This window comes from Cnephaeus nilssonii (assembly GCF_951640355.1).
Source record: "Cnephaeus nilssonii genome assembly, chromosome: 11".
In the NCBI taxonomy this organism is placed as follows: Eukaryota; Metazoa; Chordata; class Mammalia; order Chiroptera; family Vespertilionidae; genus Cnephaeus; species Cnephaeus nilssonii.
Genome location: NC_137082.1, coordinates 36,239,976 through 36,461,767, shown reverse-complemented (window position 1 = coordinate 36,461,767; position 221,792 = coordinate 36,239,976). Strand labels below are relative to the sequence as shown.

At 44.0% G+C, this 221,792-nt stretch overlaps 6 protein-coding genes across 7 annotated transcripts; 4 read left to right on the top strand and 2 right to left on the bottom strand.

Annotated features, from left to right (window-relative positions):
- Nucleotides 1-3,174: 3,174 nt before the first annotated feature.
- Nucleotides 3,175-120,770, top strand: UQCC1 (ubiquinol-cytochrome c reductase complex assembly factor 1). 2 transcript variants are annotated; one of them, XM_079784067.1, is made up of 10 exons: nt 3,175-3,291; nt 16,113-16,223; nt 32,136-32,231; nt 33,385-33,492; nt 40,063-40,135; nt 46,527-46,584; nt 68,844-68,952; nt 109,648-109,725; nt 116,315-116,428; nt 119,311-120,770. In XM_079784067.1, the coding sequence occupies exons 1-10, from the start codon at nt 3,268-3,270 to the stop codon at nt 119,443-119,445; spliced, it is 906 nt and encodes a 301-aa protein (XP_079640193.1). In that variant the 5' UTR covers nt 3,175-3,267; the 3' UTR covers nt 119,446-120,770. The 2 variants fall into 2 exon arrangements, with proteins under 2 accessions (XP_079640193.1, XP_079640194.1); XM_079784068.1 differs by lacking the exon at nt 3,175-3,291 and adding an exon at nt 3,404-3,763.
- A 10,949-nt stretch (nt 120,771-131,719) lies between these two features.
- Nucleotides 131,720-138,739, top strand: FAM83C (family with sequence similarity 83 member C). The gene is made up of 4 exons (XM_079783478.1): nt 131,720-132,313; nt 134,276-134,443; nt 134,638-134,762; nt 135,268-138,739. Exons 1-4 carry the CDS (start codon nt 131,801-131,803, stop codon nt 136,697-136,699), a joined length of 2,238 nt encoding a protein of 745 aa, XP_079639604.1. The 5' UTR covers nt 131,720-131,800; the 3' UTR covers nt 136,700-138,739.
- Nucleotides 138,740-139,053: 314 nt separating this feature from the next.
- On the top strand, nt 139,054-146,368 carry EIF6 (eukaryotic translation initiation factor 6). Its single transcript, XM_079784332.1, has 7 exons — nt 139,054-139,193; nt 139,420-139,531; nt 139,655-139,740; nt 141,858-142,033; nt 142,559-142,735; nt 142,922-143,103; nt 146,132-146,368. The coding sequence occupies exons 2-7, from the start codon at nt 139,425-139,427 to the stop codon at nt 146,139-146,141; spliced, it is 738 nt and encodes a 245-aa protein (XP_079640458.1). The 5' UTR covers nt 139,054-139,193; nt 139,420-139,424; the 3' UTR covers nt 146,142-146,368.
- A 242-nt stretch (nt 146,369-146,610) lies between these two features.
- On the top strand, nt 146,611-148,722 carry MMP24OS (MMP24 opposite strand). Its single transcript, XM_079784333.1, has 2 exons — nt 146,611-146,980; nt 147,054-148,722. Exon 2 carries the CDS (start codon nt 147,057-147,059, stop codon nt 147,216-147,218), a length of 162 nt encoding a protein of 53 aa, XP_079640459.1. The 5' UTR covers nt 146,611-146,980; nt 147,054-147,056; the 3' UTR covers nt 147,219-148,722.
- Nucleotides 148,723-150,202: 1,480 nt separating this feature from the next.
- On the bottom strand, nt 150,203-190,697 carry MMP24 (matrix metallopeptidase 24; the record flags this gene model as incomplete). The annotated part of the gene is made up of 9 exons (XM_079783995.1): nt 150,203-150,632; nt 152,517-152,783; nt 154,152-154,290; nt 156,270-156,484; nt 158,364-158,525; nt 165,715-166,019; nt 168,452-168,568; nt 172,830-172,978; nt 190,470-190,697. 9 exons carry the CDS (start codon nt 190,695-190,697, stop codon nt 150,295-150,297), a joined length of 1,920 nt encoding a protein of 639 aa, XP_079640121.1. The 3' UTR covers nt 150,203-150,294.
- Nucleotides 190,698-215,908: 25,211 nt separating this feature from the next.
- LOC307106680 (small ribosomal subunit protein eS12-like) lies at nt 215,909-216,307 on the bottom strand (the record flags this gene model as incomplete). The annotated part of the gene is made up of 1 exon (XM_079783308.1): nt 215,909-216,307. One exon carries the CDS (start codon nt 216,305-216,307, stop codon nt 215,909-215,911), a length of 399 nt encoding a protein of 132 aa, XP_079639434.1.
- Between the last annotated feature and the right edge of the window lie 5,485 nt (nt 216,308-221,792).

The following is a 221,792-nucleotide window of genomic DNA, read 5'->3' as shown; positions in this document are numbered from 1 at the left end:
ACACAGAATGACATAAATTAAAAATTTCAGAATTATAATTCTGGTGATGAGGTCCAGGAATAGAGAGCTGGACACTTCATAGAAATGGAATCGTACTTATACAATATGCAACCTCTTGTGATTGACTTCTTTCACATAGCATAAAGTTCTTCCATGTATCAGTTTATTCCCTTTTATTGCTGCATAATAAACCATTTTCTGGATATACCACATTTTATTTAGCCATTCATCAGTCAATGGACATTTGTTTCCACTTTTTAGCTGTGATGAACATTCATATACAAGTTTTTGTATAAACATGTCTAAATTTATCTTGAATGTACACATAGGAATGGAGTCACTGAGTCATATAGCAATTCTATGTTTATGATTTTAAGGAAAAGTCAGACTATTTTCCAAAGCAGCTCTACCACTTTACACTCCCATCAGTAATGTATGAGGGATCCAGTTTTTTCATATCCTTGCCAGCACTTTGTATTATACGTCTGCTTGATTATAGCCATCTAGAGGGTGTGTGAAGTGGTAGCTCATTGTGTGTATGTGTTCGTGTATGTGTTTCCCTAATGACTAATGATGCTAACCATCTTTTCATTAACTTAATGGCCATTCATATGTCTTCTTTGGAGAAATGGCTAATCAAATGCTTTGCCCATTTTAATTGGGTGTTTATTTTATTTTTAAAAATGTTTTTATTGATTTTCAGAGAGGTGAAGGGAGAGGGAGAGAGAGAAACATCCATGTGAGAGTGTAACACCGATTGACTGCCTCCTGCATGCCCCCTACTAAGGATTAAGCCCCCAATCCAGGCATGTGTCCTGACTGGGAATCGAATTGGCAACCTTTCAGTGCACAGGTTGATGCTAAACCAACTGAGCCAGAGCAGCCAGGGTAGGAGTTTATTATTTTATTATTGACTTGTAGAGTTCTGTATATAGTCCGGATACAAGTCCTTTATCAGATACATGATTTGCAAATATTTTCTCCCATTCCACATCTTTTTACTTTCTTGATGGTATCTTTTACAATACAAAAGTTTACATGTTTATATAGTCTAATTTATTTTTCTTTTGTTATCTATGTTTTGGCTATTGTATCTAAGAAGGCTTTGCCTAACACAGGGTCATGACGATTTACTCTTACGTTTTCCTTTAAAAATTTTATAGTTTAGCTATTACATTTAGGCCTCTGTTCCATTTTGAGTTAATTTACCATATGGTGTGAGATAGGAGTTCAACTCAATTCTTTTGAATTTTAAAAAAAATTGTGAATATGTATTATACACCTACTACTCTAATATTCTTGAAGGCTTGGACCAAGTTCTACGTCTTTGTATTTTCCATAAAACCAATGAATAAACTTTTTTTTTCCAGAATTAGATTTTGAGAATAATATGGATATTTTTTATTTCAATTTTAAAGGTAATTATAGATATAGTACAAACTTCAAATAAGACAAAAGGATATATAGTAAAAAATGTCTACCTTCCATGCCTAACCTGTCTCCCAAACCTCTTTCTCAGAATTAACAATTATAACCACCATTACTGTTTCTTGTATATGCTTCCAGTAATTTTCTATACCTATACTAGTACACACTAAGAACAGAATCCAAAGTCTTTATCATGGCCTACAAGGTCCCCTAGATCTGGCCTCTAGGGCCACCTTGGCAACTTCATCTCCTACCATACTCTTTCTTATTCATTTGACTCAAACCATAATAACCTCCTTGCTCTTCCTGGGAAGACCGAGCATTCTCCATGTTGGGGCCTTGGTACTTGTTCTATCTGCCAAGGAAGCTCTTTTCCAAGATATTGACATGGGTCACTCTCTCATTGACATGGGCCAGATTCTCATTTCATTCATACTTCTGATCAAATTCAGTGAGATTTTTGCCTGATCATCTTATTTAAAATAGCACCTTGCCTTCTCACTTTTTATTTTTATCCTGCTTAGCATTTACCAATACCCGACATCAGATTATATTTGTTTGTCTATTGTTTCTCTCCCTTTACTGGAACTTTATTTTCTACTGTATCTTCAGCATCTAGATCTGAGCCTGAATCATGATAAGTGCTCAGCAAATATATATATTTTTAATAAATGGCTGAATTTCAATGTGATGCCTCTAAGGAAGTATGAAAATTCTGAGGGGTAGAGACAGTGTAAAGGGAGAGATGAAATGTAGTGAGGGAGAGGGAGCTTTGAGAGAACCATGGAAATTGCTGGGGCTTCAGGCTGAGTGTTTAGGGGACAAGGAGCTGATGAGCCCTGGTGGTGGAGACTTTGGTGTCAGGCCTTTATTCCAAATTTATCCACCATCCTAGGTAACCTAAATGTCTCAGTAAAGGACCCCTCCTAAATCATGAGCTCTCAGTTCTTTGAAGGCCTCCACTCGAGATTTTCACCTCCACTTCATTTCAGCCACTTTCTTCCATAGTCATCCCCTGCACTTTGTCATCATTCCAAACAGTTCTAACCCTAAAACCTTAAATTAAAAAATATCACTGTCTGACCAACATTTTCTTATCCTTTAAACTCTCATTCAGTTTTGCTCATTACATTTTCTTTTACTCATTTGCCCTTTCTTCTTTCCTAACAACCTCTTCCTCTCTTTATATTCTTCACTATATAGATTTCCTGGCCTATCACTCAAACCTCTTTCTTGACAATATCATCACCTTCTTTTAAGGGAGCTCCCCAGATCCTGGTCTTTTAACCCCAGTGAAAAGGGGGGATCTTCTCGGGAGTCAAGTCTGGGAAGGAGGGGTTCTGATCAGAGGGCGCTGAGTACTGAGGCTGCTTGAGGGAGGGGTAGGAGAGAGCTATGAAAACCCCCGAACCCAGAGGTCAAGGAAGGCCGGTGTTGCTGAGGATTTCAGCCTCCGTGAGTGTCGGGTGTGGGAGAGAAGGGGGGGAGAGGGGGAGAGGGGGAGAGGGGGAGAGGGGGAGAGGGGGAGAGGGAGGGAGGGAGAGAGGGAGGGGGAGGGGGAGAGGGGGGGAGAGAGAGAGAGAGAGAGAGAGAGAGAGAGAGAGAGAGAGAGAGAGAGGCGGGTCCCGGGGCAGTCCCGGCCGACAGCCTTGCATCACCGGGTCCCGCGCACCAAGGGAAGCGCGCGCTCACCCTGGCAGCGGCCTTTGTGCGCCTGCGCCGCCGTTGCCTGGCGCCCGCTGGCTAGGGGACGCTGGTCGAGGACGACCCAGTGAAGGCGTAGCGGCAGCCGGGACTCCGGAAGCTCACCCTTCACCCGGAAATGGTTGTTGAGGAAACATGGCGTTGCTGGTGCGAGTCCTTGTGAGTGAAGGCATAATCCTGTGCGGTTGTCCGCGGGCCAGGGTTGGAGTCGGAGAGGTCGGGGTGGGAGAAGCTGGAAGGAAGTGCACAGGGGGAGTCTGTGCGGCGGCGAGGCTGCGCGGCCGCCTCTCTGCGGGGAAACTGAGGCAGCTTCCCACCTCCCTCTAACCTTTTTGGCCGTGGTTTTACCCTCTTAGGAGGAGAGGGAGAGTGACATCGGATCTAAATTCGGCGCAGTTTGGTTTTCCTCAGGCACCACCTGTGACCGCTTCCCCTCAGGGAGAGGCAGCACGTGGGGCACTGACTTGAGTTCCGGGAGACAGGGTTCTGTCCAGTCCCTGTTCTGTCACCGAGGTACCGTGTGACGTCGGGCAAGTCACCCTCAGACCTCAGGAGCCTTACGTGAAAAACGAGGACGTTAATCTGCGGCCCTTTAGGATTCTGAGGTTTCCTGGGTTTGTTTCAGAGATCAGTAAGTCAATTCTTCACCACAGTTAAGTGGAATGCTATTACAGATTATTAAGGTGAAAGCTGCACGAAAACTGAGGTCATATCTGTCGTTTTCACTTTGCCTCGTACAGTGTCTGGCATATCATAGGTGTTCAATAAATATTTGTTGAATGAATGAATGAAGAATGAAGTAGGGAAGGACTACTAGACTAATGAGCACCCTTATGGGAAGCTACTGCCCTTCTTGGGATTCAGTCCGGATCCTTCTAGCATACTGTGACCTCTAGGAACTAAAGGAGAAAGAAAGTGGCAGCAGAAAAAGGTTAGGAGGATAGAGAACTTAGTTGCTAACCATGGAGGGATGGGAGAGTATAATTTTAGCAAGTCTTTCAAAACCTGGGTCAAGGACATTGGTTTTTCATAGCTGAGACTGCCTGTTCTTGCCTCTGGTTGTCTTTTGAGTTGTCATTTTACACTTTCTAATATTTTACTATATGGCTTACAAGGACTGCAGTTTTACTTATATTTCTTCTCAGCCTAGCAAAGTGCAGGGCCCAGGATTGCTGCTCGGTATATATTTGTTTGAAGGATAGCTTTTATAACCTACAGAAAGATTCACTTGGCGGAGTAATTGTTGATGCAAGAGCAAAAATTGATTCAGATCAGGACTGCTGAGGAAATGATGACTAGGATGTCCCAGGTTATTTAGTTGTTTGTGTGTGTGTGTGTCTGTTTTACTTTTTAAGTATATTTTTTATTGACTTCAGAGAGGAAGGGACAGGGAGAGAGATAGAAACATCAATGATGAGAGAGAGAGTCATTGATCCGCTACCTCCTGCATGCCCCCTACTGGGATTGAGCCCACAACCTGGGTATGTGCCCTTGACTGGAATTGAACCCGGAACCCTTTAGTCCACAGGCTGATGCTCTATCCACTGAGCCAAACCAGCTAGGGTCCAAGTTATTTAGTTTTTAAGATGGATACTTGGGGGAGGAGATGAAAAGTTTATTGGGCTGTATACCTGAAATATATCTCTTGGTTTGTTTTGGAAGTTAGCGGATGCCCCAGCTATCTTAAATACTCTTATTCCTGAGCATGTGGACTGTTTCAGGTTCATTTCTTCTTAGGTGGTAGCATCCATAGAATCTACTTCTCTGAATGGATTCTGTTAATTGGATCTGTCCTTTATTAGTTGGATCACCCCTATCCCCATTTATCCCTTTCTAGTAATCTTTTTCGGGGAAAAGTAAGTTTAGATAAGGAAAGTCACTTTCACTTTATACAGTGACTAGAGGCCCGCTGCACGAAATTCGTGCACGGTGGTGGTGGTGGGGGGTGTCCCTCAGCCTGGCCTGCACCCTCTCCAATCCGGGACCCCTCGGGGGATGTCCGACTGCCTCTCGCAATCTGGGACCGCTGGTTCCTAACTGCTCGCCTGCCTGCCTGCCTGATCGCCCCTAACTGCTCCCCTGCTTGCCTGATTGCCCCTAACTGCCTCTGCCTTGCCTCGCACCTGGGACCCAGGATTCCCTCCTCCGACTGGTTGCAGGCACCCAGGACCCGGGTCAGCTTTGCCCGGTCCGGCCGCAGCCATAGGGGACTATGGGGCGTATGGCTTGTCCCTCTCCCAGGCAGGGCCGAGGGGCAGGCACAGCTGCTGGCACCTGGAACCACGGGGCGGGCGGCTTGTCCCTCTCCCGGGCCACTGCCTGGCTGGTTCCCATTCCTCTCTCCCCAGTGTTGAGTGTCTGAGCCTTTATGGCAGGGGTCCTCAAACTTTTTAAACAGGGGGCCAGTTCACTGTCCCTCAGACCGTTGGAGGGCCGGACTATAGTTTAAACAAAACTATGAACAAATTCCTATGCACACTGCACATATCTTATTTTGAAGTAAAAAAACAAAATGGCAAAAACACCCGCATGTGGCCCGCGGGCCGTAGTTTGAGGATGCCTGCTTTATGGCATAAGGGTGTGATGATCATTTGCATATTAGCTCTTTATATATAGGATTCTTTTTGTTTGTTTGTTTGTTTGCTGTTTTTTTTTTAAATTTCTTTATTGATTAAGGTATCACATATTTGTCCTCATCCCCCCATTCCCATCCCACACCCCTCCCCACACATGCCCCCACACCCCTGTTGTCCTTAACCGCTGGTTAGGCTCATATGCATGCACACAAGTCCTTTGGTTGATCTCTCCCCTTTACCCCCACCCTTCCCTGCCCTCCCTCTGAGGCCCGACAGTCTGATCCATGCCTCCTTGTTTCTGGGTCTGTTCTTGTTCATCAGTCTATGTTGTTCATTATTTCCCCTAGATGAGTGAGATCATGTGCTATTAGAAATACACTTATAAGAACCGAAAATGAGACAAGCAATAATGGTTATGGTGTCAGGCAAATGAATCAGTCTGTAGTGAGTTTCTTTCTGGGCTATATATAGGATTCTTTGAAGTCCTTTAAACATCTATATATATAAAAGCCCAGTGACTGGAACGACTGAACGACTGGAACAACAGGTGGCTATGATGTGCACTGTGGCAGCCAACCAGCCTGATCTGGCCCCCAATCGGCACTCAATACCCTGATTGTGGGTGGGGCCAGCTGGCCAATCGCCTGGGGCCCCTCCCCCTGGCCGGCCCCACCCCGATTGGCCCCACCACCACAATAGGGAGCAGGGCAGGCTGGCCTAACCCTTCCCCCCACCAGCCTGGTATTATAATGTAACTAGAGGCCCAGTGCATGAAATTTGTGCACTCAAGTGGGGGTCCCTCAGCCTGGCCTGCGCCCTCTTGCAGTCCCGGAGCCCTCAGGGAATGTCCGACTGATGGCTGCTTAGACCCTCAACCTGGGTATGTGCTCTTGACTGGAATTGAACCTGGGATCCTTCATACCCACGTTGTGGGCCTAAGCCAGCAGTTGGACATCCTTAGTGCTGCCACAGAGGCAGGAGTGGCTCCCACCACCGCCGCTGTATTCGCCAGCTATGAGCCTGGCTTCTGGCTGAGTGGCACTTCCCTTGTGGGAGCGCACTGACCACCAGGGGGCAGCTCCTACATTGAGTGTCTGCCCCCTGGTGGTCAGTGGGCGTCATAGCAACTGGTTGTTCAGCTGTTTGGTCAATTTGCATATTAGCCTTTTATTATATAGGATGTGTGTGACAAAGCAGTGGAAATTCCTGTAGGACAGGTTGAAAGTGTCAGTAAACATGAAAGTAGCAGATATTTATGGATCACCTACTCTGAAGAGGTATTTGGGTTAGGCATGTGAGGAACTCACAGATACAGGAAAGTCCACATGTTTAGGAGTCTGAAGGGCCTTAGTTGTAAGCTTAGCTCTTTTACTTCTGTGGGTGTGACTTTGAGCAAGTCACCTAACTTCTTTGAGCCTCAGATTTTTTTTAAACAGTAAATTTGATAGGATTGATCAGAGAATCAAATGGGACCAGTGATATTTAAATGCTTTTCTAAATTAAAAAAAATTATTTTGAAGATATAAAAAATTTTATTTTTAAAGTCAGCATTGTAAACACTCACATACCCACTATTAGATTTTTTTGGGTTTGTTTGTTAATCCTCACCTGAGGATATTTTTCCATTGATTTTTAGAGAGAGTGGAACAGATGGAGAGAGACAGAGAGAAACATTGATGTGAGGACACACATCAATTGGTTATCTCCTGCATGTGCCCAACCAGGGCCAGGGATTGAGCCTGCAACTGAGGCACATACCCTTGACCGGAATCGAACCTGGGACCTTCAGTCCAAGGGCTGCTCTGTTTACTGAGCCAAACCAGCTAGGGCTAGATTTTTAAAAAAATACTAGTAGATCCCTGTAGTAGTTGTGGATGGATCAGAGAGAGCTGAACTTAGAGACCCCCAAAGTCAATCAGAAGGTACTTAAGTAATCCTGGAAGAAATGATAAAAGCCTATAGTAAGGGGGGAGGAGCAGTATGGTTAAAGAAGGGATGGTTTCAATAGAAAAGAGAGTATATAAGGGCTTGATGAGAGGTTAGATATAGAGGGTGAGGGAGAAGGAGGAATCTTAACAGTGAGTCTCAGGTCAGCCTTTGATAACTGAGTTAATAGTAGTGTCCACTGAGAAGATCCAGCTGGAGATAGATATATTTTTTTCTCTTTTAGCAGCTAGAGAGTTGGTGTTCATGAGAGAGAGCAAGACAGTGCTGAGATAAAGGTTTTAGTTGAAGCAAGATGTTGTTGAGATTTCCTGGGCAATAATATTGACAGCTAACATTTATAGGGCACTTACCATGTGTTAAGCCAGTGATGGGCAACCTTTTGAGCTTGGTGTGTCAAACTTCGCCAAAAAACTGAGCATAACTCGGGTAGTGTGTCACTTTGAGGAAAAAACTAACTCCAAGACTCTAGTCGCAAATGTTTCATCCTCAGGAGCAGCAAATGTTTCATCCTTGGAATGCGGCCGCGTGTCATCAGAAATGGCTACGCGTGTTAGTGCTGACACGCGTGTCATAGGTTTGCCATCACTGTGCTAAGCACTCTTACATACTTTATATATGTGAATTTAATCTTTACAACAGCCCTTTGAAAAGTTAAGCACCATTATTTTTTCCATTTTACTGATTAAGAAAATTGAACCACAGAGTGGTAGTGCTCCTGAAACATTCTCATTAGTCTTCCTTTATTTTTTCTTCTTTCAGACTTATTGGTCTGTTTTATTCCCTCTTCAATGATGGGTTTGGGAAGGAGGAGGAAACTAAAACACTGCTATTGCTGAGTAGCTCCAGCAGAGGAACCGGCCTTTTGAGTAGTGCAATGGGACTTGCTTATAGTTTTACTAGAGGCCTGGTATATAGATTCATGCACCAGTGGGGTCCCTTGGCCTGGCCTGCGGGGATCGGGCTGAAACCGGCTCTCCGACATCCCCCGAGCGGTCCCAGATTGTGAGAGGGCAGTTCTCAGGTGACGCACCCACACCCCAGAATTGGGCTCCCTCCTCTCTGGTTTCGGGTGCGTCACTCGAGAACCGCAGCTGCCAAGTCACCACAACTCGGCAGCTCCTGTGTTGAGCGTCTGCCCTCTGGCAGTCATTGTGTGTCATAACTACCAGTCGAATGGTTGCTTAGGCTTTTATGTATATAGATGAGCTGTCCTGGACATTGGTGATCATTTTTGTTTTTCGTTGACAATAGTAGAAATTACAGAAAGGCACTCTGTACTTTAAAAAATTTTTTAGTAAAATATACATTACATAAATGTACCATTTTAACCATTTTTGAGTTGAGGGCATTAAATACATTCACGTTGTGCTACTACTACCACCAACATCCACTTTTTTTATCTTACAAAACTGAAACTCTGTACTCAGTCTAGGGCAATCGCCATTCTACTTTCTGTCTTTAAGATTTTGACTATTCTAGGTACCTCAGATAAATGGAATCATACGGAATTTGTCCTTTTGTGACTGGATTATTTCACTTAACATAATGCCCTCATGTGTCAGAATGTCCTTCCTTTTTAAGGCTGAATACTATTCTATTGTGTATGCCAGTATATATCACTTTATGTTTATTCATTCATCTGTCAATGGACACTTGGGATACTCCACCTTCTGACTATTGTGAAATAGTATTACCATGAACATGGATATACAAATAACTGTTTGAGTCCCTGTTTTTACTTCTTTTGTGGAATTATTGGAGTGTAAGGTAAGTCTATGTTTAATATTTTGAGGAATTACCATTTAATTTTTTACAGCAGCTAAACCATGTTACATCCTACTAGCAAAACACAGAATTCCAATTTCTCCATGTCTTTACCAATACTTGTTGATTTTGCTTTCATAGTGGCCATCTTAATGGGTGTGAGGTGATAGCTCATTGTAATTTTGATTTGCTTTTCTCTAATGACTAGAGGCCTGGTGTGCAAAATTTGTGCACTCGGGCGGGGGGTCCTCAGGCCAGCTTGAACCCTCTTGCAGTTGGGAGCCCTTGGGGGATGTCTGGGCCTAAGCTGGTAGTCCGACATCCTTTGCGCTTCTGCAGAGGCGGGAGAGGCTCCTGCCACCACTGCTGCGCTTGCCAGCCATGAGCCCAGCTTCTGGCTGAGCGGTACTCCCCCTGTGGGAGTACACTGACCACCAGGGGGAAGTTCCTACATTGAGCGCCTGCCCCCTGGTGGTCAGTGCATGTCATAGCAACCGGTCGTTCCGCCGTTCGGTCAATTAGCATATTAACCTTTTATTATATAGGATTAGTGACATTGAGCATATTTTATATTCTTGTTGGCCTTTAAAATTATATCTTCAGAGAAATGTTTATTCAAGTCCTTTGCCCATTTTTTAAATTGAGTATTGTTTTTTTTTTTTTATTATTGTTGAGTTGTAGGAGTTCTTAATATATTCTGGATATGAATCCCTTATCAGATATATGATTTGGAAATATTTTCTCCCATGCCTTTTCACTTTGTTGGTAGTATTCTTTGATGTACAAAAGTTTTTAATTTTGATGAAATTCAACTTAACTCTTTTTTTCTTTTGTTGCCTGTGCTTTTGGTGTTATATCCAAGAAATCATTGTCAAATCCAATATCATGAAGCTTTCCCTTATATTTTCATAGTTTTAGGTGTTCAATTTAGGTCTTTGGCTTGGCTGGTGTGACTCATTTGGTTGGGCATCATCCTGGGCACAGAAAGATTGCTGGTTCCATTCCTGGTCAGGGCACATGCCCAGTTGCAGGCTTGATCCCTAGTAGGGGCATGCAGGAGGCAGCTGATTTATGTTGCACTCTCATATCATTGTTTCTCTCTTCTCCCTTCCTCTCTCTCTAAAAAAATCAATAAAATTATTTAAAAAACAGTTTTTGACCTATTTTGAGTTAATTTTTGTATATGGTATAAAGTTTTACTATTATTTTTGTTATTTTCTTAGTGTATGCCCTGGGGATTATAATTAACATCTTAATTCATAACGATCTAGTTTGGATTATTACTAACTTGATTTCAATAATAGTATATACAGTATAAAAACTTTGATTATATATTGCTTTGTCCCTTCCCTCCTCTTTTGTGCCATTATTGTCATTCAAATTACATCTTTATAGATTGTGTGCCCATCAACATAGATTTATAATTCTTGCTTTATTCAATTCTTCTAAATTAAAAAATAACTACAAGCAAAAAATACATTTAGAGCATTATAATAAGTGAAATAAGCCAGTCAGAGGAAGACAGGTACCATATGATTTCACTTATATATGGAATCTAATGAACAAAATAAACTAACAAAGTAGAAATAGACTCATAGATAGAGAACAGACCGATAGCTGTCAGAGGGGAGGGGAGTTGTGGGAGTGGGTGAAAAAGGTGAGGGAATTAAGCAAAAACAAACAAACTCAGACACAGACAACAGTATGGTGATTACTAGAGGGAAAAGGGGTAGGGGATGGTAGAAGAGGGCATAAGGGAGTAAATGGTGATGGAAGGAAACGACTTGGGGTAATGAACACATAATACAATATACATATGATGTATTATAGAATTGTACACCTGAAAACATACAATTTTATTAACTAATGTCACCCAGTAAATTCAATTAAAAAGTAAAAAAAGTACATTTATACTATATTTTTTATTTATTTAAATAGTTACCATTACCAGTGCACTTTACTTCTTCACGTGGATTTAAGTTACTGTAGTATAAAAGGCCTTATTTTAGCCTGAAGATCTCCCTTTTTTTTTTTTTTTAAAGTATATTTTATTGATTTTTTACAGAGAGGAAAGGAGAGGGACAGAGAGCTAGAAACATCGATGAGAGAGAAACATCGACCAGCTGCCTCTTGTACACCCCCTACCGGGGATGTGCCCGCAACCAATGTACATGCCCTTGACCGGAATCGAACCTGGGACCTTTCAGTCCACAGACTGATGCTCTATCCACTGAGCCAAACCGGTTTCGGCTGAAGATCTCCCTTTAATATTTGTTGTAGGGCAGGTCTGTTATTGACAGATTTCCTCATTTTTTGTTTATCTAGATAGTCTTAATATTTCCTTCACTTTTGAATAATAGCTTTGATAGATATAGAATTCTTGTTTGATAGTTATTCCCCCTGTCCCCCGCTCCTGCCCCCAGAATTTTGAATATTTTATCCCACTGCCTTTTGGCCTCCATGATTTCTGAGGAGAAATTCGCTGTTAATGTTATTGAGGATCTCTTGTAAATGATGAGTCACTTCTCTTGCTGCTTTTAAGATTCTATCTTTTTATTGTTTTTCAGCAACTTGATTATGATATGTCTATTTGTGGATCTCTTGAGTTTATCCTACTTGGAGTTAGTTGAGTTTCTTAGATTTATAGATTGATTTTTAAAATAAAATTTGGGGTGTTTTCTGCCAGTATTTCTTAAATACTGGTTTCTGTTCTTTTATTTCTCTCTTCTCCTTTTGAGACTCCCAGTTATGCATATGTTGGTAACGTTTGGTGATGTCCCATAGATCTCTGAGGTTCTGTTAAATTTTCTTTATTATTTTTTCTTTCTGTTCTTTAGGTTGGATAATCTCAATTGACCTGTCTTCAAGCTCACTGATTCTGCTGCTCAAATCTGTTGCACCCCTCTAGTGAAATGTTTATTTTATTTATTGTTCTTTTCAACTCCAGAATTTTTATTTATTGTTATTATTATTATTATTAAGCCTCATCTGAGGACATACTTAGAGAGAGGAAGCGGGGGGGTGGGGGGAGAGGAGATGTGAGAGAGAAACATTTATCAATTGCCTTCACTCTGCTCCCTGATTAGGGATCAAATCCCCAACCCAGCTATGTGCCCTGACTGGGATCGAGCCAGCAACCGTTTGATGCACGGGATGATGCTCAAACCAACTGAGCCATTACAGTTGGGCCAGAATTTTTATTTTTAGTTTCTCTCTTTATTGATATTTTCTATCATTTTCATATTTTGCTATAGTTCTTTAGATATGGTTTCCTTTAGTTCTTAAATATTTAAAATAGCTGGTTCAGCCCTGTCCGGTTTGGCTCAGTGGATAGAGCATCGGCCTGTGGACATAGGGTCACGGGTTCGATTCTGGTCAAGGGCACATGCCCGGGGTTGTGGGCTTGATCCCCAGTGGGGGCATGCAGGAGGCAGCCAATCAATGATTCTCATTGTTGATGTTTCTATCTCTCCCTTCCTCTCTGAAATCAATAAAAATATATTAAAAAATAAAATAGCTGGTTCAGAATCTTTGTCTAGTTTGTCTAATGTCTGGGCTTCCTCAGGGACAGTTCCTGTTGATTTTTCTTCCTGTGTATGGATTTCTTTTTTGTGTGTGGATTTTATTTATGTGTTTCATAATTTTTTTTGTTGAAAACTGGTAATTTCAAATAATGTGGAAATCAGTTCTTTCCTTTCCCAGAGTTTATTATTGTATTTCTGTTTGGTGACTTTTCTGACTTAATTCTGTAAAGTTTGTATTTTTTGTTGTGTGCTCTATGCTCAGCTAGCTTGGTGGTCAGATAATGTGTGGTTGGAGAGTTCCTTAAATGCCTGGAACCAGTAAGTCTCCCAGTTTTTTTTGAGGGGCTCCATATACATGTTGGGGCCTTCAACATTCTGCCTTAATCTTCACTTCCTGCTTGTGCAGAGCCTCAAAGTCCATCAGAGATGAGGGCTTAGGGAATTCTCAGGTCTTTTGTGTTTATGTGCACAGCTCTGGGTGTGGGCACAACCCTGTGCATGTGCATGACCTTCAAATTCCCAGGAATATGTCAGCTTTTCAAAGTCCCTGTGAACATTTCATTCCGCTGCTTTCCTTTTTTTTTTTTTTTTTCAATCCTCACTCAAGGGTATTTTTTCCTTTGAATTTTAGAGAGGGAGGGGGGAGAGAAACATTGATGTGAGAGAGACATATCAATTGATTGCCTCCCATACCCCCAACAGGCTCTTTTTAAAAAAATCCTCACCCAAGGATATTTTTCTATTGATCTTTTAGAAAGAGTGGAAGAGAGAGGGAAAGACAGAGAGAAACATTGATGTGAGAGAAACACATTCATTAATTGCTTTCTGTACGTGCCCTGACCAGGGCCCTGGCCAAGGAGGAGCCTACAACCAAGGTACATGCCCTTGACTGGAATTGAACCCTTTGGTGCGCAGGCTGATGTTCTAGTCATTGGGCACACAGGCCAGGGCCCCTGCTTTTCCTTTTAAGCTTTATGTTTAACTTATTGTTTTCCCCAGTTATTATCCACTGCCTCAGGCAGCCACAAAGTTAAACTGCCTTTATTTGTTTGCAGTCAATGCTCTGGAGAAAGGGTTTTTTCATACTGGGTGAGTTCCAAGACATCCTTGCAGATGGAGTATTACTAGACAGATCAAATAATGTCATTCTTTATGAATAAGGCTTTCAGGAGCATTGATCCTATTCAGGAGTCAACTTTTCTTCAGAGAAGACTGGCTCATTTTATTGAATATTAGAGGCCCGGTGCACGAAATTCGTGCACGGGGGGGGGGGTTGTCCCTCAGCCTAGCCTGCACCCTCTCCAATCTGGGACCCCTCGAGGGATGTCCGACTGCCCGTTTAGGCCCGATCCCGGTAGGATTGGGCCTAAACGGGCAGTCGGACATCCCTCTCACAATCCAGGACTGCTGGCTCCCAACTGCTCGCCTGCCTGCCTTCCTGATTGCCCCTAACCGCTTCTGCCTGCCAGCATGATCACCCCGTAACCACTCCCCTGCCAGCCTGATTGATGCCTAACTGCTCCCCTGCCAGCCTGTTTGCCCCTAACTGCCCTCCCCTGCAGGCCTAGTCATCCCTAACTGCCCTCCCCTGGAGGCCCGGCCACCCCTAACTGCCCAACACTGCAGGCCTGGTCCCCCCCAACTGCTCTCCCCTGCAAGCCTGCATCTCCCCCAACTGCCCTTCCCTGCAGGCCCGGTCGCCCCCAACTTCCTTCCTCTGCCGGCCTGGTCCCCCCCAATTGCCCTCCCCTGCAGGCTTGATCACCCCCAACTGCCCTCCCTTGCAGGCCTGGTCCCTCCCAACTGCCCTCCCCTGCTGGCCTGATCGCCCACAACTGCCCTCCCTTGCAGGCCTGGTCCCTCCCAACTGCCCTCCCCTGCTGGCCATCTTGTGGCGGCCATCTTATGTCCACATGGGGGCAGCCATCTTGTGTGTTGGAGTGATTGTCAATTTGCATATTACTCTTTTATTAGATAGGATTAGATAGGATAGAGGCATGGTGCACGGGTGGGGGTGGGGGCTAGCCTGTTTGCCCTGAAGGGTGTCCTGGCTCAGGGTGGGGGTTCCCTTGGGGTGTGGGGTGGCCTGGGCGAGGGGCCTGTGGTGGTTTTCAGGCCGGCCACGCCCCCTGGCGACCCAAGTGGAGGCCCTGGTATCTGGGATTTATTTATCTTCTATAATTGAAACTTTGTATCCTTGAGCGGAGCCAAGCCTCCTGCTCACTCCGTGGCCACAGCCATTTCTGTTGGGATTTATTTATCTTCTATAATTGAAACTTTGTAGCGAAGGCTAAGGCAGGCCAGGGCTGCGGGAGCTTGGCTTCCTCCATCGCTGGGGGCAACTCAAGCCTCCTGCTCTCTCCAGCTCCATGGCTGCCGCCATTTTTGTTGGGATTTATTTATCTTCTATAATTGAAACTTTGTAGCCTTGAGTGTAGGCCTGGGCCGGCCAGGGCGGCAGGGAAGCTTGGCTTCCTCCATTGCTGGGGAAACCCAAGCCTCCTGCTTGCTGCAGCTCTGTGGCTGCAGCCATCTTGGTTGGGTTAATTTGCATATTCACTCCTGATTGGCTGGTGAGCGTGGCTTGTGGGTGTAGTGGAGGTACGGTCAATTTGCATATTACTCTTTTATTAGATAGGATTGCTATTTAGAAACCAAGTCTGGATGCTACATGTATGTGATCATTGCTACCAGGCTGTCATTGCTACCAGTCTATCATTGCTTCCACACACACACACACACACACACACACACACACACACGCACACATATATCTTTGTACCTACTTATCTATGTATATAAAAAATACATACCAATTATTTTTAATTCCAGCCCAATACACATGGTTTATTCTACCCTTCTGCCTTTTCATATTTGTCAACTTCTTTCTCTGATAGAAACTTGACCCTTTATTGTTAATATATTTACTGATTTGCTCAAATCCTTCCAGCATGTAATCAGTTTTTTGAAAGCTCAGATTGGACATCCCCAACAAAGTATGAGGAGGCATAAGTGATAAGCATGGGGAGGCTTGATCCTGGTTCTATTTTGGGTGTTCTCCTTTCATGTGCCCTTTTTTGGCAGAATTTCTAAATTTATATATGCTCCTTGCCTTCTACATATGGAGTCTGATATAGATTTTTGACAGACTTTTTCTTTCTTTCTTTAGAGGAACCAGATTCCAATTAGCATCTCCCAGTGGGTTCCAGTATGCAGCCGGTTGGTACCTTTGTCTCCTACACAGGGACAGTGGGGCAGGGCTCTGTCTGGCATTTTCCAGGTAAGGTTTGTTGTTCCTTTGGTTGGTATGAAAACCTTAGTGTTTATGTGCAAATGTCATGTATTTATAGATTAGCCAAGCAAATTGTGTGATGGAAAAAACTTCATGAGACCACTCCTGGGTCTCTGTGGTGCCAGCTCAGGACTGATTCCTGCAGTATGGTGTCTAGGGCGTTGCTTCTAAATACCCCAACAGTGGAACTTAGCCTAGGATACCATGCTACAGTCTGATGATTTTTACTGTTGGGAGTGTTTCCAGATATTCATCTCAGAGTTAACTTTTCTTCAGTTTTCTTTTCATAGACGCTTTTTTTTTTTGTGGGGGGGAGGGGGAGAGGAAGAATGTTTCTTTCTTTGTTTTTTTCTTTTTATGAACATAAAATCCAAAGAATTATTTGAGGCTTTAATTTACTATTGGCACATGAGTTATTATGATGTAGTTTACTGTGGACACTCCTTGAAAGTTTTTTCCTCCTGATTTTGTTAACCGTGAAACTAATTTAGTAATAAAGGAAATAAAAATCACTTATGACCTCAAACCTGAAAACATCTGCTGGTTCTTTTCCAGTCTGTGTGTGTACTAATTTTTTCCTTAGGTACATTAACAAATATCCACAGAATTTTATGTTCTGGTACCTTTTCATTTATTAGAGCAGACATTATTCATATTGTTGGGTAGAGTTCATAGTTACATTTTTAATTGTTACATGTCATTCTATTTACTTACCTTTTGTTTAATATTAAAATTATTTCCAAAATTTTTTGCCATTATAGGTTTTAATGCAGTTATAATTTTCTTGATTAATAGTTTTTCTTATTTTTAATAATTAAAGTTAGCCCTGGCTGGTTTGGCTCAGTGGATAGAGCGTCGGCCTGCGGACTGAAGGGTCCCAGTTTTGATTCCGGTCAAGGGCATGTACGTGGGTTGCGGGCACATCCCCAATAGGGGGTGTGCAGGAGGCAGCTGATCGATGTTTCTCTCTCATCGATGTTTCTAACTATCCCTCTCCCTTCCTCTGTAAAAAATCAATAAAATATATTAAAAAAAATTAAAGATAAATTCCTAGGCGGGTATACCCTTGGTCAAAGGGTATGAACATTTTCTTCTCCAAAAGCTATTTTAATTTATGCTGCCACCAGCAATGTATGTATAACTAGTTTTTCATTCTTATCTCCCCTAAATTAGGTATTTAAAAATATTTTAAACTAAGTGGTTAGGAAGTATTACCTTGTTTTGCTTTGCATTTATTTGTCTACCTAACAGGGTTAATTTAAACATTTTTTTCTTTATCAGTTGTATTTCAAATGGGAAAATTTGTATGCTTATATAATTTCTCCATTTATTTACTGGGACTTTATTTTTCTTACCAATTTGTTTGTTTGTTTGTTTGTTTATTTATTTATTTATTTATTTATTTTCTTACCAATTTATATGAATTCCTTCTGTAGCCATTAACTTTCTTTTCTATATTTGATGCAGTTAAAATTATTTTTGATATAAATTACTAATACAGACGGTCCCCAACTTATGATTTGACTTATGATTTTTGACTTTACAATGGTATAGAAGCCATATGCATTCAGTAGAAACCATACTTCAGTTTTGAATTTTGATCTTTTCCTGGGCTAGTGATATGTGGTTTAATACTCGTGTGATGCTGAGCATTGGTAGCAAGCCGCAGCTCCCAATTAGCCACATGATCACGAGGGTAAACAACTGATACTGTACAGTGTATGCATTGTGTTAGGTGATTTTGCCCAACTGTAAACTAATGTAAGTGTTCTGAGTAAGTTTAAGGCTAGGCGAAGTTATGTTCAGTAGGTTAGGTGTATTAAATGCATTTTCGACTTACAGTGTGTTTATTGGATTGTGACTCCATTGTAAGTCAAGGAGCATCTGTATATATATTTATGTATTTATCTATACTAATAAAAGGGTAATATGCTAATTAGGGCGGATGTCTTCCGGACATCCATCCGGATGTCCATCCGGACAAAGCCACAGCGGCTGCGAGGCCCGGGGCTCACAGCAGCCTTGAGCCCCGTTGGCTGTGAGAGGGGGCAGGCCGGGCTGAAGGACCTCCCCCAGGGCACGAATTTTCATGCACCGGGCCTCTGGTCTATAATAATAAAATGGTAATATACTAATTAGACTGATGTCATTCCGGACGAAGCTGGGGCTGGAGCGAAGACCCGGTCCCAGGTGCCTGTCGGCGGCCGGAGGGAAGCCCGGGTTCCAGGTGCCAGAGGGAAGCTGGTTCCGGCAGCCGGGGGAAGGAAGGCCTACTCTTGCACGAGTTTCGTGCATTGGGCCTCTAGTATAAATATAATGTATTAAGATATTTAAAATATAGACTAATTCCCTTCAATTAGTATGTAAACCTTGCCATCCTGAAGAAATGTCTTGGTTGTCCTTGTATTTCCTGGGCTTCTTACTAAGCTAGACACAGAGTAGGTATTAAATGTATGTTGAATAAATAAATAAAGAATATCTCAAATGTATGTTGAATAAATAAAGGCATCTACTCTGGTAGTCAGGCAGCTATTTTTTTTCAGAGTTGGGCTATGTTCTGTTACTTTTTTGTGCATTGAAAAATTTTAATAGAATTTATCTCAATCATTTGTTATTTGTGTGTGTATAGATGGTGGCGGGGGGAACTAATTATATGACTCTCTGACTTATGTTTCATTTTTTGAATCATAAACATTTCTGGGATACCTGATATATACCAGGTATTGTATTAGGCTCTGGGACAGCATTATAGCAAAGCATCTACTTAAATAACTTAGGGTGGTTTATTTCATGCTGACAAGATGTAATTTTAGCCAATGTAAATAAATTGGACATTTTGTCATATTTACTGTACCTGGGTATATACTAGTATATTCCCATCTTTGAGAACCCCTGGTCAGAAACCTCTGCCTCAGAATGATATTCTCAGGTACATGTCTGACAGGCAAATATGGCTCAGAATGAGAAAGAACTTTTGAGTTAATTAGAATTGTGGTGTAATGGATGTGTGGGTTGCATTTTGATAGTAAATTTATTCTCATTGGACATATTGAGGCAATGGTTGGGAGAATGTATTTTAAGGGCATGACATAAAAGAATCCTTCTTTGGATGAGTGGTAGTATCAGGTGATGTTATCTTTAACTCTTTGCACTCGCTTGCTTTTTTGTCGATTCCTTTATTCTACTCGGGATTTAATTTTTTAAATACCCCAGATTTCACAAAGCGTGGCAGTAGAATAAAAAACTGGAGTTTCTTTTCATACAAACTTATTTATTTGGATTTTTTATATTTTAAATTATTGATAGATTCAAAGAGTAATTTGCACTCGACATCCGAGTGCAAAAGGTTAAAAAGCTAGGGACATTGTACTCTTTCCTAAATAATCTCTTGAAGTTGTCATAGTATGATGAGTCTGCTTTAAAAAATTTTTTTTGAAATAATTTAAACATACAGAAAAGTTGTAAAAATAGTATATACCCTTCATCTAGCTTCCTTGAATGTTAACGTCCTATGTAACCATAGTGCAATTATTGAAACCAGGAAATTAACATTGATATAATACTATTAACTAATCAACACACCTTTGTCCAGTATTTCTCCCCCCTGATGTCCTTTTGTAGTCTCTCAATAATGGGTTTGTGTAATATTTTCTTTCTTTTTTTTTTTTTTTTTTAAATATTTTATTGATTTTTTACAGAGAGGAAGAGAGAGGGATAGAGAGCTAGAAACATCGATCAGCTGCCTCCTGCACACCCCCTACTGGGGATGTGCCCGCAACCAAGGTACATGCCCTTGACCGGAATCGAACCTGGGACCTTTGAGTCCGCAGGCCGACGCTCTATCCACTGAGCCAAACCGGTTTCGGCATGGGTTTGTGTAATATTTTCTTATAATTAGACTAGAGGCCCAGTGCATGAAATTCGTGCACTGGGGGGAGGGGGTGTCCCTCAGCCCAGCCTGCACCCTCTCCAATCTGGGACCCCTCAGGAGATGTCCGACTGCCGGTCCCTGCGGGATTGGGCATAAACTGGCAGTCTGACATCCCTCTCACAATCCGGGACTGCTGGCTCCTAACAACTTGCCTGCCTGCCTGCCTGCCTGATTGCCCCTAACCGCTTCTGCCTGCCAGCCTGATAGCCCCCTAACCACTCCCATGCCGGCATGATTGATACCTAACTGCTCCCCTGCCGGCCTGACCACCCCCAACTGCCCTCCCCTGCAGGCCTGGTTGCCCCCAACTGCCCTCTCCTGCAGGCCTGGTCCTCCTCCCCCAGCTGCCCTCCCCTGCAGGCCTGGTCGCCCCCAACTGCCCTCCTCTACTGGCCATCTTGTGACAATGTGGGGGCGGCCATCTTGTGGCCATATTGTGACAACGTGGGGGCAGCCATCTTTTGGTGACCATCTTGTGACGACATGGGGGTGGCCATCTTGGGACGATGTGGGGGCAGCCATCTGGTGATGATATGGGGGTGGCCATCTTGTGGTGGCCATCTTATGACGACGTGGGGGCAGCCATCTTGTGATGTGAGGGTGTGAGGGTCAATTTGCATATTACCTCTTTATTATGTAGGATTGAGGTTATGCATTTTTGGCAAAAGTAATGTTCCTTTCTCAGTGCATCATATTGGGATACTTGCTGCCAGTATGTCTTTTTACTAGTGATGTTAACTTTGATCACTTGGTTATTAAATTGGTGTCTGTCAGGTTTCCCTACTATAAAGTTATCATTTTTCTCTTTTTAATTAGTAAGTATTTTGTGAGAAGACACTTTGAGACTATGCAAATATTCTGTTTCTGATCATACTTTTGCTTACTACATTTACCATCCATCAATGGTTCTTGTTTTAAAGTGATACATAATACTAATTAATTTAAAATTTGTGATTAAAAACATAACATTAAATTTACAATCTTAACCATTTTTAATTGTACAGTTCAATAGTGTAGAGTATAATCACATTGTTATACAGCAGATCTCTAGAACTTTTTCATTTTATAAAACGGAAACTTGATATCCATGCAACACTCTTTCCCCACTCTCTGCCTTTAGTAAACACCTTTCTACTTTCTGTTTCTATGATTTTGACTACTTTACATACTTCATATGAGTGGAATATGCAGTATTTGCTCTTTTGTGACTTATTTTGCTTAGCATAATGTCCTCAAGATTCATCCATGTTATATCATGTAACAGGGTTTCTTTTTTAAGGCTGCATAATATCCCATTATATGTCTATACCACATTTTCTTTAGCTAGTTATCTGTAGATGGGCATTTGGGTTGCTTCCACATCTTGGCTATTATGAATAATGCTGTAATACATGTAAGTGTGCAAGTATTTATTTATTCCATTATTTATTTATATCAGGAGCTCATGGGTATTTATTTTCATCTATGAGTTATAATTCATTATTCTGATTATTTATTTTGTTAATCTTATTGTCCCAGTTTTGGCTGTTGGGAACTCCTTCAAGTTCCTTTCTACATGCCTTCAATATTTTTATTGATTTGGGAGAGGGAGAGAGAGAGAGAAACATCAAGGGTGAGAGAGAATCACTGATTGGCCGCCTCCTGTACATGTGCTCTGACCAGGAATCAAACTGTGCCACTGAGCCAAGTCGGCCGGGCACCTTCATCATTTTTTAACACTTATTTTCTGGTACTGCAAGATATTTCAGGTTCATGTTATATTTTCTTTGCTCTAGCCTGGGATTCAACAGTTTCTCTGAGGAGCCTTGGTTCATTTTCTTGGAGAATGGTTGCTAATTGTGCATGAGCCTGTGTTATTAAATTTTACTTAGGTTTTTGAAAGCTGCGTGACATAGAGTCATCTGAATATATGTTCTACCGTTTAATGAACTTTACTTCTTTAAGCCTTAGTGTCCTCATTTCTAAACTGGGAAAAGAAATATTATCTATTTTTGCATGTTTATTATGAGATAAACATAAGTAAAACACTAAGCATATAGGTGCTGGGCATATAGGAGATCTTCAATAAGTTGTAGTAAATTTTTTTTTTTTTTTGTCCTCACCTGAGGATATTTTTTCCATTGATTTATTTTATTTTATTTTTTTAGAGAGAGTAGACGGAAAGGTGGCGGGGGGAGAGGGGGAACATAGATGTGAAAGAGACACATTGACTGATTGCCTCTCATTTGGACTCCCCAACTGGGCCAGGGATTGAGCCTGCAACTGAGGTAAGTGCCCTTGACTGGGAATCAAACCTGCAACCTTTCGGACTGCTGGCTGACGCTCTAAACACTGAACCAAACTGGCCAGGGCTGTAGTAAATGTTTGTTGCTGCTTATGTTCATGCTGCTGAGATAAATTTTCTCCTCAAGGTGTAAATTGAAACTTTAAGAAAGAAGTTTGTGCTAAAATTATATTAAGCAAGTTGCCACCTTTCCTTGGGTCTTAGTTTCCTCATCTGTGAAATGAAAAGGTTGGATTTAGATGTCTGAGATTTCTTCCAGCTCAAGTGTTGTTATTCTAAGTTACTTCTTAGTTCTTGTATTGCTTTTTCTCCAAGCTAAACAGTCTCAATTCATTTTAACCTTTCCACTAAGACCTTTTATTCATCTCTTTGATCATTCCTGTGGTTCTTTTCTGGACCTTCTCCAGGTTGTCCTATTTAAACACACACACACACACACACACACACACACACACACACACACACAACATGAAAAACAATCTGCCTAGTTTTTATTGAGTGTCGCTCCATGCCCAGAATGGTGTTGAGCATTGGGTCAGAAAATAAAAGAAGTTTAAGATAGACTGAGCCATAGTAGAGCTTATACTTTTGCTAAAAGGACCAGACACACCCATGGTAATCAAGAAACACTTGAGTCCTTCCCTTCTTCTCTTTCCCTTTTCCCTTCTTCCCTCCCTCCCTTCCTTCTTTCCTTCTGGGTCTCTTCATTTTCAGAACCTTTTTGGAAGCAAAATATAAGGGCAAAATCTTATATATTTTTTAACACAGGGCTGTCTGAAAAAGTTTATTTTTGAAGTTGTCTGGAACAGGTCTTTACATTTATATTATGCATTATAGTTTGCATATCTTTTTAACATACATTATTTTATTTGACTCTCAAAACAAATTTATGAGATAGGAAGAGCTAGAGTTTCAGCCTAAGTCTTCTGATTCAGTGGTTTTCTCTTTCCATTATACCATGGCTTCCTCACCTCTGCCTTCTCACTCATCTCTCTCCTGCTCACTTCTTTAAAAAAAAATAATAATAAAAAAATATATATATATACACACATATATATGTGTGTATATATATATATTGATTTCAGAGAAGAAGGGAGAGGGAGAGAAAGATAGAAACATCAATAATGAGAAAGAAGCATATAAGCATAACCAATGGACACAAAACTCTGGGGGGTGAGGGCATGTATGGGAGTGGAGTAGGGGGGCAATGGTAAGATATGTACACATATAATACCTTAATAAAAAAATGGAAAAAAAATAATGAGAAAGAAACATTTGCTGCCTCCCACCCCCCACCCCACAAACACACCCTACACCAGGGATTGAGACTGTTATCTGGGCATATGCCCTGACCAGGAACGAACTGTGACCTCCTGGTGTATAGGTCAATGCTCAACCACTTAACCATACTGGCTGGGCTCCTGCTCACTTCTTAAGTCTTCTCTATGAAGGCTTTTCTGACAATTCTAGGTCATTCTTTTCCATCTCCAAATTTCTGTTGTTTACTAGTACACTGCCTATTCCACATCTTTAAGCATTTTTGTACATTTTATTGAAGTATAATAAAAACACAGAAAAAGGAATAAATCATTAGTGTACAGCTCAATGAATTATTACAAAGTAAACATAACCAGCATCCAGATCAAGAAGTAGAACCCCAGAAACCTCCTTGATCCCCTCTCGTCACTACCCATAAGCAAGGTTAACCATGGTCTTCACTTTAAACACTGTGGAGTAGTTTTGCCTTTGGTACATACTTTCTTGTGTTTGCTTTCATTCAACTTTGTTTCAGAAATTCATCCATGTTGTTTTGTGTAGTAATAGTTTATTCATTCTTATCCTATATAATAAAAGCCTAGTATACAAATTGTCCCTTGGGCGGTTGTTCAACTGGGAGATTGGGAGTTTGACCACTCGCTATGATGTGTGCTGACCACCAGGGGATGGTGTGGAACATGGCGGGCATTGGCAACACAGCGCTGGCAGTGGGTGGCAGTGGAGGCACTGCCGGCCCTGATGGGCTCTGACGAGAGTGGGACCACAGCAGGATGGTGGAGCAGGTGAGGGGGCAGCGCCAGGCCAAGGCGGGGTTCTAGGTGGGGTTGTGGGGCTGTGAGGCTGGGGGTGCAAGCTGGGGCCCCGATCTCTGCAGGTCACCCCGAGGGACCCCACCCGTGCACGAATTTGTGCACTGGGTCTCTAGTTGTGATATAACATCATATGGATATACCACGATTAATTTATCTATTCTCCTATTGATGGATATTTGTATTGTTTCCAGTTTGGATTTTTATTAATACTGCTGCTTTGAATACTCTTGTGCCTGTTTTTTGGTGAACATATGTACACATTTCTGTTGGAGTATACGTACTTAGAAATTAAATTACCGAGTCATATAGGATGTGCATATATTCACTTTTGATACTGTCAAATAATTTTCCAAAGTGATCATACTGTTTTACACTTCCACCAACAGTATATGAGAGTTCTAGTTGCTTTACATCCTTGCTACCCCTTTTATTGTGTGTGTGGTAGGTGATCTTTAACCCTTGCACTCACTTGCTTTTTTCTCGATTCCTTTATTCTACTCGGGATTTAATTTTTTAAATACCCCAGATTTTACAAAGCGCGGCAGTAGAATAAAAAACGAGTTTCTTTTCATACAAACTTATTTATTTGGATTTTTTTATATTTCAAATTATTGATACATTCAAAGAGTATAAAAAGAGCTGCTACCGATGCTAACCGTGTCGAGTCACACTCGACATCCGAGTGCAAAAGGTTAAAATGTGATATTTGATTCTGTTTCATGAGTAGTGAGTCTTCTTTCTCTTCTCCACAAGTTATGAGCTTCTCAAGGATAGGGATTCTGTTTGTATTCTAAAACCTGGTGCAAGGCTGGCATTTTATAGGGGTTGGATGAATGAAGCATGTAAGGACAGGAAGGAAATAATAAGACATAACCATGTAGGTGGTTTCATTTGTTCATTCAACACATATTGAGTGTTACCCATGTACCATGCATTGTACTTGATCCTGGTATTCTACCTAGTTCCTATTGTCATGGATCTTTTAGGTAGTAGTGATAGAAAATAAACAAGTAAATATATATCCTATATAATAAAGCAGTAATATGCAAATTGACCATCACTCCAACACACAAGATGGCTGCCCCCATGTGGACACAAGAAGGCCAGCAGGGGAGGGCAGTTGGGAAGGACCGGGCCTGCAAGGGAGGGCAGTTGGGAGCGACCAGGCCTGCAGGGGAGGGCAGTTGGGGATGACTGGGCTGGCAGAGGAGGGCAGTTGGGGGTGACCAGTCCTGCTGGGGAGGGCAGTTAGGGGTGACTGGGCCTGCAGGGGAGGGCAGTTGGGGGGGACCCAGGCCTGCAGGAGAGGACAGTTGTGGGGGACCAGCCCAGGAGAGGAGGGCAGTTGGGGGCAACCAGGCCTGCAGGGGAGGGCAGTTAGGGGTGACCGGGCTGGCAAGGGAGGGCATTTAGGGGTGACTAGGCCTGCAGGGGAGGGCAGTTGGGGGCAACCATGCCTGCAGGGGAGGACATTTAGGGGTGACCAGGCCGGCAGGGGAGGGCAGTTAGGGGTGACCAGGCCAGCAGGGAAGGGCAGTTAGGGGCAATTGGGCTGGCAGGGGAGCACTTAGCTGTCGATCAGGCTTGCAGGGGAGTGGTTAGGGGGTGATCAGGCTGGCAGGCAGAAGCAGTTAGGGGCTATCAGGCAGGCAGGCAGGCGAGCAGTTGGGACCCAGCAGTCCTGGATTGTGAGAGGGATGTCCGACTTCCTGTTTTAAGTCCGATCCTGGTGGGCAGTCAGACATCCCTTGAGGGGTCCCAGATTTGAGAATGTGCAGGCTGGGCTGAGGGACACCTTCCCCCCGCACCCCCCCCCCCTGCACGAATTTCATGCACCGGGCCTCTAGTACACACACACACAGTACATTGTAATGAGTACTGTGAATAAAATAAACAGGTTACTGCTATGATAGAGAATAATGGGATAATAACTATTTTAGATAAAATGGTCAGAGAAGGCCTCTTTGAAGTGACATTTGAGTATTTCAAGGGTATTTTTTCTCTTTTACAAAAATTACTGATATCTTTTAAATTTAAAGGAAAAAATTATGTCTTTAAAGATCAAGCCGAAGCTGGTTTGGCTCAGTGGATAGAGCGTCGGCCTGTGGACTGAAAGGTCCCAGGTTCAATTCCGGTCAAGGGCATGTACCTTGGTTGCGGGCACATCCCCAGGAGGGGGTGTGCAGGAGGCAGCTGATCGATGTTTCTAACTTTCTATCCCTCTCCCTTCCTCTCTGTAAAAAATAAAATATATATTAAAGATCAAGGGAGTCTTTTTGGTAGCCACTGGGGTATAAAAAAGTAAACGTGTGTGCTTATAGAGGTGTGTAGGTATGGGGAAGCTAGATGTTGTCCTTTGTACTAGATACCTAGGTAATTCAGTAGTTCAATATAGTGTTAAATGTTATCTAATGAGTAATGGTAGGACAGAAGTACATCAGGTAATGAGACAGTCATAGAAGCAATCTATTGGTTACTCTTGGAGTTATGGGCAAAGAGAAAAATCATGTAATCTAATAGAAGAGAACTCTCCCCAAATCTGAAACTGCTGTTGCTTGTTTTTTGAACCTGTCTAAGTGCTTTGTGTTTTAGATGGACTATTACATTGATGTATGTGATGTAATGGGAGGTGTTTTGTGTTTAGTCTGTGTTTTACAAAGCCTGCTTGATACCTATGAGTAAAAGTTTAAGTGTCCTTGGGACTGACCAGAAGAATCCTGACTAATCTTTTAATGTCCTTGTTTGGAAAGAAAAGTAAATAGTAACTCTCCACAATTAGAAATTCCATTTTTTTCTTCATTAGGATTATGGAAAACATTATTTTCATTTCAAGTGTCTCATGTCTTCTTGGAATAAGCCAGCATTGGAGGATAATCCTCCTCCTGCCCCCTTCCCCTCCCTTTTTATTATAAAGACTAGAGGCCCAGTGCATGAAATTCGTGCACGGAGGGGGGTTGTCCCTCAGCCCAGCCTGTACCCTCTCCAATCTGGGACCCCTCAAGGGATGTCCGACTGCCCGTTTAGGCCCGATCCCTGGGATCGGGCCTAAACGGGCAGTCGGACATCCCTCTCACAATCCAGGACTGCTGGCTCCCAACTGCTTGCCTGCCTGCCTTCCTAATTGCCCCTAACCGCTTCTGCCTGCCAGCCTGATCACCCCCTAACCACTCTGCTGCCAGCCTGTTTGCCCCCAACTTCCCTCCTCTGCTGGCCTGGTTACCCCTAACTGCCCTCTCCTGCAGGGTTGATCACCTCCAACTGCCCTCCCTTGCAGGCCGGGTGCCTCCCAACTGCCCTCACCTGCTGGCCATCTTGTGGTGGCCATCTTGTGTCCACATGGGGGCAGGATCTTTGACCACATGGGGGCAGCTATATTGTGTGTTGCAGTGATGATCAATCTGCATATTACTCTTTTATTAGATAGGATAGAGGCCTGGTACAGGGGTGGGGGCCAGCTGGTTTGCCCTGAAGGGCGTCCCGGATCAGGTGGGGGTTCCCTTGGGATGTGGGGCGGCCTGAGTGAGGGGCCTGTGGTGGTTTGCAGGCAGGCCACGCCCCCTGGCAACGCAAGGGGAGGCCCTGGTATCTGGAATTTATTTTCCTTCTACAATTGAAACTGTAGCCTGGAGCAGAGCCAAGCCTGGGGCTCCCTCTGAGGCCCACAGCCATTTGTGTTGGGGTTATAATTGAAACTTTGTTGCCTTAAGCGGGTGGGCCCGGCCAGGGTGTGTGGAAAGCTTTGCTTCCCCTGTTGCCGGCGGCAACCCTGGCCTGCTCTCTCAAGCTCCATTCTGCCGCCATTTGTTTGAATTTGTTTACCCTCTATAATTGAAACTTTGTAGCTTGAGTGGAGGCTTAGGCCTGCGACGGCTGGCAGAAAGCTTGGCTTCCTCTGTTACCTAGGAAACCTTGCTCTCTGTGGCTGTAGCCATCTTGGTTTGGGTTAATTTGCATACTCGCTCTGATTGGATGGTGGGCGTGGCTTGTGGGTGTGTTGGAGGTATGGTCAATTTGCATATTTGTCTATTATTAGATAGGATTAGAGGCCCGGTGCATGAAATTCATGCCCTGGGGGGGCATGGTCCCTCAGCCCGGCCTGTGCCCTCTAGCAGTCTGGGACCCTTCAGGGGATGTCCGCCTGCCGGCTTAGGCTCGATTCCCGGGGATTGGGCCTAAGCTGGCAGTCAGACATCCCTCTCACAGTCTGGGGCTCTTGCAGTCCGGGACCTCTCGCTCCTTACTGCTCGCCTGCAGTGGAGGCAGGCGAGGCTCTCACCACTGCCGCTGCGCTCACCAGCCGTGTGCCCAGCTTCTGGCTGAGTGGCGCTCCCGCTATGGGAGCACACTGACCACCAAGGGACAGCTCCTGCGTTGAGCGTCTGCCCCCTGGTGTCAGTGCGCATCATAGCGACCAGTTGTTCTGCCATTTCGTTGATTTGCATATTAGGGTTTTATTACATAGGATAATACAACATTATTGAGAGCTTGGAAACTAGATTCTTAAATTCACGCATAGTTCTACTAATTTAATGAAGTAACTTTTTCATTTCAGTGTGTTCTTTCCTAGGCTTACCCATATGCATTCATATTTTTACCTATTATTTTATACATATTAACGTGTTTTTTCATGTTGCTAAAAATAATCTAGTGTAAGTTATGGACTTTGAGTAATAATAATATGTCTATATAGGTTCATTGATTATAACAAATGTACCACTCTTGTGGAGGATATTGATAATAGGGGATGCTTTGTGTATGGGGGAGAGTGGATATGTATATTGGAGCGCTCTGTACTTCCTGCTAATTTTTCTTGTGAACCTAAAACTTCTTTAAAAAATAAACTATTTAAAAAATCTCAGTGTAGCCCTAGCTGGTTTGGCTCAGTAGATAGAGCGTTGGCCTGTGTACTGAAGGGTCCTGGGTTCAATTCTGGTTGAGGGCACATGCCTGGGTTGCGGGCTCTATCCCCAGTAGGGGGCATGCAGGAGACAGCTGATCAATAGTTCTCTCATCATTGATGTTTCTATCAAATCTCTCCCTCTCCCTTCCTCTCTGAAATCAATAAAAACATTAAAAAAAATCTCAGTGGTTACTGGATTTTCCATTGAGTACCTTAATTTAATTAACCATCTCCTTTCTTAGTAGACTTTCCCCCAGTTTTACCCACATTCACTCTACAATGAGGATCTCTTACATGTATTTTTTTATTAGGAATTTATTTTCAAAATTATGTTTATGGGTCTTTATTATAATAATACCAATCTAGTAGTGTTGTAGTGAGGATCAAATAAGGTGATATATGTAAGGTACTTAGCATAGTACCTGGCACATGATAATAGTTGATAATTTTGCTATTATATTGCCAAAATACTTTCAAATGCAATGTGTGAACATAAAAGGAAGGCAATTCTGATCTGAACAATGATGATGGTGATGAAGGAAGCTTCTATTATTTATTGAGTGTATATTTTGTAAAAGGCATTTTACATATACAGTAGTCCCCCCTTATCCCTGGGGGATATGTTCCAATACCCCCTGTGGATGCCTGCAACCGCGGATAGTAACGAACCCCACATATACTATATTTTTTCCTATACATACATACATACCTATGATAATGTTTAATATGTAAATTAGGCACAGTAAGAGATTAACAACAACAATCCTATCTAATAAAAGAGTAATATGCAAATTGACTGTCACTCCAACACACAAGTTGGCTGCCCCCATGTGGACACAAGATGGCCAGCAGGGGAGGGCAGTTGGGAGGGACCAGGCCTAAAAGGGAGGGCACTTAGAGGTGACCAGGCCAGCAGAGGAGGGAAGTTAAGAGTGACCGGGCCTGCAGGGAAGGGCAGTTGGGGGGGACCCAGGCCTGCAGGGGAGAGCAGTTGGGGGGGACCAAGCCTGCAGGGGAGGGCAGTTCCGGGGGACCAGGCCTGCAGGAGAGGGAAGTTGGGGGTAACCAGGCCTGCAGGTGAGGGAAGTTGGGGGCGACCGGGCCTGCAGGGAAGGGCAGTTGGGGGGGACCCAGGCCTGCAGGGGAGAGCAGTTGGGGGGGGCCAGGCCTGCAAGGGAGGGCAGTTGGGGGGGACCAGGCCTGCAGGGGAGGGCAGTTTGGGGGGATCCAGGCCTGTAGGGGAGGACAGTTGGGGTGGGGGACCAGACCAGCAGGGGAGAGCAGTTAGGGGCGATGAGGCTGGTAGGGGCGGGCAGTTAGGGGTGACCGGTTCGGCAGGGGAGGGCAGTTGGGGGTGTCCAGGCCTGCAGGGGAGGGCTGTTGGGGGGGGGGGACCAGGCCGGCAGGGGAGGGAAGTTAGGGGTGACCAGGCTGGCAGGGGAGGGCAGTTAGGGGTGACCAGGCTGGCAGAGGAGGGCAGTTAGGGGCAATTGGGCTGGCAGGGGAGCAGTTAGACATCAATCAGGCTGGCAGGGGAGTGGTTAGGGGGTGATCAGGCTGGCAGGCAGAAGCGGTTAGGGGCAATTAGGAAGGCAGGCAGGCAGGCGAGCAGTTGGGAGCCAGCAGTCCTGGATTGTGAGAGGGATGTCCGACTGCCTGTTTAGTTCCGATCTCTCGAGGGGTCCCAGATTGGAGAGGGTGCAGGCTGGGCTGAGGGACACCCCCCTCCCCCCGTGCACGAATTTCGTGCACTGGGCCTCTAGTAACTAATAATAAAATAGAACGATTTTAACTATACTGTAATAAAAGTTATGTGAATGTGGTCTCTCTCAAAGTATCTTATTGTACTATATAGTCACCTTTTCTCTTAAAAGAAGCATTTTATGGTATCTCTTTGGCATATCTGAATTGCCAGCATCACTGTTCTTGTGCTTTAGGGCCATTATTAAGTAAAATAAGGATCACTTGAACACAAGCACTGTGATACTGTGACAGTCTATCTGATTACCAGTATGACTAAAGGACTGATAGCATGTACAGTATGTATACACTGGACAAAGGGATGATTCATGCCCTGGGTGGGATGGAGTGGAAAGGCCTGAGATTGACATGCAATTTAAAACTTAAGGATTGTTTATTTATGGAATTTTCCACTTAATATATTTTGACTGCATTGACCTCGGGTAGCTTAAACTCCTGAAGGTGAAACCACAGATAAGGGGGGACTATTGTATTATTTCCTTCAATCATTACAGCTGAGTTTCAGTAACTTCCTCATGGCCACCTAGCTTATAAGTGACAAAAGCAGGTTTTAAACTTAAAATTGACTGATGTGAAAGTCATTGGTTCCTCCCTTCCCCCCCTGTATACTGCACTGCTGCCAATGTTTAAGTAGGTATTTATTGCAGTTCTAGTTCTTAGAGTTGACTCATACTTATTTAGTTCCAGGTTTCCAGGGCAGAATCCTTTTATTTATCCAAGTATTCAACAGGTACTTATTGAGCACCTACCATATACCCAACAATATTCTTGGTGCCAATCTTGAATCCTCTTGGTGACCAGATCACCAGGAACTGAATTAAGCAAGGTTGGAAAGATTCTAGTCTTTACTTTAAAGCAGCTCTGCTTAGATTAACCCTGTAAGTGAATGCTCAGTGTTGCTTACATCTGTGTTGTTGTTTTTTAAACCCCCAAGGGGCCCCAGATGAGCCAGCCCTCAGCATGTGGTGGATCAGAACAGATTTCTGGAAGAGACATACAGCTGAGTAGGAAGTATCACACTACAAATAAGGTGAGAATTATTAGTGCTTTCTGTGTTTATAGAGTGCTTTCAGATGGGTGTTCTTATTTGAGTCTCAGCAAAACTGTTAGCTGGATGAGGCAAGGAATTTTATTCAGTGCAGAAGGTTGAGGCTCGGGAAAATGAAGTGACTTGCCCAAGGTCACAAGGATGGTAAGTAACAGACCAACTGAATATTTGAACCTAAAGCTTCTGATCTTAAGTCTTTTGTTTTTTACATTATACTGTCTTGCCTAAACAAAGCTTTAGAGAAATAAGTCTTTCTGAATTTTTACTTGTTAAAAATCAAGTAATATTTAACTTTCAGAGAATTTATCGATTATATAGCCTGCCCTCATTTGGAGAGGCTTAGCATTAGAACAGGTTTTCCTTGGAGTTTATTTGCAAACTTCAAGACTCATGTCTTCTATAATCATTAATAAAATTTGTTATACTAAGAAAATGCAAAAAACATTTATCTAGTGCTTATTTGACTGCTTTCAGATAGTATTTTTCTTTCCTTTTCCTGTTATGTCAATAAACATAGAACATTCCTCTTCTCATAATTGTTCTTTGGGAAATGTGGTGGTCAAGATTTCCTTTTAGAAGTACCCTTTTTTATAGAACTTTTATTTTGTTACCAAGAATCGATCATTTTCTAGACATGGGTTCATAGGCATATGGTCATTGAGGTAAATATGTCTCTTGAAATTTGGAGAGCATATATTACATAGAGTTCCAGATATGTTTGCATTAAGTAATAAGATGACCAGAAAAATCAGAATAAAAAATTCTAGCCCTGGCTGGTGTTGCTTAATGGTTAGAACGTCGGCCCATGCACCGAAGGGTCATGGGTTTGATTCCCAGTCAAGGGCATGTACCTGGGTTGCTGGTTCGATCCCAGGGCCTCCATTGGGGTGCATGCAGGAGGAAACCAATAAAATGTTTTTCTTCCCCTTTCCCCCATCCCACTCCCTCCCTCCTGTCCACTCTCTCTAAAAATCAATGGCAAAAATATCCTTGGGTGGGGATTAACAAAAAATAAATTCTAGGTGAAAAAAAAAATCTAAGCAATAAAAATGCCCTTAGACCTAATGAGCAACAAAAGCATTAAAACTAATTTTTTTTGGCCACTAATTTTGGTCCCCTTCTTTTTGTTAAATAGCTTTCTACTACCAAGGATTTCCCACAGCCAGTTGAGGAGAAGGTTGGCGCTTTCACGAAGATAATAGAAGCCATGGGATTCACAGGACCTTTGAAATATAGTAAATGGGTAAAGTCTTTTAAGTTCCTTTTTTTTCTTTTTTGGGCTTTGTGCTTTCTGTTCCTTGTAGAAAAAATTTTAAAGCTTCTACTTTGCTTTTGTGAAATTCATACATTGTTTTGAGAGCTTCAGAATGTGTTGTTATCCCCTGACCCCTTTCTAAGTCAGATCTATACAACAAGAAGGGCTGAAATGTTCCCTCTACTTCCTTAAATTGATTCCTTAGAAGTATCTCAGTAACAAGCAAGCCAATAAGACTGCCCTTTCCAGGTTCTTGCTACATGATATGTCATGTAGATGAGTTCTAAGGAATTACATGGGCCAGATGTTCTGATGGACAGTGTTCTTAAGGAAACATTACTCTCTCCATATTTGTGAGTGATTTTCACTAGGTCATTGTAATGACTTTCTTTAAAATTTTACTAATAAAATCATCTTTTAAATGAACTAATAACCCCTATGATTTATGATAATTCTTATTGTGGAGGGCTATTTGCTAGCTGTACCATTCCTAGTCAACTTTTAGCCTAACATGTTATCTGCTATATAGTAGTTGCTGTAAGTTAATGAATATCTTCTCTGCATCAGGTGTCTACTGCCCCTAGGCTTTTTAAACAATGCCTCTAAGAATTAAAGTAATAAATCATTGGCCATTCCATTTTTTCTCATTTTCTAGTACTACCAGTTTCTCTCTACCATTATGGCAGAAGTGCCTTTTGAAATTGCTAGGATGTTGAATAAGCCTAATTAGTCATAAGTTAATATATTAATCAAAGAAAGCCAATAGATGTTATCTATTTTTAAAATAACATAGCTTTCTTTGCCCAAATTACCAGATAATTCCAGTTAACAATTTTAACGAGTTGGATTCAAATTGGAATTTCAATTTTATTAGACTTCTACTTTTAGTTTCTATATCTTATAATGTCTGGTCCTCTTCCTAATGATTCTCACTGCAGCAAATACAGGCTTCTCTCTATAATCTCCCTTTTACATAAATTCTGAAAAGTGAACAGTGATTCCAGTAAGGAGCTTTGAAAATAAAGAAAATAACACACATACTACACCCTGAAGTTATGAAGCAACTCCTTAAATTACCAAAGAAATAATAGTTATATTATGAAAGTTATCTTTTCTATATCTTAATTCTTTAACAATTTATAATCATTGGTATATTTGGTAATGTTATTAACCAGAATCTTTTCCCCTATTAAAAGAAATGGTTACGATTATGGCATTGGGATTGAAAAACTTAAAATGTGTGTGTTTTTTTAAATTAGAAATTAGTTAAGAAGAAAGGAAAATGAGAACAGAAAGAAGGAAAAGAAAAAAATTTATTCATTTCTTGATGATTGGGTTCCACTTGATTGCTACTATATTCTTTGTCTAGTGTGTTTTTTATAATTCCAGAGGGAAAGTTGGCTACCATTTGGAGGATTACTAAATCACCAGAAAATTTCTTCACTGCTTTAGCTTAAGTTAGCCTCTGATTTTTCTTGATTCCCTTGTGACCTCAACTAAGTTTCTAATATTTGCATTTTAAAAAACTTTTGTGATGTGGCAGTGTATATCTGCTATAACCACTTTTAATTTATGACATCAAAACATCAAAGTATGACATTCTAGTATAAGTTAGGTGGGAAAATGCAGGTATATCTTTCCATTTTGAAAGATTATGAGCCCTGAAATGTATGGCTGGATCCTTGCTTGGTATTGCACTGGCAAGATTCTTTGATTTTTGTGTTTTTACATGCCTTTGATTAGGGAGAAACATGCCTGCTGTCTGTCCACATCAGCAGTATCAACAGTTTTCCTCCATCTTTTTCTGTAATGTTTTCCTGTGGAGTTCCATTTTTATTCTAGATTCATATTTAAGAATTTAAATGTAGCTATTCCTTACCTATTTGACTATCCTGAATGACTATTCTTTTTCATTATCTTTATGTAACAATATCAGGTAAGACAAGGACAACATTTACCAGATGTCATAGACATGTCATAGAATAGGCAGCTTCCAGATTAGCATTAAGTCAAAAAATTAATCCAGTTCTGAAGGATACTGACAAACTGGAATGCATTTAGGAGTAGGCACTGAGCTATGTGAAGGCTTTAGAAACCATGTTGAATGAAGGAAATAAGGATGTTTAGCCTGGAAAAGGGAAGACATGATGGTTCTTCTCAGATATTTGAAGGGCAGATACAAAAAAAATAAAGAGACCAGTGGACAGGTGTGATGTTTAATAAAGGTTACATGAAGCAGATTTAAGTTCATTAAACAAAAATCTAACAAGAATTGTCCTCCAGTGGGATAGGTAGCTTCACAAGGTCATTGAACTTATCTGAATCGGGGCCCAGATGGTTGACCGTGAATCAGGAATGCTGTAGAAGGAATTCCAGTACAGAGTAGAAGGTTCAAATGACTTCAAAGCCCCTTCCCCTAGTGTAAGCCTTTTTCTAGATTTGTTTTTCATCTTGTAGTGTGGAACAAAATGCATGTTAGTGGGATAGCTGATTTTCATTTCCTAAAGCTGTCTTAAGTGTTTTTGTTTTAGTCAAGTAGACCAATGAATCTTCCATAGTTAGAATGAAATAAACACAAAGTCATCTGAGGACCAGAACAAGTAGTACATATTGACTGGGTGGAAATTTATTCCACCTACCTCCTTAACTTATATTAACACATGAATCTTAAAGAGGTTCTTTCCCCAAGTTGTTATTTCCAGTCCCTGTATGATGGTCTCAAGGGACTTGCTTTAGAGATTTGTCCAGGAAAATGGCTCACCCAAGTATAAAGGCTTGGCTTTGCTTTAGGAAAAGTGAGGAACTATAAAATGCTCCTGATTGCTACAGTATGAGCACTGTATAAATACCTGGCCAATCTGGTGAAGTCTTCATTATTTGTAATGAATGCTTTCTTCATGAACATGTTGTGGGGGGAAACCTCCTTCTCAAGTAAAGATTTGGGCCTTGGACAAAAGTCTGCCTTTCCTTGGGCAGGGTGATTAATTATGAACCCAGAGAACTCTATATATAAGAATCTGAAGGGAACTGCAGAGTTTTTAAAAAATCAAGAAATAGCTACTAGGAATTTTACTTAAAATTATGTGTTTATAGTTGAATAGGCCATAAGTTTATGAAAGCAGGAGTTTTTTGTTTTTTGTTTTTGTTTGTTTGTTTTTACTGCTCTATTCCCAGCATCCAAATCAGTGACAGGCATTGAATTAGATACTCAATAAATTATTTGTCAAATGAAGTGAAGAGCTAACAGGTGTCCCAAACTCCCTGTCTCAAGGATAGGAGTAGGCCTGTTAAGGCCAAAGTATTAGGATAATGATATCACTAGGATATCATTAGTTTGGTGATGGCAAGGACCATTGCTTCCCAAAATATGTTCTGTGTCAGATACTTCCAAGAACCTGAAGGTGTTAATGATGTTAGATAGGTTTGGGTTTAGCCTACCTATGTGAATTACACTGATTCATTTGCAAATGTTGAATCAACTTTGCATTCTTGGGAGAAATACCACTTGATCCTGGTGTATTGTCCTTTTTAAATATTGATGTATTCTATTTGTTGCTACTTTGTTGAGGACTTTTGTATCTTCATGAAGGCTCTGGTTTTATAGTTTTGGTTTTGCTATCAGAGTACTATTGGTCTCATAGAATGAGCTGGGAAGTGTTCTTTCCTCTTGTTTTCTTGAAGAGTGTGTAGATTTGGTATCATTTCTTTAGATGTTTGGTAGAATCCTGTAGTGAAGTCTGAGCCTCAAGTTTTCTTTGTGGGAAAGTTTTTTTGTGTCCCCCCCACCCCAAATCCAAGTACTTTTGTAGATACAGGACTATTCATGTTATTTTTATTTTATTTTAGTGAGCTTTGTTTGGTAGTTCGTATCTTTCAAGGAATTTGTTCATTTCATCTAGGTAATCAAATATATTGATCTAAAGTTATTCCTAATATTTCCTTATTATTATATTAATATCTTTAGGATTTGTGATGTCCCCTCTGACTTCTGATGTTGGTAATTTGTATCTTCTTTTTTTTTTTCTTTATCAGTCTGACTAAAGTTTTATCAGTTTTACTGATATTTAAGAACCAGCTTTGGCTTCTTTGACTTTCTATATTATTTTTCTGTTTTCAATTTTGTTGATTTCTGCTCTTACTCTTTATTATATCTTTATTTCTGGTTGTTTTTAGTTTTAATTTGCTCGGGCTTTGTTTAATCGTGGGCTTCCAATTCTGATTTACTCCTTATATAGGTATATCGTTATCTGCTTGTTAACATGTTGTTAACGTAAAACACCATTGAAACCTGTAAAGAATTTTTGTGAGTTTATTTGAGCCAAACTGTTGACATATGCCAGGAAGCCGAACCTCAACGAATTGAGATAATGCTCAGGAGAATGGCGGGTTGCATTTGTATTTATACATTGCAATCAAAGGAGGGACATAGGTGGGTTACATGAAATTCATTGGTGATAGATTAAGAAGGTGGGATAAAGCAAAGCTCGGAAAACCCCTGGGATTGGATAAAAAGTGAAATGATGGACACATACTTAGGTGGGTGCAGGAACAATTAACATGATAATGAAGGAATTTGTGGTATCTGTCCTGGCGCCCACCACATTTGGTTGTGCCCCAGGGGCTCCAGAAAAAGGGAAGTTACAAGTTACCCAGACATTTCAAGGGTATGTTATCATAGATGCAAAGAGACAGATAGGCTCAGTTAAGGTAAAGGTTGACCTTGTCTGTGAAGATACCGGCCTACGATGTAACTGCCCACCTTAACTGCGTTTAGTTAAAGTTTAATTTCAGACCATCCTTTGGTTACTTTAGGTCTCTTGAGTTTGCAAGACTGCCATGCAGGCCTCCCCTGGGCTTGTCAGGTCAGCATGTGGCCCCTTTTGTCCACAATGTTCTGTTCCATTTTCCCTTATATGAGCTTTAGACTAAAAACCTTGAAATCATGACAGTCCTCAAATTAGCAAATTAAAAAAATCTTAATCAGAGACATAATCCTTCCTTAATTTATTATGGGTATTTCTGCCCATCAAAGACTGTTGTTTTGATTCTAGAGAGTATAGAGAAAATGAAGATTACATAGTATTGGATATATAATATATCCTTGGTGACTTTGAATCTTAATAACATACCTCTACTAAAATTATAAATTGGTTTTTCTTTAGTTGCTATGTCATTCTCAATTTGTGCATATTTTTTAGTTTGTGCATATTTGAGTTTATAATTTCCTCTGTCATATTAAGAATAAATAAGCTTTACCCTGGCCGGTATGACTTAGTTGGTTGGGTGCCATCCCATGCACACCAAAAGATTGCTGGTTCGATATGCGGTCAGGTCACATGCGCGAATTGTGGGCTTGATCCCTGGTAGGGGGCGTGCAGGAGGTAGCCAATCCATGCTGTGCTTTCACATCGATGTTTCTCTCTTTCCCTTTTAACTATCTTCTATATATATAAAAGGCTAATATGCAAAGTGTCCCCTCGGGAGTTGGACCGGGAGACCGGAAGTTTGATTGCTTGCTATGACGTGTGCTGACCACCAGGGGGTGGCGTGGAACAAAGGAAGGCCCCGGCTGGCAGCTGGCAGCCTGAGCTGAAAGGCCCTGATCGGCCTTGATTGCCAGCCAGGCCTAGGGACCCTACCTGTGCACGAATTTCATGCACTAGGCCTCTAGTTCTTAAAAAAAAAAAAAAAAGTAAATTAAGCCTTTTGTTGATGTGCTAGTTTATTTAATTGTATCCTTAAGGAAATATTTTGAAAATCTCTACCTGAGAAATACCTGTTTAGTTAGTACTGAGTTGATCTTCAGACCTACAATTCAATTCTTAAAATAACTTATTTTTTTATTTTTAGATTTATTTTCATTAAGGCATAATGTACATATAATAAATATACAAATCTTAAGTATACATCTCAGTGAATAGATTAAAACCACCAGTAAGATAAAAATTTTACGTATATTCTTAATGCTTTGGAGAATAGTAAAATGTCAGTCCTGCTATATTTTATATTCATTAGAAGCTTTTATTTATAAACACAGTCTCTGTTAATCAACTAGGGAAATACAGAAAAAAATGACCTCTCCTCCAAAGGAAAAAACTCACTCATGGAATAGGTAGTTGTGCCTCTGAGGAAAGATTGAAGGATTATGGCTTTTACTTGTTTGTTTAATTGATTTTGGTCAGGAGAATGGGTAATTTTTATATAAAGGATTTCAGATGAAAAAGAGCTAATGTGGCTGATGCTGTACAGTGGTTTAGAGGCTTACATGTGGTGAAATGGGCTTGACTTAAAGGAGAGATTTTATTTAAATATTGGAAAAACCTTTTTGACATTTTCATGCTAAAGTCCTAAATGTGCAACTTGTGTGAAGTCTGTATGAATGAGTAGCTTTAAGAGTAGAGATAAGTATCTGTGTTTGTTTAGCTATTAAATTATGTAGAGACAAATTTGCATCCTTCCTTTTAGTTGAAGAAATTTAAGGTTCTGTGACCTATGCCTAAGAGCAATAGAACATCCACTTGGTCATGTCTTGAGTTTGGTTTTGTTTTCTTTGTCTAGAAGATTAAGATTGCAGCCCTACGAATGTATACTAGCTGTGTGAAGAAAACTGACTTCGAGGAATTCTTTCTAAGTAAGTTACTGTTTTTGATAGTTCTAAAAAGGAAAACGAATCTACTTTTTATTTTTATGATTGTGTCTTAATAGGATTGATTTTTTTAAGTCACTAATGAAATCATTTTTTCTTCACAACATGTGTAATAAAAGCTGCTATTTTTTTCCTTTTAATAGAATAAACAAAGACCAGAAGAACCCTATAAATAAAACATTTTAACTGTGTGGGGGGAAAAAATCTAAAAATTTGAGTAATACAGCAATTTTTAACCTTTTTCATCTCATGATACACATAAACTAATTACTAAAGTTCTGCAGCAGACCAAAAGACATTTTTTGCTGATCTGACAAAAAAGATGGGTATAATTTTGATTCATTCACACCATGTGTCATTTTTTTGACAATCCAAGGGGAAAGAAGTCAGTTCCCCTGACTAAATAGTCAGGTATCGTATGGTTTTTTTTAGCTGTATTTAATTAATTAATTATTATTTATTTTTTATTTTTATTGATTTCAGAGAAGAAGGGAGAGTAAGAGAGAGATAGAAACATCAATGATGAGAGAGTCATTGATTGGCTGCCTCCTGCACGCTCCCTACTGGGGATCGAGCCCACAACCCGGACATGTGCCCTTGACCGGAATTGAACCTGGGACCCTCCAATCCACAGGCCGAAGCTCTATTCATTGAGCCAAACCAGCTAGGGCTGTTTTGTGTGTGTGTGTGTGTGTTTTTAAACCAAATGCAAGTTTTGTTTATTTTTACTATTTATATTATAAATTTAAAAATATCATAATAAGTTGTCATCCTGATTTAGTATCCACCTTCCATTTATTAGTTTTTAAAAGAATAGTTTACTGATTTTTAGAGAGAGGGGAATGGAGGAGGGGGGAGAGAGAGAGAGAAAAAGAAAGAAAGAAACATCAGTTAGCTGCTTCCTACACACCCCTAAACCCCTACTGGGGTTGGAGTCTGTAACTGGGACATGTACCCTTGACTGGAAATTGAACTGGCAACCTCCTAGTGTAGCAGTTGCCAACTGGTGGTCCATGAGTTCCGAAAGGTTGTCGACCGCTGGTTTAAGGAAACCTTTGGAGCAGCAGTTGCCAATTGGTGGTCCGTGAGGTCCGAAAGGTTGGTGACTGCTGTCTTAGTGCACAGGATGACACCCAACCAAATGAGCCATACTGGCCAGGGCTATTTCTTATTTATTCATAGTAAAGAAAGTAAACTTTCCTGCTTCTTTTAATCTTTAATAGTTTCTCATTTTGGGAAAAATTAGTCTGAAAGGAAAAAATTCTTTATCTGATGAAGAAACTAATAATATTAGTAACTGGATTTTTCTTAAGTAGCTTCCTGAATCCATGTGCTTACGTATTTTTCATCAGATTTTAAAACCTCATTCTAAGATACCTATTTAATATTTGATTCAATAAATAACTCACATTTATTATAATTATTTTGAAATGATGTTTGCTAGTTATCTTTGTCTTAGCCAGTCCTCATTATTGAAAATTCTTGAGTTAATATTAGAGTATTGAATAATGAGACATATTTAAGTTCATTTTTGTTTTGTTTTCAGAAACAGTTGAAACTTAAAGAGGCTAAGTAATTTGCTCAAAGTTGCATAGTCAAGCCTTGACCCTATGTCATCTGGTTTAAAATCCAGGCCCTGGATGGTTTGGCTCAGTGGATAGAGCATCAGCCTGTGGACTGAAGGGTCCCGGGTTTGATTCCGATTAGGGGCACATGCCTGAGTTGTGGGCTTGGTCCCCAGTGGGGGGCGTGCAGGAGGCATTCAATTGGTGATTCTCTCTCATCATTGATGTTTCTATCTCTTTCCCTCTCCCTTCCTCTCTGAAATCAATTTTTAAAATATTTTTAAAAACCTGGTATTAAAAAAAATCTTTCTATATAAAAGCCTAAGCGACCATTATGACTGGAATAACCAGTCGACCAGTTGCTGTGATGCGCCACCAGGAGCTGCTCCCTGGTGGTCAGTGTGCTCCCATAGGGGGAGTGCTGCTCAGCCAGAAGCTGGGCTCACGGCTGGTGAGCGCAGCTGCCGTGGCATTGGGAGCCTCTCCCAACTCCGTGGCAGTGCTACCAAGTGGCGGTAGCAGGTGCAGCGGGCTGGGATGAGCGCGAGTGGTGCATCCCTGGCCCTGGCTTGGGCTCCTCCCTGGCCGCCTGCCATTTGGCACCTGCTACATCCCTCGGGGGATGTCTGACTGCCAGTTTAGACCCCAACACCCCCTCCAGGGGTCCCAGATTGCTAGAGGGCACAGGCCAGGCTGAGGGACCCCTCCCCCTGTGCACGAATCCATGCACCAGGCCTCTAGTAATCCTATATAATAAAAGGGTAATATGCAAATTGACCCCAACGGCAGAACGACCAATGGACCAGTCACTATGAGGCGCACTGACCACCTCTTGGTCCCTTTCCCAGCTGGCAAGCTCCAATTGCCTGATGGCCACCCGCAGCAGGGGCGGGGTCAGCGAGCGGGCAGGAACAGCCGACCTTTCGGTCCCTTCCCCCGGCCGTCAGGCAACGATCACCCAATGGCGAACGGGGAACCGGGTGGGTGGCAGAGGGGGCCAGCTGCGGGCAGCTGAGGAAGATGGCCCTGATCGCAGGACAGGCCTAGGGACCATACCCGCGCACCAATTTTGTGCACCGGGCCTCTAGTAATAAAATAAAATGCAGGAGTTTTCCCACTATACGCATTATTTGTGATCGAATGTAACTGCAAATTAGAAATTGTAATTTATCTAATCTTTTGATATTCTATTATACTTATATAAGAACTGCTTATGAGATGTTCTGTTAGTATAGTAAATTGTTGTTTATATATATTAAAGTGTGTATATCTCAATGGGCTTTGTCCTAACTTTGTCCATTGAAGTAGTTAACTAGGGAGGCAGTATATTTTTCAATGACACCATTCTGACTCCAGATTTTCTAAGACTCAATTTGAGAATTGCTTTTTAGAACCATAGAGTATTCATTTGTATTATGCTCCATTGTGGTCCATCTTTGTCATTTTTAGGTAGATTACATTTTAAAATCAAACCGAAGAAATTAAAAACTGTGGCTAGTGAGTAATAATAGTAAAAAAGCCAATCTGAAAATACCATTTGTAGGCAGATAAAGGATATCTATAAAATAATGAGACTGACTTTTTTTGCATGTTAGGCTCTAAAGAGTAGGCCAGACAGGTTTGGGGTCAAAGAAGAGTGTGTGTGTGTGTGTGTGTGTGTGTGTGTGTGTGTGTGTGTATTACACCTTTCAAGTGGCCATTGGTCCCTTGGGTTTTTGGTATTTTAGGGCTTGACTTTTTAAAGTTCTGAGAGTTTAGTAATTTTTTAAAAGGATAGAGAGCCTCAGGTAGCTTATCAGTGTCATCCTCACTCCAACAAAAGTGAGGCCAGTGCTATTTCAGGAAGATTGTATAAGAATGAATTATTTACCCACAGTGTACTTGAAGTAAACAATATGCATATCAGCCTCTTGGACAGGCCCCCATAAAATGCCAAAGTAGACTCTGTCATCTCAGAGCCACAGTGTTCAAAGATCTTGATCCAGAGAGCTAGATATTGGGGTTTCTGACTGGTGAGATACCTTAGCAGCCCACGGTTGTGCATAAATGATCATACCTTCTGTGAGCAGGCAGTGCTTTGCTAACTGGTCTTTTAGAGATCAGTTCTGTTATGAAAAGCACTTTGGATCAGAGGTGGCCAATCAGTAAAGTTTGTGTTTAATTCCATCCTGCTGTCTGCAGACTGTTTTGTTGTTAGGCCTTAAGAGATAATACTTTCAGAAGAGACTCTTTAATGAATGAGTCAATGATTGAAGTTCATCATTTTTTTGACACAGTCTTAAATTAGTGAGTTTTTCCAAAGATAATTTAACTTCTAATGTTTAAATGACTCACTGAAAACCAACAATACTGAATATGTACTGAGTATCTATTAAATATACTCATTTTGCTAAACATTTTACAGGCCTTATTTAATCCTCACAAAAATCCTATTAGGTAGGTTCTCTGTTCTCCCCATTTTTATAGAGAAGAAAACTGAGGCACTGAGAGGCTACTAGTAAGTAACTTGACTCAGAGTCACATAGCGAATGAGAGGTAGTTAAGGTTTTAAATCAAGCAGTTTGACCCCAGAGCCTGCATTAAAAAACAACTATATTAATTATTTATTTTTTTCCAGTTTGGTGTCGGGGAAGAAAGTACTAGTCTCAGAAATAATGCACTGAGTGTTTATTGGAGCAAGTGTGATTATGGCAAAAGACTCCACAGCAGGTTTTAACTTTGAAGTTTTTAAACTCATTTCATTGAGCTAAAGAATCTGCTGTGTTTTTGTGTTATTCACAGTCAAATATTCAGTGGTCTTGTTTTTTAGGGCTTTACACTGTGGGTTTCTGTTTTGACCCCAATGGATACAGGGAGTCAATCATATACTAGCTCTTTTCCCATCCTCAGCCCTGAGCCGACCCCCAGAAAGGAAAATTGTGACCCACGTCCAGCTGCTGGCCTGTCTGTCTGTGCTTTCCAACCCAAGAACTGATTCCCTCTCTGAGAAAATTGGAAAGGCTCCTGGAGGCTGCTGAGAAGCTTTGATCTAGAGGTAGCAATTGAACAGATTGTCCTTTAGAAGCAGCCAAATTTCATTTTCCAGATTGAAAGACAGACTTCCAAGAAAATTTTTCTTTTTAATGTTTTGTTCTAGCATCCAAAAAAGACCCAACTTCAGATCCGGGCTTGAGAGTTTCTCATGGCTATTCTTGTTCTAGGTGGAGGGTGGTTGGCCCACTCTCAGATGGCTTGTGTCTTAATAGCTGTATGGCCAGCCAGGCCAGCCTTCACCTCCCTCCTGCTGAGCTCCAGGAGGAAGTCCACTTGACAGCTGCTGGGCACCTCCCAATAAGCTCACCAGAATATTTTGGTGTCACTTTGTGACAGACCTGGACTTAAACCCCAACCCAGCCACTAGCTCATTAATATTGTGGCTGCCCGCAAGTTACTTAGCCTTTTTGAGCCCATTTCCTCATCTCTAGAATGAGGATTATAATGCCTCCCTTCAGGGATAAAATGAGGATTAAGTGAGATAATATATTGATGTGACCAGAAGTGGACCTGGCATGTAGTATCAGCCCTTAGTGAATGTTAGTTTCTGATATTAGTATTAGAGAGACAGTTGACAATTAAGACCACAGTATCTGACATCAAGCAGATCTGAATTTGATCCCACATGTCTCATTTATTTCATAGCTGTGACGTTGGGCAATTGTCCTGATCTCTCTAAGAGTCTGTTTTCTCACCTATCAAATGGGGATAATATCAATATCTACTTCATAGGATTGTTGGGAGGACTCATTGAGCCAATGAATGTAAAATACCTATTATTAATGTCTGGCACACAGTAAGCCCACAATGAATTATAGCTTTTTATTATTATTGGTGTGTTAGTATACCTCACAGAGGTCCTGTTCTGTGTTTTCTCTTCTAATAACTCCTATTGGTTATCTAGTACATTGTGTACTTCATTGTTTCATGAAAGGCAGAAGATTCCACTTATTTCTTGAGTCATTGCTCCATAGGACAGACTCTATCCTCTGATTCTCTTTTTTTCTTTATCCTCTTGCTTCAGCTTTCCTCCCCATCATGTAATAAGGAGAGTACATTCAATGAGGGACCCCCTCATCCAGTCAGAGGCATTTCTTAGAGATCTGAAAATTGAGAGGCTTGGATGCCTGAGCACTGACCTGATTTTTGGTATCTTAAACCAAGGAGAAGTCCTACCAAGTTTTATCATTCCTGGAGGTGATGAACAGAGTTTTGTTAGAAATGGTCTGATTTCTTATTCAGCTACAGCTTCCTAGATCCCATTTCTTTCTCCTGATTATTTATTTTAGGTGAATCATACTGGGTCACCCTTAAGGAAAGGAGACTAGAAGAACTTAAGACTTCTCAGTGGGGCTCAAGTGAAAAAAGCCTATGCTTAAGTGGAATAGACAAGGTGTTGTCTGCCTAGTTTTCCAGAAGAATTTGAGAACAGGAAGGGAAAATAGCAGAATTACATGGAAGTTGGAAGGAACCATCAAAATCATTTAGGCCACTTATACAAAGTGAGAAAACTGAGGCTCTGAGAAGAGAATTGATTTGCCCAAGACTGAACTGCAAGGTGATAACAGGGACTAGAAGGCTGGTTGTCTCACTACATTCAATGCTCTTTCAACTTGTGGTCTTGCCCTGTGGTTCCCCTGGCCTACTCTGATAGTATAATCAGAAAGTACTATAACTGCCATATATTTTAGTTGAACAAATTCCTACCAGTATTTAAAATATAGTCAATATTTCTCTGCTGGAACCATACATATTTATACTTTATTGTTATTTTCTAGGGTGTCAGATGCCCGATACATTCAATTCATGGTTTCTTATAACTCTTCTTCATGTCTGGTAAGTGAGCAATTTAAGTGAAGTTGCCAAGTATATTTTCTTCAAATGCTGCTGATTTGTAACTTATAGCTTCCACCAGGGCTGATTATATGAAATGGCAATTGTTCAGACATTAAAAACTGTTCTTTCATTTTAATAATTGGTGTCTTGAAGAACATTTTTATTAAAGGTCAAAGCATAGTTCCAGAAAGAAGCTAATATTTGTAGGATTTTCTCAAAGAACATCTAACCCAGTGAACAATTCTATCAGTATCTCTAAGAGACTCTATGAGCTTAGATGGAAAGTTCTTTCCCTTGGCTGTTTTAGGAAAGTTCACATTTACGTAAAAGTGGTTTGAATTGTGAGAATCCGTGGTCATTTTCATTGCTGGTCATCAGAAACCTATAACAAATTATAGCACTGACATTTACGCCTGTACCTCTAAAATGTGCATACAGGTTAGATTCATGCCAGGTTTGTTGCATGTAAAAATATTTAACACCTTAAACAGTATATTTTTTCTTCAGCTGCAAAATAAGTAGCCAAAAAAAATTAATTTTTCATCTAATGTTACACAGTATTAAAGGTCAGGAGGATATAGGAGAGACATTGAAGTGGGGGCTGGGGAATGTATTTATTGAACTGCCAGGTCTTGGGAAAGTAAATTCTGGAGAACTAAGTTTACTACCTTGACCATAGTGAGTATCTGAGGAACGTGGGGAATGGTTGCCCTGTCAAAAGGACCCTTGTTTGAGACTCCCTTCAGCTGAGCTTTGCATCACAGAACTGACTACTATATAAAGACTTTTTGGTTTTGATCACCTCTGAAATATTTCTTCTTCTGAGCTCAGTCACTGAGATTGGCTAAGGGACCTAAGGTAGCAGTTCATTTTATGTTATTATTTTTTTAAGCTGGTAGTTTATTGCATGCACACTGTCCTGGGAAGTTTGTTGGAAACTAGCAATAGTTCTAAGAAGCTCACAGTCTAGTGAGGGAGGTAAGACATGTACAGTGGTCAGTTGTAAATTAATGGCTAAGTTCTATAATAAATCTGAGTATGTAGTGCTTATGGGATCACAGAGGAAGCCACAACTATCAAAACCTTTACTAGTTCTACCTGTTTCTTTGAAATATACCATGTCTTTTAAATCAGGCAGCTGAGAAGGCAAATTACCTTCTGTCTGAATGGTGAAGGTTAGGAAAAGCTTCAGGGAGGGAAGCTGGATATAATGAGAGAAAAACTACTTTTTCAAGAGGGACTGCAGAGGTGGCACTGTGGAATTACTCACTGGAAAAGTGGGAGGATTGAGAGGCTAGGCTGTTCCCAGAGGAGCTCAAAGATAATATTCAGAGGCTGTATGAAAGACTCTTTATTGCCCATATAGTTAGAGGTATCAGAGTGTTAGAGGGAGTGGATGGCAAAATAAAATATATAATCCCTGTGACCACATCCCAAGGTCAATACCTGACTAATAGCAGCTGGGAGAACCTTGAAACTACTTGCAGTTCTTTTAAGTTGACCACCATTTCCAAACATGTCTGCTGAGTCTTCCTTGCGAGGTTGGTTTAATTTCTTAGAGCAGTGGGGAGTACCACCACCAGTTAAGTGGGAGGAGGGAGGCTGTCTGCTTCAAATCTACCCTTGATTTCCCCTCCACCCTGCCTCCCTTAGCTCTCATGATCTGCAGGCTTTGGTGGAATGAATCAGTAGCTTTTCAGTTTGAACCAGCAAACTCTGATTGAGGACCTACTGTGTGATAAGGATTGTGGGGTATTGGAGAGAAGGATATGACATGGTGTGCACCTTTCAGGAAACTTAGTCTAGTGGAAAACAGATGTCAAGTACAATTGCCTGTAATGGATGACAGTGAAACAAGTGATGTGCCCAAGGTAACAGCAGGCACTATGCAAGCACAAGGAGGTGTGACTAAATCCAGATTTGGTGGTGGCGAGGAGGTGGGGGCTGTTGGATAAAGAGTGGCTCTGGCATCTAGCTGGTTTGGCTTAGTGGATAGAGCATTGGGCTGCAGACCAAAGGGTCCTGGGTTTTATTCTGGTTAAGGGCATGTACCTCCATTGTAGGCTCCTCCATGGCCTGGGCCCTGGTCAGGGCACATGTAGGAGGCAACCAATCGATGTGTTTCTCTCACATCGATATTTCTCTGTCTTTCTCTAAAAATCAATGGAAAAATATCCTCGGGTGAGGATTTAAAAAGAAAAAAAGAAGAGTGGCTCTGTGGTAGAAGTGACATTTGAGATGCACCATGAAGGGTGAGGAGAATTTCTGTCAGATAAGAGGTGGCATTTTATTTATTTTTATTTTTTTAAAAAATATATTTTATTGATTTTTTACAGAGAGGAAGGGAGAGTGATAGAGAGTTAGAAGCATCGATGAGAGAGAAACATCGATCAGCTGCCTCCTACACACTCCCCACCGGGGATGTGCCCGCAACCAAGGTACATGCCCTTGACCGGAATCGAACCTGGGACCCTTCAGTCCGCAGGCCGATGCTCTATCCACTGAGCCAAACCAGTTAGGGCAAGAGGTGGCATTTTAGGTTGAGGGGATCTCAAAAGCAAAACACAGATCATAGAGAAGAACATGGAAAGTGAAATAAGCCAGACACAAAAAGACAAATATTGTATCATTCCACTTCTGTGAAATACCTAGAATAAACTAATTCATAGAGACAGAAAGTAGATTAGAGGTTATCAGGGGCTGAGAGGAGAAAGGAATTAGGAGTTACTCTTTAATGGTAAGGCATTGTTTGGTGTGATGATAAGTTTTAAAAGCAGTGGTGATGGTTGGGTAATATTGTTGATGTAATTAATGCCACTAAATTATACACTTCAAATGGCTGAAATGGCAAAATTTATTAGGAGGATTAATGGATTCACCCCAAGTCTGTGGAGAAGCTGTGTTCTTCTATCCCTTTTCTATTAGCCTGAAGCTCCAAGGAGGATAACCAAAGATAGCCAAATCCAATGTTACAAGCTCAGTGGACTTGCTAGAGATATATAGGGATTGAAATGCCTCCTGTAGGTGGTAGTGTGTGGGAGAGGTGGTGAAGCTTAGAAAGCAGTCATTAAAGTAGCAAGAATCCCTCCCCCCAAAAAAAACAAAAACAAAAACAAACAAACAACAAATCGCCTAATAAACAGAATACCCTGGCAGTGGGCTTTCCAGAAAGCTTGCTTGGGTTCCCAACTGTGGTGGCTTCCTGCTGGCTCTTAGAACAGGGGCAGGATTTCTCACATCCTGTTAGTTCCCTGGAGAAGGTGTTGATCTTTCCCTTATCCTGTCTTCTTTCTCTGGTTCCCAAGTTTTTCTATGTATTGGGATTTAGGATTGGGACTCCTCAAGAGGGCCTTTATCAGTTGTGTATTTATGTGAACTTGCAACTGCAATGATGATGTGTCCTTTGTCTTTGCTGAACAGGATTAGTATTGACTATAGCTGCTGAAAAAGTGCTGAGAGAGGTTGCTATCTGGGCTATCCAGTATCCCCACAAGGACTTGATAAAAACAGGCCTCCTCCTCTGTTCCTTGTCTTGGTCAGTGGCATTATGATCCATTCAGGTGCCCACACCAGAAACCTGGGAGTCCTCCTTGACTTTTCCCTCACTCCCATCATCTGGTTAGTCACCAGTCACAAATTCAAACTTTTTTTAAAAAATAAATCTTTATTGTTCAAATTATTACAGATGTTCTTCTTTTTCCCCCCCATAGCTCCCCTCAACCCAGTTCCCACCCCACCCCATGCCCTTACCCCCCACCACTGTCTTCATCCATAGGTGTAAGATTTTTGTCCAATCTCTTCCCGCACCCCACATCCCCTTCCCCCTGAGAATTGTCAGTCCACTCCCTTTCTATGTCCCTGATTCTATTATATTCACCAGTTTATTCTGTTCATCAGATTTTTTTATTCACTTGATTTTTAGATTCACTTGTTGATAGATATGTATTTGTTGTCACTTTGTTGTTCATAATTTTTATCTTTACCTTTTTCTTCTTCTTCCTCTTCTTAAAGAATACCCTTCAGCATCTATACTAATAAAAGTGTAATATGCTAATTAGACTGGGAGACCTTCCAGGAGACCTTCCGGACATTCTTATGGACAAAGCCATGGTGGCGGGGCTGAGATAGAGGCGGTTAGAGGCCAAGAGGGGAGGGCAGTTGTGGGTGATCAGGCTGGTGGGGGGCAGAGCCATTGGGGGTAAGCAGACCAGCAGGGGGGCCAGTTGGGGGTGAGCAGGCCGTCAGTGGGGGTCAGTTGGAGGTGATCAGGACAGCAGGTGGGTGGCAGTTTGGTGTGAGCAGGCCATCAGGGGGGACAGTTGGGGGTGAGCAGGCCGGCAGGGGGGCAGTTGGGGGCGAGCACGCTGGTACGGGGGGTAGTTGGGGGTGATCAGGCTGGTGGGGTGGGGGGGCATTTGGGGATGAGCAGGCTGGTGGCGGGGGGCAGTTGGGGGCCAGCAGGCCAGTAAGCAGAGTGGTTAGGAGCAATCAGGCAGGCAGGCAGGCAGGTGAGCGGTTAGGAGCCTGCAGTCCCGGATTGCAAGAGGGATGTCCGACTGCTGGTTTAGGCCTGATCCCTGTAAACCGGCAGTCAGACCTCCTTCGAGGGGTCCCAGATTGGAGAGGGTGCAGGCCGGGCTGAGGAACACCCCTCCCCACACCCCACCCCCGTGCACGAATTTCGTGCACCCAGCCTCTAGTTTCATATAATACTGGTTTGGTGGTGATGAACTCCTTTAGCTTTTTCTTGTCTGTGAAGCTCTTTATCTGACCTTCAATTCTAAATGATAGCTTTGCTGGGTAGAGTAATCTTGGTTGTAGGTTCTTGCTATTCATCACTTTGAATATTTCTTGCCACTCCCTTCTGGCCTGCATAGTTTCTGTTGAGAAATGAGCTGACAGTTGTATGGGTACTCCCTTGTAGGTAACTAACTGTTTTTCTCTTGCTGCTTTTAAGATTCTTGCTTTGTCTTTTGCTCTTGGCATTTTAATTATGATGTGTCTTGGTGTGGTCCTCTTTGGATTCCTTTTGTTTGGGGTTCTGTGCGCTTCCTGGACTTGTAGGTCTATTTCTTTCACCAGGTAGGGGAAGTTTTCTGTCATTATTTCTTCAAATAGGTTTTCAATATCTTGCTCTCTCTCTTCTTCTGGCACCCCCATAATTCGGATGTTGGTACGCTTGAAGTTGTCCCAGAGGCTCCTTATACTACCTTAATATTTTTGGATTCTTTTTTCTTTTTGCTCTTCCTGGTGGGTGTTTTCTTCGTTTTTCAAATCTTTGACTTGATTCTTGGAATCCTCTAGTCTACTGTTGAATTTCTGTATATTATTCTTTATTTCAGTCAGTGTATGCTTAATTTCTGACTGGTCCTTTTCCTTTTTTTTTTTTTTGGCATTCTCACTAAGATCCTTGAAGGTCTCACTAAGTTCCTCGGAGGTTTCTAGTAGATTCTTGAGTAACCTTATAACTGTGGTTTTGAACTCTATATCCAGTACTTTGCTTCCCTCCATTTCTGTCATTTGTGACCTGTTTCTTTGTCTCCACATTTTGGCTGCTTCCCTGTGTTGATAGAGTGGCCCTGTGTAGTAGGTGTCCTATAGGGCCCAGTGGCTCAGCCTCCCCAGTCACCTGAGGTGGACACTCTTGGTGCACCCCTTTGTGGGCTGCGTGCACAGTCTTGTTGTAGTTAAGCCTTGATTGCTGTTGGTATCACTGGGAGGAATTGACCTCCAGACCAGTTGGCTGTGAGGACCAGCTGTGTCTACAATGGAAGATCTGTTGTGCAGGAGACACCCTTATGAGGCAGGACTTGCTTCAGTGGGGCTTTGGTGCTCACTGAGTCTGCCCCTTGAGTGTGTCGCTTATGGATGTGAAGAGTTGTAATCTGGTATGGTCCCACTCTGACCACTGGGTACACTGGCTCTTGCATCTCCAAGGAGATGCAAAGTCAGCCACTGTCTGAAGCCACCCAGCAGGAGCTACAGAGAGATCTGCAGATTCCTCCTCTTTGTTTGGGGTTTGGAAGTGCCCAGATGTGGCCCAGCTGTGAAGCAAGGCAGGCTACTACCGCCAAGAGCCTTGGGCCTTCTTTTGGAAGCTTTTGAGCTCTCTGATCCAGCTACAGTTTGTTAGGTTAGGCTGTGAAAGGACAGGCCATTCATATGTAAAAGCCGCTGCGCACAGCTTGGGTGGGGTTGTAAATTGGGTGGGGCGGGGTCTCAGGGAATCACCAGGGCGGAGCAAACAGCAATGGCTGCCAGTCAGCCGTCTCCGTGTCTCCACATCTCTGCGTCCCGTGCTCCCACACAATGATTGCTGCAAGCACTTCTGAGAGAAAGCTGCCCTTTTGTTCCAGCCTGGTGCGAGACAGTCCAGTTTCTCCCCGTATGAGTCTGGGTCCCCAGAGTCTTGCCTGGAACTGGAATTCAGAGCAATTGGGAGCTTGTATCTCCCTCCCGATTGAAAACAACAACAGTGCACCAAGTTGCCAGCCCATTTTGCGCGTACCTCAGTACCTCCACACCTCCACACCTCCTCCCAGTCTCAGTGTGCTTTTTCCTTTCCTCCTAGTTGTAGAACTTCCACTCAGCCAGTTTTCCTGTGGTTCTGGATGGTAGCTGTTTTGTCTTTTAGTTGTAGTTTTGATGTGGTTGTGAGAGGCAGCAAGTACAGGTGTTTACCTATGCCGCCATCTTGGTTCTCCTCACCAATTCAAACTTTTTAAAAATCCTATCTAATAAAAGGGTAATATGCAAATTAACCATCACTCCGTCATAAAGATGGCAGTGCCAATAGCGGCTGGGGCACTGGATGCTGGCGGCATTGCCCCGGCAACGAGCCCCAGCGTCCCGTGCACCCCGGCCCACTGAGGGAGGGATGGTGGTGTCGTTGCAGGCCAGGCTGAGGGGACACCCACCCCCCCTGCACGAATTTCATGCACCGGGCCTCTAGTCTATCTATATAAAAGGCGGTGTCGTACGGAAGTAACAATGGCGATTAAATATGATCGTAACAGTGATCGGGTAGATATAATTATCCCCATGTAACCGAAGACAGATATTCAGAAACAAAGGTGGAGGACCTCCTTTTGAAAGGGACTTGCTCATTCATTGTAAACCAGATCCCAATAATCCGAATGCCACTAAAATGAAACAAATCAGTATCCTGTTTCCTACATTAGATGCAATGACGTATCCTATTCTTTTCCCACATGGTGAAAAAGGCTGGGGAACAGATATTGCATTAAGACTCAGAGACAACAGTGTAATCAACAATAATACTAGATTCAATGGATGATGCCGAAAAGGAAAATTTTCCCATCGAATTTTTTAAAAGTATTACTCCTTCGGGAATGCCGTGTCATAAATTAGAATTGAAAGTAGGTGCAATCATCATGCTACTGAGAAATCTTAATAGTAAATGGGGTCTTTGTAATGGTACTAGATTTATTATCAAAAGATTGTGACCTAATATAATCGAAGCTGAAATATTAAGAGGATCTGAGGAGGAGAGGTTGTTCTGATTCCAAGAATTGATTTTCCCCGTCTGACACTGGTCTCATTGTTAGAATAAGTTTAATCAACTTATCAGTCATTGTTTTTATCAGTGTTGTTTTTATATCATGTTTTTGTTCTTTTTATGTCTTTGTTGTTATTGTTTATTTATTAATCAATTTCTATATTATTTTCATATATATTTTCTTTTCTTTCATCTCTGACATTTTTCTTATAGAAAAAGGGTGAATAGCAATATTAAAATATTTCTTCTAATTAATTTCCTTTCAATGTGCATTAATTTGTACATTGGACCACTAGTATATATCTATTTTTATTGATTTCAGAGAGGAAAGGAGAGTGAAAGTGAGATAGAAACATCAGTGATGAGAGAGAATCACTGATCAGAAATCGAACCATGAGCTCCTGGTTCATAGGAGCTCAACCACTGAACCACTCCGGCTGGGCCAACTCAAACTTTTTTTAACCAAGACCCTTAGTAACAAATGCATCATTTTACTTTGTGTCTCAGAACACGCACATGTATCTGATACAATAGTTTTATAAAACTTATCTTTACAAAAGATAATCTCTGATATTTTCTATTTCATTTGAATTCATTTAAAACAAAAATTCAAGATGTCACACATTCAATTGATTTACTGGGTTATAAGCAATAGTACCTGAAAACTGGTCTTTGGCCTACAACCTTCCCTCTCCCTGTGTCAGTAAATACTAATAATATTTAGTATTAATCAATGCTTCTCAATGCAAATCAATACACACACACACACACACACACACACACACACACACACACAAAATCCTTAATATTCTCCATTGTTCTCTGGATAATGTATGTTTTTTAGCATGACATTTCTTTTTTTTTTTTTTTTTTTAGCATGACATTTCTATTCCACCAAATATGCCACTCCTTTACTAGTCTCATCTGGTGCCATTCTAGGTAGCACCACTATCACCACTCCTTCCTCTGCAAAAAAAAAGCAAGACTATATAATAGAAATATCAAGTCTTCTGTACAAAGGTTTCTTCTGCCTACTAGTGAAAGGCCTTTTTCCTCTCCATCTGACAAACTCCTCTATTTTTCACTCATGCAACTCAGATATCATCTATCTCCTCTCTGAAGCCTTTCATGCCTTCTGAAAGCAGTTAGTCCACTTGTGTGTTTCTTTAGTATTTTGGATACCTCTATTACCGCACTCATCACATAACATTTATATATATTTTACATGTATGTATCAATCTTCTTTGTGGATGATGAAATTATTACCTTTTAAGAAAGATACGCAAATGAGCTATTTCGTCTTCTCAGTCCTATCTCTTAACTCTTAGTTTTCATCAATAAATGTTTATAAAATAATTGATGGCCTCAGATCTGACTTGGCTCCTATGGCAACTGGAAGAGTCCTGGCCATGCCTGTTTTTCGGTTTGTTTTTTAAATATATTTTTATTGATTTCAGAGAGGAAGGAAGAGGGAGAAAGAGAAACATCAGTGATGAGATGGAATTATGGATCAGCTGCCTCCTGCACTCCCCCTACTGGGGATGGAGCCCGCAACCCGGTCATGTGCCCTTGACTGGAATCGAACCTGGAACCCTTCAGTCCGCAGCCGACACTCTATCTGCTGAGCCAAACCGGCTAGGGCAGTGGCCATGCCTGTTGATCCATGCCTGTTAATCAGGCGAGAGTGGCAAACCTCTGCTCCTACTTGAGTTTCTTTGGGTGGTGGAGCATGTATATAGTTGGAATTTATGTTGGTGTTATAAATGTTAACATAAATATTTGTAGGGACTCCCTATTAAAGTTTGTCATGGAACACTAGTACCTTATAAATGCACAAATTAATTTTAGAAAAATTAAATTTAGAAAATGCGATGGGACAAATAAAATTAGAATATGCCTATAATGGAGATGGAGTGGAGAAGGAGTAAAATGCATTTTGTATTTTTAAAAATTATTTTAAAGTCATATATCATAAATATAGTAAGTACTGGGTCCTTTATATATGTTACCTTTTATTTATTTTCATATATTATCTCACACATTCTTACAACTATTTTATTTCTGTTTTATATATGAAGGATCAAAAACTTAGAGAAGTCAGAAAACTTGGCCAAAGAATTAGTTAGTACATGGTGGAGAGGAAATTTAAGTGTCGCTAGCTCAAAGTATTAAGTTGTTTTCCTCATTGGTAATTAAAACTACCAAAGTAACTAAATAATTATTTATTAATGTAATAATACTTAATATTAATTAATATTATTACTGAGTTAAGTACCTGCTTATTCTTTAACATAAATTCATAAAATTATAGCATTTATTCTGTAATTGAAACTACTGTATGCAGCAGATTTGTTCCTTGCCCTCACAGGTAGTTTAGAATAGAGACAACAAACAAATCATTAATAAAATACAACTGGGATAGGTGCTCTGAGACGAAATGATAGGGCTCTGTGGGAGTAGAGGGGTACATAATTTAGTTGGGGGTGTGGGTCAGTCAGGGAGGGCTTCACTGAAGAGATGACTGAACGTCATCACTGAATGATGACTAGAAGTTAGCAAGTCAAAGAGTAGATGAAAAAGCATTTCAGACAGAGAAACCTAGTGGTTTTCAGTCTTTTTACCAGTAGAGTTGTGTGTGTGTGTTTTAAGTGAAGTTTTATGCTCAGCCACAATGTTTGAATAGATCAAAGAATTGCTACTCAGGTTAAAGAAGTGGGAATGATCTGCTCACTTCAGATCTTTACAACATGCCCAGTGATAAGGGACCCTTATATAGCTCGATGGAAACTCAGAACACAGTTTAAAAACCAGAAATCTAGCCCTGGCCAGTGTTCCTCAGGGGTTTGAACGTCGCCCTGCTCACCCAAGTGTTGCAGGTTTGATTTTTGGTCAAGGGCATGTTCCTGGGTTGCAGGTTCAATCTGGCCCCCGTTGGGTGCATGTGGGAGGCAACCGATCTATGTCTCTCTCACATCAATGTTTTTCTCTCTCTCTTTTTCCCTCCCTCCCACTCTATCTAAAAATCAATGGAAAAAATATCCTTGGATGAGGATTAGCAAAAAACAACAACCCCGAAACAAAACAAAAAAAACCTACACACCACAGATCTAGTCCAAATACTCCATTTTACAAATGAGAAGACAAATTGGGAAATTTTAAGGGATTTGTCTCAGTCCTCACTGCCAGTAATGAAAGATCCAAACTCAAATCCAAAGCTATGTGAACTGCTTCTGCAGCGCTGCTTCCTGCTGGAGTGTCCCTTTTAGTGGTCATGGGGACGATGAGGGTTTCTTCCTCTGAATAAGAACAGCATAGCAACGACCATCAACTATATAAAATTGTGTTTCTTGGCACTTACTGTCTGTGTCCTGGGCGAGGCAACAAGTAAACCTGAAAATAGTATAGGGTGATAAGTGCATTCAGCAGACATACAGATCTTATGGGAGCACAGGGGGAAAGGGGCTTCCTGGGGATGGTCAAGGAAAGCAGTTACATTGGCCTCTGGGGACTAGCACCAGAGAACATGTGTCTTCAGGAGTTATTATGAAGAGGAGAAGAAGTAATTTTAAACTATTTTTAAAGATGTTTCAAGTGAAAAAAATGGATGAGAGGATGATTACTACAGGATGGGGGGGGGCATTTTGTTATTTTTTTATTTTAAGATGGGGAAACACTGAAATGTTTTTATAAGCCTAGAGAAGAAACCTTTGGGAAAAAAGAGAAGTAAAGTGTGGGGGTGGGAAGGGGGTGGAAAACAGTTTCAATCCAGCCAGAGAACTGCCCTGGCAGACACTCCTGGCCTTTGCAAGAGGGCTCTTTAAAACCATCACTGCAGTTTTGATGTAGCTGTAGGGCTTTCAAGCTCATGCTGGATTCCAGGAGCTCCAGACCTGCTATATATGGTGAGCCCTGGCCATGTGCACACCTTTTATCCCTCCTGCCTGCAGCCAGAGTCGCTTGGTTCAAACACTCACACATGTAGCTTTTAGCACAAACCAAAGGCCTGTGCAGCATCATTTTACTAACATTGCATAACTATGAACACTGGTACCTGCTACCCATAAGCTTATTCTTTTTTTTTTCATTCTTTTTTTTTTAAATTGAGGTATTATATGTGTACATATCTTACCATTGCCCCCCCCCCACCCCACACCCATACATGCCCTCACCCCCCAGAGTTTTGCGTCCATTGGTTATGCTTATATGCATGCATACAAGTCCTTCATTTGATTTCTTATCTCGCCCACCTCTCCCTAACCTTCCCCCTGTAATTTGACAGTCTGTTTGATGCTTTACTGTCTCTGTATCTATCTTTTTGTTTATCAGTTTATAATGTTCTTTATTATCCATAAATAAGCTTATTCTTTATAGTGGATTTGACAGGCAGGCCTTAGGCCAGGTGTAGCTCTTGGAGGAGGCTCACTGTCAGGTGAGATGACTTCAGGAAGTGCCTCACCCCACTTGTCTATTTGCCCACAGACTGTCCCTGTGGCCTCTATGCTCCCCACATAAAGATTAGGCTTCGTGGAGAGGGAGTTTAGGAAACCATGTGGAGATGGCCATGTACACAGCCCCGGGAAAGAGTCAGTGTGCCAGCTCACAAATAAATAAACTCATTCATTAGCACATTGCTGAGACTTGAGTGTGGCCACGTAGGCTCTGCTTTCTTGGCCTTAGGTGGTGGCAGAGTACAGGAAACGAACTACGCGAAAGTCCCCTTTGGGATTCCTTCGTAACAGCCAGAGTGACAAACCTGCCTGAGTGCCCACTAGTCTTTATTTAATTCAAATCAAATCCGCTCTGAGCAGCTTATAAACTCCCATGAGGGAGAAACAAGGCCAAAACACAACTGGCATTGTCAGAGGCCCAAGCAGAGCAAGTGAGACAGGATGCTCTGAGCTGCCAGTACATGGCAGGAGGTCAGCCTCAGGAATAACAAGAATTCTTTTCTCTCAGATTTAGGCAGAGAGGAGGAAAGCATGGCTAGGAAAGTCTCGTTTCTTTGAACTCTGCAGGCAATGTTGTCTTCCTCCTTGTTTGATCCAGCAGGAAGGGGCTCTTGGACCTGTGCTGTCACAGAGTGGGGGAAACAGCCAATGCTGACACTGTGCTGGGAGATACTGTGGCTTTGGGGGAGGGAGTGGGCAGGGAAGCTAAGACTTCATTCCAACTCCTCTCTTCACCACTGTGCAACCTTGTTAGAGCATCAGTTTTGTCTTCTCTGAAATGAGACAGTTATACTAGACAGGTGGTTAGGTAGATTGAAAGACATAGTGAATGCAAAAGCATCTTACAGTGACAAGTCTCATATTAGAGGACTTGATAAGTTATTTGCCACAAGGCAGAATTTACATCTTAGCCCTTTATATTTTGATTTTCCTGATCAGTGATTCTTTCTTCCCTTTTCTCATCTCTATGCTTGCCTTTTAGAGATATTGGGGAGAGATTAGATTAGGGCGTGAACACTCCTTTTTTTCTTTACTTTGCTAGCTGGATTATTTGCTTTCCTTATATGTAAAAGAGATCAGTATTATTTATGAGCTACTGGAATCACTGAGAGGGAGGGATAGTACTGTGAAGCTTAAAACCTCAATAATAAATTTTAGGTTTAAGAACATTATCAAACTTGGAAGGGCAATTGGAATTGTTCCTAGACAGAGAATAATAGTTCATGCACAGATTAAATCTATACTTAGAGTAGGTGCTTAGTAAATACTTGATAAGTGAATGACTAAGTTAATTCAATAATTTTTTTAAATTATCAGATTGTCCTTCTATTTTGTTTTTTTCTTTAAATATGTTTTTCTTTATTTCAGAGAGAGGGAGGGAGGGATAGAAACATCCATCATGAGAGAGAATCATTGATCAGCCGCCTCCTGCACGCCCCATACTAGGGATGGAGCCCACAACCCAGGCATGTGCCCTAACTGGGAATTGAACGTTGACCTCCTGGTTCATAGGTCGATACTCAACCACCACGCCACACCAGCCGGGCTCTTACTGTTTTTTAAACATTCAGTCTTTTATTATTTTAACATACTTCTTCCAGGTAATCAGTTTTCATTTAAAAATATTTTTGTTGTCCTGCCAAGCCGGCATAGCTCGGTGGTTGAGCATCAACCTATGAACTAGGAGGTCATGGTTCGATTCTTGGTCAGGGCACATGCCCGGGTTGTGGGCTCGATCCCCAGTGTGGGGCATGCAGGAGGCAGCCGATCAATGATTCTCTCATCATTGATGTTTCTATCTCTCTCTCCCTCTCCCTTACTCTCTGAAATCAATAAAATATATTTTAAAAAATATTTTTGTCATAATCTAGATTGTCTCTTTTTAAAAATATTTTTATAAATAGACTATATTTTTAGAGCAGTTTTAGGTTCACAGCAAAACTGAACAGACGATCGTCCCTTTTTAAAGTTTATTTAGCCTTCTTAAGGGCAATTTTTATTATATTTTAACATGAAAGTTCTCCCTTCCTCCTTTTCTCTTCCTCCCAGAACAGCTCTGAAATTGTGAAATTGAATCAGTAGCAAAATATAATTTGATATCTCAACATTTAATTAAGCATTTATTATGAGAAATGTATCCATGATGTGAATTGGAGTAGAGCTGTTCTTTTCTTTAAACCTAGTATTCTCAGTTGTTGTAAAGTAGTTTACTTAATGAATCAAACATTATTGTTGTTTAGTCAGAGCCTGTGACAAGTTTTGTTTTGCAGTGGATACCAGGAGCGATTATTAAATTTTTTTTTATTTTTGTTTACCATTTTGAATTTGTTTCACTCATTTTCTTTTCACTTACTAACATACTTTAACATTTTCTGGATGATTCCTGATAACTTTTACTGATTTTTGGCAGGCTGTCTTCTTTGAGTTGCACTGGGTACGTTTACCTTCCCTGTATTAATAGTACAACCTGAGTTGTACTATTTTTTGGGTCTGTTTTAAATAAATTTTTAGTTTCTTTTTTTCCTGTTAGGCTGCCAGGAATTACTTTTTGTTGTTGTAATTATGCTTGTCTCAAGTTAGCCAGTCTTTTTTCCCCTTCCGATATGCTATTTCTAATGTGATGCTAGTTTTTAAACTTAAATCACTGCCTTTGTGAGGATTAAATGAAAAACAGAGTAAATGGAATCTGGAGGGTATGAGGCAGAAAAACAGTAAGACTCTGGGATCAGATCAGGATTTAGATCTCTTTTGATACTTACTAGGCTTGTAACTCTGGGCAAGTTACTTTTCTAAGACTCAGTTTCCTCATCTGTAAGATGGAGACAAGAAGAATACCAGTCTGGTAGAGTTGTTATAAGGATTAAATGAAATAATGCTTCTCTGTCACAGCACAGTGCCTGGTGCATAGTTGCGTTAGCTGTTAATTATAGCACTTGTTTATTTTCGCTATTAAGGATTTTTTTCTTCCTATTTCTTAGTCATTTTTAGAATAGGGAAAATTGCCAGATAAGTTGAATTCAGCCTAGATCAGATGTTACCCTAACAATTGCTAAGTCAATTAGTGGAAATCTATTATCTCTGGGATCTAAAAAACAGTTTCACTGGGGTGACTGTGGTATTTGTGGTTGAAACAGAGTTAGAGTTGAGATTTCTTCACCTACATCTTTTTGTAGCAGATTAAGTATTTTCTCAACATAAGAACAGTGTGTTTAGAATTGCTATCACTATGAGAAATGGGGAAAAAGGAGGCTACCATTTATATAAAAAGAATACATGTTCATATAAGTTGGTGGGTTATATGTGGAAGGATTCCTAAGAAACTACTGACTATGGTTGCCTTAGGGAGAGGAACAGGGAGGGTGGCTGGGGGATGTGGGCAGGAAGGAGACTTAGTTTCTGTTACCATGTGCAAGTATTACCTATTCAAAGCAGTTAATAAAGAGAGAAAGGAGCCTTAGCTGGTTTGGCTCAGTGGATAGAGCGTCGGCCTGGGGACTGAAGGGTCCCAGGTTCGATTCCAATCAAGGGCATGTACCTTGGTTGCAGGCACATCCCCAGTAGGGGGTGTGCAGGAGGCAGCTGATCGATGCTTCTCTCTCATCGATGTTTCTAACTCTCTATCCCTCTCCCTTCCTTTCTGTAAAAGATCAATAAAATATTTTTAAAAAAGAAAAAGAAAGAAAGAAAGGATTAGACGGAATGTGTAAGCTATAAGGTCAGGTGACCTAAGAATTGACCTTTGGCGGCTTGGTTTGGACATTCCAGGCATCTGACTGTCTTAATTTGTGGGCCCTGCCTTGTGCTGTGCTTTTTCCTTGAAGAAGAAAACATAGAAGTTCTTCACAACAGGAATACATTCTGTCCTTAACTACCTAGAGAATTTGTTCACAAACTCGGGGAAAAAATTAGTTGAGCTTTTAATGAGCTGAATATGGTGCTGGTGAATGGACAGCCCTGTGGAATGTTAGACTCTTATTTTCCCCGTTGAACTGATGGGAATCTTCATTAGACTTCCTGTTGATGAGAAGACTGATTCTTCGTTCTGATTTTATAACTTTAGTTACGAGTGATGAAATTTGCCAGAGAGCTTTATATTTGAAAGTGTTTTACATCAATTAAGTTTCAAATTATATTTGAAAGTGTTTTATATCTATTGAACTAATCAGGTACAATGTTTATGGAATAATTTGAATTTGCCCTCCTTTCATTTAGCAGGCTTGAATCCATACTGTGTTTTCTAAACTGTTAGTATCAGCAAAAATAGGTACAGGTTATAACAAATTTTGCTGGTTGTGTAGCTCTTAAAAGGCAGATGCACATGTAAGCTTATATTTCTGGATCAGACTATTCTGAATACCATAGTTCTGTTCAAGTAAGCATGAATTTGTCATTTTTCCAGCCCTGGTGATATTAATGTTTGATTACAGGGTTGAGCCTGGGAAGAAAGGGTTAACTTCTCAGAGACTCATCTGCTATCAGTGCCAAGGTGCTAATGTTATACTCCTTCTTCCTGGCTCTCCATTGTCTACTGAGTAAAGTCCAGACTTTTTTAGCATGGCATTTCAAAGCCTTTTATGACCTTGCTGGCACATTTTTCTGTTTCCTATACCTGCTCTACCACAAAAGCATTGTTCCTTTACATGTGTTGAGCTCTTCCATTGCTCTGCTCATAATGTTCCATCTGCTGGAAATTTTCTTTATTTATTTTTTGTCTCTACCTATCCAACTTTAGCTCATCTTTCCAAGTCCCAGGTATAATGTTCTATATTCCATGAAGCTTTCTCTGATCCCACTCAGCCAAAAGTAATCCTCTCAAACTCCATTGCACTTCGTACTTTTCTCGGGATACTTACAACATTCTCTTTTAGGGCTATTTGTATATATGGTGGATTTTGTCTCCCCTGGGAGACTAACTGCTCTCTGGAGGCTGGGCTTTTTTTAGCCATCCCTCTGATAATCCCCATATATATTCCCTCACACAGTAGGAACTCAGTTTATGTTCATTGAGTGAATTGTCCGTGTGCAATCTTGAAAGTGTCTTCAATTTGCTTGATCTTTCCTACCCAGATAACCATTTAAGCCTACCTATTATCTGTAACAAACAACTCTGAAACAAAAAAAAAATTTCACCCCATGTTAATATAGTTAGTAAGTTTATGGTCTGAGAAAATCCGTGCCTTTTAAACCTCAGAGGGCAGGTGTATTAACAAACTACAGAATTTTCAAATAAATGAAGAATTCCATTACCTCACTATTGCTGTTGATGAATTGGCCTCTGACGACACTCAAGCATCAAAACACACAGCTCTTTTCAGGTGAGAGGCTGACATGAGTGATTTGATTAGCTTTAAGAAAAAATCTTATGAAAAGGACTGAACTTTCCCCAGTTTGTTTCTGCCTTGGAATATGCCCTATATCATATAAAGTGGCCAAATCTTTTTCCGTGACCTGTTTTTATTGTCACAGTGTTATTTCTTAGGCACAAACTGGGTTCAGAGGTGCAACTTTAGAACCATAGCATCAGCAATTCCCAAGGTTTGAAGGGACATTAAAGATCAGGTAGTCACATGGCTGAGTTCCCACAAAATATGTATTCACCCTTTAAAAATCAGCAGTTCTCTATTTTTTGAGGTTATTCATTCCATCATTTGAATATTTAGAAACTCCCCTGTTAGAAAGTTTTGCTTTCAATATTCAATGCTGAGTAATTATTTCTCTTTCTGTGGCCCTCTCACTGGTTCTGATTCTAACTCTTAGGCAGTCTACTTACTGTTCTACAATATTTAAGGCAACTCTCCTGTTTTTTCCAGGTTAAATATCTTCTGATCTTTCATCTCTTCCTTTTGTCTCTTAAAAATATAATGTTCAGCCCTAGCTGGTTTGGCTCAGTGGATAGAGCATTGGCCTGTGGACTGAAGGGTCCCAGGTTTGATTCTGGTCAGGGGCACATGCCTGGGTTGTGGGCTCGATCCCCAGTAGGGGGCATGCAGGAGGCAGTTGATTAATGATTCTCTCTCATCATCGATGTTTCTAACTCTTCCTCTTCCTTCCTCTCTGAAATCAATAAAAATATATATATGTAATGTTCAAAACTATGGACAGTATTCCTATTAGAATCTAATCTGTGCTGAATAGGATATCTTACTTTATGCATTGAAGATCCTATATTTCCATTACTGTATCTAAAATCGCATTAATTTGGGGAGCAACTTCCTCTTCCTCTTGATTCCCTTAAAACATATACTGTTACTTAAGCCTGTAAGACTTTTTCACACATAGGTAGGCATGACTTGCCTATTCTGTACCTTTACAGTTGTTTGCTGTTGTTTTTGTTAATCCTCACCTGATGATATTTTTTCCATTGATTTTTAGAGAGTGGGAAGAGGGGGAGAAAGAGAGAGAGGGAGGAAGGAAAGAAGGAAGGAAAGGAGAGGAGAGGAGAGGAGAGGAGAGGAGAGGAGAGGAGAGGAGAGGAGAGGAGAGGAGAGGAAAGGAAAGGAGAAAGGAAAGGAGAAAGGAAAAGGAGAAAGGAAAAGGAGAAAGGAAAAGGAAAAAGGAAAAGGAAAAGTAAAGAAAGGAAAGGAAAGAGAAACACTGATTGATAGCCTCCCGCAGGCGCCTCAACTGGGGCCAGGGATTGAACCTGCAGCCCAGACATGTGCCCTTGACCAGGAATCATATCTGCAACCCTTTGGTGTGTGGGCCAGTGCTCTAACCACTTAGAAACACTGGCCAGGGTTACAGTTGTTCTTTTAGGCCGAGATACAGGACCTTAGATTTATTCTTGTTCAAATTCATTCTGTTATATTCAGCTCGTTGAAACAGCTTGTTGAAGTATTTTTGGTTCATGGTTGGGTCATCCAGCATATTTGTCTTCCTGCCCAGCTTCTTGTCATCTGCAAATTTGATAAGTATGTTTTCTTTTCTCCATCTTAGTTACTAAAAGAAATGTTGAGGCAGACAGGATGGGATCATTCCATTGTACCAGGCTATTGCTGGTAGATTTTAATGGGCAGGATTAATTGTTTATGGAGGTAGTTTTGTCAATTTAAACTGAATATTCCATATTTATAGCAGGAATTATCTTTTAGGGAAGTTGTCCTGTTGTAACTGCTTAGTAACTAATGGGAGATAATAGAAATAAGTATAAGTATGGTCATGAGAATGAGATGAGGAACTAGCTTGGAAAGTTGATAACCCTGCTTATATTCTTTGTTTGTTTTGTTAATCCTCACCTGAGGATATTTTTCCATTGATTTTTAGAGAGAGTGGAAGGGAAGAGGAGGAGGAGGAGGAGAAAAAGAAGGGAGGGAGGAGGAGGAGGGAAGGAGGAAGAGGAGGGAGGGAGGGGGGAGAGAGAGAGAGAGAGAGAGAGAGAGAGAGAGAGAGAGAAACATCAATGTGGGAGAGACACATTGATTGGTTGCTTCCTGCACACAGGAACCAAGCCTTCAACCGAGGTGTGTGCCCTTCAGTCTGCAAGCCAACTCTGTATCCACTGAGCCAAACTGGCTAGGCCCTGTTTATATTCTTATATATCATCCTACCTAATAATAGACAAATATGCAAATTGACCATACCTCCGACACACCCACAAGCCACGCCCACCATCCCATCAGAACGAGTATGCAAATTAACCCAAACCAAGATGTCTACAGCCACAGAGAGCAAGGTTTCCTAGGTAACAGAGGAAGCCAAGCTTTCTGCCAGCCGTTGCAGGCCTAAGCCTCCACTCAAGCTACAAAGTTTCAATTATAGAAGGTAAACAAATTCAAACAAATGGCGGCAGAATGGAGCTTGAGAGAGCAGGCTAGGGTTGCCGCCGGCAACAGGGGAAGCAAAGCTTTCCGCACACCCTGGCCGGGCCCACCCGCTTAAGGCAACAAAGTTTCAATTATAACCCCAACAGAAATGGCTGCCGGCCTCGGAGGGAGCCCCAGGCTTGGCTCTGCTCCAGGCTACAAAGTTTCAATTGTAGAAGGAAAATAAATTCCAGATACCAGGGCCTCCCCTTGGGTTGCCAGGGGGCGTGGCCGGCCTGCAAACCACCACAGGCCTCTCGCTCAGGCCGCCCCACGCCCCAAGGGAACCCCCACCTGATCCGGGACACCCTTCAGGGCAAACCAGCTGGCCCCCACCCGTGCACCAGGCCTCTATCCTATCTAATAAAAGAGTAATATGCAGATTGCTCATCACTGCAACACACAATATAGCTGCCCCCATGTGGTCAAAGATCCTGCCCCCATGTGGACACAGGATGGCCACCACAAGATGGCCAGCAGGAGAGGGCAGTTGGGAGGCACCTGGCCTGCAAGGGAGGGCAGTTGAGAAGGACCAGGCCTGCAAGGGAGGGCAGTTGGAGGTGATCAACTCTGCAGGAGAGGGCAGTTAGGGGTGACCAGGCCGGCAGAGGAGGGAAGTTAGGGGCAAACAGGATGGCAGCAGAGTGGTTAGGGGGTGATCAGGCTGGCAGGCAGAAGCAGTTCGGGGCAATCAGGAAGGCAGGCAGGCAAGCAGTTGGGAGCCAGCAGTCCTGGATTGTGAGAGGGATGTCCGAATGCCCGTTTAGGGATCGGGCCTAAACGGGCAGTCGGACATCCCTTGAGGGGTCCCATATTGGAGAGGGTACAGGCTGGGCTGAGGGACAACCCCCCTCCGTGCACAAATTTCGTGCACCGGGCCTCTAGTTAAATATAATGTTGTATTTATTAATTAAAATATATATAATACTTACATTCTTATGTAAGGTCTTAAGCAGGGAGAGCCCTCTTGGTTGATGAAAGGCAATGTTGTATAGGGGAAAGAGCCCTAAACTTGGCCCTGAATTTATCTATTTATTTATTCAGCAAACATATATCTAATGCCTACTATACTTAAGCCCTGGTAATACAATGATAAAAAACAAACAAACCCACCAGACTTGAACTTTGCTTTCAATGGAGTTTACATTCTAATGGGGCAAACAATTTTATAAATACATAGATGAAATAAAATATTTTCTGTGATTTATATTCTTTTTTTTTTTTTTTTTTTTTTTTTTTTTTAAATATACTTTATTGATTTTTTACAGAGAGGAAGAGAGAGGGATAGAGAGTTAGAAACATCGATGAGAGAGAATCATCGATCAGCTGCCTCCTGCACACCCCCTACTGGGGATGTGCCCGCAACCAAGGTACATGCCCCTGACCGGAATCGAACCCGGGACCTTTCAGTCCACAGGCCGACGCTCCATCCACTGAGCCAAACCGGTCCTGGCTGTGATTTATATTCTTTACAAATGCTGTCCAACAGAAATAAAATGCAAGCCACATATTTAATTTAAAAGTAGCTCCATTTAAAAAAGGTAAAAGAAAAAAAATGAACTTAATTTTAATAGTAGATTTTATTGAACTCAATATATCTGAAATAACATTTCAACATGTAGGCAGTGTAAAAGTTTTGAGATATTTATATTCTTTTTCTTGAACTAAATCTTTGAAATCTTACTTATACCACATCTCATTGAATTAGCCACATTTAAAGTGTTTAAATAGCCACATTTAGCTGGTAGCTTCCATATTGGACAGCACAGTACTTTACCCACCTTTATAGACTACTCTGTGGCTGGGCAAATTACTTGCCTTCTGTGGGACTCCTGTTTTCATCAGTAATGAAGGATTCAGACTTATCTTCTACAATTAAAAATGGTTCCTTCATGTGTGAGGGGGACCTTCTGAGTTGCTCTAAACAATCTATATATTTTTTAATAAATATTTTTATTTATTTCAGAGAGAAAGGGAGAGAAAGAGAGAAACATCAATGATGAGAGAGAATTATTGATCGGCTGCCTCCTGCATACCCCATACTGGGGATCAAGCCTGCAACCTGGGCATGTGCCCTGACCAGGAATCGAACCGTGATCTGGTTCATAGGTCAGCACTCAACCATTGAGCCATGTCGACCGGGCAATAATCTATATCTTGATTTGGATGGTACTTACGTGGATGTATATAACATGTAAAAATTCATTAAGTTGTACACTTAAGATTTTGTACTTTAAGGTATCTATATTATACCTCAGTAAAAGTTTTTTATTATTATATTTAAATTTTTATTTTATTGTTTAAAGTATTACAAATAGTAGTATATATGTCTCCTTTTTTTCCCCATTGACTTTCCCCCAGCCTCCATCATTTCCAGTTTTTTTATTCTGTGCTCTGCTGAAATCACTCAGATGAACTGTCCTTCAGGGGAAATGTGTGATGTGAAAAATGGAAACAGCCAGTGACTCTTTATCTCTTCTTCCCACACAGGATGTGTCTAGTCCGAATGAAGCAGGAAGGCCGGACTGGGAAATACATGTGTCGTACCATAGTTCATTTTATGTGGGAGGATGTTGAGCAGCGTGGCAGAGTCATGGGGGTAAGTGAGTGCTTTAGATTCTGGTCCTGAAAAACTCCAATGAGGGATTGAGTTGAAGTTTTATCTATTTTATTTTTCAATTACAGGTTTACATTCAATATTATTTTGTATTAATTTCCAGTGTACAACATAGTGGTAGACGATCATACACTTTTCAAAGTGGTCTCCCTGATATTTCAAGTACCAACCTGGCACCATACATAGTTATTACAATACTAGAGGCCCGTTGCATGATATTTGTGCAAGAATAGGCCTTCCTTCCCCTGGCTTCACTTCCAGCTGTCCGGGAGCCGGCACGTCCCCACTCCCGGCCCGCCCGGAGCCGGCAAGTCCCCACTCCCCGGCCGCCCGCAGCACCGCTCCAGCAGCTCCCTCTGTTGCCCCCCTTCCCCTCATAGCAGGCATCACGCCCCTCCTGGCAGCTCCATGCCTGCATATGCAAATTAACCTCCATCTTTGTTGGGTTAATTTGTATACTCACTCTGATTGGCTGTGGGCATAGCAGAGTGATGGTTAATTTGCATGTTTCTCTTTTATTAGGTAAGATTATTGACTATATTTCCTATGCTATACTTTACATCCCCATGATTATTTTGTTACTACCAATTTGTACTTCTTAATTCCATCACCATTTTCATCCATTCCCTCAACCCCCTTCCCCTCTGGCAACCATCAGTCTGTTCTCTGTATCTATAAGTCTGTTTCTATTTTGTTTATTTTGTTATTTAGATTCCACACATAAATGGAATCATATGCTATTTGCCTTTTTCTGTCTGACTTATTTCACTTAGCATAATCCCTCTAGGTCTATCCATTTCATCACAAATGGTAAAATTTCATTCTTTCTTTATATCTCTGCCTAATATCCCTTTGCATATGTTTACCACACCTTTTTTATCCATTTGTCTATTTTGGGGCACTTTAGTTGCTTCCATATTTTGGCTATTGTAAATAATGCTGCAATGAACATAGGGATGCATATATTCTTTTGAATTAGTGTTTTGGGTTTCTTCAGATATATACCCAGAAGTGGATTCGCTGGATCATAAATAAGTTCCATTTTTAATTTTTTGAGGAACCTCCATACTGTTTTCCATGGTGGCTGCACCAGTCTGCATTCCCACCAACAGTGCATGAGGTTTCACTTTTCTCCATATCCTCACCAATAGTTGTTGCTTGTTGATTTATTGATGATAGCCATTCTGACAGGTGTGAGGTACTATCTCATTATGGTTTTAATGTGTATGGGTTAATATAATATAGTTTCTTTCATTACAGAGCAGAGCTCTCCCTATAGATTGAGAAGTAAACTAAGTTTGTAGATGTATTATAAAAATCATACATCTTCATAGAATAACATGATTAGTGACGTTGAACATCTTTTCATATATCTGTTGGCCATCTGTTAAGTCCTCTTTGGAGAAGTGTCTATTCGGGTCCTCTGCCTACTTTTTTAATTGGATTATTTGGGGATTTTTTTTGGTGGTGGTGTTGTATGAGTTTCTAAATTTTGGATATTAACCCCTTATTGGATGTATCATTGGTGAATATCTTCTCCTATTCAGTGGGTTATCTTTTTGTTTGGTGGATGGTTTCCTTTGCTGTGCAAAAAAATTTTAGTTTGATGTAATTCCATTTGTTTATTTTTCTTTCGTTTCTCCTGCCCAAGGAGATATGTTAGCAAAAATATTGCTAAGAGAAATATCAGAGATTTTACTGCCTAAGTTTTCTTCTAAGAGTTTTATGGTTTCGAGTCTTACAGTTAAGTCTTTAACCCATTTTGTGTTTATAGAATGGCTTTGCTTGTAGATTTCTGTGAAATGCTGAATAATGCCTAGTAGTAATTCAGCTAGAGTCACTTTGCCTCAATGGAGACAGACATGCCATACATACTTTATATGTTTGCACACATTATCATGTTTTGTCAGTGAGGACATCCTCTGTGTGGAATTATTAAACCCAAATCATGGTGATAAGAGAGATGGATTTGGTGAATGGAGGAAATCAAGTAATAACCCAGTTTAAGCATGTTACACTTTTGACACTGATTCAATGTTTGAACCAGTCCTCCTCTAATTAAGTTCGGATGAAAAGACCCTGGCAATGGACCTGCACTGTGCTCAGGAATGGAAAAATAGGCAGCTTGATCACCAACAACCTAGAATACTTTGGCAAGGTACTACTGAAAATGTACATTAGTACATTTAATAATTAAGCTGAAAAAGGAGAATATATGACATATACACTGAGTGGCCAGATTATTATGATCTCTGAATGCATAATAATCTGGCCACTCAGTATATATGTGTGTATATATAGAGGCCCGGTGCATGAATTCATGCATGGGTGGGTCTGGCCAGCCTGGCCAGGGGGAGGGGACATGGGTGGTTGGCCAGCCTGCCTGCTGGTTGAACTCCTGGTCGAGTGGACAATTTGCATATTAGCCTTTTATTATATAGGATATACACTGAGTGGCCAGAATATTATGCATTCAGAGATCATAATAATCTGGCCACTCAGTGTATGTATGTATAATAGAATGATGACAACAGAAAAATGAAACAAAAAAATTAGAATATAGTTGGTTAAATAAATAATACTCTCTTTGTGTATTTTGTGTATTTTATGTGTCTAGACCATGTTACAGTAGATGTAGTTCCTTGTTTTTTTCTCATTTTGTTACCTCCCAGGTTGGGGGTGTCTAGAGCAGAATCATCAGACAGGGTCACGGAATGGATTAATTTGGTTTTGTTCATTATAGAATAAAGTTCTCCATGTTGATAAAGTTTATAGATGTATTATAAAAGTCATACATAGAATAAAAATCAAACAGTAAAAAGCATTTAATGTAAAAAACAAGTGTCTTTTCCCCAGTCCAACTTCCCAGAAGTCATTGTTAAGAATTGATGTGTTGCCCTGGCTGGTATGGCTCTGTTGGTTGAACATTATCCCGTGTACTAAGGGGTCGCTGGTTTGATTCCCAGTCAGGGCACATGCCCAGATTGCAGGTTTGGTCCTTGGTCAGGGTGCCTATGGGAGGCAACCGATTGATGTTTCTCTCTCACATCAGTGTTTCTCTCTCTCTCTCTCCTTCTCCTTCCCTCTCCCTCTCCCTGTTCTCCTTTCCTCTTTCTCTAAAATCACATATTTAAAAAAAGAATTGATGTGAATCTTTTTAGTTTTTTATTCTTTTAACATAACACAAGTGGCTTATACTATACACACTATTTTGCATCTTGACCTTTTTATGTAATATATATTAGATATGGTTTAACTAAGACTAAAATCCCTTTAATCATCAATCTCAATCCTGGTCAGTTACCTCCTTTCAAGAAGTAATCACTGTTTCTACTTTGGTATTTATCTTTTAAGGCTTTTTCCAGCCCTAGCTGGTTTGGCTCAGTGGATAGTGTCGGACTGCGGACTGAAGGGTCCCAGGTTCGATTCCGGTCAAGGGCACATGCCTGGGTTGTGGGCTCGATCCCCAGTTGGGGGCATGCAGGAGGCAGCCGATCAATGATTCTCTCTCATCATTGATGTTTCTCTCTCTCCCTCTCCCTTCCTCTCTGAAATCAATAAAAATATATATTTTTAAAAAAGACTTTTTCCTATCTTATCTATAGAAAATTCATAGTATTGGTTTTGTGTGTATATATTTTATTATGTATGACATCATCCTCTGTGTACTTATATGCAACTTTCTTTTTCACTCAGTAATATGTTTTGTAGATTTTTCCATGCTGCCTGGGTGTTAAGTGGGCCATATTTACCCATATTTTACTCTTATGTATTATAATTATTTTCACATACTCCTATGTTATTGCCTAATGGTTTCCTGTGCTTACTATGTTTGTAAAATTGTAGTCTTTGAGACTTACTTATGGAAATGATGGTTGCCTACTGAGAGTTTGGATTGAGAGTATTTTCAAATTCTCATATCTAGAAGATCTGCATGTACAGGAAGCACAATGGATCACTTCTCCGCCTTTTGGCTAAGATTAAGTGTAGAAAGCACGGTGGACATGGGTTTACCTTTAGAATACTTCATTGACGTTTATATGCCTTTCTCTGGGATGACAGACCATTGGCATGTCTGTTCATTCTAAGAAGATGAGAGTGTATATCATCATCATCATCATCATCTGTTTTGGAGTCAGTATTAAATTGTCTTTGTAATTGTGCTGTTTGGTTCCTTTTTCATTTTTCTCCCTGTCATGCCTTTCTGCTGTCGTAGCTGCCCAGAGTAGGATCAGCAGCAGCCTTTTAGGTATTCACACAGATGAGTGTTCCACATATTCTCACGTACTTACTCCCCATCTCTGTGGCAGCACACAGTGGACACAGGGGAGTGTAAGTCTCAAAGCATCCCCACTTAATAATGACCAGTAATACCCTAAAGCCTGGGCTGACCGCCATGCCAGTTATGCAGTAGCTCTTCTATCAGTTAGCCTGTTTTTCTTATCACTGTTGACTAACTCGGCTGGAAGTTGGACCACTAGAGCAATGTGGGCCACACTTTGTCCCTGTCCTAAGTAGCTTAGTGAGCCATAGATTACTGATTCTGGACCACAGGAATCTTTTAGTTGCCCCCTCTCCATGAATTTTCTTTTGGACCTCCATATATATCTACATCTCAGTATTCAACATTTTGAATCGTCTCCTATGTTACTGTATAATGTCCCTTCTGTTTAACTGTATGCTTTATAATGGCAAGAGACTTGTCTTACCCACAATTTTTTTACTTAGACAGTTAACATTGGATGAATAAATTGAACTTCAGCCTCTGCAATTCTGTTTTAAAGTCCACTTATTTACCAGAGAAATCATATTTGACTTAATCTCTGGTCCAGGTGTACATCCATGTAGTCCTATAGGAAGTAGTCTTTCCTTCTTTTTTTCCCTTTCATTTTATTCAGCCATTTTTACTATCTGAATTGTTCTAGATATAATGCTGCATATAGAGAGTGTGTTAGATCAGTGTTTCTCAAACTTTAACATACTTACAATTCACCTGGGGATCTTGTTAGAATGCAAATTCTGATTAAGTAGGTTTGAGGTAGGGCCAGAGAGTGTACATTTCTAAAAAACTTGGTGCTGCCAGTGCCACTTGTAGGGCAGGGTAGAGAGGGGCAAGCACACTTTGAATAGCAAGGTTTTAGATGATACATAATGCTCCCCAAGTACAGACTCTTAAATTCGCCTTCATGAAGGGAAATGCCATGCTCCAGTTGGTTACAAAGACTATAAGTAAAAGATGGTGATTTAAAAATAAGAGTTTGAAAGAGCTGTGGAATTATTATTATTGTTTTTACTTGATTCTCCTTTTCAATCTCATGGTATAATAATATTAATCATTTCTAAGCTGTGAATGATAGTGTGTGTATATGTAGAGGAGATTTCAGTCTTCTGTGTGTGTACAACCTAAAGTAATGGGAAAGTTAGGGATATGTAGCTGGAGAAAAGTAGTAGGCAATAGGGAACGAGTCTAGCCTGGTTCTGATCCTGACTGGCAAGTCTTTCCTCCTCCGTGCTTCAGTTTTTCACTTAAAAAAGAGAAAGAAAAATCATGGTGGTGGGCTACATGATTTTCAAATTTCTTGTCAGCTTTGAAAACCTATGATTTGAAGGTGGCAATTTGCAGATCTGTGTTATTTGGCATCCCAGGTACGCATTTTTAAGAAAACTCATTTAAAGTAGAATTTATAACACTGATCAATGCAGTAGTGATTTTTCTTGTGCCATGGAATTCTTAGAGGCCATTACTTTACTTTAGTGGATTGGTGTGGGGAAGATCAAGAACCAACAGAGCCACTGACAAATTAATGACGAATAAGAAATTTTAATGAAGAACTCCTTTGAAATTATAATTCCAGCCTTCTTTTGTGGGAAAATTATAATTGATAAGTTTTTGCTTTTAACCAGCTTTTTAGGAGCCCAACTATTGTGAAAAATGAGGCAGACTCATACATCTTCATTGAAGCTGGTATAAAAAGTGAGTGTTAAATTTGAGGTTACAAAAATCACATCAGTAATTTAGAGTGTTCTTTTTAAAAAAAAACATTATTTAGGATTTAAACATATAAATTAGCTGTGGAAATAAAGTTCATTATATCACCTCATCTGGTCTTGTTTTATTTCATTAACTGGTTCTTAAAAACCTTTGTGAGCTGAGTCGCAGCTGAAGAGGTTGGAGACCATTTTTCCTTGGGTCCTTGCCTCACTCCTGAGTGTTGGTAAGAGTAGAGAACTAAGACTTGACACAGCTGTAAAAACAGACAGCGCCTTTGGCCTCAGCTCTTTCTCCTGGTGCAGGCAGATTTCAGATGTAAATTTCACTTTCTGCCTCTCCTACTAATGAAGTAAGTTTCTTTTGCTGGGTTTGCAGCCAGGTGTGTCCAGTCTTGTGGCTAACAGGGCGCTTTACTTAATTTTTCCATTTGTGACATTTCAACCAAACTTAAAAAACAAACATAAAAATTAGCTCAAGGCAGTGGCTCAAAGTGTTAATGGTAACCTTAGGCTGACTAAATGACTTCCTCTCAGTTCTGTCCTGCCAGACATCTCCACCTTGTGGCTTACAATGAGCAGGTTTAAAAGCTTTCCAAGTCCTGGAGACTAACTAGGTGGGAAAGGGTGGAGTGGTCTATAGTTAAGAAAATGCAAGTTTATCCTTATCAGTGGTCCCCAGCATGCCAGTTGCCTCAGCAGGACTCCAGGTGATATTTTGCTAGCACCATTCCAGAATAATGATGAACCTCCTGTCATTTCCCAGTCTCCTGCTCTCTCTGTGGCAGAGCTGCTTGAAAGGATGGTGCAGAGGTCCTAGGAAGAGGTGGAGGAACTTTGGGTTGAACTGGACTCCTTTGTAAAATTCGATTTTGCTTTTCAGTACCAGCATTTTGCTTTGCAAGGTTCTCTGTGATCGTACTCCAGGCTACTTTTCCAAACTCATTTCCCTTAGCTCTCCTGGAACCTTAAATATGTAAAACCTTCTAGCACATGTGCCTGGCACATAGTAAGCTTCAGTGAACATCCAATCCCATCCTTGCTTCACATACTGTTCGCTCCAGCCAAGCTGAATGCCTTGCTTTTCCTGTCTTGTGTCTTTCTTCATGTGATACATAAACCTCCATTACCTTAACACTCCTCCACGTCCTTCCACCCAAACTGGAAGCCAATCCCAGTTTCCTGTAGCTGAAAGTACCATAATAATTTATATGTACCCTTCTTCTGGTTCTTACTGTTTCTGTTTGTACCATTGTCATTCACATTTATTGACTGCCTTCCAGGTGAATTGGGGACAGGGGAGACAGGATCACACACATCCCTCTTGGTATTTTCTAAAGTGCCTATCATTGCCCTTTGGCTGAATGCATGCCCAGTAAATATCTCATGAAAGAAGACAGTTTTGGAAGCCTATGATAAGTATTGGAAAAGGTGGAGTGGGAGGTATCCTTTTTGTTGTTGTTACTGTTGTTTATCCTCACCCAAGGATATTTTTTTTCCATTAGAAAAATTGGAAGGGAGGGAGGGAGAGTAAGAGACACACATGGGGATTGAACCTGCAGCCCAGGAATACGCCCTTGACCAGGAATTGAACCTGAGACCCTTCCATGCACAGGTCGATGCTCTATCCACTGAACATCGGAGGACATTTATTTGCTCTGTTGGTCTTAAACATTGGAAGAAAAAGAAATGAGATATTGTTTCCTCTACCCTCATTTTCTCTGTTTCTTTTTCCACACTTTCCTATGGAATTACTTGATTTAAAAAAAAAATTATACATAAAGTATTTAATCTCCTAAACTAACAAAGGCTTTAAATCTATAAAGGGTGGTAAAAATAAGAATTACAAGTACTTTAGTTGTTTTGGAAATTTCCTTCCAGGCTTCTGTAATTCTACTCACATCTCCCTCCTCCCACAGAAGTCTTCAATCAGACTTCTCTGTTTTACCATGAGGTAAAACTTGTGCTATACTTTGAATCTCTAGGTCAGAATTAAAACTCCCTACCAAAGGTATTGTTTTAAAAGAACCACTTTATGATTTAACTCCCATGCAACATAGTTTTTGTGGTCACTGGTATGAATGGTAGAGTGTAAATACAGAGCAATCCCTTGGGCTTGAGGCCTTTAAATAAGAATGTGTTTGTTCTCATATATCAATCCTTCTTTTAAAAGTGTTAAAAATGAAGAATAAGCTGTGGAGTGGATACTTGTTTATTAGAGGAGAGAAGTCTTAAATTCTTAGAAGGCAGAGCAATTCCATTTGGGAGTTGCCTAATAGATTTAAACAGTGTCCAACTGAAGATGTTCCTCTATAGATGCATTCCTTTCCCTATACAAGTTTCATACCCTCAGGCTTTAAGATGTAGCAGCAGTATGCAGAGTATGTGCTTTAGATCAGCTGTCGCCAACCGGTGGTCCGCGGACCACTGGTGGTCTGTGAGGTCCAAAAGGTTGGCAACCGCTGCTTTAGCTGGTATTCCAACTGATTGGATGCTTGGGTGCTTATAACCGGAGTGCCATTCTAATGGCTTCTGAGTGCCATACTGGATTCACTATTTCAGGAAATGTCCCTGAAAGAGAATTTATAAACCTTTTTGGGTTTGAAATTAAATAAAGCATGAATCTCCTATCTATGCACATGATAATTTGTCTCTTTCATGGTCATATTTACCTTCAATTACAGATTGTGAGTTTCCTGAAGTCATTCATATTTGCCTGATTTTGTATTCCTACCGTAACAAAAATGAGCTTTGTACATAGAGCATTCAGTAAATGCTTCTTTACTGAAGGAGTCAAGTGAGTGAATTTGATCCCCTTTTTTATCCTCAGCTTACCTCATGGAATTTCTGTAGGAGAAAGACAGAGACCTAATTCCATTTTTCAAGGCCCTGGTTGCCTCAGTGCACTGCCTCTCTATAATACTTCTGCTTAAGTACTCTTCATGCTAAGTACTCCTAATTTAGCTCATCATTCCAGAACTGTTTATCTCTTGCCAACACATCTCTTGCCTCCAGTCTATCTGGGGGCCCTGTTTCACTTGATTATCTTTTGTACCGTAGCTATAATATTGCTTAGAGCTGGTTGCATCGGGCACAGCTAAAGCCATTTTCCATACTCCCCTTTCAGGGGTCACTAATGCCTCTCCTAAATAAGTCTCACTCAGCAGAAAGGGAAAAATAGCTCCATGAACCTGTTTTTCCTGTGTGCCCTGTCTCACTTCTGATGTCTTCACCATCAGTCCAATCCCCCAAGCTAGAATTCTTAAAGTCATCCTCATCTCCTGCCTCGTCCTCTGCATCTAGTTGACCTGTCAGATTTTTCCCAAGATATCTCTGGGTTTTATTCTCTCCTCTGTTCCATTGCTTCATGTCAATCATCATCTCTCTTGCTGCACAAGGCCTCTTAACTAGTTCTTGGAATTTCCCAACTTTATTGAACCCTCCCACCATATAATTGCCACAGGTTTTCTTTCTAAATCCCACATCTGAGTATGTCCCTCTTCTGTCTAGAAATCTCTGAGGGCTCTCAACACGTACAGGATAAAATTCAAACTGCTTAGCAGTGGCATACAGAAGAACCCTTCATAGTTATGTAGGAGAATGTGCTTGTTCTTAGAAGATACATGCTGAAGTATTTATAGGTGAAATGTTTTGTTGTCTGCAAGTATCTTCAAATTATTTAGTAAAAGAAAAAAGTGTATGTGTATGTATATATAAAGTTGACCCTTGAACAATGCACATGTTAGGGGCACTGACTGCTCCCCCGCTCCCCCCCCCCCCCGCAATTGTGCAATCAGAAATCCACATATAACTTTATTTTATTTTATTTTTTTAAATTACTTTATTGATTAAGGTATCACATATTTGTCATCAACCCCCTCCCCCCGTTCCCTTCCCAAACCCCCCCACACGCATGCCCCCCTCCCCCTGTTGTCCGTGATCACTGGTTAGGCTCATATGCAAGCACACAAGTCCTTTTAACTTTTTTTTTAAATTTCTTTATTGATTAAGGTATTACATATGTGTCCTTATTCCCCCATTACCCCCCCCCCCCATTCATGCCCCCACCTCCCTGTTCCACATATAACTTTTGACTTCCCCATAATTTAACTACTGCTGACTGGAAGACTTACTGATAACATAAACAGTTGATTAGCACATATTTTGTATGCTATATGTATTGTATACTATATTCTTAAAATAAAGTAACTAGAGAAAAGAAAATGTTATTAAGAAAGTCATAAGAAAGGGAAAATACAGTTACAGTATTTATTGAAAAATATGCATATGAGTGGATCCCCAAAGTTCAAATCCATATTGTTTAAGGGTCAGCTGTAGATAGATATAAAGCAAATGTCACAAAATATTAATTATGAATCTAAAGATTATACAAGTTCTTGTTATATTACTCTTACATATTTGTTTTTTTTAATTGTTTGAAATTCTTAAAAGTGAAAATTGGGGTTGGGGGGTGGAATCTTCATATTTTGGCCCCAGCCTGCCTTTCTATTCTAATTTCCAACAAACTCCACCCACAAATTTTCATGTGCGAGTACCTGCACACATACTCAAATACATGTTCCACTCATGCCAGATTTTCACTGGTGTCACAGTATGCCATGCTCTTTTATGATTCTGGGCTTTGTTTATGCTCTTCTGTCTAAAGTGGACTTAACCCCTGTCTCCTCTGCTCATGACACTATAAGACACAGCTGGATAGTACCTCCTCCAAGAAACTTTCCCCAACACTCTCAATAATGTCAGTACAGTATATTTGGCCTCTCCCTTCTCTGTATTTTTGCAGTATTTTGCACAGACTTTGAGATAAGACATACTGTAATTATGGGTTTGTGTAGGTCATGACAATTATATGGGATAAGATCATATCATCTTAGGATCCCTGGTGTCTTAAACAGAGTGCCTAACGTAGCCACCCACCTGTTGGGTGAACATAGGTACTTGTTTCTGTTCTTAGTGTGTGGCCAGTCATGTCTCCCAAATACTGACTTAATGATCTTCTTATATCAAGATTCAATTTCGCTGACACCCCTCTACCCCCACCCCAACCCCTGCCAAAAGAAAAGGTTCATTTTTCTCTCCCTGTCCTGCCTCCTGGATTCCCTGGCTCTCTGGTCGTTTGTACTTTTAATCTACTTTATAGAATAGATGAACCTCAAAATGTTAGACTGGATGTCTCAGAGATGCTTTCATTAAATGGTTCTCATTCTGAAGGGGCTCAGTTGTATGCCTATTCCCGGTCCAGGATCCAGTTTGCTAGACCATGATCACTTTCCCCAGTCACCCTCATGGCAGCTTCCTTTTCTGTGGTATTACCAAGGACTTCCAAAGACTGAGAGGACAGCTTTTCTTTTCTTTTTTTTTTTTTTAAAGCAAGCTGCTATTTTGCTATTTTTTTTTTCCAGAGAGTTAACTAGGTCTCTCTCTCTCTCTCTCTCTCTCTCTCTCTCTCTCTCTCTCTCTCTCTCTCTCTCTTTTCAGAGAGGAAGGAAGAGGGAGAGAGAGATAGAAACATCAATGATGAGAGAGAATCATTGATCAGCTGTCTTCTGCATGCCCCCTACTAGGGATCGAGCCTACAACCTGGGCATGTGCCTTTGACTGGAATCGAACCCGGGACCCTTCAGTCCGCAGGCTGACGCTCTATCTATTGAGCCAAGCCGGCTAGGGCAGACAGCTTTTCTTGAGTCTAGAAGCATTCCATTTCTTCAGTGCAGCCCCAAACCTGAGGCCTCTTTTATTCAGAATTTCTAATCCAATACGGCAGAGGTTTCCTACTCAACAGAACTAATAGAGATTAAAGGGGGTGAAAGACAGTTGAGAATGCTAACAATGTTCTGAATTTGTTTCTTTTTCCAACATTTAGAGTCTGCATGTCTCCACATCCTCTGAATTTGCCTTAGTTGATTTTACAATTATTTTTCAGAGACTCCTTGCTTATGTTTTTTTAAGAGTAGAGGAACACCGAGACTGAACACCGTGCTTGGAGAGGCTGGGCTGGGAGACTAACAAAGGCAGTATTATGCTGTGCAGGGCAAAGCCAATAAATGAATTCAGGAGACACCTAGATGTGTTTCTAGAGGAGGGCATGCGGGGGAAGGGTCTGGTGAAAAGGCAGAAAGGTGGGATTAAGATAAATTAAAATGGGGCCAGCATGTTGGATAAGGGGACAGCCTCTTCCTGTTCCCACCATTGCTTAAGATTTTTCATTCTGCTTAGTTCAAAAGTTAAAACTAGTCTTTACCATGTACCTCCTAGTCATGCTCCCATCCTCCATTCTCTACCTGGGAAAATAACTTAGTTTAAGACTATTTCAGCCTGATACAGCAGTGTTTATTATTTGCTACATCTATTAGATGTACCTTAGGATCTTAGACTTATGGAAAGGAACCTTAAAATAACCTTAAAATTATACCTTAAATGGAGGTATAATTCATAAAGAAATAACCTAGTCCAGAGATTCTGAAAAGTGTGGTTGCAGATCAGCAGCTCTAGCATCACTTAGGAACTTGTTAAAAATGCAAGTTTATGGTCCCACCTTGGATCTACTCATCAGAAACTCTGGAAGTGTGACCCAACAATCTGTTTTAACACATCCTTCAGTTTGAGAGCCACTGCTCTTGTTTGTGCTTCATTTTTTAAAAAATATGTTTTTATTGATTTCAGAGAGGGAGAGAGAGAAACATCAATGATGAGAGAGAATCATTGATTGGCTGACTCCTGCACACCCTACACTGGGGATTGAGCCTGCAACCCAGGCACGTGCCCCAACTAGGAATCGAACTGTAATCTCCGGTTCACATGTCGATGCTTTACCACTGAGTCATGTCGGCCAGGCCTGAGCTTCATTTTTAACTGACGTGAGAAACTGGCTCTGGGAGAGCTAAGTGCACTTTACCAGCACCATTTGAATTTTACATTTTACAACAATCTTACCTATGAGATAGATAGTATTTCCACCCTCATTTTACAGATGAAGAAACTAAGACTCTGAGAAGTTGGTATATTAATTTTCTGCAGCTACTGTAACAATTTACTAGAAACTCATTGGCTTAAAACAACAGAAATTTATTCTCTGAGTTTTGGAGGCTAAAAATCAGTTTCACTGAGCTGAAATCAAGGAGTTAGCAGGGTTGTGCTCCTGGAGGCTGTAGGGGAGAATCTGTTCCTTGCTTCTTCCAGTTTCTGGTGGCTGCTAGCTTTCCTTGGTTTGTGGCCACATCACTCTAATCTCTACCTCTGTGGGTCATGTTACCTTCTCCTTTTCTGTCTGGGTCTAAGTGCCCTCTGCTTCCCTTTTATAAGACTGCATACATGTGATTACATTTAGGGCCCATCTGGATAATCCAGGACACTCCCCATCTGAAGATCCTTAATCTAATCACAGCTGCGAAATCCTTTTCTGCCATGTAAAGTAATATTCACAGATTCCAGGAATTAGGATGTAGATATCTTTTGGGAGACAACTATTTAGCCTACCAGACAAGTGACTTAATCAGACTTATACAGTACATATGGCATCCTGGATTGGAGCCCAAACCTGCCAGACTCTAGAGCCTGTCCTCTTAATCACTGCTTTGTGTTGCCTGAAAATATCATTACTAAAAACTATGGCTCTAGCATTAGTATTAAGATTTTTAACTAAAGTATAGTTTCTTTCTTCTGCTGACTTGCATAACACTACTTGTCACATAACACTGAACCAATGACTTCTTTAGTATCTCTGTATTTTGGTCCTGATTCAGTTAAATTGTTAGCTCCTAGAAGGCAGAGATTGTATCTTTTTTTTCCATTTTAAAAAATGGAGGTATAATTCCTAAACCATAAAATTCACTATTTTAAATGTGCTTTTTTGTGAATTTGCAATGTTATACAACCATCACCACTATCTAATTCCAAACATTTTCATCACCTCAAAAAGCAACTTTGTGCCCATTAGCAGTCACTCCCCATCCTCCCTCCATCCCTCTCCTTCCCCCCGCCCCCCAATCCCTGGCAACCACTACTCTTTCTGTCTCTATGGATATACTATTCTGGGCATTTCATATAATATGTGGCCTTTAATGTCTGTTTCCTGTCACTTAGCATAATGTGTTCAAGGTTTATCCATATTGTATGTTTCGGTACTTCATTACTTTTTATAGATAGTCTTGTGTGGATTATACCACATTTTATGACTCATTCATCAATTGATATACATTTGGGTTCTTTTCATTTTTTGGCTTTTATGAATAATGCTGCTATGAACATTCACATACAAGTTTTTATCTGAACATATGCTTCCATTTTGGAGGGTATATACCTAGGAGTGGAATTGCTGGATCATACAGTGATTCTATGTTTAGCTTTTTGAGCAACTCAGATATTGTATCTTATATTGAGTTATTTGAATTCCTAGTGTGATATCCATTGTTTATTTGTTTATAAGGAAATAACATTCTCAAAATACTAGTATGTAGTCTTAATACATTTCTCATCTTGTTACCAAATAAATATTTACACCTGAAATTTTCAACAGTAAGAGAAGGTATGGTATGGTATAATGGAAGGAGTTCTGGCCAAGCCAGCTGCTCTCTGGGTGAGCTTGAGTAAGTCAAATCACCTCACCTCTCTGGGGAGGAGAGCTAGATGATTTCTAAATTCTCTTCCAGACTTAACATTCTGCAACTTTGTGAAAGTTTGAAAAGCTAGCCTTGTGTTAAATCCCAGAGCTTGTGTTCTGTTTATTTAGCAGTTCATCATTCTCTGTCTTATTTCTGTTCCCAGACACAAACAAGGTTTTACCCATCTATCCATCCATTTTATTGTGGCCTGCTAGCTTCCAGCTACTACTCTGTGCCTAGCTTCTAGGCACTAGAAATACAAAGATGATGACGATACTGTCCCTGACTTCCAAATCTAGTAGGAGAAGACCCATGTAAACTGGTGACTACAGTATTTACAGATTATGATATTTAAAGATTGTTGAGAAGGACCAGAGGAGAAAAGCTTGGGGTAGATGACATTTGGTTTGTATCTTTCAGATAAGTGTTTGCTAGACAAGCAGAGCATCCCTGGCAGAGTAACAGTGTGGGTAAAGGCAGAGTGGCGTGAGAGGACAAAGCATGTTTGTCTTCATTTGTTGACTTTCCCTCTTCTATTCTGCAGTGATGAAAGCAGACTCTATCTTTATCCTACTAGCTTCATTTTGAGATTCTTCTGTTTGTCCCGTATTTACACTCATTGGCTTAAAGGTCTACAAGTGAGGGTTCCTATGTTCTGTCCATATTTTCCCTAAGTCCTGGCCACCTGTAGATCTTCTTCTCTGATTCTTTTTTCATCTCTGATTCTTAAGGGGACTTCAGACTAAATTTCTGAGTAAGGAGGTTCACTGAATAATTAAAGAGCCCTGGTCAAGATTTGGGTTTTCTCCATAGCATTGGCTTAGTTCGGGCTCTCGCAAATGCCCTCTCATCCCCCTAAGCATTTTAGTTACATAAAAATATTAGGAACGTAAAACTTTACAATATGATCAGCATAGCACAAACTAAAGTTCTAACCTTTGACTAGAAACATATATGGAAGGCTTTGTGTTTGAAACTGCCCCCTTCCCAGCCTCCTACCCTTCATGAGAGGTCATTGTACAGCTCTTTCCATGGTCACTGTTCTCTTCCCTTTTACTGGAGGGCAAAACTAGGGCAGAGAAATAATTTTTATTCACTTCTGAAAGGTTACAGTAATAAAGAAACTCTTGTTAACATCAGAGAACGTTGCAGCCAAGAGTTTTCACAGTCTGGCATTGTTTATTTTACATGTAATTTGGAACCTTCTGCACTCTTAAAATATTGGCACAAAAATGTTTTAACTGTTGAAGTACTTCATTGCACAGAAGTAGTGTGGTGTTGTCAGAGGGGCAGCAGGGCTCTGGAGAGCCGTTTCCCCTGTTCCTGTTGGAGAGAAAAATGGTAGAAGCCTGTGTGTATGTGTGTGCACATTCACATTCACTCATGAATATATGAGTCTCATTCTGCATTTAGAATTAAGAGCTTTCTCTGTCCTGATGAACTGATATGCTTCCCTTTATTTAACAGTGAGAATGGTATAACAATCCTGCTTCCCTGCTGCCAGAAAGTACAGCACTTCTTTTATTTAGATCTTTTGATATAGTTACTCATTGTCCTCTTTCTCTCTCACACACACTTTATTAACTCTTTTACTTTTGTTTTGGTTGGGATACATACTCTGGGCCAAACTCTGTGCCAGGCACCTTTCAAACACCATTTCATTGAATCCTTACAAATTGCCCTATTATAGAGGTGAGAGTGTCCCCATTTTGCAGCTGAGGAGAACTGAGGGGCAGAAAAGTTAAAGGACTTGGCTGTGGCCAGCATGGTAAGTCACAAGTCCAGATCTGACTGATTTAAAACATTTTGCTGTTTTGGCCTTACCACATGTCTTTTATTGTAAGCCAACTTGAGCCATTTTTTGGAAGTAGGTAGAATATAAATAATGAATGAGTGAACGAACTACTGACTAACCCATCCATTGATAGGAGCAAAGTTGCCTGTGTTAGTGAGATAGTAATACACGGAAGTATGGAACAGGAAGTGCTCAGGACCTTTCAGCCCTTCTTTGTCCGGAGAGAGCTTTGTTCCCTTTGGAAGACACTTAACCTTTGGCTTTTTAACCCATAAGAACAGTCAGTCCCTATGATGGAGAATCCAGATTCTCTCATATATCCATATACATGCAATTTTGGGCCAGGAAACAGAGCATTCCCCCCAAATTTAGTGAGGGCTCCTGTGTTCTGTCCACAGGAGGTAGATACTTCATACTAAAATGTCCAAAGGCCAGCACTTGGTTTCCCAAGCAGTTATTTTCTATCACATGGGCTTTGGAGCCAGGTGGATCTGAGTTCTAATCCCTGCTCTGTCATAGTTGGCCTTGAGATCCTGGGCAAGTCGCTTCACCTCTCATTGTCTCCATTCCTTCCTTTGTAAGATAGACCACACATAATGTGTGACTTAATGTGATGCTAGTAAAAGACTTAGCACATTGCTTGGCACATTTTGGGCATTTGGTAACATGGGCACTGTATTTGGACCTTTTCTATGGCACTTGACATAGGCTGCCTTATTTCAAGAAGATTCATGTATACATCTGTCAGGCCCCACTGGATTCTTTCTGACTTTCTGGAGGACAGAAATGATACCTTTCATCTTTGTACCTCCTGTTCTGCCCATCATGGGTCATATGCATAGCAGGCACTCAGTCGATGTTGGCCAAATCTGTTAGGATGACTTGGACAAAGCAGGGCAGGCATGAATGTTTTAGTTTCTCCATCTGAACCTGGGGAAATAGTAACTCCTTATTTTGGAGCCTTTGAGGACAATTTAAAACGATATGTGTGAAGTGTTTGGAGCCCTTTGAAAGGAGGGTACTGGGGAAATTAATGGTGTTTTTGCTGTTCTTGGGAAAGCCCTTTGTGGTTCCCAACGAATAAATTACTTGGAGTGAGTTTTCTAACACCTCCTACTCTGCTCTGTTCACTGAGACTATTTTTTTTTTAATAACTGCTTTAATGCTTCTTTGCTCTGACTTATAAAGATATATATTTTTTGTTTTGGACTTTTGACCCCTTTCTGCTCCCAGGAGAGAAATTTCTATCAGAATAATAAAAGGTGTAAACTGTGTGTGTTGCCCCTTTTCTGGGCCTTGAGTAGTTCAGCTGCTGGGGTTAAGAATCAGCAAGCTTGTGGTTTGTGCCTGGTTATGGGGGAAGTAGGAGACGATTCTCATTAAGTGCTCAGTGAGTGCCCTTCCAAGTGTCTCCCACGCTGCTACTTTTCATCCATGTCCTATGCCCTGTTGCTAAGATGATCAGATATCAAGTGAACTCTATTGCATTTGGTATTTTGGGTATATGTATGTATTTCTGGCCATACCGCTTCTCTTTCAAAGACAGAAAATGTCTATTGTCTGTAGTGCTTTGGGTCCCAGGCCGTGTCACCTGCTAAAGGAAGAGCCTACCTCTAGAGGAGAAGGAGGGAATGAGAGAGCTGCAAAACCACTTACTAGTCTTGGAACCAGAAGAGTAGGGACTTGGTTCCACTGTTCAACAGCAGACTCAGGTGAAGAGCTAGACCACGTTATTTCTAAGGGCCCTTCCAGCTTGGAAAAAAATCCATAAGATAAGAATTTTCCAACCAATGGTAGAATTTACAAAAGTAATTAGCAATTTTTCAGACTTCCTGCTTGTTCTCCAAGCCTCTCTTACCCTGGAATAACTAGCCGCATCCCTAATATCCTCAGCTCAAAGACCCAGTAGAGACTAGAATGGTTTGGGGTCAGATGTGAGGTTCAGAACATGCTAGAGTTGTCTGGTGAGAAGCAGTGGGTGTCAGAATCCCACTGGTAATGATCCATGGGACTATGTAATGGAAGTCCAGGCAGCTCTGGCTGATGGTAGGCAGTCGAAGTTTGTATTTTGTGCCACTTTAGTGGCCTGAAATTTCCTAGAAGCTTAAAGCCACAATGATGATGCTAATTTAACTCTTTCCAATCGAGGACACTTAGTCCTGACAAGAAAAATGGCTTGTTCAGTGTGACATTAGTAGCAGAGCAGAGGCTAAACTCTGCTGATTCATTCTGTTGCTTTTTCATTACATCATACTATCACTTTTGCCATTCCCTAGAGCTACCATAATATATATATATATTAGAGGCCCAGTGCATGATTTAATCATGCACGTGTAGGCTGTCAGTCGCTGGCGGGGACCCCGTGTGGCAGGCAGCTCCGAAGTCCCTGGGCCCCTAGGGCGAGGCGGGGCGGGGGCGTGGTCCTCCTGCTGCCGGAGCCCAGGCCGGGGTCTTGCCTTCGCCTCCCGCCCAGGAAGGCTGGGGCCGCTGCCGCCTCCTCTGCCTTCATGGAAACCCACGTCCTCTGCGGACACCGCTGCGCGCTCCTGCGGCCCAACTGCCGCCAGACTTCTCCTCCGGGAGCCGCGCCGCCTCGTCAGCCGGGGCCTCCAAACGCCCGGCTCGCTGCCCCAGAGGCCCGTCTGTGGCCCAATCACCACCCCAGCCACCCCGAGTCCCACCCCCCGGTGTCTCCCGCTGGCCCAATCGTGGGCATAGCGGAGTGATGGTAATTTACATATTACCTTTTTATTATGTAGGATATATAAAAGATATATATCCTCCATTTGTCTTTCTGTCTCGCACACCTTTTCTGATCTTTTTTCCCCTTAAGATCAGTTCCAGTGTCTAGCACAGTGCTTAGTATATAGTAGGCCTTCATCAAATGTTAGTGAATGAGTGAATGAACTCAGAATCTATTCCTAAGCACATTGTCTAGAATTAGTCTCTATTGCTACCTTACCTGATAAACTAATTAATGCTAAATTGTTAATGGATGCTAATAGGATAATGGCTTAATGGTCTTGTTTGCACTTTAATAAAGGATTTCTGTAAAATCATGTATTCAGAAAAAGGAGTGATTTTAGTAGCATTGTGAGGAGCTTTTGAGGTGATGCTCCTCATTCTCTGTCCTACCACAAAGTAGGCAGCTGTTTGCTCCTTTCTCCTGTGGGTTTAACCCCTCACTGGGCACTACCAGAGGGCAGTGGCTCTGCTGAGATCTGGATGGATACGAGAAACAGTTCTGGAAGCTAAGGGGTCAGACCTAGAATACAGTAGAGCCAGATATTGATTGCAGCTGCCCTGATGTGCTGTATTTCTCAATCCATTGGTGAGACAGCTGTAATACCCCTCTTCCCTGTTGTTTCACTAAAATGCTGGATGAATGACCCTGTGGCATTGGTTAGAACTGAAGGGACCTAGCTAGAAAGGAAGGACTTCTTTTTCCATGTCCATTACCATCTGTTTAACTGATCTTTTCTGAATGTAACATATTTGGTCCTCAAGGGAGCAGGAGAAACTACAAGAAATCCTTCTTTAAATCAACAACTAGCAGGGCTGATTGTCTTATTGATGCACTGACCCAGTCTCATCTAAACACTGTCAGGTACTTCACTGTTCCCCCTGCCTCTCAACATTCATTATCTCAGATCCATCCTGCAAATCATTCAACAGCCTGGCTCATCTTCCTAAACACTACTATGTCATGTACTCATCACACAGAAACCCACAATGGCTCCCTGTGACTGTTAGGTGTGCACCATACCCTTTACCTGTCTTCAAGGCTTTCTGTTATTCACCATCATTTTATTATCTTTCTGCCTGCAGAACTTTTCTTCCAATCTCTACCCGTCCACATTCTGTTGCCTCCCTCCTGAAATCTTCCTGAACTATTCCAAATTTTATATTTGTGTCTTAGTCTACCAGTATAGCAAGAAATTTCTTAAGTGTAAGCATCACAGGCATCCTCAGGGCCCAACATAGAGCAAGACATATTTTAAGTACATAGAAAATGCTTCTTGATTTTTGATTTAACAAGTAGTTTTGTTGTATTGCAAGGGGCTTCAAGGGAAGAGTAGAATGATGTAAAGATAATTCTTCAAAAATTGACATAGGACTCATAGAAACAGACAACAAACAGTATGGTGATTACCAGAGGGAAAGGAGGGTTGGGGGCAGGTAGAAGAGGGTAAACAAGGAGTAAATGATGATGGAAGGAGACTAGACTTTGGATGGTGAACACACAATACAATATACAGATGATGTACTATAGAATTATACACTTGAGTCACTAATTATCCGAGAGATGCAAATCAAAACAACAATGCGGTACCATCTCACACCTGTCAGAATGGCTGTCATCAACAAATCAACAAACGACAAGTGTTGGCGAGGATGCGGAGAAAAAGGAACACTCGTGCACTGCTGGTGGGAATGCAGATTGGTGCAGCCACTGTGGAGAACAGTATGGAGTTTCCTCAAAAAACTGAAAATGGAACTCCCATTTGACCCAGTAATCCCACTCCTGGGAATATATCCGAAGAAACTAGAAACACCAATCAGAAAGGATATATGCACCCCTGTGTTCATAGCAGCACAATTCACCATAGCTAAGATTTGGAAGCAGCCTAGGTGCCCGTCAGCAGATGACTGGATCAGAAAATTGTGGTACACCTACACAATGGAATACTATGCTGCCATAAAAAAGAAGGAATTCTCATCATTTGCAGCAACCTGGATGGAATTGGAGAACATTATGTTAAGTGAAATAAGTCAGTCAATGAAAGAGAAATACCACATGATCTCACTCATTTATGGATAATAAAGAACATTATAAAATTGAACAAAAAGATAGATACAGAGACAGTAAAACATCAAACAGACTGTCAAATTACAGGGGGAAGGTTAGGGAGAGGTGGGGGAGATAGATCAATCAAAGGACTTGTATGCATGCATATAAGCATAACCAATGGACGCAAAACTCTGGGGGGTGAGGGCATATATGGGAGTGGGGTGGGGGGGGGGGGCAATGGTAAGATATGTACACATATAATACCTTAATAAAAAAATTGGAAAGAAAAAAAAAAGAATTATACACTTGAAACCTATATAATTTTATTTACCAATGTAACCCCAATAAATTCAATTAAAAAATTCACCTAGCCCTGGCCAGGTAGCTCAGTTGGTTAGAGCATCATCCCAATACACCAAGGCAGAGCACATATAAGAATTAACCAATGAATGCATAAATAAATAGAATGACAAATCAGTGTTTCTCAAATAAAAAAAAATTAAAAATTGACATAGGTATTGAGACATCTGTGCTAGGTATATGGGTAAAGCATATTTTGAATAATACTTTCTTGATTAATTTTCCTCAACTATCCCCTTGATCCTCTCATCCAGCATGGTGGTGCTGAGCAGAGTGGTGTGTGTGTAAACATGAAGCTTCTCACTGTCTCTCACAGTCCCCAGATGCTGTGCATTGTCATGAAGTGTTCACTCAGTGCCTGCTATGTGTCAGGCACTGTGCTTGGGATACAGATGGGACCAAAACATGGCCTTGTCCTCCAGGAGTTTATAGCCAATCTTCCATCATGTGTCCTTGGTTCTGTCCCTGAGCAGTTTCTCCTAGTTCCCAACCTACACGCCCCGCCCCCCCCCCCCCCCCCCCCCCGCCCCATCTGTACACCATAGCCCTGGCCAGTTCTTATCTAAGGACCTTGAGTGACAGGGTTAGGGTGACTGCACTAAATTATCACCTAACAGTCTATATATTTTATTTTGCTTATTGTGTCCCTTCCTCCCTTTCCTAGAATGTAAGCTCCTGGAGATCAGGATATCTTTTGTTTACTTCTGGGACCTCAGCTCCTAGAACAGTGCTTGGTGCATGTGTAGCACTGATATTCATTTGTTGAATGATGGAGGCATTATTGAATTTTTTTCTCCCCGCAGGTCTGGTAGCATTATTAATTTGTATAGCTCATAACATAGAGACTAAAAATATATATATACAAAAAAATCAATGAAACCAAGAGCTGGTTCTTTGAAAGGATAAACAAAATTGATAAACCATTAGCCATACTCATCGATCAGACAAGAAGAAGTAATAAAAGGCATCCAAATTGGAAAAGACGAAGTAAAACTGTCATTATTCACAGATGATATGATATTGTACATAGGAAACTCCAAAGATTCAATCAAAAAACTACTAGACTTAATAAATGAATTCAGCAATGTGGCAGGATACAAAATTAACACCCAGAAATCTATGGCTTTTTTATACACCAACTAGAGGCCTGATGCTCGAAATTCATTCAAGAGTAGGCCTCCACAGCCCCAGCTGCCTCGGCCCTCGCAGCCCTGGCTTCGTCTGGAAGGTTGTCTGGATGGTCATCTGGACAGTTGTTCCACTGTTAAGCCATTCAGTTGATTTGCATATTATGCTTTTATTTAGTAGCCCTGTGCACGAATCCGTGCGCCAGTAGCTCTCTTCGGGGCCTGGCCGCTCCACGCCCGCTGCCCAGAGGCTCTCCACAGCCCAGAGACCCATCCGCGGCCGGGCACGGAATGCTTGCCTCATTGCCGGGGCGACAAAGCAAGCATTCCACCAGGCTGCTCACACTGCCCGCTCTCAGCGGCCGCCCCCTCCCCCCCCGCCCGCCAGGACTGGGGGACTCCGGCGGGGCTGAGAGGACTGGGTGCTGCCATCTTGTAGCTATGGGCACCACCATCTTTGTGACAGAGTGATGGTTAATTTGCATATCGCCCTTTAATTAGATAGGATAATGAACTCACAGAAAGAGAAACTGAAAAACAATCCCATTTACCATTGCACCAAAAAAATTAAGATACCTAGGAATAAACTTAACTAAGGAGGTAAAAGACCTGTACTCAGAAAACTATAGGACATTGAAAAAAGAGATAGAGGAAGACAAAAACAAATGGAAGAATATACGGTGTTCATAGATTGGTAGAATCAACATCATTACAATGTCCATACTACCCAAAGCAATCTATAGATTTAGTGCAATCCCCATTAAGATACCAACGGAATATTTCACAGACCTGGAACAAACTCTCCAAAAATTCATAGGAATAAAAAAAGATCCTGAATAGCCACAGCAATCCTGAGAAAGAAGAACAAAGTTGGAGGGATCACAATACCAGATTTCAAGCTATATTACAAAGCCACTGTTCTCAAAACTGCCTGGTACTGGCACAAGAACAGACATATAGACCAATGGAATAGAACAGAGAGCCCAGAAATCAACCCAAGCCATTATGCTTAATTAATATTTGGCAAAGGAGGCAAGAGCATACAATGGAGTCAAGACAGTCTCTTCAATAAATGGTGTTGGGAAAATTGGGCAGATACATGCAAAAAAAATGAAACTAGACCACCATCTTACACCATACACAAAAATAAACTCAAAATGGATAAAGGACTTAAACATAAGATGGGAAACCATAAAAATACTAGAGGAATCCATAGGCAGCAAAATATCAGACATATCTTATAGCAGTATCTGCTCCTGGGACTACATCAAAATAAAAAGCTTCTGCACAGCAAAAGAAACCATCAACAAAACAACAAGAAAGCCCACTGCATGGGAGAACATATTTGCCAATGTTATCTCCGATAAGGGTTTAATCTCCAAAATTTAGAGGGAACTCATACAACTTAACCAAAGGGAAGATAAACAACCCAGCCAAAAAATGGGCAAAGGACCTAAATAGACACTTTTCGAAAGAGGACATACAGAAGGCCAAGAGACATACCAGGTGTACTGGTTAATAATGCAGATTTTGTAATCAAAGAAAACATGATAATTTCAAGAGAAACATCAAAAGTGCTTTATTCAAAGTAATGTCCATTGCTAGCTTCACATTTACCCATCTTTCAGGTAATTTGTGGATACTGTCCCAAATACAACTTTTCTTGTTTTGAGGCAAACCATTCAGAGATCCAATTTTCCACTTATTCTTATGTTTTGAAGTGCTGCTCAGAAAGTGCATGTGCTATTGATCAGAATAAGTGGTAATCTGAAGGAGAAAGGTCTGGGGAATACAGCGGGTGGGTTAATACTTCCCAGGCAAGATCTTTTAATGTGTCTTTAACTGGTTTTGAAGTGTGTGATGGTGCGTCATCATGAAGCAAAATTACTTTGCTGTGTCCTCTGGCACATTCTGGTCGTTTCATGATCAAAGTATGGTTCAAATTGATTATTTGTTGTAGGTAGCGATCAGTATTAACGGTTTCACCTAGTTTTAGAAGCTCATAGTACACCTTACCTTCCTGATCCCACCAAACTTAGAACATTGTCTTCTTTCCAAAGCGATTTGACCTTGCAGTCGATGTTGATGGTTGACCTGGATCAACCCATGATTTTGTGCATTTGAGAGTCTCAAAATAAATCCAACTTTTCATCACCAGTCACAATTCAATGCAAAAAAGACTCTTTCATGCCATTGAAGCAACATTTTACTGATGACTTTTCGGTTTTCCATTTGTCTTTCGTTCAGTTGATGTGGCACCCATTTTCTTTCCTTTAAAATCTTTCCCATTGCTTGTAAATGATTGGAAATTGTTTGCTGAGCAACATTTAATCTTTCTGCAAGTTGTTTTTGAGTTTCACATGCATCTTCATCCAATAATGCTTGTAATTGTTGGTCTTCAAACTTTTTGGTTGACCTGAACGTTCTTTGTCTTTCACATCGAAATCATCACTTTTAAAGTGTTTAAACCAGCGTTCACAAGTATCTTGAGATGGAGCATGTTCGCCATAAGCTTCCCGAAGTAATCAGCAGCACTTTTCTTCAAAATAAAGTAATGAATTATAACTTCCTGCAAATACTCTTTTTTGGCACGAAATTCTACATTTTTAAGCGTAAAAATATCTATGATGTTAACACCTTCAGCAAATTTGACATATGAAGTTTTGAAGCTTGTTGTCAATACAACAAAATAGCATACATATCAAAGCGCATATATATCAACATATGTATAACTCCATCTATTGAAAAAAATCCACATTATTAACTGGTACACCTAGTATGAAAACATGCTCAAAGTCACTAATCATCCAAGAGATGCAAATCAAAGTGAAAATGAGGTACCATCTCACACCTGTCAGAATGGCTATCATCAACAAACAACAAGTGCTGGCAAGTATACGGAGAAAAAGGAATGCAGACTGGTGCAACCACTGTGGAAAACAGTATGGAGTTTCCTCAAAAAATTAAAAATGGAACTCCCATTTGACCCAGTAATCCCACTTCTAGGAATATATCCCAAGAAACCAGAAACACCAGTCAGAAAGGATATATGCACCCTTTGTTCATAGCAGCACAATTTACCATAACTAAGATTTGGAAACAGCCTAAGTGCCCATCAGCAGATGAGTGGATTAAAAAAACTGTGGTACACCTATACAATGGAATACTACGCTGCTATAAAAAAGAAGGATCTCTTACCATTTGCAGCAGCATGGATAGAACTGGAGAGCATTATGCTAAGTGAAATAAGCCAGTCACAGAAAGATAAATATCATGTGATATTTAACCTCCACAATGCTGTCTCATTTGTGGAATATAATGAACAACATAAACTGATAAATAAAAATAGAGCCAGAGGAAAAGAAATTTTAGACTGTAATAGAAGTAATCCTGTTATTTGAAGATTTTTAATATTTCCTGCAACTTTTGTGATATTATACTGTTAGTACAGTTTTCATAATATTATATTTAAAAAAATCTTTTTTCTTAAAATATTAATGGTTATTGCATGTAATATTATATTTAAAATTGTTTTTCTTAAAATATTAATGTTTATTGCATGTAACATTATTATATTTAAAATCATTTTTCTTGAAATATTAAAAGAAAGAAAAAAAGTTTGTATAGCTCTATTAAGGATTAATTCACTCATTCATTTATTTATTCAAGGATCCTGCTAATCCCTAAATGCTGTTGATAGAGAGTACACCAGAGATAAATGATCTTATAGGGATTACATTCTAACTTATGCAAAGAAGAGAAATTAAGTTGACTCTCTCCTAGGTTAAGTTTCAAACTAAATAGATGAAGAAATAAGATATGAATTTACTTGGTTGTTTTTTGTTTGTTTATTTGTTTGTTTGTTTCTGCAGACTTCCTAGAGAAACTGGCCCAGAGCAGGGCTGAGAGTGATGGCAGGATAGTATAGGGGACTAGGCAGCCCCCAGGCCTGCTTCTCAGGTGGAGGAGTGGGTCGGGTTTGTAAACTCCTTTCCAAGGCAGCATTATAGTGATTGAGAATATTTAGGCACTGAAGCCAGACTTTTGGGGCTTAGATTCACCCCAGTCATGTGACCTTGGTCAAGGTCCTTCATCTCTGTTCTTTGTTTCCTCTCTATAAAATAGGGATAGCTATAGAACCCACCTCACTTTACAGCATTGTGGAGGCTTAATGAGTTATCACATTTGAGACTCTTTGAACAGTGCTTGAAGGCTAGATGTTTGCTGCTATTAATTTTATCATTATTTTTGAGTTTTTATCTCATATGATATTATAAAAAGGAAAGGTAATTTTGCAGTTTTCATGGAAAAGCTGAGACTCAGAGATTTGCCTTTTCAGAGTCACAAGGTAGGGAAATGGCTTTTTTTTTTTTTTTTTTTTTGAGAGGCAAATGAATCAGTCTATAGTGAGTTTCTTTCTGGGCCAACAGTTCTTTTGAGTCCCGATTTCTATGTCCAACAGTTGTTTATGTGTACATAACAGCAATGATATTTCAGTTCTGGATGGTGGACAAATGGTTGGGGAATGGCATTTTGGGGTCCAGAATTTACTTAGATTTCAGAGCATTTCTTAGGTCCAAGCAGAAATTGAGTACAGATCACTAGAGAGAGCATCTCTTTAACAGATACACCATTCTAATCGAGGTTTTCTTTTTGGATAAAATGCTTACCGTTAACATTTTAGTGGGGGGAAAAAAGGACAAAAAGAATTATCCTATTGAGATGGGGCCACTTTCAGAGCTCATAAGGTCAAGTGTCCATTTCACTTTCAAGTAGTATCTGAAGGTTACTCCTTGCCTTACTCTTGGCCTTCTCATTACTCAGGAGGAGTGTTCATATCTCTCCTATCCAGAATCCAGGCTCAGCCATTCTCAGGATATTTCTGCAGGCTTCTGTAAGCTATCAGCTGCATGGCAATTCTGTTTGAGCCTTAAAATAAAGTATGTTGGACTAGGAATCAGAAGACCTTGTTTCTGTGAAAATCTCAACCATCTATGAGCTGAGTGATATTTGGGAGAGTCCCCTGACCTTTCTGAGCCTTTGTTTCTTCATCTCTACAGTAGAAAACAGACTCTCAGATTACCACAGGGTCAGTATTTTGGAAATTGTACAGTTCTGAACAGTAGGAAGTAAGGAAACTGCAGTGAAAGACAAGCTTTCTACGACACATGGAGAACAATGGGAATGTCCACTTCATTGTTTGGGGCTTAGACTTTAGTCTGACTTCCTCTTCCCAGCTGAAGTCACCAGTTAACATGTGTGATTCAGTTTGTTAGTTTGTTAGGTTGGCCCATCTCTTTTGTTCCCCATTATTGCAGAGAGAGAGAGCGAGCGAGAGAGAGAGAGAGAGAGAGAGAGGGCAGGGTTATTTGATGAAGGGTAGGAATCTCAAGATTAGAATGGGCTAGGTTTTGGATTCTCTGAAAAAATTTTGCTGTCCATGCAACATGATATGTATGTTGGAATTGCTGAGTGGGGAAGCATTCTGGCTGGGGTCATTAAGCTCGGTGCTGCCTCTGAAGTTGTTTAGATCCACAGCACCCAGGACAGGTGACAGTGCCCAGGCTCCATTATCAAAGAACTCAGTAACTTGTTAATTGTCTGTTTTCAGCTGTTTGGCTTGTATATTTGTGCATTTGAAATGGCTGGTGTTGATGGAGAACACACATCCTGTGATTTTCCACTGTCCCCCCAGTCTGCCTAAATTTAATAGAAAAATCATTAAAAAAGCAAGTTGCGCCTACAGCTTTTCTATACTCATAAATGTAATCATGAGGTCCAGGGTGCAGTGGGGAGCCTGCAAGTGTCTCTGAAAAGCTAAGGTGTGTCAGTGTCCTCTTGCTGACAGTAGTCAGATCTCATGGCTGCAGGTAGAATGCAGACGTCCCAGGAGAAAGGGGCTCAGACTCCTAGTCCCTGGTGCGCTATACTCAAGCTCTATTGGAGACGCCTACTGGTCTCAATCTAAATATACATCTTGTTCATATTACATCTTATCCAAGTAAGATTTTCCATTACCACAACATAGGAGACAGTGAGGGCACAGTGATTGCTAAAACCCTATAAGACTGGTTGTCTACGCTTAGTACTCCATGGTCGCAGAGTCATCAGCTTATGATTACATGTAACTTGCATTATTTCTTCAGTTAACATTCAGTGAGGTCTAATCATGTACAGGTCACAGCCTTCCTTACCTTTTCTCTTCCACATTCACTTGATAATCAGATCCTGTTGATCTGCTGTAGACATTTCTCTTGAAAGCATTTCTTCCTCTTTATTTCTCTTGCCACTTATATTAATTTAGTCTCTTACCAACTCCCACCTGAACCATGGCAGCAGCCTCCTCTGGTATTCCTGCTTCTGTGTTTTTGAAATACATGTGTCCATGCAGCTTCCCTGTGCTTAGAATTCTTTGTCTTTCCTGTATGCGGCTTTTTTTTTTAATCCTCACCTGGAGGATATGTGTGTGTGTTTTTAAGTGGGGAGAGAGAAAGAGAGAGAGAGAGAGAGAGAGAGAGAGAGAGAGAGAGAGAGAGAGAGAGAGAGAGAGAATTGATCAGTTGCCTCTCATAGACACCCCGACATAACTTAGGTATGTGCCCTGACTGGGAATCGAACCTTTTCGGTGTACAGGACAAAAGTCCAACCAACTGAGCCACAGGACTCCTTCATGTGATATTTAAGGCCATTTACAATCAAACACAAACTGCCTTTCCAACTCTACCTTTGCTTCTTCCCATCATGAGCTCTTGGTTATGTACAAATTTTCCTCCAAAAATTCTACGTTGTTTACCTCTCTGTGGCTTGCACATACCATTCTTTCTGTCTAAAAAGTTCTAATTCCTGTTTACCATTTAATACCCAGTATAATAAATGTTGCCTCATCCCTGAAGCCTTTCAGCCCAGACTCATCATTGCCATTTTTTTTTTTCTGTTAATCCTCATCTGGGGATATATATATATTTTTTTCATTGACTTTAGAGAGAGGGGTAGGAAAGGGGAGAGACAGAGAGAGAAACATCGATGTGAGTGAGACACATCAATTGGTTGCCTCCTGCGTGCACCCCAACCAGGGCTGGGAATTGAGCCTGCAACCAAAGCATATGCCCTTGACCGGAATTGAACCCGGGACTCTTCAGTCCACGGGCTGGCACTCTTATCCTCTGAGCCAAACCAGCTAGGGCTCACCATTGCCATTTTTTACATAGAGTGTGTAAGTGTTTTAATCATTTGGATGTGGTGTGTCTTTCACATGAGATTCAAAACTTCTTGAGGACAGGTATTGTGTGCTTTGTTTTTTTAAAAATATATTTTATTGATTTTTTTTTTACAGAGAGGAAGGGAGAGGGATAGAGAGTTAGAAACATCTATGAGAGAGAAACATCGATCAGCTGCCTCCTGCACACTCCCTACTGGGTATGTGCCCGCAACCAAGGTACATGCCCTTGACCGGAATCGAACCTGGGACCCTTGAGTCCGCAGGCTGATGCTCTATCCACTGAGCCAAACCAGTTAGGGCCAGGTACTGTGTTTTATTCATCTTTCATCTCCAGCATGTATCACAATGCCTATAGTATAGTAGGTACTCAATATATACTTATCGAACATGTACAAGGAATAAAAATTACTTCATGATACTACTGCTGAGAGGGGATAAGTATCATAAGAGAGGCTTTATTACATATACCAGGTACATGGTTAAGTCACAGATTGAAATACTTGTGGAAGAAGAACCATTTGTGATTAGAATTTTCTTTTATTGTGGTAAAATATATGTAATATTTATTTTAATCATTTATAGGTGTACAATTTTGGTGGTATTAAATACAGTCACAATGTTATGTAACCATCACCACTGTCTATCCCCGAAACTATTTTTATCATTCCTAACAAAAACTTTGTACCCTTTAAATAACTCCCCCATTTCCCTCTCTCCAGTCCCAATAGCCTCTCCTCTACTTTGTCTCTATGAATTTGCCTATTCTAGGTACCACTTATAATTGGAATCACAATATTTGTCCTTCTGCGTCTGACATTTCTCTAAGCATAATATTTTTAGGGTCCATCTACGTAGCGTACATCAAAAATTCATTCATTTTTATGGTTGGATAATGTTCTATTGTATGTGTTTACCACATTTTGTTTACCCATGAACACTTAGGTTGTTTCTACCTTTTGGCTATTGTAAATGATTCTGTTATGAACATTGGTGTACAAATATCTGTTTCAGTCTCAGCTTTCAATTCTTTGGATATATACTTATGAGTGGAATTTCTGGAATAGTCAGAGAGTAGATCTATGTTTAACCTTTTGAGAAATCACCAAACTATTTTCCACAGCAGCTATCCCATTTTACATTTTCTTCAGCCAATGCATGAGGGTTCCATTTTTTTCTACATCCTCACCAATATTTATTTTCCTTTTTCTTTAAAAAAAATTATAAGCATTCTAGTAGGTGTGAATGGCGTTATCCTTTGCTTATACTTAATTGTCTTACTAATTGGTTCTACCTTGATTATTGGCCGTTGGTGACCACTAATAAACTGTTTTCACTTTCCAAATCTTGTATTTAACAACAGAAAACCAAAGCCTGACCAAAACTTTTGTGCACTGGCACTTGTTAGCAGGGCATAGCCCTTTCTTAAACTTAGAAATATGAGCAGAAAGGACTTCTTAGAAAATTTCCTAATTATCCTTCCATAGCATTTGTTATAGAGCAGGCAAGGATCAATAGTCTGTTAATGTTTAACCTATTCACTTCAAAGAGTTAGTTGCCTATTATCTTGTTAGAGAGACCAGTGACCAAGAAAAATTCACTTGTCCATTTTGTGTTTTCTTACCTTTGCAATCTCAAAGTTCTTTCTCTGTTCAGTCAGAAGCACTCCTTTTTACTTCATACTGCTGTATAAGTCTTTTGACTCCAAATCCATATTGGATGGTAGTACTAGAACTAAATGTGGTCTTGAAACTTACTTCGTGGAAGAGATTGATTTGAGATGGGTGTGGGGTTTTAGAGGCCATGTGAGGACAGACTACAAGGACAGGAGTTGGGCCTCCTCAGGCTACCTCCTCAGGCTACAGTTGTGTCTGAAAACCATAAAGACAGCAGCAGCATATACACAAATTTGTTCAACCCCTTTGCAAACCCTTGTACTCAGGTAGCTTTCTTGAAATTTGTAAAAATGCGTGGGCATCAATATTACAAGAGATAATTATGGCAGGAAATAATATACTGATTCATTCTACGACATGTGCTGAGCAGTGTGCCATCTTTGTCCTCAAGGAGCTCATAGTCTAATGCAGTGGGGGAGTGGAGGTACAGACTATAAACAGTTTATAAAAATAACTACAGTTAGTCTTCCTGGTGGAAATATTAAAAACCATGTGAAGGCAAAAGCAGCAAACTTTGAAGAACTTGAAAGGCTTCACAGAAAATGAGGTGATGCTTCTTCTATAAAGGAGGATAACAACACCCCCTTTTTAGGATTATTGTGAATATTAGAGAGATAGCACATATAAAGCTTTTAATAATACAATTGCTGGCACATGGTAGGCATTCAACAAATTTTAGCTCGAGTCATTATATTATTATGGAGAGGTTTTATTGAATTGAAGAATAACAATATATCCACTGATTGCAAGCAACAGAGATTGACTTCTGTAAAGTAAGTGAACAAGTGAATGTATTGGAGGGTAACAAGGCTCACGGAATAGGAAGGAGAGTTTAATAACAGGCCTCAGATAGGAAAGATACAAGGAAGCTTAGGGATCCTAGTATTAGTAACAGAACTTACCGTATTTTCCGGCGTATAAGACGACTTTTTAACCCAGGAAAATCTTCTCAAAAGTCGGGGGTCGTCTTATACGCTGGGTGTCATCTTATAGAGCGGGTATATCCCAAACTCTATATTTTAACTGGAAAAGTTGGGGGTCGTCTTATATGCCCAGTCGTCTTATACGCCCAGTCGTCTTATACGCCGGAAAATACGGTAGTATAGTCTCTTTGGGATAATCCAACTTTAGATGCCTTTTACCTTTGGATGTCGCTACTCAGAAGTTAGGTCTGATTAGATTAGTTTGGGCTCTGTGAAGAGGGGACAGGATTCCAGGATCAGCAGCCTGCCAACTGATATAGAGTTGGGGAGTAGGTTCCAGCCCAAAGGAAGGGATGCAGAGAGAGAGTGATGTTCACTTGAGACAGTATCAGAGTACCTTTAAGATCTACTGATCCATGGAGGCTGATGTTGGATACAACCAGACCAACCCATGGAACAGCCGTAGAACCTTGAATGCCCTGGTTTGTAATCAGTGCCAACCCAATGTGACCACACCTATCTGACACCTTTCATTGAAATTTCTCTGGTTTCTCCATATTTATTCTTAAGTATGGTAGCTAAAATAGACTCTTGACTATTACAATAATAGAGGATAGACAATTTTTTTTATCTTTTAATATATTTAATTATGATTATCATTTCACATTTCTCACTTACCTGCTCATGATCAGGAATCATGACTTTATGATGTCTACCTAGTCAAACCCTTTTATATCCTGTTACTTATTTAGTTTGATATGCTACTGTGCACTTGTCTTTTTGAATCTCATCTTGTTTCTAGGATAATTTTTCAACAATTCAGATTTTTACTCTTGTTTTCCAAAGTACTGGAATAAGTAACTTTAGCTTTTTGCTTGTGTGACTCTCCATTTCTGATATGACTCATTAGAAGCAGAAAGGTATGACAGTATAGAGAAGACACTAGATTTAGGGACTGGCCGTCTGAGATAAAAGTCCCAGCACTGTCACAAGCAGGGTGTGGCTTTGGGTTAAGTCACTTAACATCTTTGCCTCTGTTTTCTTGTTTATAGAATCAAGACAAAAGTAGCAGTTAGTGTGTGAGCTCCTGGAGAGCCAGGTATGATCATGAGGCACAAGATCATATAAGTGAAAACTATCAAGTCAAATGTGATATATGCTCATTGTTACTTCCACCATCATAATTGTTATCAGTATAGATTTCAGTAGAGGTCCCCAGAATTGTTTCCTTTAGGACTTTGTGCCATCGGTGCTGTTGTTAAAACAGGGACTCTTTCAAGCCATATTGACCCCATCTAACTGTAGTATGCATGAGACTTGTCATGTGGGATACAATAAAAAACACCAGAAATCAGATATATTCTAGCTATCTTCCTTTTATCTGTATGTCCTGACATAGAAGAAAATTAAATTGGTGTATTAGTTTGATCTTCCCAGGACCTTAATATACCTCATCAACTTCTTTTCAAGGTGATTGTGGAGGACTTATGGATGTGTTTGACTGCCTTGTCAAGTCGGTAAATGACTGTAATTTTCAAGGACAGCTGTCTCTGGATTGGCTTTTTTCCAAGTCTAAGGAAAGGACTCCTGTACTTTGTGACCATTCAGAAATTAAGGCTACTGCTTCTGCATTTCTGCCTACTGACCATGTACCATTTCAGTATACACACATTTACAGATTCACACATGCACACACATAAAGTTAGAGCTAATTTTATTTGTTGTATTTTGTATCATTGCTAAAAGACCCTCAGTCATAAAGCAAGTTATTATGCACACATGTGTATTTGGTCCGTCCATGTCCCTTTTCTTTCTTTCTCTTCTCACCTGTTTCTATGTTCCTCACATAATAATGCACACTGAGCTAATTTCTAACATTAAATTTAAACAGACTGGCTGATGTTCAGTGAGTGCACATAGCCTGTTGCCATGCAATGACTGTGGCCCATGGTGTTGATACTATACAGCTTTGCTGATGGCATTCCTGGCTACTAGAAAGACAACTAAAACCTGACCTGTAATATTTGCACTTCATTTTAGCCTTATGATAAATTTGATACATTCCTTATGCTTCAGTCAGCAACCCTAGCCACCCTTTATCATTCATTCATCCCAACAAAATCTTATCAGCTTGCTGTTAGCAACTTTGCCTAAGCTAGTAGCCTTAATGCTTATTCTCACCTTCATACTCATCATTTATTTTTCTTTTTTAAATATGTTTTTATTGATTTTATAGAGAGGAGGGAGAGGAAGAGAGAGAGAAAAAAATCTATGTGAGAAAAACATCGATCAGCTGCCTCCTGCATGCCCCCTACTGGGATTGAGCCCGCAACCCGGGCATGTGCCCTGACCAGGAATCTAACAAGTGACTTCCTGATTCATGGATTGACACTCAACCACTGAACCACACCAACTGGGCCATCAGTTCTTGTGTTGTTCCAACCTTTTTCATTTCCCCCTCCCATACCGTATTCCCCCCCCGCCCCAGTTTTTCCAGGAGGGGACTTAGCTATACTAGAGATGTCTGATGTATTTTTTTTTTAAAGATGCTTTTTAAAAAAAAAAAAATATTTTATTGAATTTTTACAGAGAGGAAGGGAGAGGGATAGAGAGTTAGAAACATCGATGAGAGAGAAACATCGATCAGCTGCCTCTTGCACACCCCCTACTGGGGATGTGCCCGCAACCAAGGTACATGCCCTTGACCGGAATCGAACCTGGGACCTTTCAGTCCAAAGGCCGACGCTCTATCCACTGAGCCAAACCGGTTTCGGCGAGATGTCTGATGTATTAATAACTGGCCACTGATGACCCATCTGCTGGCCCATCTCTAGCTACCATTGGAATTGGGATTCGATTAGTTGTGTTTACCCAAGACCATATTAGCACTTCTTAGCCCTGCCTCTACAGATAGCCTGAAATGTAGAACACATGAAGGAGCAGCCACATTATTTATGGTGTCAGACTGCTGTGTATTTTAATCTTGACCCACTGTTTCCTGGCTATATAACCTTAACCTTTCTCAGACCTGTTTCCTTTTCTCTAAAGTGGAGATAGTAACAGTATCCATCTCATAGAGTTGTTGGGAAGGATTAAGTGAGCTCATACATACATATAAAGCCCTTAGTGTAGTTCTTGACACATGCTAAATAATGAATTATGGGACCTGTTTCTGTACTCAAATCACTTTTGTGGCACCTCAGATTGGGGAGAAAGGTGGCTTTGGAGAACATATAATTTGTAAGCTGAGTCTTAAAGGACAAGGAGTTAACATCCCAGTGAATTAAAAAAGGAGGATTCCCAGCAGCAGTATGCTTAAGAGCTGTAAGAACACCTGACATGTTTGGTAAAGTGCTTATAGTTTACTCTGACTGAAGGATGAGCTAAAAGTGGGAACACAGGAGTAGGCGAGGCAGGAAAGACTACCAAGAACAGATCGAAAAGAACCTTGTAGAGCTCTTGGAGGAGTTTAAACTGAATCTTCCATCAGTCCCCCATCCACATAATCTGGTTTCTCTGTTAGCAGTCAAATAAACATATCTAAGAGCAGCAACAGCAAAAAGGGGAAAGAGGGCAGAAAATTGGCCTCAAATGAACTGGCATATTTTTACAGCTAATATTCCTCCTTGAGAATACTACGTTAATTAAACATGTGCCTTGAAAGATTCAGTATTGCTTTACTTTTGCTCCCTGTTGGTTGTCTCATTCATTAATCTGCTGATTAGTAACCCTGAACTCTTGCATCCCTCTCCCTTTTTTGCATTCCCTTTTTAATATACTATGCTATTCCCCCAGGATGTAAACTCCAGGACCCGTCTCTGGCCTGCTCATGTTTGTTTTCTTTGCCCCTTGTGCCTGCCTCTGCTATAACATTTGTAGTATGTGTTAAGTAATCCTTAAGGTAACATTTTTATTATGTCATAAAAAGTGCATGGCAAATATATTATAACTCATGGACTTTGTTTAAAAATGAACGGATAATTTATTGAGTGTGTTACATGAGCCTTGCTCCCCTCCCCATTTCAGCTGAGACTTGCTGCTCATTTAGCATAGCCTCCTATTGAGTGCTCCCACCCTGTGACATGCTGGGAAAGCACACTCATGGTTGGCTAGAAATGACATCATAGTTTATGTACTCAATAAAAATTTAATTAAGTCATTACAGGAATTGCAGTCATCATTTAACCCTCTGATTTCTTCTGTTTAGTTTATTATTAAACATTCAGTAATACCAGTCACCAAATCCTGATGGCTTATAAAATATCTGCATGAATTTTAATAGCTTAAATAAATGGGAAAATATGAGTAAACTGATATAAAAGGAACCTTTTCCTTGTGGTGGTGCTATATATATGGCTTTTTATAAAAAGTAAAGCATTATGAAAAGGATAAGAGTTTAATAAGAAAATGTCCCAATGCTATCTGGGAGGAGTTTCTCCATCTGTGTATTCATGGACAGGGTGCTCCATATAGGATGATCTGGCAATGGGGACACAGAATCTGCACACCAGCAAATAAGCTTAAATGAGATAATAATATCCCAACAGAGATTCACCAGAGGGAATATCCAGCTCCCCTTGGCTAGAAGGGCCCAGTGGGGTGAGTCCAGTAGTTCAGGAAGCTGTTCTCACTTATGCTCACCTGTTGCCTGCAGATCATGTATCTGCACTGATTGAGCTTCCACCCTCTTCCAGGAAGGGACCTTTTCATGATCTAATCCAGCCTGGGTGATCATATCTGAAAACCATTTCTAGCTGTGGCTGCTTGCCATTTCTCAGCTAGAGGTGAGGAGGAGAGGCAGTTTACAGGACACTGGAGTTAGAATATAGGACAAGGAGGTAGAAGAGCCTTGCTAATAAGGAATTCCACTCCTGCTATCCACTCTTGCTAGGCAGTAGCCAGCCAGAATGCAGGTGCATCCCAAGAGAAGAAAGTGTGTTCATATGTAAATATAGACCTTGCTGAAAAGCAGAACTGAGGTTTGCAGATGAATGTGTTTGTGATCTCTGGAAAAGCCCTGCAGATGGTGAAATAGGAAAAGCACTCCAGAAATCAGGTTCCAGTTCTGACTCCAACACTAACCTGATGAGTGACCTTGGACAATTGTCTTCTTTTGGGGTTTCAGTTTACCATTTTTTTTCAAAGGGATTGAGCTAGGTGGTTTCTGAGGGCCCTTCCAGCTCAAAGCCTACTGGTTTGATGCCACACATAAACCAGCTCTGTGAGCATGTTCAGTGAATGTGTACCTCTGAGAGGTGCTCCTGCCTTCATGTTTGACAACTCCAACATTTGTTTATGGGTCAGGTACTTCTTGCACAATTAGGAGAACAGCTAGTATGGGAGTAGGGAGAGCCCCACAGTAGGTATCAACGGGTCTGGGTTTGAGTCCCATCCTCACACTAACTCTAGCTATGGCCTATTTCTTGACTCCTTTCACCGCAGCCCATTCTAGAAGATGGTGCAGTAAAAGTTTGGCAGCAAATGTTTATGACATTTCAGAAACAAATAAATGGGTGTCATTGGATAGAACATGCTATGCGAGGCATTCAGGCCCTTGTAAGGATTCAGTCATCAGCATGCTCGTCTTAAATCCTGCTCTGAGCCAGGCTCTGGACTGGGTGATGGGCTTGCTGAGATTAATCAGAGTTCCTTATGACCCCTGAATAGCTCACAGACTAGTGGGAGAGACAGGTACTTAAGCAATTCTAAACCATGTTATGTACCCAGAGGGAGAAGTGTGAACAGAGAGCTCTGGGAACACAAAGATGGATGGTTTATTTGGCCTGGGTTGAAGGTGGGGTGGGAAAGATCATGGATTGTACTATCTGCCTGCATCCAATTTCACATTTTCCAGTCTTGAGCTTCACAGTTCTCTCTTCCTTTTTGAACATTATTCATAACTATAAAGTATTGGAACTGATTTTAGTTTTATACAAACAAACCAAAGGTATTACTCATAATTCCTTGAAGTTGCAGAGCACTTCACAACTTACTAAGGCTTTCAGCATACATTGTTGCATTAGTGAATGAATACATGCTAATTCATTTGCTCTTCACACCAGCGTCTGTATGTAGGACATTTAAAAGACAAGGAAATAGACTCAGAGGTTACTTGACTTACCCAAGATCACATACTATGTACATAGCAGAATTATGACTTGAACTCAGGTTTTATGACTAAATCATTCACTACTCTTTTCTGCCCTTCTTCAGAGACCAGTTATAAACCACAGGATTAAATCACTCAGTCTTTAATTTATGATCCAAAGTAAAATTATCCTCCTGAAGGCAGTAACCTGATAGAATGTAAGGCTCATAGACTTTGGAATCAGACTGGCCTGGATGCTAATCTCAGCTTTGTCACTAATTTGCTGTGGGACCTAGGGCAAGTCACTTCACCTGTCTGAGTCTCAGTTTTCTGTGTCTATACAAACATGAGTATAGCACATATACCTCTCTGAATTCCCATGACGATTAGAGAGATGATGTCTATAAAGCAACTGGTCCTTAACCAGTATTCACTAAACGGAAAAGAGGATGGTAGCATGGTCATTGTCAGGTTGTTAAGCACAAATCTTACTCTCCATATAAAGCTCCAAATAACCTGTCAGCTTAAATAATTAACAAGTCCTTACTACATATAACACATTACACCCGACTTTCTGCTGGGATTCCAGATAGGAATGAAAGCTGGATCCTGCCCTCGAGCATATTCCTGGAGGTTTGGAGGTCAAAATTTTGCCCTATAAAAGACATTCAGTGAACTGCGCTCTAGGCTCTGAAGGCCCTCCTGGCCATTCTCTGGAAGGAATCCTATCAGGGTCTCAATGGAATTGCATTTCTAGAATATTCTCTTAACATTAACAATCTTACTACTTTAGCCCATCTTATTTTCTCCTCCTGTCCATGGCCTCAGAGTCCCCTCTTTCTCCTCAGCATCTCATAGTCCTGCCTCTTTCCTTCCTGTTCCCACATCTGTCACTTCCTTCTTTTGTCCTTTTACCACAACAAGCTCTTTTGAGTGGTCCTTAAGACATTTCCTAATCTGGACCCAACAGATCTTACCAGTGTTCCTGCCCATTTACCCCTCTTGGTACTCCCTGAATTTTTACCTGCCTTTCCACCTTTGCACGCCTTATTCCCTATGTCTAGAATGTCATCTCTTCTCCCCCTTACTCTCTTCTGTCAGATTCCTCCTCCGAGGTCCACTTAAGTGTGAAGAGAAATCTTTCCCAGTCCCCCAAGCCGAGATCATTTGTACCAAAATTCATTTATGGCTCACCACATTTGGAATAGAATTTGAGACAACACGTTGCAAGTAATTATAGTTGATCCTTGAACCTGCACAATTGAAAATCCATGTATGACTTTTGACTCCCCCAAAACTACCCTCAGTATTCATGGGGGATTGGTTCCAGTACCCTCTGTGGATACCAAAATCCATGGATGCTTAAGTCCTCTATGTAAAGTGGTATAGATCACCCGGCCATGGTGGCTCAGTGGTTGAGCATCTGCCTATGAACCAGGAGGTCACAATTCGATTCCTGGTCAGGGCACATGCCCAGGTTGCAGGCTCAATCTCCAATGTGGAGCGTGCAGGAGGTAGCCCATCAGTGATTCTCTCTCATTATTGATGTTTCTATCTCCCTCTTCCTCTCCCTTCCTCTCTAAAATCGATTAAAATATATTTAAAAAATAAATAAGTAGATAAAGTAGTGTAGATCAATATATACAGTTGGCCCTCCTAATCCATGGCCTCCCAACTGTGGATGGAAAACAGTATAGGTACTTATTGGGGAAAAATCCGTGTATAAGTGGACCCACACAGTTCATACCCATGTAGTTCAAGGGTCAACTGTAGTTTTTACATGTCTGTTTTCCAATACTAGACTCTGCTCCTCCAGTGAGGAAACTGTTTCTTCTACTTTGTTCAATTGGTGCTCAGTTCATTAAACCAAGTTACTGCTTTGTGTAATTTGGCATTGAAACCTTAAAAGAAGCTGTCAAACTGGGGAGAATCCTTGACAGATCAGGGAAATGGGGATGAACTGGCATTTTGACCTGTTAGGGACCCTCTCTCTTTGTCTTAAGAGTGTGTGACAGCTAAAAGCCAAAGATCCTACTTTTTAGTTTGTTCCTTTCTTTCATACCTTTGTTCTTGCAATTTTGTTTCTTGTAGGTCAATCCCTATATCCTGAAGAAGAACATGATGGTTCTGACAAATAATTTCTATGCAGCAATCTTGGGATATGATGAGGTAAGATCACTGCGAGTCTTAGGCAGAACACTGGCCTTCCCCAACAAATGCTTGTGATGAGAGCCTCCGAGCAAAGCTTCAGAGGCTGTCACTGCCTGCCATCATGGCTTAGTATTTATTTGCTCATCTTCACTGGCAACTATGTGCCCTAGTTTGCCTGTGCTTGGGAAAGAGAACACCATATAATATGGGCAAATCATTCAACTAGTCAGCATTTATTGAGTGCCTGTAGGGAACTGGATAGAGGGACAAAGGCAAATCAGTCACTTTCTCAGCCCCAGGTGCTCCCCGAGAGAGGAAGACATACACATGTAAACAGTACCATCTGCCAGACAAATAGCACACTTTTTTTGTCTTTAATTATAAAAGCAACACATACATACTCATTTTAAAAATTAATGAAACTGTACATAAGTGTTTGAAGTAGAAAATAAAAGGCCCCTGTCCTGTCCTGCCCACTTCCCTGCCCCAGAGGAAACTTTGTTAATAGTCTGTTGGGTGTTCTTCCAGACCTTATCTGGGCATACACAGCACCATATATTTATTTTCTTTATGTAAATACACATGTTCTGCAACTTGCTTTTTTCATTTTATATCTTGGGGATTCTTCCACATCAGAACATTTAGATATATCTCTTTTGTTTGTTTTAATCTTCACCTTAGGATATCTCATTTTTTTATTATAAAATATACATAGCATAAAAATTTAATCATTTTTTTTAGTAACAATCACCACCATCCAGCTCCAGAACTTTTTCCATCTACCCAAACTGAAACTCTGTGCCCATGAAGCACTTTTCTCCCATTCTCCCCTCCCCCAGCCCCTGGTAACTATTCTGCTTTCTGTCTCTATAATGCTGACTATTCTAAATACCTTATATAAGTGGAATCATACAGTTTTTGTCCTTGGTGTCTGGTTTATTTCATTTAGCATAATGTCTTTAAGGTTCATCCATGTTGTAGCATCTGTCTCATCTTTTCCCCCCTGTTGTTATGGAAATTTCAAACATAAGAAAGTTAAAAGAATGGTGTAATGAATACCTGTGTGCACATTACCAGGATTCATCGTATCTCATCTATTTTAATAAACCATGTGCTTTTATTATTTTATGCTCATTTTGTGGTTACCTCCAGATTTAATGTAAGTATCACCCCTTCTGGGAAACGGTCCCAGAACTTCCCCAGGCTCAGCCATTCTGCCCTCCCTGGACTCCACAGCCCTTACAACATTAATATTAACTGTCATCCTGGATGGGGATTTCTCCTGGGTAGTGGCAGTATCTGCTGTGTTTGTGTTTCTATTGGCTAGCATGGTGCTTGGCATAGGGTAGGTGAAGAGTAAGGAAGGGAGGAAGTACATAAAAGGGTGAAAGTAAGAAACTAGAGTTCAGGGTGGAAGAAATGTTATCAGCCTAAAGATAATAATTAAAGCCAGGAGAGAAGCTTACAAAAAAATTAAGTAAATGACTTGTGTAGGGTCATAGGACTAGTTAAGATGGAGGTTTCCTGATTCCCAATCCACCAGATTAGCCAATTATAAGAGCAATTTAGATTGCATACCACACACACCATTAATTTAACATGAACTTTCTGGGAGTGAGATGGGAGTTGAGAAACATTCTTGAATCTACACATTAGTTGTTAAATCAGATACATTTGATTTCAGAGATCTTACAGTGTATAAAAGAATGAAGCTTAGAATTGAAAAAAATATAGCCCTAGCCGGTTTGGCATAGTGGATAGAGCATTGGCCTACAGACTGAAGGGTCGCAGGTTCAATTCTAGTCAAGAGCATGTACCTCAGTTGCAGGCTCAATCCCTGGCCCCGGTCAGGGTGCTTATGGGAGGCCGTCAATCAATGTGTCTCTATATCGATCTTGTTCTCTCTGTGTCTCTCCCCCTCTTTTCCACTCTCTCTAAAAATCAATGGGAAAATGTCCTTGGATGAGGATTAACCAAAAAAGAATTGAAGAAATAAAATTCTTTCTATTGGCATTTGTTTGAAGCCTTTATAGCAGGAGGCTCAGTTGATTTCTTTCACCAATATTAACAGATACGTTCTGAATTGCATCTCTTCTCTGTCCCCTATCCCAGGCCATCCTAGAAGAGTCATCTTACAAACATGCCTGGTCACAAGAGTTACCTGGGGTGCTTTTTAAATTTGATTTTTGAGCACCTCTTTGAAGATTCCAGTTCAATTGAAGTGGGGCCTGGTATTTCAACAAGTACCCCAGGTGACTTTTAAAAGTGGGAATGTTTGGGAAATATACTAATTACCTGGTAAACCTTTTATTTATTTATTTATTTATTTATTTATTTATTTATTTTTAAAGAAATTTCTTTTTTTTAATATATTTTTATGATTTTTTTTACAGAGAGTAAGGGAGAGGACAGAGAGCTAGAAACATCGATGAGAGAGAAACATCGATCAGCTGCCTCCTGCACACTCCCTACTGGGTATTTGCCCGCAACCAAGATACATGCCCTTGACAGGAATCGAACCTGGGACCCTTTAGTCCACAGGCCGATGCTCTATCCACTGAGCCAAACCGATTAGGGCAACCTGGGACACTTTTTAGAAATACCAATATTTGGTCCCTACCCCCCAAAAGTTCTGATTTAACTGATGTAGGTTGACATATAAAAGTTCCCTAAGTAATTTTAATATGCAATTCTAAAACGGTCTTTCTTACATTTTTATGTGCATACGAATCACCAGGAGACCTAGGTAATATTCAGATTCTGCAAGTCTGGGTTGAGGCCTGAGATTCTGCATTGCTAACAAGCTGCAAGCAATATGTTGCAGCATTGGCAACCCGGGCATGTGCCACACCAGCTGGGCCCCATGTGGCTATTTTTATTTAAATTAATTAAAGTAAAATTAAGCCCAGCTGGTGTGGTTCAGTGGTTGAGCGTCAACCTATGAACCAGGAGGTCACGGTTTGATTCCCAGTCAGTGCCAGGTTGTGGGTTCCACCCCCAGAAGGGGGTGCGTGCAGGAGGCAGCTGATCAATGATTCTCTCTTATCATTGATGTTTCTATCTCTCTCTCCCTCTCCCTTCCTTTCTCTGAAATCAATAGAAACGTACTTTAAAAAAGTAAATTAATTAAATTAAAAACTCAGTTCCTCAGTTGCACTAGTTATATTTCAGGTGCTCAATAACTGTATGTGGCCGGTGGCTCCTGTAGTGACAGTGCAGCAGTAAAGCATTTCCATCATCACAGAAATCTCAGTGGACAGTGTTGTACTACAGCACCTTTCCCTAGACTCTTGCTGGGATTGTGCCCCACCCTAGATACTTTCGGAACCATCTTGTTTGCTACTATGTTAGGTTCATGGCCTTTTGTAAACCATCCTCATTATGACATGTCCTATCTACATTTATCTCTCATTTCCTGTTGATGTGTAGCCTTCTTCCCAAGTGAGGCTATTTGCCTCACTGCCCCACAGACATGCTGTATCTGATTGAGGCTCTTCTGGACAACCAGGTATAGAGGGTAGTAGCTCAGTCTGTCAGCTTTGCCCCCTGCGGGCCCAGTTCAAGGCCTGGCACCTTGTAGGCAACCCCTTCCATAAATGTTTAGTAAACTAAAATTATCCTCTCTTGCTTAGAATGTCCTGTAGTTCTCCAAATATTCTCCATTCCTAAAGGCCCCTTTCTCCACAAAGCTTTCCCTGACCTCTCTAGATCTCTGTCTCTTACTCTGAATTTCACTATCCATCCATCAATTTAACAGGTATTTATTTATGCCTACCATGTGTTCCACTGGGAATATATTGGTGAATAAAACAAACATAGTCTGGTTCTTTCCCACTTTGTTTACTGCCTATCTCCCCATTACCAAAGAGGAGATAGGCAGTAAAATAGAGTGCAGTGATAGAGAATAACAGGGGAAATGTACTTGGTGTGAGGAGGTCTCTGAAGAGTTGTCATAGAAGCTAAGACTCAAGAATGGGAGCCAGCCATGAACAGAGTATATCTCAGAGTCTCCCTATACAGATTAGCATTTGCTTATTCTCCAGGATTTAAGCCTGTTTTGATGTGTACTAGCTTTGTTCCTTCAACTAGATTGCAAGCTGCCTATGAGTAAGACCATATTGCTGTGATTCTGTGGTCTTAGGTGACCCTGCTATCGGTTCTCAACCTGTGACCCACAGGTTGAAAACCGCTGCTGTAGAGCCTAAGACCATTGGAAAACACAGATATTTACATTATGATTCATTAACAGTAGCAAAATTACAGTTATGAAGTAGCAACGAAAATAATTTTGTGGTTGGGGGTCACCACAACATGAGGAACTGTATTAAAGGGTCGCGGCATTAGGAAGGTTGAGAAACACTGCTCTAGACCTAGGTATCTTTATTTCCTGAAGGATGCTTTTTTTTTTTTTTTTTTTTTTGCATCGTAGGGAAAACAGGTAGGTGCCATAGTAGATTGTGAAAGAATTGCTATGCAACTTAATATTTGGTTCCAAGGCACCCTTTTTTCCTGCTTCCTTGGTTTGAAATTTATACTCTCTCAGACCTGTCTCTGATTTGTTTTCACTGACTTACTAGCAGCATGATGGAAAGAGGACTGAAGCTGGGTTCGTAGATTTAGTTAACCATTTTTCTTGCACTTCCACTCTGATCCAGATATTGCATCCTAACTAGAGCTAGGCAGGCACCGTCCCCTGGCCTCACCGGTGCATTCTGGTCCTAGTTCTACCATCAATTAGCTAGATGACCTCCAAGCCTAGGATACTTTTCTTTCAAATGAGGATAATAATATCTGTTCTTCTTGGCACCTGTAGTCATTAGGAGCCAGGTGTGAAGGAACTCTGGCAGTCCAGAATAGTCAGGCTGTTATCACTGTTAATGTGAGTCTTGAGTCATCCTTTTCCTTCTGATAATCAGGAACTGATTATGGGTTTGCCCCTTCCCAACCATTTCACCCACCACCAAGGTTGCCTGTTTGCAGCAGGCCATGGCTTTTGCTGCCCTGTGCTCTGTGCTCATTCTCCAAGTCCTCATAACACCCGCTCACACTCCTATTCCTTCCTATGTAGCACATGTGGGTTGCTGCCAGCAGAACTCCAGCATGTGCCCAGGGCGTTCAGACACAGGCAGTCTGTTGTGTTAGCAAATAGCTAAGAAAATGGTGATGTGCCTGAGCTAGTCTTTGGCTCCTGTCCCATCTACCGGAAGAAGCTGGTTTTCCTGACTCAGCCATTGTGCCAGGATAGTCTCTTAAGTGGTGGAATTGCAGGGGTGTTTAGCGGGGACATTTGGAACAGGTGGACTATTTTTCCACCAAACTGTCATACTGGACATGGCTTTTCCTGGCAGCAGGCCTGAAGCCAGGCCTCATGTACTGCAGTGCCACAGAGGCCAGCCCACAACATGTCAAATAAATGGTCCTGAGTCTTTGTGTAATGATTTAACACTTAAAGGGTCTTTCATGGCCATTATCTCTTAATTCTCACAACAACTTTGTGGGATAGGTATTATGCTTGTTTAGCCGATGAGAAACTGAGGCTCAGGAAGAGCTAGTAGCTTTTCAGAGGCCATGCAGACATCAAGTGACAGAGCTTCCATTTGAAGTCAGATGGTCTGATCCCCAGATCCCACTGTTGTTTCAACTATTATCAACAGCTGCCTGCCAAAGCAAGCTCCTAATCTTTGTATGTGATATATTACACCCAACAAAACATCTTTGTTTTATAGATTAGAAGGCTGATACTCAGGTTTAGTGAACTTCTCACCATCTTTGAGCTTGGCAATGGCAGAGCTGGGACTTGATCCAGCCTTCTAACTCCCAGTCAGCACTTTGTCTGGTTCCATACACTACCTTGGCACCTGGACAGAAAACTTCTCAGGGCCTTTCCCTTTAGTTGCCCTTATCCCAGGAAGTAAGACCCTCCCCTGTCCTCCCTTAGAGGTCCAAGCTATAAAACGGCCCTAGTCCATGGCCCAGCTGCTGATTAACCTCTGTGATATTTGGACTTCCCAACTGTGCCAGAGAGACAATGTTAGGCACACATACACACAGGCTCTGAGTATTCCCTCTGTGAACCATGGTATTCTTGCTGAACAGCCTGTTCCTCTACTTAGAGAAGCTGGGCCAGCCATGGCCAGCCTAGAGCTGGGTAACATTGAGGCCAAGGTGCCTAGTTTCCATCCCCAAATTACCAGCTGCCTTGTAGATATATGCCCTTGGACCAGGAGAGAAGGTGCAGTCCACACCCATCTCTGTTCCTGGGAAAATATATATACTTCCATTATTTCAAGCCCATACGTTATGGACAGCAGTGGGACCACTGCTGAGTAAATGGAGCTGTGGCCTGGGAGGGTCAACCAGACATGAGCCCCATCTCTGCCAGTCACTCAGCCCCTCTGGTCTCCATGTTCCTCCTCTGTATAAAATGAGGAATTTGGATCAGATACTCTCTGAAAACCTCTTCCAGCTCTACCAAGTCGCTTCCCTGTTTCTTATAGTGTCTGTAATGTCCTTCTGAGCCGATTCTATGGCTATTAGCGTATTCTCAATATCCCTAGCTTTTGTATCATGGCTCTTCCATACTCCTCAGTGGTACTCTGTGTTCCAGGGGATCCTTTCAGATGATCATGGGCTGGCTGCTGCCCTATGGAGAACCTTCTTCAACCAGAAATGTGAAGACCCCCGACAGCTTGAACTATTGGTGGAATATGTGAGGAAACAGGTGAGTAACCCTTCCCCTCCCCTCCAGAGTCTCGTGGAAGGCAGGACCTTCCTGAGGTCTGTCAGGGCTGGGCTGCCAGAGGACCATGAGAGGCTGAGTTCCTAGACACTACTCTGAGGGAATTCTGATCAAATCATGTCAGCAGTGGGCACCAATGAAGAGCACTTTCTGTGTATCCACCATAAGCTAGGCTACGGGTCAGGGAATGGGAATAGGAGAAAAGGCGCCTGCTTTCAGAAACTTTTATTCATTCATGGCACATTTGATTGCCTTCTGTGTGCCAAGTGCTGTGCTATATCCTGGGACACACAGCCCTATAAGGTATGGGCATGGGGTACAGTGCAGCCACCCACTGTAGCCCTATTTCTGTACCTACTTTGAGCCCCAGGATTTATGTTTTCTGCTCCTAATTTCTAGCAGGACTGAGCTCCAGGCAGCATTCCACAGACATCTCTCAAGCTTCTTCCCACTAGGTGCTATGCATAGTCAAGTAGGATTCCCCCACCCCTCATTTCTCTGGCTCTCCGGGCTTCCTGAAACCCAAGGATTTAGGAGAAAGTTCCAGAGTGAGGACTACTTAATTGATTTTTTCTCAGGCCTATGGAGAATTCACTCCTTGATCTCCATGCCCCCCATCTTGTATTGATGGGAAACCCCTACTTTATGGATAAGTGAGCTGAGTGGCAGGGAAGAGGAACATAGATGCTTTTCCAGGGTCTCCCAGTGAGTCAGCCTGCACAGCTGGCCTAGAACCCTAAGCTGGGTGATTCATGTAGTCACTAGAGGCCTCAGCTGCTCCAGACAGCTCATCAGCTCAGGCTGTCCCATGAGTCACATCTTTGCTTCATGGGCCTGGCCCCTGGAGCAGAAAGGGCCTCACCCCACAGTTATTCTCTTATTCACCTGTGTCTGTGGCCTTCAAGCCTCCAACAGCCAGAAAATGGAAGGCTAGACCCCAGCTCTTGAGGAGAAGACGGCAACAGGACCATCTTGTTGATTGCTGGGAAAGCCACATACTGGGGCTTTTCAGACCCAAAGGGTAGAGAATCCCCAAAGCTAGGACTTCTGTTTGACGGTTCTTTAAATCTGCCAGCACCAGAGAGAAGGCATTATGGCCAGAGGGCCCCACCCACAGAGAATTCTGAGACTCCTACTGTTCACTAGGCTCACCCTAAGCCAGCAGTAGCAATTGGCAAAGCAAATGCTGTGTTTTCTGAGAGACCAGCCCAACTTTTCCATCTGCTGTGATGGGTCTGTGCCAGGCGACATGACAAAGACATAGCTGAGGGTCCTAAAGGAAGGGACTGCCCCACCAATGCCCTATAAGAAGTCCCATATTGCCCCAGGGAGAGGCCGGCAATTGGAAAACAGTGATGAGGCTGTTAGGGAAGCATGGAGCTTTGACAGAGACCCAGTTCTGTGAGCAGCTGTTTTAAGCCCCTTCTGTGCCAGGCACCCTATTCAGAAAGCAGAGATTACTGAATCCTAGCCCTGCCCTCAAGGAGCCAGCTCCTGGTTTGGTGAGGAAGCCAGTCAGGCACAAGGCTAACCCTGGAATAAGTCAGTCTGTGATGTGATACCGGAGGAACAAAGTGCTGTGGAAGGCCAAAGAAAGGAGAGACAAAGTCTGACCGAGGAGGACAGGGGAGACCAGGAAGCTGGGGCCTGGGCAGATTCTAGTCCTGCACCAGGATGCTAGTTGGTGTGGTAGGTGGTCCCAAGCCCCCGTCGGGTTATGTTGAGATTTTCATCCCAGGAGGTGGGCAGAGTGGAGGCCCTAAGGACAGAAATGGAGCAGTTGGAAAGAGGAGTGGATTTTAGGGAAGATATTGGGTCAGTTGATCTTTTTGCCCCAGAGGATAGCAGGATATGTGGAATCTAGACCTGAGGTAATGGGAAAGACCAGGGTTCTGTTCAACGGTCCGCAGCCTGAAGATGAAACAACAGGGGTGAAGGAATTATTGGAAGAGGGAGGTGATCTGAGGCGTAAGATGAGGCCTCTGGACTCCCGCCCCTTCCATTATCCCCCAAATGTCTTCTTACTCCACAATGGAGTCTCATCTTTCTAAATCTAGTGCTGACTCCTGTTCTGATCCTGCTCTCACCCTAGATCTTGCCCGGCCATTGGAAAGAATGTCTTTTTCTTCTGCTCTCCTTTTTAACAGCCACGGGGGAATCCTTCCAGAGATTGCCTTTATCTCCTGAGATCTAGCCACTCACTAGATTACCTGCTTCCTGCAGAACTGCCTGACCATATCTCCCCTGCAGCTGTTCCAGTTCTCCATCACAGAGCTGGTCAGGGGGATCAATCCCCAGCCATCCTAGAGGGATGAAGCTGGGGCCTACTGACCAGAGTCAGGGCCACTAGAGGACAGCAGAGACAAAAAGTCCCAGTGACTAGTAATGTTCTATCATTTAATCTTGTGCTAAATCCTGTGAGGTACATGTTACTGTCCCCTTTCTCAGACCTTTCTCAGACAAGGGAACTTAAGTCTCAGAGAAGGGAATTGACTCACCTGGGTACCATTCATTGCTACTCTGAATGGACACACACACACACGTGCACACACCCCTACCTCAAGGACATGTCTCCCCCTGATACATCCTCCCTAGAAAGTTCTTTCAGTCCAGAAAGTCAGGGTTTGTGTGTCTGTCTGTTTAGAAGCATGAGGGAATTCCCTAAAGCCTTCCCAGTAAGTTTTCCCAGTGACTTATTTCTCCAAACCTCCTTAAGTGAAATAATCTGGGAGATCAGAGGCTACCCTTGGCCTGAGAGCTGGGATGCCCCCTCCTTTACTCTCCTTTGGAAGGCTGGTTCCTTACGCCATCTCACATCTGTTCTGCCCTGTCCCTTTCCTCTATGTGCTGCTCTCCCCTTGCAGATTCAGTACCTGGACTCCATGAATGGTGAGGATCTGCTTCTAACCGGGGAGGTGAGCTGGCGCCCTCTAGTGGAGAAGAATCCTCAGAGCGTCCTGAAACCCCATTCCCCAATTTATAATGACGAGGGTCTTTGATGGGCTGGTCCGTCTGAGCAGCTGGCCCGCTGGTGTTGAAGAACCACCGGAGTAGAAGTGCCCAGGACCCTGCATAAAGTGGCCTGAACTGACCTATGAAGAGCATCTGTCAAATACCTGGCCCAATTTGTGTTGATTTTCCTCTTAGTGTACCCAGGAATCTGATCTGGTCGGGTTTAGTACAGGGAGAAGCTCTTTTGGGGTGTTCTCTCCATCATGAGAAGCCCTGAGCAAGAGCTCCCCAGCACACATTCTCTAAGTCCCCTCTAGCAACCTTGTGCTGGACAGCTTTTCCCAAAGGCCGCAGAAGGGATGGGGGTACCTTAGAAAGGGGACACCCCACCAAGGGCCCACTGTGGCCCAGGAGCAGTTTGCAATGCTGCTGAGTCAAGACGGGTAATCATGCTCTGTCCGCTGGCTTTGAGCTGTGGGGTTGAGTTGGCCATTAAAAGAATCAGATTTAACTCTCCCATGATTCTTCTTTAATCCAGGGTCTTTTAGAAACTTACCTGAGGTAGCAGATGCTTATAAGCCAAGGAGTACCCCCCAGCTCAGAGACACGGGCAGGGAGAGGGTCAGGAGGGTCTCTGCTGCTGCTTTTGCCTCCAATTCATGGAGATGTCACTGTTCTGGCCCGTCCATGGCCTGCCCTCTGGGGCCCCAAAGGCCTCTGATGACCAAGTGCTTGTCATATCCCAAGTCATATGGAAAGAGGCCTCAAGAACAATGAGCCAGGTGAGGAACATGCTGTCTTTCCTCTCTCGGTTCCCCCTTCTATGAGATACTGAGGAGAAGAAGAAAACATTCTTCCTGGCTTTGCTGTACCATCGCAGCCCTGTGCCCAGCTTCCTATGCCCTTCCCAACTTCTGAGTGTGTGCTGTCGAGCCAGCTGGGCCTGAGCACTTGAGGACCAGTCCCCTCCTCCCTCTGAGTGTGGGTCATCTCTTGGGGGATTTTCTTTAAATTGAAGAAAGGGGGCGTGGAACCATATTGCCCCTCCCCCCCATCAAACTTCCTTCATTTAACTTGCTATAAAATGAGTCACATAAAGAAACTCTATATGGATGAGGTATATCCCACTTCTGTGAAAACATTACAAATCAAGCCGCCTTCTCTGAGTTTATTTAAGATGCTTTTGTTGTGAACGGAGCTCTAGAGTGAAGCCTCCTCTGTGTGTGTGAGATAATAACACCTTGTAACTCATTACAGCTGGGCACTATTTACATAAACCAGAGCTGAGCCAGGCAGGAATTTGCTGATTAATTTATTTTTAATGGAGTGAAGTATACCATGCACCAAAATAAACTTTACTGTGTGTACCTAACTGCTCCTGGAATGGATGGAAAAATTAATGGAACAGATTTTGGCTCCCAACTCTACACATTAATTCATATATAAAAGTTATTTGAGCCTTAACCCATTTGCTGCCCACAGCAACTCCTCAGCCACAGATCCCAGTTCAGCTACCGGGCTTGCTTTAGAATCAAGGAATCTCTGATTTGGAAGGAACTTTAAAGGTCCTTTAGTCCAGCCCTGGTCCAGAACTTGACTCCCTTTCTCAACATCTCAGTTGGCCTGTGTTCATACAGGCCCTATATGAATACCTCCAGCAGATTGTCCTTTTCTTGGAGTCACGTCCTGCCTTCATGAGTAATTGTCAAACACTGCACGCAACTTGTATGATACTGCATTTCAAAGGTCCAAATCACTTTCTGGCCATCAGCATCTTTCACTGACTACATACCCCTCCCCTTCAAGATAAAATCCAAGTTCCTTGGAGGGTATAAGGTTCTTCTTAGTTTGACCTTTGTTTGTTTTTGTGAATCTCTAACCAATTTCTTCCCTGAACAAACCGAACCACTTGGAGTTACCAGAAGAGACCAACCTGTGTGTTTCCTCTACCTGGATCCTCCCCTTCCCTCTTCTGACCAAAGAAATTCCACATGACGTCAAACACCACCCCCTCTCCTGTCCACTCCAGGTGGTATCCTCCAGTGAAACTACTTTTTACATCCCTCCCTCCGTCCTGCACTGTGAGCACTGTTGTTTTTCCAGTCCCAACAGAGTGCCTGCCTCACAGCAGACATCAGTGTAAGCTTTGACAAATGAAAGGAGGAATGAGTGACTAACTCATCAATCATTAGCACAAGCCCCCTCAAAAGCCCCTTTTTCTCAGACTAACCTACAGTTCAGCTTATTTTAACAATTCAGTATGGCTAAGTGTTTTTCTATTGTTCATTGTTGTTATGCAAAACAAGTGAAGGTCTTGATTTCTTGTCCTTAGGGAGAGCAACCTCTAGGAATAATTTTGTTATTTATTTGTACTCTGTATACTTCCAGAAAAGATCACAACAAATCAAGAGACACCGTTATAATAAACCTGAAAAACAATTAAAACAAAGTTTAAAAGATAAGATGCAAGTATTAGGAGGGAAGAGAAGGAAAATAATCATTTTAGAAAACCTCAGCTGCTAATAACCAAGTTTCATATGACTTTTTGGGTAATTTGTGAAGTGTTTTAACATATCATCTCACAGCAGTCCTAAAAATAGATAATATCCTCATCCTCTTATCCCCTTGACACAAGTGAGGGGACTAAGGCTCACAGAGGCCTGTAGGGTCATCTAGGGTAAGAAGGGGCCAAGAGTGCCCCTGCCCAGATCTTCTAACCTCAGGGCCTTTACTCTCTCCTCGCTCACACTGCCTCCTGCAGGTCAGCGAGGAAATCTGCAATTGAGTATAAAATGTTGCTCTGAGCTTCCTAGCTGCCAAAGGCAGAAACTGGAAAGCCTTAAGATTATGTAGTTTCCATTGTCACATAAAAGGAAGTGTACTTACTCATCAGAAGAAACAGCCTGGCCGGTGTGGCTCAGAGGTTGAGTGTTGACCTATGAAGCAGGAGGTCAAGGCATATGCCTGGGTTGTGGGCTTGATCTCCAGTAGGGGGCCTGCTGATCAATGATTCTCTCTCATCATTGAGGTTTCTATCTCCCTCTCTCTTCTCTGAAATCAAAGTATATATAAAAAGAAGAAACAAATATTTCTCTGAAATAAATAAAAAATATATAAAATATATATAAATGTTTCTCTGAAATAAATAAAAATATATATATAAAGAAGAAATAAATGTTTCCCTTACTGAGAAGAATGTCTAGCAGTTGTAAATGAGAAATACAGAACAATGTAGTGAATAAGATTTTATTTTGTCTAAAATTTTAAAAATTGTAAATAATTGCTATTTTATACATGTAGTTAAGATGAAAGCCCAGGCCGTAATTCAGCCAATACATTTTGCATTTCTGTTTGGTGCCAGACACTGCTTGGTATTTTCTTTTTTCTTCTTTTTTTTTTTTTTTTATTAGTGGTTGGAATTTTCTATTGTTATCTTATTTAATCCTCAGTGACATTCTGTGAGGTAAGTGTTATTAAGCTCATGTTACTGCTGAGCGAAATTGAAGCTCAGGGAGGCCCAAATTTGCCCTGCATGCAGTTGGGTGGTTCTGACACCCACGTCCAATGCTTCAGTGCTAGAAGGAGAGTGCTAGATGGAGAAAGGGTCAGTTGTGCTACAATTAAAAAGTAAAAGGAAACCTAAAGCAACATTCCAGCCACATGTGTGGACACATACACATGCTAACAAGAAAAATCAGAACAAGGGGTTAGAAATCAGAAATGCCTTGAAGGTAATCAGGACACACAGATGGGTAAGGTTTAGATAAGTGACCAGAAAAACAAAGTGAGGAGCTGCCCATGGGAAGGCACAGAACTCACTTGGGCCTTGAACTCAAGTGGACCAACTAAGTTGGTTGCTAAGGGAAGAAAAGGTTGCAAAGATCCGAGTGGGGCCATGGGTGGGGGTAATCTGGGCTATGCTGCATCTCACAGGCAACAGAAAACCACCTACATTCTTGGAAAGGACTGGCCTGATGGGAGCAAAGATGCAGAGCAGCGCACAGTGTGGCTTGGTGCGGTCACAGTGGGGTTCTAGGCGTCTAGGCTTGAGGGCCTGGGAGTGACTGTAGGGATTCAAAGGGACGTTCACCCCAGAGGGAAAAATCACAGCTCTGCTGGAAGCTGGGAGATGGTGATGTCTGGCAGATGGTGCTTGAAAAGAAGAATCCTCTTTTTGTTGTGGTTTTATTTTTCCCCAACTGCTAATTGAAGTGCCCTATGAGATAGGTCAGGGATTGTTGCCCCCACCATGCCAGAGGGGAACAGGGCCACTAAGAAAACCACTTATTGGTGCCAGGTGACCCTGTAGCAAAGCTGGACAGTCTCGTGTATTCTGAGCCCAACCCCATTGCTTTTGGTGCCCCTTCATTGTGTCTGCATAGGAGCTGTCTACTGGAAGACTAGCCAGTAGAGATCCTCAGTGAGGGCAGGAGTGGACCTCGGAAGGATTAGGACAGGGGCCAAGGACTGGCCTCCTTGTCCGGTATAGAAGGGACACTCGAAATCACGAAGCTGGATGAGCTCCCAGAGGTGAAGTGCAGAGGGTAGACCAAGCACTGGGAAGGGCATGGGGGAAGCATTCTCAGGGTGCGGTAGGAAGAGCAGGACCTGGCATAGGAGGGAGGATCTGGAGCAGAGGCCAGGGGAGAAGAGAGCTTCCAGGAGGCAGCTCTCAATGCTGCACACTGCAGGAAGTAGGGGCAGGGGGTAAGTGGGTGAGGTGTAAAGGCTTTAGACTATTTCAGGAACACGATTTGTTTTGTTTTTTTTTATTGATTTTTTACAGAGAGGAAGGGAGAGGGGTAGAGAGTTAGAAACATCAATGAGAGAGAAACATCGATCAGCTGCCTCCTGCACACCCCCTACTGGGGATGTGCCCGCAACCAAGGTACATGCCCCTGACCGGAATCGAACCTGGGACCTTTCAGTCCACAGGCCGACGCTCTATCCACTGAGCCAAACCAATCAGGGCAAGAACAGGATTTTTGAGAGAAAACAGATTGCAAAGGGTTAAGGCAGAGTGTGGCAGCAACTGTGGTGTCTTTGAAGGTGCCTAGCTGAGAAAAAGTGGAAAAAAAAAAATTGGACAGAAGTTAGGAGAGCAGGGTAAAAATGAAGGCCTTCTCACCCTAGCCTGTAGACTGATTCCGGTCAAGGGCATATGCCCAGTCCGGGGCATGCAGGAGGCAGCCGATCAATGATTCATCGTTGATGTTTCTATCTCTCCCTCTCTGTTCCTCTCTGAAATCAATAAAAATATATTGTAAAAAACAACAACAAAGAACAAAGGCCTCACACAGGATAATGCTGAAGATGTGTGTGGGGATGGGGAAGAGTCTAATTAAATGTACACTATTTAATGGAAAGAAACCATAAATGTTAGGTGGTATTATTATTATTATTATTTTATTATTATTATTATTTATATCCCTCTAGAAGTGAAAGCCAGGATTTGAGAACAAGGGCTGGGCTTTGGACTGGAGGCGGGAACCATTTCCTGAGACCAGAAATTGGAGGACACGACCCTGGGTCTGGGAGAGGCCACGCGCCCCTGGGTCCGGGTGTGGCCACGTGCCCCTGGGTCCGGGAGAAGCTGGATCCTGGGTCCAGGTGAGGCCGTGTGCCCCTGGATCCGGGTGAGGCTGGGTCCCGGGCCCGGGTGAGGCCACGCGCCCCTGGGTCCGGGTAAGGCCACGCACCCCTGGGTCCGGGTGAAGCTGGATCCCGGGTCCGGGTGAGGCCGTATGCCCCTGGATCCGGGTGAGGCTGGGTCCCAGGTCCGGGTGAGGCCACGCGCCCCTGGGTCCGGGTGAAGCTAGATCCCGGGTCCGGGTGAGGCCATGTGCCCCTGGATCCGGGTGAGGCCACGCGCCCCTGGGTCTGGGAGAGGCCACACGCCCCTGGGTCCGGGTGAGGCCACGCGCCCCTGGGTCCGGGTGAGGCCACGCGCCCCTGGGTCCGGGTGAAGCTGGATGCCGGGTCCAGGTGAGGCCGTGTGCCCCTGGATCTGGGTGAGGCTGGGTCCCTGGTCTGGGTGAGGCCACGCGCCCCTGGGTCTGGGTGAAGCTGGATCCTGGGTCCGGGTGAGGCCGTGTGCCCCCGGACCCGGGTGAAGCGGTGCCCCTGGGTCCGGCCGAGACCCAACCAGAGGGAATCGAACCTGCATTACCACCACTTGTCCACCATCCAGAGCTGAGGGGTCAGTGCCGACATGTACACATAAGGAACTGGTGGACATTGATATTGGGTCTCAAAAGAACTGTTGGTCCAGAAAGAAACTCACTACAGACTGATTCATTTGCCTGTCAGCATAACTATTATTGCTCGTCTCACATTCAGTTCATATAAGTATATCTCTAGTGACACATGATCTCGCTCATCTAGGGGAAATGATGAACAACATAGACTGATGAACAAGAACAGAACCAGAAACAAGGAGGCATCGATTGGACTATCGGGCCTCAGAGGGAGGATAGGGGAGGGTGGGGAAAGGGGGGAGAGATCAACCAAAGAACTTGTGTGCATGCATATGAGCCTAACCAATGGTTAAGTTCAACAGGGGGTTGGGGCATCCGTGGGGAGGGGTGTGGGATGGGAATGGGGGGATGAGGACAAATATGTGACACCTTAATCAATAAAGAAATTAAAAAAAAAAAAGAAATTGGAGGACAGATAGGGGACAGGGATTTCAGAGGTGAGGACTGAGAGGGAAGGGGGAGTGCATGCTGGTCTAGATGCCCAGGAATCTAGGGTTTATCTGCCATTTGGGTGAAGTGGGAAGGAAGGGGATGTGGCAGGTTTGCGGGCAGAGAACTGGACAGTCCTAAAGTGTTAGAACTCGTTCCTTGGGAGCAACCCTCCTTTCCTTGTTGCCCTGGTTCTGCCTATGTCTAACTAGCCTTTTCCCCACTCCAACGCCCCATGCCTGGCCCACCCCCTCCACTGGGCTGGGGGTAGGACAGACCTTAGTACACTGGCCATAATCCTCTACCCACTTACCCTGCCCAGGTGTTAACTTACCCATCACAAGTTTTCTGGGGCTTCCAAGGGGCTTCCCTTGAGTCCTACTGGTGAGCCTAGGACCTAGACCCTGCCCAGGTCAAGGACTCCTCCCTCTACTTAGAGAAGAAAAGGTCCTGATGGTCCTGACTGGGAAATTTCCAGGAAGAGAGTCTTCAAGCACTGACTGGTCAAAAAGTGATAGGCCTGGCTGGCGTGGCTCACTGGTTGAACGTTGACCTATGAACCAGGAGGTCACGGTTCGATTCCCAGTCAGGACACATTCCCGGATTGCAAGCTCGATCCCCAGTATGGGGCATGCAGGAAGCAGCCGATCAATGATTCTCATCATTGATGTTACTAACTCTTTTTTCCTCTTCCTTCCTCTCTGAAATCAGTGTGTGTGTGTGTTTAAAAAGTGATAGAATACCATGTGGGCTCTGTGAGGGACTTGGAAGCCTCTATCCCAGCCGCTTGCTTTACAGGCGGGAGCTGAGGCCCTGAGAGCTCACTCGAGATTTCAGTCAGCAGCCAGAACCCATGGGCCTGTGCTGGCTTGCCTCTTCCCTCTTGCTTTCTCCCTCTGGCCAGAAACAGCTCCTTCAACTAGTCACCATCTGAGAAAGCCCGCCACAGGGAGTGTGGAGTGGGGACATGATTCCTCTAAGGTTCCAGAATGGGTCATGAGCTCTAAACCCCAAGCATTTGGTTTATACCTTGGCTTAATCTGTGGCTTATAATTATGAGTCTGCCTTTCCCACTAAACTGAGTTCCTTCAGGGCAGAGACCAAGTCTTATTCATCTTTGGAACCACAGTGCTGGCCTAAAGTAGACATTAAATACATGCAGAGTATACCCTGTCTGGGTAGCTCTCTTGGTTAGAGCATCATCCCAATACACCAAGGTCGCAGATTTGATCTCTGGTCAGGGCACACACAAGAAACAACTAGTGGGTACATACATGGGTGGAAAAACAAATCAATTTCCTCTCCCTCTCTTTCCCTCTCTCAAATCAATACAAATAAGTAAATGCTTGCAGAGTGGAGTGGATGGAGAGGGGGAGGGAGTGGTGACTGGATCACCCACCATTGAATGAGATGAGATGGAGAGGGATGGAGGGAAGAATGTGAGGGAGTCACAGTGTCTACAGCCTAGACACAGACACAGCCACCTTTCTGGAATAGAATGCCAAAATTCTCATTCCTTGGGGTCCCAAGTGCCCAAGAAAGGTGAGAATACTGGTCTGTGCATGCAAAGTGGAGAGAGGACCTTGCCTCCTGAACTGGGCTGAGAGGCAGCATCTCAGAGCCACACTCCACTGACAGCCAGGAGCCATGTTCACCTTCAGGGCCAGGCTTTGGACCAGAAAGGGCTCCGTCACTGCTTCGTTTGTCTTCGGGCCTTCACCAAGCCCCTGCCCTTTCATGGCCAGAAAAGCTCTGGAATCAGCAGGTACTGGGCTACTGCTCCTCTCAGTCAGTCACTTGACACAGAGTAGCCTGCTTATTCCTCACAACAACCAGGTGAGGGACGTGGTGTTGGTCCCATCTCGCAGATTCAGGCACTGTGACTCAGCGTTGTGATTGTTCAGCCCATTAAGTGCAGAGTACTGTGACCTCCTGGAGGCCTCTGTGGTACTCAGGGTCAGTGAACCACACCCACCTGGGCTGTTTCTGGGAGTCTGGTGCTTTGGGCTACTCTCCCCCGGGGGACTGCTTCCACTCTAGGAATCTTGCCAACCTCTGTGTCATCATCTTTGCACAGAGAGGCCGCACTTTAGCAAGATCCTCTTCAGAGTGTGGCCCAGATGGCCTTTCTGACAGTCCTCTCCCTGTACCACTGCCCCCACCTTTCTTCACCAGGCAGGCCCTTGTCCCTCTAGACCTCCAGCCTGGAACACCCTGCTTGCCATTCTGTACATCTTGAAATCATTTTCATCCTCTAATACCCACCTCAAGCCATTTCCTCTGGGAATCCTTACCACTTGGCCCTGTATCTCTTGATCTTAGGTTGCTTTGCCTTGATTCAAGGGAGTTGGGCACACTGGCTCCCCTGCTCGCCCTGGCTGCTTCTCCCCGGGAATCTTATCTCCCCCCTCCTGGAGGTGCCACATTAAAGGTGTGTGGCAGTATTGGCACCAGGGCAGCCTGCACCTGGAGGGCTGCAGCCCAGCCTCTGCTTCCACCACCCCCACAGGACAGTCACCTGCCCAGGCGCCACTTGGCTGGTTGGAGACAAGGCTAAATGTCCCCCAGGATGTCAGAATGATGCCAAGCAGGCGCCTGACACAACTCCTGGACAGGAAAATATTGTTTTTCCTCTTAATAACAGTTATTAAGGGACCTTTGCCCAACACACTGGTCTGGGCTTAGCTATCTGTGTGGTTCCCATCACCCTGGGCCCCCACCTCTAGCCGCAGGCCCATGGCCAGGATCCATCTATCTACCCTCCTGTTGCCCTTTACCCATTTGGCCCATAGGGAGGGGCCTCCATTCCTGCAGCCCTGGGGGGTTTGATTTACAGGCTTTCATTATCAGAATGTCAGGGATCCCTTTGGCTCAGTCTTCCCACCCCTGCCCTTCTCAGTTGAGCTCCCTTGTACCAGAGTTAGGGTCAAAGCCATCACTGTCCAGGCACTCATGTACACAAATAGATCTCTGCCCAGACAGGCACACATGAGTATGTTTACACAGATGCACACATAGGTAAATATACACTTACATGCAGCTAGATGCTTAAAGACAGCCAAGTAGATACACGAACATCACAGTACATACATGTACATACATGCACAGGTACAGTTCTGCATAGTTATAAGTATATATGTTGAGTTGAACCATACAAAATTGTCAATATTAAGTGTGGGGGTTTTTTACTTACAGAAATGGAATATAATACAAACGTGGATATAGAGGGAAATACAGAGTCAAAGCTGTATACCTATATTCAAGCAGCATCATTTACAATAGTCAAAGGGTAGAAATAACCCAAGTGTACATCATTGTGTGAATGGATAAACAATGTGCTATATACAATAGAATATTATTCAGCCTTAAAAGGAAGGGAATTCTGACCAGGCTACAACATGGATGAACCTTGAGGACATTATGCAAAGTGAAATAAGCCAATCACAAAAGGACAAATATTGTATGATTCCACTTCCATGAGCATTCTAGAGTAGTCAAATTTATAGAGACAGAAAGTAGAGAGGTGGCTGCCAGGGTCTAGAGAGAAGAAGAAACGGAATTATTAATGGGTACAGAGTTTCAGTCTTGCAAGATAAAGAGAGTTCTGGAAATGGATGATGGTGATGGTTGCACAACTATGCATATGTGCTTAATGCCACTGAACTGTAAATGGTTAAGATGTAAACTTTGTTATGTATATTTTACCACAATTAAAATAGTTTTTAAAAAAAGACAAAGCCAAAAATATATACCATATGCATGCTGAGGGATTAACAAAGGGACTCAGCAACATAGAAACGTGACTGCCTCCCCTCCCAGGAGCACTTCTTCAACCCAGATAAGGCCCTGGTTCTCCCCTCAAATAAATCTGAGGATAAGGCCCTAATGAAGGCCTTGCCACCTTGGCTGCCCCACAGCTCATTACCTTCCCACGGTCTGACCTTGTTTACTCAACCTCCTGCCCCTCACACAGCCTCTCCACCCCCAGGGAAGGGTCTCCTTCCAGCTCCTGGTGCTCCAATTTCTGTTCCTGCCCCTGAGATGGGATGTAATGTTCCCACATGTCAGCTCTTGGTCGATGCTTCTTCCTCACCCACCCCACCTGCTGTCCCTTCCCCACTTCTAGACTTCTTAAAGACAAAGCCAGCCCCATTCATCTTTGATCACAGGGCCCAGCTTGATGCTGAGGGGGCCTACTCCCCGCCCCCCTGTGCATGTGTTGGGCCCAGTGTGAGAAACTCTGTGGACATAAAAGAACCTGTGCTCTGGACCCGACTCCAGATCAGATAAACAAACTGCAATCAGTACTAAACAGGCTCTCAAGACATGGCATTAGGTCTCCTGGCCATCCTCATTGGACCTCCTCCCTCCATAGAAGGTGGTCCCTCAAGCAGGCATTAATTACTCTGTTGTGACCATTTCTGCCTGGCCTGGCCCCCCAACTAGCTGCCATCTGCTGACCCCTCTTCCCCAGAGCAAAGCCTCCCACCCATGCTCCTGAGGACGCTGGGACTTTGGCCCATGTCGGGAACAGAGATAAGAAACCTGCCAGCCCTGTTTGCCTCCTGACTTTGCAGTGTGTTCCCCTCCCCCCTCACATTCTTTTAAACAACCTTTCTCACTAACCATTTAATACTCAGCTCCTGAGGCGGGGAGGAAGGCTGCGGTCTGGTCCCCACCAGGCCGAGAGCTTCCCCGGAGTAGAGCGTGTTGGGAATGCAGCCTCAGGGGTGGGCTTCCGCACACTGCTCCAGAGGCACCATGTCACTTTTAAAAAGGCAAGCTCCAGAAGCCCACTCAGACCTTCTGAATCAGAATCTCAGGTGGGTGGAGCCTGGGGATCTGCATTTTCACACATCCTGGCTAGTCTTGGGAACTGTAGAGAGAGAGGCACAGCTCTAGAGCCTAGAGGATGGGGGAGAGCTGGGGTGAAGATGGGACAGGTGACCGTGATGCCACAGCTATGGAGGTGGAGAGTGGCAGGGCCATATGGGAACAAAAAAAGGCCCACAGACAGGTCACGTCCTGTGGCAGTTCTGTGACATTCCCTTCAGCTCTTATTTAGGGCCTGTGTGCAGGTGTGCTGGGCTTGCAATGGCCATCATGGTATGTTTGGGGTTATGGCTAGTCTCTGAATTAGTGTTTGGATCTGTTTACATGTGATCAAAATGTGTGGTCTGCACATCAGCCTGTAGGCTACATGTGTCTGTCAACTCTCAATACGTCAGTCAGCCTGCATGCTTGTCTGTTCACATCTTTATCTTGGTGTCCTGAGTCATTCATCCACCCTAGTGTGTGTGTGTGTGTGTGTGTGTGTGTCTCCCTGAGCAAGAGCGTAATACAACCTCCAAGGGGGCTCTGGAAGGTCAGGGTTTGAAGGAAACTCGCTAGGAGCTGGTGTGGATGGCGCACGTAATGCTGGGTGGGGGGGGGGGGGGGGGGGAGTGTGCTAAGGGCCTACCACTGACGTTTTCCTGGGAGGGCAAGTCCCAACAGCAGGCCAACAGGCAAGGCTGACCCAACAGGTTCCAGAAGCCAGGGGCAATGGGGCGGAGCATAGCTCCTGACTTAGGTGGCAACAGGTTGGGGGCCCTGCCACACTGGGGCAGGCAGGCAGGCAGGCAGGAGACAGGATTTGCTGCTCTCTTCCTGCTGCAACCAGCAGGGTGCAGGCCATGGAGCCCACTGGAGGGTGACAGCAGCCTGGTGGGCGGGCATGTTTGGAGGCCTGGGGCCTGGGGGCCTGGGAGCACAGGGCATGGCAGGACCCCTGCGGGGCAGGGTGGAGGAACTGAAGCGGCCCTGGTGGCGGGAGAGCTCACCACTGGTGCTGCAGCACAGCGAGGCAGCCCGGCTGGCGGCCGACGCCCTCCTGGAGCGGGGTGAGGCTGCCTACCTGCGGGTCATCTCAGAGGAGCAGGAACTGCCCTTCCTGAGCTCCCTGGATGTGGACTACATGACCCGTCATGTGCGTGGGGGTCCTGAGCTGGGCGAGGCCCATGGACTGGAGGCCTCAGGACCTGACCGCCTCAGCCTGCTCTCAGAAGTCACCTCGGGCACTTACTTTCCCATGGCCTCTGACATAGACCCCCCAGACCTGGACTTGGGCTGGCCTGAGATTCCACAGGCCACAGGCTTCAGCCCCACCCAGGCTGTGGTCCACTTTCAGCGGGACAAGACCAAGAATATCAAAGACCTTCTGCGTTTCCTCTTCAGCCAGGCCCGCACGGTAAGGACCTCATCTCTTCAGATACTCATTTCACAGATGTGGAAACTGAGGCCCCGGGAGGGAAGGGATGAGCCCAAGGACACACTGCAGCTTAGGTGCAGCACCTATCAGACCACAAGCTCTTAGAGGATGAGCTGTATTTTATTTATCTTGGTAACCCCTTGGCATTCAGGGACATTATGGATAAGCATAGGATGGCCCTCAAGGACTCCACAAGCACCCTGAAGATGCATGCAAAGTAGTGCATGTTGCAGGGAGGGATCCTTCCTGCATCTTTCTTGGGAGAGGGTGTATGGCTTTCATCAGATTCTCAAAAAAAGTTTATGATCCCCAAACTAAGAATCCCAACCTTGGTGAAATCTGAGCCACCCTTTGACTTGCAGAGGAGGAAACTGAGGCCAGAGAGGGGCTGGGACATGCTCAGGAAGGTCCAGTCAGGAAGGAGAGGAAAGGGTCCTGACTCAGGTACAGCCCTGACTCTTGGCGTATGTCTCCATCCACCCTGTGCACTCTACCTCCAGCTGGGCCTGAGGCAGAGGACCCCTGACTCAGGAGGCAGGGGAATGAATCACATGGCCCTGGGCAGGATTTGCGGTAGGTTGGCTTCAGTGCCCTTGTCTGGGGGAGCAGCCTGTTGCAGACAGCAGGAGCCAGGATGCTGGGATCTCAACTGTTCATTCGGAGCCTCCCTCGCAGGCCTGCCTTTGCCCGGGGCAGGGGAGGGCCAGGCCTAATTGGCACTGGGAGTGAGGTTATTAGTGAGGTAGCTGCTGTGGTCACCCCATCCCTTTGATCTTTCCCCTGTACCCCTGGTCAGGCCTGTGCCATGTACTGGGAATCCCCAAGCACTTTGCCTCCTCACCCCCCATCTAGACCCTTCGCCTCTGGGCTGCCACTGATTCTGAGTAACTTTGGGAAGCTTCCTCTCCCTGCTACCCAATGCCCAATGTCCCCGTGTGTTAAGGAGGCAGCAGGAAAGGAACATGTATTGAGCTTCTGTTGTGCGTTGAGTATTTTCACATTTAATTCCCCATAACTCTGAGATGTAGCTATCATTACTTCCATTTAGCAGATGAGGAAGTTGAGGCTTCCAGAGGTGAAGCTACTCGCCCAGGGCCACATTACTAGGAGGTAACAGAATGCAGGTATGAACCCAGTTCTGTGTGGCTCAAGCTGGCATGCTTTGCTCTGCATGTCCTCCTCTCAGCCTGGGTTGGGAGAGGAGGTTCTCACAGCAGATATATGAAATGGGAGGGGTAGGAAGAGACAGTTGGGGGTTTGGTGGCGCCAGGGGTTATTCAGGGCTTCTCTGACGCAGCCCATTATATGAGCGAGGCCACAAGCCCCAGCCCCTCAACTGAGGAGAAAACCTGGTCCCACTTGGCGTGGGTGGAAGTGAGGGAATCCATGGTTGTAAGATGTCTTGCAGACCTCTGTAGCTTTATAGGGAAACTGAGGCAGGTCTGGTAAAGGACACGGAAGGCCCCAGTTGCCTGGCTTGAAGCTCTGATCCTGGAGAAGGGAACCTCAGACAGACAGTCCCTGGGCCAGAGGTAGGGATGGAGCTGTGGGGAGAGAGTGAGGACCCAGACTGGGAATTGGGGTCTGGCTTCTGCTTCTGACTCCTTCTCCCTTCTGGGCCTTAGTTTCCCCATATGCGGAGTGAAGCTATAGACTGGTGCAGTCGGTCCACAGGCATCTGTGAGAATCTGATGACAGATACACATTCTGTCCTCAGAAAAAAAAAATGCACACAAAGACTTCTATACGACATCTAGGGGTTTAAGAGAGCGAAACCTCCCCGTGTCTAAGTTAAGAACCACTGGGCTAGGTCATGGCTAAAAGCCCTTTCAGTTCAGGTTTTCTTGCGGGGTCTGGCCTCCTGCTTTTCCATCCAGCGCTCTCTTCCTGGGACCCCAGGCATTGCCTCTGGCAAAGCTGAGCTCCCCCTCCCTCCTCCAGGTGGTGGCTGTGGTGATGGACATGTTCACAGACATGGAGCTCCTATGTGACCTCATGGAGGCCTCTAGTCGGCGTGGTGTCCCTGTCTACCTGCTCCTGGCTCAGGAGCACCTGAGCCACTTTCTGGAGATGTGCTATAAGATGGACCTCAATGGGGGGCACCTGCCGGTCAGTGAGGGACAGGGGCAGTAACCAGGGGTGGGGTGGGGAGTCAGGGAGGGCAGAAGAGTCACTTGGGATGGGTCAATGGGAGTGGGGGACTGGGTTCCCTTGGCTGTTTAAGGTCAGAGACCCCATGGGATTTAGACATGAGTCCCATTCTCTCAAGATCACCCCCCGACCTTCATCCCTCCTTGGTTCAGAACATGCGTGTACGGAGCACATGTGGGGACACATACTGCAGCAAGGCGGGCCGCCGCTTCACAGGGCAGGCCCTGGAGAAGTTTGTCATCATCGACTGTGAGCAGGTGGTGGCGGGCAGCTACAGGTGAGCAAGCGGGACGGAGGCAGAGGGCCTGGGGCTGGGCCACTGGCTGGCAAGGGCACCTGGGATCTGGCAGCTTTGAATTTCCATTCACTCATCCACCTCTTCCAACATGGGCCGAACAGCTGCCACCTGCCAGGCACTATGCAGGGCTCAGGGGACAGTGTGGGGGGTGAAACAGCCCCAGGCTGGGCCCTGGAGGTGGTTCCTATGTGGAAGGATTACTTTAATGCTATTGGCATAGAAAATAACTATTTTACCTTGAAACTGGAAGGACTTCAGAGAACCTTGCCCCTAGTCCATTCTATAGATGGGCAAGCTGGGGCCCTGGGACGGGAAACCACGTACCCAAGTCACCAAGCCGGGCTAGGACCCGTACAAACTCTGGAGTCAGAGCTCTGCCCCCTCACTTGGACCCTTTGTGGCGGTGGAGTTGTCTTTTGCTGTGACTCCTGCCTAGGCCCAGGGTTCTGCACTTTGCTTCCTGACCCTGACACTCTGCCCACAGCTTCACCTGGCTTTGCAGCCAGGCCCACACTAGCATGGTGCTGCAGCTGAGGGGCCGCATCGTGGAAGACTTTGACCGGGAGTTCCGCTGTCTGTATGCTGAGTCACGGCCTGTGGAGGGCTTCTGCGGTGGCGAGGATCCCAGGGCACCGTGCCCTCCTCTGGTGGCCCTGGCCTTCGGGCCCAGCATCCCAAGCCGCAGGTCCTCATCGCCCTCCAGCACCAGCCTCAGCAGCATCAAGCACTCCCCTCTCATGGGCCGCTCCTCCTACCTTGCTCTACCAGGAGGCGGTGGCTGCAGTGACACAGGAATGGGGTCCTCATCCCCAGGCCCTACTGGTCGCAAAGCCAGTGGCCAGTCCTCCCTACAACGCCAGCTGTCAGATCCTAACCATGGCTCACCACCAGGGCCCTACAGGGCCAACCTGGGCAAGATGGGGGCGTCCCCATGGTCCCAGTCCTCCCCTGCCCTCAACCACAGTAGCACCAGCCCCTTGACCCTGGCAGTGGGGTCACCTCTGCTTACTCGCCCACGCTCCCTCCTCCCCTTCTCCCGTGGTGTCCCAGCCCTATCTAGGCTCCCAGAGAATGAGCTTCCAGGAAGCCAGGAGCCTTGCCCCCCACGAGGTCGCTGGGTACCTGGCACAGCCCTGGAGACGGTGGAGGAAAAGAAGGTGTCTCTGAGTCAGAGCCATGGCCAGCTGGATCTCCTCATGCCCTTTCCCAGAGCTCGAGAAGCAAGACGCCCTGATTCTGGTGTTACCTCCAACTCAGACTCCCTGTGGCCTGGTGAGCAGGCCCAAAAGGACAGGAGGTTATCCCCAAACCAGAGATACAACCAGCTGGATCTCCTGCCCCAGGCCCAAGGGGCTGGGGGTACCCCTGCGTCAGGCTCCCCCAGACCTGGCAATGGGAACCCAGAGGATAAGAGGCTGCCTCCAAACCACAGCCATGGCCAGTTGGACCTCCTGCCACAGTACCCTAAGACTGGGGGCTCCAGAGTGCCCCCTGAAGCCAACTCCTCAGCCAGGGCTGGCAAGCAGGGTCCAGATGAGCGACGGCAGACCCTGGGCCACAGCCAGCTGGACCTCATCACAAAGTTTGGCCCATTCCGGGGTGAGGGGCCTGGGCCCAATAGTCTCCCTAGACCAAGCCATGCTCGCAAGCCTGGAGTGGGCTCTGGGGATGAGAAGCGGCTGACTCTGGGCCACAGCAAGCTGGACCTCATCACCAAGTATCATCAATTGCAGGGTGCCAGGCAGGGACCTGAGCATGGCCTCCCTGGGAGACCCAAAGGCGACCACTGCAATGGCAGTAGCAATGGCACATTTGGGGATGAGAAACGGCTGACCCTGGGCCACAGCAAACTGGACCTCATTACTAAGTTAAACAAGTCCAAGTTCAAGCTGCTCCGAAGCCGCTTTGAGTCATAGTCTTGCTCCTAGCAGGGACATATCCCTCCTACATCTGCTGAGACTAGATCTGGTTAGGTTCCAAGCTCTGGGGTCGAAGCTTGGGCATAGGCTGCATGGGGAGGAAAGGATGTCTAGAAGCCCAGGTTAGACACTCCCTGTGCTCAGGGTTCTTGCTTACACACACACACACACACACACACACACACACACACACACTCACAGATGCACACACACAGGGAAATGGAACCCTCAGTTAATGTTACTTGTTACTTGCCACTGTGCTGGGCACTTCACACCAGTTATGTCTCTTCCTTCATCTTCACATCCTGCAAGATAGACCTCTAGTAGGTAAACAATCCTAAGATCATAAGTGTTCATCTTTCCTATTTTATAAATGTGGAAGCTGAAGCCCCAAGAATTTGATGACTTGCTTAAAATCAGGTCTAAGTAAGTGGCAGAAAAGAGACCCAAATCTGTGTCTTTTACTCTTATGATTGTGTTTTTGCACAGACACAACCCACAATATCAACAATTCATATGTGCCCAGGCATACTAAATATACACATCACAGCGATGCCCCAAATGCCTTCACAATATACATAGCACACTAACAGGGTTCACACCCACAAGCTGCACACCCATAAGCACAATAAATGTCATTTGACTCAATGAATGGTTACACACAATATATGCATTCAGTCACATTGTAGACCCCACACTAGCATGGTGCTGCAGCTGAGGGGCCGCATCGTGGAAGACTTTGACCGGGAGTTCCGCTGTCTGTATGCTGAGTCACGGCCTGTGGAGGGCTTCTGCGGTGGCGAGGATCACACACACACACACACACACACACACACACACACACACACACACCAGAACATGCACCAACCAGTATTTTCTTGTACCTAAGCTGTGTACCCAGCCCTGCTGGGCATGCTATAGGGCTTACAAATGAATTAGGATTAAATGCCTAAACCATTGGCCAGCAAGACAAGGCTGTATCTAATTAAAGGCAAACCAATCAAAGAGGCTGGTAAAGAATGAAGGGCAGAGAGTTGTGGTAATGGTAGAGTGGGGAGGAAAATTTCTTAGAGGAGGCAGCCTTGAGCCAGGCCTTGAAGGATGAGGAGGATTTGGACAGATGAAGAGGGTTAGAGGAATTCCTGGTAGAGTGAACCAGGTAAAGAGCCATTAGGGAGGGGACTGAGGGAGTGGGTCTGAGCTGAACTGGGGAAGATGAAAAGGATGTACAATAGCACGCATGCACCCACACCCACACACACATTTTGCTGAGTGTTCCTAGAAGCACAGGCTCTGACAAGTTGTGGGTCCTTTTTCTGAGCTCACCACCTGCCTGGGACAGTGTTATATATGATGCAAATAAATAAAAGCAGACATGTCATGACCGACCCGGCAGCAGCTTGGTGTGTCCCTAGGAAGGTGGTGTTATGGAACTGTGCCTTGGGGGCAGGGGAAGGGCACCATTTAGTGCAATCATGGAGGGCTCTCTGGAGGAGTGTGGATGGCCACAGGAGGGCTGAGGGGAGGAAAAGGGCTCCAAGCACCCTCTGCCCTCACTGTTAACATTCTGAGAGCTCTTGTGGTTTTTGTAGATCCTACAAAATGTGGGTCAAGTATATCCTGTCCACGAGTGCACATCGCTTGACCAGCACCATCTAGCCAAGGGACAGAAAGTGTCTGCCCAGTGAGTGATCAAGCACATGCAAGGGGCACATAGTGGGAGCCAGTCAGCCCCACACCCTTTCCTACCCTGGACCCTCCCTAAGACTCTGCTTCATCCATCCTCTCCTCTCTCCAATACCTTCTTCAGCCTGGTTTCCTCTACTTCTCTGACTGCGCCTCTTTCTCCAGCCTCTGTCCTGCTCTCACTTCTCACCTGGTCTCAGCCCCATGGGTGACCTCATCCATCCCAGGCTTCAGTCCCAAATTTCAGCGCTTCACTTTCCCCTGGGCTCCAGATCCCGCCACGTGTCTCAGACCTCACATTCAATATGTCACCTTCCCCACACCTGCTCTTCCTCTTCAGGCTTTATTTCAGTAAATTCCTCCATCGTCAACTCATCTGTGAGACATCCCTGGCTCCTCTTGTATGCCTCACAGTCAACCAGCCACAAGTGTTGGTCAATTGTGCCTCCTAAAAAGTTCCTGGTCAATGGGGGGAAAGGGGACATATGTAATACTTTCAACAATAAAAGCAGACATTAAAAAAAAAAAAAAGTTCCTAAAGGAATGAATGACGAATGAATGGCGAATAAATGAATGCATGAGCGTGAGCATCCTGGGGGCGGGGCGAGGTGACGTCACAACAGGACGATTGACACCATAAAGTGCATCCAGAGGGTGGAGCTAGAGTGGCCGGGAGCGCGGCGGGGTGCGCCCGGCTCTCCCGGAAGTCTCCTAGGCGGAGGCGGAAACGGAAACCTACTTGGGGCAAAGAAGGCCTCTGGGAAGCGTGTCGAGTGTCTGGTTACCTGCTGAGTCCGTGTGGAGGGTCAGCTCGGGCTCCCCGGGTCATGGGGTGGGGGGTGGGGGGTGGGGGGCCGGAGGACTCGGCGGGGCCGGTGGGCGGGACCGGGTGCCTGAGGGGCCGACAGGGTGGGGCCGCGGTGGGACCCGAGGGGTGGGGTCGCGGTGGGTCCTGAGGGGCCACACCGGGGGACCAGGAGTCGGGCCGGAGAGGACCCGCCGGCCCTGAACTCCCGGCGCACTGCCCCCAGGCCTCATGGCGGTTCGAGCGTCGTTCGAGAACAACTGTGAGGTCGGCTGCTTTGCCAAACTCACCAACACCTACTGCCTGGTGGCCATCGGAGGATCGGAGAACTTCTACAGGTGCGACGGGAGCCTGCTGGCGTGTGCGGGCGGGCGGGTGGGCGGCGGGAAGGGTGCTGGTTGGCGGGAGCGCCGGCAGAGCGAGGGCTCAGGCCCGTGACCCCCGAGTCCGTGTTCCTGCAGTGTGTTCGAGGGCGAGCTCGCCGAGACCATCCCTGTGGTGCACGCCTCCATTGCCGGCTGCCGCATCATCGGGCGGATGTGTGTGGGTAAGCCAGGGAAGACGCCGAGGGAGGGAGCCTACCGGCACCTTGAATTCTGCCCCTGGAAGGGACCCCCGGGAGACCCAGGGATTCCCAGGCATTCCTCCATCATAGACTCTGAGGTCAGGGTCAACCCCTGGAGAAGGCTTCTGGATTATAGTAACAACAAATAACATGAAGTATTTTCACTCTTACACATGTTTGCATACCTCCTTCACGAAGACCCTGGGAGGTAGGAATTACTGGCTTAATTTGACTGATGGGAAAGCTGAGACTTACAGAATCCAAGTGACTCACCAGGTACCACACCTAGAGTGAGGCAAGGTTAGAATGCCCTTTCTTGCCTGTTACTGACTCTGGGCCAATTGCTTTTTCTTCAAGCTAAGATTCTGGATCAACCTGTTCAGTTATTTAAGTCTTAAATTCCCATGTCTCTGAGTGGCGTCCCTATCCTACCTCTCAGCACCATTGACTCTCTCTGAGCTGAATCTCCGTTTACTGCCACCCCTTATTTCTAGTTCTGCTCATATAGGAGTTTGTTCCTTTAATTTTTTAAAATCATAATCCTGATGATGCTAGCCTTTGAGTATTTTCCTTTTTTGAGAGAGAGAGAGAGAGAGAAACATCAATTGGTTGCCTCCTACATCCACTCTGACTGGGGATTGAACCTGCAACCTGGGCATGTGCCCTAATTAGGAATCAATCCCACAACCTTTTGATTTTACAACATGACACTAGCCAACTAAGCTACACTGGCCAGGGCAGTATTTTCTTATTAAGGCAAAACACTCTTATTCCTAACCATGACTTCAGAACTTGAAGTTATTTTTTTTTTCATTTAATATATATATATATATTTTTTTTAAAAATTATTTTTTAAAATAAATTTTATTGATTTTTTACAGAGAGGAAGGGAGAGGGATAGAGAGTTAGAAACATCAATGAGAGAGAAACATCGATCAGCTGCCTCCTGCACACCCCCTACTGGGGATGCGCCCGCAACCGAGGTACATGCCCTTGACCGGAATCGAACCTGGGACCCTTGAGTCCGCAGGCCGATGCTCTATCCCCTGAGCCAAACCAGTTAGGGCCAGAACTTGAAGTTCTGATGTAACTAGGGAGAATTTAGCCTGACCATTGCTGTTTTATTTTATATTATAATGTTAATAACTGAGAGTTAAAAAGTTCACAGAATTGTGCCCTTGTAGAGGGAGGCAGAGGTTTAGTCATTGTTGTCACAACATAATTATAGTTTGTTCATTCTCATTTCTGTGTAGTATGTTTTATGTAAGTATATCACAATGTATTTATCCAGTCTACTGACAGTGGGCATTTGGGTAGTTTTCAGTTTGGTCTGTTATACATAGTGCTGCAATATCTTTTAGTGAATACATGTATTGATTATATAATACCTAGGAGAAAATGGCTGGGTCACAGGGTATGTGAATATTCAGTGTAGTCTATGATGCCAGATAATTATCTGAAGTGGTTAAACAATTTACACTCCTATTGGTTGCTCAAATTTATGGAGCAACACTTGGTATTGATGTTCTTTTGAAAATTTTAGCCATTCTAGTAGGTGTGTGGTGTTATCTTTTAAGTTGCAAAATATAAACTAATGCCAAGAGCACTTCCTGCTAGTCCAGGTCCCCCTGATTGGTTTTGTCAAAGTAGGTAGTGTGTGTTGGGACAGACTCCTAGGCTATCTCGGGCCTGCCCAGTAGGACTCCTGGTCTCCCTTAGTGTTACATGGATCAATTGTTTAGAGGGCTGGAGTTGGCCTAAAGCAGTGGTCGGCAAACTCATTAGTCAACAGAGCCAAATATCAACAGTACAACGATTGAAATTTCTTTTGAGAGCCAAATTTTTTAAACTTAAACTTTTTCTAACGCCACTTCTTCAAAATAGACTCGCCCAGGCCGTGATATTTTGTGGAAGAGCCACACTCAAGGGGCCAAAGAGCCGCCTGTGGCTCGCGAGCCGCGGTTTGCCGACCACTGGCCTAAAGCTTTCCTGGGAAAGCTAATTAATTGGGCTGAGTTGTATCCTCAGCTTCCAGGACTCAGCAGGTATCTGTATTCATGGTCCTTCCTTGTTCCACCCCCCAATTTGGATCTTTCCAGGGAACAGACACGGTCTCCTGGTGCCCAACAACACTACCGATCAGGAGCTACAACATATTAGAAATTGCCTCCCAGACTCAGTGCAGATCCGGCGGGTAGAGGAGCGGCTCTCAGCCCTGGGCAATGTCACCACCTGCAATGACTATGTGGCCTTGGTCCACCCAGATCTGGACAGGGTAAGGCAGCCTAACTTGGCCCAAGAGTCACATTACTATCCTAGTAAATGGTTAGTCACTTTTCTTACCTATCAGGCAGGAATTAGGGGTATCTCTTATGGTTTCTTTTTATACCTGTTGTCTCACATTTCAGTTACTCATTGGAATAGTGATAACAGAGACCTTCCATGGTGTGGTCAGTATGAGAAAGAAGCTGGAGAGGGTATTAATCCTTCAGAATCAGGAACCAGCCAGGGCCAGGAGAGATGATTGACGCTTGAACCTTGAGTGTGCATTAAAGGGTGGTGTGGAGACCAGCCCCTGGCTGTTCAGGGCTTGCATGGATATTAGGGGCTCCATAGCTGACCTCAACTCTGCTCCAAGCTGTATCCCCTCCTTTTTCTGGATCAAGCTTTCATATGCAGCTATTTAGGAGAGGAATGAGAGGTTTAGGGCGTCAAGCCCTGTGTGGTTCTTGGCATGGAGGGCCCTGGATTCTTTGACTTGCAAGCCCTGGGTGCTGAGCACAGTACCTTTGACTGACAGGAGACAGAAGAAATCCTGGCTGATGTGCTCAAGGTGGAAGTCTTCAGACAGACAGTGGCTGACCAGGTGTTAGTAGGAAGCTACTGTGTCTTCAGCAATCAGGGAGGGCTGGTACATCCCAAGACTTCAATTGAAGACCAGGATGAACTGTCCTCTCTCCTTCAGGTCCCCCTTGTGGTAAGCATTCTTGTTCTCTGTCTCCTGCTGAAGCAGATCCCTTTGTCCTGCGTTATTGGGCTTATTACCCGTCACAGGTTGGGATTGGGCTGCAGGTCAGGGAGCAGGGCTTGGGGGGAGTTCTCATCAGGGATGGGAGAAACTGATCGTTGATGTTATGATCCATATTGAGCTATCACTTGACAGGCGGGCACTGTGAACCGGGGCAGCGAGGTCATCGCTGCTGGGATGGTGGTGAACGACTGGTGTGCCTTCTGTGGCCTGGACACAACCAGCACAGAGCTTTCAGTGGTGGAGAGTGTCTTTAAGCTGAACGAAGCCCAGCCTAGCACCATTGCTACCAGCATGCGGGATTCACTCATTGACAGGTATCTGGATCTCTCTTCTGCCTTTTGAGGGTAGGGGAAGGAGATCACCTATAATGGGAGCCACACTGTCTTCATACCTGTAGGTTCTTTTTGTGTGTGAGGGCACACTTGCACAATGCCAGGCTGTCATAGGGTACAGCTGCAAGCATTGCCTGAGTATCTGCTCATCCCTGTCTTTGAAGACTTGGTCAGTGTATCTCTTCTCTGGGCAAAGCTTCCCTCTGCTCTGTCTTATTTTATCACTTGCCACATGTAGTTTGTATCTGCCTGTGTATCGTACCCCAGCCAGCGGACTGATACAGAAAAGAGCTGTTTACTGAGGGAAGGAGGGGAGGCTGCCTGCAGGAACTGAGGAGACCTCGGGTGCCTAATGGATTTGGGGGTGGGGATTGCATCACAAGCACAATCACCTGGGTTTTTGTGTGTGTTTGTTTTTTAAAGTGGGTTCTTGGGCCTCAACCCTGGAGATTCAGGGGTGTGAATCTCTAGAATCTCTTCTTTCTTTGGAAGAGCAGCAGGTGCTGGATATTCGGGCTCCTTCTCTCTTATTCCCCATTGAGGATCCTTCCTAGGGTATACTACACCAACTGGCACAGCCCCTAATATCCATGCAGAATCGGAACTGCAAAGTGGAGCAAGTGCCCAGCAATAGCACTGGCAACAGGCAATATTTCCCTTCATTCTCCCTTCTTCATTTATTCATTCGCCTGATGTTCATTGAGCCCTAAAGACAAAGCTTCATGTGGGATAGGCAACTCAGTGCTACTTCTGCCTCTGAGGGGCTCACAGTGTAGCAGGCGAGAAAAGTTGTTGTGGCCACACATACTCTTAGCTATCTTCAAAGAAGAAATAAAAGGTGCCTTAAGTGGCTTGGCAAGCTCTGGTGAAACACTTTTTGGGATCCAGAAAAGACAGTTCATTTAGTCTGGGCTTTAAGAAATGAGTAGGTAATTGAATATGCATAGATAGAGTGGGGAAGCACATTAAACAGACACACAGATGGAGGGGTGTGAAGGGGAAAACTATTATTCCCAGATTGTTGGGGACTCTAAATGCCCATGTCAAGTCTTTTTTTCCCTCCCAATTATAGTTGACACTCAATATTATATTAGTTTTAGGTATACAACATAGTGGTTAGACATTTATATAACTTAAGGAAGTGATCCCCCTGTAGGACTGGTACATAGTTATTATAATATTATCCTAATATATAAAAAAAAGCCAGGGGCTGTCACGACTGAAACAACCGGACGGACGACCCAACACAGGCTGCGTGGGGCGACAAGGCTGGCAGAGGGGTTAGTGAGGGATGACCAAATGACTGAATAACAGGCTGCGTGGGGCAACCTGGCTGGCAGGGGGGCAGTTGGGGGCAACCAGACTGGCGGAAGGGGGAGCAGTGAGGGGCGACCAGGCAGGCAGGCAGGTGAGCAGTTAGGAGCCAGCGGTCCCGAATTGTGAGAGGGATGTCCGACTGCCAGTTTAGGCCTGATCCCCAGCAGTTGGACATCCCCTGAGCGGTCCCGGATTGGAGAGGGTGCAGGCTGGGCTCAGGGGGGACCCCCCCCCCGCCCCCTGCACGAATTTTGTGCACTGGGCCTCTAGTTAACTATATTCTCTATACTGTACTTTACATCCCCATGACTATTTTTTAACTGCCAATTTGTACTTTTTAATCCCTTTACCTTTTTCACCTAGGCCCCCAAACTCCCTTCCCCATGTCAAAAAGTTTTGACTGTAGACCTATGATTTTGACCTTTGGTCTATGTTGGATGCTTGTTGACATAAATTCCTGGCATCATCCTTCAGTTAGTGATTCCCTCAGTCTGGAGTGGGGCCCAATCATGTGTGGTTATTTTAATAAGCTTCCCTGTGTGATTGTGATGGGGCAATTTGGAGACCACACTGACAGACTGTGCTGTCAGCCCTAGAGAGCAGTGGAAAGGGTCTGATTTTGTCATTTGTTAAACAACTTTTTTAAAGCACCTGTTATGTGCCAGACAATAGTGATGTGATGATAAATAAAATAAACCCTCCCTGCCCTTTTGAAACATAAACTCTCTCATAAGAAAAAGTCAGTACTTACACCATTAATCATTTAACTAAAGAACAAAAAAACTCTTGGTAACCTAAGAACAGAAATTGCTGTAACCTGATTATTGGTACCTACTGAAAAACTATAGCAAATGTTGCATTTAATGATGAAACTTCAGAAATTGTCATTAAAGTCATGTAGTCAGCAACACTGGTCAGCATTGCAGTTTGATAAGATAAAGAAATGGGTATTGGAAAGAAGAGACAAAACTCATTATTCTCCTTTGAACTCATTGAATTTGAGGTGCCTGTGAGACCTTAAAATAAAGGTGTCAGGCCAATAGAAATATGTACTTCATTTTTATAGTCATGCACATGATTATCACTTGCAGGAAGAAAGTTCTGGCCTGAGCCCTGACACTGGGGATTTGTGGCTTAGGCACATCCCTTCCCCTGTCTGAGCCCCCTTGTTCCTTTCTTTCATGTCTGTTGGACTTGACCCTTGAGGATCCAACCTAAGACCACCAACAGTTTGAATCAATTATTTTTTATTTTTATTTTTTAAGCATATTTTCATTTATTTCAGAAAGGGAAACATCAGTGATGAGAGAGAATCACTGATCAGCTGCCACACACCCACACTGGGGATCTAGCCCACAACCCGGGCATGTGCCCTGACCGGGAATTGAACCCATGACCTCTTGGTTCCTAAGTCACGCTCAACCACTGAGCCAGGCCGGCTGGGCTGAATAAATTATTGAGTTGACCCATCTGAATAGGGAAGGAGTTACTTTTACTTTTTAAGCATTGAGAGTTCTACACTGGATTTTAACTCATGGGATCAATGGAACCTGGAAGGGGCTTTGAATATGGTTCTTCAGGGCTAAGCCGGAACAAGGGGTCTGGGGTAAGGTTGGAGGCAAGCACCTTGAGAATGAGGGTGAGGTGTGCTCTGTGAAGCACCTACTGACAATGCTCCTTCCTCTCTCTCTAGCCTTACCTGAATCACCTTCCGTGCCGTTTTGTTGGCTCCTGGCTCTGAACTTTGGCTCCCTCTCAACGTCCCACCCACTGTGTCCCGGATGCTGGCAGGGAGGTGGCAGAGAGCTCATTGGTATCAAGTGGCTGGATGCCCAACCCTTCTTCACCAGTGCCCATCTCCTGACTCTAGTTACTGCAAAAATCTACCATGTACTAGCTGTCAGGCCTTATGGCTCCTAGCTGAGAGCTCTGCTGTCCTGTGCCAGCCAATTAAAGGCAGCTGCTTCTGATCATTCTGAATGTGTTGTTTGGCCGCTTCCCCCACCATTACTCCCCGGGGAAAGATGGGGGAAGATGCACGTGCGGGTACATATACACACATTCTCTCATCCCACACTGTAGTTCTCACATTTTCCACTCAACTTCAGCCTTATACTTCATGGAAGTTAACTCTCCCGCCCCTGGGCTGGTGTAAGGACCCTGGGACAGAGCTCTGTGTAAGGCCTCGGGGGCACCTGATTATAGGGCAGTCTTGCCCTCTTGGACCTAACGTAGAGGTTGCTGGCCTGGCTGCCTGGTGCCCTGGACAGCCTCGACCTCAGCGGGTTCCTTAGTAGCTTGGTGGGCCTTCTATTGGTCTCCTGGCTACGCGGGGCGTGTCACCGCAGGTTGAGACGGGATTGGCCGGGTGCTGGTGGGTGGGGTCGAGCTTGGGCCCCGCCCCCGGGGCCAGAAACTCCGCTCTGGAGGCCGGAGGGTGGTGACGTCACGGCGACAGCTCCTCCCGGCGCAGCTCCGCAGGCGAGCGGAACGTGGAGGCCGGCGCTGGGATTCTCCGGAGCCGCTGCTCCCGCCGCGCGAGGTGAGGGCCTGAGCGGGGCAGGGACGGGGGCCGTAGGGCTGGCCAAACACCTGACGGACTTATACTCCTGCAGGCCATGGGCGCTCAGCTGAGCGGCGGCGAGGGCGCCGCGGGGCCGGCGCAGCCCCAACCCCAGCCCGCGGCGCCCGAGGGTCCTGAGCGGCCTGGGCCCGAGCCCAGCCCCTGGGGGCCCCTAGACGACGTGCGCTTCCTCATCGCCTGCACCTCCTGGTACTGACTCCGCCCTCCGAGTCCCCGCTCACCGCCGGTTCTGTTCGCCTCGCCTGGCCCGGCCCTGTGGTCTGTCCCCACCGCCCGATGTCTCTCAGCCTATTCCCTCCCGCCCCCACGCCCCACGCCCCAGCCCCACCGGCGCCCCAGAGACGAGGACTGAGGAGGTCGAGGGGCCTGGAAGGAAGTCCCGGCAGAGCTGCCTCCACAGCAGGGCCTCGGGACACCTCGAAATCGTTCGCTCCCCACCCTACACCCAAACCACCTCAGCTTTCCTGCTCACCCGCACCCTACAGCTCCAGCCATCTGGGTCCTGGCTCAGTCAAAACCAGGCTAGGGTTCTTGGTAAGACCCTAAAGCTACTCACCTCACCTCACCTCACTTGTTCCTTATTGCTGAGAACTCGGCTCCTGCTTTTGTTCGTGGTCATTGCACGATGTGCCTTGACTTCAGAGAAGACCTTGCTGCAGCGACTTCCTGAACTCCTCCTAGGGGAGGTTGCTCCTCCAGCCTGGATCCCAGGGAGGCATTATCAGGCCCCATTTCTGGGACGCTAGTTACACTGGGCCTCTTGGAGAGAGGGGATGTGTGATTGCTGGGCTTGCAGATGAGATGAATGGGGCAGTTCCTGGACACCCCAAAGTACCCTGTTTCCCTTCTCCCAGAAGCTTCTTCTTAGGCCACTCTCAGAACCTGTTCCTCTTTCCCACATCCAAGGGAAATGACAGACTCTGTATTTTTGTTTTATTTAGAAATGATTTAAAAAACATTATACAAAGGCTGATCAGTTTAAAATGTGACTGACACTGAAATGCTGTGATGTTCCCCAGGCTGAGGGGAAGCTGGGCTCTGGGGCCTCCAGTGCTTTGCCCCTCTGTCTGCTCTGTCCTGGGGTGATGGACAAACAGATGGTCACAGGCAGGATAATCCGAGTTTGGAAGCCTCCAGGCTGAGCCCTCTCTGGGTCTAGCCTTGCATCCCTCGCATCTGCAGCCTGGGCTGCCTGCCTCCATCTCCTGCTCTTTCTCAGCTGACCTGGGTGGTACTAGGAGCCAACGGGAGCCTGTGGGGCCTAGAGCGTTCAAGAAGTGAGAGCACCAACCTGAGGAGTGGAGAGGGACCAGGACGGGGAGAAGGGAGGCCAGGAAAAGATGGATAAAAGAGACACTTCTGATCTCATCTTGGACCTTAGAGGGGTCCACAGGTGGAGACCAAGGCCCAGCCAGCTCACTGGATGGCCTGGGCATGTAACAAGCTCTCTGTGCTTCATTTGAGGGCGTGATGAAAATTACCCTTGGCCTCCCGGGGCCTACACTAGTTTCATGTGAGTGGACAGGTGTGAGCTAATAAAGTGCTTTGCAAAGTATAAAACAGTGTACAAACCTATGAATCACTAATATCTCCGCAGTTGTTCCCCACCCGCCCCAGGGAGCCCGCCCTTGGCCAAAATGAAAAAAACAAAAAACAAAAAACACAAAAAAAAACCCAGAAGGATAATGACAGGGAACACAGTGGAGCCAAATAGGTGCCTCTGGGACAAGAGATTTTGCTTTAGACAGCGCCCAGGGCAGCAGAAGTCCCTGTCTCCTACAGGTTAAGCTGACCCAAAGATCAGAGGTCACAGGGTGGGGGCAAGGTCCTTGCAGGCTCAGAGGGCCAGGGTGGCAGCATCCTGAAGACTGATACCACCTCCTGGATTTGGCAGAGAGCCAGCGGGCATCACTGAACCCATTGGTCTTGCCCAGGGCTTCTCAGTGATAAGCAGAGCTGCCTCCACGGGGTTGGAGTGAGGCGAGCTGAGCCCTAGGAATTCCTGCCAGAGACAGTGTAGGGTGGGCCCCTAGGCTTGGGGCCACTACCCATTGGTGGTGCTCTTTCCCAAAGAGCAATGCAGGAAGATGGCCTAGTGAGCTGGGTTAGCAAGGGCCAAGCTCATGATATGAACACTGGTTCCAGTCTGAGGAATCAAGTGGGCCTCAGGGTAGTTGGGGGGTTATGGGCTCTGAGCACTTGAGAAGGCTGCCCTGACTCCCTTACCCAAGGCCATGAGGATGTTGGCCTGGAGCCATTTCTGCCTCACATAACTAGTCAGGCTGAGCCCCCAGGCCGCAGGCTACAGGCCGGAGTGCTGCTAGAGACTGGGAATGGGGAGAAAGTAAGGAGAGTGGAGGATGGTCACAAACTCAGATCAGCCTCCAGAAATAGGGTCAGCGTCTGCCCCAGTGCTTTAGCCTCATGAGGAGGGCCTGGCTCCTGGGTGTCTGGGTGTTAGAGTGGCCTTAGCAGCACCTTGGTCCTTATCACCTGGGGCATGGCCTGTCACCTGGCCTCATCACCAAGACAGTCACCTCTAATTCACCTAAAGCCTCAAGCAGCCTTTGCAGAATGGGACTTTAAACAGTAGAGACAGGACATTTAAATGTTCAAGATGTGACAGCTGGGTCCTTGTGAGACCCGGCTGGGCCACAGCCCTGCCTGCAGCATGTGACCCTAAATCCTGGGTCTCAGAGGAGACCCTGATGTGTGGAGCAGGTTTCCTGAGGGATCTGCTGCATGCCAGCAGGGGAAACCCGTCTTGTTGCCCACTGTTGGCAGCAGGGGTCCTGTAGCCTTGGAGAACAGTGGGGTGGGGGCGGGGGGACATCTGACCAGCAGGTGTTGGCAAAGAGGGACCAGGACTGGTGGCTTCTCCCAGATGGGACTGAGAGCACTAGTGCTGGCTTCCCACAGAAGGTGCTGGGTCCAGCCAGGAACCAAGCTGTGGTGTCTCATGGACACCACAGGATGCAGTGACCACAGGGCCTCCACCTGGCACGGGGCCTGGCCTATTCCCTTGAGTAGGGAGCAGTTTACCCAGGACAGAAGGCTGGCATCTGGGTGCCAGGCACCCACCCTGGGGCACAGCTGCCATCACTCCCTGCCCCACGTTCATCCTAGGCCAGTGCGCCCACCACTTCAACTACATGACCCCTAGCCTAGGGCCCTGCTGGCTCCAGTGGGCAGTGACCAGAGCTGCCCCTCAGACCCTGGTGAGGAAGGGCCTGACTGGCCAGACTGAGTGGACAGAGAGGGCTCTAAGCTGCTCACACCCACTCCTGGACTGGCCGCTTATAGTAGGTGACAGGCTGAGGGCCTGCCTTGTTCTTGAACTGGAAGATGGTGTAGACCAGCACCAGGATGCAGAGGGACAGGATGCAGGGGATGACCACGGCCACCGCGTTCACAGAGCCTGGCATGTCGTTGATGGTCACCATGATGTCCACGTCGTCCTGGGGCAGCCGACGCTCCTTGCGCCGTTCCACCTCTTTCTGGTTGCAGCCCATCCAGTCACGCAAGATGTTGCGTGGGTAGCCAGGCTCCACACTCAGTTTCTGGTTGTCAAACTTCCAGTAGTCCCGGCCCTTGTAGAAATAGGTGTAATCTGCAGAAACACAGCCCAGCATCACCACCACTCCCAGACACTTCCCTGGGCCTGCGTGTGAGGGCGGAAGGTGCTGTGGCTGTGTGGAGGGGCACCTCTCCCACCTAGGGGAGTCCCAGAGGAGCTCTGAAGCAGGGGTGGGCTTGGGAGGTGGTGGGAGCAGGGTGTTGGCACACTTGGAGGTGGGGAAGCACAGTGCTTGGCACATCCTGCAAATAGTGTGTCTGGGTCATGGAGTATCACCTGCATGGCTGCAGCGATGAGCACCCAGGACCTGGAGCAGCCCACCCCATATTCTCAAAGGTTCTGGGGAGCCAGAGAGGGGCTCTAAGTCGAATTGGTAAATTCAATTTGTGCCTCCCAGAATGGACCCTTCTCAGCCTGGGGCCATAGCTCTGTCACACTGTCCCCACAGGCACCCTCACATGGGTCAGATCAAGCCCCCAACTTAGAGCTTGGACAGCGTGGTCTCCATAGCTCTAGTGCCTCGGTCCAGCTCCTGCCTGAGCCAAGGGAGGCAGGGAGCAGGATTTTTCCTCTTGACAGCAGACACCACCTCTTGGCAATTATCATGGATTTTTTTTTTGCGGGGGCTTGGCATACATCACTTCGCAACACTGATTACAAGATTTCTGGGACCCTTCTAGGGGAGGGGCTGGAAGTAAAGAAGGCAGCAAACCTGGGGGACCACCCCAAGGCTCCCAGCAACAGCCTTAGCAGTGAGCCAGTCCACAGATCCAAAGCAACACACTCAGACTCTCATTGGCCAGTTCCCCACCCTGGCTGGGACGTTCATTGGCCAAAGTCTTTTGATGTCATCTGTTTCTGAGGCTCCCCAGAAAGCGAGACCATGTGTGTAAAGCATTAGGTACACAGGAGAGCCACCAGATAGCTGCTCTGTCCCTGGGGCTGTTGGCTTTCTTATCAGTGATATCTCATCAGAGTCCTTCCCAATGACCGCTAAAGTGGCCCCCTCTGCCTAGTTGCTTTCTCACAGCATTTCTTTCCCTTACAGCATTTGTTGCTGTCTTATTTTTCTGCCCCTAGCCTGAGAGACAGAATGCAATGCAAGTCTTGTTCTCTGCTCCATCTTCAGCCCTCCCACACAACCTGGTTCCAAGTAATTATTGTGGAAAATCTGTCATTCCATATAAACTAAAACACATCAACAAGATGACAATGATGATGATAGCAGCTAAAGCAGATGGCATGGGCCACGTGCTAGGCATTGGTCTAAGTGCTCTACATAATTTATTTAATCCTTACAAAATCCTGTGAGGTAGGTATCATTATTATCTCTGTTTTATAGATGAGGAAACTGAGAAACAAAGTGATTTGCCCAAACTCATATTAATTGGTGGAGATGGGATGTGAGACCAGCTAGGCTGTGCTTTTGAGCATATCAGTGGAAATGTATTCAATAGACATTTATGATACCTACTCTGCGCCTGACAAGACCCAGCCTCTTCTTGAGAAGCTCCTACTCTGGCCTCTAGGAGGAGCTTAGAAAATGTCTCTTAAATTAAGAAGGCTTCTCTCTCCACCTCCCTGCCCTCAAACCCTGGGAAAAAGCACCTTTGAACCACCATATCATTGCTTTTCAGATTTGATAACTCAAGGAACTCCTGGAGTACACCTGAGCCCATGAGGAATGCTGTTTGAAGGAATGAAGTCAGTCTATGAAAATATCCCTCAATGGAGAATCATCCCTGAAGATAAGAAACTGTGACTTGGTAGCTGGTAAGAGAATTTTACTGTGTGAACATGGGTGGATATGAGGCAGTTGTCTTTGCTCCCAGGCGGTGTTTCTCAAACCTGGATACCCTGAGAGTGTGCCCAAGGGCTTTGCTGAGACCCCTCCCACCCTGCCGGGCCCATACATACATCCTTCCTTGCTGATGAAGGCCCCTTGGGGAGCCTGTGGGATGCCCTTCCACACGGTGATGGGCTTGGGGTAGCCAGGGTCGGTGGCCCGCCGCTCCTCGCTGTAGCGCCAGTACTGCTCGCCTTTGAAAAAATAGGTCTTGCCCACGGGTTCCCAGCGCAGAGCCGTGTCAATGCCTTCTCGGGGCAGACAGCTGCCCAGCTCCCCCAGGCTGTGGGGGTACCCAGGCTCCACCGTCACCTCCTTAAACACCCAGTACTTGTCACCTGTGGCCAAGAGAAGCCCAGGATCAGCCTTCCCCAGTCACTCAATGCCAGAGGTGGTGGCTAGTGCCACTTGCCCATCTTATTCGGGGACTGAAGTCATTCATAGAGCCAGAGTACAACAGGGAAACAGCCCTAGGCCCGCTTGATACCCTCACTAGAAGACTGAGGCCCCTTGGCCCAGGCAAACTGTAGGGGGCAAGAGGCCAGAAGCCAATCATAGATCCTGGACAACTCACTCCATGCCGCCCAGACTGCGTGTTTCACCCGCTGTGATTTGTTCCTTTCTCCTCTCTGGGTGATCTAAGCCACTCGTACACACTAGTGTTCCTTGCTCCCCCACTTACACCAATGACACCCAACTCTGAGGCTCTCTAGCCCATTGCCACTCTCTCAGTGCACTGAGCACCAGACCCGGGTATCCTGATGGCCCATCTGCCTACGGGCATTTCCAAATTGGCTTTCCAGAGTTCCTCATCTCCACCACAGGGGGCGCCCTCCCTCATCACCTTTCAGCCTCCCAGAGTCCTGGCATCACCTTTGGCCCTCGTTCCTCCTCCTCTAGCTGTCTTTAGCCTCCCTGCTATGGGCCTTGCAGACATCACTCTCCTCAGCTCCAGCAACCATTTCAGAAATGGCCTCCCGCCTCTGCACCTGCTCTCTGGTTCTCTGTGGCTCACAGACATTCAATGAATTTCCAGTGTTGCCCTAAGAGATCAGTAGTAAATTCTGGCCTGGCAAACAAGGCTCCTCAGGCCTCTCCCCAGAAAACTACCTTTCCAGGCCACTTCTCACAGCTTTCCGATGTCCACACGTGCACATCCCCACACTCCTCCTTTGCCCATGCTGTTCCTTCCCCCTTGGAATCCGTTCCTTGCTTCTCACTAACTGTCTGTATCTTATCTGACCCAGGTCAAGGTAACTGAAGTGAAACCACCTAGCACAGGATGGGCTCGGGGAGGGCACAGGGTGGCATGCTGCACATGTTAGGCCCCCTCCCCCTTCCCTGACTGTCCCAGCCTCTGGGCTGTGTGGCCTCCTCCCTCTGCGTCACTGATAGGGTGGCCTTCCATGGAGCACTGATGGTCTTCAATGGCCTGTACAACCCTCTACTTCATGTGGCTGAGGCTTGTCACCCACCAACTTTGACACATACAGACCCTTAACAATCACTCCTTGACTTGATTTCCCCAAATTGTGCATTGTTTGCCTGAAGGATCTGTCCTTTCAAATGTCAGTGTCTCTGTTAGGGCTAGAAGGACCCTTGGAGTACATCTGCCTCCCACCCCACTTCTCCCAGTTCACAGATGATAAAAAGGGAGTCCCGAGGACAGGGAACCATCCCAAGTCCCTCAGCAGAGGCCACATTACCTTTGAAGAAGACAAATCTTCCATCAGCCCTTTCATAGGCTGCATCTATGCGGGCAGGCAGGCCCTTCCAGAACTGCTCGATCTGCATGGGGTAACCCTCCTGCACCCGGTTATTGCGCAGGCGCCAGAACCAGCGATCCTAGGGGTTAAGGAGAGGAGAGGAAGAAGCATAACCTGTGAACCCAGTGCTCAGCCCAAACCACCAGATACCTTCCCCTGGGCCCAGCCTTGAAACCCTTTGTCAAGTCTGTCCATTTACTGCTTCTAACTTTCAGAGCCCTGTGGAGAAGACAGGATTGCTCATTAACTCTTTTTAAGTAAGCCTCCTTAAAGGTGCAGCCTGAGACAGAGTAGACAGGTCTGATGGGGGAAGAGATGTGGAGGAGCAGACGGGATGATGCCAGGGCCTGGAGTAGCCACGTGAGGGCAGCAGAGAGTCACTGACATCAGCCGAGCCACTCCTGAGTCATTGAGCCTGGGCAGAGTGCCCTCCTCATATGTGGCTGGCTCCATCCAGCAGGGCAAGGACCATGGGAAGCAAACCCTCTTTTGCTTGGGGGAATTCCCCCAAGACCTGGGTGTGAATTCAGGTTCCTCCACTTACAGCTGCATGACCTTGGGCATAGTACTTAAAGAGCCTCACCTGCAAATGGGGGAATAATGAGGGATCAGATGAGAGAATATAGGCAAAGTGCCTAGAACAGTAGGGGACACATAATCGATGTTGAATAAATGGCAGATCAATAGGCCAAGAGTGTGAGAAAAGCCCTCCTCTTCATACTGGTGCCTTGCCTCACTGCAGCCCCTGGCTGGTAGGCATACTGGGCAAGGTCTGTAACCTCCCAGGACCTCAGTTTTCTTATGTGTCAGTGAGGATAATAAAACCCAGACTTGCCTAGGAACTGTTCAGTTGGAAGATCCAAGAGTACAGAAAAATGAATGTGATTCATAAAAGATGGTACAAAAACTAGAAAAGGTTTTTCAAAGGACTTTCACATCCAGTTTGTTTAAACCTTATTTTGACTTTCACAACTCTTGTTAAGTTGATATGAGATATACAGGGTCTTAAGGAATGCCAAGTGGGTTCCTAGAGCCACTCGGTGAGAGGCAGGCTGACCCAGGGTGCTGATTCTTGCTCAGGGCTCAAAACTTGCGGGGGAGAACTCCACGAGGGGAGTGGGGAAGTCCCCTCCTACCTCCCAGTGTGATGGAGACATGCTGCCCAGACCCCCTTCATTGGAGGGCTTACTGCCTCCGAGGCTGGGAGTGTGGTCAGCAGGCAGTTTTCAACTGTCCGCCTCTCAGGATGGCCTCTGCTTCTGAGAGTTCCCCCAGGTCACATCCTTCTTTATCCAATGACTGAATGAGGTAGGGGGTATAAAGTTACAGCCATTTGGAGCCCAATATGGGATAATTCTGACCAGCCAACCTAGCTCCAGAGCCCCCTGTGAGGGTGGCTGAGTCTGCAATGGGCCTAATGGCTGCTTATAAATATCATCTTCCGTCCAATCCTGCTTCCCTCCCACAGATGCTGATCCCAACGGTACTCCCTCATCAAAGTCCTGCATTCCAAACATCATCTCAGAGTCTGCTTCCCTTAGAACCCAATGCAACGCACCAAGCAGGCTTCCCCACCAGTCAGCCCATGGCTAAGGTGACAGGACCAGACAGGTGACAAGATGTAGCCTGGCTTGCTTCCTGTCAGGCACGCCTCAGTACCAGCCTCTCAGCCCTGGCAGGATCTAGAGACAGATGCAGCCACCACTGTGCCAGCCCCTACTTCATAGCCATGCATTATTTGATCTTCATACACCCTTCGTTAGGGGAATGACCCCTAGTTTACAGATGGAGAAACTGAAGTCCAGAGAAGGGAGGTTGACTTGCTTAGTCACAGACCAGAAGCAAGTCTCCAACACTTCTAAGAGATAACCCTGGGGTCACCAACTTCCCCCCCTCCCTCTTGATTCACTCACAGCACCAGGAAGAGACCCCGTGTCCTGGCCATTGGGCCAGCTCCCACTTAGGCCCCACAGCAGGCCGAATCCCAGAGCAGCACTGCTCCATGGTGGGAAAGACATGGAAGGGAACCCCTGGAAGATGCCCGTTGACTGGGCCTACCTTGAACACAAACATCTCGCCCCGGAAGAGAGCCACTGTGTTGAAGTTGCCATCACAGATGTTGGGCTTGGCACCGGGTGTGGATGGCCTGTCCCCGAGGGGTGGCCGAGGAGGCCTGGGCTGGCGCTCATGCTTCCTCTCAGACGGTGAATGGATCCTGCGGACAGGGAGCGTGGGGAGGGGCCTTGTGGGCTCCAGGGGCTCGGCTGGGGGTCCTGGAGAGAGGGGCTGCATCTTAGAAAGGGGCCAGCCATTCCCTGCCTCCCCATCACCTAGGCAGTCTGAGACAAGTCTGTCACACTCCAGCCTCCTGTACTCTCTCCCCATTTTTCATTCCCCAATCTTTGAGAAAACAGGTGAAAAATAACCATTAAATGAGACTCTCAGTTGTCCACCCTCAAATCGGGTATGTTCTCTTTCTTCTCTCCTTTTGTGAGAGAACAAGTCCCTTCTTCGGTTCAGTGTCCCATACCCTCTTTCTCTGCTCCCCTCCACACACGCTGGCCCACTGCCTCACTCCCCTTCGTTCTTTATCCTGCTTCAATTGACTCTGCCCCGTTACCCACTGCACTGCTCTGTCAAGATCACCAGTGGCCTCTGTGTTGCCAGATTCAATGGTTACTTGGTTCAGACTTTGATGTGCATGTGTATTCTTCAGGGATCTTGATAAAATGCAGATTATGACTCAGAGGATCTGGTGGGGCCTGCGATCCTGCATTTCTTTAAGCTCTCAGGTGATGCTCATGTTGCTGTCTGAGGCCCACACTTGTAGCAAGATCATAGAAACCTTTTCCTCAAAACACTCTTTTCTCTTTTCCAGAACCCAGCACTCTCCTGGTTTCCCTCCTACCCGAGGCTGTGCCTGCTCAGCCTCCTTTACTGGGAGCCTTTCCTCGTTCCCCGCTACTCGAAAGGGTCCTCTTCTTTTCCCTCTCTCTATTTTGGTCCCTAGGTCAGAGCTTCTCAAGTTGGACTGCATAATAGGATCACCTGGGGAGTTTTAAAAACTCTTGATGCTCAGGAGGCACCCCAGTCCAATTAAAACCAAATCCCTGGAGTGAGGGTCTGGTATTGGTATTTTTTTATTGAAAACCAAAGGTGATTCCAGTGGGCAGCCAGGTTAAAAACCAACACTCTAAGTGATCTCATCCAGTTCACAGCTTTAAAGACTCTCTCTTGAGCTGTCCAATAGGATGTCCTGGGATGACAGAAATGTTCTATATCTGCACTGTCCAGTACAGTAGCCTCTCGCCACACCTGGCTACCGAACACTTGAAATGAGTGACTAGTTGTTAGTGTGACAGAGGAACTGAAAATTTTATTTTATTTAAGTCTAATTAAGATAAATTTCAATTTCAATAGCCACATGTGGCTATATTGGACACCAAAGATTTCCAAATCAACATCCCAGCCCAGATCTCTGAGCTACAGACTGGTCAGTCCTATGGCCCCACAATTACAAAAGCCAGAAAACTTGTTGTCATCCTCCTCACCCCATGTCTCATCTATCAGCAAATCCTGTCCATTCTATTTTCAAAATACCTTCCAGTTACCACCACCCCTGTCCAGTCCTCTTCAGCTTAGCCTATGGAGATCCTGCCTAACCTTCCTTGTGTGGATCTCCTGGCTAAAGGTGGGACCCCTTGAAAGTGAACCTCAGGAGGCTAGAGGGAGGTGTGTGGAGGGGCAAGGCAAGAGAGAAGAGGGAGTAGGTGGGCCTCTACTCACTTTTGTCCCTCCCAGTAGCATACCCTCCCCTATTTCCCAGGGTGAGGGCAAGGGGGATGGTAGGGGTGGGGAGGTAGCTTTGCCCACTCTGGTTAAGCAAGGACATCTTCAGTCTCTAAAGGTCAGACAGCTGTCAGAGACACAGCAGCTATGTGGATGGATGGCAGTGCTCCCTCTCCCCTTCCCTTCCCTTCCCTTCCCTTCCCTTCCCTTCCCTTCCCTTCCCTTCCCTTCCCTTCCCTTCCCTTCCCTTCCCTTCCCTTCCTTTGCCTTCCCTTCCCCTCCTTCCCCCCTTCCCCGTGACAGGCAGGCAGCCACAGCCCAACCCCACAGTAGAAGTGGTGGCCCCTCTCCCCTGCCACACACCGTAAATCTTCTGGATGCCCTGGAGATCATCCTGAGGCAGCTTGAAGTTGTGTGTCTCCATGTACTGGTAGAAGGGTGCCATGATGGCGCTGGGGTCGTTGGAGTGTTCCAGTCCCAGTGCATGGCCCAGCTCGTGCACAGCCACCAGGAAGAGGTCATTCCCTGTGGGGAGGGGGATGGGGAGGTGCCCAGGGCACCCACTTAGATATCAGACTGTCAATCCATTAGGTTAGAAAACACCCATAGACTTCATGCTAGGCCCCGTGCCGGACACTGGATCACACCCTGCCTTCCAGAACTCTCGACATAGTGGGGGATAGGGAGGGAGAAACAAAATAAGTGAAACTAGTGTTCCAGGTGCTTTAATAGATGTCTATAGGGTCGAGAGAGGATATCAAGAAGGAGGAGTCATTTAAACTTGAAGGAAGGTGTTCCATGAAGCTTCATCAAGGTGAAGCATAAGTTGAGTGGTGAAAGATAAGAAGTTAGTCAGGAGAATGGATTCAGGGGGTAGGAGAGGAAGATGGGTGGGGATGGCATTCCTGGCAGAGGGAAAGCTATAAACAAGATCCAGGGACAGGCAGTTTCATTCCACTTGGCTCTGGAACAAAGCACGAGGGGAGGGCCAGAGAGCGATGAGGTCAGCCAGGCTGGCAGCAGGCTATGATGCCATGCAAAGGAATCTGGATTGGCTTCTTGGCCAGTGGGGGGTTTAAGCAGGAGTGGGGGTGGTGACACAATGACATCACTCTGGCTGTGGTTGGAGGAAGGTTTAGAGGGCGGTGAGACCAGAGACAGCGGGATCAGAGGGGTCAGTTTGGAAGCAGTACAAGGGCCCAGGTGGGAGATGAAAAGGGCCCGAGCCAAGGTGGAGGTAGTGGGACAGGCAGAGGGGAGTCCTGGGTGGAGGTCAGCTTCAGGAGACCCAGGGGCAGGCCGGGCTCTGGGCCTGTGGCAGCTCTCAGTCCGGCAAGACCTCAGATCTAAACTGATGTATCATCGAAATCAAAGATAGGGATTCAAATTTGAGTGAAAAACAAGGTCCAGGTGCTGAAAGTGGAGCATGGGGTATGAAGCTGAGGCAGCCACATAGCATAGTGGTCTTGAGCACATGCCTCTGAGTGGAGCAGATCACATTAATGCCCAGCTCCACCCCCACCAGCTGTGGGAACTTGGCCAGAAGGTCTACCCCCTGAGCCTCCTTTCTCATTTATAAATGGGGAAATCATCCTACCTTACGGGTTGTGTGAGGGCATAGTTGCTCTCGTTACCATACATAAGATGGGAAGGTTGGTGCCTGGAATAAGCCCATTGACCAGAAGGGAAGCACAAGGCCATGGGGGTTCCAGCAACCAGATCCTCTTAAAACCAACTCCCCTGATCAGGCCTGATTTGGGGGGTCTTAAATAACCCTAACTTTGTGAAATAAATGCAAGGGGCTGGGAGTTGGGCAGGCTGTTGTTTCAACAGTCCTGACTCCTGTCTGTCCAGTTACAGAGCCCTGCTTCCCTTGATCTCTGGCCTTGGAGTGCCCTTGAGCCCTGCCTCTTAGTGCCCAGCTTTAAGGCATGTTGCAGTCCATTCCTGCCACCTTGAAGTACAGGGGAGGCTGCCAGGAGCCCAGAAGGTTGTCAGGAGACATAGTGTCCACTCTGGCCCCAGTGTCACTGGCAAAGATATCCTACCCCAGTGCAGCCAAGGGCCCTGTGAGGGTCAGATGGGGTTGAGGATTGTCTCTGGCCTTTCTGGCTCAAGTCTTGGGAAAAGAGAAGAACCCCGTGGGGTGGACCCAGACACGTGCATGCCTGCTGCTCTGCTGACACCACCCGTTTGTGTGTGTGTGTGTGTGTGTGTGTGTGTGTGTGTGTGTGTGTGTGTGTGTGTGTGTCTTTTTAGCAGAGGGGGCATGGGCAAGATCAGCGCAAGGTTGGCCAAGAGCCTGGGGCTGCCTTCTGCTGGGGAAGGGCAAGCTGGCATGAGGAGGCCAGGCCGCCCCCAGTTCCTTCCTCAGGTCCTGGTCCCTCTGGCATCAGGAAAGGGTGAGCTCATCTCTGAGCTCCATCCCAAACAAAGAGCGGAAGGCAGCTCTGCTTCCTGGGGTCCAGTCTTGGCTCTGCTCCTAGCCTGCTCTTCCACCTGCGACAAGCTGTTCGGGCCACTGTCTCCTGACCAGGCTCTTCCTCGGGGGTATCCACAAGGATCTCCGCTGGACACCAGGGCGCAGGGCTCCAAGCTCCTGGCCAGACTAAACCTTTGTCCCTAGCCTGTGTCTGTTACTCTGTGAGCCTCTGTGCCTGGGTCTCTGTAGACAACAGGAGTAGGTCCTTGAAGGAAAGGGCCCTGTGGGTTTGATCCAGGGACCAAAAGGCAGAGAACTGGGGAACTGGCATCTTACTGCACAGAAACCCAAGAGACCTGCCATGAGGAGATGGAAGGAGAGGGAACAGGAGCGGGAGAACTCCCTGGAGCGTGTGACGTGGAAAAGCAGGGGTATGGAGAAGACTCCACTGGTCAGAAAGGCAGTTCCTGGGAGCCAGACTGCCATGGATCCCAGCACTGCCGTGTCCTAGCAGGGTGACAGGTTAAATCTCTTTCTCTGTAAAATGAAGGGAATAATGGTACCATCATAAGGACTGAGGTGAAGATTAATGAGGCAAAATATGTAAAGCACTCATATAGGCTCCTGTCACAAAACTATGACTGTTAATTAGCTAGGTCACATTGAGCTGTGTGTGAGGACCAGCATCCCCAATCGGGAGTATTCCTGTGGGCTGGGAGCTCAAAGCCTTGGGCCTCTTAGCAAGTATATACCTTGTCTGTGCCTCATTTCCTTCTCTTAGGACCTCCAAATTTGGCGAGCTCCATCTGATTTATTCCTCCAACCCCCCAAACGTTTACAGAATTTCCCTTTGCCTCTATTCTTTTGCCAGTGCTATCCCCTCCACCTGGAATAGCCTTATTTCTTCCAAGTTCAGCTCAATGCCATATCTTCCAGGAAGCCCTCCTTGATTTCTCCCACTGGCAGTGAATGCTGCCTCCTCGGCACTCTACCAGTGGTTTATCTGAACTATCTCTATGGCACTGACCACTTTCCATTCTACATGATAGTATCCAGCACACACTCTCATTCATCCTCGGACTGCGAGCTCCTTGAGAGCAAGCTTTGTGTCTGACAGGGCTCGGTGTCAGCAGTCAGGACAGGAGAGTGCCAAAAGTTCAATCTTTTTTCAGGTGTGGTCCTTGGACCACCTGCAGCAGAACCACCTGGGGCGATTTTTAAAAATTCAGAGTCCTGGGTTCACACCTGGCTCTGCCACTTACCAACGGTGTGACTTTCTTAACCGCATGCAACTTTACTTTTCTCATCTACAAACTGGAGATTATGATCCCTGCTGAGCCCAGCTCCCAAGGTGGGGGAGAGTCACTGAAGTAATTGCAGAAGGGCTCTGCCCTGTGGATTGCTGGTCTGGACGACTCTTCCCGTCTTGTCACCTTCCCTTGGGCCGGGCTCCCTCCCCAGCAGAGCTTAGTGAATTGTGCTGACTTCACTACTTGACTCATTGGGAAGAGTTGAGGACAGAAAGTACCTGGAAGCAGTCCCCAAGACCAGCTGAAAGGAAGGGCGTGGTGGGCTAGACTACCTTTCACCCAGACTCCAACCAGCGGGAGAATCAGAGTCACCTTTACCATCCAGAGGTTCTCCAGAGCAGTGGTCGCCAACCGGTGGTCCGCGGACCACTGTGGTCCGTGAGGTCCGAAAGGTTGGCGACCGCTGCTCCAGAGAGCCTTTTAAACACACAGGTGGAGGAGATTACGATTCAGGAGTTTGGGGTTAGAGTTTAGGCAACTTTCCCCCCGTCCCTTTTTAAAGTTCCCCAGGTAAACTTTTTAAAGGTTGGGTCAGGCTGACACACCTGAGCCAACCCGTCAACCTTAACATCACTAAAAGTGGGACAACCTGCACCACATGTGCTTCCCAGTGTGATGGGTTAGGGAGGACCAGCACCACCTAGGAAGTATTCTTGCCAAAAAAAGTGAACCTGGATCTGGACTGTTGATCTAATTAATATTCAGAAAATATGGGGAAGAAAGACAAGTTAAAAGTGAACCTGAATCTCGTCAAGCCAAATGATTATACTCAGGAGAAGTGACCCAGTTTCTTTAATATATATGGTTGTTGGGGCACAGGAAAAGGAAGCCAGGTGACTGTTTTAAATTAAAAGGGCCTTACGAGACACATCAGTCTTGTATGATGTATGCATGGTGTTTGGATCCTGATGCAAGCAAACAACTATAAAAGACATTTTTGAAGTAACTTGAGAAAATGAACACAAACCGGGTATTTGATTTTAAGAAATTATTGTTAATTTTGTTGGGTTTGATACTGATTTTTGTGGTTGTGTAAAAAGTAATCAGAGGTACTGATATATACCAAAGTATTTACAGGTGAAATGATTATGCCTGGGATTTTCTTTAAAATACCTTAGCCAAGCCCTGCCAGCATGGTTGAGTATCAGACTATGAATCAGGAGGTCAGGGTTCGATTTCTGGTGAAGGCACATGCCCGGGTGGTGGACTCGGTCCCCGGTCGGAGGCGTGCAGGAGGCAGCCAATCAATGATTCTCTCTCATCATTGATGTCTCTCTCTCCATCTCCCTCCCTCTCTGAAATTAAAAAAAACACAAAACCCACAAAAAAAACCTCAGCCAAAATATAAAAGTGTGTGAAGGGAGAGGATAGACAAAATAGGAACGACGTAATGTTGATAATTGTTGTTGCAGGGTAATGGGTGCCTGGGGGTTAATATTGTCATTCTCTCTACTTTTGTGAATTTGAAATTTTCCATATTGGAAATTTAGAATAGAGAAGAAAGCCAGTAAACAAAAGTTCCCAGGAGAACGCTGCTCACTCCCTCCCTGAATTTATGTGGAAATTAAACAAGATAATACACAGGTGCTCAATAAATCTTGGTTCCTATCCTTTCCTTTCAAAAGCCGTCCGAGGGCACTTGGTTCCTTTCCAGCTTGCCAGCCAGCTATTACTGTGGTTGTGAGAGGCATCTGGATAGTTCATGCTTGGTTTTCCAGAGCATAGAAAAACCCTGACTCTTGTCCAAAGAAGACATTGGCTACCTTGGAATTTCTATCAGAACCAGCAGTCATTCATCAGGATGGGGTGGGACAGACAGGAAGGTGCTGGGATGGTCCCAACTCCTTCCCACCCACACCACCAGCAATGCTTAGGCTTTTAAGACTGGGTCCAAGGTCTCCAACAGCAAGGAGTGGATCTGGGAAATGCAAACCCCAGAGCTGGGAAGGGGAGGGCAGAGAAGGAGGAGTGTCTTCCCAGTGCTTCCTGGACAACAACCTTTTAAGATTTCCTTTATCTCTATCAGGGCTATAATTTAAAATCTCACAAGCTGGCATATAACTGGAGCTAAAAAATGTTCGTTTTCTTCTCTTCACACCTTATCAGTTAGCACAGACCGCCATTCCTTGACACGGATCCAAGAATAAGAATGAGATAAAGAACAGGAGTTCTGAAAGCCAGGAAACCACATCCAGGACAGAAGGGAAGGGACACTGGGGCAGAGGAAATGGAGCTAGGTAGGAAAGAGGCCGCAAGTTCGAAGAGGGCAGGGGGCAAAGGGAAATTGGATTTATAATTTTGCCTGGGCTGAGCTTTGGCCAAACCACCTCCTGAACCACCCTTTGAAGGATGAGCCAAGAGTTGATGATCCCTGATCCATGCAAAGATACTAGGTACAAATTTTGCTCAAGGAGGTCATCCCCATTTACAAACACTAGGCACAGCCTCTGAGGAAATGGGTTTTAAAGTCTGCTCTCAGCCTGAGCTTTGCCAAGGAAAAGAATGCCCAGTGTTTCCCAAACTTGCCTACGCATGAGCATGAGAATCTCCAGGGGGAGGGCCTGGAATCCATGTTTATAACAAAAGACCTGATTGAGTCTTATGACCAGACAAGTTAAAGACACTCTGGGGTTGGAGACAGTGTTTCTTGAGGTGATGGAACCCCTGCATCAGAAGGGATTTTATCAGACTACATGCAGATTCCCAGGCCCAGGCCCAGAATCAGAGAATCAGAATAGCAAAAGGTTAGGGGCCTGGAGCCCAGAGTCTGCATTCTTTAAAAAAGGTTTCTAGGTGATTTGGGTGTGCTATGGAGTCATAATGCTCAGGTTCAAAGCCTTATTTCATCATTCACCAACTATGGGACCTTGGGTAGGTGACCTAATATTTCTCTATATAGTTTACCTATCTGTAAAATGGGGGTAGTAATATATATATAGACTACGTAAAAAGCACTTGACAGGGCCTTACAATATTAACATACTAGTTGTCTATTACAATCTAAAATAGAATAGAATCCTCTGTCCCTTTCTCCCCTAGACTCCTACTGCATTTTCTTTCCATTTCTGCTATATCCTCCAGTACAGGCTGCCTGTGACAGGGTAATTTAGGTACATAGCTGTCTCCCCGGCTTGACCCTGGACTTCCAGAGGGCAGAGACCATGTCTTTTTTTTTTTTTTAATGTTTGGATCCCCTGGGTTGTGTATCATGTTTCATTAAAGTTGGAAGGGACCTCAGAGATCATCTAATCCAGTCCCTCGTTTTACAGGTGAGGAGACTGGGGGTGAATTAGTTGCCCCTAGAGACACGGCCAGGTGGTTGAACTATGGCACTGCCACTTATCTACCACCTATGCCACTTGAATCCCAAACTCTTCATTTAAAAATTATATACACTTGCCTACTTCTAAACATGTGCCTTATGAGTAAATATAGATGAGGGACTCTTTTGCAACCTGAAGAGTATTGTTACTGTGACTGTACAGTACTGAATCTGGATCCATGTAATATTCATTAAATCATAGTGATGAAGAGCAAGTTATCCAAGGATGTTATTCATGTGAGGTTGACATAAGGGAGTGAGCCAGTCACGTCATCCCATAAGATGGCCTTTGAAGCTGTCATCAGTCAGGCCGGAGCCTACCACTTTCAGACCCCACATTCAGCTTTAATTATTTTTTAACCCTTTTCCCCAGCCTCTGATTCATTACTTTATCTCCTTATTCATGCTCCAACTCCTCCCTTCTGACTCAGCCCAGTTAGACCATTTACTAAGTGATCTCACCCATCTCCATGGCCTTGACCCTGGTGGAGCACATGTTGAATATTATGAGGGGCCATCGTTCCTACCCTTTTAGGTTCTTAGTTCTTGGACAAGAAGCTCTAGAAACTAGGAACTCATCTCATCTATGGTATCCTCCAGGTTCTTCCTCAGGGCTTCTGAGAAACCCAGGATTGATCCCCTGTTCCCTCATTGCCTTACCATCATGGTTGGCGTTTCCTAATGTCCATGGCTCATCTGAATCAAAGTGAGTGTCTCCTCCAATTCCGGGGCCAGGGAAGTAGGCATGAGCCAGGAATCCTCCTTCCCCATCAAATGGGGAACTGTCTCCATGGAAGCCAGAAGCAAAGAAGATCATGATGTCTGCCTCCTTCCGGTCACTTTTGATCTCATGGTATGGCACCTCTTCAAAGGTCAGTGGGGTCACCTTCTGCCACACATCAAAAGCCTGGCGAATAGCTTTCCGTGTGTCTAGCTCACCCACCTTTGGGGTGTAGTTGTGAATGCTGGTGAGAGAGGGGAAGGAATTAGAATAGGGAGGAACTGACAGAGAGTCAAAGACTAGCAGAGCTAAAAGGAACATCAGAGACCATATGGCCCAATAATCTTCAAATTTTGACACCTAGAATTCTGCTTAGGTGCCCTAGGGCAGTGGTCGGCAAACCGCGGCTCGCGAGCCACAGGCGGCTCTTTAGCCCCTTGAGTGTGGCTCTTCCACAAAATACCACGGCCTGGGCAAGTCTATTTTGAAGAAGTGGCGTTAGAAGAAGTTTAAGGTTAAAAAATTTGGCTCTCAAAAGAAATTTCAATCATTGTACTGTTGAAATGAGTTTGTTGTACCAGTGGTCGGCAAACTCATTAGTCAACAGAGCCAAATATCAACAGTACAATGATTGAAATTTCTTTTCGGTTTGCCGACCACGGTTTGCCGACCACGGCCCTAGGGGTTGAGGGGAAGGCCGAGTAGACAAGGCTCTGGGTCCCAAACCCTGCCTAAATCAGAGTATCTTTGCTTTAATCAGTGTTTTGTATTTAGTCTCTGACAAAGTCTGTGTTGAATATAGGATTTTTCTTCAGTTTTTAGAAAAAAAATAAATTGGTGGATAGTAGTTTCTAAAATTTATGTTCTTCTGCCTGGCTGGTGTGGCTCAGTGGTTGAGTGTTGACCTATGAACCAAGAGGTCACAGTTTGATTCCTGGTCAGGGCACATGCCTGGGTTGCAGACTCCATCCCCAGTGGGGGCCATGCAAGAGGCAGCCGATCAATGATTCTCTCTCATCATTGATGTTTCTTTCTCTTTTTAAAATATATATATTTTTATTGATTTCAGAGAGGAAGGGAGAGGGAGAGAGAAATAGAAACATCAATGATGAGAATCATTTATCGGCTACCTCCTGCACCCTCCCCCCCCCCCCCCACTAGGGATTGAGCTTGCAACCCAGGCTCAATTTCATTATATATATATGAAATTGTGGCTTTCATATTTATATATATGAAATTTACATTCTCCCAATATATACAATATGTGCATTTATAAGAGTTATAAAAATAGTTAAACAGTGGAGAGTTTAAATGAAATGTCTCTTAAAAAAAACCCCCACACATTTGGCACCAACTACTGCTGGTCTACTTAAAAGCTGGTATAGGGCAGTATGTGATTTAATCAGTTATAGATTTAGCTATTTAAGGTTACTATATCCATATTGCATGGTTATCCACAATGGGGCATCACTGTTTTTGGATATTCTGCCCCATGAACACCTGGAACAAGGATTATTCACCCATGCCATAGGCAAGAAAACTGAGGCTCAGAGAAGTTGGGTGCTAGAAGTTAAGGTCAGGATTGTGTTAGGATTCATTCTTTTTCTTGATCCACTCTACCTCTTCAGGAGACCCTAAGAGTCTATCCAGTTTCTAACCCAGATTCTTCAGTTTCTTTTTCTTGTCAGATTTCTGAAAGAATCCTGTTCTGATCTCTACAGCTTGTCAGCAGGAGAGCCCTTAGTTCCACTCTAAGATCTCTATCTTAAATCCTACCTCAGAACCCAGGAGTTCTACCCGAGATGGAATCAGAGTCTTGTGAGGTGCCAACCAGAGCCCACCTGAGCCTGCCCTATGTCTGGCTCTTGTCCCAGCCCCACTCTGAATTCAGGCGTCCGAGAATGCTGTGATGGGCTCCATCATCCCTGCTCTTGATCGCTGGTGTGACTTGAAGACTGATCTTGCTCTGTCCTTGGTTTCCCTAGACCCATGATGGGCAAACTGCGGCTTGCAAGCCACATGCAGCTCTTTGGCCCCTTGAGTGTGGCTCTTCCACAAAATACCACGGCCTGGGCGAGTCTATTTTGAAGAAGTGGTGTTAGAAGAAGTTTAAGTTTAAAAAATTTGGCTCTCAAAAGAAATTTCAATCTTTGTACTGTTGATATTTGGCTCTGTTGACTAATGAGTTTGCTGATCACTGCCCTAAACAATCAGCGCATGACACTGTTGTGATTCAGGTCCCAGTTCTCTATAGTCCTTAAGAAACAACTGGGAACCTGTGCTGGGAATCTCTCATGAAGTCTGTCAGACTAAGTGGGAAAGGGATGCAGATCACAGAGAGTGTCGTTTTTCAAGCGGTGATAGGAGAATGGGTTCAGCTATGGTTCTTTATCATAGCTAAAAGTTACTGAACAATCCATGCCCCACTTTCTGCAACTAAACCTGATTGGAATGTAAACAGAACACAATGGAGAACCCCTAAAGGACCAGATAAATCTGAAGTTGGATATAGCATCCTCTGGAAGCCACAAGAATGACAAAGTCATAGGCTCTCAGCACCTGGCCCACGCCCTGATCACAGACCCACCTAAGGTGTCAGCCTCTGAAACTCAGGCCAGGAAAAAAGAGAATGAAGGTGGAGCCAAACCCAGGGAGGAAGAGAGGAAGTCAAAGCACCTGTAGGTGATGTGTTTCTGCCTCCACTTCTGTCCAGTGAGGGCATAACGCTTGTTTCTCCGCCTACGGCTCAAGTGGGGGTGATCAGGGACACCACATCGGGGTTTCTTCATCCATCTGGGCAGAGAGAAGACACATACACACCTGCACTGTGGTCACTGAGCACTCTAGGAAGATACTGCACAGTCCCCGGTCCCGGTTTGAACTGCATTTGGGTCACTGGAACCCTGGCTTTGATGGGTTCCCCAATAGGAACACAATCGACCCATTCATTCATTCATTCACTCACTCACTCACTCACTCACTCACTCACTCACAACTGAATATGCAGAAACATTGCTGCATATGAGCCTGGGAGTCAGGAGAATGGGCTTGATAGTTCCAGCTCTACCACTAATCATAGGAGCCTAGGCAAGCAACTGAATCAGCATGAGCCTCAGTTTCCTCATCTGCAACATGAAAATTCAAGTTCTTGCTGTGCTTAGGTCATAGCCTCAAAGGAGGGCATATATGTGAAAATACTCTGTAATGTTATTGAATCATATCATTTCCTGGTTTAAAACCCTCCAGTGATCCCCCGGCCCCAAACCCCTAGAATTAATTCGAAACTCCCTACCTTGGCTCACAGGGCCCCATGTGATCTAGTCCCTGCCTACTTGTCTGATGACACCTTCAACCTTTCCCCCCTCATATATTCTGCTCCAGCCACAGTGACCTTGCTGTGCCTTGAACATGCTAAGATTGTACCCACTGCAGCGTCTTGGCTATGGCTGTTCCCTCTGCATGCAACACTCCTCTTCACATGGTTTGTTCCCTTCATTAAGGTGTCTGCTCAAATGTCACCCCTTCAGAGAGGACTTCCCTGCCCACCTTCTCTAAGGTTTATCCTGCTTAACTTTTCTTCATAGCATTTACCATTCATGGAAATTATATATTTGCATTTTTGTTTATTCTTTTTCTCTCCCACCAGATTCTAAGCCACATGAGGACAGGAACCGTGCCTGTATTCCCAGTGCTGGCACAGTGCCTGACACAGAAGGTGGTCAATAGTGGTTTGTTGAATGAGTGAGAACTGTTCAACAGTACAGTGGCGTAGCTTGGAAGACAGCAAATGCCCTGTTGTTCAAAAAGTGGCTAAACAACTGTAGGACATAGAATGTAACTTTTAAATTTATTAGTCTGTTGCCTCTAGTAAATGGGAAAATCTTTGAGGACAGGAAGTGTATCATATTCATCACTGTTTCCCCAGAAGTTAACCCAGTGCCTGGAACTAAAGTAAATCCTGATAACTGTTTATTACCAGGTAAAGTTATATCAGGGAACAGTAAGCCTTGGACATCATTGGGGATATAAAAAAGGGGCCAGGATAGAAGATTTAAAAGCTCATGGCTGATTGGGGCCCAGGCCATCCAAGTCCCTGCTGGCCTAATGACTATCTCACTAAACTGTAGCTTGGGATTGCCAGAAGGGAAAACCGTCTGACCTCATTTGCAGTTGTTGAAAGCAGTTGCCACTGGCAATATAGAAAAGAGACAAAATATTATAGCCAAATACAATACAGTGTCTACATCATCTACATCCTATACTCGGAAATCAATAATGAAAAATACAATAATAACAATACCATGCATTGGAATAAAAATTGATAATTTTCACAGTGTTTACATTAATTTTTTTTTTCTGATTCTCAATACAACTTTGTGAGGTAACCAGAAATTATTTATTCTCTGCATTATAGGTGAGGGAAAAGAGACACAGATAAATTGAGTAACTTGCAAAATATAACAAAACGGTGAGGCAGGACTGGAACTTAGTTGAATGAATAAGTGAACTATTAATTTTCATGCTTAGTACAAGGTGGGGCTAAAGGAACTGTTTGTTGAATGAATGAATGAATGAATGAATGAATGGGTGAATGACTAATGTGTGACATTTTCCAAGGTAGGCACTCAAAAATAATACTTTGAATTGCTAATCTAGCTTCCTTTCACTGACAGTCCCTGGGAAAAGAACCAGGAACCATCTCTGCAGTGGCAAGGCTGAGCAAGGCCTGGAAGGTTCCCCAGGGGGGAAACAGGCCCAGAGGAGGCAGTGGACTGCCCAAGGCCACAGAGCTGGAGCCAAAACTAAGGTCTCTAAATTTTACCCCAACACCCTCCCCATTCTTGTTTTAAGTGTGACTGCCTTCTTCCTTTCCATGCCTCCAAATCAGCATTCCCCACCTTCCTGCAAAGAGGGGGCGGGGCAGAACCGCAAGTGGGAAATGCCATCCTCCTCCCTTAGATCATTCCCTCTGCCTCCTCCTCTTGTGTCCACCTGCCACACTCTGAACTCTGTCCAACAGGCCTGGGGCTTTCTGGAACAGAGTAAAACCCAAGGCCAGGTGGTACCTCAGCAGAGACACCAGTGCTTCTGCCCCAGGATGCACTGCCATGAGCCCTGCACAAAACCCTCAAAATAACCTCCGCTTTGAAAGGTGGTCGGGTCCTCTCTAACCAGCTCACTCATGGGGCCACAGGGCTAAGGAGTCCATTGTACTCCCAGCATCATAGGAGAAGTCTAATGTATTATCTCAGAATTCCACAGCCTCACAATCAGAGAATCCTAGGAATAGAAAACATTTGGACAGAATGTTAGGATCATAAAACCCCACACTCACCAAACTTTAAAAGCTTAGACACTCAGAACAATGGAATCTAGAATTTGAAAGTCATAATTCAACACCCCCCCTTTGCAAATGAACAAGCTGAAGCCCAGAGAGATGATTCTCTCACAGAGTGACTCATCCAAGGGGTGGATAGATCCTGGCTCCTCAACTGGGTGGATTTTCTGTTCTTTCACCAAATGCCTTCCCCACATCCTCATCCAGCCCTGCTCTCTCCTCCACCTGAGATCAGGATCCAACCCCCCACCTCCTTTCTCCTGACTTCATGGTGTTAATGGCTTTTCTTAAACAGCTTCAATGACTTCCATGGCTATTTCTTAAACAAACTGAAGCATGCCCAACTCTCTTCAAACTTAAAATCCTACATAATAAAAAGGTAATATGAAAATTAGCATCACTCCGCTACGCCCACGATTGGGCAGCGGGAGGCGCAGGGGGCGGGACTCAGGGTGGCCGATTGGCTGGCGGTAGGAGCGGGGGGCGGGGACTCACGAGTCTCCATCCCCTGCTCCTCCCGCAGGCCTAAAAGGCCAGCGGAAGACGCTGGTGGCGGAACTCGATTGTGTGGCTGCCGGCACCAGTTTTCTGCAGCAGTTTTCCTCTGGCCACCCGCGGATCGGAGGCCTCCTGATCGGAGTTCCTCTCGGGGTGGCTGATCGCGCTGGAGGGAGGTGCTCTGATCGGCGGGTGGCCAGAGGAAAACTGCTGCTGGCGGATAACTGGTGCCAGCAGCCAGGTGAAGGAAAAGTCTATTGCACGAAACTTCGTGCAACGGGCTTCTAGTAAACAAGTAAAATTCATTCCTCTCTAGCTACCATCTATTCCTCCCTTTCACTATTAAGCTTCTTGAAAGTTTTCCTACATTTGCCATCTCTACTCCTCACCTCTCCTCCCCACTGCAATCTAATTTTGTCTCCACCGTTCCTCAGAGCTTATAATGGCCTCTTTGTTCCCAAACTCAGCAGACACATCTCAGGCTCCTATTGGACCAGCCTGCAGCCGCTGAGCTCATTTGCCATTCCCACCTTCACTGCCATGACGTCACAACCCCATTCTCCTTAAACCTCTCTGTCTGCTCCTTCTCAGCTTGTTTTGAGGGGCTCCATCCCTGGCACTCTTCTCTTCCTCCTCTTTATACTCTCCCTGAGCCATCTCGACCATCTCGTGGCTGGTTTGTTATTACCTCCTCAGTGTCTCCCTGAAACTCATTGTTTCCTCTGAGTCCTAGACTGATGTAGCCAGATGACTATTTTTCACTAAATGGTAAGCCTCGGGGGCAGGGATCATAGGATCAAGCACAGGCACTCAGCAAACATTTGATAAATGGAAAAAGTGTTGTCAACTCTGTCTCAAGTGTTCTCTGCATCAAGTGTCTATCTCAGGGAATGCTAGAGGTATGACTCATAGAACCACCAGTTCCAGAGGAAATCTAAGATAATCTATAGCTAAACCCCTCGCTGCGTTGATGAGGAAGCCTAGGTAGGCCCCAAAGGGTTAAGTGACTTGTCGAAGGTCACACAGCACGTTTGTGGCAGAGCACATCCCCAGCTCATGTAGGAAAGGGCACCGTGGGGTGTTGCCTTCTGGGATGACACTGAAGAGTAAAGGTAAGGAAGGTAGGATGGGCATGGTGTATACGTGAGGCCATGACAAATGTGAACCTAAACGTAAGTCCAGAAATTTCAAAGGCACAATGTCCTATGCAAATCTTACTCGATTGTTGTCTGATCCAACACACCGGTGACTGGGATCCCGTAAAACTGCTGCATAGTGGAGACAGCTGACTGTAAGGCCTTCCCTGAGTGCAACGCAGATGCCCGTGAATCATAGGGAAGCAGATAGCCATAGGACTTTAACCAGTTCTGAAAGACATGTGAAAGGAAAGGATGCATTATGCTGGAGAAGCCTCTGTTCTACCTGGGCAGAGATCTGCCCTGGAAACGGATCATTTCACCCAGGGGACTTGAGGACTCATGCTCTGATTTCTTCCTCCTTGACTCTCTCCTGAAGACATGCAAATTTATCTCCAGAAAACACAGATCTTGTTGGCTTACTCTCCTGCTATAAACCTTTCACTGGATCTCTACTGGCTACAGAATAAAGATTAAATTTGCATTCAAGGCTTTCTACTATCCTGACTCTTTGCTCATCTATTGAGTGGTTTCCACTGACAGATGTGACATATGACTAGACATGCGAGGGCACAAGAACAGTTCATTTTCTGAAAGAGAGTGGCCTTCCAGAAACCTATTTGTCTAAAGCCAGAGTCTGATGAAGAATTATGCTGTAGAATATTTACTGGTATGAGATTATATATATTCTTTACTGCTAACCCCTCCTAAAAAGCAAGCCATTAAAAACAAATATAAACAAAACAATATTGATATTTAATTTAAATATCACTACATAAACATACGCATAAAAAAGCCTATAAGGGCACAATAATAGTATGATTACATAAGAGAATGTCTTATTTTTAATAAATACACACTGAAGTATTTAGGTTTACATAAGGGTATATCTGCAACTCTTTCTTAAATGAGCTCAGGAAAAAAATAGAGAGAGAGGAAATAGATGTAGTAAAATGTTAATAGTTGGGCAATCAGGTGAAAGGTATTCAGGAATTCTTTGTCCTATTCTTGAAAACTTTTCTGAAAATCTGAAATAATGTCAAAAATTTTATATAAAAAAGAATTAATAAATATCCTTTGTTATAGTATCTTGGGGGACTTCTTTTTTTGCTCTTTTCTTTTTTCCAAGTTTTATGCATGGAGTCATTAAAAATAAAAGGAGAAAAAAGGGCAAGAGAATCTGAAGTAGCTTGGATGATGAAGCTCAAACAAAGCAATGAATCTGAAAGGCAGCAAAGACAATTATTCCCACTAATGAGCATGAGGGGATGGAAGCCTGAAGAAACCAGAGCACCAGCAAACACTTGTGGCATCAATTGGAGAATGAGAAAAACATCCATGTCTTTCCTGAATCCATAAGCATTTACAGGAGCCTCCTGTGTGCTTGTCTCTAAGCCAGACAGAACCCGTGCCCATCCACAGAGGATTGTCCTGAACACCAGGTGAGCTCATGGAAGAAAAAGAATGTAGGCAACCATATTATTCCCTTTTTATCTATAGTTTTAATTTCTTGTTTCTATATGAACAGTCTTATTGTGGCTATGCCTGTTATTACTATTACAAGTCAAATCAAGCCATTTTTGGAAGGAGGCAAACCAGAAACTATGAATATTTACTTTATCAAAGGTGACTAACATCTTTACTGTCTTGTGATAAAATCCATTGGACTGATTAAAAACAGCATGGCTCAGTGGCTGAGTGTCAACCTATAAACCAGGAGATCACGTTCAATTCTGGTCTGGACATATGCGTGGGTTGCTGACTTGATCCCCAATAGGGGGCGGGTGCAGAAGGCAGCCAATCAATGATTCTCTTTCATCATTGATGTTTCTCTCTTCCTCCCTCTTCCTCTCTGAAAGTAATAAAGATATATATTTTAAAAAACACAAAAACAGCCTGGCCAGCATGGATCAGTGCTTGAACGTTGACCTATGAACCAGGAGGTCACGGTTTGATTCCTGGTCAGGGCACATGCCCAGGTTGCGGGCTCCATCCCCAGTATGGGGCATGCAAGAGGCAGCTGATCAATGATTCTCATCATTGATGTCCTATCCCTTTTTCTCTCCCTTCATCTCTGGAAACAATAAAAAATATACTTAAAAAAAATCCAATGTGTACAGGGTTCTATGGGAGAACAAAAGAAGGGTGTCTTAGCCACATGGGGGCAGGGACAGAGAGAAAGGAGTGCTTGGGGGAGGCCTCTGAGTGGACATAGGATCAGAGCTGTTTGGTGGATATAGCATGTGCAATTGTCTGGAGCTGTGAGGGAGCATGGCACATTCTGAGCAGTCTTTAAAACGGCTACAACTTGGGGGAGGGCTGTGTGGGGATGAGTAGAGAGGGTTGGAAAGGAAGAAAGTGGAGAGGTGATATACAGGGTGTGGAAAAAGTAGGTTTACTGTTGTTTGTATGGAAAATAATATAAGAATAAACTTTGTGTTTCAAGTACTCACAACGGTAAATCTGTGTTTGCCCCACCCTGTATAATAATCTATTTACCAAATGGACAAATTACAGAGAATCACTTGTGACTTGATTGTGGCCTAGGATCAGCCAAAAAATTGAGCTTCCATTTCCTTATTTATAAAATGTAAACAATAATTCCTCCTCCCCAGATGGTTATTAAGATGAAATGAACAAATGCACCTGACATAATCACTCAAAAGGTGTGTGTTACCTCTATCTTTGGATAACATGCATGTTGAAATCTAGTCATCTCGCCTTCCCACATTCTCCCTGAACCAAGAGCTGTAGTGGTATCAGTCCTACTGGGTCCTTTGAAGGCAGTACATTGTCATGGTCAAGCCTACTTGCTCTCAGGTGACCTATGGGCATAACCTCTCAACTGCACATGAGAAACATCAGCTGACTTGAATTGTGTGCTCTTTACCCTGTTTCTCAACTTCTTAGGACCAAACACAATCACTTCTATCAAACTTTAGCTTAAGGAAAATGATTTCCCTACGGGAGATTCTGTATGGTTTTTTGGTTTCAGAAAATGAACACTGGGTAACAGTGGTTTTCCTTTTTGGCCTTTCTGCCAGGAATCTTTCAGCCAAATTTATAGCATAAGTGTTGAACACGGTGATGCTTGGAAATAGCTATTTTTTTTTTTTTCATCTTTCTGACCACCACGGTATGTTTCATCCTTAAAAGTCTTACTTAAGAACATTGTTTCAATCTGTAAACTGCTGCGAGCCCTTCCAAAAAGAGGTATGGTACAAATCTAAAATAAATCCAATTCCTCTCTAAAAATCCAACTAAAATGAATTATGGCATTTGGGAAATGGCTGGGGCTCTTTGGACAGATACTGTTGACAAACCAGTCAGCCAACTGATTATTTTTTGATTACCTACCTCTAAACTAGCATGGCATTTAAGAATCTTCTCCCCTCCTGCTCTCATTACTGCTTATGGTAGGAGGTAGGGAACAGGGAACTTTAGCATAAACCCTTCTAGGGCTTCGGGAAATTAAAAGTATCTCCTCCTCAGTAAAGGGCAGGCTGACTTACCCAGATCCTTTTCTGGGACACTCCAGCAAGAAGCATCTCAAAGCCAATCGGATCCATTATGAAGGTCTCACAGTCTATCTCAGAAGCTACAGGAGTTAAGATCTAAGCACTCAAGTCCTAGGTAAATGTCTGGGTCGGGACCAAACGTCGGAATGGATCAGCCTTCTCTGGGTTCTGCTTCCCTCCCATGTTCACTGGGGACAATCAGAGCTCAGGGGCAGGCGCCTATGAAGGGAAGTGGGAGCAGGAGGGGCTGGTCAAATGACAGCTCTACACCAGGGAACAGGGCACTGAGCTTGGACCTGGTGCATGCCCATGAGCATATGCGCATGTGTGTGTTAGAGGGTAGGAGGCCAAGGACTATGGATTAGCCACCAGACAATTCCAACTGCTGCTGCTGAACTCTGTCTCTGCCACTCACTTGTTCTGCGACCCAGGCAGTTCTCTGACGGCTCTGGGCAGAAGCCTCTGATGTTGGAGCAACTCTTCTAAACTCCAGTCATAGCAATTCCAAAACATTTCCTGCCCTTTCACACCTCCAGGCTGCTCCTGCTGCCTACAAAGCCCATTCTCTTTATGTGTGTGAGCAAACTCATCCTTCAGGTCTAGCTGAAATGCCATCTCCTTTGGTAAACCTTCCTTAACTCTCCTGGGCAGAGCTAGTGGGTGCCCTGTTTGCTCCCGAAGCGCCTTACTTCTCTACCACTCTAAGCACAACTACCACAGTGTGTCACACCTGATGGTTGACATGTTTTCCTCACTAGATTGAGTTCCTGAGGAGCAGAGGCTCATAATTATTTTTGTATTTGCTATGGTACTTCGCACAGCGCCTGGCACAATAAATAATGAATGAATAGATGAATAGTTCGTCTAGGAGGCAAAGTCTGGGTACTAAAAAAGGAATTTCATCTTGGCAAGGTTTAATGAGTAACGTACATGAAAGCACCAAGCACAATTCTTGGTATCTATTAGAGGTTGAAAAAAAACATTTGCTGAAATTCAATCTATTGTAGTTTGACTTCTTTGTTTAAAGAGGCAATAGGCTCCATTGTCCCATCTGGGGGAAAAAATCCACTAAAGGAAAAATCCCCATTCAGTTTTAAACAAAATGACCCGCCTTTCATCTTTTTGCACCTGGATCCATTAATCAATATCACCAGCCACGTCATAAGTCTGACCTTTACAGCTCAGTTAACCAACTCTAAGATGTCTGTCACCCTTTAAGTGCTGAAAGAGGTGTAAACCCAGAGGAAAGTGAGAAAAGTCTCAGAGCGCAGAGCAGGGACCAAAATAGCTGGGCTGAACCAAAGATGTACTAGTAGCGATCACAGACAGTAGAGTGCGATTGGTCTGCTGGCCACAAGGCGGGATTTGGTTCTTGAGAAGCCAAAGCGGAGACATTCAGAATTAGTGGTAGACAAAGGAGAGAGCAGGGAATAATAAGGAGAAAAAATGTGGCCCAAAGAGGGAAGAGAGTGGCAGACAGCAGAGGTGGTGGTAAGATTAGAAGTGGCAATGGAGGCAGCAAGAAGCAGACCAACTGGTGGTGGTGCTGTTTGCTCTTGGAAAACAGACATGTTCATGGGTGGGGAGGTAGGGGGGTGTGGGGAGGGAGAGAAAGATGTATCAGTTAAAATCGTGTGAACTCCTGGAGGTCTGCAGGAGCATCACACCTGGTTGGATGGGAGCTCAAACCACTGTAAGACTTGGAGGAGTGGGAGATTGGTCAGGATCAGGTGTTTGATCAGAAATGCGGTGGGGAAGGTGTTATCAAAAAGGCCAGAGGTGACGTTTATTAAAAAGGACTAGGCAGGAAGGTGTCAAATTTGAAAGCATGGACTAGAATGAGGGAGAAAGAATAAAGGAATTTGATCAAAGCGTTTGGGCAACCAAGGCCATAATCTAGGGTGATGATGTGAGTGACAGGAACAAGGCATTGGTCTCAACAAGCACAGGAGGTCCAAGTCCGGTTCTAGAGGCTGCATGTGTAGAGGGACGGTGGCAAAGTACAGCATGGCTAAGGGAGAGTGGCCAGGAAGGCCAGGGAACCAGGAACCATGTTCTGTGAGGAAAGATGAGGCTTTGTAGGCTGAAGAAGAGAGCTGCAGGGGACATGACAGTCTTCAAAAGTCAAATGGCTACGGATGAAGGAGATTTATGTTCTGGTTGGCACAGTGCAAAACCAAGACTGGCGTGGAGACAACAGGATATAGATCTTGACTCATATAAGAAACAACTTTTTAACAGAGATGTTCTAATTATAAGGACAATTATAATAAGGTAGCTACGATTTTTAGAACACCTACTATATACCTGGCATTGCGCTAGGCACTCTAGAATGTGATGACCCCACAAGGTAGGAATTATGATCCCTGAATTGCAGATGAGGAAACTGAGGTTCAGAGAGATTACGTAATCACCCAGAGCACAAAGCTAATAAGTGGTAGGATTCAAACCCAGATACATCTGAAACTAGGCATTCCTTCCTTATCACAATTCTTATCACACAGTGCTGTAATCATGTGTTGATTCACGCGTCTCTTCTTCTTGACTATACAGTGCCTGATGGCAGGGCCATAGTCTGTCTTCTTCATCATTGTGTCCCCACACCTAGCCCAGGGCCTGTCATAGATACATGTTTATTGAATGAAGATGAGTGGATGTGTTCAGGGTCAGAACCAGTTATAGAGCAGGGTTTCTCAGTCTCAGCACTATTGATACTTAGGGCCAGATGATTCTGTTACAGTGTGTGTGTGGGGGGGGGCTGTCCTGTGCACTGTAGGATGTTTAGCAGCATCCTTGGCCTCTACCACTAGATGCCAGATGTCTCAGACATTGCTGAAAGTTTCCCTGAGGTAGACAAAATTGCCCCCAATTGAGAACCACTACTATAAAAGGATTCCTATGTAAGGCTGCCTTGAATATCCTCTAAGGGTCCTTTCAACCCTAACTTCTGTTTTAGGGGAAGCATAGGCATTCAGTCAATAGCCTCTTGGGATGAGGTTCAGAGTGAGAGCTGGTTTTCTTATTTGGGCAGGTGGCCATGAGCAGGCTTGGTGTAGGATGTAGAGAGCAGTGAAGAGCGAGACAGCTGAGTGCATGTTCAGGGTCAGGGTTAAGAGTGTACACTCTGGAGACAAACTGTGCTGGGTTCAAATCCTAATTCTTTCATTTACTTGTTACATGACCTTAGGCAAATCATCCAGCCTCTCTACTGCTTACTTCCCTCATCCGCTTCATGTCATTAGCAGGTGCCTATGGAGTGGTTGTGAAATTAAGTAACATAATACATGGTATTAAGAACTCAGCAAAAGATAGCAATAATAATGACTAATGACTATCATTTTCCTGGTAGGAGACAAACAACTCTAATCACCTCACTGTACTGTAGCCCCAAACACTAAGCATGTGTTCCTCAGTGTGTAGTCCTGTGTGTCATGGGTTGTCAGCATTGCATCATCTGGGGAGCTTGTTCAAATTGCATATTCCCAAACCTGAGCCTAGATCTACGGTACTAAATCAGAGGCTCTGAGGTTGGGAACTGGGGATCTGTACCTCAGGTGTTTCTGTTGCCTACTAAAGTTTGAGAACCACTACAGTAAGGACCTTTGGGAGTGATGACCCGGTGCCATGAAGAAATGTGTCACCTCTAATTTACTAAGGCAGAAAGAATGTTACCCACTTAGAAAAGCCAGCACCTACCCTCTGTGCCTCAGTTCTGCTCTCACCTTTGGGTCCTTTGCCTGCCCATCTCCTGGGCCAGTCCTAACTTCAGCAAACAGCCCATCAGAACCCCAATCTTGAGATTCCATTGTGTCATTGCGTAGTAGCATCAAGAGTGGCCCAAGATCATCCTTCCCCATCCATTGCCACATTAGCTCAGTCCTTACAACTGGGTGTTTGCCTCAGTTCCCCAGTCTGGTACTCAGGTCTTAAGCTGAGATTGCTATGATCCTAATCTGTTTCTTAGGGTCTCAGATTCCTTGCCTGGTTCTCAGTCCCTTCCACAGAGCGAGACTCTAGTCCCTAACTTCTATTGCCTAACTTTGCTCTTTTCAGCTGAGTAACCTGGTGCAAATGACCTAACTTCTTTTTCTTTGTCTGTTAAATAGAGGATGATAAAAGAAGGCTTGTTAGGCCTGGCTGGTGTGGCTCAGTAATTGAGCGTCAACCTATGAACCAAGAAGTCATGGTTCGATCCCGGGCAGGGCATATGCCCAGGTTACAGGCTCAATTCCCAGTAGGGGGCATGCAGGAGGCAGCTGATCAATGATTCTCTCTCATCATTGATGTTTCTATCTCTCTCTCTCTCCCTTCCTCTCTGAAATCAATAAAAAAATATTTTTTAAAAACGGGCTTGTTAAGAGGATTCAGTGAGATGATGCACTGTGGTAGGTAAAATAATAGTCCTTCAAAGAAGTCTACATCCTAATCTCCCAAACCTGTGACTATGTTACCTTACGTGGCAAAGGAGAGTTTACAGATGTGATTAAGTTAAAGGACCTTCAGTGGGGAAGATAATCTTAGGTTACCCAAGTGGGCTCAATGTAATCACCAGGGTTCTTAAGGAGGCAGGAGCATCAGAGCCAGAGAAGGAGATGTAGTAATATAAACAGACGTCAGAGTGATGCCATTGCTGGAAGGGGCCACAAACCCAGGAATGTGGGTGGCCCCCAGAAGCTGAGAAAGACAAGGTATGAATTGTCTCTAGAGCCTCCAAAAGGAATGCAGTCCTGCCAACACCTTGATTTAAGTCCCATTTTGAGCTCCTGACCTCCAGAACTGTAAGATAATACGTCTGTGTTGTGGTGATTTGTTTCAGCAGCAATAGGAAACTAAGATGCATGTAAAGCATTGAGCAGGTCTTGGCACACAGGATGCATTCTCACAATGTCACTGTCTGTGTTCTTACTCCCGCACACTCCAGCGATAGATTGACCCCCCTTTGGTCATTGCTGCCAGAACAAGTCACTTTGTCTTTTTGGTGATACCTCAGAGATCAGCCCTATCACTGTGTCTTTTCCCTCCAACTCCTGTCCCACGGAAACCCCGTTTCCTCCTCTACCCATACAACTGAGGCCCCAGCCTTGCCACTGAGCCCGCCTGAGTTATAACTAATTTTTGAATACTTTAAATTTGAAGACTTAACCATTCAGGTATCTAGAAAATGCACTGGTCAGCCATACTTAGAGAGCATCTAATTTAGCGTGCTTGTTTTGCAGAAGAGAAAAATAAATCTGAGAGAGGGAGAAATTACTTATCTAAAATCAAAGAGCAAGTTGGTAGAGAAACTGAAAATGGAGCCGCATGTCCCTGCTTCCTAGGGAGGGTTCTCTCTGTCATGCTACACCCTCCACACTAGCTCTGGTTTGCCTCCAAAGGCTGTGTGTTCCCCACCCCCCACCCCCAGCCTATCTAAAAAGGGCTCCCAGGATCGCCCACAATGCCCAACTTAGCTTCTTGACAAACACCTTAATGGCACGGTGTTGCCTCTTGGCTGCCACCAGCTCTTGAGTGGGTGGTAAGTGCACTGACGGGAATTCCCTGGTGTTCTGCACAATGTCCTTGGCCCACTCCCAGGAGGCCACCACAAGCCAGACAAACACCATGCCCAGGGAGGTGGCACATTTGGGGTTTGGGGTCAGCTCTGGGATGTCTGAGTTTTCCAATGTGGGGAGGCCTCCTCCCAAGGCCAGGAGTGTGGCAATGCTCTCGTTCACTCTCGAAGAAGTGGGGAGCCTTAGCCTTCCTCACCCTCTCCAGTGCCTTCCTGCAAACCTGCTCGTTTCCTGTCCCCGGGGCTTGACTTATTGATGAGTTAGAAGAGGGAAGACATAGACCATGGTGAGGCCTTACTTTCTCAACAGGCAGATGGCTGAACTAGATAACCTGAGTAATTATATAAAGTTCTATTATTTTAGTTTAATTTGATTCAGTATGGAGCCTACCTTCTGGTTTCTCACTGCCAGTCTTAAAATCCAAGCTCCTTATCATGGCACTCAATAAGATTTTGCCATTTGAGCCTTATCTTCTGTCTTTATATCCTTCCCCTTTATTGTCCACCCCAAGGTCCCCCTACTCTAGCTACAGACCTTCTTGTGTTGCCTGGACACATTCTGTAGGTCCCTTCCTCTGTACCTTTTTCATCCCCTCCCCTCAAATGTCTTCCCTCATGTATTCTGGCCTCTCCCTGATAAACTATTAAATATCCTACAAAATGCAACTTGAATGCCACTTCACTTGGGAGGGCTCTCCGGGGTCACAGGGACTCCCTCTGTGCTCCCAATGGCATCAGATGCACCCTCACGAACAGCATCTGTCACAGCACATTGTAAGCAGTGGTTCACGTGCCTACCGCCCCCCCCTCCACACACACACTGAACTCTTCCTTATACAGCCTGGTGGGGGAGGTGGACATGGAAGGACTGAATGTTTCCTTGCAGTTGTGGTAAGTGGCGTGAAGGAAAAGGAGAAGGTGCTATGCCAGTGTATGACAGGAGATGCGTCTGTGATGTAGGGATGGTCTCCCAGAGGGTGTGACACCTCAGCTGAAATCTGGGTGTGAGTGAAAGAGGTAAAGGTGGAGTCATGAGTATCCCAGGAAAAAGACTATCTTATTGAATTCCTGAGATGGGAAGGAGCCTGTGCATTAGAAAAAAGGCCAGGGTGGCTGGAGCTTACTGAGAAGGTGGTACAAAAAGAAGCTGGCAAGGTGGGCAGAACTCAGTGATACCGGGCCTCAACCTTATTAGGCATCCTAGTGGGTGCTGGCTACAAGGGGGTTTGTAATACTATTCATTCTACTTTCATGTGTCTTTCAATTTTTTCCATAATAAGAGCTAAAAGGAAGAAGTAGTAGTATAGCAATAGTAGTTTTAGCCTTTATCCTAAAAACAAATTTATTTATCTATCTATTTATTTATGAGAGTGAAAGGGAGGAGGAAGAAGAGACAGAGAGAGAGAGAGAGAGAGAGAGAAACATCGATGTCAGAGAGACACATCGATTGGTTGCCTCCTGACTGGACCTGGGAATTGAACCTGCAACCCAGGTACGTGCCCTTGACTGGGAATCAAACCTGTGACCCTTTAGTGTGTGGCCTGACGCTCTAACTACTGACCCATACCAGTTAGGGCCTAAAAGCAATTTTAAGCAAGCATGATCAGGTTTTTTGTTTGATTTTAACTTTTTTAATTAAATATTTCAGGAGTCCAAAATCATATAAAATAATAAAACAAATGTTGGATAACCACCACCCAGCTTTGTTAAACCTTAGCTTTTGCCATATTTACTTTAGATATAACTGACCCCTTGTAGATTTATTTTTAAAAGGTCACTCTGGCTGCTATTTGAAGAAGGATTAGAGGCAGGAAAAGAGGCTGATCAGGTAGGAAGTTTTTGACATCCAGATGTGACATGCTGGTAGCTTAGACTAAGGTGAAGGCAGTGGAAGTGGAGAGACGTGGACACAGGGAAGATCCACACAGGAGGTGGGGTTGCTGGGGCTTGGTGATTGATTTTGTTGAGGCAGGTGAGGAGAGGAAGGGGTGAGGATGACTCCCATCCTTCTGGCCCTGTGTTTTTGGGGCACAGAGAACCATGCACATGAGTGCTTATGGTATATAACTGAGTTTTTAAAAGACCATTGCTAACAAAAGTTAATAGCAATGCCTTATTTTTCTCTACCTACTTTATTATAACAACATGGTATGATCTTTGAGAAAGTATTATCTTTTATGTAGATGGCTTTGCTGTTATCCTATATATCATTAAAGTCTGGTTCAAAGTTGGCTTTTAAAATGAATGCATGGAGTAATGATGAAGAAAAACTAGTGAAAGACTTGAATGGAATCAATGCTGAATCCAGAGAACCTAGATGATTTGTTCCCAAATCTCTCAGCTGGAGAGGGCCAGAGGCATTCACTGCTTTTATCCACAGCTGTATCCCTAAAAAAGGTACACAGACCTAAGTTGTGCTAAGAAAGCTGAACACATCCAGGGCAGGGGCCAGCACCCAGAGCAGCTTCAGAACAGGCCCCAGTCCCTCCACCTCCTCAACATGGCTCTGAGCGGGTCAGTTCTGTGCTCAGAAACCTTTAATGACTCCCCTCAGCCTTGGGAAGAGAGCCAATTTCACAATCTGCTCTCAGCCTCCCTTTCCAGCCTCTTCTTCTCATATACTCTTACTGGAAATAGCAAGTAACTCAATGCCCCAGGCACAGCAAATTATTTACTGCTAACTAAATATGCCACACACTTCTGTGGAGCCTTGGTTCATGGTTTTTCTTCTGCCTGGACCCCCTCCCCCACCCCCCTCAACATTCTCTGTCCTTCTCTTCTCTCAATGTCAGCCTTCTTTCTAAAACATTCTCTGACTTCCCCAACCTCAGCTGGGGACCTCATCTCCTTCCCCTTCAGTGTCTCTCCAGACCTTGTTTATACCTCTAGCAAGCATTCATTTATTCTTCCAAAAAGGTACTGATTTTTTATGCACCAAGCACTGTTCAAAGAAGTTGGTGGGGGACACAGACAATGAAATTAATTTTAAAGTGTTTATCAGGTGTCTTGAATGTGCCAGGCATATACTAGATACTGGGGAGACATTGGCTGCAGTCTATTAAGAATTCGGTTCCTCTCATTTTGAGTTCAAACTATATCATATCATAAGGCTAACCATTTCCTAAGATTAATCTCTTTGGTATAATTATAATTTACTTTTATTTGCTCTAAAACTACTTCTTCAAGGACCGGAGTGGGGCATACCTGAAAATGGAACACATTGGCTAAATGGCTATCACAGTAATCAAGAACAGGACAGTCTAGTGTAGAGGGAAAAGCACTCAGACCACGGACAGAAACTCTAATTCCGGTCCTCTCTTTACTGTTTATTAGCTACACAGGGGTCCCGGATAAGCTATAGATCAGTCACATCATCTCTCTGAATCTCTGTTTGCTCTTCTATAAAGTAAGGACAGTATTTTCCCTGTCTACCTCATGCCATTGTTGCCAGGATCAAGAGTTGCCATGCACACGGAAGTACAAAGTACCCTGCAGTAATAAGAACACGCACAGTAATCGTAAGATAAAATGAGTTAAAAACACAGGGACTATATTCAGGTTAGGTAAAAGGAAGGACTTCCCAAGAGGGAATTTTTATTTATTTATTTTTTAGACAAGAATGAAGATATGCTGGAGGCCATGGTAACACTGAAATACGTTTTTGGCTTGGGAATAGTGCTTCTTAACAGGCCTACCCCACCCCTAGACTCCTTTAGATCTCTAACTTTCCTTGACTTCAGATACAAACCGAAGAACATTCTGCCCAGAGCAGATTCCTCAAGCTGGTCTAGAGGGCAGGAATCCATTATGCCCTTGGACTAGGCATCACTCTGTTACTTATGTGGCCTGTTTGATTGGCTTGTCTCTTTCTGCCTGTACCAATCTTCCTCAGAATCAATGGGAAACTGGGAGGGCCAAAAAAAACTATTTGTGGGTCATTCTACTCCGCTAATATGAGAGATGCTTTAAATAAACCAAACACAGGAAGCCAAGTAGAGAATCGGTGGAACCCCCCCTCTCAAAGTGCAAAATACAAAAGAAACAAGAAAGCAAAGGAGAGGCGCTCTCCCTCCCAGGAGCACGCCCTCCCTGCCTTTCTCTTTCCCTTTCCTCCCCTCCTCCCCTCCCCGTCCCTGCCCCAGGCAAAAAAATAAATAAAGCAAAGGAGAAAACAAACTGAATGAAATTTCTTTTGTCTTTGTCTTTTGGTAATGAAAGATGAGAGATATGGAACCAAAAGCCAGAGATGGTGAAAAAGCTTTCAACTAAGAAGTCAGGAAACCAAGGAAAAGTTCCCAATCACCTACTATCAGGTTTAGTGTACTTGGGCAATTCACTAATGGCAATTCAAGAAATATCTAAGTACTACTATGTGCTTATGTGGTGGTCTCTAAGGTCATGGCCACCTCTCTCTCAATTCCTCTTTATTGTTTGTCCTACCACTAGATGACAACCTACCTAATGGGTTATGAAAGAACTCAAGGGTGAAATTGTGGAGCCACTGCTGAAAGGAATAACTCTGTTTCCACTGAAGGAAAAACAGGTAGGCAATAAGTCCCATCCCTAAGGAGGGTTTTAGAAAGGACCTGGAGATGAACATGCCCATAAGCATCTATTTCAGATCCATGTAAACTTTTGGCATCAAGGATAAAGTGCAGAATCATTGACTGTTTGAATACTTAACGATAAGCACTGGTTGTTGGGGATTGTGTCACATCTAAAAACATAAAGTGTTTTGGTTGGGGAAGGCCCTGCCTAAGAACCATAACTCCCACCCCGACAAATAATGTTTAATTATTTAAAAAACTTAAGTGACACACTGGCTGAGGCTGCCTCAAACGATTCCCCTGAGAAGAGAGAAATAAATGACGAGAGAAGTCAAGGAAAGTTTCCTAGAGAAGCAAAGCTTGGGCTGGGACTTTAAGGGAAGGATGCAGATGGATGGGTGGAGGTGCAGACATAAACAGCATCTGTAGGTGTCCAGAGAAACCTGGGTAACTTGCCTTAAGATAAAGGAGAGCCCGGCCAGTGTGGCTCAGTGGTTGAGCATCGACCTATGAACCAGGAGGTCACGGTTCGATTTCGGGTCAGGGCACAGGCCCGGGTTTCGGGCTTGATTCCCAGTAGGGAGCGTGCAGGAGGCAGCCAATCGATGATTCTCTTATTGATGTTTCTATCTCTCTCTCTCCCTCTCCCTTCCTCTCTGAAATCAATGAGAAAAAAAAAAAAGATAAAGACAAGCCTTTCAGGAGTAAGAATATGCACCGATGAGCAGTGGGCAAGGCAGCCTTCTAGTAAGGAGGTAGGGTGGAGTCCGACTCCAGAGGCTCCAAAAGAGAGAAAGAGGAGTAAGCAACATTACCTGCTGGTTGAAAAACAACAATATTTCTATAAGGTTTCAATCATGTGATCTACTAGTACACAATAAAGGGATAATTAGATGCAAATTGTTGAGAGAAGCGGTGGATATAATTAATCTATCGGAAAGTTTTGGACAATAGATTAGGCACTGAAAATGGAGACATCATGGGATTAAGGGCGGTGCTTTTACGAAGGCCTGAGAACTCGGAGATAGGAAACAATAGGTGGAAATAAATGGTCACTTCACTGAATGAAAGGCGATTAGAGTGCAGGGGCCCCAAGAGACTATGCTGGGACTTGTCTGATTTAAATTTTTTATAAGTGATCCCGAAGAAGTAGAGCAAAGTGAAAATTTCAGGACTGCAGATCATATTAAGCCCTTTCAGGTAGGGAAATGCTTTGCCAAAGGAGAGCGTGAGAGCTGAAGCAAAGGTATTGAGTGGGATGCAACATGGCAGGTAAACGTCAATGTAGGGGGATATAAGGTAATGCACTAGGATAAAAATAATCCACGAACTGGGTGTTGTGTTCCAGGCTATCAGTTTTGACCCAGGAAAGGGATCCGGGAGCTAGATTGTCTCCTAAAGGCAGTGGCCTAATGTGTTGGGGTCAGGAAGGTTGGCAAAGGAATAGGCCAGGAAGGAACCTGAAAACCAAAGAGGAAATCATCCTTCCTTTGTGCAAGACATCTAGGGACAATGGTCAGGTTTATATCTATTGAAAGCTAGGGTGCTTTCTTCGGCAGCACATATACTAAAATTGGAACTATACACAGATTAGCATGGCCCCTGCACAAGGAGTAGATAAAAAAGAAAGGGCCCAAGGATAGCTAGAAAAGGGCAACAAAAATGACCCGGAGGATGAATACAGCTAATCTAGCGGTGGCCCGTTATTAGGGGCAAACCTAAGTGTGCAATGACAAAGGCTAAGAGAGGTGGGACAATCAAAGCCTATAAAACTGACAAGGATAAGGAATGGATACAACCTTCTCTCCAAATCCTGACACGATCAAGCAAACAGCCTCCTCTGAGTGCTTGAAATTTCATAGGAGTAAAAAGGTTTCAGAGTTTAGATCATCTGGCCCTATCCTTCCATATTTGAGATGGCAAAATCCATGCCTAGAGAAAGCAAGGAAATGGCCCAAGGTCACAGAAACCACCATGGGCCACAGTCAGAGTAGAAGCTAGGCTTCCTAAATCCCAGGTCAGGATCTTCCCACCTCACCCTGTGCACTCAGGAGGACTAAAGGAATCCTACTTTTTATAGTGTATAAACCCCTGATGTAATGCAAATGCATTACGTTGAGATGTAATAAAGATGAAACACAGCCTTAGCTGGTTTGGCTCAGTGGATAGAGCGTTGGCCTGTGAACCAAAGGGTCCCAGGTTCAATTCCTGTCAAGGGCATGTACCTCGGTTGCAGGCTTTTCCCGGGTCTGGGCCCTGGTCAAGGTGCATGCAGGAGGCAACTAATGGGTGTGTTTCTCTCACATTAATATTCCTCTCTGTCTTTCCCTCTCTCTTCCATTCTCTCTAAAAGTCAATGGAAAAATATCCTCGGGTGAGGATTAAAAAAAAAAAAAAAAGATGAAACACAAACAGGCTAGGGAACATTTTCATTAAAAGTAGACTAACAATTATAAGATCTTTGAAAGACAACTACCAAATGGGGCTAAAAAGACTTTCTACCCACTCTAATTTTTTTTTTAAATCCTCACCCAAGGATATTTTTATTGATTTGAGAGAGAGAAAGAGAGAGAGGCGAGAGAAATATCAATCAGTTGCCTCCTGTACATGCCCCAACTGGGGACTGAATCCTGCAACCTAGGCATGTGCCCTGACTGGGAGTTGAACCCACCACCTTTTTTCTTTCCTTCCTTCCTTCCTTCCTTCCTTCCTTCCTTCCTTCCTTCCTTCCTTCCTTCCTTCCTTCCTCTCTTTTTTTGGTGCTCAACCAACTGAGCCACCTGGCTGGGCTACACACTCTAATTTTTTTGGATCATGTACCCATGAGAGATTGAAGAACACTATGGATTCTCTCCTAGAGAAACACATTTGCACATACAAACACAATTTTGCACATAATTTCAGAGAGTTTATGACCCCCTGAGTTCCATGCCCAGTTCCCATTCTGGCAGATTCTTCTGAACAAATAGACTACCTGCTTCAACAAGCATATTCTATCTCTTAGAATCTACTAAGGCAATCATGCTGATTTTCCTCAGCAAAAAAAACCACTATCCCAACTAACATCACTTACTAGAATGTAGACCTCTAGATTGGAAGAGACCAAAGAAATTACCTAGTCCATTGTCTTCACCACCATATGATATAAAACAAAGTTATGGTTACATATACGGAGATGAGAACAGCCTGCCTCGGTTAGAATCCCAACTCCATCACTCACTAGCCCTGTGACCTTGGGCAAGTTGTTCTCTATTTCCACTGAAGGAAGGACAGGTGGGCATGTAAAATGGGAATAATAATTGCAACTATTTCCTAGAGTAGTTATGAGGATTAAACAGGATACTAATTTATACACAACATAGCACCAGGCCTGGCATGTAGTTGAGTGCTCATTACATGCTAGCTGGCATTATTGTTATTATTTTGCATGTATCCGTGCAAGTATGCATGTATCCATCCCATCTTCTCCTGGAGCTTTTGCTTGCACATGCCAGTAATGAGCAGCTCACCGCCTCCTAAGCTGGTTGAGCAGCTCCGATTGTTACAAACTTCTTCTTATATTGAGCCGAAATTTGCCTTCTTGCAACGCCCACCCCCACCCCTGCTGGCCCCAGTACTGCCCCGTGGGGCCACCAGAGCAAGTCTATCCTGGCTCCACGTGACAGCCCTTCGGATGTGAAGACAGTGATGGAGTCCTTCCCCGTCCCCTCGCCCCCACCCCACCGCACCCCACCCTCTCTTCTCCAGCGTGCACATCCTCGGGTTCTTCCCCAACCCACAGCAGACTGGCTGCGCTTACTATTTACTCCGAGGCGGCGTACGGTCTCCCTCACACAGAGTCATGCAGGCCACACACCCCACGGCCGCCCCACAGCCCGACCCTCCGCTCCGCCCGCGCCGCGGCCGCTGTCCGCGGTGCTGAAGCGGCTCCAGGCCCCGCGGCCTCGGCGCAGCCCTCCAGCCCCCGCCCCGCGACCCCAGGCGCGGACCCCCGCCCCGCCACCTCCACTCTCCCGCGGCCGGCGCGGCCCGGCCCCGGCGCCGACCCAGCCCCCGCCCTGCCCGGAGGCCCCGCGCCCGCGCCCGGCCCCGCGCACCAGCCCCACCTGCCCGGCGAAGGGCGCCTCCGCCTCGGCCGCCCGCGCCGCCGCCGCCGCCGCCGCTCGGTCCCCGGCCCCCGCCGCCGCCGCCGCCGCCCGCGCGGCGCCCGGGAGGCAGCAGAGCGCGGGCAGCAGCAGCAGCAGCCTCCCAGGGGCCCGCCAGCGGCTCCAGCGCGGGGCCCGGCCGGGCGGCGGCGGCCCCGGCGCGGCGCGGCCGCCCCGGCTCCTCGGCATCCCCGCGGCGGGGCCCGGCCGCCCGGCTGCGATGGCGGCGGCGGCGGCGGCTCCGGCCGGGTCCTCCCGCTGCAGCCGCTGCGGAGCCGCCGAGTCACGGCGCTGCGGACACGCGCCTGGCCCGCCTGTCTTCGCCGCCGCCGCCGCCTCGGCCGCCAGCGCGCCCCCGCCTCCGCGCGCCCCGCCCCGGCGGGGGGCGGCCAGGGGCGCGGGGGCAGCACCCGGCGGGACCCGCGGGGGGCGGTTCCGCGCCAGCCCCGGGGCACTGGTCGGGGAGCGAGGCTGGGGAGGGGCCGCAGAGGCCAAAGGAACAGCTCGGAGGCAGGGTCCAGAGGGGTGGGGCCGCAGGAGGGGGGTCTGAGGGGCAGCCCTGAGGGAGGAGGAAGAGGCTAAACAAATAATCCTGGAGACAGAACCACGTGATGGCTCCGGGAGGATATAGGGGTCGAGGGTCCGAGGCCACAGGACTGAGTGGGGGGGATGAGGAGGGTGCCCTGGGGTTAATAATGGCGAGATTGGAGAAGAATGAGTTAGAGAAACAGCCTGGAGGAGAGGGGCTGGGGGTCTGCCCTGGGTGACATTAGGTGAAATTAAGGTGAAGCTCATCCCTCAGCCCCCAGAGGGAGAGAGATCACCCAGCTGGGAAGATCAGCTGTCATCCAAACCAACCCAAATTATTGAGCACTTCCTACAGATATGGAGAACTCTGGACTACCTGGGATACAAAAGAAAAGGAGGCTGGTTCCCTAAAGTGCAGAGTTTACAGCTTGGTGAGAAGAACATACATGCAAAGAGACACAGGGTAGGGAACACCAAGTGTCAAAAAGGATACTGGCCGGTGCTGCAGGGGTCAGGGGAGACTTGGTGGGGTCTGGGGAAGCCAGGGAAGGTGTTATGGAGCAGGTAGGACTCCAGCTAGGCCTTGAAGGAAGAGCGGGTTTAAACCAGGGAAAGGGAACAAGAAGGGCACGTCAGGTAGGAAGGTGAGGATGGACAGGATGTGACTGGGGCGGTTTCTCTGGAACACAGGGTTTCTATAGGAGAGAGCTGGGAAGTGAGGGACATAGTACAAGACCTTAACTCCTAGGATTAAGAATTTGGGTTGAAGGGAAATGGGAGTGGCGATGATTGAAGATTTTTCTGTTTGTGGTTTCTCTTTTTTCTTTTTTTTTTCTTTTTTTGAGCAGGTTAATATGAGGAAAACGGTATTTTATAGTTACCTGGTAATTTGGAACTGTGGAAAGGGAGCAGGTTTTAGAATCAGTCCTATGTTCAAATCTTGGCTCTGTTACATTTTTACAAAATGATGCTGGTAGTACTGTTTAAGGTTGCTGTAAGGATGAAGTGGTTAGCACTTAATAGATGTTCCACATTAGTTCCCCTCCCACTGTACAGAACAATGACCAGAAGAGACACACAGATTAGTGGGGAGACTACTGCAATAATCTAGGTATAAGAACTAATGATAAGCCCAGCTGTCATGGCTCGGTGGTTGAGCATTGACCTATAAACCAGAAGGTCATGGTTCAATTCCTAGTCAGGGCACATGCCTGGGTTGTAGGTTCATTCCCCAATGTGGGGCATGCAGGAGGCAGCTGATCAATGATTCTCTCTCATCATTGATGTTTCTATCTCTCCCTTTCCCTCTCTCTGAAATCAATAATAAAAATATATTTTAAAAAGCAGTTTCAAAATTAAAAAAAAAAGAACTAATGATAACAAATAACAAAATAACTAACATTTATTGAATGCCTACTATGTATCAAGCCCTGGCCTAAGCCTTTTACTGTGTTATATTGCCTTTAATCCATATAGATAAACCCTATGAAATAGATTATCTGGAGCAATCTGACCTTAGAACACTTTTTCTAGAATGGGTGTGTGTATATGTGACAGACTAAAGAGACATTGGTCAAAGAAGAAGAGAGAAAGGAGTTTGGAATAGTAGCAAGTCCAGAAAGATGGATAGTAATGTCTTCATAGAAATGGAGCTGTCATAGGAGGAACTGGCTTGAGGGAGGTGACAGGAGTTTGGTTTAGGCTTTCTGAGATAGAAATGACCACAAGATACCTGAGATGCATGTAGAAATGAGTTCAGAAGAGGGTGGAGAATGAATATTTTGGAAATCTTCAGTCAATATGATAGTTGAAACTGAAAGACTAGAGTGGGAAAGAGCCATTAAGCTAAGAGCTTCATCTTTTTAAAACTATATATATATATTTTAATGATTTTAGAGAGGAAGGGAGAGAGAGAAAGAGAAACATCAATGATAAGAGAAAATCACTGATGGGCTGCCTCCTGCATGCCCCACTGTGGATTGAGCCTGCAACCCCCAGCATGTGCCCTGATATGCCCTGACTGGGTTCATAGATCAACGCTCAACCACTGAGCCATCCCTGGCCGGGCTACGAGCCTCATCTGACACATATATATTCAGGGCCTAAAAGAAGTTGAGCCAACAAATGAGTCTAAAGATTGGCCTAAAAGGATTGAGGAATTGGTTGTGGTGTATCCTGGGAAAGGGGAGGAGTGTTTCAAGGTGAGGCAGAGGGTTGGCAGTTTCAGGGAGATCACAGGGACTGAAGACTTGCATACACACCATTGAATTGAACAGCTCACATTCTACTCATGAGGGAGACTTAAGTAAGTCATTGTGGTTACACAATAAATTATGACAGAGACGGCAACCAAGTATTCTGGAAACATTGAGGAAAGAGTAAGGAACTGCCCAAAGTTGGAAGATTTTGGAGAGGGTATATTCCAGAAGGAGGAAACAGTACATTCAAGGAGTGAAAGGGAACAGGCTGGGCTGAACTCCTTAAATACATGATCTGTCTTATTCATCTCCTTACTCCTAATGCCAAGTGCTCATTGAAGTGCTAATGATGATGTAGGGCTAAAGTGGTCCATGAGCTGACTACCAAGGATGGTGGATATAAGTGACAGAAGGTAATTAATGATAAAGAAGGAAGAGGTTGATATAAGGCAAATGGATGCTTATAAAATGTATCCCTAAGGTGAATTTCTAGTCGGGAAAGTTCAGAGTCCATTGTGAAGCCAGCTGAAGAGGAGGGTTAAGACTTCAGAATAACACCCTAAGATGGAATCACCAGGGCTCTGACTTCTCTTTTCCTTTTTCTTCATGGAAAAGGAGTTCGAGTCAGATTCCTGGATTTAGGTATTGGCTGTCACTACTTTGTAGTGCACCTTTGGGCAAGTCATTTATTTCATCTCTTTGAGCCTCGTTTTTCTCATTCGTAAAATAAAACTCACAACCCCTGCCCTCTCCACTTCATGAAAAGGACCATGTGAATGATTGGAATTCACTTTGTAAACTATAGTTCACTGAGTGGACGTTAGGAAAAACTTTTTTACATTAGTAATCTTATCAAGAAGCATTATATCAGTGCCAGAACTCACTGTAGGAACATGGGAGACCTTTCTTCCATTCACCTCCTCTCATTTCTTCATTCAACAAATATTTATTAAATATATTTTGAGTGATAGCTGGGCTAGAGATTTAAAGAAGGTTAAGTTATAATTGTTGTTTTAGTCAATTAGGGAGATTTACAATTACAAAGGTATGTTTTCGGTAAAGACCTGAAGGAACAAGGGAGTGGACCATGGGGATATCTTGGAGCAATGAATTCAGACACAGAGAACAAGTTCTGAGGCCAGAGCATGCCTGGTAAGTTTCAGGAACAACGTGGAGACCAGTGTGGTTGGAGTGGCAGAAGGGTGAGAATGTTAGAAGATGAGGGTTTTGAAGAGGAAGGGTTTTTACCTACCTGACATAAAAAGCCAATGGAAGGTTTTGAGACTAGAAGAGATACCTTCTGACTTACCTTTAACAAAAGCACTTGGGTTGCTGCACTGAGAACAGGCTGAGAGGCTACAGCAGAAAGGCCAGGTAGGAGCCTATTACTATAATCCCAGTGTAGGCTGATGGTGGCTTGGACCAGAGCCCAAGTGGGAATAGTGAAATGTAGTTGGATTCTCAGTATATTTTGAAAGCAGAGTTGATAAAACTTGGCAATGGATTGCATATGAGGTATGAGAACAAGAGAGGAGTGGAATTACACCAAACTTTTTGACCCGAGTAACTAGAAGAATGGAGTTGTTATTATCTGACACCAAGAAGGCTGCCAGGGGACAGGTTTGAAAAGAAATATGAAGAGTTTGGTTTTGAATGTAAGTGGGTGCTGTCTCTTAAACACCCAAGTGGATGTGACAAGTAGGCTCTATCATAGGTGGGTCTGAGTTCAGGAAAGAGGTCTAGACTACAATATGAACTTAGAGGCTTTCAGAATAAAGATCATATTTAAAAGCCAAGGACCAGAAGAAATTACTTAGAAAATTAGTGGAGAGAGAGAGAGAGAGAGAGAGAGAGAGAGAGAGAGAGAGAGAGAAGTTCTGATGACTCAATCCTGGGAAAATGAAAATGAATCCACAAAAGACACTGAGAAGGAACAGGCAAAAAGAAGAAAACCACGAGAGGGAGAAATCCTGGAAGCCAGGTGAAGAAAGTTTTTTAAGGGACAAAGAATAACCAATTGTGTTAAATGCTGCTTACAGATCAAATTATATGATGACTAAGAAATGGTAATTTGATTAACCAATGTGGAGATATTGGCAATTTTGAGAAGAACAGTTTTGGTGGCATGTAGTGGACAAAAACCTGATTGGAGTGAGTTCAAGAGAGAATAGGGGAGGAATTGAAAATGTTGAATGAATATATATATATATATATATATATATATATATATATATATATATACTGAGTGACCAGAGTATTATGACCACCCCCCATCAGTACTTCATTGGACCACCTTTTGCCTTCAATACTGCGGCGATTCTTCTTGGCATTGACTCCAAGAGTTGTTGAAAGGTGATGCGAGGAATCTTGACACCATGCCTGATGAATAGCACTGTCCAATTCTGTGAGATTTGATGGTTGTGGAACCAGCTGCCTGATGGCTCTTTTAACTTCGTCCCACAAATGCTCAATTGGATTGAGATCTGGTGATTCCACCTAAGCAAGGTAAAGTCTCCCTCATGTTCTTGAAACCACTCCTGCACAATATGAGCACCGTGGCATGGCACATTGTCTTGTTGGAAGAAGCCATCTCCATTGGGATACGCCATGAACATGATAGGATGAACTTGATCAGCAATGATACTTAGGTATGTTGTGCTATTCAGATGTTGTTCCACATGAATTGAAGGGCCCAAATCATGTCAGGAAAACATGCCCCAAACCATAACACTGCCCCCACCAGCTTGAAGGGGTTGCATGTGGGGTGCATGCTTTCATGCTGTTTCCGCGAAATTCTCACTCTGCCATCTGCATGATGCAACTGGAAACGTGATTCATCGGACCACATGACTTTTTTCCAATGCTCGACTGTCCAATCCTTGTGTTCCTGTGTGAATTGGAGACGTTTTATCTTGGTAACTGCAGACAGCAAAGGTGTTCGAACAAGCCTTCGGCTTCCATATCCCATACGATGCAGTGTACGGCTAATTTGCCTACAAACGTCAGGTGGTCATAATAATCTGGCCACTCACCATATATATATTCCAAGGAGTTCTGTTACAAAGAGAAGGAGAAACTGGCAGCTGGAGGAGGAAGTAGAGTCAAGAAAGGGTTAATTGTTTTTGTTTGTTTTCAATATGGGGAAAATAACATTTATATGTTGACTGAGAAGGATCCAGTAGAGGGGGAAATTGATGCTGCAGGTGAGAGGGGGAGAATTGCTGAAGCGATGTCCTTGAGTAGCAAGTATACAAGTGGAGAGGTGGGCTATGGGCTAGGATATTCATCCATCTTCAGAGGGAAGAAGAGGACTTTTAGGCGGATAAACCTGTGACCAGCGTGGAGGAGATTAGAGGGGGACTTGCATTTATTGGGTACTTTGTTCAGCTCTGTGCTAGATGCCTTCCTCACAACAGTCCTTGATGTAAGAGGGAGATGGGTTAAGAGGCTGTTGCAAGGAGGGGAGAAAAGCTGAGAACTGAACTAAATAAAGCTCCCGAAGCTCTAAGGCACGGCGCTCTTCATGCTCCAGTGGAACTTCTTTCTCCCAGGTCATGTGGGCTTCTTCACTGCAGTTATTGGAACTCCATTCGGTGACCAAGATTCTTTGCTTGACTCCTGAACCTTCTAGGCCCATCTGTGCACTTCCTTGTAAATCTAGTTTCGAGCCCCGCTAAGTCAATTTAATCAGAACCCCCCACCCTCAATATCTGATCACCTTGGTATCTGATGGGGTTCCTTGTCCTCCACCATTCCTCATGTGATGTCTGATCGCCCTGGCCTCTCTTCACCCAGAATCCTGTTAGGTTCGTTTAGTGAGAATCCCTGACCCCTAACGTTTCTTCTTAGTAATTTTCCATCCACTGACCCTTGCCCTGCTCCCTGACTATAAATTCCCACGAGGACCTTGGTGTATTCATAGTTGAGACTAATTTCTATCACCCACTGCAAAATTCCACTGCAGTGGACCCTATACCCACAGTGAGAGTCCCCCTACTGTGAGTAAAGTCTTCCTCACCATGCTTTCACAAGTGTCATTGAAATTTTTTTTTTTCTTTAACATTGGGTAGGAAGAAACTAACTTCTAGCTCAATCGCTCAATCACAGGGTAGAGATGCTTCTTATAAAGGAAGGAAATAGTTGGTGGTCACCAAAATCTGCAGCACTGGGCAGTTCTTGTTGCTAGAAGGCCCTACACATAAAGCCAGCCAAATTTACCCCCAAAATAAAGACCCCAAAAATCCCACCCAAAACAACTAAAAACAGGAATGGGGAAGAGTGGAGTTCCTATTTGGAATCTGAAAGGGAATATAGATGGGAGGCTTAGGAAGTCTCTGACTTCTCTCCTTCCTCTGAATTCCTATTGCAGCAGCTAACACTGGATGAGGGCTTAGTGTCTGCCAAGCAATTTATCTATGTTATATCACTTAATCCTCAAAACTGTCCTATGGAGTGGATTCTAGGGAAAGGTTGAGAGGGGAAATAATTTATCTAATAATACATTTAGAAAACAGCAAAACCATTAATAAAACTTTGTTCATTAATTACCTCAAAAATTCTATAACCATTACTAAGCAGCCACTCTGGAAGGTACTGTGGCAAGTGAGATGGTCTTCAGGTGAAAGAGATAAGACTTGAGCACATATTCCATGTAACAAATAACCTCAACACATTACAATGTCCTATAGGATTGGGGAGAGTGAGGTCACTCTGGCTGGGGAAAATCAGGGAGATCAAGGAAAGCTTCAAAAAGGAAGTGGTGTTTGAGCCCGGTCAGCGTGGCTCAGTGGTTGAGCATTGACCGATGGACCAGGAGGTCATGATTTGATTCTGGTTAGAGCATATGCCAGGGTTGTGGGCTTAATCTCCAGTGTGGGGCAGGCAGGAGGCAGCGGATCGGTGATTCTCTTTCATCATTGATTTTTCTATCTCTCTTTCTCCCTCTCCCTTCCTCTCTAAAACCAATAAAAACATTTTTTTTAAAAAAAAAGAAATACCCTGGAGTGATGTGGGAGACACCTGAACCAGCAAGCTTTTGGAGGATTCCCCCAAACTATCCACACCTATCTCTGAATCACCTTATACTCTTCAGGCATTTAAAATAGAGGTCTGATTCTATCAGGGCCAGCTGGTCCCATCAGTCAGTTCAAGGTTCCAGGAATCTGGCAGGCGTTTCAGATTGCCCCTAAATTTTTGTAACATTAGCTTTCAAATGGGGGTATGCAATATCCCTATGATACATGAAGACTTTCTATTTTGTTGATGAAAAAATATTTCTCCCTTTTCCACATCCAGCGCTGCTAGAGAGCGGGTCCAGTTCCTGAGTAGAGGAGCTGGGATTGAGAAATAAAAGAAAGAAAGAGACAAGACACAAAATGGAAGGAAAAAGCTGGGAACTAGGTGGGACGCTGCCCTCTTCTGCTGGAGAGACAGTGACCCAGAGCCCATACAGCGCTTTTATTTTATACCCCCAAATACCAGGAAGTTTCGTCAAAAGGTCAAGACAAAGGAGATTATTTGCAGTCTTGAGTAGGCCCGAGCATTCCTGGTGCTTGACTGGATTTACATATCAAAGTCCACTCCCCAACACCTGGGCAAAGATAAGCATCAGTGCTGATAACACATCTGCCTTTTTGGTAAGATGTGTATCCAAGACACGGCTTTGCCTGTCGCCTTGGGTTCAGCTGACAATAATTAAAGAATGCCCACGTGCCTTCCCAGGCGCTGTCTACATTTTGTAAGGGAATTCATTTCCAAATCCTCAACTCCCATAAGAACTCCACCTGAGAAAGGTCCTGGGGTTGAAGCTCCAAGCTAACTTTTCCTTCATCATTGTAGTCCTGCTAGTCTTCATAAGAAAGGCACATCCCTGGCCCATCCTGAATCTTACTATGGTACATTGCCTGGGGCAATACAAAATCCTGCAAGTGACAGAGGAAAAATTAAAAATATCAGTTTCAGAGAACCACCCTTTAATGATGGAGCAGCATCATTTATCAAAATTATTTTTTGTGGACGTGAGAAAAACAATGAAGACCCCTGGTCTAAGTAAGATAACACGTTATGGTGGCTTCTGGAGAGTTTTCTAGGAGGCCCTGGCCTGGTCCTCTCAACCTCTAGGCCTCTGTGTCACCAGGCTAGCCAGGTACTTGATTTCTTCAGAATGTTCACCCCAGTTGACCAGTCTCCCTCTTGAAACACTTCTCCCCTGGCTTTGGTATGTCACACTCTCCTAATTTTCCTCTCCACCTCAGGGCCCCTGATTCCAAGTTTCCTTTTCTATTCCATCTCTTCCAAGTGACCTTTAAAATTCAGGAGTTTCTCAGGACAGTTATAAGCGCTCTTTTCTTTCTGATCTTTTCTTACTAAGAGATTTCATCCATCACTACAATTTCAAATATCATCTGCATTCCAACAACTCTTAATTGTCTATCTCTAGCCTAGACCTTGCTCCTGAACTCCGAAGTCCAATTGCTTACTCCACATCTATACCTGAATGTCTCACAGGATTTCCAAACTGCAAAAGGCAAAGCCAAGCTCGTGTTCTTCCTATTTCAAAATCTCACCCTCCTTCCCTAATTTAGTAGAAGTACTCCATCTGCCCAGTTCATACCAGAGAGCTGGGAGACATCCTTGATACCTCCTTAAATTCCTCCAAAGCAATAAATAATCAATGCTTATGGACTCCACTTCATGAAAGATTTCCCTAAGCCTCCAGACTAGGATATATATACCCCTAATCTGTACCTTCATATACTTCACAGTACTTATCCAAATTGTAATTCTGTGATTACTTGTGTAATACTATTTCCCCCTCTACGTCATAAGCTCTATGTGCACAAGGACCGTGCCTGTCTTTTTTTCTAGCACATAGTTGGATCTCAATAAATATTTGTGAAATTATTGTAGCCATGATATGTTGTCTTTGCAACTTAGTATTTAATGCTAAGTGCACAGTAGGGGGCAGCAGAGTATAGATAATGGGAAGAATCCAGGCCTCAGTATTAAAAGGGTGACCTTGGGTAAATCACTTATCATTTCTGAGACTCCATGTCCATCTCTGGAAATCAGGGCTAATTCTCCTTCCCTTGGATCAAAAGGGCTTTATGGTTGTATGAACAGAAGAAAGTGTTATTAGAGTCAGGTAGATAAATATCCATTGAATAAGTGGGGACAGAGGAAGAGGATTTTGATTATACTATGAAATAGATGTGAGTAGAGACTTGACAGATTCAGAAGAGAGGAAATGAAAGTTCAAGGAAGAGACTGGCTGAAGTCCAGAGCCAGCCGGAGACAAAGCTGTGAAGTTAGTGCAGTGTGTTCTTGGCATGCTCCCATCTCGGCTCTCTGATCACTGCCTTCCCACCTCTAGCCTCTAGTGCCCTATCGCTGTGCTATGCTGCAGGCCTTTCTTTTCCTTTCCTTCCATCAAAGGACATCTGTCCTGTGTTCTGGCCTTCACAGGCCGGCTCACTGCCATCCACAATGACAGTTAACCCAATAAATTGATCCTTTAGCACGGAGAACGGCAATTTGTGTGATGAAATTCCTAGTGATGCTAATTTTATTTTATTATTGATTTGAGAGAGAAAGAGAGAGAGAGATTTGTTTCACTTATTTATGATGTAAGCTATAGGCCAAGGTTTGTATGATTCATTAGTTGATTCTTGTCTGTGCCCAGACCAAGGATTGAACCTGCAACCTTGGTGTATCAGGATGGCGCTCTAACTAACTAAGGTGCTGGCCAGGACTATAATGCTAATTTTACGTTTGCATAGATATCAAGGAGTGACAGATCTCAAGACTGCATTAAATAAAGTTTCATGGTGGGGTAATAGAATTAAATAAATAGATGGATCCCTGCTAAAGTGCTAATGGCAGATGGTGTGTTATTTTACCACTCCTAATGATAGGAGTTGGACCTTCTTGAGACAGGAAGAATAACCTACTCAAAAGGAATAAATTCCAAATGATGACATTATAGGTTCTGGAAGGAGAGAAAGTGGAATAATAACAGGGATTAAAGCAGTCCTAATCTTGGGCTCAAAAAATTAATTGTACAAATAAAGAATCTATGAGATATGACTTGATAGCAATATGAGGAGAAAAACTTTTTTAAAAATCTTATATTTCTATATATAACTTAATTGTCATTTACATCAGTAAAATTCATTTGATAAATATACAGTCATGTAACCATTACAACCAAAATACAAAATTTCCATGTGTTACCTCTTTGTAGTCAAAACATTCTCTACCCATAAGCCCTGGCAACACTGATGTTTTCTCTATTCCTATAGTCCAACTTATCAAATTTTCATTTTATGAATTTTGCTTTAATGTTGCATTTAAAGACTCTGTCTAACCCAAGGTGACAAAGATTTTTCTCCTTTGCTTCCTTCTAAACATTTCATAGGTTTATGTTTAAGTCTATGATCTATTCCAACTAAAGTTTTAAAATAAAAAATGTAAGGTATAGGCCAAGGTTTATATGTTTTGCATGTAAATGTCCAATTATTCCAGCATCATTTGTTAAAAAGATAACTTTTCCTCATTACCCTTTTGTAAAAGGGTCATTGGCCATATTTGTGTAATTTGTGTTAGCCTATTTCTGGACTCTCTGCTCTGTTCTATTGATGTATGCATCTGTGCTTTTGCCAATACTATACTGTATTACTGTAGTGGTCTAGTGACACTTGAAATCAGATAGTGCAAGTTCTCCAACAATGTTCTTCTTTTTTTTTTATTGATTTGAGAGACAGAGAGGGAGGAAGAGAGAGAGAGAGAGAGAGAGAGAGAGAGAGAGAGAGAGAGAGATTGATTTATTGTTCCACTTATTTATGCATTCACTGGTTACTTCTTGTATTTACCATGACCGGGGATCGAACCTGCAATCTTCAAGTGTCGGAATGATGCTCCAACCAACAGAGCTACCTGGCCAGGGCCAATGTTCTACTTTTTCAAAGTTGTTTTAGTTCTCTAGTTCCTTTCCCTTGTCATGTAAATCTTAGAATCAACTTATTGACATCTCCAAAAATATCCTGATGGGATTTTTATTGAGCTTGTGTTGAATCTATATGTCAATTTGGGAGAATTGACATCTTAACAGAATTAGGACTTCTAGTCAGTGAACATGTTAATCATTCCATTTATTTATTTATTTATTATTTAAAATTTTTATAAGAGTTTATTTGAGCCAAGTTGACAGCATATGCTGGAGAGCAAGATCTCAAATGCTCCCTCATTCCATTATTTAGATCTTTTATTTCCTTCATTGGTGCTTTATAGTTTTCAGCATAAATATCTACCATATATTTTATTATATTTATTCCTAAGTACTTCATTATTTTGTTGCAATTATAAATTATATTGTTTATTTAATTTTTTTAATTACTCACTGCCAGCATACACAAATACAATTAATTTATATATTATGACTTTGTATTCTGTGACTTTGCCAAACTCATTACTAATTAATTCTAGGATGTTTTTTGGTAGATTTTAAAAAATATATTTTTATTGATTTCAGAGAGGAAGGGAAAGGTAGAGAGAGATAGAAACATCAGTGATGAGGGAGAATCATTGATTGGCTGCCTCTTGCATGCTCCCTACTGGGGACCGAGCCTGCAACCCGGAATCAAACCCAGGACCCTTCAGTTTACAGGCCAACGCTCTAGCTACTGAGCCAAACCAGCTAGGGCATTTTTTGGTATATTTAATAGAATTTTCCATATAGACAATCATATTGGTTACTAATAGAGACAGTTTTATTTCTTTTTTTCCATTCCATATGTCCCCCAACCCCTTGCCTTGTTGCATTGGTTAGAATTTTGTAGATGATATTGGAGTGGCAAGAATGACTATCCTTGCCATGTTCCCAGTCTTAAGGAGAAAACATTCAGTCTTTCACCATTAAGTATAATGTCCTTTCTGTAGATCGACTTTTTTAAATAAAGGTTAGAGAAATTTCCTTCTGTTAATCTTTGAGAGATTTTAACATGAATGGATATTGAATTGTTAATGAATTCTCTTCTTCAATTGAGATTATCATGTGTTTTTTCCTTATTTATTTTTTAACCAATAGATAAAAAGCTTTATGTACCACAATACATATTTGTGATGGGGAAAATGCTACCTGGCCAGGGCTATATTGGGAGGTTTTAAACAAGAAAAACAAACATAGATTCTAACAACAGAAGAGAGGTTAAGTAACTATGATACATCTACATGATGGCATTTTATGCAATCATTAGAATAATTTATTAAAAACCAGCTGTACCCGGCCGCGCATTGCTGTGGCTCAGTCTGGTTAAATGGAAAATAAAGAAAAGAGAAAGGGCACATTTCTAATATGTTTAATTTCACAATGTTTGTGGGTATACAATATTTTTTGTTGTTCCATTGTCTGTGCAGATATAGAGATCGTCTGGTTTGCCGACTCTAGAACACGCAACATATAATTGTCCATGTGAGAAGCAATCCGTGTCTAAATCTAAACCGCACAATTCTAAAGATTGGCCCTGAGCTTTGTTGATGGTGATTGCAAACGCCAATCGAATTGGGAATTGCAATCTCTTAAATTGAAATGGCATATCCGTTGGAATCATAGGAATGTGAGGAATGAGGACATCTTCACCTTTGAAAGGTCCTGTCAAGATTGTTGCTTCTACGACCTTGCTCATTAATTTTTTTACTGCAAGCCACGTGCCATTGCAAAGCTTTGGCTGGTTGATATTTCGCAACATGATAATTGGCACGCCGATTTTCAATTGCAGTACGTGCGGTGGCATCCCTGGCAGATCGAGTGAATTCAAAAATTCTGTTGGATAATTAACTGCTTCATCTGCTTCCACAACAGTGTCGACAGACTTGTATGTGACTGCCTCGCTTTGAATGTTAGACTGAATAATATTGTTAAGTTCGTAGACGTCTTTGTTCTTGGCCGCAAGAATAGCTCGTTCACTCAGCCAATCGTGATTCTTACAATTGGTTTGAATATTGGGAAATACTTTTTCAATCAATTCTTCTTTTGACGTCACTAAATTGCAGAAGTTATGAGGCAATGAAATTCGTCCTGAGGTCAGATCAATCGGCACCTTTCCGTTCCCAATTTCCAGCAATTGATGTGAGAATATCTCAGCTGATCGATGGTTTTGCAGCTGGACACGCATATTTGTAGTTAATTTTAACGTCTTTACGTGTTGCCACAAAGTAGAGTATTTCAGGCAAGCATTTATTTCGTCCGCTGGTGCCGATCGAGGAATTACAGGTAATGTTTGCCTGAAATCTCCTGCAAGCAATATTAATGCGTTCCCAAATGGTCTGATGTTTCCACACAAATCTTGCAATGATCGATCAAGAGCCTCGAGCGATTTTTGGTGCGCCATTGTGCATTCATCCCAAACAATAAGTTTGCATTTCTGCAATACTTTTGCCATGCCGGATGTTTTGGAAATGTTGCACGTGGGAGTTTCAATGAATTGCATGTTCAATGGCAATTTCAAAGCGGAATGAGCAGTTCTTCCACCTGGTAGCAATGTCGCAGCTATTCCGGACAACGCAAGAGCTAAGGCTATGTCATTTTGGGATCGAATTGCTGTCAGAATCAATCTAATTAGGAACGTTTTACCAGTTCCTCCTGGCGCATCTAAGAAGAAGATTTCTCCAACCCCGTTACTGACAGTTTGCATTATTTGATTGTAAATGCCTTTTTGCTCAAGCGTTAGCTTAGGAATATTTGATTGCACATACGACAAAAGATCACCCGTGTTGTAATTTTGTTCATGACGCGATTCTACATCGAACGAAGCAGCAGCAGATGGATTCGGTGATGGCATTCCCAATTGATTGAGAACTTTGTTCGCGATTTCTAAGCACAAATATTCAATCATTATCAACATTGAAATGGAATCGTAAAATTGGAAATTCGGAAATCCTAAATGGATCATAAATCGGAAACATTGAAATGGAATCGTAAAATATTTAGTATAGCGTGTGTTGCTTTTACGTCCAACAGATGGCGCTGTTTTTCAAAAAAGCATGTTTTTACCTGTCACAGGTGTGACATCTATATAATAGTAGATATAAGGTATATAAAAACACGCGCGTATTCTAATGCAACGTTGTGTCAAAATTTCAAAGCAATCGGTGAAGAACTTTCGGAGATTTAAGATTTTGAACAAATGAACATTTATATTTTTATTTATATAGATTTGTAATAATACTAAAGTTATTATCACAATTATACATAAATAAAGCAGAATATACACTACAATTTCAATTACTTTGATGATAACTATAGAAAAATTCTAAAAGGAAATATCTCTAAATAGTAACATTGGTTGGTGAAATTTGGTTTTTCCCCTTCCTTTCTATTTTTTTGTTTTCTATATTTTCTACTATATTATTTTTATAACAATTATATGGGGAAAATAAAATTTAAAATATAGACTAACAAATACATTTATAACTAATATATGAGGATACATAATTAGTCTATGTTATGTTGTTATTTAGTTGACATTAATAAAATATCAAGTTAGAAAAACCATATAAAATGAGCGATTTGACTATGTATAAAGTAAAAGCTAATGTTTAATATAGATGTCTTATTGTACTTTATCTCTTTATAGGTCAAGTGTTGATAGAAAACAACCAGTGCATTGCTTTCATGGTTTCCAATCATATGAGCCCATGGACAAAATCAATAGTTATTGGATCACATGTGACAGTTTCCAAGAAAATGAAAAAGAAGATCCATCCCAGTAAGTGAAATTGTTCCTCTAACCTCAGGAAATCTTGGACTTTGGAACTTTTCAATCCAACTCTGAAGGTTATTAGGTATCTGGGAGGGTCAACTGGAGTCTAAGCCTGGCTGGCCCTTCTGCCTGGCAGTCTCTTCCCCTGATTATCCACAGGGCTCACTCCCACAGTGCCTTCAAATCTTAGCTCAAATGTTATTCTTTTGGCGCCTGTGATGACATGTTCTGCAGTGAGGGGGGTTCCAGGTTTGGTTAATGAAGCAGCTCAGTGATATCAGTGTCCTGAATCACCTTATCTTCTGTTCTCTTGATTTTCCCTTCATGGTCCCAAGATTTTTTTTTTTTTTTTAGTCTATCATTATGGTGAATTACACTCACATATTTTTTTTCTTAATGTTGTACCATTATTTAGTTACTTGGATAACCCCCTCCTGGTAGCAAAATATTATCCATTTTATATGTTTCTGGATTCTTTGTATTAATAGTTTGTTGAGGCCGAAACCGGTTTGGCTCAGTGGATAGAGCGTCGGCCTGCGGACTCAAGGGTCCCGGGTTCGATTCCGGTCAAGGGCATGTACCTTGGTTGCAGGCACATCCCCAGTAGGGGGTGTGCAAGAGGCAGCTGATCGATGTTTCTCTCTCATCGATGTTTCTAACTCTCTATCCCTCTCTCTTCCTCTCTGTAAAAAATCAATAAAATATATTTAAAAACAAAAAACAAAAAACAAATAGTTTGTTGAGGATCTTTGGGTCTACATTCATGTGGAATATTCATCTGTAGTTTCTTTGTAATGTCTTTTTTTTTTTTTTCATTTAGTATCAGGATAACACTGACCTCATAAAGGAGTTGCGGATGCCCCTTCTTTTCTATTTTCTGGAAGAGTTGGTATAGAATTAGTAGTATTTATTTTTTAAATGTTTGGTGGGATTTGCCAATGAAATCACTAGGCCTGGAATTTTCTTCATTGGAAATTTTTAAGTTTAATTTTATTGATGAGAGAGAGAGAGAGAGAGAGAGAGAGAGAGAGAGAGAGAGAGATTTTTGTTGTTCCATTCATTGGTTGCTTCTTGTATGTGCTTTGACTGGGGATTGAACCTGCAACCTTGGCGCATCAGGAGGATGCCCTAACCAACTGAGCTACCTTGCCAGGGCTACATTGGAAAGTTTAAATTATGAATTCCATTTTCTTTAATATTGTCCCACAGGTCCCAAAACTATTTTCATTTTTAAAATATTTTTTCTGGCCCAGCCAGAGTAGTTCAGTGGCTGAACATCAACCTATGAACCAGGTGATCGGTTACATTTCGATTCCCGGTCAGGGCACATGCCCAGGTTGGGGGCTCCATCCCCAGTGTGAGGCGTGTAGGAAGCAGCTGATCAATGATTGTCTTTCATCATTGATGTTTCTATCTCTATCTCTCTCTCCCTCTCCCTTCCTCTCTGAAATCAGTAAAAAAATATATATTTTAAAAAACTTTAAAAAATAAAATATGTAAATATTTCTCTCTTTTCCGCATCCAGCATGGCTAGAGAGCTGTCTGGTTCCTGAGTAGGGGCAGCTGGGGATTGAGAAAATGCAAGAAAGAGACAGACACAGAGATAGAAGGAAAAAGCTGGGGCCCGGTTGGACCACTGTCCTCTGACAGAGATAGGGACAGGCATCCAGAGCCAATACAGCCTGTTTATTTTATACAGCAAAAAACAGGAAGTTTTACTAAAAGTCAAGACAAAGGAGATTATGTGCATTCTTGAGTGGGCCCGAGTTGTATTCATTCCTGGTGCTTGGCTGGATTTAAATAACAAAACCCACCCCCTGGCACCTGGACTGAAGGTCAAGCTGACAACACTCCTGCCTCTGGCAAAGCGTGTTTCCAGGATGTGGCTTTGCCAAAGCCACTGGATTCAGCTGACAATAATTAAAGAAATGCCCATGTGCCTGCTCAGGCGCTCTCTACAAAAATAAAATCATTTTCCCTGTGATCTCTATTTTGGTTATTTTCAAGTTCACTCATTCATCCCCTCTGTCGTCTCAATTCTACTAATGAGCCCCTCCAGTAAACTTTTTAAAACTTTATATAATTTCCATTTGGTTCTATTGGTTCTGCTGAGAACTTCTACCTTCACATTCATTTCAAGGGTGTTTACTTTTAGCTCAGGGAGGATGATTATAATAGTTATTTTAAAGTCTCTGTCCGATAATTCTAACTAGTGGGTCATTTTAGGATTCGCATCTGTTTATTTTCCTTTCCCTTAAAGATTGATCAGATTTTCCTGATTCTTGCTATATAAAGTAATTTTGGTTGTATTCTGGCCATCTTGAATATTATATTATGGGGATCCGAGCCCTGTGAAAATCCTCTGGATGCTATTATTATTTTGTTAATCCCCACTCGGGGATGGGAATGAACCTGCAACTGAGGTACGTGCCTAGACCAGGATCACTGATATCACTGTTTTCTACCTCCACATCTTGTCCCACTGGACAGGTTCAGAGACAATTGCACTCGTGGAGCGATAGTCTTCTATGACAACAGTGTCTTCTTCTGGAATGCTTCCTGAAGAACCCGCCTAAGGCTCCTCTTGAAAAGGTGTCACTCTTTTGAAAAATATGCCCCCCCCCCAAATTTTAAAAATAGAACGAGCTTGCAGAATAAGAATGTAAAGAAAAAATATTTTTGTACAGCTGTGCAATGTATTTGTGTTTTAAGTGTTGTATATATGGTCTGTCATTGACTGAAACAGAGGTATGCAGGACATGACTGTATTTTGATTTTTTATTCTGAGTAAGATGGGAAGCCATTAGAGGCTTTTGGAGAGAGCAATGACATCATCTGACTTCTGTTTGAAGAGCATCATTATGGCTACCATGGGAGAAACAGAGCTTAGGAGGCAAAGACAAAAATATTCCTATTAGGAGGCTGTTATAATAACAGATTAGAGGCCTGGTGCACGAATTCATGCACGGGTGGGGTCCGGACGGCCCACCCTGATGGGGGCCCGTTGGACCAGGCTGGCGGGGAAGAGGGGCTGTGGGTGGTTGGCCAGCTGGCCCTGCCCTGATTGAGGTGTTGGGAGCCAATCAGGGCCCGGATCAGGCTGGTTGGCTGCCGCAGTGCACATCAGAGCCGCCGGTCATTCTGATTGTTCTGCCGGTCTGGTCGCTGGGCTTTTATATATAGAGATGGTGACATGAAGCAGGGTATAAGTAGAAAAGGTGAAAGTACTTGGACATCGGACATATTATGAAGGTAGAGCTGATAGAATTTGCTAATAGATTGGATGTGGGTATAAGAGAAATAGAATAATTTAAAAATGACTTTAAGAAATGCAAATTAAAAGCACAATATAAAGCTACTACTTACCAAAATATTGAAAAAGACAACACAGGGAGGCCTGACTTCTTTGCTTAACTTTTATGTTTAGAGTGAAGGAAACTGCCAAACTTCCTATAAGTGAAGACTCTTAGTCCAACTTCGCAATAAAGGGAGTGGTGAACCAAGGCCAGAGATCTCACCTCCCCCACACAGCATCTGCCTGGGATGCACCTCTCCCTCCCACCCGTCCGTCTGCGGAAGGCAGACTGTCCAGGGAAACAGCCCCTCTCTTTTCTACACTAGGCCCCCAAGCCACCCGGCCCCATACCTCCCTGCCCTCCTTTTGTAAGTATGTGAAAAGGACAAAACTGCAAATGTGGAGTCAGGGCTGGAGCCTCTCCAGCTGTGACTTTTAACTATGTAATAATGTACAGAGAAAGTTGTCGGTGTTCTAAGACTGTGTGGCTCTGCAATTTCTATACATTTGCAATTAGAAATATTGAAGATTTATTTAGCTATTAAAAAAAAGAAGCCGAGCCGAAACCGGTTTGGCTCAATGGATAGAGGGTCGGCCTGCGGACTGAAGGGTCCCAGGTTCGGTTCCAGTCAAGGGCATGTGCCTTGGTTGCGGGCACATCCCCAGTGGGGGGTGTGCAGGAGGCAGCTGGTCAATGTTTCTCTCTCATCGATGTTTCTAACTCTCTATCCCTCTCTCTTCCTCACTGTGATAAATCAATAAAATATATATTAAAAAAAAAAAAAAAAAAAGAAGCCGAAACTGGTTTGGCTCAGTGGATAGAGCGTCAGCCTGTGGACTGAAGGGGCCCAGGTTCCATTCCGGTCGGGGGCATGTACCTTGGTTGTGGGCTCGATCCCCAGTAGGGGGCGTGCAGGAGGCAGCTGATCGGTGATTCTCTTTCTTTCTTTTTTTTTTTTTTAATATATTTTATTGATTTTTTACAGAGAGGAAGAGAGAGGGATAGAGAGTTAGAAACATCGATGAGAGAGAAACATCAATCAGCTGCCTCTTGCACACCCCCTACTGAGGATGTGCCCGCAACCAAGGTACATGCCCTTTACCGGAATCGAACCTGGGACCCTTGAGTCCGCAGGCCGACGCTCTATCCACTGAGCCAAACCGGTTTAGGCTCGGTGATTCTCTTTCATCATGGATGTTTCTATCTCTCTCTCTCCTTCTCCCTTCCTCTCTGAAATCAATAAAGAAATACATATTTAAAAAAATAATAATAATAAATTATAAAAAGAAAAAGATAAGCTCTGGCTGGTATATGCCTTAGTGGTTAGAGTCTAAAATTCTAAAAATTAAAAATTTTATAAAATAAATGAGTTTCAGTAAGCTAAGATTAGTTTATTATTTAAGAAAAAATAATTTATATAAATTTAGTGCAGTCTAAGTGTACAGTGTTTATAAAGTCTACATATAGTAGCATATGCTAATGTCCGAAGCCTTCACTTTCACTCACTACTCACTCACTGACCCACCCAGAGCAACTTCCAATCCCACAAGCTCCATTCATGGTCGTGTCCTGTACTAGTATTTTTGGTACAAAAAAGGTATCTACCATGTACTGTTTCTATGTTTAGATATGCTTAGGTACACAAATACTTACCATTGTGTTACCGTTGCCCACAGTATTCAGTACAGTGACATACTGTACAGGTTTGTAGCCTGGGAGCAATAGCCTGAGTGTGTAGTAGGCTATGCCATCTAGATTTGTGTAAGTGCGCTCTACAATGTTCGCACAATGACAAAATCACCTAATGCTGCTTTTCTCAGAACATAGCCCCATCGTTAAGCAATGCATGACTGTAGTTATAACTGACCTACAAGGCCCAGAATGAGTTGCCTCCCACTACTTCTCTCCCTTTGCCCATACCACTCCATTCAAACGGGCCTCCTTGTTGTTCATCAAATAAACCAAGCTCATGCTTCAGAACTTCTGTACTTGTTCTGTCTGCCTACATTAGATTGTTCTTCCCAAGGCCATCTGATGGCTCATTCTCTCATTTCTGCTCAATTGTCATCTTATTTCAGAGGTTGACCCTCTATAAGACAGCAACTCACCTGGCACTCTTTTTTTTTTTTTAATTATTTTTTTAAAATTTATTTTTCAATTACAGTTTACATTCAATATTATTTTGTATTAGTTTCAAGTATACAGCATAGTAGTTAGACAAGCATGTACTTTACAAAGTGTTCACCCTGATATTTCCAGTACCCACCTGGCACCATACATAATTATTACAGTATTTTTTACTATATTCCCTATACATTATGACTATTTTGTAACTACCAATGTACTTCTTTTTTTTAAAATTTCTTTATTGATTAAGGTGTCACATATTTGTCCTCATCCCCCCATTCCCATCCCACACCCCTCCCCACAGATGCCCCAACCCCCTGTTGAACTTAACCATTGGCTAGGCTCACATGCATGCACACAAGTCCTTTGGTTGATCTCTCCCCCCTCCCCCCACCCTCCCTTATCCTCCCTCTGAGGCCCGATAGTCCGATCGATGCCTCCTTGTTTCTGGTTCTGTTCTTGTTCATCAGTCTATGTTGTTCATCATTTCCCCTAGATGAGCGAGATCATGTGTCACTAGAGATATACTTATGTGAACTGAATGTGAGATGAGCAATAATAGTTATGCTGACAGGCAAATGAATCAGTCTGTAGTGAGTTTCTTTCTGGACCAACAGTTCTTTTGAGACCCAATATCAATGTCCACCAGTTCCTTATGTGTACATGTCGGCACTGACCCCTCAGCTCTGGATGGTGGACAAATGGTGGTAATGCAGGTTCGATTCCCTCTGGTTGGGTCTCGGCCGGACCCAGGGGCACGGCTTCATCCAGACCCAGGGGCACGTGGCCTCACCCGGACCCAGGGGGTGCGTGGCCTCACCTGGACCCAGGTGCGCGCGGCTTCCCCCGGACCCGGGACCCAGCCTCACCCGGATCCAAGGGCACATGGCCTCACTTGGACCCGGGATCCAGCCTCACCCGGATCCAGGGGCACATGGCCTCACCTGGACCCGGGACCCAGCCTCACCCGGATCCAGGGGCACATGGTCTCACCTGGACCCGGGATCCAGCCTCACCCGGATCCAGGGGCACATGGCCTCACCTGGACCCGGGACCCAGCCTCACCCGGATCCAGGGGCACATGGCCTCACCTGGACCCGGGATCCAGCTTCACCCGGACCCAGGGGCACGTGGCCTCACCTGGACCCAGGGGCGCGTGGCCTCTCCCAGACCCAGGGGCGCGTGGCCTCACCCGGATCCAGGGGCACATGACCTCACCCGGACCCGGGATCTAGCTTCACCTGGACCCAGGGGCGTGTGGCCTCACCCGGACCCAGGGGCGCGTGGCCTCTCCCAGACCCAGGGGCGCGTGGCCTCACCCGGACCTAGGTGTGTGCGGCCTCACCCGGACCCGGGACCCAGCCTCACCCGGATCCAGGGGCATACGGCCTCACCCGGACCCGGGATCCAGCTTCACCCGGACCCAGGGGCGCGTGGCCTTACCCGAACCCAGGGGCGCATGGCCTCACCCGGGCCCGGGACCCAGCCTCACCCAGATCCAGGGGCACACAGCCTCACCCGGACCCGGGATCTAGCTTCCCCCGGCCCTAGGGGCGCGTGGTCACCTGGCACTCTTTATCCCTTTATTATCCCTTACCTCCTCTATTTTTCTACCTAGCACTTACTATCACTGACATTTTACAAATTTACTTGTTTATTGCCTGTCTCTCCCAGTGGACAGTAAGTTCTACAAGGACAGGGACTTTGTGTGTGTGTGTGTGTGTTTGTTTTTTTTTCACTTCTATAGTCCCTGCTCCTAAAATGGTGTCTAAACCATAGTAAATACTCAATAAATATTGTTGAATAAATTCGTGATAAATTGTGGTAAATCTAGAGCAACAAAACCAGATCCTGAAAAGCCAGATCACATAAGCACCCCTTGAAGGCATCAGAGATGTTTAACCTAGAGAAGAGAAGATTTAGGGAAATAGGATCGTTGTCTAAAAGTATGCCGGGCTGTCACGTGTGACTTTGGAGGTCAGAACCTAGGCCTGCCCTGTTTGAATACTTCCAGTGATGCGGAGTTTACTACGGTGTGAAGCAGCCAGTTTTCCGCTATTGGATTGCTCTGTTAGAAAGTTGTACTGCACTAACGCTTATTTCTCTATGCCTTCCTCTTATTCCTTAATCCGTTCTCTGGAGTCCCACAGACCAAATCTCATTCCCTCTTCACCTGTAACTGGATGGAATGAGACCCTAAGGAGTATGGGTAGGGAAATTTAAAGAAAATTACAGGACTTTGGTTTTGCAGAAAGGAACACACATACTGAAAAATGACAGGCTAAAACATTTTTTTAAATATATTTTATTGATTTTTTACAGAGAGGAAGAGAGAGGGATAGAGAGTTAGAAACATCAATGAGAGAGAAACATCGATCAGCTGCCTCTTGCACACCCCCTACTGGGGATGTGCCCGCAACCAAGGTACATGCCCTTGACCGGAATCGAACCTGGGACCCTTGAGTCTGCAGGCCGACGCTCTATCTATCCACTGAGCCAAACCGGTTTCGGCAGGCTAAAATATTTTAAAGGTTTTATTATTGTTTGTTTTGGTGGGAGGGTTGCAAACTTGTGAGAGAAAAGAGAAAGAGGGGAGGTGAGTTGATGGCTAGAAAGAGGAATCTCAGGAAAAAGAAGAGAAACATCTAAAAAGGAATTTGATTATGTTTCTGTTGTACGAGCTATGATGAACCTTTTTATCAGGCTTTCCATTAGTAGTCAGTAAAATATCTCTGCATTATAGACTGTTTTCTGGGATATAGAGGAGTTCTGAGTATGGTGAGCATGGAGCAAGACTAAACCTACTTATGAGAGGCCTGTCATATGCAGGAACACATACATCAGTCATTTAGATATACAAAGGGATATTAGAGGAAATAGAGTTTTTGTTTCTGTATACTGGAAATGAGAATAATAACATCTGCCAGGAAATGAGAATAATTTCTGTCCTTCTTTCCTAATAAACTTGTGGAAATAAAAATGTTTGATAAGATAATAGGAAAAAAGTTTTTCTATAACTATAAAGTTATATATGAAAGCAAGGGATTATTATTTTCTTGAGAATTCAACCAAATTTTTATATTTAAAAAAATTTAAGTATAGTTGCTATACAATATTATATTGGTTATATTAGTTTTAGGTGTACAATATAGTGATTTGACTTTTTTTTCATTTCTCTTTTTTTTAATTTTTAAAAATAAATCTTTATTGTTTAGATTATTACAGATGTTCCTCTTTTTTCCCCCCATAGCTCCCTTCAACCTGGTTCCCACCCCACCCCATGCCCTTACCCCCCACCACTGTCCTCATCCATAGGTGTAAGATTTTTGTCCAATCTCTTCCCGCACCCCCACACCCCCTTCCCCCCGAGAATTGTCAGTCCACTCCCTTTCTATGTCCCTGATTCTATTATATTCACCATTTATTCTGTTCACCAGATTTTTTATTCACTTGATTTTTAGATTCACTTGTTTATAGATATGTATTTGTTGTCACTTTGTTATTCATAATTTTTATCTTTACTGTTTTCTTCTTCCTCTTATTTTTAAAAATATATATTTTATTGATTTTTTACAGAGAGGAAGAGAGAGGGATAGAGAGTTAGAAACATCGATCAGCTGCCTCTTGCACACCCCCTACTGGGGATGTGCCTGCAACCAAGGTACATGCCCTTGACGGGAATCGAACCTGGGACCCTTGAGTCCGCAGGCCGACGCTCTATCCACTGAGCCAAACCAGTTTCGGCGATTCTTCCTCTTCTTAAAGAATACCTTTCAGCATTTCATATAATACTGGTTTGGTGGTGATGAACTCCTTTAGCTTTTTATCTGTGAAGCTCTTTATCTGACCTTCAGTTCTAAATGATAGCTTTGCTGGGTAGAGTAATCTTGGTTGTAGGTTCTTGCTGTTCATCACTTTGAATATTTCTTGCCACTTCCTTCTGGCCTGCATAGTTTCTGTTGAGAAATCAGCTGACAGTCATATGGGTACTCCCTTGTAGGTAACTAACTGTTTTTCTCTTGCTGCTTTTAAGATTCTCTCTTTGTTTTTTGCCCTTGGCATTTTACATGATGTGTCTTATGTGGTCCTCTTTGGATTCCTCTTGTTTGGGGTTCTCTGTGCTTCCTGTACTTGTAAGTCTATTTCTTTCACCAGGTTGGGGAAGTTTTCTGTCATTATTTCTTGAAATAGGTTTTCAATATCTTGCTCTCTGTCTTCTTCTGGTACCCCCATAATTCGGATGTTGGTACGCTTGAAGTTGTCCCAGAGGCTCCTTACACTATCTTCATATTTTTGGATTCTTTTTTTCTTTTTGTTTTTCTAGTTGGGTGTTTTTTGCTTCTTTGTATTTCAAATCTTTGACTTGATTCTTGGGATCCTCTAGTCTACTGTTGAATTTCTGTATATTTTTCTTTATTTTAGTCAGTGTATGCTTAATTTCTAACTGGTCCTTTTCCATTTTTTTTAAATAAACAAAAGCCAAGTTTATTGGTTCATTTCTTGCATTTGAAGTACTCCTCATTGACATCCTTTGCCTGAGACTCTTTGCCATAGTCCTTAACCACCACACAACTGCAACCAACCACTTTACGGGGTTTTCCCTCTCTGTTGATTTTACAGAGGCCTACCCATTCCCCCAGTTTCTTGTCGTCGTCAACCTTAATGAGGTTGATTTGGTGTTCAGCACAAAGAGCCTTCACCAATTTGACGTACATAGGCTCATCACAGTTGGATGCAAGTACACAAAGGTGGGCTTGGCGCTTGTCTAAGGCTTTAGCAGCTTCGTGAATTCCACACGCGTGGCCATCATGGATGAGGGCAGTCTTCAGCACCTCTTGCAAAGCAGTATTTATGTCCATTACACCTCCAACAGCAATGCCTTCCTCAGCCATGGCAGTGGGTTATGGGTAGAGCCGAATCTTGAACGCGCTCAAGCCTCCGCCTCCACACAACTCTGCGGCAGCAGAAAAAGAGAGCTCCTTTTTTTTTTTTTTTTTGGCATTCTCACTAAGATCCTTGAAGGTCTCACTAAGTTCCTCAGAATTTTCTAGAAGATTCTTGAGTAATCTTATAACTGTGGTTTTGAACTCTATATCCTATAGTTTGCTTTCCTCCATTTATTTAATTTGTGACAGGTTTCTTTGTCTCCACATTTTGGCTGCTTCCCTGTGTTGATAGAGTGGCCTTGTGTGCTAGGTGTCCGATAGGGCCCAGTGGCTCAGCCTCCCCAATCACCTGAGGTGGACACTCTTGGTGCACCTCTTTGTGGGCTGGGTGCACAGTCTTGTTGTAGTTAAGCCTTGATTGCTGTTGGTATCACTGGGAGGAATTGACCTCCAGGCCAATTGGCTGTGAGGACCAGCTGTGTCTACAATGGAAGAACTGCTGTGCTAGAGACACCCTTATGGGGCAGGACTTGCTTCAGTGGGGCTTGGTGCTCACTGAGTCTGTCCCTTGAGTGTGTCACTTATGGATGTGAAGAGTTGTAATCTGGAATGGTCTCACACTGACCACTGGGTACACTGGTTCTTGGATCTCCAAGGAGGTGCAAAGTCGGCCACTGCCTGAGGCCACCCAGCAAAAGCTACAGTGAGATCTGCAGATTCCTCCTCTTTGTTTGGGGTTTTGAAGTGCCCAGATGAGGCCCAGCTGCAAAGCAAGGCAGGCTACTGCTGCCAAGAGCATTGGGCCTTCTTTTGGAAGCTTTTGAGCTCTCTGACCCAGCTGCAGTTTGTTAGGTTAGGCTGCGAAAGGACAGGCCATTCATATGCAAAAGCTGCTGCGCACAGCTTGGGTGGGGTTGTAAATTGGGTGGGGCGGGGTCTCAGGGAATCACCAGAGCAGAGCAAACAGCAATGACTGCCAGTCAGCTGTCTCTGCGCCCTGTGCCCCCATGCAGGAACAATGATCACTGCGAGCACCTCTGAGAGAAAGCCGCCCTCTCATTCCGGCCCGATGCCAGACAGTCCAGTTTCTCAGTATGAGTCTGGGTCCCCAGAGTCTCACCTGGAACTGGAGTTCAGAGCAATCGGGAGCTTGTATCTCCCTCCCGATTGAAAAAAACAACAGCACACCCAGTTGCCAGCCTGTTTCACTCGCGCCTCATTACCTCCGCACCTCCTCCCAGTCTCAATGTGCTTTTTTCTTTCCTCCTAGTTGTAGAACTTCCACTCAGCCAGTTTTCCTGTGGTTCTAGATGATAGCTGTTTTGTCTTTTAGTTGTAGTTTTGATGTGGTTGTGAGAGGCAGCAAGTATAGGTGTTTACCTATGCTGCCATCTTGGTTCTCCTCTGATTTGACATTTTTATATCTTACACAGGGGTGGGGAATGTCTGGCCCTTGGGCCATATAAGTCCTGTGAAATCATTTGATCTGGCTATACCAAGGCATTAGGGGTGAGTTAATTAAATGTTTGACTAAATATAGCAGGCTAATTTTTAAGTTGATAATTTTGTATGGCTCACCAATGATGTTATAAATACCCAAATAGCTATTGGCCAGAAAAAAAAAAGGTTCCCCACCCCTGCCTTGCAATGTAGGTATTATTATTAAAGTAAGTTGAATATTGGATAAAATAACTTCCTTTCTCAAAAATCTTCCATTCATTCATTCATTCATTAAGCCATTTGTTATCTATCTTCTAAATCCTGGCACTGTTCTAGATATTAAGGGTACAAAGATGAGCCAGGATATAATTTCCTTAGAGGAGAAAAGAGTTAACTACTTCCTATGGAATTAACTATAAGTTAACGGCATTCTTTTTTTTTTTAATTAATTTTTTAAAAAATATATTTTATTGATTCTTTACAGAGAGGAAGGGAGAGGGATAGAGAGCTAGAAACATCAATGAGAGAGAAACATCGATTAGCTGCCTCCTGCACACCCCCTACTGGGGATGTGCCCGCAACCAAGATACATGCCCTTGACCGGAATCAAACCTGGGACCTTTCAGTCCGCAGGCCGACGCTCTGTCCACTGAGCCAAACCGGTTTTGGCTTAATTTTTTTATTGAGAAAGAGAGAGAGAGAGAGAGAGAGAGAGAGAGAGAGAGAGAGAGAGAGAGAGAGAGGCATTGATTTTTGTTGTTCTACTTATTTATTCATTGGTTGATTCTTGTATGTGCCCTGACCAGAGATTGAACCCACAACCTTGGTATACTGGGACAATGCTCTAGCCAACTGACCAGGACCATCTAGTATTCAAATTTCCCATTCTATCTCCCACAACATTGCCTTCCATAGACTGTATTCAGAGCAGCCACATCAGACCATTTACTGTTCCCCAAATGCAAGGTGCCCTTTCACCCTCTTTGCCTTTGTGCAGTGAGATCAGTCCAGAATCCATTCATTTTTCACTCATGGAACAAACATGTGTTGGCTCTTTCCTCTTGTAAGGTATTATTCTGAGTGTCAGGAACATGTTGAAAAAAATAAGATATAATTTCTTCCCTTGAAGATTTTACCCATGAGGGGAGAAACATCTTTCCCCTCTTCACCTACTGACATTCTTCTCTTTCTTCAAGGCCCACATGAAATATGTGGCTTCTGTGCAGCTTTCCTTGCTCGATCCCTTTCTCTCAGTGCGTCACTTGTAATTACTTTGTACCCTTTCCATTCCTTCTGTGTTAAATGAACTGTTTTGTATGCCTCTTCCTCTACACTATGAACTCCTGGGCAGGAATCATGTTTTACCCATTCCTGAGGGCAGTTAGCATAATGCTTTGTGTATCAAACAGGACCCAGCAACAGTTGGCTGAATTGGAAGAAGAATGGGATACAGTAACCTAAACCTGCAACCATCTGGCAGGAGGCATGAAATCAAGACATAAATGTTGAAATGAATTATAAGGAAGAGGAACACAGTAAGCCAAGCCACCCAGGAGGCTTTTAGAAGATGCCGGGAATCACGTGTTTAAATTTATTCTAGGTTTGTTTATTTCTTCTGTAAACTCCAGCTGGACTTCCAATAGTCTGACAGGCCTAAGCCAAACATTCTGAGGTGGTTTCAAACAGAAGACTATGACTTCTGGGACCTTTATAGTTGCCCAAATGCTAGCTGTCTAGGCTTCAGAACGCTGAATCAGAGCTATCGTGGAAATTATGAACTTGTTTTCAGACTTATCCAAGGTCACACAGCTATGAACAAATATTCACATGTGTAAGCATAGTCAGATGAACCTTCTATTTACTCTCTACCGTGTTAGAACCACCTGGAAATTAGGTTCATTCTTTATCCCTATAAGTCAGTTACTCATCCCACTGTTTTCCTGCCTCTTTACCTCTCCTGCTTTTGGATGTGGACATAAACTTTCAGAGGATCACTGCAAGTAATCTCATTACCTCTACCCCTCATGACTTCTTCCCCCTCTCACAGCACGGTGAAGCTCAGGGTCAAAGGTCAGAAGCTACAAGTTCCAGTTCCACTTCTTGTACCAGCTAACTGTGGGACCTGGAGCAAGCCGCTTAGGCTTTCCCAGCTTCAGTTTCCCTTTCAGTACTAGAGTGTTCAGGTCTAACTAACATTTTATAATTCTGCCTCCCGTGGTCTCAGAGAAATATCAAGCAGATTGTGGACTGAGAAAGCACAAAGCGTTTACCTTCCCTAACCGAACTCCAGAAAGGACAGAGTATATTTGAGAAAACAAGAGTGATTTGGAGGGGCTACAAGGTAGATTGAGAGAGGAGGAGAATACTCTAGACTGACTGTGCTGCCTCCCCCCAAATTGATATGTTGAAATCTAATCCCTAATGTGATGGTATTTGAAATTGGGGACTTTGGAAGGTGATTAGGTCATGAAGGTAGAGCACTCACGAATGGGATTAGTATCCTTACAAAAGAGATCTCCAGAGAGCTCTCACCCTGCTTCCACAGGTGAGGGCAGTAGAACATGGACACCTATGAATCAAAAAGCAGGCCCTCACCAAGTACCAAATACACCAGTACCTTGATCTTGAACTTCCCAGTCTCCAGAACAAAGAAATAAATGTTTGTTGTTTAAGCTACGCACTCTATGACATTTTTGTTATAGCAACCTGAATGGACTAAGAGGGGTTGAAGATGAAGCTAGAGAAAATATAGGTTGGTGCTGGATTTTGGAAGGTCTTAATTACATACTGAGGAGTTTGGATTTAACTTTATGAACAGTGAAAGAGCATTCTGATGGCAATTTTTTTTGAGGGGGGTTAAAGCAAGTAAGATCTGATTTTATTAGCTTAGGTTAGAGCTGATAAGGACCTAAACTATTGCGAAGGCAGCATTGACTAAAGGGGAAAGAAGAATTCTGCAGCCCGCTGGTGTGGCTCAGTGGTTGAGCATCGACCTATGGACCAGGAGGTCGTGATTCGATTTCTGGCCAGGGCACATGCCTGGGTTGGGGGCTCGATTCACAGTGTGGGGCGTGCAGGAGGCAGTGGATTAATGATTCTCTCTCATCATTGATGTTTCTCTCTCTCCCAGTTATTAGGATATCCTACCTTGCATTATTCTTTTAAAAAAATATATGTTTACTTATTTATTTATTTATTTATTTATTTATTTATTTATTTATTTAATACTAGAGGCCCGGTGCACGGATTTGTGCACCGGTGGGGTCCCTTGGCCTGTCCTGCGCCCTCTCACAATCCAGGACACCTCAGGGGATGACGGCCAGGCCGAGGGACCCCATCAATGCACAAATCAGTGTACCAGTCCTCTAGTATGCATATAACATCTTTGGTTCATCTCTTCCTGCCCTCCCTCCTTCCCCCTTCTTTCTGAGATTCATCAGTCTGTTCCATGTTTCCATGCTTGTGCATTGAGCGTCTGCCCCCTGGTGGTCAGTGTGCATCATAGCTACCAGTTTAACGGTCGAACGATTGCTTAGGCTTTTACATATATAGACTAGAAGCCCAATGCACAAAGATTCGTGCAAGAATGGGCCTTCCTTTCCCTGGCTGCTGGCACCGCCTTTCCGCTCCGGCCCCGGAGCCACCTCTTTCCACTCCAGCCCCACCTTCCTACGCTGCCCAGAGGCCCTGAGCAGCTGGGGCGGGGCAGAATGCCTGCATATGCAAATTAACCCACCATCTTTGTTGGGTTATTTTGCTTACTCACTCCTGATTGGCTGGTGGGCAGCATGAAGGTATGGTCAATTTGCATCTTTCTCTTTTATTAGTGTAGATGTTTTTATTGATTTTTGTAGGGAGAGGAGAAGGGAGAGCTATAGAGAGATAGAAATATTGATGAGAGAGAAACATCATTGATCTGCTGCCTCCTGCATACCCCCCACAGGGGATCGAGCCCACAACCTGGGTATGTGCCCTGTCTGGGAATTGAACCTGTGGCCTCTTGGTTCCTGGGTTGATTGATGCTCAACTGCTGAACTACACCACTGGGCAA

Bases quoted from the DNA above. Each gene is read 5' to 3' on its own strand.
- MMP24OS (XM_079784333.1), top strand. From the start codon at position 147,057: ATGGGCGCTCAGCTGAGCGGCGGCGAGGGCGCCGCGGGGCCGGCGCAG.
- UQCC1 (XM_079784067.1), top strand. From the start codon at position 3,268: ATGGCGTTGCTGGTGCGAGTCCTT. The intron at 32,232-33,384 runs GTGAGAATTATT...TTTGTTAAATAG, and splicing joins AGTATCACACTACAAATAAG to CTTTCTACTACCAAGGATTT. The intron at 40,136-46,526 runs GTAAGTTACTGT...GTTATTTTCTAG, and splicing joins CTTCGAGGAATTCTTTCTAA to GGTGTCAGATGCCCGATACA.
- EIF6 (XM_079784332.1), top strand. From the start codon at position 139,425: ATGGCGGTTCGAGCGTCGTTCGAGAACAACTGTGAGGTCGGCTGCTTT. The intron at 142,034-142,558 runs GTAAGGCAGCCT...TTTGACTGACAG, and splicing joins TCCACCCAGATCTGGACAGG to GAGACAGAAGAAATCCTGGC. The intron at 142,736-142,921 runs GTAAGCATTCTT...ATCACTTGACAG, and splicing joins TCCTTCAGGTCCCCCTTGTG to GCGGGCACTGTGAACCGGGG.
- FAM83C (XM_079783478.1), top strand. From the start codon at position 131,801: ATGTTTGGAGGCCTGGGGCCTGGGGGCCTGGGAGCACAGGGCATGGCA. The intron at 134,444-134,637 runs GTCAGTGAGGGA...TCCTTGGTTCAG, and splicing joins TCAATGGGGGGCACCTGCCG to AACATGCGTGTACGGAGCAC. The intron at 134,763-135,267 runs GTGAGCAAGCGG...CTCTGCCCACAG, and splicing joins GTGGTGGCGGGCAGCTACAG to CTTCACCTGGCTTTGCAGCC.